This window comes from Pan troglodytes, chromosome 12 (assembly GCF_028858775.2).
Source record: "Pan troglodytes isolate AG18354 chromosome 12, NHGRI_mPanTro3-v2.0_pri, whole genome shotgun sequence".
NCBI lineage: Eukaryota > Metazoa > Chordata > Mammalia > Primates > Hominidae > Pan > Pan troglodytes.
This window is the reverse complement of record NC_072410.2, coordinates 51,058,483-51,307,577: the sequence shown is the minus strand read 5'-3', so window position 1 is coordinate 51,307,577 and position 249,095 is coordinate 51,058,483. Positions and strand designations below refer to the sequence as shown.

At 49.5% G+C, this 249,095-nt stretch overlaps 1 protein-coding gene and 1 long non-coding RNA gene across 27 annotated transcripts; one reads left to right on the top strand and one right to left on the bottom strand.

The window, feature by feature from the left end:
- The first annotated feature begins 13,453 nt into the window (after positions 1-13,453).
- Positions 13,454-247,430, top strand: DYSF (dysferlin). Of its 26 annotated transcripts, none has more exons than XM_054677947.2 (58): positions 13,454-13,979; positions 43,234-43,289; positions 44,230-44,321; positions 65,548-65,653; positions 74,137-74,251; positions 75,568-75,660; positions 76,038-76,243; positions 77,936-78,064; positions 78,493-78,555; positions 79,302-79,352; positions 82,493-82,523; positions 83,104-83,219; positions 88,535-88,661; positions 90,613-90,716; positions 97,329-97,397; positions 97,576-97,619; positions 101,448-101,530; positions 110,020-110,061; positions 111,708-111,823; positions 112,274-112,387; positions 113,677-113,854; positions 114,473-114,597; positions 116,632-116,738; positions 122,447-122,639; positions 124,753-124,908; positions 128,659-128,790; positions 128,880-129,046; positions 130,521-130,635; positions 130,930-131,035; positions 131,300-131,442; positions 134,568-134,741; positions 149,959-150,052; positions 150,578-150,655; positions 158,917-159,098; positions 161,055-161,195; positions 161,852-161,881; positions 163,136-163,165; positions 168,902-168,943; positions 171,580-171,681; positions 171,800-171,961; positions 172,976-173,141; positions 173,669-173,745; positions 183,477-183,539; positions 204,597-204,695; positions 216,798-216,926; positions 219,515-219,670; positions 221,197-221,288; positions 224,919-225,089; positions 225,809-225,951; positions 228,034-228,173; positions 229,412-229,500; positions 229,770-229,865; positions 230,263-230,404; positions 234,868-234,967; positions 239,715-239,893; positions 241,664-241,773; positions 243,187-243,334; positions 247,121-247,430. In XM_054677947.2, the coding sequence occupies exons 1-58, from the start codon at positions 13,892-13,894 to the stop codon at positions 247,157-247,159; spliced, it is 6,441 nt and encodes a 2,146-aa protein (XP_054533922.1). In that variant the 5' UTR covers positions 13,454-13,891; the 3' UTR covers positions 247,160-247,430. The 26 variants fall into 26 exon arrangements, with proteins under 26 accessions (XP_054533922.1, XP_054533923.1, XP_016804239.1 ...); XM_054677943.2 differs by lacking the exon at positions 13,454-13,979 and adding an exon at positions 26,547-26,794 and having other exon boundaries at positions 163,142-163,165; XM_016948731.4 differs by lacking the exon at positions 13,454-13,979 and adding an exon at positions 26,547-26,794.
- LOC112208171 (uncharacterized) lies at positions 107,655-116,389 on the bottom strand. Its single transcript, XR_002942552.3, has 3 exons — positions 116,301-116,389; positions 114,720-114,779; positions 107,655-107,743 (listed from the first exon to the last, which is right to left on the bottom strand). It is a non-coding gene; the product is annotated as an uncharacterized LOC112208171 (long non-coding RNA).
- Positions 247,431-249,095: the final 1,665 nt, after the last annotated feature.

The window sequence follows — 249,095 nt, the reverse complement described above, 5'->3', positions numbered from 1 at the left end:
TCTTTTTGCTTAGGAGAGCTTTGCCTATTCTGGATCTTTTGTTGTGGTTCTGTATAAATTTTAAGATTGTTTTTTCTATTTCTGTGAAGAATGTTGCTGGTATTTTGATAGGGATTGCATTGGATCTGCAGATTGCTTTGGGTAGCATGAACACTGTAACAATATATGAACACTTTAACAATACTGATTTTTCTAATCCATGAACATGGAATATCTTTTTATTTTGTGTGTCCTCTTCAGTTTCTTGCATCAGTGTTTTACAGTGCAGAGATCTTTCGCTTTTTTGGTTAATTCCTAGGTATTTTATTTTGTAGCTATTGTAAATGGAATTACTTTCTTGATTTCTCAGGAAATTTCAAAAAATACATAGAATTGAATGAAAATGAAAACAACAAATTGAATTCTGAGATGCATCTAATGAAATGCTGGGAGGGAAATATATAGCACTAAGTGCTTATATAAAGAAAGATCTCAAATCAGTAATCTAAGTTTCTGCCTCAAGATACTAGAAAAGTTAGAACAAACTAAATCCAAAGCAAACAGAAGCAAGGAAACAATAGAGCAGAAATTAATGAAATTGTAAACAGGAAAACAATAGAGAAAAATTAGTGAAACGAAAAGCTGGTCCTTCAAAAACAATAAAATTGATAAATCTCCAACAAGATTGACTAAAAAAATACCCAAACCACTAATATGAATGAAAGAGAAAATATCACAACAGACCCTGCAGCCATGAGAACAATAGTAAAGGAGTACTGTGAACAACTCTACTCAAGTATAACTAGGAAGAAATGGACAAATTCCTCAAAAATCAGAAAGTACTAAAACTTGGCCAAGATGAAATAGAGAACTTGAATAATTCTGAAACCATTAAAGATGCTGAACTTGTAATGAAAACATCCTTGAAAAAGATACCTCCAAGTCCTGATGGTTTCACTGGAGAATTTTGCTAAACATTCAAAAGAAGAATTGATTTTGTGCAACCTCTTCCGAAGAAAATAGAAGAGGGAACACTTCTCAACTCTTTTTTTTTGGAGACAGAGTCTCACTCTGTCACCTAGGCTGGAGTGCACGATCTCAGCTCACTGCAACCTCTGCCTCCTGGGTTCAAGCGATTCTCCTGCCTCAGCCTCCCGAGTAGCTGGGATTACATTTTATGAGGAACTTATTTCAGGCATGCAGGGCTGGTTCAATACTGGAAAGTCCATTTAATAAACGATCAATAGGCTAAAGAAGAAAAAAAAATATGACTGTATCAATTCATTTAGAAAAGGCATTTGATATAAAAATCAACACATTCATCACTACTCTCAGTAGATCATAAAAAAGGAACTTCCTCAGTTTTATAAAAAGGATCTACAGAAAAAAAAATCTGGCATCGTACTTAATGTTTAAAGTCTGTGTTCCCTCTAAGATTAGGAACAATGAAAGGATGTTCATTCCTGCCATCGTTAGGCAACAAACTTAGTACTGCAGTTTTCCAGCCACTGCAATTCTAGGCAAGAAAAAGAAAAGGCATATAGATGAGAAATTTAATGAAACTATCTCTATTTGCAGATACATGACTGTCTACCCAGAAAACTTCAAGGAATGTGTAATAAAACTTTTAGAATCAATGAGTAAGGTTGAAGGACACAAGATCAACAGACAACAGTCATTTATGTTTTCTGTGTACTGACAGCAAACAAGTAGAAACCAAAATAACAAATGAAGTACATTTACATTTACACCAAAGAAAATTACTTAGGTATAAATGTACCAAAACATTTGTAGGATCTATATGATGAAAATTATAAAAGACTGATGAAAGAAATTAAAGGAAACCTAAATAAGGTAATTTATCATGTTCATGGATTGGAAGACTCAACATAATATCGATGTTCTCCCTAAGTTGTTCTATTGATTTAAGGCAATTTCTACCAAAATCCAATCAAAATTTTTTGTAGGAACAGACAATCTTATTCTAAAGTTTATATGGAAAAGGAAAGATTATGCAAATAGCTAAAACAGTTTTGAAAAAGAAGAATAAAACCGAAGGAATCCCTTTCTGATGCAAATGCTTACTACATAGGTCCTGTAATCAAGAGCGTGCTGTATTGGCAGAGAGAAGGAAACATACATTGATGGAATAGCATAGAAAACCTGGAAATAAATCTACACAAATCACCTAGTTATTTACACAGAAGCAAAAGCAATTCAGCAGATGAGGAGAGCCTTTTCAGTAAATTGTGCTGGAGCGATTAGACATCCATCAGCCGAAAATGTACCTTGGTCTAAACCTCACACCTTATATTAAAACTAAAAAACTCAAAATTATATATTTAAAATTATAAAAACTCAAGGGACCATAGGTTTAAAGGTAAAACATAACACTAGAAAACTTACAGAAAATAAGAGAAATTCTTCAGGGCCTAAGATTGGGCAAAGAGTACTTAGACTTGACATCAAAAACACAATTTATAAGAGGAAAAACGGATAAATCTGATTTCATCAAAATTTTTGTTCTGTGAAAAATTATAGACTAATAGGAAATATTTGCAAATCACAAATCCAACAAAGGCTTTTACCTAGAATACATAAAGAAGTCTCAAAAATTAACGTTTAAAAATGATCCAATTAGAAAATCAGCAAAAGATATTTCACTAAAGAGGATATACAGATAAACAACACCTGAAAAAAATGTCCAATGTCAGTAGCTGTTAGATGTAAATTAAAACCACAATGCGATAACACTACACATCTATAAGGATGGCTAACATGAAAAATAGTGATAACACCAAGTGCTGAAAAGGATGAAGTTGAAACTAGATCACTCATACAATGCCGATGAGATTGTAAAATGGTGCAGCCAGTCTGGCAAGTAACCATATGACCAAGCACTTACACACTTGAACATTTATCCCATAGAAATAGAGACTTATTTTCACATAGGATGTATACAAGAATGTTTACGTAAGTGTTCATAGCAGCTTTATTCATAGTAGTTTCAAACTGGAAACTATCCACATATCCTTCAATGTGTGAATGGTTAAGCAAACTGTGGGTACATCCATACCATGAAATACTATCTAACAGGTTTTGTTTGTTTGTTTGTTTTTAAGGAAAGCTATTGGCCAGTATTGATAACATGCAACAACTTGACCTTCAAATTATGTTGAGTGAAAAAAGCTCATATCAAAAGGATAAATGCCACATGATTTCATTTATGTATCATTCATTAAATAACAAAGATGAAGAACAGATTACTTAATGCCAGGTATTTGGAATGAGAGGATCATAAAAGGGTACTAGTAAGGAATCTTGTGATAGTGAAGTATCTTGATGATGGTGGTGATTATGCAAAGCTGCACATGACAAAATTACATAGAGCCATATACATGAAAATTAGTGCATGTGTAACTGGTGAAATCTAAAGAAGTTTTATGAATTGTACCAATGCTATGTGTTGATTTGGATATTGTACTATAGTTGTTTAAGATCTTAGTCTTGGGAGAGGATGGAGATAGGAAGCACAGGGCTTCCCTGTATACTTCTTTGCAACCTGCTATGAATCTATAATTATTTCAAAAGAAAAAGTTAAAATAATTGGATTCTGGGATTGGATTGGTCATATATTCAAGGAGTGCATCGATAACCTCTTTGCCAGGGGTGAGTGGGACATAGTAATCTGTGATATGCAGTGTCATCACAGTTATTCAGATTATTGCCAATGGCATCATGGAATGAAGTGCAGGTAGAGGACAAGGCATTGAGAGATGAAGTGTCTGAGGCACTTAAGTCAGTATGACAACAATAATGATTATTAAAACTGAGGCCACCTGTTTCTTATAGCCCTCTTGAGCATATTTTGGGAATAGGAGAAATAAAAGTTAAGAGCATACAATTAAGACAGGCACGGAGAACCAGAAGGCCTCCATGGTAGCTTTGAAGGAGTCCCTTATCTCTTGGAATCACAGAGCAGGTAAGGGTGAGGAGCCTCTGGTAGACACATTCTTCTACCACCTACCTGGTAACAGGTTGACTATATTCAGTCTCTTGTCATGGAGGGTACAATGCTTTGTCCTCACGGGATATATTATGGATATGGATTTGCCTTCCCTGAACTCAGGGCTTCTGATGGCACACTGTAGATTTTATGGATGGACTTCTCCATCACCGTGGAATACCATCCAACTTCATTTTAACAAGGAGATGCATTTTTTTGGTAAATGGGCATGTGGGCAATGGGCCCATGCATGCAGACTTGACAAATTTTACCATACGGTCCATCACCCAGAAGCAGCTGGCTTTTTAGGTGGAATGACCTGCTAAAGACTGGTTATGGCACAAGTTGGAGACAGCATTGTTGCGGGAAGTCAGGGACCCTGAACCGAGGAACCAGCTGGAGCCACAGCAGAGGAACATAAATTGTGAAGATTTCATGGACATTTATCAGTTCCCAAAATTAATACTTTTATAATTTCTTAAACCTGTCTTTACTACAGTCTCTGAACATAAATTGTGAAGATTTCATGGACATTTATCAGTTACCAAATAATAGTCTTATAATTTCCTATGCCTGTCTTTACTTTAATCTCCTAATCCTGTTACCTTCGTAAGCTGAGAATGTATGTCACCTCAGGACCACTATTGTACAAATTGATTGTAGAACGTGTGTTTGAGCAATATGAAATCTGATTGTAAAACATGGGTGTTTGAACAATATGAAATCAATGCACCTTGAAAACAAACAATAACAGCGATTTTAAGGAACAAGGGAAGACAACCATAAGGTCTGCTGACTACCTGTGGGGTCGGGCAGAATAGAGCCGTATTTTTCTTCTTGCAGAGAGCCTGTAAATGCGTGTGCAAGTAGGAGAGACATCGCTAAATTCTTCTCCTAGCAAGGAATACTAAATATCAAGACCCTAGGAAAAAAATTGCATTCCTGGGGAGGAGGTGTATAAACGGCCGCTCTGGGAGTGTCTGTCTTATGCAGTTGAGAAAAGGACTGAAATACGCCCTGGTCTCCTGCAGTACCCTCAGGCTTATTAGGGTGGGGGAAAAAATCCCGCCCTGGTGAATTTGAGGTCAGACCGGTTCTCTGCTCTCGAACCCTGTTTGCTGTTGTTTAAGATGTTTATCAAGACAATACATGCACAGCCCAACATAGACCCTCATCAGTAATTCTAATTTTGCCCTTGTCTTGTGATCTTTGCCCTTTGCCTTGTGATCTTTATTGGCCTCAGAAGCATGTGAACTTTGGTCTCCTTTTTTGCCCTTTGAAGCATGTGATCTTTGTGACCTAATCCCTGTTCGTACACCCCTTCCCGTTTTGAAATCCCTAATAAAAACTTGATGGTTTTGCGGCTCAGGGGGCATCATGGTCCTACCGATATGTGATGTCACCCCCAGAGGCCCAGCTGTAAAATTCCTCTCTTTGTACTCTTTATTTCTCAGCTGGCCAACACTTAGGGAAAGTAGAACCTACCTTGAAATATTGGAGGCGGGTTCCCCCGATACAGCATCCTAAGAAATGTAGCTGTTATCCTATGGAAACTTTATGTGCCTTAAAACAGAGGCCAACATGTGGTGCTAGCTCTCCCATGGCTAGAACTTAAGGGTTTAGGAACCAAGAAGTAGAGGTGAGAGTGCCCCCTCTCCCTATTAGACCTACTGACCCACTTGTAGGATTTTAGTTCCCATGTCTGTGATCTTGGCCTCAGTGTTTTGGAAGCCCAAGTGCTCAAGAGAGGAATTCATATACCAGGAAATAAGAACGTGACTCTAATGAACTGGGAGCTGAGACTGCCCTCTCACCTTTCGGAGTTCCTCATGCCAATAAACCAATAGGAAAAGGATCACTGTGCCTAATGGGAATGATCTGTTTACCAGGGGGAAATTGAATTGCTGCTACACAGTGGGGACAAGAAGAACTGTTCAGAACCCAGGAAATTCATGGGAGCGCCCCTTAGGTCTCTCCTGCCTGATAGTCCTGGTCAATGGAAAACTGACAATCCAGTAAAGATAATCCCACCAAGGACTCCAGTCTGCCTAGCCTTCATGCTGGCAGAGGGTGAGAGAAACATAAGTGGAAAGATTTAACTCAGATTCCCAACATAGGCCTTGCCACCAGCTACAGAAGTGGAGACTACAGCAGCCTTGTGTGGTGATTGTTGTTTTTAATCTCGTTCCCCTCCATTATATGCTGGATGATACAAACTCAGGATGCTCTGACAAGTATCCACCCTAAAACTACTGAGGAGGGTTGAATATGGGTAAAGATTGACCTCAGAGCCTAGGCTATAGGCTTGAAGGGGATCACACTGGAGGGGAAGGTATTCTTAAATGTCAGGGATGTCAGTAGGATCTGATTTCTGGATCAGACGACTGGGTAATGATTGGGCAAGGGAGCACGGCTACTGTGAAGGACTGGCTGAGTATGAAAGACTGTACCCTGCTTTATCCGGTAGTCTCAGCAGGACCTTTATAAAGCTCAGTTCTGTTTTTCTCAAGTGGAATAATGAAGAACCTCAAGAAGTGTTCCTCAGCTGGCCCTATAAAAAGAAAGCTGTTAGGAAGGCCAGGGATTTGCTAATGTCAAGGAATTAAGTGGGTTCCCTGAGTTCTGGGGAGCCTGGTTAATAGGGCATGTTGTGGAAAGACAGAGCCCCACCAAAGTGGCAGGATTTGAGCCTTGAAAACTTTACATGGCTCTGGCAGCATTCATCCCAAAGATGATTATCCCCAGGTTTCCTGCTGCATCTGCTTCTCCAAAAAGTTCTTCCTTGTTGGTCAGGATTAGGTTCTAAGAGATCCCTTCTCTCAGTTCATCTTCTTAGAGATGGAATTGTCCCTAAAATAAGTCGACATTACCAGATGCATATCTTTGAGCTAATGTAACTTCCCCAAATGTCCAGAGAGTGGAAGTCTCTCACCACCTCAGCTTGCCCATGCACCTCCATTGATCATACTCTTCAGATTATCTCTCCTTTCATCCTCAACTAGAGCCTATCTTGCATGAGTCTTGGTAAGGATTTCCATGCGGGCATATGTCTTCTTGATCTGCAGAACTCTCTTCTCCCTGGTAGTAACTCTTCTTTGAACAAGAAGTATCTTTCACCATTTCAATGCCTCTGTTGTTCAAACCTCAAATGATTCCAACATTTTATAGATATCAGAGATCATAAACATTATTTGTGGCTTCATTTCTAAAGTTTTAATCCTATGAAATACTAGTCACACATTCCAATAATAGTAATATTAGCTAATATTTAGCACCATAATGTATGTAAAGCATTTCTTTTATGAGGCAGGTATTTCTATAGTTCTCATATTACAGATAAAGAAACCAAACCTCGAAGGTAAGATCACTTGCCCAAAGCCATACGGCTAGTAGGTAAAGAAAGCTAAGATGTGAATCCAGGTAGTCTGACTCTAGCGTCATCCTTTTACACTACTGTCATTGTTCTTGTCTTGTCCTACTGGTCTTACAGTTCTTAGCTGAATATTATCTTTCCCACTGTCTTCCCCCTGCCTCCCGAGTCCCCCTTTTTTCACTTAAAGCCAGTTTTCAGACAGTCTTCTCAATCATTGTGAAATGTACTCCATCCAAATTCAAGAGTGTATTCATCTGGCATTTTAGGTTATGATCCAAAGAGCCAAAGTCTGTTCTTTGACACAGCCTAAGTCAGTGGTTCCTGGTTTTTGGTCTGCATAAAAATAAGAGAACTTTTAAAAGCCAGATTCCTGGGCCATTCCCAGAGATTTTGATTGAGTAGGTCTGGGAGTGGAGGGGGACCCAGATGTCTCCATTTTTTACAAGAAGATTCTGATGCAGGAGACGTTTAGATTGATAGTACTTTAAGAAACACTAGGCCAGTCACAGTGGCTCACATCTGTAATCCCAGCACTTGAGAGGCTGAGGCAGGATTGCTTGAGCCCAGGAGTTCAAGACCAGCCTGGGCAACGTGGCAAAACACTGTCTCTATAAAAAACAACAACAACAAAACACATAAGTCAAATATTCACTTCTCTTGGTGCCCCTTTTCCAAAGTCCTGGCCATCAGCCAAGGGGGAAACAAAGTGAGACATTTGTTGCCCTCTTAACTCCTAAAGATGTTCTTTAGGCCTTTTCTGGTGATGTCTTCCCATGAATCAATAGGAGTCCTTTGGTGTATGAGCTTCAGAAAGCTTTCTGGCCCCTCTCTGCCCTGAGACATGCAATAGGGACACCCAAACCTGCTCCTTTTGACTGCATCAGCTCTGCCTGTGCCTTCATTTTGCATCCTAGCCGGGAACCAGCCATCAGCAGCACCTGACTCTTCTCGCTGCTGGGGCCTATAACAGGTTTCCTCACATTTGCTAGGATTGCTGCATCCTGGGATGTTGTGGCCTCTTCCAGCAGATGAGATAACCCCACTTTGGAAAGAATTGAACTCCTGTTCTGTTCCTCACTCTTATCACCCTGGTTTGGATCTCCCCCACTTCTCAGAGGCCTTCTATGTGTGTATTACTCAGGGTTCTCCAGAGAAACAACCAATAGGAGGTGTGTGTGTAGAGAGAGAGTAAAATGGAGTAGAAACAGAGAGTAAATAAATATCTGTTACGAGATTTGGCTCATGCTATTATGGAAGCCAAGAAGTCCTACAATATGCCATCTTCATGTTGGAGAATCAGAAAAGACCACACGTTGGGAATGGAGGTGGGGGGTGCCCACCAGGAGCTCAGCTGTGATGTCCGAGAGCAGGAGATGAATGTCCAGTTCAAGAAGAAAGAGTGGCTCTTCTAACAATCGCTGTGTGTGGAGGCTTTCCTTCGTGCTGTCTAGAGACTCCTCACCCTCTGGACTAAATCCAAAAGGAGGACTGTGCACACAGACTGACCTGTTCACATTAGTCCCAGAGCTGCGCTCTTGCAGCTCAGCAGATAGGCCGCTCTTCACTCCCTGCTCAAGAGGAGTGAGGGCTTTCAGAAGCCCCTGCACCTTCATGCTGAGCTCACTCCTTTCCATTGTATCAGCAGCCATGCCTGAACAAAAAATAGTTTCTATTTATTGAGTGTTTACTGTTTATTATGGTAGATTCTTGGGAAATTGAAACTCTCTGACACTACCATTAGTTTTTCTTCTTAGGGGAAGCAGATGAAATGACCAGGCTGTTACCAGGGTCTATGGTCCTTAGCAAGCTTTGCAAAGATCTGTGGTTTTTACAGAAGACAGAGAACATAGAAATAATGTAGTGTGTTCACATTACCTCTTTGGCGAAAAACCTGTTGTTGTTTTTTTCTATTTTCTGTTGGAAAATAGTATCAAACTTGTCCCTTAGTTTCTCAGTGAAATTGGAGAGCCACCTCCCTCCCTTTCGTTTCTGTCCTGAAACAGTAAAGTAGTAAAAGTGGCCTGAAAACCACCCCTCTTTAACAGTGGTTGGTTGTGTTGACAAAGCCTTGGTGTACTCGTTTCCTGTGGCTGCTCTAACCAATTGTCACAACCATGGTGGCTTAAAAACAACAAATTTATTCTCACAGTTTTGGAGGCCAGAAATTCAAGATCAAAGTGTCATCAGGGCCACAAGAACTTGTTCTTTTATAGCAAGAAACAGAACTGTGCTTCATGCTCAGGAGTTGGATGTTGCAGTGAGCTATTTTGCCACCGCACTCCAGCCTGGGTGACAGAGGGAGACTGTCTCTAAAAAAATTAAAAATAAAAAGAATTGCATTTCAAGTTAACCTAAGTAAAATGTGCAGCGACTCACTATAAAGACACTGGGCATGTTGGTCTGGATCCCTGGCTGCTAGCTACAGCAGCCAAGCCTGGATATCTGAAGCAAGAGAGGATTTCAGAAGAGCTTTGGGGGCTAACAGAATGGAGGGAGGTTGGAGAACTTGGCTTTGGTTATGGACAGGACTCGCACAGCAGGCGCCCTACCTGGTCATTTGCTGTCACACGGCAGCTGCCATGTCTGACTTCCTGAAGCTCAAGAACTTGTTTCAAGTCTTGGGAGAGAGCATCCAACTGTCTGAGCCTAGGCCACACTGCCCAGTGACACAGAGAGGGAGGCCCTATCTCTAAAGCTTCCAGAAAAAAGGCAGGCACTTCTGCCCACCAAGAGGGGTGGGAAAAGGATGTTTTAGGAAGAGGGAGATTAAAAGCTGGAAGCCAAAAATGGCAAATATCCACCACAAGGACTATCTCAGCACTCACAGGCAGGGAGACTCGAGGAATGAGAGCCAGGAACAACAACCAGAAGGGTCTCTTTCTGGATCTTGTTTTCCCCACCTCACCCCCTACACGTGATCTCTTTTTCTCTGACTGCGAAACTTTCTCCACTTCATGTGCGGGGCCTCTTCTGAGCCTCCCATTTTATTCATCTCAGCTCCAGCCACACAGAAGCTAGCTTCTCTCAGTCCCAATTCCACGTTTTTGGGAGAGAGAATGTGATTGATTCAGGTTGGGTAGTCTCAGAGAAAGTGGTTCTTTTAAATAGAGAAGATACCCCAAACATGTCCTACAATTTGGGGGCAGACATGCTCACTAGAGGTTTATTTCTGCACAGACTGGGCTGTGCAGAAAAAGTTTGAAGACAGCCTTCTGTATGAATAAAGTAGTGAAGTTGTGAGGAAGGTGTTTAACCTATACAGAAAACTGGCTCTTTTCTTTTTTTTTTTTTTTCCTGAGATGGAGTCTTGCTCTGTCGCCCAGGCTGGAGTGCAGTGGCATGATCTCGGCTCACTGCAAGCTCCACCTCCCAGGTTCACACCATTCTCCTGGCTCAGCCTCCTGAGTAGCTGGGACTACAGGCGCCCGCCACCACGGGGTTTCACCATGTTAGCCAGGATGGTCTCGATCTCCTGACCTTGTGATCCACCCGTCTCGGCCTCCCAAAGTGCTGGGATTACAGGCGTGAGCCACTGCACCCAGCCAAACTGGCTCTTTTCAAATCACTGTAGCCACACCATATTTGCAAGCAGCTAGCTGCTTCTTAGGTCCAATTTTAGCTCTGCCACAGAGCAGGTTCATGTTACTTTATACATCTGAATAGAGCCAAACTGTACTTCTTTAAAAATAGACCATAATTTGGGCTTTCCCTACATCAACAGGGCCTCCTGCCCTTCTTCCCAAAGCAATTAAATTTTACTCCCTCCTTGCTATCTTTCTGTAAAATTTGAATCTGAAAAATGCTTGCCACAGACAAGGTACCAATAAATGTTGGTAAATGAATGAATGACTGAGTCAATCAATCAGTTGCCACATCCAAGCCAAAACTGTTTTCTCCAGCAACACATAATGGCCAAGTTCTGTAATGGGAAACTTGATTGCTTCACCTGCTCTTGCAGAATTTCCTTTCTTCCTCCTAGCTTTGCCTTACTTTGCGCCATCCCCCTTTTCACAACCTTGGTCCAAGTCACCATCAACTCTCACTCTGACCCTCTGCTGTAGCTTTTAACTCTTCACTTCCACTCTGATCCCTTGCACTGTATTCTCCAAAGGCAGCCCAAGGGAGCTTTTGAGAAGTAAATCAGATCCTGCCACTCCTCTGGACTTAGCAGGCCTCAGGCAGCTTCCCCCAGGCCCTGCATGGTGCCCTCCAGCCTGCCTGCCCCATCCCACAACCCCTTAATCTACACTCCTCTCCTCCCATGGCCTTGACAGAGCGCTTCCTTCTTTCTCTCTGGAATACTCTCTTCCTTGCCCCCACCTCAGTCCTGCCCAGTAAACTCCTAGCTGGCCTTCAGATCTCATCTCAACTGTCCTGGGCACGCGATGAGGACTCCCTGCTCTCTGTTCTCACACTCCCACATTTTCTGTCTTTTATGGCACTTACATATTTGTAATGGTACGTGACTGACGTGATTATTCCATAAGTGTCAGTTTCCCTCACTGAAGTGGAAGCTCTTTGAGGTTAGGGACTCTACTTGTTTGCTAGGGCTGTCATAGCAAAATACTGCAGACTGGGGGGCTTAAATAACAAAAATTTATTTCTCACACTTCTGGAGGCTGGAAGTCCAAGATCAAGGTGTAGTCAGCAGGCTTGGTTTCTTCTGAGGCCTCTCTTCTTGGCTTGCAGATGGCCGCCTTTTCCCTGTGTCCTTCACATGGCCTTTTCTCTGTGTGCATGCATCCCTGGTTTGTCTGTATCTAAATTTCCTCTTTTTATAAGGGCACTGGTCAGATTGGATGACCCTAATGACCTCACTTTAACTTGTTCACCTCTTTAAAGGTGCTATCTCTAAGTAGAATCACATTCCAAGGTACTGGAAGTTGCCTTTCACATAGAAATTTCGAGAGGACCTAATTCAGCCCATAACACAGACTGTGTCACTTGTGCCCACCACTGTGTCCCCCACCCAGGACAGTGCCTGACTTATTTTAGGACTTGATACACTCCCATTAAATGAATGATTGCATTTCAGCTCCCCCCTTCCTCTTCCTCTTCCTCTCCCCGCCCCCCACCATACGTTGTGCTAAAGGCAAAGAAAAGAAGGCATAGATCACTACAGAAGGACCCTAAGTGACCACAGGAAATGTTTGCTACCCTAATCTTGAAATTACAGACCTTTTCGGGGAGTGTTGCTCTCTTCTAGTATCTCCCTATGGGGAAAAAATCAGCCACCTGTCAGCGGCCAGCCCATCCTGCCCTGGGTGTGTCTACTGCCCCCAGGAGCTGTTGTGGGAGTTTTGCTGACAGCTGCACACCCATCCAACTGGCCCTCTTTAGAAGGTGAGTCAACAGGCTGCCGGGAGTGTGGATCTACATATCTGCAGGAAGGCAGTTTAGCAATAGGTACTAGAACCTAAAAAAAAGTCATATCCTGTGACCTTACAATCTAATCTGAAGAACTGGGTGGGGGGAGGCGGAGGGCTAAGATGAGTTTATATCTTTTTTATTAAAAAGAAACTCCCTTTCTCACTATTATAGTAGAATCTGGGGAGAGCCTAAATGTGAAACAAGAGAAAGTTTGTGAATCTAGTACATTCATATGACAGACAATTATATAGCTATTGAAAATAGTGTTTATGAATAATTTTTTAATGATGTAAGATGTTACATGAAAACGTGGGACACAGACTGCATTCTACACTCAGATATATAATAAATACTGCAATTTACATGTGTATATACATTCAGAGGAGAAAGCCTGGGCTGCCAAATACCCAAATGTTAATATACTATTTTTTCAGAACCAGAGATTCCTTTCTTTATGCTTTTTGTTTTAAAATGGCATGTGTTGCTTTTAAAGCCAGAAAAAGGGGGCAAAGTTTTTAAGGCAGCTGCCTTGCTTGTCAATGAAATTCTCAACTCCAGGCTTCTCTTAGGGAAAGAGCCTCCCCAGGATCCCCCGTCCTACCCCGGGCGGTCGGGTTGAGTTCTGGAGAGACTGCTCCAATCCCCGAGGCGGAAGGAGGCAACCGACTTGGCGCAGCACTCAGCCAGGGGGTAGAAGCTCAGGGGAGGAGCCGAGCCTTTCTCCTGTCCAAGAGCGAGATCTGGGCTACGCCGGGCGCCCGGAGCCCTAGTCCAGCCCCCGGCCATCGCGGCCGCCGCCCAGCCAGGTGCAAAATGCCGTGTCATTGGGAGACTCCGCAGCCGGAGCATTAGATTACAGCTCGACGGAGCTCGGGAAGGGCGGCGGGGGTGGAAGATGAGCAGAAGCCCCTGTTCTCTGAACGCCGGCTGACAAGCGGGGTGAGCGCAGCCGGGGCGGGGACCCAGCCTAGCCCACTGGAGCAGCCGGGGGTGGCCCGTTCCCCTTTAAGAGCAACCGCTCTAAGCCAGGAGCCAGAGATCCGAGCCGGCCTCGCCCAGCCAGCCCTCTCCAGCGAGGGGACCCACAAGCGGCGCCTCGGCCCTCCCGACCTTTCCGAGCCCTCTTTGCGCCCTGGGCGCACGGGGCCCTACACGCGCCAGGCATGCTAAGGGTCTTCATCCTCTATGCCGAGAACGTCCACACACCCGACACCGACATCAGCGATGCCTACTGCTCCGCGGTGTTTGCAGGTAGGAGGGGCCGACCACCCTCGCCGGGGGTCGGGGTGGGGTAGAGGAGGGGGCGCCGCGGCTCTCAACCCTGGAGAGCACCTAGAGCTGAGAGACAGGAGACTTTCTGGCCCCGCCAGACTGACGTTGAGTGTTGCAACGACACAGGTCTGCAGAGGGCGACTCAGAGGGAAACTGAGGCTGGAAGGAGAGAGGTGTCTGAATGGCGCTTCTCCTGGCAGCTTCAGCCCAGGTTGGTACTGAGGTAGGCCAGGAAGGTGGGACCAGCGTCTCTCCTCTCACCTTTTCGGGATCTCTGAAAAGAGGTCTTTCTGCGTTGCCGGCGGCGAAGCGCTGTACTGCAGGGCTCTCCTCCTTCTCCCCTGAAGGCCTGGTCCCAGGCCTATTTATAACCCAGCTCTCTTCCCGCCCCGATCTGCGCCTGGCTGCTTTCCTGGCCCTTTGCTCTCTCTCAGAGGCTGGCCTGGCAGGCTGGCAGCCACTGGAGGCGAAGGCACCCTACCCTTGCTTTGGGCACAGGATGGGGGAAATTTAGCAGCTGGGCACAGCTGTCACAGCACCAACCTTTACAGACTTTCTCTGCCCCCAACCCCTGCCCCCAACGGACCAGTGGGTGGAGGGAGCCGGGGTCGTATCTGCTTTCTATCATCAGAGTGAGGCCTCCTTGAGCAGGGAAGCCACTCCCCTATCAGATTGGGACCTCCCATAGGAGGGCCTTCATAGAGTTATGACTTGACTTTTCCTCCAGGAGCTGAGGGCTGGGCCCTGGCTGCTCTCCAGGAACCCTTCAGGACCAAGCCAGAGCTAGGATCTACACAGCTGGGTCTTTGGGCTTGGAACCATACTGGGGGAGAAGAACTAGGGGGAAAGAGTGTGAACCTCTCACCCAGCCTGTGGGTTTTCCTCTCAGCCTCCACTACCTGCCACTCCCCTTCTCCCCAGAGATCTGACTTCTAACTACATCCCAGACTTCCAGAAATCATAGCATTAGTTGGTTTCTGGCCATTCAGCACAGTTTCACAAGCTCCTGGATACACCTGTTCACAGACACCATCTGCACATATGATCCCAGGCACATGCACACCCTGGAGCGTGTGGGACACCTGTGATGTTCCAAGGAATAAAAGCTCCGAAAGCACAGGCCCGTGTCCAGCTCAGCATGAGCAAGGGATCATGTCATGAGTACCTTCTCTTGGGTGTGAGATTCAGGGCTTCTGGATTTGTTGGACCAGAGCAGAGCTTGAGGAGGAGTTGGTGAATGGTCCTGAGGCCTGGAAAGCAGTGTACACCAAGAGTGGGGACCAAGGGGGTGGCTGTGGCACACCAGCTGTGCTTTTTTTCCTAACGTGCTGCTTTGATCCGCTCTCAGTCAGTTTCCCACGTGGCCTCCGGAAATGAGCTTTATCCAGGTGTTTCCAGCAGGGAGGACATGGGAGTCTTTCATGCTTCCTGTCTGCATCCTCAGCTCTGGGCAGGCCAGGTCAGTGGCCCTGTTCAGCAGCCTGGCTGAGGGCTCTGGGCTCCTGGTGCACAACCCCAGGGGGCACCATTCATACTGTAAATAGCCCCTTGGCGGAGGGGAGGGAGGACAGGCACTCTGTGGGTGAAGCAGCCTCCTCCCACCCCAGCACCTCTTCCCCATTTATAGCCCCTGAACCTGGGGGCTGAGTAGGCTTTGTGAATGGTGCTCTCCCCAGGTGCACAAATGTACACTCAGCTGCAGCAGCCCCTGCTGTCAGGGGCTTTGTTTCTGGCTTCTACTCAGCCTGAACCAGATTTTCTTCCACCTTCCCTGACCACATGCCCCCTCTGCACCCCCATACACTCAATACACTAGGCTTCTACCTCATGGTCCCTCACCCAGGCTAGGCTCAGACCTCTGTTTGGAGAAAGGAAAGAATGAATAATAAATGGCAGGCACTTTCTAACCCCAGAAGTGCAGGAAGTGCTGCTGGTGTGGCTTTTCTTTTGTTATTTCAGCCCCAAGGGCCTGTGTGTGGAGCAGCTCCCCCCATCCTGCATCCTCCCATTTACACATCCCTGGCTGAATCCTCTCTCCACCCCCATCTGCTTTTTGCCTGCTGCCTGGCTCTTCGGGGTAGGCTCCCCCTTTCCAGGGCCCAGAGCACACAGCTCACCTTGGGGAAAGGAAGTACATTTTCTGTGCCAATCCGTCATGAGCCCCTGAGCCTAGGAAGAGACTGGCTGGAGCCCCCACCCCTGGTCATCACTGAAACCGCCAGGCAGTCCTGGGGAATGCAGTCCCTCCCCTCCCCCAGCCCCTGGCCACATTTCACGTCCTGCATTAGCCAAGCTCCTAACCCATGTCCAAATTTGGCCTCCCTGTGACATTCAGGCCTGCTCGCTCTCCTCCCTGGCAGGGTCAGCTTGGTGAATGATTACACAGAAGACTTCGGTCTCAGGGATGCAGCTCAAAGCAAAACACCAGTCTGGGAAGCCTTCCCTCCCCAGCTGGGCTGGGTCTGCTCTTCCCAGACTCTGTCTGTTGTCCCATAAAGCCCCTCCTTTGGTTACATGATTATAATACCCTGTAGCCACACTTCACAGCCCCTTTGTGCATGTATACATTCATTGCAAGCTCACAGAAGCTTTGTGAAGTAGAGGGCAAAGATATTATCCCCCCTTAAAGACAAGGATATTGGCCCAGAGAAGTGAAGGAGCCTGGCCAAGGTCACATAGTGGCCACAGCATCCCCACCCCCAACCCCTCATCAGTGCCCTCTGTTGTTCTCAGTATCCTTGGCGCATGAATAAGAAAGTGCTCTGGAGAGCATACCATGTGCTGCCCACACCGAGGGCACCAGGGCACTCGGACCTGAGCCAGCCAGGGAGGGTGGTGCCTGGGGTCCCCAGCAAGAAGCTGAGTCAGAGTAGGGGGAGTGCAGGGCTGCAGGAGCATGGTGTGAAACAATTGACCAAAAGATGGAGGATTCTGGGGTTTCAAATGCGTGTTCCTCACAAACAGAGGGAATGGACCTTTGCAAAGCACAAAAGCATACCATTGTCAGATGGTGTTTCTTGAAAATCCCACCAAGTCCTATGAAAGAGATCTATTTAACTGACACCATGCTTATTTTAAGGCAGATACTGTTCTAACTAGAACATTAATATAAGCTACATCATGACCCAGTTATAATTTGTACCAGGTCCTTATATGTAGACATATACACCTCAATCCTCTTAGCAAGCATATGTGGTAGCAACTGTCATCACTCCCATTCTACAGATAAGGAAACTGAGGCATGAAGAGGTTAAGTAAGTTGCCTGAGGTTATACACTGGTAAGTAGTGGGGTTATGATTTGAGTCTAAGTATCTGGCTCCTGAGCCCCCACAATATCCCCAGCTTTAACCACTCTGCTATCTACCTCTGGCTTTAGCTTGGATTTACCAAAGACAAGCAAGAAAAGGTGGAGGGGCAGGACCTGAACCCAGGCCTGGCTGAGACCCTGATGCCCCCCTCGGTCTGCACCTTGACTCCTCTCATCGCGTGCGTGGTCCTTACTGCTGCTTGCTCACCCAAGCACAGACATCCTCAGCCCTTACGTTCTGGTCTTGCAGATGCTTTCTTATCTCAAGGGGTCCTTGCTCTCTGCCTCACCCTCTCTATATCTGATAGGACCAATCAGTCACCAGTTGATGCAGGACGCTCCCTCCAAGCAGTGCTCTCGTTCCGGGCAAGCTCACAGCTCTGACAGGACTATGGTGGCTGCCTAGGGTCTGATAAGCCAAGGCCAGGGCAATGGTCACATGGCACTGACATGGGCAACCTGTGGTGGGTATGGCAGGTGCTCCGGGACTTCCAGGGAGGGGGTCATGTAACTGTAGATCTCAAGCTTAGCCAGTCTAGGAGAACGTAAAAGTTGGGCGGGGGGCTCAGAAGAGCGGCTAGCTGGCAGCCTGAGTCACAGTCCAGTGGGATAACAGCATCGAACAAGAGGGAGAGAAGGACTGCCTGCATCTTGAACTCGGGATCCCAGGTCTGCCACTTTTCAAGCTATGTGGCTTTGGGCAAGTTACTTAACCACTCTGTGTCAGTTTCCTTATCTGTAAAGTGTTGAAAACAATAGCTTGTACCTGCTTTGGATGAATCATTCTGGAGAGTTTATGTGTTAGTCCATATAAAGCACTTCAAACAGCCAGGCAAGCAATAAATGTTAACTATAATAATTATTACATATAAGTTTACATAAATTTATTATAATCATTACTATTAACATATATTGTACATGTACTAAGAAATAATTGTACACATCCACAAAGGCTTTCAATGTCTTTTTTGCTTGGTGAATTCTATCCTCAGCTTTGTTTCTCCATCCACTGTCCTGCCAGGCTGGACACAACAGGCCAAGTGGTGGGTGGCCGTCTGTCTGCCCCCAGGGACACTGGGCCTGTCTTCTCTGGCTGCCCCTCCTAGAGCAGTCCCTTCTGAGGCGAAGTCATTTGGCCACCTGCCTGATGGCTGGCAGTGGCCCTCACTGGGGTACTTTCTCTTTCTGGGAACAAGTATTCCTCTGGTGACTCACTAGCAGCCCACAAACCTCTTCAGTCCCTCTCCCCAGGCCAAACTCACTTTCTTTCTCTACTTCCTGCATGCTAGTCTCTTTCCAGATTGGTCCACTAGCATGGGATGTTAGCAGAGAGAGCGTTCACATCTGCTGTGGATGTGCTGTGCCCCAAGCACTGTGCTGGAGTTGCTAGTGTTTTGTTTAATCCTCCCAACACCGCTGCAAACTGTCCTCATTCTTTTGATTGCACAGAAGTGGAAACAGACACTGAAAGGTCCAATCACATGCCTCAGGTCACACCACTAGGAAAGGGTGGCCTGGGACAGAAGCCCAGGACTGTCTGATTGTTTCCACTATGCATGATTTCTCCTCTGACAGGCCCTAATCATGGCTGTAGTCAGAACCAGGACTGCATGTGGGCTCTACCCTCTTGCTGGATACACAGGTCCCCTGTCAATTCCACCTGGTGGACTGGGATATCCACCGGACACATATTCTTAAATGAATGTGAAGGGAGAGGGAAGATAGGCCTCATCTATACTTCCGGAAGCCTTTGGACATTGGCAAATATGCCCTGAAGGAGTCCTGTCAACTCATGTAGAATGTTCCTCTAAAGGTCAGTGTCACTGAGCAGAGAGGCAAGGTTTGTTTGCCTCCTGGCACCCCATGTTTAAGTCTTGGGAAACACAAAGGACCAGCTAACATTAGGAGAATGTGGCCAGAGGAGAACTGGCCCAACTCCAGCAGCAAGAGAGGATTAGAAGCGTGCCTTCCTCGATGGTCAGGAAGGTAGGGCCACAAATAAGTAGTGACAGGGGTCACAAACTCATGCACTTCCAGAAACGTGGCAGGTGGACTAAGATCAAGCTGGAGGGGAAATCCTATGTGCATACTGGGAGTGAGCTGAGGGGGGACACCTGGTCTACAGGTGCCAGACGGTCAGTGTTAGGTGGAAAATCTAGGCCCAGGTGCCACATTCTCTGATTTTTTTCAAGAGAAGCTGTAAATCCAGATTTATACGGAAAAATCTTCTAATATTTAAGGTACAATTTTGTTATAAAACATTGTACTGATTAAAGACAACATGTCTGTGGGCTGGATGTGTCCCAGAGAACACCAGTGACCGCTTCTGAGACACCATATTTCATTCAATCCTGGAGACCTTGGGCCTGGGCTCTCTGGAGGGCAGAGAGCCAGTGTCCTCTCCCTTGGGCTCATCAGGCAGCACCTGTCATCAGTGACTACAGGATGGAGTGAGTGGGAGAGCTTTAGTCCCCTTCCCCCTTACCTCTGTCAGCCGTGAAACACTGCAATAAGCATGAAACTCAGTTTCCAAACAGGCCCCTCAAGCCCTTCCTTCCAGGCTATGGCTCCTAAGCTGGCCCCATCACCTTTACAGTGGGGCTGGAGTAGCCTGGGGTCCCGAGGAGCTGCCCTCACCTGAAGCCTCAGGTGGGATGCAGATCTAGCTATTTGTAAACAAGCCCTAACTAACATTGGTATAAGCATGATGGTCTCTCCACTCACATCATAGTTGAATGTAGACAGTCCTGACTGGTAAGACTCTGACCCACAGGCTGTCCAGGACCCCAGCTCCTCCTGTTTTATTGCTCTGTTATCCCCAGAAGTTCCCTTTGACAACGTGGTCCATGATGGCGCACGCCTCTGTCTATATTCCAGCCAGAGGGGAAAGGGGGCCGGGGAGGCGTGCCGCTTCCCTTTAAGGACATATCCAGGCAGTTATATACAGCCCTTCTGCTCATATTCTGTTGGTCATCAATTAGTCTCCTGGCTACATTCAGCTATGAGGGAGGCTGGGAAATGTTTTTATTTGGGTGAGCATGTACCCAAGTAAAGTGCTATGGAAAATTTCTGTGGATGAAGGGGAGAACATATACTGGGAGGTGGAGGTCAGGTCTCAGCCACACTCTCCATTAGAACTTAATTCCTGATAATGTCCCCTCGGGAGGAAGCCCTATTGAGTTACTAGGCCTCAGTATGAAGTCTGCAAGGGAACAGTCAGTTATCTGATTAGGGAGAAGTCCAGGTCAGTGAACATCAGCCAGACTAGGAAGTTGGAGGCTGGGATGAAAAGGAGGCCTCAGGGAGTGTCCAGGGGTCAGATCACCAGCAGTTGCTTTTCTGATTTGCAGAACAGATGTGGGGAGACCCTTTTCCTTGGACGCAAGCCAAGGGAAGGCAGAAGTCCCTTGGAATGTTCTTATGGAAATATTAGTTATACCCCCTACAGATTTCCATTTCCTGTGGTGACTCTGAAGGACTGGAGCTGGGGTAGGGTGGGGTATGATACGGGCAAAAGCAAAGCCAGGAATCATTGTGATAGACAGGAAAAAAAAAAAAAGAAAGAAAAAGAAAAAGAAAAAAAAGCTTTGTAATATCCAAAAATCCCTCTAGGGGGCAGTACTATCCCCTTTGAGAACCACTGGCTGAACTCACCAGTGGGCAGAACCCACACCCGGGAGCCACGTGCAGTGTCCACTATACCAATGCCAGGCCAGTCCTGTACTACACGCTGGGAATACCTGGGTCACTAAGACAGACTTGGTCTCTCCCCTCGTTGACCAGCTCCACAGTCTAGCTAGACACGAAACAGGTGATTACGCTAATAGTTATTCCTGACCATTGTGATGCGTGCTAAGAAGGAAAAGGGCTGCTGTGCAGTCATTTGCCAGAGGGACCCGTCTAGACCCCAGGATATCAGGGACTGCTTTCCTGGAGAGGTGATCTTTAAGCTGAGGCCTGAAGTATGAATAGGTGGTTCTGCAAAGAAAGAGAAGAAGGCAGCTGGAGGCAGAGAGAACAGCGGACCTCAGAGCTGAGAGGGAGCTTGGCATATTCTAGAAACTGACGAGGCACCGGAGCTAGAGCTAGGAGAGCGAGAGGTGGAATGGCCTTGCCCTTTGGCCCAAGGAAATGAATCTGGGCTTCATCCCAAGAGCACAGGAGGCCTTTGGATAAACCTCCCAAGAGGCTTTTAGCAGGAGATTGACCTGATCATATTTAAGATCACCTGGCTGCAGTGTGGATAATGGGCCAGACATAGCCAGAGTGATGATGTGATGAGGCGACTGACCAGCCAGGAGGCACCTGCAGTGGCCTGGGCAGGAGAGGGTGGTGGTAAGACTTGGTGGAGTCACTTGGATGCTGTGGGCACACAGATGGTACCAAAGTCACAGGGGTCAGTAAGGATGATTTAGGCTGCAAGCAACTGAAATCCTGGCTCAAATAGACTTAAATGAGCAGAGAGGCAAGGTTTGTTTGCCTCCTGGACACCCCATGTTTAAGCCTTGGGAAAATCAATTTATTAAATGATAAGTAGTCTTAAGGGGATCAGCTCACTTAACTGGTGTCCAGAGACCCAGTGAGCTCTGGGCATATAGACTATACAACTCTGTCACAGGATCCTAAGGGTGTTGCTTTTTCCAGCTGGAAACCTTTGTGGCTGGTAGCACCTTTGCCTGAATTTTGCTTGGGCCCACTGGGCTCCTTCTGCCCACTCAGCCTGGCAGGCTGTGCTCAGCTCTCAGTACCAGCCCTGATCCCACGCCTGCGAAGGGCGAGCCAGGCACTGAACAGCAAGGGGTGTGTGAGTGAGTGCAGGGTCCAGCCACTGCGCACAGCCAGGCATGCCAGCTGTGGTGGGGCAGGCAGCTCCAGGTGCTGGTACAGGCGCTGGCTCTGTGCCAGGCTGCGGCTGGGCCAGGCATACTGGAAGGGGCTTCCACTGTGGCTACTGGGGAATGTGGTGGTGCCCAGAAGCTTGGAGGCACCAGGAACTGCAGAGCCCCAAAGAGGGTGTCACAGCCATGTCACCCCTAGGTCTGGGCTCCCCGAAGGGCTGAAGCTTTATCTCTCGTTCTCGTTGCCTGCAACATGGCGAGCAGGGTTGGGGTGGGGGGTGGGCTGTTTCAGCGTTGTTTGTGTTACAGCTCTTTCAGTCCTGCTGTTCGGTGGGTCCTGGGTCCTTGTCCTATGTCCAGGAAGAATAGGTACACAGACAACTGGATGGTGAGCAAGGTGGAGAGAGCTTCACTGAGTGACAGAGCAGCTCTCAGGAAACCCGAAGTGGGTAGTTCCTTTCTGCAGGCAGGTCCTCCTGATAAGTGTCTAGCTTTCAGCAGAGAGGAGACCCACATAGGGTAGCTCGTCACCGCAGGCAGGTCTTCCCGACAAGTGGAGGAGACCTGACCTGGAGTGGGTAGTTCCTTCCTGTACCTGGTAGTCCCAACATCTGTCTGAGTCTAGCTGAGTCCTGGGATTTTATGGGCTCAGAAGGGAGGAAGTGTGTGCTGTTTGGTCCATGGGTGACCAGGAGCGGGCTGGGGGAAAAAGCACCATAAGTTCTCACTCTGGGCTGAGGACTCTACCTGGAACTGGCAGCCCAGCCCCCAGGCTTCAGGCCATCCCTGGCTTGTAGGTGGGGTTTCACTGAGGACCCACCCCTTTCTGCCCAGGAGCCTCTCTGCCTCCTGCTGCCATCAACATGTCGTCTAGGGCACCTAGGCTGTTCATGCAGAGGGGTGCTTGCAGTTCCAGGTGGAGCTACCCCTCAGCTTCCCTCCTGAGCTTGTCAGTGCTCGAAGTCTGGAGGGGGTTGAGGCAGCAGGGGGCTGGCATCTCATTGCCACCACAAGTGTGCACACATCTGGCTGGGTTGCAACAGCATGTGGGCTTGGACACAACTTTGCTCCACCCTGGAGTGGGTGACTGGAGTGGGGAGAGGCCAGAGATGGGGAGAAGGCACTTCTGAGCCTGCAAGCTTCCTGGGCCCCAGAGAGTGCAGGGATGCCTGGATCTGGGGCCGCAGCCAAACGGCTGCAGCTGTGCCTGGGAGCTTGGGGCTCCCACCCCACCAACTTGGTAGGGGGTGGGGCTCCCACCTGTTCCCAGCCCCCACCGGCTCTGCAGAGTGCACAACACTGGCCAGACTCTCCACTGCAGCCCACGTCTTGGCAGTGGCCACTCCAGATGGGCCGCTGCTGCCAGCAACTCCATAGTATCATCCTGTACCCAGGCAGGCTCCATGTTTCTCTCTGATCTGCTGTCCATGATGTCTGCTATGTCCTCAACTGGTCAGCAATTGGATCTGCAAGCTTCCTTATGCACACAAAGCAGGAGAGGGAGTTGGGCTTCTCTATTCATGGCATATAAATCTGTCTTTCCAGGGGAACAACTTAGGACACATACCTCTAGCTAGACCAATAGCCGTTGCCAAGAAATATGCTCAGATAGAGTGGGATCCATCCTGGAGCTGGGGCTGCATAACTGAGCAGTCAGGTTCTGCTAGAAGGGAAGGGGGTCTGGATGGATGTTGAGGGAACCAAATGTCCTCCTCATCTTGAGGGGAGAAGAGAAGGGTAGAGCTGGGAGGAAGCAGCAAGGGTCCAAGCAGCTAGAGAAGGCGCTGTGATGAGAACAGGCTCAGACTCTCATCTCTTTCCTTTTCCCCACCCCCATGCTCATCCTAGCTCTGTCCTTTACCGAACTTCCACTTCTTGGGAGCTGTAGATGTGGTTGCCACCCTCTGTGATCTCTACCCCTTGACTGGAAGCTCCCTGAGGGCAGGGATGTGACTTATTCCCAGCAAGTCAGAGGTGATGGGTGAATGTTTATTCTTTCAGTCCATCATTTAGAAAGAATTTATGGAGACCATGCTTTGCACCAGGTGCTGTTTCAGGCACTGAGGAAACAGCAGTGGACAAAACAGACAAAAACCCCTGCCTCCTTGGAGCAGACATTCTGATGGGGAAGACAGAAAACAATTAAGACACATGTGCTATACAGTGATTGGTGCTAGAGAAGAAGCCTGAAAGGGAGATGAAAGAGGGAAAGTTGTGGTGTTCAGTTGTGTGGCCGGGTTGGTCTCATTGGAGATGATATCTGAAGGAAAGGAAGACATGCCAGCCAGAGGGAACAGCTGACAGAGACCCTGGGGAGGCGCTGGTCTGGCCTGTCTGGGGAACAGCTGGAAGGCTAGCATGGGTCCTGGGGAGGTCAGAGAGGTCAGCCAGGGCTTTCAAGGTCACGTAAGGCCTTTGAGTTTTGCACTGAGTGAGATGGGAGCCAATGGAAGACTTTGAGTAGAACCAGGTCATGAGAATTGGATTGAGGATAGACCATGGGGACAAGGGCAGAGCAGGAGACACGTTGGGAGTCCATGGAGTCGATTAAATGATTCAGGCAAGGGATGACAGGCTTCCACTGGGGGCAGTTACAATGGAGATGGTGAGATATGGTGGGATTTTGGACATTTTTTGAAGGACAGTGGGAGGGGGACTTGCAGTTTTGGTGACCTGGTGGGGTTGAAGGTGTCACTGGGTGAGTTCAAGAGAGAATGGAGGAGGGAGATTGGAGAGAGAAAGTATGGAGAGCTCCTTCAAAGGGCATTGTTGTGAAAAGAGAGAAATGACCAGTAGCTGAAGGGGATGTGGGGTCAACGGTGTGCTTTCTTGAGAGCAATAACATCATGCTTGTGTGCCGATGGGATGATCCGGTAAACAGGGGAACTTGGTAAGGCAAGAGAGTGAGAGAATCACTGCAGGCTCACCACTGAATGGGCGAGAGGGGATGGGGTCTATGCCCAAGTGTCCAGTTGTTCCCAGTGGGGAGTACGGGTGATTCATTTGTAGGAACAGGAGAGAACTCACAGGATTTGGGCACAGATGCCGAGGGCGGGCGTTAGAAGGAGACTGGGGACCTGAAGAAGTTCTCTGCTCCGTAAAGAGGAAGCAAACTGAGAGTGAGGTTGGGCGATGGGGTGTCCTAGGGGCATCCGGGAGACAGGGAGACAAGACATATAGTATGATTGCCCCCAACAGTGAGGGCTCGCTTGAGTTAAGGGTCATGACTACAAAAGGCACCACTCAGGCCGGCTGTGTTACTCTCCAACACATCACTGGTTGGGGGCAGGTGTGGAGGAGGCGGAGTTGGATTCGCCAGGGTTATGGCTTAGCCCTGTGAGAATGCTGTATCCCTCGAAATAAGAGAGGGGAAAGGGAGTTGAGATTTTGCGCAGCAGTGCATTTAGGCTGAGTGAGCAGGTTGGTTAGTGAGGACTTGGGCGGTGGGAAGACGGACAGTGCCCTGACAGGGGCTAGGTGCTGGAGTGCTGGGGGATAGAAGTGCGAAGCCAGGGCCCCTGTGTCAAGAAGTTCATACGCTGGAAAGGAACCAGACATAATAAGCGAAACGACTGTCACCGTTCATGGCTTACACCTTGAACAGCTTTCCACTGTGGAGACTAGGGAGTGTAGAGATTGTTGGGGATGGGGGACTTGCAGGGGACAGAATGGGCCGCAGCTGGACCCTAGTTCTCCAGGGAACGCAGTATGATTTGAATACAGATCTCTGCCTCCAGAGATGAGTGACTCGACACCGCTGCGGAGAAGGCTCCGAGGAGGGTTGGTGGGGACTCGAACCTCGGAGTCTCTCCCGACCCGGGGGTCCCAGCAAACCAGAACGGCCACCTAGACAGCCTGCGGACGGGAGAGGACCGGCTCCCGGGCGCAGATCATGGGGCAGGTGGAGAGAGGCGAGAGGCAATGAGGCGGGGGGCTCGGGGTGCACGGCACGCTCCGCACACTCCCCCTTCAGCGCTCACTCAGACTTGGTTTCCCCGAAGACACACTCTCGTCCCCGCCGCTGATCGCCCACTCCTTCCGCCTGCACTCCTGCCTCCTTCTCACCCTTTCGTCGAGCGCACAGGGCGGCTGCCAAGTCGGCACCGGTGCGCACCGGGCCCGGGATCCCTGGCTGGTGTGGAGCCTTGGTCACCGGAGGCCCCCGCGGAGCAGGCCCCACGGCGCCTTGTGCGCTCTCGGAGGCCGAGCTGCGCGCCCGCGTCAGCGGCGCCTCGTTCCTGGCCGGGAGCTGGGACCCGCGGAGCTAGGGACCAGCACCCCCACAGGCGCCCGTCTGACCCCTGTCCCTCCCCGCCCGCCGCGGGCAGGGCGGATCTGGGTAGGGGCCGGAGGGGGAGGGTCCGCCCAGCGGGTGTCCGGTGTCCTCCCTGCAGCCTCTCCCAGGCATTGGTCACTTCTCCGCGGAGGAGCAGCGAAGGCGACAGCTCTCTTGGCGCGGCTGCCTGGGAGCCGGGCGCTTGCTGGGTGGGTGCTCGGGCCCGGTGCTCCCGCTCCCGCCCTGACTGCGCGCCTGTGTGCCGCCGGGGCTGCCCAGCCATGCTGTGCTGCCTGCTGGTGAGGGCCAGCAACCTCCCCAGTGCGAAGAAGGACCGGCGCAGCGACCCTGTCGCAAGCCTGACTTTCCGAGGTGAGAGCCCCGTGGCTGCCGCGCCCATGCTCGGGTGCTACCCGACTCTCGGCGCTCACTGGCGGGTCTGAAGCCCCTGCTCCGGAGCTAACCCTAGTCCAGGCCACAGTTTCTCCCTTTGTCAGCAGGGACGGAAATCCCAGCCCCGACTTCTGCATGGGGGCGATGAGGAATAAGCAGAGCACAATAAATGCCACAGGGCTTTGAAAAATTGGAAAAGCGAAAGTGCCGTAGGTCAGCGGTTATCACTTTTCTAAGACTGACACCCAGAGGAAATAAAGTCCGAGCTTTTACTGGGTAGTGGGGATAAGGGTAAGTTGGAAGATGGGTGCAGAAGGTAGAGAGGAATCAGGGCCTCTGAAAAACGGGGCGTGTAGATGATGTGCTTTGAAAGTTGTGTCTTTTTTCATTCATTCATTCATTCATTCATTCACTCACCCATCTTTATCCAACATTGGCTGTATTCAATCTGCCCCGTCTTAATCAGTAGGAAAAGGAACAGAATAGGATGGAAATGGCCTTGACACAAGGAGTTTTGAGGAATGTCAAGGATATTTTCTCTGAATTCAAGAAGCTAAGTCCCTACATGTAGTGCTTAGAATACATACAGGTATTTCTGTGTGGGGCAGCAGAGAAATCACACACACACTCCTCTTCTCACCAGGCGTCCTGAACCCCCTCCCCCAACCCCTCCAAGGCAGATTCCCACGGGAGTGGGTGTCTCAGGAGGGGAAAGGGAAGAGGAAGGATCTGTCAAAATTAAGAGAAGGAACAATAGCTGTGAGTCAGGACCCCAGTTCTGCAGAGAAAGATAAATCAGGAGAGGAAAGAGGGTTTCCACTTAGCCAGGAGCCATACCCTGTAGCTTTGTGGAATCGATAATAATAATAATAAAAATCTACGTATCAGAAAAGATAGTCAAATGAAGAAGGAAGAGTAGCTGGTGTTTTCATAAGCCTCCTTCAGTGCAGGCACCAAGGGAACTCTTTTCAGTCTGACCCATGATCTGAATCATATCTCCAAGCACCCCCAAAATAATGATAGCTGAAAGACATGATTTGGCAAAGGGAGATTTATGTGTAGCTTTTATTCTTTGCTGTGGGACAAGTTATATGTATTCCTCTTTTGAAAGATGTGATTTGAAACGTTTAAGAAAATTTCACTATTTTCATTGATTGGTGACATGCCTGGGAGTTCACTATGCAAGAGCAACTTCAAGACAAAGTCCTTCCTTCTCCAGTGTCCATCAGATGCTGCCTAAGGCTTTGCTATGCAGAAATTGCGGTGTCACCATTGGCTGGAAAAGAAATTCCCTAAGGACACTGGGCAGGGCACACATTAGCATAGGGCTCTGGATGCTCTAACACTCGTTTGGGTCTGCTCACAGCTCTTTCCCTTGTCCTGTAACAGTCCTGTGGTGGCTACCAATGTCTCCATTCTGCAAATAAGGAAATTGAAACCCAGGGAAGTTAAATGTGTTCAGGTCAGTGGTCATGGCAGGGAGCTACCAGCGCTTGGAGTGGGTATTGCCCTTGAGTCGGGAAGATGACCAAATCCCTTGAGGCCCCTCTTTACTATTGCCCTGGCCCAAGTACCCGGAACACGTGCAGCTGCTATCTCCCCCCAGATCTCTGTATTCCTTCTTTGTAATGCCTTACTATTTATTTGCACTGATGATCTCCTCGGAAAACAGAAATACCATACAATAGAATGTAACATCTCCAACCGTTTCAAGTCTATTTGTATTTCAAAGCCCAGGGCAATGCCATCTTCTCCAGGAGGACACCCTGGATCCCCCTGGCTCTCAAGAGTCTCTCCTCTCTGGATGACAAGCAGCAGCACCTTGCTAGGGATGCTAGCACCCTCGCCCTGACTGGCCTGTGCTCAGCTCCATGCTTAGGTGCCTTGAGAGCAGTGACCTGTCCTATTTGTTCATTGGTTTGTCCCAGTGCTGAGCACAAGTAGGTGCTCTCTAGTGTTTGTGCGCTTTCTGGCCCAGCCTCTAGCCATCCTCCAGGTGTGCCTGGGAGCTTCACTTAGTCTGGGACATGGTCCGCTCACTTGATTGTTCCTGAGAATCACTTGTAGAACGTGTTTGAGAAACAGATTCCAGAGTCCCCATCTGTAGAGGTTCCGATGCAGCAGGTCTGGAAGATGACCTAAGAATCAGCACTTAACAAATACCCGATGCAGGTTATTTTGGAACCGCATCTTGGGAAAAATGGGTCTGAGATGTGATGGCAGGTGAAATTAATGCGCTCCCCATTGCGGGAGCATTCACTGGGGAGTTTGGGGCTGAGCTGATGCCTAAGGAGGGAAACCGTTAGAACCAGGTTCAGAACTTACAGAGCATGTAGGCTGGGGGGACTCAACTCTGGCTGCAGGTCAACATTGTGTGTGGGAGCTTCACCAAAGACCACTGCCAACCTCCCTGCCTGCCTTTTCTGAAGCCAGATCCCTTCCGGTGGGGCCCCAGGCATAGGTGTTGTTTCTGTCAAATTTCCAGGTGTTTTGGATGTGCAGTCAGGGTTGAGAACCACTGAGCCCAGCTCCTCATGGCACAGATGGGACAGCGGCCTGCTTGCAGAGAAGCCAGCCTGCACTGTGTGTTTGGCTCCTACAGGCAGCCTGAAATGTATGGGGCTGGGCTGGCCCCACTTTCCTTGCAGTTGTTCCCTGTCTCGGATGTAATTTCAGGACCTGCCTCCCAAAATAGACTATGAGCTCTGGGAGGCTGGACCCTGAGGGCAATTTTTTGGCTTCCCTGTCTAAGCACCTCTATTAATAGTAGAGGCTACTAATGAATACTTCTCATTCTTTTGTTTTTCTATTAATTAATTCATTAACTAAAACTACCATGAGTAACTGGGCCATAGTAGATATTTTTGACTGATTGTGTCAACGAGCAGCTTAATTTCCTATAGCATTTAATTGTCTGTACTTCTTTTCTGCCCTGCCCATTTTCCATTCCTTAATGTGATTATTTATATCCCTCTATTCATGCAGTTAGTTCATTGAACAAATATTTACTGAGTACCTACTATGTGCCTGGTGCTGTTCTAGGTGCTTGGATGCATACAAGAACAAAACCAGATCCCTACTGCTTTAAAGCTGAAACATCTTATTTCCTTGAAGGCCAGATCTGCTGTGTCCCCACTTGGTGAATTTCTGCCCTGTGTCATCAGCCAGGAACCCAGAAGTCATTACTGACACTTCCCTCTCTCTCATCCTGTCAGGGCGTCTCCTCCTCCAGCCTCCCCCTCCCACCTCTTCTCTTCTTGATCTCCTGGGGGTCTCTAGATTTTGGGCAGGAGTTGGGGGAGCTTATAGAACTAGTTGGAGGTGGATTCCTGTCCTTAGGGAACACTCTTAACTCACCTATGTAGGGAAAGTGGGCTGAAGGCCCCGGACTCTCTGAACCTAGCTGTTTACACATTACAAATGACTTAAAATATTGAAAACAGCGGCCAGGCGTGGTGGCTCACGCCTGTAATCCCAGCAATTTGGGAGGCCAAGGCGGGTGGATCATGAGGTCAGGAGATCGAGACAATCCTGGCTAACATGGTGAAACTCTGTCTCTACTAAAAATACAAAAAAAATTAGCCGGGTGTGGTGGTGGGTGCCTGTAGTCCCAGCTACTCGAGAGGCTGAGGCAGGAGAATGGCATGAACCCGGGAGACGGAGGTTGCAGTGAGCCGAGATTGAGCCACTGCACTCCAGCCTGGGTGACAGAGTGAGACTGCATCTCAAAAAAAAAAAAAAGAAAAGAAAAGAGCTTTCTCTTCTCTTCCTTCTTTCCTTCCTTCCTTCTTTCCTTCCTTCCTTCCTTCCTTCTTTCCTTCCTTCTTTTTTTTTTTTGAAATGGACTTTCACTCTTATTACCCAGGCTGGAGTGCAATGGCACGTTGTCGGCTCATTGCAACCGGCGCCTCCCAGGTTCGAGTGATTCTCCTGCCTCAGCCTCCCGAGTAGCTGGGATTACAGGCACCTGCAACCATGCCTGGCTAATTTATTTTTATTTTTATTTTTAGTAGAGATGGGGTTTCACCATGTTGCCCAGGCTGGTCTCGAACTCCTGACATCAGTCAATCCACCCACCTTGGCCTCCCAAAGTGCTTGGATTACAGGTGTCAGCCACCCCGCCTAGCCTGTTTTCTTTTTATAAACATAATATGTACTTGCTGTTAAAAATGACAAACTACAGAAAGGCATGAGGCAAGAGTAAAAAATAGCCCCAAATCCTGCCACTTTGAATTAACTTGTTAACAATTTGACACGTTTCCTCCAAGACTTTTTTTCTTAAAAATTTTAGTTATAAAATTTAACATACAAGCAAAGTGCAGAAGATATAAATATATGATTTAATACAGTAGTTCTCAACTGGGGACAGTTTTTTCCTCAGATGACATTTGCCAATGTCTGGAGACATTTTGGGTTGTTGCCACAGGGGTTGGGGGCACAGGGTGTGTATCTACAGGGTAGAGGCTGAGGATGCTGCTAGACATTCCACAGTGCAAGGGGAGGTCCCCCACACCAACCACAGAGTGATTCAGCCCACATAGTAATCATGCCACGGTTGAGAATAAATATGTGTGTGAAGACAATACCTATGTAATATCACCCAGGTCAAACAGGTCAAGAAATAGCACCTGGCCAGCCCCATTTCTCCACCAGAAGTAATCCCATCATAGATTTTTTTTTCCCCAAATGTTTGCACATTTGCTGAAAAATAAACCAGGGGGCCGGGTGTGGTGGCTTACGCCTGTAATCCCAGCACTTTGGGAGGCTGAGGTGGGCGGATTGCTTGAGGCCAGGAGTTCCAGGCCAGCCAACAGGGTGAAACCCTGTCTGTACTGAAAAATACAAAAATTAGCCAGGCATGGTGGTGTGTGCCTGTAATCCCAGCTACTTGAGGGGCAGAGGCACAAGAATCGCTTGAACCCAGGAGGTGGAGGCTGCAGTGAGCCGAGATCTCACCACTGCTCTCCAGCCTGGATGACAGAATGAGACTCAGTCTCAAAAACATCAATTAATTAATTAAAAAAAATCCAGGGGCATTTTTTATGTCAGTAAGTATTCTTCTATAACACCTTTAAAAATATCTGCATAATATTTTATTATATGGATGCACCATCATTAATTTACTCAACCCCCTACTGATGAATATTTAGGTCATATAAGTGTTTATATTTATATCCAGTGCTTAAATTATACAGTCACTGTGAGGCATATTCTGGTGACTAAATCTTTGGCCACATATTTAATTATTTCCTTTGGGTAAATACCAGAAGATGAATTGCTATGTCAGAGGTTATAGACAGATTTAACGCGTTGCTGCATTTCCCAAATTGTTCTTGACGTCTGTATCAACTTTATTCTCCTGTCAGCCAAGTATGAGGGCTTATTTTTCTAATAATCCTGCTAACACACAGCATCGTCCTGTAAATCTTTGACACTTTCTTTCTTTTTTTTTCTTTTTGACAGAGTCTCATTCTGTCGCCCAGGCTGGAGTGCAGTGGCGCGATCTCGGCTCACTGCAAGCTCTGCCTCCCGGGTTCACGCCGTTCTCCTGCCTCAGCCTCCCAAGTAGCTGGGACTACAGGCGTCCACCACCACGCCAGGCTAATTTTTTGTATTTTTAGTAGAGACGGGGTTTCACCGTGTTAGCCAGGATGGTCTTGATCTCCTGACTTCGTGATCCACCCGCCTTGGCCTCCCCAAGTGCTGGGATTACAGGCGTGAGCCACTGCGCCCAGCCAACACTTTCTTAAGGTTCAAATAGTATTTGTGATACTTCATTGTTATCACCTATTTGTATTTATTCTTACTGAATTACTTTTTCATTTGCCCATGGTGGAGCATGTTTGTCTTTTTCTTCATTAGTTGCAAGTGCTCTTTGTGTATTGAGAATGTTACCATTTTTGTCATAGATGTTTCTAGTATCTTCCCCAGTTCTGTTTGTTTTTCTTTAATTGGCAAGTAAAAATTATATGTAAATATCTTCCCCAGTTCTAATGTAAATATCTTCCCCAGGCCTTCTGAGTTTAAAGACTACTCTTCTTGACGTGCATTTCACCCTGGCTCCCTCCCTTTTTGGCCACTTCTGTGGTTCCAGCTAGGATTTAGGAAGGTGGGGTGGAGGGTGGTTGAGGGGGAGAGGAGCAGTGCTCTGCTGATGATAGGGGAGACAGCTGCCCAGTTCTTGGGGTGTCCAGGCCTGAGAACACCATGGCAGGGCAGGTGTCAGAATGACCATCTACCTCTGCTTTTTGTTTGGGGGTGTCTGTACCAAGAGGTAATACAGGCCTTCCTTCAGCCCACGCTAGGGCCATCTTTTCTCCTTTCACTTGCTGCTGCCTTTGGGTTTTCTGCTGATTCTTTGAATTTCTGTCACTTTCTTGGTCTTATGAGTATTCTAATGGGGCCGTCAAGAAACGCCCTGCACAAAGTAAGCCCTCAATAAATATCTGGGGGATAAGCAAGAGTCTGCATCTAGGCTGCTGCAGGATCCAAAGCCCCCTGCAGCTTCTGAGAGTAACTCCTGTTGCCTGACTCATGGGCAGATGCAGCTGTCTCTCTGTCTCTCTCACTGGGAGTCTGAGACACTGCAACTCCTCTCCTTCTCTCTGTTCCCTCTCTAGGAGGGACATCCGAGCCTGGGAGACATCTTCTGCTCCTCCTGCTTCCCATTCGCCAAGCCGATACTGGCCGGTAGACCTCAGGCCCACGGTCTGTGTCCATACCATTTCCCACCTGGACTTAAAAAAAATTGTGGTAAAATGCACGTAACATGAAATGCACCATCTTAGCCATTTTTAAGTATACAGTTCTGTGGCATAATCATTGTGCAGTTATCACCATCTCCAGAACTTGTCATCCTCCCCAGCCGAAACTCTATACCCATTGAACACTAACTCCCTATTCTCCTCCCTCACCGCCCCTGGTAATTGCAGTTCTACTTTCTGTATGATTTTTTTTTTTTTTTTTTTGAGACAGAGCTTTTCTCTTGTTGCCCAGGCTGGAGTGCAATGGTGCGATCTTGGCTCACCACAACCTCTGCCTCCCGGGTTCGAGTGATTCTCTTCCCTCAGCCTCCCGAGTAGCTGGGATTACAGGCATGTGCCACCACGCCTGGCTAATTTTGTATTTTTAGTAGAGACAGGGTTTCTCCATGTTGGTCAGGCTGGTCTGGAACTCCCGACCTCAGGTGATCCACCCGCATCCACCTCCCAAAGTGCTGGGATTACAGGCGTGAGCAACCATGCCCGGCCGATTTTGACTACCCTAGGTACCTCATATAAATGGAATCACACACTATTTGTCTTTTTGTAACTGGCTGAGTCACTCAGTCTAGAGGAACCCTCAGGGTTTCATCATGAATCTTACACCTGCTGCTGGTCCCCAGTTCCTCAGAGCAGTTTGGGAAGAGGGCATGGCCCCCTTTCCTCACCCAGCATAAGCTGTGAGCTCTCCTGTATCTTCAACTTCTGTTAAATTACATGCAAAAAGCCACATCTCTCAAGGCCTAAATTAATAATCAGGAACAGGGCAGGCCAAAATCCATGATGAGGAACTATTTTCTTAACAGTTTCCTAATTATCAATGTGCCTTCCCTTTTCTTGGTGCCTGTAAATCACGTGATTGTGCTTAGTGAATGTTTCGTTTCTTTCTTTCTCCTCTTTGGGGCTGCAGCACCCATGAGTGACCCCTTCCTTCATGTTACCCAGAGGGTCCCAGAGTTGGCCCTTCTAACCAGGACTTAGTGAAATCTCATTGAGAGCTTTTGTTCTCCTCATTACAGGGAAGGTAGGAAGTGGAAAATGATTAAAAGATATTTAGCACAGGGCTTGGCACACAGATAACGCTCAGTTAAGGAAGCCTGGAGCACCAGGAAATGAGTTTCCAAGTGTGCAACTCAAGAGAGGCTGCAGATGGAATTTTCCATGTTACTCCTGTAGGTCACAGGAAGCTGATCTGTGATAGGGGAGGGGAAGTGGACACGTAGCTTGCATCTCAGGCCCCCTCAGAACCCTGTGCAGCAGACACTTTTATTATGATCCACTGATTGCTGAGGAGCAAGGCCTAGAGGTTATGAGTCCTCCCTAAGGTCACATAGTAGTGGCTGTTAGTTGAGTGACTCCAAAGCGGTGTGTCTGACTCCTGCTGGAGCCACACCAATATGGGCCACACAGAATTCAAAGTGGTTCAGCCAGGACCCTTCTCCCACATGGCGCCTCCTTTCATCCTCCCTCCGCTGACAAACAGCCACACCATGAATGAAGTCTTGGGGCGCTCCCTGGAAACAGCGCTTCTATCCTCTTGTGAGGAAGTCAACTTGCAGTCAACGTGGAAAGAAAAGGACCCATTCATTCAGCACCTGATTACTGGCCACCTCGCTATTGACTAGGGTTACAGTTAGTAATGTGAGTAAGGCATGGTGTTTGCCACCAGAAACTCCCAGCCCAGTTGGGGGTTCAGAGCTAGAAGCACACTGCTACACTGCTGTCCTGCACATGTGGTCACAGCTTGGTTAGGGAGCACCAAAGAGAGATCAGCTACCTCTTTTGGGAGAGTCAGGGGAGTCTTACCAGAGGAGAGACAACCGTGCTGGGTATTGAAGAGTCAGTAGGAGTTCACTAGATCCATCAGAGTGGGCACAGAGGGGAGGGCAGGGGAAGGAAACTCACATGTAATCAGCATACTATGTGCCAGGCACCTCAACGTTCTATCTCGGTAATTTTTGCAACAACCCCTTATAAGGTAGATATTATGATGATGAAATTGAGGCAGAAATGTTAAATGAATTTCCTAAGAGATTATTTTATTTTTTAGAGACAGGGTCTTGCTCTGTTGCCCAGGCTGGAGTGCAGTGGTACGACCACAGCTCACTGCAGCCTCAAACTCCTGGGCTCAAGCAACCCTCCCAGCTCAGCATCTCGAGTAGCTGGGACCGCAGGCACATGCACCACTACACCTGGCTAATTTTTAAAATTTTTTGTAGAGATGGAGCCCCACTATATTGCCCAGGTTAGTCTTGAACTCCTGTCCTCAGGCGATCCTCCCACCTCAGCCTCCCAAACTGCTGGGATTACAAGTGTGAGGACCTCACTGGCCCCTAAGAAGTTCTTAAAGTGTTGTACATGGAACTGCGGGGATCCTCAAGACTCTTTGAGCAGGTCAGAAGGTCAAAACTCCTTCACAACAACACTAAGAGGCTATCTGCCTTTTTTACTGTTTGGACATTTGTACTGATGGTACAACAGCAATGGCAGCTAATGCTACTGGCACCTTAACACTAATCAAGGCCTTGGCAGGCTGGGTGTGGTGGCTCCCGCCTGTAATCCCAGCATTTTGGAAGGCCGGGGTGGGCAGACCACCTGAGGTCAGGAATTTGAGACCAGCCTGGCCAACATGGTGAAACCCCATCTCTACTAAAAATACAAAAATTAGCCAAGCTAGGTGGTGGGCACTTGTAGTCGCGGCTACTCGGGAGGCTGAGGCGTGAGAATCGCTTGAACCTGGGAGGCAGGGGTTGCAGCGAGCCGAGATCACACCATCACACTCCAGCCTGGATGACTGGAGCGAGACTCCATCTCAAGGAAAAAAAAAAAAGGCCTTGGCACTAAATTGTGCTTCTTGTTGTGTTTTTTAGATTGCATGCACTCACAGTTAAAAATAAAAAGGCAGTTTCATTTAAGAGTGTCCTTGATGAAGCAGTAAAAGGATTAGTTTGAATCCTCCTGTACATGTGTTGAGAATGTTCTGTGTGATGAAATGGGAAGTATGCATAGCACACCTCTGCTGCACATCACAAAATGATGATTGTCTCCAGGAAAAGCACTGGAGTCACTGCTTAAGTGACAAAGTGAACTAGCTGCTTTTTTTTTTTTTTTTTTTTCGTGGAATACTGTTTTTACTTTAAAGAATGACTGACAGAAGACTGTGTGGTAGATAGAGCTCCCTCTCCCCTCTCCCCTCCCCCCTCTCCCCTCTCCCCTCCCCCCTCTCCCCTCTCCCCTCTCCCCTCTTTCCACGGTCTCCCTCTGATGCCGAGCCGAAGCTGGACGGTACTGCTGCCATCTCAGCTCACTGCAACCTCCCTGCCCGATTCTCCTGCCTCAGCCTGCCGAGTGCCTGCGATTGCAGGCGCGCGCCGCCACGCCTGACTGGTTTTCGTATTTTTTTTTGGTGGAGACGGGGTTTCGATGTGTCGGCTGGGCTGGTCTCCAGCTCCTAACCGCGAGTGATCCGCCAGCCTCGGCCTCCCGAGGTGCCGGGATTGCAGACGGAGTCTCGTTTACTCAGTGCTCAATGGCGCCCAGGCTGGAGTGCAGTGGCGTGATCTCGGCTCGCTACAACCACCTCCCAGCCGCCTGCCTTGGCCTCCCTAAGTGCCGAGATTGCAGCCTCTGCCTGGCAGCCACCCCGTCTGGGAAGTGAGGAGCGTCTCCGCCTGACCGCCCATCGTCTGGGATGTGAGGAGCCCCTCTGCCTGGCTGCCGTCTGGAAAGTGAGGAGCATCTCTGCCCGGCCGCCATCCCATCTGGGAAGTGAGAAGCGCCTCTTCCCGGCCGCCATCACATCTGGGAAGTGAGGAGCGTCTCTGCCCGGCCGCCCATCGTCTGAGATGTGGGGAGCACCTCTGCCCTGCCGCCCCGTCCGGGATGTGAGGAGCGTCTCTGCCCGGCCGCCCTGTCTGAGAAGTGAGGAGACCCTCTGCCTGGCAACCGCCCTGTCTGAGAAGTGAGGAGCCCCTCCACCCGGCAGCCACCCCGTCTGAGAAGTGAGGAGCGTCCTCCCTCCTCGCCCGGGAGGGAGGTGGGGGGGTCAGCCCCCCGCCCGGCCAGCCACCCCGTCAGGGAGGTGAGGGGCGCCTCTGCCCGGCCGCCCCTACCGGGAAGTGAGGAGCCCCTCTGCCCGGCCAGCCGCCTCGTCCGGGAGGGAGGTGGGGGGGTCAGCCCCCGGCCCGGCCAGCCGCCCCGTCCGGGAGGGAGGTGGGGGGGTTAGCCCCCTGCCTGGCCAGCCGCCCCGTCCGGGAGGTGAGGGGCGCCTCTGCCCGGCCGCCCCTACTGGGAAGTGAGGAGCCCCTCTGCCCGGCCAGCCGCCCTGTCCGGGAGGGAGGTGGGGGGGTCAGCCCCCCGCCCGGCCAGCCGCCCCGTCCGGGAGGGAGGTGGGGGGGTCAGCCCCCCGCCCGGCCAGCTGCCCCGTCCGGGAGGGAGGGGGGGGCGGTCAGCCCCCCGCCCGGCCAGCCGCCCTGTCCGGGAGGTGAGGGGCGCCTCTGCCCGGCCGCCACTACCGGGAAGTGAGGAGCCCCTCTGCCCAGCCAGCCGCCCCGTCTGGGAGGGAGGTGGGGGGGTCAGCCCCCCGCTGGGCCAGCCGCCCTGTCCGGGAGGTGAGGGGCGCCTCTGCCCGGCCGCCACTACCGGGAAGTGAGGAGCCCCTCTGCCCAGCCAGCCGCCCCGTCTGGGAGGGAGGTGGGGGGGTCAGCCCCCCGCTGGGCCAGCCGCCCTGTCCGGGAGGTGAGGGGCGCCTCTGCCCGGCCGCCCCTACCGGGAAGTGAGGAGCCCCTCTGCCCAGCCAGCCGCCCCGTCTGGGAGGGAGGTGGGGGGGGTCAGCCCCCCGCCGGGCCAGCCGCCCCGTCGGGGAAGTGAGGGGCGCCTCTGCCCGGCCGCCCCTACTGGGAAGTGAGGAGCCCCTCTGCCTGGCCAGCCGCCCTGTCCGGGAGGGAGGTGGGGGGTCAGCCCCCCGCCCGGCCAGCCGCCCCGTCCAGGAGGGAGGTGGGGGGGGTCAGCCCCCCGCCTGGCCAGCCGCCCCGTCCGGGAGGTGAGGGGCGCTTCTGCCCAGCCGCCCCTACTGGGAAGTGAGGAGCTCCTCTGCCCGGCCACCACCCCATCTGGGAGGTGTACTCAACAGCTCATTGAGAACGGGCCATGAAGACAATGGCAGTTTTGTGGAATAGAAAGGGGGGAAAGGCGGGGAAAAGATTGAGAAATCGGATGGTTGCCGTGTCTGTGTAGAAAGAGGTAGACATGGGAGACTTTTCATTTTGTTCTGTACTAAGAAAAATTCTTCTGCCTTGGGATCCTGTTGATCTGTGACCTTACCCCCAACCCTGTGCTCTCTGAAACATGTGCTGTATCCACTCAGGGTTGAATGGATTAAGGGCGGTACAAGATGTGCTTTGTTAAACAGATGCTTGAAGGCAGCATGTTCGTTAAGAGTCATCACCACTCCCTAATCTCAAGTACCCAGGGACACAAACACTGCGGAAGGCCGCAGGGTCCTCTGCCTAGGAAAACCAGAGAACTTTGTTCACTTGTTTATCTGCTGACCTTCCCTCCACTATTGTCCTGTGACCCTGCCAAATCCCCCTCTACGAGAAACACCCAAGAATGATCAATAAAAAAGAAAAAAAAAAAAAAAAAAAAGAATGACTGACAAACTATAGTTATTTGACCTGGGCATTGGGCAGATATTTTCTTAAAAATGAAAGAGTGAGCCTGCCATTTCAAGGAAAATGGCTTGAAATACCACTTGCTGCCAATCAAAAAATTTGAGCTTTTCAAGCAGAAATTGGAGTTTTAGAAAACTTTGAGAAGTAACTTCCAGCTTCCCAGTACTGAAAGTGTTACTCCCCCAGAACTCTGGGATTTGTTCACATGGTGAGTAACAAACGACGTTCCATGAGAATGCAGGTTTTGATCAATAGGAATTTTATTACTTGTCACAAGCAGGAGCACTGGGACAAAGCAGTGTCTCCCTGAGGGAAAGTGACAGGAGGGTTTTATGGGGCAATGGAGAGGGGAGAGGGTGCATCATCGCATGTAGAGGAGGGTTCCCAGTGGCACAGATGCTGTGAGTCATGGTGCCAGCACATAGGTCACATGTTATGGTAATGAAGCTACAGGTCTCCTGGGGTGCAGGCTTTAGCATGGTCATGAGGAAAGTTCATTGGGGTTCATCTGTAAGTTGCTGGGCTCTGTCAGGAGCTGGTTTTAGCCCACTAGATGACCGCCTACTACACAGAGCTTGAAAAAAACAGGCTGTAAGACAGAAAGCTGTAAAGCAGGCAGATTGCTCAATCTCCCTACCTTCTTACAGAAGGCTGATGGTGACATTAATGAATGACTGTAATTTTTTGGTAGGGCATTGTGAAATGTGTCAACATCTGGGAAGATCTACATAACTGATTGAACAAAAATTTTCCAAATGACCAATGCAGCTGTTACAGAATCATACGTGGGTGAAAGATTCATTCAAAGTGCAAGATAGAACAATGAATTTTAATGTAGCAGAGTACGAAATGTTCATTGATCTGGTTTCAGATTTCACATTGCAACTTACTGTTAAGAAGTTAAGAACTACTACTTGTTGAGTTTTGATGTAGTATCAAAGAAGGATATTCACAGTTATCTGAAAGTGTATTAAAATAGGCCTCCCTTTCCAACTACATATCTGGTTGGATTTTCTTCATAGACATCATCAAAATGAGGAGTCTCAGCAGTTTGAATGCTGAGGTATTAATAGATATGAGAATCCAGCCAAGCATTAAAGAGATTTGCAAAAATCTAAAAGTGTCACTTTTCCTTTTTTGGGAAGTTATAGTTTTTTTTTTTTTTGCTATAGATGTGTCACTTATGTTAATATTTATTGGGCTTATTATTGTGATTTTAAAATTACTAAATAATTATTTTTAAATGCTTCAGTTATAATTTCTAATGTAAAAATTCATAGATGCAGGCCACCTAAATAAAAGCTCTTTGGCATCCTCAATAATTTTTTTTTTTTTTTTTGAGGCAGAGTCTCACTCTGTCGCCCAGGCTGGAGTGCAGTGGTGCCATCTCGGCTCACTGCAAGCCCCGCCTCCTGGGTTCACGCCATTCTCCTGCCTCAGCCTCCCGAGCAGCTGGGACTACAGGTGCCCGCCACCATGCCCGGCTAATTTTTTGTATTTTTAGTAGAGATGGGGTTTCACCGTGTTAGCCAGGATGGTCTCAATCTCCTGGTCTCGTGATCCACCCACCTCAGCCTCCCAAAGTGCTGGGATTACAGGTGTGAGCCACCGCGCCCGGCCCCGGCATCCTCAATAATTTTTAAGAGTGACATCCTGTAACCAAAAAGTTTGAACTGCTGCCCCAAAGAATCACAGGAAATAAGTGTTTTATAGTGGCCTGTGATTTCAAATTTCATGATTTTTTCCATGATCAGTGATTCACAGTGGGAGAGGGAGTTTGGGAGCTCCCCCTCTCCCCGGAGGGAGGTTTATCGGAATCTCTGCGGGACTCACTACAATGAGCAAATATTTACAAGATAATTCCCTTAGAATCTCCCTGAGCCCCTCTCTGCCTCCCTCCCTCCCTCAGATGGTCTTTTGCTCCCTCTCACGTGCTATCTCTCTCTTTTTTTCTCTCTCCTCTTCTTCAAATCCTCCCTCACCCCTTGCCTGCCTCCTTGATCCCTCTCTGCTTCCCTCCTGCTCTTCTCCAGGCTCTGAACCTGGCAGGGCGGGGCCGACCCCACAGGAGGCTGCACCTCTCCAGGCTGGATGGACTCTGATGTGCTTGGCTCTAAAGCCTACTGGGGCTCCTGGGAGATGTGGCCAGAGGCTCGAGGGACTTTCGTGGTCCAGGCAGGACTCTCTGAAAGCTGAGCCATCCAGGTGGAGACCAAAGGCTTTCCACTGAGTCTTGCACAGGTTGGGTGGAATGAGGTGATCTTTAAGAGCCGACCCAAATAAAAGTTCTGTGTCAGGCTGAACCCTTTGAATTGTCTGTTGAGCGCCCCATCGTTTCTTTTCCTGATGCTTACTGGAAGTGCCCAGGGCACTGCAGAACAAAGCTTCATTAAATGCCTTCTCTTCTTCTTTGGGACCTTCAACACTCTTTTTCTGTGGATCAGTGTCTTCATGGAAGATGTGTCTCCAGACCTACTGGGCTTAGTGGGGGAACCCCTCACCCTGACCTGTCAGTCCACATGGTGGGCCGCCAAGCAGAGAGGGCCAAAGCTCTGTCCAAACTCCTTGTTTTGTGGATCATCCAGAGAGAGAAATGCACTTGCCAGCCCAGTAAAGGACCAGGGGCTGCAGCACCTGCCTGTTTCTCCCAGCCTACGGCTCTTCCATGGAAATGACCTTCCTGCCCACTGCTGTAGAACCTACCCTAGGAGGAGGGTCTCCTTGTGCGTCTCCTTCGCCACCTTTCTTTCAAGCCTCACCTGCCCACCTCACTGGGGACAGGCACTTGCCCCTTCATGCCCACTGCTCCAGAGGAAGGGCTTCTGCCGTGCATCGTCTGGGGCACAGTGGGTCAGCTCTCAGCCATCAAAGTGTTAGTTCTTCTTGTCCACCTCAGAGCCATTCTGCATTCCCTCAGCCAGCCCTCCCAGCCACATAGAGCTTCCTTGGGACAGCTTGCCTCAGATGGACTCCTTCAAGGCCTTGGAGGGTGCAGTGGATTTTGTTTAAATGGAAATAAAATTAACATATCATAAAATTCACCATTTGAACAATTTCCACATATATAATTTAATTGGTTTTAGGTTGCAATATTGTGCAACCATCATCATGATCTAATTCCAGAACATTTTTGTCACCTCAAGAAGAAACCCTATACCCATTAATCAATCATGTCCCCATTTCTATCTTCCCTTTCCCTTCTCTTAGCCCCTGGAAACAACTAATCTGCTTTCTGTCTCTATGGATTTGCCTATTCTGGACATTTCTTATAGATGGAATCATATAATTTCTGGAGATGGATGTTGTTCAAAAGAGGAATGAAATACTTTCTAGGGAGATTGTTCATTGTTAGAATTAGAAGGCTGGATGTGGTGGCTCACATTTGTAATCCCAGCACTTTGGGAGGCCAAGGTGGGAGGATCGCTTGAGGCCAGGAGTTCGAGACCCGTCTGGGCAATATAGTGAGGCCCCCGTCTACACACACACACACACACACACACATACACACCAGCTTGATCTAGTGGTGTGTGCCTGTGGTCCCAGCTACTCAAGAGCCTGAGGTGAGAGGATAGCTTGATCCCAGGAGTTTGAGGCTGCAGTGAGCTGTGATCTCACCATCGCACTCCAGCCTGGGCAACAGAGTGAGATGCTGTCTCTAAAAAAAATAATACTACAATCAGAAAATTTATAATTTAAAAAATTATTTAAAAAGTCAGAAATAACAATAACAAACTCATTAAGGAGAGTCAGCCTGGGTACTTTCTTTTGAAAGCATGTTTCTGATGTCCCAGAGCTGAGAGGGGGAAGTTGTGTGATTGGCATTGGGGATTCATTGCAGACTGGCGGGTTCTCAGGGAATCTGTTGATTTTGCAAGATTTCCCTTGGCGATCAAGCTGAAGCACAGGTCTCAGAAGCTGAGCCTAACTCAGCGGAAGGTGAAAGGCGGGACGTGTCTCTCCATTCTCCATTTTGTGTCTCTTGTAGGGGTGAAGAAGAGAACCAAAGTCATCAAGAACAGCGTGAACCCTGTATGGAATGAGGTATGTGAGTTTTTCTCCTTCCTTTTCTCTCTGTCTGCTGCAGTTGTGTCTGCAGGGACAAGTTAGGGGGCTTGTGGAGGAGGTGCCTTCTCAGCAGTGTCCTTGAGGTGGGGAGGGGCTGGTGGTCCAGCCTGCCAACGAAATCCTTCTTGCTCTAGGAACCTGGGAGGAGGGTTGGTGGCCTGGCCTACTAGGTAAATGGAGGGGAGCTAGATGTTTTTTGTTTCTGTTTCCCCCCAGCTCTGGCCAGCCAGGTAAAGGGTGCTCAGGGACTCTCTTGCCTGCCTGTTTCTCTCACACAGGCTGTTCCTTTTTCCTTGCTCAAAGCTCACCTTCTCCCCACAGCCCTCCCTGATGAGGCCGGTCTTCCTCTGGCTCCTGCTAGCCCCTGTCCCCTCAACCAGCTCCCTGCATACATGGCTCCCGGGTCGTCCTTTGGAAGCCCTGCTGCCTTGCATGGATGGGGTCGGATGCACAGGGGAGCCTTTGCTCTGAGGAGGGTCATGGGGGCCTAGCCAACATGGCACTAACTCGTGCTGCCTACCAGGGCCTGGCGTCTGGATGAGCCCAATAATCTTGGTCCTTGAGGATGCTTCAGGGTCACCTGACTTTTTCCCAGCCACACTCCTGGCTTGGCTTCCTGGGGATGGGTTGAAACTGAGTTGGGAGAGGGGCCTGTGAAAGCCCTCTCTCCTCTCTTCTGCTGTCTTCAGCTCATACTGTCACCTCTGAATTTCTGGAGCTGTGGTCTTCATCTATCCATCCATCCATCCATCCATCCATCCATTCATGCTTCCATCCATCCATTGATCCATCTGCCTATCCACTAGAATCATTCATGAATGCCTACTCAGTGCCCTGGTGGCATGAAGGTGAACCAGACACAGTCTCTTCTCCTAGAGGGCCATAGGTTAAGATGCCTTTTCTCTTTTTCTTCCAGGGCTTTGAATGGGACCTCAAGGGCATCCCCCTGGACCAGGGCTCTGAGCTTCATGTGGTGGTCAAAGACCATGAGACGATGGGGAGGAACAGGTAAGATGGCCAGAGGGGGGTGCTCCATGGCTTGAAGGTGCAGGTAGGATTGTGGAGTATACAGACTGCAGAATCCCAGGCCCCAGGGAGCTGGGGTTTCAATTAGCATTTATCCACCTCCTCCCATGGGACTGGCCCAGTGATAGATGTTGGGAGAATCTGGCTGTGGCTTCAGGAACTCAGCCATGGGTACAGCTGAGCTTCCAGGCTACAGGGGAGGGAAGATGGGCTGGAATCAGGTGTCCACGTATTTGCACAGACAGTGTGTGCCCCAGGGAGCAGGAAGACTCACTGCCTGCTGCTCCAGCCCAGAGGCTCCCTGAGGTGGGCTCTCTTTCCCGGCCCAGCCCAGGCCAGTGAGGGCAGAGGCCCCCTGCAGGAGGCAGGCAGGCAGGCAAAGTGAAACTGTAGCTAGCAGGGAGCTTTCCAGGAATGCTTCATGGAAGGGGTAGGACTAGAGGTTAAGATTCGTGGTTTAGAAATCAGAACAGTAAAAATGAGTAGCCCGGCCTGGGCGCTTCCCTGTGTTGGGGTTTCTGCTGAGTTTTTCATGTACCTAGTGGTGGGTTTCTTGGTGGCGGGATCAAAGTTGTGGTGGCAAAAGCAGGCTCCCCCTAGGCAGGCGATGAATCCCTTCTCTTGCCATTGAGCCCCTGGGCCTTGTAAACGGAGGTGGTGGGGTGGACAAGTTCAACCCAACCTGCAGATGGGTGGGTCTTGGACTGGGGCTGTGGGTGGACTGGGAGACACAGCACATGAAACTGCTCATGATGAGCCTTAAGCATCAGAGTGGGAGTCCGGTTGTCCCTGCTGGGCATGAGAGGAGGCAGCTGCGTTAGATGCCAGCAGGAGTGGGTTCGTGCTTCAAGTGCCATTTACGGAGGTCTAGGCCCAAGCATCAGGGATGGGCTTGCTGTTTTGTGACCTGCTCACAGGGGAGCCTTTGTTTGGGAACTGGGTCAGTGGTGTCTGAGGCCTGAAAGCCTGGCTGTGTTGCCCTGGGGTGGGGCAGAAGGGGTTGGGGAGGATGAGAATTCAGGAACCTAGGGAAGGGCAATCAGGGTCTCCGGCTGCAAAACACCTGGAAAATTTGAAATGTTAAAAACTCAGAAAAAAACCCAATTGCCACCTTCTCTCTGTGGCTGTGCTGGCCATGGGTGCATGGTGTGGGGAGGGTGGGGCACTTTCACTGGGCCCCCAAAAGTGTGGCTGCAAGGTGTGGGGCCCAGGCCTGTGGGCCAGGGCATCTTGGGCCCGTCTCTTCCAGCTGTTGACCTCAGACATCTCCACCTGCACGGGGGACAGGGATTGGAATCATTTCAGCTACCTTCCAACGCAGACACTGTGGAAGGCAAGGCAGCCGCTAACAAGCATGAATGGTGGACCCGCAGATCAGGGAGGGAGCAGCCCTGGACAGTGGGCAGTCCTCGAAGGCTTCCTGGAGGAGGGTCACTCAGACTGACTTGAAGGCAGGGGTAGGCTTTGAAAAGGCCAGAAGGGGAGGGTATTCCAGCGTGTGGATGTGGCGGGCAGCCAGGCTTAGGCCTCACAGGTGGGACTCAGTCTCACGACACGTGCGGCCCTGTGAGAAGTGGGTGGTGGGGAAGAATTGAGAGGGGGGTCTCCAATGCCAGGCTGAGGAGAATAGCAGCAAAGTCACACAACTGCCACACAGCTGAGTGTCTGGCCGCATGCTGTCTTATATACAAGACCTTTTCCCATCAGTTAGGCACGACTATTGTAACTGTCACCGTTACAGATGGGGAAACTGAGGCTCTGAGAGATTGGGCAACTTTCTTGAAGGCTAGTGATGGCAGAGCTGTGATTGGAAGGCAGGTTTTTGGGACATGCTCATAGTCACTGAGCCCCATGTGCCTCTCGGAGGCTCCTGGAAGCCCCAGGATGGTGTTGGTCTCTTCTGGAGAGTTCAGTTCCCCTGACAATGCCGGCGTTGACAGAGTTTAGAGGGGCAGAGGCAGGACAGTCTGGTTACTGCAGGTCATGCAGCAGAAGCACATGTTTCATTTTCATTATCTTATCCAGCATTGTTACAGGCTCTGTGGGGAGATTTCCCCTTTTTTTTTTTTTTTTTTGAGACGAAGTCTTGCTCTGTGGCCCAGGCTGGAGTGCAGTGGTGCGATCTCTGCTCACTGCAACCTCCACCTCCCAGGTTCAAGCGATTCTCCTGCCTCAGCCTCCCTACTAGCTGGGATTACAGGTGCCCACCACCACACCTGGCTAATTTTTGTATTTTTAGTAGAGACAGGGTTCCTCCATGTTGGCCAGAGCAGTCTTGAACTCCTGACCTCAGGTGATCCTCCTGGCTCAGCCTCTCAAAGTGCTGAGATTACAGGCATGAGCCACCATGCCTGGCCAGAGATTTCCTTTAAAAATTTTTGAAATTATTATGGGTAGATAATAGTTGTATATATCTATGGGGTGCACGTGATGCTCTGACACAGGCATAATGTATAACAATCAAGTCAGAGTAACTGGAGTATCCATCACCACAGACATTTATCATTTCTTGTGTTAGCAACATTCCAATTCTACTCTTTTAGTTGTTTTAAAATATACAATAGATTATTGTTGACTGTAGTCACCCTATTGTGCTAGGGAATACTAGACTCATTCATTCCATCTAACTGTGTTTTTGTATCCATTAACCACCTTGCTTTATCCCCCTCTCCCTGCTACCCTTCCCTGCCTCTGGATTCTACTCTATCTCCGGAAGTTCAATTTTTAAAAAATTAGTTCTCTGTAGGGAGATTTCTAAGACCACAAAGGCAAAATGAGAGCTGTGAACATATTTTTGACCAATTCAAGGGCCAGGCTAGCCCTCAGGGTAACAGTAAGTGAGGGCCACACGCAGGCTGTTCTGGCTCTGTGGAGCAGAGGTCATATGGGGAACGGGAAGCTTCGAACCTTGGGGTCCTCCCATTGGCCCCTGTGGGTGTTCTCTAGCTCCTGGGGGCAGCTACCTCCCTAAAAACCAGTGCCCCATGTGAGCAGTTCACTGCAAGGCTGTGTGCCAGAAATCAGGTCCTCAGAGATCAGTTTATAGGACAGCCAATTCACCAACCTCACCAGTTTACCAGAAACACCTTTCTTATAACATTTAAATGTAATTTTTGATTTTTCCAAACATTTTTCTCAGTTTCAGATTTCTAGCAATTAAAACTTGTCTTAATTAAACTAGATTGAAATGTGCACGTACATTCATAAATACTTGAGGACTCTCAGAATATGCCAAAGCAACACTGTCATGAGAAGAAATGATAGAATTTTGGCTCCATGGCTGGGCATTGTGGCTCATACCTGTAATCCCAGCACTTTGGGAGGCCGAGGGCAGCAGATCACATGAGGTCAGGAGTTTGAGACCAGCCTGGCCAAGATGGTGAAACCCCGTCACTACTCAAAATACAAAAATTAGCTGGGCGTGGTGGCGGGCACCTGTAATCCCAGCTACTCAGGAGGCTGAGACAGGAGAATCGCTTGAACCCGGGAAGCAGAGGTTGCAGTGAGCCAAGATCACTGGCTTTGTGCCAGGAGAACATGGGATGTGTGGCCTCCTCAGCTGTTTTCAGGCAGGTGCGCTGCCTCAGGGGAGGGAGCACAGGTACCTGCAAGGTAATTCTGTCACCCCACCCCATGACCAGATGGCAAAGTACTTCCACCCTACACATGGATGTGAGAAAACAACCAAAGACAAGCAGCAATACAAATTCCAAAAGTGTAAAAAGAAAACCATACCAGGGAGCAACAAGAATGAACGCATGACATTTTAAATTTTGAAAGGAAAGGAAAAACCTTCAGGGAATCCAGTTCAATGAGCATTTTCTGTATTTATTTTTGAGATGGAGTCTTGCTCTGTTGCCCAGGCTGCAGTGCAGTGGTACGATCTTGGCTCACTGCAACCTCCGCCTCCTGGGTTCAAGTGATTCTCCCATCTCGGCCTCCCAAAATGCTGGGATTACAAGTGTGAGCCACCGTGCCCAGCCCTTCAATGAGCATTTTAAATTGAAGACCTCCTCACTGCCCTCCAGTCCTGCCTGTTGGGTCAGGAAGCAAACAGGGACTCAAGGGTTAGGTGGCTGTGCCTTGCAACTGTCCTCAGGCCTCTCCAGTTGGTGGGTTCCAGTGAGGGTCCCCGGAGTCATCATGCAGCCACCCGTTTTGTTTGTGGGAATCCTGCGCGTGTCTTCTGTGAGCTCCCCCGCTGTCCAACCTCATCCTCTTCCAAGTGAGGGGATCACAGCCCTCTGCATCTGTTAACCCTCTCAGTCCCCCTCCACCTTGCCTCCCCTCCCTCTTCCCCACCTCCACCCTCTGGCTCTCTCTGCTTCTAGATTTCCCCTCAAGCCTCCCTCATTCTTTACAGCCTGTCACTCTGTCTCTGTGTCTCCTGCTTTGCTTCTTTTCCTTCCTGTGCCCCTCCTTTTATTCTTTCTCTCCTCCTTCTCTTGCCCCTCCTCGATCCTCACCATCCTCACCGCCACTGTCCTCTCTTTCCTATGGCTCCTGGGGCATTTGGCATTTCTGGGTTTTCCCTGATGATCACTGGCAATTTAGGGTGATCTTGTTAAACCAGAGTGGTCTGCTGGCCCAGAGTGGGATCTGGGGAATCCTTTCATGCCTCAGGAAGGAAATCTCCATCTGGGAACTGTCTCTGGGCTGCTCAGCATGCCATTAACCCATGAGAGGGGCAGCCCTAAGCCCGAGGATCCCTGAGCCAACTTCAGGGATGGATCGACTTTATCTGGCTAAAATCAGGTTTCCAATGCGCATAAAAGGAAGCTCCACTCCTTAGGGTGGAAGACACTCAGGCAAACCTAGCGGGTGGTCCTGGGATCCTGTTCCAGGCTGCACTGGACAATTTCCTGTTTACTCGGGGCTTCTCAGAGAGAAGCTGAAGGGGAGATGATCCAGGTCCCTGACCAGGTGTTTTGACCCCTGGGATGTTCAGCCCAGAGGTTCCCAATTCAGGCCACACAATAGAATCACCTGGGCAGCTTTTACACCCACTCATGCCTGGGCCTTGGCTGAGGTTCTGAGTTCGTTGGTTTGGGGCAGGGTCTGTGCAGCATCACCTACTCTCCAGGTGCTGGTGTTTTCGTTGCGCAGCCTGGGCTGAGAGCCACTGATCTGGACTCTAGACCAGCGCTGCCCACTAGAACTTTCTGAGATGATGGAAATGTTGTCTTTGTGTTGACTAGTGTGCCTGAGAAATTGAATCTTAAATTGTATTTAATTTTAATGACTTAGATTTAATTAATTCCATGTGGCTAGTGGCTACTGTGTTGGACAGAGCAGCTTTAGATTTTTGGAACAGTGTTTCCATCCTGGCTGCATCTAGAAATGACCTGGGAGCTTAAAAAAAAAATAAGGGTCTGAGCTCCGCACTAAGCTGATTAAACAAGAACCTCTGGAGTGGGCTGCAGGAGTCAGCACTTTTGGAAACCACCCAGGATGGCAGGGGGGCAGTGTGCCCGCAGGGTAGAGAACTCACTGTGTTAGAGAGATGCTGGCATTTTTTCATTGTTGTTGTTTAGGCAGAGTCTCGCTCTGTCGCCCAGGAAGGAATGCAGTGGCATGATCTCGGCTCACTGCAACCTCTGCCTCACAGGTTCAAGCGATTCTCCTGTCTCAGCCTCCCGAGTAGCTGGGATTACAGGTGCCCGCCATCTCACCTGGCTAGTTTTTGTATTTTTAGTAGAGACAGGGTTTCACCCTGTTGGTCAGGCTGTTCTTGAACTCCTGACCTCAGGTGATCCACCTGCCTTGGCTTCCCAAAGTGCTGGGATTACAGGTGTGAGCCACTGTGCCTGGTCTGATGCTGGCACTTCTGAAAGGAATTGCTCTCAATTTTTCCATGGATTAGCTAAGAAATAAATAGAAATGGTCATTCTTGTAATTGTTTATGTATGTGATTATTGGCAAAATAATCACCATCAAGTAATAATGGCTGAAACTGCACATGGTAAAATTGTTACAGAACTGAAAAACAGATGGAAGAATCCTGTTGGTAACTGCAAACACTGACCTGGGAAGTTGGACTTAGTGGAAATAATTCCACAAAAGAAAACTCAAAATGGCAAGGAGCAATATTTGATAAAACTTAATGTCAACCAAAAAAAAAAAAAAAATTAAAAATCTGTGAGCCAAATCTGTGTTGGGAAATTTAAGCAGGGATTAATTGTCCCCAATGAAAAGAATTTTGGTAAAATGAAAATAAAGATGGTAAAAGAGAAAAAGAAAACAATTTAATTGCTCTGTATGCAAAACATATCAACACATTAAACTGGCTTCATTTAATTTGTTCTGGAAAAATGCCTTCTCAGTGGAAATTAATTACTGTAGGTGTTTTTTATATTTAAATGTTTGGTAAATATAAACATGGAAGCAAAAATCTCCATGGGGTCAAAACATCCACCTGGCAAAGCACCATGGTCAAAATGATGCTCACCTTGACTGCAGTGATTCACTAACCCCAGGCCTAACCGGGCCCCAAGACAGGGGGCCCAGATGCAACAAGGAAGCATACAGAACAACCTGTTAAATGAGGAGGTCTCAAATACCACAGGCGACACCTTATATTAAGGCATTAATCATCGTTTCTCTGAGATACAGACTTGAGTGGGCTCCCTGTGTTTTTCCTGGTCACTCTACCCTCCAGCCTGACCGTGCCCCCAGCCTCTCTGCTTTAATCAAGTGGTATAGGAGGAGGTCTAGTCAGGATTGCCTTTAAAGACGCTCTCTTAGGTGTTCACAGTGGCATTTTCTTTGGAATAGTGTGATCTACTCTGTATCTTTTAGCGACCTGGTGACTCTGTAAAGTGGGCACTGAGGGGCCTCTCACCTGCACTCAGATGCCTTTCTGCCTTCACCCTTCCCCATGGTCTGAGCATCAGTCATGGTGCCTGCAACTGGAGGGGACCCAGGAGACAACCCGAGAACTTTCCTGAGCCCCAGTGCTCCTTCTCCTCCTTCCTCCTTCAGCTGCTCCTCCTCCCACCCCCACATTGAGCTGGATGATCTGGCCCAGGGGAATAAGCGTGGACTTTGAGAAGAACCAGGGTCTAGCTGCAACACTCTGTGGCCTTGGGCAGATCACTACACTCCCTGAACCTTGCTTTCTTCCATTCTTAGGGAGTGTCAAATCAAGGGACCTGCCACAACGGGGGGCTCCCTAAATGTTAGTTCTGCACTGCTGCCTTGCTCTTGTCCCCCCGTGCTTCCTTCTGCTGCCCCCACCACTCAAAGTCCCACTGACCCAGCCCTCTCCCAGCAAAGGCTGCTCTTAGCCAGCTGTGGGTTGAAAAAGCACCAAATCATATGAATGCATAGGTGGCAGCCTATGGCTTCATGTTTCACTCTATTTTAGGAATTGGGGGGATGCTGCTTTATAGCTCAGACTCTGCTTAGAAAAGAGAGAAGTGTTAATGGTAGGTGTCCAGCCACTGCAGTAGATTATGAGGAGATATTTTAGGAATGGTGTATCTTCTTCCTGACATAGGGCCATCTCTGAGCCTGGCCTTGGTGCCATCGGGGCGGAGGCAAGGGTGGCCTGATGCCTCCTATGACAATGAGTTTCATTTGTTGAGGGAATGTGGAGGTTTCCAGGAAGGGGCTGAACATGCTCTTAGTTCTTCAGGGTAGCCATGCATGGGAGATGACAGAGGCGCCTGGGGAGGGGGCCTGGCCAATTGAGGCCTGTCTCCCACACCTGGAGTGTGCTGGTGGGATTGAGGGGCTCTGTACTGGGAGGGGCAGGTATTCTAATTCTCAGGCTGTCCATCAGAGCTTGCAGGGCAGGGGTGGTGGAATGAGAATGAGGGTCAGGGGCTTTGCTCAGGGACCCCACTGTCAGCAGAGTTCTATCCTGGCACTGTCTGTAACCTGGACCTCTCTGAAACCTGGACCTCTCTGAAACCGTTTCCTCATCAGGACAATGGCAAAAGCAGTCCCTATGTTGCAAGGTTGCTGTGAAATTTAAATAATATATTGCATGTGTGTCAAATGCCTGCTCAGTGCTTGGAATACTGAAGGTGCAATATATGGGGGCTGTTGGGAGCAGGATCCATATAGATGCACTTACGTAAACCACACAAACATGTGAACACTATGTGCATGGCCCGTATGGACACCTGGCTGTACCTGAGTGTGCACTAGCATTGCATAATATGTGCACATGCATTTTTTTTAATTTAAAACAACCAAAAAATTTCACGGAAGTATAAAAAAACCTAAGTAATTTTTATAAGTATAAAAGTGCATTTCATTCTCAAAAAGTTTTAAAGGAAAAAGTACAAGTTCTCCCATCTTCTACCCATGAATTTCTTCTCTTTTCTCCAGAGGTGCCCATTGTTAACGATTTGGTGCGTATCTTTCTTTCTTTTTTGAGACAGAGTTTCGCTCTCGTTGCCCAGGCTGGAGTGCAATGGCACGATCTCAGCTCACTGCAACCTCTGCCTCCCGGGTTCAAGTGATTCTCCTGCCTCAGCTTCCGGAGTAGCTGGGATTACAGGTGCCTGCCACCACGCCCAGCTGATTTTTGTATTTGTAGTCACCATGTTGGCCAGGCTGGTCTTGGACTCCTGACCTCAGGTGATCCGCCTGCCTCGGCCTTCCAAAGTGTTGGGATTACAGGCGTGAGCCACTGCGCCCGGCCTGGTGCATATCTTTCTGGACTTTTCCTAAGTTATCTACAGACATCTGTTTATACACATGCATACTCATTTACTTATACAAAAATGGAATTATGCTATATGTATTGGTCTGCACTTTGCTTTTATCACTTCATCATTGACTCTTTCCCAGGTCAGTTCATCACATTTTTAAATGGTTATGTGGTATTCCGCGGTATGTGTGCACCGTAATTTACCCCACTGTACTCTCATTGACTGATATTTAGTTTCTTTCCAATGTCTTGCTCTCGAATGATTATCCAGTAAACATCTTTATCCAAATATTTTTATGTTCTTATGCTATTTTTTTCTTTAGGATAGGTCATTAGAAGTGGGATTACTAGATCAAAGGGTATAAGAAAATAACATTTTTTGTAGATTCTGCCAAATTACTTTTCAAAAATGTTGTCCCAATTAATGTCCACCAACAATGCAATAAAGTGCCTAATTTATTTTTGCTAGTAGAACGGACCAAAAAAAGTTGTAATTTGTGTTTCCTTGGCCATTTGTAAAGTTGAGCATCTTTTGTGTGCTGATTGCCCATTTCTGTTTCTTCTTTTGTGATTGCCAATCATTGTATTTTGGGTTGCTCGTCTTTTCCTTTTAATTCATAATAATTACATATATTTGGAATATTATTAGGAATACTAACCCTCACTCTGTTCTATCTGTATAAAACTTTTTTCTCTCTGCTTCTCACCTGTCAGTTGCACTCACATGGCAACAGGCATTTACCCAGAGGTGCACGTGTGCACACAGACCTTTATTTGTTTGTTTTAAATTTTTAAGTTCAGGGTACAGGTGCAGGTTTCTTACATAGGTAAACTTGTGTCATGGGAGTTTGTTGTACAGATTATTTCCTCACCCAGGCATTAAGCCTAGGACCCATTGGTTATTTTTCCTGATCTTCTCCCTCCTCCCACCCTCCACCCTCTGAAAGGTCCCAGTGTGTGTCCTCCTCTATGTGCCCATGTGTTCTCATCATTTAGCTCCCACTTATAAGTGAGAACATTTGGGATTTGGTTGTCTGTTCCTGGGTTAGTTTGCTAAGGATTATGGCCTCCAGCTCCATCCATGTTCCTGCAAAGGACATGATCTCATTCTTTTTCATGGCTGCATAGTATTCCAGGGAGTATATGTATCACGTTTTCTTTATCCAGTCTATCATCGATGGGCATTTAGGTTGATTCTATGTCTTTACTATTGTGAATAGTGCTGCAATGAACATACATAGCACACAGACCTTTATAAAGGCAGAGTGGCGGTTTGCTATGTTAGAAGTTGGGAAAAGGCATAGGCTTGGCCTCTGGTTTTGGCAAGCTGGTTTGCCAGCCCCCGCTTCTGGCATGCTTGGGAGGCTGTTTTGGGCAGGATTATTTACCCTTCACTGCCTCATTGTTTTCAGCAGTCCCGAAAGCATTGACCATATCCTTATTTTCAAGGATTTTTATGACTATATTTTGCCCTGGATTCTATCCAGGACATCCCTGGCTTTCAGAATCATTTTTCTTTTGTCTTTCTCTAGACTGAAGTGGAAAACTATTTAGAGTTACCCTTGGGCAGGCCCTGGGGAATCAGATACTGGCAGGAAGGCTGCCAGAGGCCAGGGGACTCAGGGGCTGTGGAATGTCCTGCTGTTCCCTGTTTCCTGCCCCTCACTGCCTGGCACGCATAGCGGAGAGCTGGAGGGGCTCAGAGGACAGGTGTTTCCTCCCCTGTATGGCATATGTCTCCTTCCAGGACAGGGCTCTCTCACTTTCCTGTCACCTGGCTCATTGACGCTAACCAGGGGGAGATACAGTGAGTCAGTGATGAGTTACTCGCAATACATATATAGTTTTAATTGGCATGCGCTTTTCTTCATTTCAAAGCAAGAATGAGAAATGGATACATGGTAACCCTTCTGGAACATTTTTTTTAATTCAAATTTAAAGTTGTAAAAATAGTACAAGAACATCCATATATTCTTTACTCAGATATACTTATTCACATTTTACTCCATTAGTTTTAGTATATATGTTTTATTATACTTATTATTATTATCTCCCTTCCTCCCCCCCCCTCCCTTTTCTTTCTCTCTTCTCTCCCTTCTTGTTTCTCCCTCTTTCTCTTACTCCTGTTTGAAGGTAAGTCATATTCATCATGGTCTTTGACTCCTAAATATTTCAGTGTATATTTCTTAAGAGTAGGGACACAGTTATCAACTTCAGTAAATTTAACACGATGCCATACTTTTTTGTTTGTTTGTTTGTTTTTGAGACAGGGCCTCACTCTGTTGTCCAGGCTGGAGTGCAGTGCTTTGAACAAGGCTCACTGTAGCCTTGACTTCCTGGGCTCAATCCATCCTCCTACCTCAGCCTTCCGAGTAGCTGGGAGCACAGGCACAAGCCACCTCGTCTGGCTAATTTAATATATATATATTTTTTGTAGAGACAGGGTCTCACTATGTTGTCCAGGCTGATCTTGAACTCCTAGGATCAAGGGATCCTCCTGCCTCAGCCTCCTAAAGTGGTGGGATTACAGGAGGGAGCTACAGCACCTGGCTGATACCATACTTTTATCTAATATATTGTTTGTATTCCAGTCATGTTAATGGATGAAATAATGTTTTTCATTTCATAGCAATTTCCCTTTCCCTCTCCCCCAGTGCGGGATTCAGCCTGTGGTCCATATTGAATTTAGTCATGTTTCCATAGCCTCCTTTAATCTGGAACGTTTCCATAGTCTTTGTCTTTCATGACAATTTACAGTTTTGAATAATATACTATCCCTTTTTTCTAATAGAATGTTCCTCATTTGGGATGTCAACCTAAATAACGAACAGAGAAAAAAGATATTTATGAGGGAATAGAGCCAGCCATGGGAATATGCATGCCATAGTAAACCATGTGAGTATTTAAGGAGGTAAAGAAACACAAAGGTTTTCAGCTGGGTGCGCTGGCTCACGCCTGTAATACCAGCACTTTGGGAGGCCAAGGTGGGTGGATCATTTGAGGTCAGGAGTTCAAGACCAGCCTGGCCAACATGGTGAAACCCCGTCACTACTCAAAATACAAAAATTAGCCGGGCGTGATGGCATGCGCCTGTAGTCCCAGCTACCTGGGAGGCCGAGGCAGGAGAATTGCTTGAACCCGGGAGGTGGAGGTTTTAGAGAGCTGAGATCGTGCCACTGCACTACAGCCTGGGTGATAGAGTGATACTCTGTCTCAAAAAAAAAAAAAAAAAAAAAAAAAAAAAGAAAGAAACACAAAGGTTTCTTAGAGGAAAATAATGAGGATTACATAATTATTTTGAAATATTATCCTTGGCTATAAAAATCAATTACAAGGGTGATTCTGGTCCAAGGTTGGACTGGTAATTAGTGGGTAGATGTTCTTGCAGAAGTGTTTTTTGAGTAAGGCTGTTATAGCCTTTGTGCAAGACTGTGTTTTTGCAGTCTTTTGTGAGGGTTTTTGTTATCAGGCATACAAGCATGAGAACCCTCTCTTCATGGCCTTCCTTAGCTCTTTTTGTTAGGGTTTTCTTAACATTAGCGACTCCATTTTTATTCTGACAACTTTCGTGGCAGTTTGTTTGATGTTTTCTCATGCTTAGATTCAAGCTTGGATTAGGTTACTCATCCCTGGCCAGAACACTGTCTAAGTGATGCTGTGTCTATCTCTGGATCTGGAGGCACGTGATGTTCCTTACTGGGGAACGTTAATTTCAATCACCTGGTCAAGGTGTTGTCTGATTTTTCCATTGCATATTTAAAGTTCTTTTCTCCCCCTTGAAGTTTGTTAAGATGTACTTGAAGATGGTGCAAATATCCTGCTTCTCAAGATGTCCCCCTAAACTTAGCATCCATGGATGATCCTTGCCTGATCCAATCCTTACCATGATGGGTATGAGCTGATTTTCATCTCCAGCACTCCTTCCACATGTACCAGGCTAGGCTGTGTGAGGCTCTTGTGGTCACAGTGGTGCTGGCATAACCCCAGGGCCAACACGCATTGATCCCTACCTGTGCCTAGCACTGTGCCTTGGTGACTCATGCCTTGAGTCTCACCCCTTGGCTCAGGGCCATTCTCTCAGAGTTGAAAGACCTCTGGGTCATTAGGTTGGGTGTCTCATCTCTTCCATCCTTGATAGACAGTGTTGGAGTGAGACAGACACCCATTCTGGGGCTGGATTATTCATTAGAAAGTCCTTCCTTCTATTGGCTACAGTTTTTCTCCCTGACATTTTGAGGATCTTATTTCTCTACCCTCAGGAATGATCAAAAAGAAATCTAACCCTCTTGCATATGGCAGCACTTCAAGTCATGGTCTAATGTGGTGCTGACAGTCACTGGGTGGGATGGGAATGTGCAGAGAAGCACAGGAACATGGTGAGTGGGGAGGGGAAGAAGGGAACTGACACCTACCAAGTTCTATCTAGGTTCCAGGCACATGTCGGGGGCGATAGGTGCATTAACTGAAATTTTACCAGAACTCTCTGAAGTATGCATTATTTCCTCCAAGCTCCAACAGTGCAGGGTGGGTTGTCCATTTTATTCTCATCAGTATCCCCAGTACCTACAACCGTACCTGACCCATGAGTGGTGCTCACTACATATTTGTTGAATGAATGAATGAATGACTTTTACAGATGAGGAAACAGTCTCAGAAAGTTTATGTCATGTGTGCCCAGCCACGCAGCTGGTCAGATTGCAGGGCTAGGTTTCTGGCATGGTAGGATGACTTGAGGGCTCTTATTGTTAAATCACTGAATGATTAATACTTTTGGAAGATAGTTGAGAGAAAGAACATTTTCAAAGTGTTGCTGTAGGTTGAAAGGTACAGTTTGAAAACACTGGGTTGGTGAGTGTGACATCCTAGGGTCAACCACCTGGGCTGTTCCATGAACCCAATAGAACAGGAGCTATGTGGCCTGCCAGCCTTTCTGGATCACTTTCCTTTGGGGCATTTGGGAGAAGGTAGCTTGTCTCCTGTCCACTTCTTTTTCAGTCTGAGCCGTACCCACTCCTCCCATCTTCCTGCAGCTAACATGGCTCTCAGCACCAGGGGCCGTGGTCCTCTAGGCTGCCCCAGCCATGGTTCCTGCACACCCACATTCTTCAGCTTAAACCGCCACTGACATAGGGGAAGGCCCGGAGTCACTGGGGCAGGGGCTCTGCTACCCTCTGCAGGCGTGGAGGCAGGGCCCTAAAAGAGGGAGGAGAGGTGGAAGAGAAGGGTTCACTGTGGGTGTGGAGGCATGGAGACCACTCTCATTGGTGGCTCTCTTCTGGGTCCTCAGGCATCCCACCACAGGGTTGCCTCTCTCTGACCCACTTGTTTCTCTGGGTCTCTGCCAGCTACCGTGATGCAGAGCTGCACCCTCAGTGCACCCTTCTCTTCCACCTCCCCTCCCTCTTTAGGGCCCTGCCTTCAAGGCCACCTCCTGAAAACTCCAAATGCCATCCCTGCATAGTGTAGACTATTAGACCTCCCAGCCTCCTCTTCATATGATACTTTAACCCATCTGAAAAATAGAATTAATTAGCTTTTAAAAGCTTTTTAAAATGGCCACTCAAGGCTGGGCATGGTGGCTTATGCCTGTAATCCCAGCACTTTGGGAGGCCAAGGTGGGTGGACCCCTTGAGCCCAGGAGTTTAAGACCAGTCTGGGCAGCAGAGTGGGAGGCCACGCTGTGCAGGGCCACACAGGGAAGTGCTGGGGTCAGTGCCAGAATCAGTGCAGGGGTCAATCAGGAGGCAGAGAGAGCGAGGGGAACACAGGGACAAGCGCCTTTATTGTGGTTTCCAAGGGAAGGAATGGGCGAGGCAGGGTAAACAGGCCTGGGGACTGGCCAGTTTGAATAATTTCTGTGGGCTCTGGGCACACTTAACACGTAGACATATAGCTGTCTATGTACAGACATAGACAGTAGGGGCTGTCCTGAGTTGCTGGAACCTGGCCCTATGGTGCTTAGGACAGGGGAATGTGGGCCCTGAGTGTGACAGGCTGTGGAGGAGGTGTGAGGTATGGTCTCAGAGTGGCTGGTTTGCATATGAAAGGCCTGCTGGCAAGTGAGGAGTCCTTTACCATCTCCAGGAATTGTGGGAAGAGAGTGCTTCCAAGGTCAACAAGGCTCCAGATGTCAAAGCATCAAAAATACAAAAAATATAGCTTGGCATAAGATTAAAAAAATATGGGCCAGGTCAAATATATAGACTGGGCTCCCCTTCCCACGGATTAAACAAACCAATGACCTTTCTGTTTCTTTCATGATGCACTCATGGGCCTCTAAGATGGCACAGGAGGCTCACTGTAGAGTTCAAAGCAAAGCCTCAGGCTCTGTCAGCCTTGTTATTTGTGTGAAATCAGGCAAGTCAAACACCTTCCCAAGTCCCAGTTTCCTTGTCTGTGAGGTGGACTCAACTAATAACAGTACCTACCCCACAGGACTAGTGTCCTAATATGTACCTAGTTGATGTAACTGCCCTACGGATTCATCGTGCTGGCTGCCAAGATAGAGCTGATTTATCAAGACAGGGGAATTGCAACAGAAAAAGAGTTTAATACTGAGCTGGCTAAATGGGAGACTGGAGTGTTATTCTTACTCAAATCAGCCTCCTCGAAAATTCAGAGGCTAGAGTTTTTTAAAGACTGTTTGGTGGTGATATGGTTTGGCTGTGTCCCCACCCAAATCTCATCTTGAGCTGTAGTTCTCACAATCCCCATGTGCTGTGGGAGGGACCCAGTGGTAGGTAATTGAATCATGGGGACAGTTATCTTCACCCGGTTCTCGTGATCTGAGGTTTTATAAAGTGGTTCCCCCACTTCACTCTGTACTTCTTGCTGCTGCCATGTAAAGAAGGACATGTTTGCTTCCCCTTCCCCCATGATTGTAAGTTTCATGAGGCCTCCCCAACCCTGCTGAACTGTGAGTCAATTAAACCTCTTTCCTTTCTGAATTACCCAGTCTCAGGTATATCTTTATTAGCAGTGTGAGAACAGACTAATACAGGTGTGTTCCCAGACCAAACTGAGGGTCTGGCTGCTTATTCTCATGGCCCAATAATGAGATGAAGATGAACTGGGAAAGAAGAGAGTTTATTTCTGTAATCAGGTGCAGGCAGAAGGCCTGGAAAATATCAGCAGATCAACTCGAAATTACAAAGTTTTCCAGAGCTTATATACCTTCTAAGCTATATCTCTACATGTAAGCGTGCATTCTTCTAAAGACATAAGTGTCTAACTTCTTTGAATCTATAACTAAAACTCAGGTCTGAGTTTTGAAGACCTTCCTCTGGAGCCTCAGTAAATTTACTTAATCTAGGTGGGTCTAGGGGCCAGGGGTGATTATCCTTCGCTTGTCTCCTGCTAAATCATGGAGGTTTGGGGAGCTCCTTTAGACCCCCAATAAAACTTGATTGTTGAGGCCTGGGGAGTTTCTTCAGACCCCCAGTAAAAACTTGTTTAATCCTAAATGGGTCCTGTTAAGAATTCCTTTGTTATCTTGTCATGCTTCAAGTCCCCGGAAAGGCCTGGGCAAAACTCTTGGTGGGCTCTTGTTACATTCCAGCCTTTGTGTGATGGCGCTGGCTCTATCAGCTTTGAATGTTTAACTTCACCACTCAGTCAGTGCTGAAACAGCTGTTATGAAGACCTGCCTGTTCAGCTGTTAGCGAGATCTGGCCTGCCACAGGTGGGCAGGGGGCTAGGGAATAGGAGTGCTGATTTGTTGGGTCAGGGATGGAATCACCGGAAGTTGAGGCTGTCCTCTAGCCATGAGTCAATTCCTGGGTGGGGACCACATGACCAGATGAGCCAGTTTACCAGTCTAGGTAGTGCCAGCAGGAATGCAGTGTCTGAAAAATACCTCAAACACCAATCTTAGGTTCTACAATAGTGACGTTATCCACAGGAGCAGCTGGGGAGGCTAGGAATCCCGTGGCCTCTGGCTGCATGACTCCTGAGTCATAATTCCTAAGCTTGTGGCTAATCTGAGTTTTACAAAGTTACTCTGGTCTCCAGGCAAGGACGAGGGTTGTTTCTGGAAAGGGCTGTTTTCATCTTTGTTTCAAAGTTAAACTGTAAACTAAAATTTTCTATGGTTAGCTGGCCTATGCCCACGAATGAATAAGGGCATTTTGGAGATTAAAGGCAAGATGGAGTCGGTTGGGTCAGATCTCTTTCACTGTCATCATTCTCTCATTTTTATAATTTTTGCAAAGCTGGTTTCATTAATAAGAGAGTTGCTATTATTAGCATGGAAGTTCCATGAGGTCAGAGACTGTATTTTGTTGGACATACTAAATAAGTATTTGTTGAATGAATAAATTCTAAGATTTTTAAGGAGTTTTTATGTTTTGTTTTTAAATTTAATTTTTTACGTTGGTAAAAACTTTAAGAAGTTATAAAAACAGAAACTATATTTAAAAGTGCAGTGAAAATTCTCCCTGGCCTCTTTGTCCCTGATCTGCCCAGTTCTTGCTGTTCCCTAACAAGTAACCCCTCTTCTTAGTTTCTTATGGATCATTCCAGAGATCTTATATTATTGCTTAATCGCCCATATAGATTCTAACTTTCCTCTTTTTTATGCAGCAAGTAGCTTATTATACATGCTCTTTTGCACCTTGTTTTATCACTTAACAGTGTATCTTGAAGATTTTCCACGTAAGTGAATAATTCCCCATTATTGTTATAGCTGTCTAGTGTTCCATTGTATGAATGTACTGTATTTACCTGTTGTCTATGATGGACACGTGAATTGCCTCCTGTGTTTTGTTTTGTTCTTACAATGATGTAATAAGACCCAATGTTTTAAAATAAAATTGTTTTGATTTCTTTGTGCTTTATTAAAATAAAATGACTTGGTCACCATGATTCCCACCCTCCCACATGCTGCCTAAGGCTAAGGTTTGGGGGCCACCCATGCCTCCTTCCCTTCTGCCATATGGCAGTAGTAGCACCCCTGGATGGTGAGTTTGGGAACTAGTTCTTTTTCTACGGAGGAAAAGCATGTGCCCTGTCAGACCGCAAGCTGCCTTGGCCTCTCCTTCCCTTGCCCATGCCAGTTCCTGCCTTCTCTTTCTTTGGGATGGCAGCGGCTCTTTCGGTCCCCACACTTCTCCACCCCCCACATTCCAATGGCTCCAGAGCACAGCTAGCCAAGAGGTCTGAGGAGGCTGGGAGCACCTGTGGTGTTTTCCTCCATGTGGGCTGCAGGGGGTGTGGCCAGGACCCACGGGTGTCATTTCCACCCATGTAGGCTCTGCTCTGCACACACTCATAGCTGGCCCTGTGCAGGACCCCTGGCCCCCTCCTTGCCTCATCTGAGCCTCTGGAATCCTGTCTGCCACTTGCCAGGCCCCTGGTTGGTGCCGACTGAGAGTGCAGCATCCCTGATGAGCAGAGGGCACCTGGCCCTGGAGCCTGTGCCTCAGTCTGACTCCAGATGGGGCGGGTCTCCTCAAGGGCCCCAGACCTAGAGGCCCCTGGATAAAGCCACATCTCCTCCATCCCTGTGAAATGAATGGATGAATGATGAGTGGCCTTCTGGGTTTTCTGTGACCAACCTCAGACCCCTCTAGCCTCCCAGGGGTCCCTCTTCTGCGCCCCCCACCTCTCCTCCCTGAGCAATGCTTCCTGGGAGGCTCTGAATTTCTGACTCTTGTGAACTTGACTACCACAGCCTGCTCCTTATACTGCGGGAGAGGCAGCCTGCTCTGCTATTTCCAGCCCTTCCTCCTACAGGAGTGGGGGCTGGTGAAGCCATCCTTCTTGGAGGGACTTGCCCCCAGGCCGATAGCAGGGTTTGGGGGTGCATTTCATGGCCCCAAAAAGCATTTCAGGGAGGAAATAACAAGCAGTCAACCCTGGCTGCTGTCTCTTGGGCATCCAAGAGGCACCCCAGGCTGGCAGGGGTGGGGGTGCTACTTCCTTCTGCATTTCCTGCCATTGTTCCCTGACCCACTTCCGGGAATTCTCCCTGGGCTGGGAGGGCTGGACAACCGCAAGGGAGGCAGAGGAGGTCTGGCTTTTCTCAGCACCCTATGACCTGGCTGCTAACTCTGCTCTGCTCAGTCCTGAGGGCTCCTAAGCTGGAGCTCCAGCTGCCATGTACAGCTCTCTGGTCCATGAGGCCTCCTTGGGCCCTGCCTCCCAGTCCCCAAGGAGAGAAGCCTCAGTGCTCTAGGGGATTGACAGGGAACCTAGATACCCGGGTCCTGGGGCTGACTCAGCCATTCTCCTGCTTGAACAAGTCACTCCCCTCTGCCACCCCAGTTTTCTCGTGATGGGCAGGGTTACTCTGATCTCTGATGTCGCATGGACTCATGCATCCTCTATACCTACTGTCTGGTCTTTTTGACATTGTCTGGGTCCTGAGGACAATTCAGTCAACATACTGACGGGTACCTTCTGGCACTAGCCCCTAGGATGGAGACACTCCAGGATCCCCAGCTTATTAAGTGATGGTAAAAATCCTGCTCCATGCTGTGAAGGAATGGAACACAAATCAGTTCACATTCTAGAAAATATGTCTCCTAACACTGTGAGGAGGTTTCAAACCCTGGATTGAATATTAGTGAATATCTCTCCCCCTCTATCCCCTTCTTTCAGGAAGGGTTAGAAAATGGACCTTGAGCGTATATTACATTTACTGCCTTGCTAGCAAGGGCACGAGCAAGGCGGCAGAGTCTGTTGCTTTCAAGAAGGATGGAAAAAGAGGGATTTCATTGTTGAGAAGCTTAAATAAGTGGCTAGTTTTTAATTTTAAGTTTTATTATGATAAATCGACATAAACGCTACCATTTTAACCATTTGTGAGCATACATTTCAGTGGCGTTACATGCATTCACGATGTCATGCAGTCATTCCCACCATCCACCTCCAGAATGTTCTCATCTTCTAAAACTGAAACTCTGTAACTGTTTAATAATAAATAATAAATCCTCACTTCCTCCTCCCCCCAGCTTGTAGCAGCCACCATTCTACTTTCTATGAATTTGACTACTCTAGCTACCTCATACAATATTTGTCTTTTTGTGACTGGCTGATTTCACTTTGCGGAATGTCTCCAAGGTCCATCCATGTTGTAGCATGTGTCTGAATCTTCTTTTTTGAGACTGAATAATATTCCATTGTATGGATGGACCACATCTTGTTTATGCCTCTGTTGATGGAGACTTGGTTTGCTTACACCTCTTGGCTATTGTGAATAATACTGCTGTGAACACAGATGTGCAAATATCTAGGTCCCTGATTTCAATTTTTTTGGGGGTATATAACTAGAAGTGGAATTGCTTGATCATATGCTAATTCTTGGTTTAATTTTTTGAGTAACTGCTATGCTGTTTCCCACAGTGGCTGCACCGTTTACATCCCTACACACCATGCACAAGCATTCCACTTTCTCCATATCCTGGCCAACACTTGTGATTTTTCTCTCCATCTCTCTCTCTGTGTGTGTGTGTGTTTATAATAGCCATCCTAATGGATGTGAAGTAGTATCTCAGTGTGAGTAGTCAGTTTTAAAAATCACCTAGTTAGGTCGAGGTTGCAGCTTTATTTGATAGGGTCATAAAAATCTATATTCCAATCAATATTTGCAGAGACCAGAAAAGGGATGAGCCCAGATGACAGGTGTGCTGTTCATCCATCAGGAAAAAGCAGTTAATAAGTACACCTGTGGCTGTTCACCAGCCTAACATGGCCTTGTGCCCTGACAGTAATGTTCAGGGTAAGTCCATTTCTCAGGGAGGCAAGCAGAAGTCACACACAGACACCAGGCGGCAGGTTCCTACAGTCACAGGCCACTCACTGCCCATGGTTTCCTGCTGCCTCTACAGAGGGGCAGACTATATGGTGAGCCCACTTCATAGCTTCCTCTGCTCTCTTTGAAGGGAGCATGTGCCAACCATCGCGCTGCTGACCTACTCTTTCCTAATAGCCCATACATGTGCCCCACCCCTCCTGTCAGTCAGAAATGCAGCCTCTGGTGCGTGTGGTGTGGACCGCCCAGGGCCTCTCAGGAGTGGGGCCGGTTTCCCCTGCCCCAATATCCTTTTCTCCCTGTCCCTGAAGACAGGAAGCTTTCCTTGCTTTTCATGTACAATCAATCACTGCCGGCGGAGCCCTGGGATTCCAATACAGACGGCCTGTGTAGACATGGGTCATATGATCTGCTGGGGCTCAGGGGCAGTGTGGGGGTGATGAGATACTGACCTGGTGGACTGTCAAGGGCTCATGGGAAGACAACCCTTCATCTCTGGGGAGGCGTGGCTGGGCCTCTGGGGAGGGGCAGGAAGGGGTCAAGGTGGACCTTGGAGAAGGAAAGGTATCTCTTACCCCTTCCTATGCCCAAGTATTTCCCTAGGGGCCAGGCCTTCCAGGGATGGTGCATGGTGGTGACTGGGTGTGGGGGTGCAGGAGAGCCCTCGTGGGGTGCTGGGTGACTGTGTGGTCTAGGCAGATCAGCCTCATCTGAGTGGTGGCAGTGAGGGGTCTGGCAGAAGAGCCAGGGTGCCTTAGGCTAGTTTTCTACATTTGACTTCTCTCTCCTCTCAGGTTCCTGGGGGAAGCCAAGGTCCCACTCCGAGAGGTCCTCGCCACCCCTAGTCTGTCCGCCAGCTTCAATGCCCCCCTGCTGGACACCAAGAAGCAGCCCACAGGGGTAAGTGCCCATCAGCCTCTGCCAGGTTAAGGTCCAAGGCATTGCCAGGTGGCTTCCTCTTTGGGCCTTGCCATTCTGACCCCAGACATGCATCTGACTTCAGCTCCCTTGAAGCAGGCCTGGCCCTCCCTGACCAGAGTTTGCAGTGTCTGGAGGGGCACTGGACTAGGGGAGATGGGAAGGGCAGAGGGAGCCCTGACCCCACCTGCAGGGCTCAAGTCAGCCTTGGCTCGCAGCAGCTTGGCCTGCCCCTTGGTCTGGTGCTGCCGGTCTGGCCACCTCCTGTCCCCAGCTTCCTGGTCAGCCTTGGCTATAGCCCACCTAGTCTCCCTGGCAGACCTCCCCTCCTCCCTCACCATCCAGCCCTCTTCTCCAGATTCAGAATCTCTGAACCATCTGGGTCACAGGGCATGAGGGATGGAGGGAAAGAGCCCTCTCCCCTGCCCACCAGGACCCTCTTCCTTTTCCTCCGTTGTTCTTCCTGCCCCTCCCCGGCCTTCTCAGTGCTCCCCAAGTCCAATCAGACAATTCCCAGCCCTCCTCTCTGCCTGTTATTTTTAGTGAGCTAAATATACCCTGTAGGGTTCTCTCTTCCTGGTAGAATTCCTGACCTCTCCTGTGGGTTAGCCCCGCCTTCCAGGATGTACCAGGAACCATGGATTGGAACTACTTCTGCCCTGTGAGGCCTGGGGGATTCAGGCCCTGACTTCTCTCAGACAGGGCAGCTGTACTGCCCCGTGGCGGGTGTGTGAGGCCGGGGCTGCTGGCTGGCTGGGTGAGTCAGGAAGTAGCCGGTCTGGGCAGATCTCTGAATGGAACGAGACTGGATGCTGAGACCTAGAGAAAAGGAACCACTGAAGTCACATAGTCAGTGGCTGTTCCCATGGGGGCCTGGACCAGGAGCTCATCCCCTAGACCCTCTGGTGGAATGGCTGTGGATGGACTCCTGGTTCACTGAACTCTCAGTCTGCTGCCCTCTCGGTGCTGGACTTTGCTCCCAAGGGGTCTTAGGCTGGGGATGGCTGGGCTGCTCCCTTGATGGAAGATGTCACTTCCCAGGAAAGTCCATCCGTTTCCCACACAGGGCTCACTGGCAGAATGTTCTGGTTTAGAGCAGTATTCACTGAGCCTGTCTCCATCACCCTGAGTCCCCTCTCATCCTCCGTTTGAGCCTCCTGTCTCTTAACACTCCCTGTGGTCAAGGAGGACCCCAAGGGGTTCTGGAACTACCCCTTCAGGGGTCCTGAGGAGGCTCAGACCCAACCCTCAAGGCACGGGACACAGATGGAGGGATGATAGGTATCAAGGTAGCTGGCGAGAGAAAGCCTTGGAGTCAGGCTTGGTTCTCACTTCCTTGCTGGGACACCAGCATCTCTCCACTCCAGCTCTGTGTGCATCCATGACTCTGGTGTTTCCTGCCCTTCGGTCCCTTCCAACCTCAAAGGCCTGTCCAGCCCCAAGGCAGAGTTTTCCATAGCTGGTCCCTATTCATGAGCCGTGCCAGGCTGGAGCCATCCCCTCCATAACTCCCTTCGCCTCCTCCTGCTCCTTGTTCCCACACTGTCTGGGCTTCATGTTTACCAGCGGGGAGCCTGCTGCCTTCTCTTCCCTGGCTGGGGATTCCTGGCTGTCTGCAGAGCTTTACAATCCTTCACCAACCATGTCTCCAAAAAGAGTGTGTGAGATCCAGGAGGTGGCGGATGGGAGAGAGTGCTGGACCCTGCTGGGTTGAGCCCCACTAGCTGAGCACAGGCTGGAAATGGAGTGGGGGAGCCTCCTCCCTGTTGCCCAGGAGGCAGTCCTCACCTGTACAGAGGGTCTAGGACTAGATTCTAGTCCATGTGATGGCATTAAGGTCACAGTGCAGCCCCAGACAGGTCATATGTCCCTTTGGGCTGGGGCTTCCTGCCTGGGACCTGGGCTGGCTGCACTGTAGTGCGAGGCAGGGATAACTGGGGGTGTGCTTGGCAGGGACAGACAGCCAACAACATTGAGGGTTCTCGCTGGCCGCTCACTGAGACCTCATTTCTGAGCTAAGCCCAATCAGCAGAGCATGCCAGGTGCCCCCATTTCATTGTAGCTCACAGTTGCCTCTAAGGGCCAAAGAACCTGCTGATGGGGTGATACGAGTGAACACAGAGCCAGTGGGATCCTTAGGAAACTCTGGCAGACTGAGAGGCGTGGGGGAGGCCGGGAGTCCTGCCGCAGGCTGACTGCAGACCCCGTTTGCCTTTTGCTCAGTGTTCTCACCCAAGTCCCTTCAGATATAGCACGCTGGGCTGTGTGCCATGGAGGATCTGGCTATGTGCCAAATCTACCCTCTGACAGCTGCTAGGTTGATGGGGAAAACACTCCCCCAGTCCTGGAGGAACCTCCAGGCCATGGGGATTTAGGACACACATGGAGGAAAAGAAGCAGCATCCTCTCAGATGTATTTTAAGAGGAGCTCACTCAGGAAGGTGTGGATACATGGAGAAAACTCAGTCGGCATCACCCGGGCCTTAAAGCCAGAATCGGATCACAAAGGAGGACAAGAGCCCACGAAGCCCAGTGGTGTGTGGGTCAGGGAAGCCAGGAGGGCACTGTGTGTTGGGAGCGGGGACCTGAGGCGGGCAGGACAGTGCTCAGTGAGTCCCTGAGCTTTCTTCAAAGGTTTGGAGCTTCTGCCAACCAACCCTGTATCAGCTCAGGGCCACAGCTACCCTCTGCCTGCTTCTGGAGGTTGTCTGAGGGAGAGGTTAGTGAGGGCCATGCACATATCAGGCCTGTCTTGTCCACACGGGACACATGTGTTAGGGGAGGTGAGAGTGGGCTGGTCTGGGTTTTGGTTTTGATGAGCTCAGTGTTGGAGAGCTGTGGTCGAGGAAGTAGGTGGCGCACAATGGGCTGGGCATGGCAGGGTGGGCGAAGGACCCCAGAGCCTGACCACATAACCTGGAGGAGGGTCACAGCCAGGGAGGGTCTGAGGAGGTCATTCGCCTTCAGTTTCCTGAGCCCTCTTAGCCTGGGGCAAGACAGGAGTCTCAAGTTCTGCTGATCTCGTTGATTGTGGGCCCCAAGGCAGCAGACGAGGGCGACCAAGGTTACCCTGCTCCAGGGCAGCGTGTTTGGTGGACACACGATTGACTGACAATGGCCTTGTGCGTGGAGAACCCTGGAGTGCTGCTGGGTTGGAGACCTGAGGACCTGGGCTGTCAGGCGCGGGACCCGTGATGTGGAGGACCTTGAGGAAGGTCCCACTGGGAGCTCTAGGCCCAGGTTGTGTAGTCCGGGAGAGCACAGGGCTCACATATATCCCCCAGGAAGAAAATCTCAGCTCTATTTGTCTAGAGAAGGAGACAGGGGTTGAGCTGTGATGTCATGGTGAGGGTACAAGGTCCTGGTCCTGGGTGGGGCCCACAGACACGCCCACTTTCCCTTAAGAGCCTCAGCAGAGCCAAAGAACTTCAGTATTCACCATCAGATCCTGAAGCCATGGTCCCTGGGGCCCGCCTCCTAGTGCTGAGGTCTGTTCTAGACCCTGAGCTCCAGAGCCTCTGGAGCTGCAGGGATGTCCCTGTGGCTCTCTGATGGGCAGCTAGAAGACAGACCTGTGCTGGAAGTCTCATTCAAGGGCCCAGAGCAACCTGGATGGTGCCAGTTCTTCAGGAGGTTGGTGTGGAGCTGTCGGTGTAGAAACACCGGATGCTCAGGAAACCCCAGAAGGGGCTGCCTAAGTGGTCTCTGGAGCCCTCTCTCTGGAGAGGGCTGCTCCTGTCTGCATCCCGGAGAGGGCTGCTCCCGAGCCCCAGTGCTGAGGAGCTGGCACGGGGCACGGTGTGGAGGAGTTACACTCCGGCGGCTCCACCTCTCACAGAGATGGTGTATAGAAGCCCCCAGGTGGTGTGCAGTGAGTGGATAGCAGGGTGAGCCCCTAGAAACAGGAAGGGGCGCTCTTCCAGGGGACCTGTTTCCAAGGTCAGAGGCCCAAGGGCAGCCCAGGTGTGGCCCCTTCAAGTTTTTGCTTAACTCTCCTCAGCTCACTGGGGTCCACTCAGACCGCTTGATTTAACACTGCAATCTGCAAAATGTCTCATTCCCCTGATCCTTCTTGCTCTGGTTTACTTTTTCTTTTCTTTCTAACATACTCTTTTCTTTATGTATTTATTTTGTTTATTATTTATTGTCTGTCTTCTCTGCCAAGACATCAGCTCCATGGGGGCAGGGACCTTTGCCTTATTTATGGAAGCGTCCCCAGAATCTTGAACAGTGTGTTTGGCCCTGGCAGGTGCCCAACACACAGGCACGTGTGCGCGCGCACACACACACGTAGAGGGAATGAATATGTGAGTTAATGAATGAATGGGTCAGGCCAGACATGTCACGCAGGGCCCTCAGTGTTCATCTTTCAGATGTGGGCCCAACTCAGGCCAAGTCAAACAAACACCCCCCACAGGCCTGGCCTCTGGGGCCACTGCACGGAGCCCTGCGCTCACAAGGGCCTCGTGCTTGGCTTAATTCTCTACTGTTTCCATCTTGAAATTCTTAAAGCTCACTGCATCCTTGACCTCCGGGGCTCAAGTAGGCTCAAGTGATCCTCTCGCCTCAGCCTCCTGAGTAGCTGGGACTACAAGCGTGGCTACCACGCCCAACTAGTTTTTGATTTTGGAATAAGGGGCTCTGCATTTTCATTTGTGCTGGGCTTGCGCATTATGCAGCTGGTCCTGACCTCATGCTAATCTTGGAGGGCCGGAGTCAGCATGGATGGGCAGGGGGCTTTATTTGTCTCTGCCTAAGGAGATTCCTGTGGCTATTCCTAAAAAGAAGCAGATTTTCAAAACCTTTTATTTGGAAATATTTAAGATCTAGACAAAAGATGCCAAGTATGGTACAAAGAGTATTTTGTCCTAAGCCATTTGACATGAGGGTGCCAACCTCCTGGCCCATCATTCTGAACTTGAGTGTGTGTTCTCCAGTTAGGGACTTTCTCCTGCATAACCACAACACAGCCTTCCAAACGATGAAATTAACATGGACACAGCACTCTCGTCTAATCCCCAGACCCCAGTCGCGGCTCATCCATTTTTCCCAGTGTCCTTTGTAGCAGAAGGATCCCACTAAGGCTCATGTGTTGCACCTAGTTGTTTTGTTTCTTCAGTTTCCTTCCATTTGGAATAATTCCTCAGTCTTTCTTTGACTTTTATAACCTTGTAGCTGGATATTTTTTTGAAATTCTGGCCAATTATTTGTAGAATGTCCCCCACATTGGTTTTGTCTGATGTTTCCTGTGTTTAGATTTAGGCTGTGTGTCTTGGGTGTGAGTGTAACACTGACGCTGCGTGGCTGTCTTTGTGCCCTATCAGGTGGGATGATTGTGATTTGTTTGGTTACCACACTGTTAACTGTGATCATTTGATTACACTAGCATTTGCTGGGTGTCCCCGCTAATCGCTCATCTACTCCCCTTTCTCATGTCAGAATTTTGTGACTTTGTAATATCCTCTTTGTCATCTAACCTTTACCTGTGAGTTCTATGAGCTGTTGTTTTGTATTTGTATTTTTACTTTTTTTGAGACGGTGTGTCACTCTGCTGCCCAGGCTGGAGTGCAGTGGCACGATCCTGGCTCACTGCAGCCTCTGCCTCCCGGGTTCAACCAATCCTCCCACCTCAGCCTCCCGAGTAGCTGGGATTACAGGGGCATGCCACCACACCTGGCTTTTTTTTTGTATTTTTATAGAGATGGGGGGTTTTACCATGTTGGCCAGGCTGGTCTTGAACCCCTGACCTCAGGTGATTCACCCACCTCGGCCTCCCAAAGTGCTGGGATTACAGGCATGAGCCACTGTGCCCAGCCATCATGAAGTGTTTTTGTTTTTGTTTTGAGACAGGTCTCATTCTGTTGCCCAGCTGGAATGCAGTGGTGTAATCATGGCTCACTGCAGCCTTGACCTCCCAGGCTCAAGTGATTCTCCCACCTCAGCCTCCTGAGTAGCTGGAACTACAAGCGTGGGCCACCACGCCTGGCTAATTTTTTGTTTTTTGTAAAGATGAGGGTCTCACTATGTTGTCCAGGCTGGTTTTGAACTCTGGGCTCAAGAAATCCTCCTGTCTCAGCCTCCCAAAGTGCTGGGATTATAGTTGTGAGCCACTGTACCTGGCCGTACCCAGGAGTTTTAATATCACTGCTGTTTCTTGGTTGAATTCATTATTGCTTTGATGATTGCTAAATAGTGATATTCTCAGTTATTTTTCCTGCATTAGTCAGTTGGCATTTCGTGGTCAGGAAAAGCTTTCTCCTCTCCTATTTATTTACTGTGGTATGAATTTGGGTATTTCTATTTTATTCAATTGTTTAATCTGTTACTGTTATTATGTATTTTCATGTTTCTATTGTCTCAGATTTGGCCTGTGGGAGCTCTTGAAAGTTGGCTTCTGTGTCCTTTTGACCTGTTTTTACTTTTTATTATTTATTTATTATTTTATTTTATGTTTTTGAGGCAGAGTCTTGCTCTGTAACCCAGGCTGGAGTGCAGTGGTGTGATCGACTCATTGCGACCTCTGCCTCCAAGGTTCAAGCGATTCTCCTGCCTCAGCCTCCTGAGTAGCAGGGATTACAGGTGCACGCCACCATGCCTGGCTAATATTTTTGTATTTTTAGTAGAGATGGGGTTTCACCATGTTGGCCAGGCTGGTCTCAAACTCCTGACCTCAAGAGATCCTCCTGGCTCGGCCTCCCAAAGGGATTACAGGCATGAACCACCTCGCCCAGGCTCTTTTGATGTGTTTTTAAGAATCAGTCATTCATTGAGCATTTCCTTCCTTTCTGGTGCAAGAAGATGGTCCAGGCTCATCTTGTATCTTCCCTGCCCTAGCCCTGGAAGTAGTTATTTCTCCAAAGAGCCCAACTTACCTTTTGCTGAAGTGGAAGAAAGTCCCAGGACAGTTGTTAAAAGTGCAAATACCCAGGCCCGCCCTAGACCTACTGAACTGGCATCTCTAGGAGTCAGGTGTGGCATCTGGGCGGAGGGGAGGACTTTCTTCTTTTCCCCTCCACGAGTTGCAGGAGCTGAAGGGACTGGCTGCTCACGTGGCGACACCTGGTGGTGATTCAGGAACCCACAGGGCAGGTTATGTTCATTCCTTGGGTGAGGGAATTCAAGGGTCTCAGTTGCCTTTGTTGACCTCCTCCTGGGTCTCCTGGGATGCTGAGCTAGCTCTTGTCTCCTTCCTCAGTGTTCTGAGCCCTGCTTTCCACCAGTGCTGCTCTCCTTAGTGTGGCTGTCCCCAGGCCCCAGTCTGGAGAGTTCAAGCTCAAGAGCTGAGTATGTCGGGAGCCTTCAGGCCCTTCTCTCTTGGGACTGAGTTTGCTCCGTGAGTCCCTGGACGTCCCTAACATCATTCAGCAGAAAGGTCCAGTGAACTGTGCCAGAGCCACTCAGAGGGACATTATGCCTCAGGAAAAATTGTGTTTATAAAGGGTTTGTCAAAACCTGGGGAGAGCTTATTGCCTGACATTCAGTAAAAGAAAATCATTTTGCATACAGCAGACCTGTCTACTATTTGTTTGAAAGATTGGAGAGAACTGGAATGTGGAGTCAGGGAATTATGGACAATTGGTTTTCTTTTGCCTTATTTTTCCTCTTTAAGCTTTCTGTGCTTCCCAAACTTTCTTAGAGTATCCGTTGCACTAATTTGAGGGATTGGCTGCCCCAGGAGGCTTGCTGGACCTGTGGAGCCAGGGCAGGACTCAGGCAGGCCCGGGAGCAGCCAGGCTGCAGATCCTGCTGAGGTTGTGCCGTTCCCAGGTTCAGGGTGAGGGTTGGGGTGGGGTGGGCGCATGGGCAACCCAACCTCGCCTGTGAGGGATGTCACCAGTCCCTCTCCTCTCTGGCCGGTGCAAGCCGGGGCAGCTGAGGATGTGGTGGGGGGCAGGAAGGAAGAGGGCTCTGCAAGCCTGGCAGCACCCTGAGACCCTCTCAGTGCTAGCTGCAGCCCGAGCAAAGCAGAGCAAAGCTGAGTTGTCCCTGGAGAAGTAGGGGCAAGCCATTGACTGAGCAGAGTGGCCAAAGGGACATTTTCCTGAAGACAGGCCAAGTGGATAGTGGGAAAAATCCTGCAGGTGAGGTTGGATCCCTGATTCATTTGCAGAAGTCCACTACGTGCTACATCAACTAATTTGCTTCACATTTGACCTGTGAGGAAGGTGCTATTGCTATGACTAACCCGTTTTATAGATGAGGAAACTGAGGCACAGGGATGTCACAGATCTTGCCTAAGGTCACACAGCTCCTGAGTGGTGGAAACTGACCCCGGATTCTGTGCTTCGAACCACCTGACTATGCTGATAGGTCCCTGGGGGTGGCTTTGCCACAGACTCCGGCAAACCTGGCTCTTGTCAGAGTCATATTCCTTGGTGGAGGGATGCCAAAAACAGGGAAGATACTGGAGGGCAGTGGTCCGAGGCCAGCGCACCAACCTGTCCCCCACGTCTCATCTCTTCCAGGCCTCGCTGGTCCTGCAGGTGTCCTACACACCGCTGCCTGGAGCTGTGCCCCTGTTCCCGCCCCCTACTCCTCTGGAGCCCTCCCCGACTCTGCCTGACCTGGATGTAGTGGCAGGTGGGTAGCCCACGTTGGCCTGGCTGGGCCCCAGCAAGAAGGCCGGCAGTGGCACTTGAGCCTGGGGGCTGGGAGCTGCAGCGAGGCTTCCCAGCCTTTGCTGCCCTCCCCAGGTTGGAGGCTGCCCAGGCCTGGAAAGAAGAGGGTGCAGTGGGTGGGAAGTCCTGAGGGTTGCCTTCTGCCGTGCAGAAAGAAGGGGCAGCAGGCACGTTCCCTTGGGCAGTGCAGGGAGTAATGTGAGGATGCCTCCAAGCCCCAGCTGCCTGGGGACGGGGCTGAGCCCAGGCTGGGTGTTCTGAGCTGTGCAGTTCTGAGAAGGGTGTGTGGGGCCGGGGTCTGGCCCAGGTGATACCTGAGGCCCCACAAACTCCCCAGAACCGAATGTTTCCCTGCCTCGGCACCCAGCAGGCCTTTGGTGATGGTGTGTGACAAAAGAACTAGTTTTTTTCTTGAAAGAGCCCTGAACTGAACTTCAGGGTTCCAGTCCTGCCTTTGACACTGAGTCTCTGTGTGACTTTGGGCTGATTACTTTCCCTCTCTGGGTCCATAGATTATTTGTGAAGGGAGCAGACTAAGTTAGCTAAGTGCTATGCCTGTCTCAGCTCTCTTCACTTGGTTCTGCCAGGCTGGTCAAGCGAGGACCCAGCCCGGGGTGGCTGGCTCTCCACTGGTGGGCCTGGGCGTGGGAGCCTCCATGTGGTCCAGCCTGCTGGGGTTGGGAGGAAGCTACATAGACGGTCTAGTGGGCACTTGCCCATGGGAAAGATTCTAGAGTTTTTCTCTTACTGAAGGGAGCTAGAAGCAAGCACAGCATTAAAACCGGAGCAGCCCATGTCTCAATTGAGTGTGCCCTGTGCCTGACCTGGGGCCAGCCCAGCACAGGGCTCTGTGGTGAGGTCGGCAGAGCAGAGCTGTCTTGTTGGGGCTCAGCACTGTCCGAGCTTAGAGATGGGAGATCAGTCTGGACTGGAGTAACCTGGTAATCCTGAGCTGTGCAGCTGGAGTGGGCTCGGGGAGGAAGGAGAGGTGCCCGTGGTGGCAGAGGGTGGGGAGTGGGGAGGGTCCGAATACTCTGGGACCGTGTTGAGGTGGATCTGACAGAGTTAGGTGCAGGCCAATCAGTGGAGGTTTCCAGACACGCCTGGGAGGTGGTGAGAAGGAACAGGTGCCACTGGGCCCCACAGCTATTTCTGAACTTTGCACCAGGCTGGGGTGGACGGGGAAGGCAGGGTTGGGGCTGGGGGTGCAGTAGGTTGGTTTCCTTCACCCCAACCTCCTCCCTCCCCTCCCGGGGTTATGCCCTGCCCACAAGACAGGCGGGGGACAGAGCCGGGCCGAGACTTGGTCCCTGCTCAGTGACAGCACCGTGGACACGAGATACTCTGGAAAGAAGTGGCCGGCCCCCACGGGTGAGACACGGGCCAGGACTGTCCTGATCCCAGACCCTCTCTGTAACTGTCTCACTAGCTGCCATGGTCAGCTTGCTGGAGCGGGGCCAGGTGGCAGAGGACTCCTCCTGCAGGACTTGGCGGGTGGGAGGGCTAGGGCCATTCTGTTTTCTTCCTGTTGACTAACTGGACTGACTGCCCTCAAGTTTCAGCTGCTGGAAGCTCCTCTTCTTTCTACCTTATCCATCCTGGCTCACTGATGGGGAGGGAGGAGGGAGAGGAAGAGGGGATGAGTCTTAGTGCCCATGCCTTTTGGATCTTCTGCCCCCTGGGCTGGGTCCCAGGGGCAGGGGCAGGGCCAGAGGGATCCAGGCCTCATTAGGGCCCTCTCCTCTTAGACACAGGAGGAGAGGAAGACACAGAGGACCAGGGACTCACTGGAGATGAGGCGGAGCCATTCCTGGATCAAAGCGGAGGCCCGGGGGCTCCCACCACCCCAAGGAAACTACCTTCACGTCCTCCGCCCCACTACCCCGGGATCAAAAGAAAGCGAAGTGCGCCTACATCTAGAAAGCTGCTGTCAGACAAACCGCAGGATTTCCAGGTGATGAACGGGCTTTCTCTGACCCCAGGCTCCTCTTCAGCCATCAGCTGCGGGTGCCAGGCACCTGCCTGGTTTGTCCAACTTCAGGGGAAGATGTGTGTGGGATCCTCAGGGCCCTCCTGTGGGGGAATCTGTAGTTTCCCTGGGCCTGGGCAGATGCCAAACAGGGAGTTCACATCTTAGGTCCACAGAATAAGCTTCTGCCCAGCCCTGTGGTTTTGCGCTTAAAAAAAAAAAAAAAAAAGTCACTGCAGAGATTCAGCATGTCTTTGCATCTCTGATCAGAGAAAAACCTGATTTTTCTAACCAGGTATATCCAGCCAGCAAGCTCCTGGCTATTCAGGTGTGGTCTGTGTCCAGCACCTTCCGCATCACCTGTATACTTGTTAGACATGCAGAGTCTACTCAGACCTGCTCTACCAGAATCTGCATTTTAACAAGATCCTTACCTCAAAGAAGCTCTGTCTAACATCCTTTTTTCTCCCTCTATCTATCCCCCTGCATATAGCCATGGATTTTTCTGAGAGTCATGTGGAATTTGAATTTGTTCAAGCTCATCACAGAATAAAAGCTATTAATATGAACACTTTGACACATTTTTATCCAAAAATCCATCCCATTTTATTTGCTTTTAACTTTGGTCCTTGGCCTATTTTTTTTTTTCTTTTCAAAAGAATTTTCTATTTTGATGTAGTCACACAGTGATATTTAACTCTTTACAACTACTTTTAAGGTTAAAAGCAAGAATCTTAAATCTCTATTTATAATACTAAGTGCAACAAATTGCAAAAATATATTTCTATTCTAAATCATGGTAATTTAAGCAGAAGTCCTAGCTCTAACCACTGTTTGCCCCAAAAGACAAAATTCTAGCCCCCATACTACTATTCCCCAAACATGTTCATATTGCCTTTGTTCTCTTTATGGAAATAACATATGTTTATTTTAGAAAGTTTGGAAAGTATATTAAAATGAGGAGATTAAAAATCACCCATCCACCTTCCCATTGCTGTTAAGAATATATCCTTCCATATTATGCAATTTACAAAAAAAAACCAGTTGGTCAATAAATAACAGTTGATTCTAAAGTGGAGCCGGTAAATATCTTATTTTTTTCCATAGAATTGCCTTAATATTGTAAAATTTCATGTTTTAAAATATCTTACCTAATATTTGGAAGCATAGACGTTCTTGAAGTCTTCATTTACTTACAGCTCAATGGCAAAAATTCTTTATTTCTCAGAATGTAAGAAAGCATTGCATCTTATAAAGAATAAAGACTATTTCTGGGGTCACTTCACGGTGTAAGTTCGACCTCTGAGGGAATTGTCAATAAAGAATATTCAAGCCACTTAAAAATGCCAGTATCAATGGGGTCTTGGGTGGGGCTTGTGCCAATGGCTGAATGACATAAATGGGGGCTGTATCTGCCCACCCCTGGGGTTTAATGTGGGTAGCCAACGAGGGGCAGCCTAGTAGCTCTTCTATGGAGCTGTGGAATTTTATAGATGTAAGGGGCCTTGGTGGGAAAATATGATAGTTCATATAATGCTCTTCCTAATTCCTTTTTAATACTTTCCCCAAGAAGCCAGTGGTGAGATGGTCCCTGAGATTTCTGACTCTTGGGGTGGATGGTGGGTGCTCCTTAACTCTTCCCCCTTCCTCCTGCTCTTTCCTCCTTCTGGCTTTCAGATCAGGGTCCAGGTGATCGAGGGGCGCCAGCTGCCGGGGGTGAACATCAAGCCTGTGGTCAAGGTTACCGCTGCAGGGCAGACCAAGCGGACGCGGATCCACAAGGGAAACAGCCCACTCTTCAATGAGGTGGGAGACACGGGGCATGAGGGCCAGAACCTTGGTGGGCCTTCCGATCTGGAAGCCCAGTGCAGACACCTGGCAATTCATTCAAGAGTGTTTATGTATGGCGCTGACCTTGGGTGGTGAGATGTGCTGGCTCCCAAGGAGGTTATCTGTGGGACTGGAGAAACGGCTCCTGCTCTTACTTCTCCTGCTGCTCCACATCCCTGTCACCCTATAGGGCCAGCCACCCACCCAACCCTGAAATGACCACATCTGTGAGGCCAGGGGCAGATCACCCCAGAACTTGTCCAATCCCCAGAACTGTGCCCAATCCACATTTTCTGAGGGGACTAAACTGCTAGGCGTGGAGGCTTGGGGGTGGTGGTCCTCCCTCTCCCTGGCCTGAGGGGTCAGCAGGCACTGATATGTCTCTCTTTGCTCTGAACCAACAGACTCTTTTCTTCAACTTGTTTGACTCTCCTGGGGAGCTGTTTGATGAGCCCATCTTCATCACGGTACGTCTCAGCAGTCAAAGTGTTCTCCGTGGGCTGTATGTATGCACATAGGTGTCGGTGCACACGTGTGTGTGTTTGTGCACGTGTGTGCATGTGCACGTCAGTGTGAATGCGTGAATGCGCGTGTGTGCCTGTCGGTGTGTATGTGAGTATGTGCGTGAGAGGGAGACGTGTTAAAGCCTGACATATGGATGATGTGGAGTAACTCACAGTCAGGCTCTACGGGTCACAGAAATGCCTGCAACAGCTCAGCTGGCAGGCAGCAGCCGCGGGAGAGCCCACTGCTCAGCATCCCCCTGGGGCCTCAGGTCAGGATCCTTAAATCACTTGTGGCAATGAACATTTAAGGTTCCATCTTATTTTGTTAATCCACGTGCCTGCTTCTGACCGAGATTCTCTTTCTCTCTGGGCCTTGGCTCTTCCCCCATCTCCTCTGAAGCGCACTGCAGCCTAGTGGCTGAAAGTGTAGGCTCCGGCACTAGAGTGGATTCCAGCTCTGTCTATGCCGTGTAGGGATTGTGTTTTCTGTACAAGTCTCTGTGCCCCTATTTCACCTGTGAAATGGGGATAATGACAGTATCTGCTGATGGGGTTCCTGTGAGGGCTAAACATTGCTTAGAACAGTCTCTGGAATTGAGTAAGTGTGAAGTGTTGGCAGTTATTGTTTGGGAGGGAAGAGCTATTGGGTTGGCCGTGTGGGCCACATGTTCCCTGTGAATGTGAGTTTCCATGATCTTTCTCTGCAGGTGGTAGACTCTCGTTCTCTCAGGACAGATGCTCTCCTCGGGGAGTTCCGGGTAATTGCTTATTTTCTATGAAAGCAGTCAGTTCTCACTTCTCCGTGTTGGTGGAGCCTCTGTGGACCGTGGGCAGGGGCTCCAGAGATCCTGTGTTTCTCTGCTTTGGGAAAATATAATTTCAAAGAACAACGCCAAGCCCTCTGCACAGCATCTCCTTTCACCCCAGAAAACCTCTCCACAAAGGTAGAAGAGAAAGAAAGCACTTTTTGTCATTGAAGAGGCCTTAAACCAGAGTGAGATGTACATCACAGGCAATGATCCACTAAGATGCTGCAAAGACAGAAAGAAATCTCACGCTAATTTAGCCAGCGGGTCCAACCCATTGCCCACCACATACGTTCTCAAGAGAAGCTATGCCCCGCCCTCAGGTCAGGGGACTTTACATTTCAGACCTCCTGAGAATGACATTTGTATACTAAAGCTGACAAATGGCTTATTTAGTTTCTTAAAAAGATGTACAGCACCTTTGGTCACACCGAGTTCATCCCAAAGTCACCTGGTAATCGGGGTGACCATCTATGTTAGCTAATTTGTTGTGTCCAGAAGACCAAACAAAAATCAAACTCATATTTTTATGACAGGAAGTAGTTTTACAACTTGGAGCAAGGTGCGCACGGGAGTTAGGCTCCTATCTTCCCACAGAAGCTGGGACACAGGGGAGCCGTCTCCCTTGGTGTTTATATTTCAGACGTCCTGAGAATGACATTTGTATACTAAAGCTGACAAAAGGCTTATTTAGTTTCTTAAAAAGATGCATTTCAAAGAGACAGGGAAAGTGTAATATATTTACAAGTTTTCTAAGGTAAGTGTTCTGACAAAAAGAGAGGGGAGGGAAGTACTTCTTCCCTTATTTCCAACAAGCAGAATCAAGACCCTTATTTGTAATTTGGATTTTCCCCCACCTCTGGGAAGGCAGTGAGAGATCTGAGTTTGGGCAGCCCTCCTCCTCATCCTGGCCATCTTGGGCCAGTGAGACCCAGCGCTCTCTGCCCTGACATCACTCTCACTCTGGGATGGGAGTGGGGTTCAGATATGGATCGCTGGGGGAGGGAGAGGCAGTGGAGAGAGGGGAACCCTGCCCCAGCCTCCTCACTTGTCCCAGACAGTCCAGAAGTGAATAGTCCTCTTCTGAGAACCGAGAGCCAATGGATTTAACAGATTACTTAAAGTAAAGGTAACTAGTAATTGCACAGACTAAAGGAGACCTGTATGATTTTTTTTTTTTTTTTGAGATGGAGTCTTGCTCTGTCACCCAGGCTGGAGTGTAGTGGTGTGATCTCAGCTCACTGCAACCTCTGCTTCCCGGATTCAAGTGATTCTCCTGCCTTAGCCTCCCAAGTAGCTGGGATTAGAGGCGTGTGCTACCACGCCTGGCAATTTTTTTTTTTTTTTTTTTTTTTTTTGGTATTTTTAGTACAGACAGGGTTTCACCATGTTGGTCAGTCTGGTCTTGAACTCCTGACCTTGTGATCTGGCTACCTTGGCCTCCCAAAGTGTTGGGATTACAGGCATGAGCCACCGTGCCTGGCCTGCATGGTGTTTTAATGTAATTTGATGTAATTGTTACTAATTTTCTTATTTTGAAATTTTCAAGGATTTCTCAAAAGGAAAGAAAGAGCACAAGCTTATTTTACCCTCTCCCCTCTATCCAAGTATATCATGCCTTCCTTCTTTAAATTTGTATTTTAAATACGAATTTAAAATAAGGGGCTTGGTTCTGCCTATTGTCAGAAGTTACCTTAGAATTATTTATTCTGCCCAATAAATAATTGCTGGGACCAGGCGCAGTGGCTCATGCCTGTGATCCCAGTGCTTTGGGAGGCCGAGGTGGGCAGATCACTTGAGGTCAGTAGTTCAAGACCAGTCTGGCCAACATGGTAAAACCCCGCCTCTACTAAAAATACAAAAATTAGCTGGGCATGGTGGTATGCGCCTGTAATCCCAGCTACTCAGGAGGCCGAGGCAGGAGAATCGCTTGAACCTGGGTGGCAGAGGTTGCAGTGAGCCAAGATCGCACCATTGCACTCCAGCCTGGATGACAGAGCGACACTCCATCTCAAAAAAAAAAAAAAAAAAAATTGCTGGGTTGGACCCGATGGCTAGATCGGTGGGTGAGATTTCTTTGTCTTTGCGCTGTCTTCTCAAATCATTGCCTGTGGGAAGAAGTCACAAGATAAAAAACTAAGTCTGTTTACCTGGAGAAGCATTTTTTAAAAGAATGAGCTTGAGCCCAAGTCATTCTGTAACAAATTAAATCTTAATTATGTTTTGAGTCTCTTTATATTCTTGTTCTGAGAACCCAAGGGTTAAGTCAAAAAATTATTTTACTTGTATCTAATTATAAAAGTAATCTATGATTTAAAAAAAAGACGACTTTTTAAAAATAGACTGTTTTAGGTTCACAGCAAAAATTAAGTGGAATGTAAACAGTTCCCATATACTCCCTGCCCCCTGCCCCCGCTGCCCCCTGCAGCCTTCCCCACTATCATCATCCCAATCATCTGTGGATTTTTAATAGAAAATTGTAAAACACAGGAAGGAATAAAAAATGAAATAAAAATAATCCAAATCTACCATGCAGGGATAACATAGTCCTATTGTGTTGAATTTCCTTTCCTCTTTTTTTTTTGAGACGGATTTTTGCTCTTGTTGCCAAGGCTGGAGTGCAATGGCATGATCTCGGCTCACTGCAACCTCCAACTCCTGGGTTCAAGTGATTCTCTTGCCTCAGCTTCCCAAGTAGCTGGAATTACAGGCATGCACCACCACACTCGGCTAATTTTTTTTTTTTTTTGTATTTTTAATAGAGATGGAGTTTCACCATGTTGGTCAGGCTGGTCTCGAACTCCTGACTTCAAGTGATCCACCCGCCTTGGCCTCCCAAAGTGCTGGGATTACAGGCATGAGCCACCACGCCCAGCCTCCTTTCCTCTTTCTTTTCTGTACATAAGCATTCTTTATCAAACTGGGATCAAAATATATTTCACTTTCTTTTCATGTAGTATCAAATGTTGACTGCCTGTGTTTCCAAATGTTCTTCAAAAACATGGTTTTTAATGGAATCGTATGATGCACCACACTTTATTTAACGCTTTGGCGGCAAGGGTTTGATTTGTGTCTCCTCTCATTGATTGCAGATGGACGTGGGCACCATTTACAGAGAGCCCCGTGAGTTCTCACCACTTTGGCCGTATCCTTGCATTTTGGTTCTGGAGGCTGACTGGGGACACTCATTTGGGATCCTCACTGTCCCTCCTGGGGGTTTTAGAATCTAGAGGAAGGGTTTGATCTTGGGAGAGAAAGCAGGTCATTCATCCTCCATGTGAGACAGGCCCTCGGGAGGGTGTAACACTCACCTGTGTCTCCGTTGGCCCATTCAGGGAGGCTAGATCTGAAAGGCCCCATTACTGGAGACTGGGCTCACGGCAGACAGGGACAGGTCATTTGGGTGACAAGCCAGGATTTCTCCTCACCCCGGTTTCCATTCTGATCTGGTCACTTCCTGAAGGGGAGGAAAATGCCTTGGGTTTGGCTCTGCCAGCCTCTTACAGGGGTTTCTGTTAATATTTCTGACTCTGACCACATGAACACTCAAAGTACCTTTTGATTCTAGAATCTGAGTCCTGAGCTCATGGCCCAGTGGATGAGTCCTTTACCTCCCCTGTGCAGTCCATCCTGGGCTCCCGGATGTGGCCACAGCCTGGGGTCTTCTGATTCTGGGATCACCAGAGGATGTTGTCTCTCTTAGGGCACGCCTATCTCAGGAAGTGGCTGCTGCTCTCAGACCCTGATGACTTCTCTGCTGGGGCCAGAGGCTACCTGAAAACAAGCCTTTGTGTGCTGGGGCCTGGGGACGAAGCGCCTGTGAGTACATTTCCCTGGGTCTTCCTTACGGTCCCCCACGCAGCACTTGGTTGCGGAGGCACCAAACCACAAACAAAAACTCTATATTTTTTTCTGATTTAAACTAATACGTGGTAATTAATGAGAAATGTGGAATACGTAGAAAGGTGTTAATAAAAAATGAATGCTCTGGGTGCAAGGTATTAATAAAAAATGAATCACTCATAATCCTACCACTCCGCGAGAGCTATTATTGTCTCATTGCACATCCCTCTGGAAGGATATATGCACATATTTTTCTTTTTGCAACAGTGAGATTATTCTATATATATTATATTGTGACTTGAATTTCATTGCCTAAGAATGTATCATGCTCATCTCCACATGTCAGTAAGTAAAGTTATAAGTTGGAGGTGGTAAGAATGAGAAAAATGTTGAGAGCAGGAGAGGTATCTGCATCTTTCTATGTTTGAGAAGAGGAGAAAAGGTTTGGAATCATCTTTGTGGGAGAGGAGTGAGGGGTTAGATTTAATGAAAGGATTTCTGTACAAACACCAGAGCACCCACTCTGGGTTGGACGCTTTGTTTGTAGTGGAGCCACTTGCCTCATGGTGCTCAGCAGCGCAGAAGCAGAAGAGAGGCAGGTGGGTGGTGGACGTGTTGGGTGAGGGCAAGCCAGGAGTGCTGAAGGTCAGGGGTGAGGTGAAGGTCAGGGGTGAGGTACCTGAATATGGCTGATGGCTTTGTGCAGGGAGGGAGAGGAGGACAGGGCCCCTGGGGTCTCCTGCCATGCCTCGTGTCTCCCCCATCCTCACCACACACTGGCTCCTTGGCCACTTGGACGTGCTGCTTGGATGAATGTGGGTTTCTACTTCTCCACTTAGCTGGGCCCCGGGTGCTGTCCGCCTCTTCCTTTACCTGGGTATAGTTTACTCCTTATCTAATTCTCCTCATCTCCTTACTCCTTATCTCTCCTGGCTGTTCCCAGACTTTCTTCCCTTTCCTAAGCTCCAACCTCAGCTTCCCTTGGAGAGGCAGAGCTGCACAGAGATGAGTGGTGAGAGCTCTGGGAGCTCCTGTGGTCCTCAAATTGCCCTCCATCTTCATCCACCTTCCCTCCCTTCCTCCACTCCTCCTGCTGCATTATCCCACCACCTCCTTGGCCATGACTTCACATCCTCCACTGTCTTCTTCAGCCTCCTTTTTCTGGTCTCTTCTCACACTTGTCTCCTCTGCCTCCTTCTCCATGATCTGTACCAGGCTCAAGATTTCCCCATCCTAAAACACCCCTTCCTTGACCCATTTCTCCCAACCCTCTCCACTACTATTTTCTCTCTCTCCTACTGCTGGTCATCACCAACTTCTTGAAAGCGTGCACTGCATCCCCCTTTTTCCACTCCATTACCAGCTGCTCATTCCTTCTCCTCTTCAGTAGGAATCCCACCACCTCCCCTCCCTGAAGCCACTGGTGTAAGGGTCACTCATTACCATAGCTTAGGAGCTCTCCTCTGTTGTTAGTCTGCACCACTGCTCCATAGCATTCGATTCTGGAGCCCACGCCTTATTTGAAACTGTCTCCTCCCTTAGTATTCATGACTCTCCTTGCTCCTTTTCCAGTGGGTTCTTCAAATTCGATGTTGCAGTTCAGTCCCTGTTCCCTTGCTGTGTCCTGCCCTTCACTGTTGAGGAGTCTGTCTCTTTCAGACACCACCTGAGACTTGTAAATTGCTCTTCTCCAGCCTGGATCTTCTGAGCGCTGGACGCTCAGTTTCAGTTGCCTTGTCATCAGGCCACATTAACGTGTCCCTTAGGCCCCTCTAACTTATTATAGTAAATCTAACTTATTATAGCAAAGCCTGTATCATTTGCTGCCCACTCCCCACACCTGTTCCCCATCCTGTATTAGGTGACATCTTAGGAAATTGCATGGTTATCCACTTAGTCGCCCAAACCAGAGGCCAGAGTTTCATTCTTTACCCCTCAATCCCCATGCAAGCAGTTGGCCAATCTTGTTGGTGTGAAAACCTCAGTGTATGCCTCTTCTTTTTCCCATCCCAAGACCCGAGTTTGAGGTCCGGCTCCCACTCTCTCACTTGGGTCTCTTTGTGAATTACAATATAGGTTCAGCTCGTGTAACAAAGATGCCCCAAATAATAGGCATTAAGGAGGACAGAGGTTTATTTCTCTCTCATGAATGCCACAGTCCAGAATTGGCACAGTGCTTCGGCAATGATCAGAGACCCAGGCTCCTGGTCTTTTCTCCACTGAGATCATCATGCAGCCTCCGTCACATGGCCCAAGATGGTTGCTCCAGTTCCCATCACCATGTCTGTATTCCAGCCAGGGAAATGGGAGTAAAGGACAATGGAGGCCACATCTCTTCCTTCAAAGGCATGATCCAGAAGTTGTACACATTTATGCTTAGGTCCCATTGACAAGAACTTAGTCACATGGCCACATCTAACTACGAGGGAGCCTGGGAAATAAAGTCCATCCTAATGCTGTCCAGCTAAAAATTGAGGGTTTGTTAGAGGAGGCAGAAAAGACTGGATTTGGGGGAACAACTAGCAGTCTCTGCCATCCATCCTAAGTGTCCTCTGAGGTCTCCTAACTTCTTACGTTATACTTCACCTATCCCCACCTTATCACCAGTCATCTTTTTTTTTTTTTTTTTTTTTTTTTGAGAAAGAATCTTGCTCTGTCACCCAGGCTGGAGTGCCATGGTGCAATCTCGGCTCACTGCAACCTCCGCTTCCCGAGTTCAAGTGATTCTCCTGCCTCAGCCTCCTGAGTAGCTGGGATTACAAGCGTGCACCACCATATCCAGCTAATTTTTGTATTTTTAGTAGAGACGGGGTTTCACCATGTTGGTCAGGCTGGTCTCAAACTCCTGACCTTGTGATCCACTCGCCTCGGCCTCCCAAAGTGCTGAAATTACAGGCGTGAGCCACTGCGCCTGGCCGCCAGTCATCACTTTTAAACCCAGGTAGAATCACGCGCGTCTCCTCTTACAAAATGTCCAGTGACTTCCCACTGCTTTTAGGATAGAGTCCAAGATCCTTAGCATGACATTCAAGGCCCTTGACATTTGCCCTCAGCCTAGTTTCCCAATCCCACTTGCTGTTATGTATCTTCATGGGCCCTGTCTGTGGCGACACCAGATGATGTGACTCTTTCCAGAATGCTCTTCCATCCCTCGCTAGCCTTTTCCCCTGCTGGAATGCCTTCCCTCTCTTTGCCTACCAAGAGCCAATTTGTTCTTCCAGACCCAGTTCAGATGCTATTTCCTCCCTGAAGCTTGCCTCGTCTTCCAGGAAAATGTATTGGTCTTTCCTTTGGGCCACCACCCAGCCCTTTGGTAGTCTAATCAGTTTATGTGTCTGTCTTCATCACTGAGATTCAGTTTCTTGATGATGGGGACAATATAGCAAATGTGATATCTTTTATCTCCCATCTTGCCTAGTACGGCAGGTCTTGTACACAGTAGGTGCTCAATCAGTGCTTATTGTCTAGGGGAATAGACATTTTTATGGATGCCTGAAAGATGATTGTTTTCTTCTGATATGAGCTGAGGAGAATAAACGCAGAACACATCCCTTTGGGCATGCTGTGATACGGGCATTCTGGGATTGAGGGTTTTGCAGCAAGGATCCTGAAGCAGGTTTCTACGTGTCAAGTGTGACTGAGTGAGAAATGGGGTGAGGCTAGTCCAGGCAACTGTCCAAGGAGTTGGCTGCTGGGCACAGCCTGACCTTGCTATTCTCCTGTCCTTTCGCTGCTCGCTAGCCCAAGAGCAGCCACCAGATCTTTTGTCTGTTCCTCCAGCTGCCGACTTCCCCATGTGCAAGGGCCTCTGCATGAGTTGCCTCCTCGTCTGGATGCCTCCACCTGTTGCTCATCATCCAGGTCTCAAGCTGGGAAGCATTTCTGACCCCACCTCAGTATAGTTACAAGCCCCCTTGCTCTGTGCTCTCCAAGCACGTGAGTTCTGCTTCCAGCCTGTGTTACACCTCAGCTTTCTTATCTGTAAAGTGGGGGCATTCTAGGCCCTTACACCCAGAGCATCATCTGTGGGCAAGCAGTGTGGGCATCACTTGGACACTTTTTGAAATGCAGAATCTTGGGCCCCACCCCACACCTGCTGAACTAGAACCTGCATTTTAATTGGAATGCACAGCAGTGGTCTAGAAGACACTGATTCTCAGCCTCTGTTGCTAGTTGGAATCATCTGGGAAGCTTTACAAGCCACTGCTGCATGGGTACTCTCTCCCAGAAATTCTGTTTTAATTGGTCTAGGGTGTGACCTGGGCTTCCCAGGTGAGTCTTTTCTTTTCCTTTTTTGTTTTTGAGATGGGGAGGGGGCAGGTCTCACTTTGCTGCCCAGGCTGGAGTGCAATGGTGCAATCTTGGCTCACTGCAACCTCTGCTTCCCAGGTTCAAGCAATTCTCCCATCTCAGCCTCTGAGTAGCTGGGACTACAGGTGCATGCCACCATGCCTGGCTAATTTTTGTATTATTTGGTAGAGACAAGGTTTCCCCATGTTAGGGAGCTGGTCTTGAACTCCTGACCTCAGGTGATCCGCCTGCCTCGGCCTCCCAGAGTGCTAGGATTACAGGTGTGAGCCACGGCGCCCAGCCTTCCCCAGGTGTTTCTAATGTGCAGCCAAGTTTGAGACCCATTCAAGGTGGGGGGGTGCTATGAGGATTAAATGAGAGAGTGCATACACATCAATGCATGTGGGATGTGATTTTTGTTATTACTGTTCCAACCACAAGACACAGTACATGTTATTGGATTCGTTTGCTGAAAGTGTTTTCCCTGCATGATAGTCAGCTCCATGGGAACAGGGTGCTTATTCATGTCATCCCCTTATTCATTGCCATATCCCCTGCCCTTCAGCACCATACAGACACCTAGTACTCACTCAGTAGCTAATGGCTGGGTGAATGAACACCTGCATGTTATTAAAGACAGAGTGGCCAGCTTAGACCTCAGTTACTACTGTACTATGTTTTAACCGGGAGGTGGGGGAGAGCGGGAAGGAGACTGAGGTTGGTGGAATGCTTGCTGTGTGCCACATGCATTTACATCATTATTGGAGATGTTCCTCGCACAGTCCTGGAAGGTCAGTATCATGGTCTCTGCTGTACTCAAGAGGAAGCTGAGGCTCAGGTGAAGGACCTTGCCCGAGACCATGCGGTAGTAAGTGTCGGAGCGAAGTCTGCCTTACTGCAGAATGCAGCATTTATGTGGCGAAGCTGGAACTCTTAGAAAAGGAAAGTAAAACCCTGTGCTCAGGAGTGCATGAAGGAATCATATTTGGTTTTCTTTGTAGCTGGAGAGAAAAGACCCCTCTGAAGACAAGGAGGACATTGAAAGCAACCTGCTCCGGCCCACAGGCGTAGCCCTGCGAGGAGCCCACTTCTGCCTGAAGGTCTTCCGGGCCGAGGACTTGCCGCAGAGTGCGTGGGGCGCGCCCTTGGGTGGGAGGTCTGCAGGAGGCTGGAGGCGCAGGGCTGGTGGGGGTGGGCGATGGCGGGCGGGGTCAGCTCCCTGGGGGAAGGAGAGGCGTCTAGGAAAACAATCAGAGTTTAATGAAAAGTAATCAGTGCTGGTGGAGTTACAAAGATTCAAGAACTCTTGAGAGTAATAGCTGCCTCTCAGCTCCATTCCAGTGTCCTCTGGGCCTGGTCTGGCAATATTTGGCCACTCTGTGGACCCATTTTCTTAGTTCTCATTGAGAAGTCAGCACCATCTGGACTCTATTCTGGCCTTAGGGCTGGCTCTCACTGATTTTCCCTCCCTCTATGAGGAAGCCCGTCCTGCTAGTGGCAGAGCTGGGCTGGGGAACAGTTGCTCTAATGTTGGAAGGGTTTGCATGAAGGACTCCTGGGGCCCACTATCTTCACAGATGAAGGACACAGATCCACAAGGTGACCCACCATCCTGGCTTGCCTGAGACTGTCCTGGTTTTAGCACTGAAAGTGCCTGTTCCAGGAAACCCTGCAGTCTCCAGCAAACTGGGACAGTGGGCACCCGACTTGCAACCATCTCTTCCTCCCAGGAAGGCCAATGTGGCCACTGCCTGGTTTCTCACAGTGGTTGGCCCGATACTAGACCCATCTGTGTGTTTAGTAAATGCTGGGGAGTTATACCAAATATTCTAGAGCTCTGGTTATCAACCTGGGCTGATAGTAGAATTCCCTGGGAAGATTCAAAACGGTCCAAATGCCGGGGCCCCACCTCCAGCATTTTAGATTGACTCGAGTTAGGGCAGGGCTCAGCATTGGTAGGGTTTAAAGGCTCCCCAGGTTGTTCTGTGGTGAGGCCCCGCTGTGAGCCACTATTTTAGAGCATGCATTAACCCAACCAAGCCACTGTCCACAGCAGAGTCAGTGAGAAGGTTTGCAACTTGGGTCCCTGGTTACAACTTTTCCATAAAGGTAACTGTTTGAGAGTTTCTGCTTCGGCTGCTGACGTCAAGAAATGAAATGTACAAGCTTACTTAGACCAAATCCTAAAGAAAGCCTGTAAATAAGTAATGGGTATTAATTCAGTACTAAAACACATGCTTAAAAATATTCTGCATTTATTGATTGCAACTAGAAGTGAGGCTGGTGAACTTCAAGAGGGGCATGGGGAAATAGAAATGTTTGCTTTTCTTAAGGTGAAAGAGCTTTGTGTTGAATTCCGTGCAACGTTGTTTGAAGAAAAACAAAATAGATGGGCAAACAGATCATAAATGTTTGCTAATTGTTGTTGCCTTTTGTATTCATGTAGTTATTAGCTAGCATATAATCTTTATCCCCCTCCACTTACCCACTCATATGTCTGTAAACATAACATGCTTTATACACATATGTATGTGTATACACATAAACATATCTATCTATCTGTATCTACATATATAAATAATCTGGCTGATTCAAAAAATAATGGTTTGGGGCAGCATAGATTAAAAACTCTTAAAAAAAAAAACAACAACAGAATTGACTTCTTGGTTAACCTCAGGTAAATCGCTGCGCTAATAGATTTAAAGGAAAATGTCAACCAGGCACCAATAATGGGATATTGTTATAACAACTGCCAGTCCTTTTCTGAGTACTTACTGCCCTTAGTGATGTAGATTTCTAATTAGTCAGGCAGGTAGATTTGATCTGAAAGGCTTTGAATGCAGGGCGGGGACAGTGAACGAGCTGTTTGGGACTGGTGACAAAGTGGCCCGGAGCTCTCAGGAGTTGCTGCTCTGAGACAGTCCTCCCTCTGGGGAGCCCCTGGGCTGAGTCCCTGTGTGAAGGGGCCAAAGCTTCTTGCTCAGGTAGTCCCAGGACTGCCTGGAGACAGATGGGGGACAGTCAGGGTTTTGGAGGAGAGACAGCAGGCAGGCAGTGACTGGTTTGTCCCTCTTCCCAGTGGACGATGCCGTGATGGACAACGTGAAACAGATCTTTGGCTTTGAGAGTAACAAGAAGAACTTGGTGGACCCCTTTGTGGAGGTCAGCTTTGCGGGGAAAATGGTAAGGAGCAAGGGAGCAGGAGGGTTCTCTCGGGAGGGGACTTTCTGATGCCCTGTGGACTGTGCCGGGTGAGAGCAAGACAGAGTGAGATGCCCCCACCAGAGGTGTGTGCACAAGGAGTGGCTGATCCTGGTGCGTGGTGAGACACCCACATAGGCCCAGCTCTCACGGACTGCCCCGCACACGAATGTGGACAGGTCTGCCTGGGGGTGTCCCAGACAGACACATAGATGTGGATGGCCCAGGAGAGGACGTCGGACGGTGGATAGTAGAGGAACATTTGGGGGAAAATGGAGCAATAGCATGGAAACCAGACATGAAGGCATAAAGATAGAGAAACTATATTTTAAAGATGTGGGATAAAAACATAATGGTTATTAAAAAAATGTTGTGGGGGTAGTTGGGCAGAGAAAGGCCCCTCTGGTGGGCACCCTCGCCTCTTCCTTGCAGCCCACCTTCCTGCCCTGAGGCGGGGCTGTGGCTCCAGTCCCTGCTGACTTCTGTCCCAGCCCTTCTCTCCACACAGGCTGCCCACCCCCCAGTGTCTGTGCACCCCCCACAGGCTTTCCTGGCAGCCCCAGCCCTCCCAGGCTTCAGCCATCACCTCTCTGCAGAGAACTCCGTAGCTCTCCGACCCCTCCCTTCAACCCCAGGCCTCTCTGTGCCTCTAAACAGCTCCGCCTGCTGCCCCTCTGAGCCCTGGAGGGAGTCATTTTCTCTGCACAAACTGCCCCATATCCAAAAGCCTCTGTCTTAATCAGGTACAACCATCAAAGGCAGAAAATGTGGACCTGCCTTGATTCTTCCCTCTTTTTTCTCTCTCCACATCCCACATGCTATCTCTAGCTTTTGACTTTAAACTCGTCCCCAGGGCCCATCCCTACCTTGTGCCCCCACAGCCACTGCTAGCTCTTTCCAGGAGCATTCCCTTGTCTCTCAACTCATGGCATTGAATTTTTGAACAGCCCAGGCCATTTGTCCAAGTACTGGATTTGTTCGATTGTTTCCTTCTGTTGTTTAACTTGTTTCTCTGGCTCCTCTCTTTCCTGTAAACTGGAAGTTAGGTCTAGAGACTCCATTAGATTCAGATGAAGTATTTCGGCAAGAACTCAGCGTAGTTGATGTTCTGCATGTCATATGGCATCACAACAGAGAGCCATAATGTCAGGTTGTCCCATCATTAGGGATGATCGCCTGATCACACAGTTAAAATGGTGCCTCCAGACAGCTCCCTTATAAAAGTAAATCTTCCCACTTTGTAATTAGCAAGTAAACTGTGGGCGGTATCTTGGCACTGTACGGATGTCCTACTTCTCAGCTACCTCTTATCTAATGGTCTAAGCATCCATTGACCTTCCTGTCTGAAGAAGTCATTTAGTTGGGACTGCAAAGTGGTGATTTTCTCATTATCATTCTTTTTCTCTTGATTAGCCAACATTTTTTTCTGTAAAGAAGAGCTTTCTCCCTCCGCTTCGTTGAGTATTAGTATGGACCTCAATACTTTTTATTTCTAATGTTAAATCAGTCATTATTGTGTCGATGTATGAATTATACTGAAGGTGGCCATCAGGAGCCCCTTTGAGCTGGGCTCTCTCTCCTCAGAGACTAGCACAGGGTCCCAGTGAAAATGTACACGGGGATGTAATGCAGATTTTAAACTCGTTCATGTGGAGGTGTAAATGCTTACTGCAGATCCTCACCTGAGTGCAGGTTTTGGTGTAGACTCAGGGTCCAGGTCTTACGCCCTGCGCCTGGCATCAGGAGGAATGGGGACAGCTGCTTGAAGGTAGGAAGGAAACAGGAAGCTGCGGCTGTACGTTTTTGTGGGACACTAGCTCCAAACACTAGGATTAATTCTTCTACTTGACACTTGGGGGAATTCATGTCCTGAGATTGTTCTTATTTCGCATTCCCAACATGGAAGGTATTTTGATGGTGGCTAGAACCAAGACCGACATGCCTTCACATTCATTGGAACTAAGCCTCAGAGCTCCGGGGCTCCTGGCTGCTCCTGGGTCCCTGCCAGCATCTTTGATCTCCCTGGGTCTTCTGTTCTGAGATGCCCTTGGCTGGCCCTGGGGATTTCTTTAGGAAGGTACCAGTGTCTAGGGGGAGGTGAAAGGACAAAGGCAGCCAAGGCAAGGCACTGTATACAGTGGATTGGCATCTGGGCTCATGCAAGAAGCTCCGCCTCCCATTTTTCCTCTAGAAGGAGGTGGAGGGAGTTGAAGAATGACCTTATGGTGAAGGAGGCAGCTGGAATGCTCCGTCTTGAAAGTTTCAACCTGGCCAGCCTCCTCGGTGGGCCCCAGGTCTTTGCGTCCTCTCTGCCCTGAGCCACCTCCTTGTGGCGTCCCCGCTTCTGCTGCTCTTATGGCATGTCTCATTCTGCCTGTCCCTCTCTTTTAGCCTGCTTGCATGTCCCTTTTCTCTCTTTACACCCTAAGCTGAAGAGCCCTGAGGTTACATTCTGTGTACCCACCCACCCCAGCTGGCCTTCTTTGCATTTCCCCTTATGGACACCTGGTGGCAGTATTATCCAAGATGTGAACCATACTTGATTTGGCCAAGTTCCTAAGAAGATAGGAGTGTGGGAGAGTGTGTGCGACTGTGCACTTCATGGTATGGAAGAAAGAAAAGGTCCTGCCCTACTTGTAGGGCAGGACAGGAAGTTTTAAAACAACTTTTTTTTTTTTTCTGAATTCAAGAATAAAACCCATTAATTGCAAAAAATTGAAAAAAATCAGAGACAAGGAAAACAACAAAAACTCCCACTGCACCATATTCTGTACCCTGCACCACCCTGGAGAGAATTACTGATAACATTGGTTTGTATTACCTACCCTGTTACCTCCCCTCTTCCCACTTGCTGGGAAAAAATCATGAAAATATTGATTTTCCTTATTCAAGGATTCTGTATTTGCTAATTTGCCTACTCACTAAAATGTATTTGCAAGCCCAAAATCAACACTCATGGCACTTTAGTGATGATTTGTGGACACTTTCAGGGCTTTGAAAAATTTGAGTCTCCCAGCATGTATGTTGGTTGCTGAGGTTGAACAAGTTGACTCTCTGCCTCCCCGCTCCAACTCTCATGGAGTAAATACGACATGTCCATGATCAAAGGGCATGTATTTACTCCACGAGAGTTGAAACAGGGGGGCAGAGAGTCTCAAAACATGGTTCTGCACAGGACACGTATCAAAGGACACAGATAAAATGTGTGTCCTTTGATATGTGTCCTGTGTAGTCTCATGTTTTTCACATTTTTGTGCCTTTTCTTGGCAACTTCGCTGTTTAAAATGGCCCCAAATGTCGTGCTGAAGTGCTGTGTGGCATTCCTCAGCTCAGAAAGGCTGTGATGTGCTTTACGGAGGAAGTGCGTGTGATAGGTAAGCTTCCTGCAGGCTTGAGTCACAGTGCCGTTGGCTGTGAGTTCAATGCTGATGACTCAGCAATGTACATTAAAAAGTAAGGTGTCCTTCAACAGAAGCACACATAAACCAAGGTTATGTATTGATCAGTTGACAAAAACGTTGTGACAGAGGCTGCCAGGAATTTAACCCTGCTTCTTCTCTGAGGTAATGAGTCAGCATTCACTAATTCAGGGTTCATGGTGACCTTATAGATCGTAACTACCATGAATAATGAGAATCAACTATATACATGCAGTTTGGTAAACTGCTTGTGTTGTCTCATCTTTTCTCAGGTTGTTAAAGAGTCATTGAAATGATTTTTTTTGATGGCTGCATAATATTCTGTCAGATGAGTATACCATAACATTTGACCTATTTTTTGGATATATATAATTCAAATTTTCCTCTTTTATAAACAACATTGTGACAAACATCAGCATACAGGAATCTTTGTCCACACTCTGATTGCTTTTCTGTAGGGGAGTTTCTAGAATTGGGGCTGTTAAGCCAGGGGGCTTATTTTTAAGTATTTGATACAGATGGACAAATAGCCTTCCAGAGAGAGTGTACTAATAATACTCCATTGGGTAGTGAAGGAAGGTAAAGAAAAAAGGTAAAGCAAGAAAAAAAGAGAAGCAGAGGAAGAGGAAGAAGCAGCATGGTGTGGCCCTGGCTGAGTGCCTGTGGGTGGAACAGGATGGGGGAAGGCTGGCAGGGATCTCTGGGGCCACAGGCAGTGCTGGCTGGGGTGTGGCAGATGGACCAGCTGCTGTTCAAGCCCCCAGACCCACATCCTGGTGAAGGTAGCCAGGTTGAAGTGTTTGCGATGGAGGAGGGCCAGATGCCTGGGGCAGGGGCTGAAGTAGCCCGTGTGCATCCTATGTGTGTGTTGGGGCAGCCTGTGCCTTCTTATTCCAGGGACCTGGGGCACAGAGTTGGCAGGGCCGCTCAGCTGGGTCTTGTTAAAGTATCTTATTTTAAAATTTTGTTTATCTAATTTTTGAATTAGGTAGTACATTTATTCTATCTATCTATCTATCTATCTATCTATCATCATGAAAAATCTCCCTCTTGCTCTGTACCCCATCCAACAATCAATCCATTTCTTCCTTTTCAAAGAAAACCACTGCAATTAGTTTCTTTTCTATTATTCTGGTTTTGTGATGCACGTGTAAGCAAATATGACTACAGATTCTTTCTTTATTTTTTTTTGAGATGGAGTCTCACTCAGTAGCCCAGGCTGGAGTGCAGTGGTGCAATCTCGGCTCATTGCAGCCTCTGCCTCCTGGATTCAGGCAATTCTGATGCCTTGGTCTCCCGAGTAGCTGGTACTATAGGCATGTGACACCACTTCCAGCTAACTTTTGTATTTTTAGTAGAGACAGGGCTTTGCCACATTATCCAGGCTGGTCTTGAACTCCTGACCTCAAGTGATCCACCTGCCTTGGGCTCCCAAAGTGCTGGGATTAAGGCATGAGCCACCGTGCCCAGCCGACTATAGATTTTTATCTTTTAGCTTTTAGCACAAATGGCTGTGTATCATACCACTCTGCGCCTTGCTTTTTTCACTTAATCATATAACTTGGAGATGGTTTCACGTCACTACCTAGAGGCATCCTCATTCTGTTTGACAGCTGCCTAGTACTCCATTGTATGGACAGACCATACTTCATTTAACCTGCTCTCCATTGGTGGACACATGGGTTGTTCCAAATCCTTGCTAGTTCAAGCCATGCTGCAGTGAATAGCCTCACACATATGTCATTCCTCACATGTGCAAGTATTTCTGTAGGACAGGTGTCTAGAGGTAGGATTCATATGGCAGTGGGAACATGCATTTGAAACTACAATACATAGTGGCCAATTGTCCTCTGGAGGGGTCAAACTATTTTGTTTTCCCACCAGCAAAACATGAGCATGCAGTTTTCCCATAGCCTTGCCAACAGTGGTCTATCAGACTTTAGAGATTTTTATGAATCTGATGGGTGAGGAATGGTATTTTGTTGGTTTTCTTTGTGTTTCTTTCTGAGTGGGATGAAGCATCTTTTTATATGTCTCAAGGCCTTGCATCTTCATTCTGTGAACTGTCTCTTCCACTCTTTGCTCTTTCTTCCACTGGATTGGATCGTTGGTCTCTCTTCTTTCCTTACTCCTCTCTTTGCTAACTAACACAAGGGCGAAATCCTGGCACTCAGCCCCACACCCAGCCCTGTGTGGCCTTTGTCTGGGGCTCTTTTTATAGGGAGGAGGGGGAAGGTGGGGGCAGGGGCCAGCACTGGGTGGACCAGGAATGGAGACATCATCCTCACCCCTGGGGACCTGAAGTCTCTGATTTAAGTCAGATGCTCATTAAATGAGATAATGCACATGAAATGCTTAGCACAATGCAGGGCTTATCATAGTAAATGCTCTGAAAAGGCTGCTCATTATTTTCATGTGTAGAACATGGAAATCTACCAGGATCTGTGTATCTGAAACTGAGTCTTTACCTGCTGCACCCGTGTGTGGGTATAGGATCCCTGGGGCTGGCTAAGGGGCCTGGTGTTCCTTATGGACTCCAAGGCCAGGGCTGGCCTGTGAGCTGCTGGTTTGGATCTGGTTTCCACTCCTGTGAGGTTTCTTGTGTGGGAAAAGCCTGGTCTTTAGGGCAGGGCTGGTTGGAGGCAGACTATGGCTTATAAGGTTTGTATCTTCACTGAATTTTCTTTCACTCTCTGACCTCTGTGCATGGCTCCCCTCTCCCATATCTGATCTCCTAGGGGTCACAGTCTTCCTACATGGTGGATGATCTGGGGGTAATGGGCAAAAGAGCCTTCTGGGCCATAAGGGCCTCTGGGAAAGCCCGTCTGGACTGGACTCAGGGCCCCCACATTTAGGGTCATGGCCATAATGGGAGGTATGGAGGGGGATTTTCAGCCAGAGGTGTGAGTTAAGGGTAGAAGGGCTGTGGCATTCTGACAACCCACCCCACCCTTACCCACTCCCCAGCTCTGGGTCTGACCTTCCATTGAGCTTTGTCTCTGCAAAGATTCCCTGTGTATGAGCCCCCTGCACTAGGCCCCAACCCCAGGGTCTTACACCCAGCCCTAAGGGCAGCCAGCATGGCAGAGAATGGCCACTGGTTGGCATGTGGCCCCGGGGGAGCCCAGAGTCCCCATGGAGCTCGATCAACTTGTCCCCTCCCTGTGTCTTCTAGCTGTGCAGCAAGATCTTGGAGAAGACGGCCAACCCTCAGTGGAACCAGAACATCACACTGCCTGCCATGGTGAGCCTCCTGCCCCCAGTAAACCCAAGGAGGCCCCTGGGGCTCTGGGCTTCGGGAGGTCCAGGGCTCCTGCCTCCCCAGCATCCTGCCGGTATCCCAGACTTCAGCTCGGGGTGGGGAGGGGCTGTTCTATCTTCAAAAGGACTCTTCTCCCAACACGCCTCTATTCCTTCCTCAGTTTCCCTCCATGTGTGAAAAAATGAGGATTCGTGTCATAGACTGGTGAGTTCTGAGTCTTGGAGTCTTTAGGGCGGGCTGTCCTGAGGGGGCGCTGGGTCCCTCAGTTTCATTCGGCTCAGTGACTGGTAGTAAGAGTGTGAGGGAGAAGTTTCAGGTGAGGTAATCTCCCCTTGGGGTAGCCAGGGATGGAGAGGGTGTGGGCAGTTCCTGGGAAGCTTACTCACACCTGCTTGTTGGGAGGTAGGCAGATAAGGAGGAATCATCTCTGAGGGCAGAAGGAGCTGGGAAGACTTCCTGGAGGAGGTGGGGCAGGTGATGGCCTGGCAGGAGGGGTGGGGTTTTGCTAAGCTCACCATGAGGACATTCCAGTGAGGAGAGGCTCACAAACTAAGGGAAGGGGCTGAAAAGAGGAGAGCTTCAGGGAGGATGGGCTGCGGTGCTGCCCTGGGTTGGTGGGATGAAAAGGTAGGGTCCCCATGGTGGAGGAGCAGACCAGATTGCCTGAGCAGGGGACACCATGGCAGCTGTGCAGCAGGTGAGGACAGCAGCTCACGGGCGTCTTAGAAAGATCACAGCATCTAATACTTCTTGAGCACCTACTATACACCAAACCTTGTTCCCAGCAAGCACTTGACACGAGTCATCTCATCTGACCATCAACTCACCGACATCAGTTCACAGATGAGAAGGCAGGTTGGGAAAGACCGAGTGACCTGCCCGAGCTGACAGCTAGCTGGAAAGTAGCTGAGGCCAGGCTTGAACCCAAGCCTGCTGTTTCCAAAGCCTGTGTTCCTAACCACTAGTCCATGCCACCTCCTGCTAGTTGAGGGGAGCTGTCTCTTACACTTGAGGGGAATATTTGGGGTCCACACGTGTGATCTCAGGGCATTGGGCTTCCCAAAAAAGAGAGAGTTGTCCTTTCTTTGCCCCCAAGAAGTCTTGGCTTTGTGGTTCCCCAGCGTGTTCTCCTCTGGTCTCATGCCCATGACACCCCCAACCAGGAGGATAATGAGAGACTAGGGAAAAACCCCCAGGCCACAGAGCCATTAAGCTGTGTGCCAGTTCCCCAGGCCTAAAGAAAACAGCTTGTGAGAATTAGAGGAGAGGAAAGAGAGCCGCCACGAGGGCCTGTGAGGGAGAGGCCGCAAGGGCAGCGACCACGGGTATGTACTGTGGGGAAGCGGTTTGGAGGAAAGATGTGCTTTACATCCCAGAATGATCTCTTCATCTCCGCTCTCCATGTGTGCCGCTCTGACTGCGGGCGATGAGCTGTGCGTGTCTCTGCATGTTTGCGCATGTGGATGTGAGTGGGTGCGGTTGTCTCCTGTGTTGTGGATGTGTCTGGCCCGAGTCCGGGTGAGCTGTGTCAAAGGCATCGGCGTACTGTACAATCCAAACACATTACAGAATCTGGTGGTTGCATCTCTGGTTTGGGTTGAAGTGGCATTTTTATTGTGAGTCTATTTTCAGACTTGCTGTATTTTCCAAAAGCAACCCCAAGCCCCAAAACCCAGCTCTTGGCCAGAAAGCATTCTGCTGCTTCAAGTTCCTATCCAGAAGAGTGCTTTCTTCCCAGAAAATGCAGATAAGCTCTTGTTATTACCTGAATCCTGGAAATAGGATATAGTCCATATGGCCTTTTCTCTGTAACTTAATCTTCCATTTAATTCTTCAGAAATTCCTTTTTCATTAAAAAACCAAACCAAACAACAACAACAAAAAAACCCCAGACCACCCCCTACCTCCATAAAACAGAACCTCTCTCCTCCCACTCTCCTTCCCTCCTCTCCCAATTCAGAGAAGACTGGAGGTCAGAAATCCAATTCCTTTTCAAGTGCTGACCTTTTCTAGGGTTTGGTCATGAAGACTGGGTACAAATGCCATTAACTGTCACTCATCTGGTGCTGAGAATATCATTGTAAAATGTTGCAGGAAATTTTTACTTTCTAGTTTTTTTTTTGCAGGGGGCGCGGTGGGAGGATGGAGTTTCGCTCTTGTCACCCAGGCTGGAGTCCAATGGCGTGATCTTGGCTCATGCAACCTCTGCCTCCTAGGTTCAAGCGATTCTCCTGCCTCAGCCTCCCGAGTAGCAGGGATTACAGGCACACACCACCACCCCTGGCTAATTTTTGTATTTTTAGTAGAAACGGGGCTTCATCATGTTGGCCAGGCTGGTCTTGAACTCCTGATCTCAGGTGATCCATCTGCCTTGGCCTCCCAAAGTGCTGAGATTACGGGCGTGAGCCACCGCACCCTGCTTTTCAGTTCTTATTAATATCATTTACTTGGAAAAATGATACAGATCTGTCTGTGCTGACAATTCATTCTTCCTAATGTAGCGCCGGCGATGGAAAACTTTAAAAATCAAAGCTTAATCACCTCCCTGGGAAATACAAAGAGGAGGAAAGGAGCACAGAAATTGCGCAGAGATTAGGGTACCTTGTAGGGTTAGGATTTCAAAGAAAAATCGAAGCACCATGCCAGGGTGTGCCTTTCACAATGGGGCTGGGATGTGTCATCTGAAGCTGCCCATGGCTAAGGCACTCACAACAGGGAGAGGGGGTCTAAGGGGCACCAAGAAGAAGGGGAAATTACCCAGGAGGAACTTCCTGAAGGAGATGGGTCCTGCCCAGCCCAGTGTTTCTCAGCGTCTGCATCATTGGCATTTGGGGCTGGAATATTCTTTGCTGTGGGGGTTCTCGACCTAGTGGTTTTGACCCCAGGTCTAGTCTACCCGGGAAGCAGCAGGTGGCTGCAATCAAAGCTCTGGTCTCCACGTCAGCATATCTGGCCTCAAATCCCAGCTTTGCCATCTTGGCAAATTATTTAACCTTCTCAACCTTGGCTTTCTCATCTGAACTTGGGGCTAATTGTAGTACCTACCTGGTAGTGCTGATGTGAGAATGAGTGAGTTAAGTCACCTGATGGTTTTAGCACAGTGCTTGGCTCTTAGTACGTGCTCAATAAATGTTAGCTGTTACTGTTTATTATTATCAAAGGAGGCAGGAGTGGGGTTCAGAGGGAGGGTCTGCATAGGATGTGGTTGGCTAATAGGTGAATCAAGCAGTTAACCTCCTTGAGCTCCTGGCCACAGTCCCCTACCCTGGTTGGGGAGCCAAGAAGTGTCCCCCTGGAAGCAGGCCCTATGCCATGCAGGAGCAATGTTCCAGGAGTCAGGACGCCAGGGCTTCCGGCCTGGGCTTGCCCTTCCTCTCCTGATGACCTTGGGCAAGTACCTACATGGCTTTAAGCCTCAGTTTCCTCATGGGTGCAACAGAGATAATAATAAAAGTGCTTGTTTCTCAAGGCTGTGTGAGCCTCCTGTGTGATAAAGGCTAAAAGTGCCCCATTACATACAAAGTCAGATACAAAAAGGAATCGTGTATTACCATTGGCTACTTCAAGACTGTGGCCTTGGAGATAGTTTCTTCCTGGTCACCTAGTTTTCTCCTTGATCTGGACATTTCTTTAGCTCCTGGAGCCTCTCAGTTCTTCCTGGGTCCGGGAACCTGGCTCCCTGAACAGGCCAGTCCCTGGCCCTGCCTCCTTGCCTCTGGCCTCCTCCCTGTCAGCCTGCAGATGTGTCTGTAGAGATCCAGGCTGGCAGCCTGGTTTGGTTGCCTGATGGGATGCTGGTGGTTGGCGAGATGAACTAGTTCCCTCTCAGAGAGTCTTGGGCAAACCTCCTGTGCAGTGTCTTCATCTCTGGGATTACCAGGCCTCAGTAACATACCAAAGTGAAGACCAGAAGCGCTCTCTGCCCGCCCCCTGCCCCCCCATGATGTGTAACCGAGGCCACATACTTCCTGGGTGGGCTGTGGCCTGCAGTTCCTTTCCTGTGTTCAGGCACTCTCTGCTCCCTTGCTCTAGGGACCGCCTGACTCACAATGACATCGTGGCTACCACCTACCTGAGTATGTCGAAAATCTCTGCACCTGGAGGAGAAATAGAAGGTATGTTCCCTCTTCGTTCTGCCTTTTGACCCCCTGTGCTCTCCCCCGTCCCCCCTCTATCCAGCTTACACTTCTAGTTTTGAGAGTTTGCAGAAAAGGGGAGATTATAAGGCCTCTGTTGCCCATTTTCCACTGAGAAGAGCTCTGGCAATGAAAGAGATGTCTTACAGACATTTAGGGTTCTCCACACTTGGATTGTGGGATATGCCACTGAAGGGCACAAAGAGGATAATTCACTCCTGCAGAGAATATTGGCTGGCTGTGGCCATGCCATCCATCAGGTCCTGCCTTGGCCGACTGTGCTCTAGCAGTTTCAAAAGCTATTGAAATAGCTCTTGTTGTTCTATTAAAAAAGCAACTCATCATCATTTTGTAAAATTTTAAGTAAAGAAATAATCTGAAAGAATATAAAATTTACCTGAAATTACCCATAAGCCCACCCCTCCGGACAAGAACTATTAGCACTCCGAGACCTTTCTGTATGTATGTATATATGTATGTATGTATGTGTATGTCTGTACATGCATGGAAGATGTGTGTATTTAATACATGGGTATGTGTATATATACATTAGAACAAATTGTTTTGAAAATTGCTTTTTGATACTTGACAATACAACATAGATATCTTTTCCTGTTATTAAAAGTTCTTCTATAATACAATTTTAAGTGAATACACATATTCCATTATGTGAATGTATCATGATCCACGTTAACTAGTTAATGATGAACATGTAGGTGTTTTCAAATTTTTCCACATTATAAGCAACTAAATTGGCAAGGAATATTTCTGTAGCTGAATCTTTATATAATTCATGAGTTTCCTTTTGGATAAATACCTAAAATTGGAATTGCTGTGTGAAAAGATTTCAACTTTTTTTTTCTTTTTTTTTTTTTTGAGATGGAGTCTTGCCCTGTTGCCAGGCTGGAGTGTAGTGGCCCAAACTCGGCTCACTGCAACCTCTGCCTCCCCAGTTCAAGCAATTCTCCTGCCTCAGCCTCCCGAGTAGCTGGGACTACAGGCGCGCGCCACCACGCCTGGCTAATTTTTGTATTTTTAGTAGAGACAGGGTTTTACCATGTTGGCCAGGCTGGTCTCGAACTCCTGGCCTCATGATCCGCCCACCTCGGCCTCCCAAAGTGCTGGGATTACAGGCATGAGTCACCGCACCCAGCCTAGGATTTCAACATTTTTAAGACTTTTGATATTTATCAAAATTGCCCTTCAAAAAGGCTGGACTACTTTATACTCTCATCATGCCCCTAGGCTTATTTTGCTATACCCTCCCCAACACAGGGTAAAATAATAATATTAAAAAAGAACTTTGTTAATTTTATAGGTGAAAATAGTATTTCATTGTTGCCTTAATTTTCATTTTATTGATAGCTGGTGAAGTTGACCGATTTCAATTTGAATATATTTAAATAATTATTTTATATTTATATATAACATGTTTATATAATTTATATTCATTCTATTATAAATGTCTTATTTATGTTCTCGGTCCATATGAGGAAATGTTTATCTTTTTCTCATACCTTTGTAAGAGTTCTGTATATATATGGATATTAACTTTTCCCCTGTCATATATGTAGTAAATAATTCTTGTTGGCTTTATTTTACCAGTTAATAGTTTTTGACCTATAGAAATTTAAAATTTTTATGTAGCCAAATCTGTTAGTCTTTTCCTTAGGGAATAAGGCAGGGATCTAGCATTACTTTTTTCAAAATTGTTCTTTGGTGATACAAACACTGTATTTTGAGTAATCTTTTCCCTATATTTTGAAATGCTGCCTTTATCACCTACTAAATTCCTAAATGTGTTCTTGGGCCTGTTTCTCTATTATCTTCAATTGGTATGTCTGCTTATTATTTCTTTGGTTTTGATATCTGGGTTATGCTGGCTTTGTAAAATTAATTGTAAAGATTTAAAGTCTTCTCTAACATCTGGAACAGTTTCTATAACATAAGAATACTGTCTTTTGAGGGTTTGAAATAATTCACCCATAAAACCATATGGGCTGGGTGCCCTTTTTGAGTGGGTATAGTAATAGCTCTTTAAAAACTTTTCAATTTCTCCTGTGATGATTGTTATTTTTAGTTTGTCGTTTTTACTCTAGTCAATTTTGATAATTTATATTTTCCTAGAAAAGCATCCATTACATTGAGGTATAATTTATTTACATAGTGTACAGAGCAAATTTTTATAATTTGAATAATTCTCTCTACCTGTGGTGTTTTACTTTTTCTTATTTCTAATGCTATGTATTTGAGTTTTTTTTTCTTGATTAGCTGGTTAGAAGTTTATTTTAAAACTTTATTGGACTTTTAATCTTTGCACTCTTTAACTCTGTTTAGACTGATTTTATTGTTTCCTTCTTTAACTTTCTAGCTTCTTGTCTTTATTTTTAAAATTTCTTATTTAAATAATGAAAGTATGGTTTCTGCCTTCTGTGTCATGCTCAAACCCTAAGGTTCAGCAGACCCTAAGGTTATATTTAACTCTATTAATTTTTTTTTAACATTTAAACATTTGATCTATTTTGAATTTATTTTTGTGTGTTTTCTGACAGCAGTCTGATTTGATTCTTTCATAGTTAGTCTATTTTTTTTTCCTGACTAGATGCTGCTCATAGGAATTTATCTTTTTTCTTATAGTTTAGAAAATTATTTTAATCTATCTTGGTACAGGACACTTTCCATTGAATTTTGTCTGAGACATGATGAATTCTTAAATCCGAGTTGAGGATTGTTTTTTAAAAATTCTGACATTATGCCATGGACAGCTGAAGGCAGAGTGGGGGAGTGGGGAGAGCTCTGGCTCTCCAGCCCACCAACTTGGGTTCAAATGCTCTTGGCTCTGCTTCTTTGTAACTGAGTGAGTTGCTCCAGTCTCTGTAAAATGGGGCTCTTACAAGTCCCAACCCTCATGAGGCGGTTGTAAAAATCATGAGGTTATAAAAGTAAGGTTCTTATAATGTCTAGTACACAATAACCTTAGAGTAACATTTGCTGTTTATCATCATTAAGATGGGCTTTCTATGTTGCTAATCTGATTTTTTTCTGTACCAATTCTGCCTTTTACTGCTTCGTACATGGTTTAAAATGGGCTATTGCATTTGTAGTTTCTTGTCAAGCCTTCTTTTCCCCCTGTCACTCCTTTTATATTTTCCTTTACTTCTTTGCTCCTTGTCTGTTCTCTCCCGGCAGTTCTGCTTTGTTCCACAAAAACTACATCTTCTTGTACTCTACTGAGGATTCCAAATCATTTTCTGTAATATGCAGGTGAATGCTTTCCTGAATCTTATGGATGCGGTTTCCATACCCTGGTTGGCTCTCTGCCCTCTCCCTGCTTTATTCACTCTCCCACAAGATCTGTTCAGTGTTGGTATCTCTCACAGATAGGGTGTGTGGGTCTTTCTCTGTCCATCCATCTTCTCAGATCTTTAGCTGGAGGACAGGTTAACGTGCCCAGTTTCTGGCCGACTCTACCCAGTGCTCTTGAAGCTGGAGATCGTCTCCAGATTCTAGATCTGTAGGAGACCTCTAGGAGTTCTTCTCCTAGAAGAGGAGACTGGAGGAGATACCATTTTTTAAAATGTTCTTTTTTTTTTTTTGAGATGGAGTCTTGCTCTTTTCGCCCAGCCTGTAGTGCAGTGGTGTGATCTTGGCTCACTGCAACCTCTGCCTCCTGGGTTCAAGCGATTCTCCTGCCTCAGCCTCCCAAGGAGCCAGGATTACAGTTGTCTGCCACCATACCTGGCTAATATTTTTTATTTTTAGTAGAGACAGGGTTTCACCATGTGGGCCAGGCTGGTCTCAAACTCCTGACCTGAGGTGATCCACCTGCCTTGGCCTCCCAAATGTTAACATTGTTTTTAAGCAAGACATTGTTAACTTAGACTTCTAGCTGCTTGATGTCCTCAGATCCTTCTGTAAATGTAGGCAGCTATCAGAGGCATATACCTGACATTGTTTTTCATTCACCTCATTCTTTTAGGAGATGCTTATTGAACATATGCCTTCTGTCAGGGGCTGGGCATAGAGGGTTGAACAAAATATTCTTGGTTTCACCCTCAGGGAACTTAGAGTCCTGGCAGGCGACAAACAAATAGACAAATAAAAATATGGGTATAAGTTGTCTTAAGTGCCCTCGAAGAAAAGGACATGCATGGTGAAAGAGAATAACAGAGTAGGGGAGAGCTGCTTCTGCCTGATAGAATCAAGGAAGGCTTCTAGGAGGAGGTGTCTTAGGCTGCCAGAGGGGAAGCCACCGGCATGTGAGGAGTAGGAAAGAGTTCCAGGCAGAGGTGATGACATATTCCAAGGCCATGTGGCAAGAAAGAAATGAAAAGACTGGTTTGGCTGAGTTCTCTGAAACATTTAAAGGGCAATTTTTAATTATAGAAAATTTCAAATACACGCAAAAGTAGAGAATTGTACAGTAAACTCCCAGATACCCTCCCTGAGCTTCCACATCTAGCTGCTCTCTGCCTTCTGATTTCGTTGTTGGAACTTAGGACTAGTCCCAGAAACGACCTTCCTGAAGGCACTGCGAACTTCCTCTTCCTGCCCCAGCCCCTCCCTTCCTCGCTGGGGGAACAATCTGTTCCGGGATGTGGCCCCTTCACTAATTGCTGTTCAGATAGTTTCTGAGGAGGGCTGTCTCCTGCACAGGTAGAGAGATTTGGGGGTGGTAATGCAGACAGAGGGTCACCTCACAGGTCAGTACTCTTGGTATGGAAGGAACCTCGTCTCCAGTTTTCTGACTGGCACTGTCTCTCGTCTCTCAATCCAGGGGCAGACAGTGGTGGGGGCACACTGTGGCATTTCTGACTGTTTTCCGACAGTTGTGTTTCATGACGCTGCAGCCGTGCCTACCACCAGCCCCCTGATGGAGAGTTAACATCCCCCGACCTGTCTTCATTTCTATGCTGTGTGAGCCCTCACCTTTCTCTGTGTCCGCAGGAGTGTGTTGGTGGGAAGGTAAGAAAGATGTTTATGTGGTCACTAGATGGCGCTCAGGTCACGGGCAACCCAGCATGCTGCGGAAGGCATTCAAAGTCGGGACCACCTTCCATCACAGATGGTTCTGGAAAGAAATGAGAATCTTCTTGCAACCAGCTAACCGGTTTTGAACATGCAGTTAAATAGCTTGATTTAAGTGGCAGTAAAAGAGTTAAACTTGTGCATCCAACTGGAGCTGTCCTTGATGACTCTCGGACTCTGCCGACCCGTTCCTGCAGAGGTGGGTCCCTTTCTGGGGCCAGGGCCTCTCTCCTGCCTTGAGGTCGGGCCCTTGCCTTGCTCGGGCCAAGCCTCCCCGACTTGCCTGCAGCCCCCTCAGAACGCGTCGCTCCAACTTTCCTTTCAGCCCCTTTTTATGTTGTTTCTCCACGTTGTGGGCTTGTAGCCCATTGGGGCGATAGACAACACTTCTATTTCCTCACTGTTCTCAAAGACCAAATGAAACTGAACTGTAAAAACAAGTTCTTTCTCTGTATTTCCCCGCCTCAAGGTTCACCAGATGATTTGGTTCAACTAGCAGTTTTTGTTTTTCTGTTTTTGTTTTTGTTTCCAGTGAGGACAAGACCTGACACTAACCTCTTAAACACCTCTGCCCACAAATTTGCCTGGGCGCACTAGAGTGTTCCTTGGACCCTGTGCTCTGAAGTATTAAGTAAGAATTTTGTTTTTTAAAAAAGAGTGCTTTCCTTAGAAGCTGCAGGTCTTTTGAGAGGTAACAGGCACATGAGCTCTGTGAAACATACACAGATTCTTTGATAACTTTATACATAGGAAACTCATGCTCCATAAATAGCACTTGTATCCTAGTGTTTTCCATAGTTAAGAAATCCAAAGTTAGTCTCCTTTTGTCTCTGGAATGTAGATGATGCTGATTTCCCAGCAGTTTTCAGTTTCTCCTCTTGCCTGGCGCAAGCGAGAGTCAGGCAGCCAGCCGCCATGGGCTTGGGGATGTGCCGAGAGGCAGAGGGAGCTGGCGGGGCAGACCGCAGGTGACGGCCTCAGCTTCTTCATGCATGTTCCAGGGACTGTGTGCAGGGCTGGGACTTGTGGCTCACTGGGCTGGGAGGTCCTGCTGTCTATCTCCTTCAGCTTCCCCCAGGTGAGGCAGCTGGGCTTCGTTGCTCGGGCCACAGAACTGGGAGCATTCATCTGTGTTTTGGGCTTCCACAGCCCCAGCTTCCTGGGCTGAGGGAAAACACAATAAAACACTTGTGTTTTGGCAGAACGGTGATGTGGACTAAATAGAGGCTTTGTCTTGGGTGGCTTCACTGGTCACTGTGCTCTTGAACTGTCTGCAGACACAGGGGCGAGAGCCCGGGATGGACCTTCACACCCAGAGACTGCGATCTGCCCCCAAGTCAGGAGTCATTGACCTAAGACATCAACAGGGCCGTGTCTTATTACACATTCCCAGTGCCTCCTCCTGCACCTGGTTAGTTTTGCTGAATGAACAAATGAATGAAAGAATGGGTGAATTAGGTTGGGTGCTGTGGCTCACACCTGTAATCCCAGCACTTTGGGAGGCTGAGGTGGGTGGATCACCTGAGTTCAGGAGTTCGAGACCAGCCTGGCTAACATGGTGAAACCCCATCTCTACTAAAAATACAAGAAATAGGTGGTGGTGGGCACCTGGAATCATAGCTACTTGGGAGGCTGAGGCAGAATTGCTGGAACCTGGGAGGCGGAGGTTGCAGTGAGCCGAGATTGCGCCACTGTGCTCCAGTGTGGGCAACAAGAGCAAGACACTGTCTCAATAAATAAATAAATAAATAGAAAGAAAGAATGGGTGAATTAATGAAAAGGTGTGGTTGGGAGGCAGGCTGCTCCGCAGCCACCCACTTGATCCTCTGAGCCACCAGAGCCATGTGTTGGTCAGATGGCCGATGGGATTAGGGGGACATCTGCATCTGGGCTGGACACCAGTCTGCAGCCAGAATTCAAAATCAGTCTGGGTGGGAAGCCAACTTTGCCTCTCTAAGAAGCACATGGGGGTTGGAACTGTGACCTTGGCCTCATTAGCCCGAGATAACGGGCAAGGCCTGTTAGTAATCATTTAGAAGGAGCTTAAAATGTGATCTGTTTCCTTCCGGTGGTCCCTGGCCACTGCTCTCCTCGGGCCTGCAGCTGTGCCTGTGTTGGCCCTCTCGCTGTTGCAGAAAACTCTCCATGAGCAGAGCCCTGGCTCGCCCACAGAAGGAAACCTCTTGCTTTGGAGATGAAGGTGACCATGAACTATGATTTCTGCAGCCCTGGTGTCTGCTGGCTGGCATTCATAGCTGAGGCCTCGCTGAGGAGGGCTGAGGGGCTGGGCCAGGCCCTCCTTGCTGCCTTTGCCCTGTCCTCACTCTGGATGGCCACGCTCCCTTCTCTCTTCTCCACTCTTTCTGTGTCTTTGTGCATTCTTCCTTCACAAAGTTTTCCTCAACCCTTGACTTCTGACTGCAGTCACAGAGCTAGGGGCAAAACGAGTGTTTTCTGGAGGACAGCAACAGGTAAAGGTGAACAAGGAAGGGAAGTAATCAGCAAGTTCACCAACCATGTCCCGGGTGTGCACGTGACCTCAGACTGCGTTACACTTTACTGTTGGAGAAGGAGAATGGGAAGATCAGATTTGGGAAGAGGCAGAAATCAGAGAGGACAGTGGAGGAAGACTGAGGGGTGTCCGTTTCCTTGGCGCATCGCATACCTGCCTAGCAGTGAGGGACAGATTCAGAGTCCATACATGTGCCAGAGCATTTCCTTCCGTGCTTTTCTTATTTCTAGACATTCCTTACCAACATTCAGGGGCACACCCAAGTGTGTAGCGTGTTCAGCTTGTGGACAGTGTCTGGCTCTGTGCTTCCCTGGAAGCGGCCTGTGTCAGAAGCCAGATGCCAGTGCCTGCTGTTGTGAAAACGCAACGTGGAGCCTTCGGGGGGTGATCCTGGACACGGCCACTAGGTGGAGATGTTGTGCCTTGAAATGTCCCTGCTCAGAGCGCCTGGTCCCAAGCACGACCTGCCTGCGGGCTTGGAGTGTGGGGTGTGCCTTGCTGCCTAGCTCTGGCCCTTTTGTGTCTCCCTACCCTCCCGTTGTGTCTGTACTTTGTTCCCCTCACTTATCTGGCTATCATATGGAAAAGCACATTTTCTTTTCTGAATTATTCCTTGAGTGTATTGAATCAAGTTTTGGGTCTGGTTTTCAACTGGCAAACGGAACACACAGAGTGATGGGCAGGCCAGGTGGGACCCCCAGGGCTCATGGGGTGTTGGGGGCTGCGTCTGGAGAGGCCGTGATGATTTAGTTTATGATAAATTCACAGCTGGGAAGAGGGTGGGGCCTCGGGCCGCATCTGTTTCACACCCGGGAGCTGTCTTTCCATCTGTCTGCCTGCCAGCTCTCCATCCACAGCCTGTTCATGTAACCCGTCCTTCTCCCAGCCATACCCACCCTAACCCCTTTTCCATTTCTTTACGCTTCAGAGGAGCCTGCAGGTGCTGTCAAGCCTTCGAAAGCCTCAGACTGTACGTTGCTGTCACCTTGGGGACAACCAGGGGAGTGGGGCCTTGGGTTTTGGCTAGAGGGGCGAGGGTGCTGGAGGCATAGGGTTTTTGATTTGCCTGAGGTGGGATTGAGATTCCCCCACAAAGGTAAGTCCCTGGACTTACCTTTGCTGTCACCTCTCGGCCTCTGTGGAGCATGTAAATCATCTGGAATGCTTTAAGGGGCAATTTCCTCCCACTTCCCCCAACCCTTCCTAAATGGGATAGGCTTGGGCTGATGCTCGAGTTAGACCACTCTGTCTGGTAGTGAGGGGTAGGGGCAGGCATGGGGGTCTGGAGTGGGGCAGGGGGAGTGTGAGGTGTTTCAGGGGCCAGGAGGAGGCCAAGAGGAGTTAAAAACTCTTGGAGTTGAAATCCCCAAGGTAAATCATAATTGAGATGATTAACGCAAATAATTAGTAATGCTCCTGTTAGCCCACCTACCTGGGCCTCCCACCTCTCCTGAAGGCCAGTGCCCTGTCTGTGCTGGGGTCTAGGAGAGAGAAGGTGTTGAAGGAGGTGGGGAGGCCCCTGGCTGAGAGGGGAGGTGAGGCTCCAGCCTTCTGGTCCCTCCCTGTCCTGGCCCCTTCCTCATCCCTAGGGTCTGGGCAGGGGCTCGACTCACAGTGCATGTTAGGTCTAGCTCAAACGCTTCTTTGCTGAGGCCATTTGTTTTGTGCCTACTTTGGCCCATCCTTGTGTGGACTGATTGGGTCGTTCCAGAGGGTTCCTGTCTCTGGCCCTGCTTTCTACCTTTGGCATTTTGGAAACAACCTCTTCCCCATTCCTCTGAAAGGGACACTGTGGCATTTTAGGGTTTTCAGAGCATGGCCAGTAAAGTCCCATCTGGGAAACTCAGCTGTGAGCTGGAAAATGATGTTAGTAAAAGAGAGCCTCCAGAAAAGGATGAAAGAATGTGGAGAGATTTCCCCTCTTCAGGAGTGTAATTCTCGAACTCTCCTCTGACCTGCTCTGTTAAAAAATTGTTCTTTGTACAATGTGTGTGTGGGGAGGAGATTCTGGGATAAGGCAACGCAGTTAGGGCAGAGGGTATGTGCCTGGGGGCTACCCTAGGGAGGAGGAACGGCTAGCTGGGCTCCATCCCTGGCCTCCTGGGAGATGGTTTCTCTGGTTACCGGGCTCTGGGACCTCTTAGCCCCTCCCCATTGGCTGCAGGGCCTACAGTGCCTATAGAAGCGTAGGATGGAGAGCACATGCAGGACATGCTGGGGGTGGGGCTGGGGAGGGGCACGAGCAGTAGAGGGCCTCAAACCCCAACTTTGTGTGCTGGCTGAGTGCATGGGCTTTGAGGTGACACCATTCTGGACCCTGCCACCTTGTAGTCTTGTGTTTCTTTGCATCTCCAAGCCTGGGTTTCCTCATCTGTAAAATGAGACTAATAAAAATATGATTGCATCTCAGCATGATGGTGAGGAGTAAAGAGACTTACGGGAGGGCGTGAGAGCTATCGCTCATGGCGTTCTTCTTTATACACTGACAGGAGCTGCATCTGGTGCATGTGGGGGGGAACTGAGGGCCAGGGGTGGGCTCAGGTTGGAAGGTGGCTGGGTGGAGCATTGGGAAGCCCCACTGGGCCGATCCCTCTAATTGCCACTTGTGTCTCCCAGTGGATGACTACCTGGGCTTCCTCCCCACTTTTGGGCCCTGCTACATCAACCTCTATGGCAGTCCCAGAGAGTTCACGGGCTTCCCAGACCCCTACACAGAGCTCAACACAGGCAAGGTAAGCCGGCTGGAGCCCTGGCAAGGGCAGGATGCCAGATGCCCAGGTCCCTCAGGAGCCCAGGCCTGCATGCAGGGTCTTCCAGCCCCTCCTGGGGGCCCACAACCTGGCAGCCAACCCCTCAGGGAGTTCTCCTTCTGCCCCTTGATGCTGCCTCTGCCTGAGTGCCAGTCTGATCCTTCCATGTTCCTCGCCTTGAAGCACCCAGGCCCCGTCTCTCTGTCTTTGTCTTTTAGGCTGAGTTGGCATCTGGCACTGTCCATCTGGGTGGCTTGTCATATCCCCCGAACTCTCTGGGCCATGCTTTCCTCACCTGCAGGGGGAATGAGGTTGGCTGAGGGACCTCCTGGGTGCCTGAGAGATGAGCTACCTCAGGGCCAGAGGGTGCCCCTTTCCTTCCCCTCCTCCCCTCTGTCTCCCCTGCTCCTTGTGACCTGACCTCCCTGGCAGGGGGAAGGTGTGGCTTATCGTGGCCGGCTTCTGCTCTCCCTGGAGACCAAGCTGGTGGAGCACAGTGAACAGAAGGTGGAGGACCTTCCTGCGGATGACATCCTCCGGGTGGAGGTGACGGGTGTGGCTCTGGGTGGGAGCTGGGCGTCGGGGCGGGGAAGGGATGGCCAGGCCGGGACTGGCCTTGAGGTGTCATGGCGGAGGGAGGACTCAGCTCTGCCCACACGCATCGTGCTTTTACCTCCCCGGGCCTCAGGTCTCAGCTGTAAAGTGGGAATAAATCAACACTTGCCCTACTTCCCTGGAGGGATGATCAGAGGCTCAGAGAAGATAAATGAAAATATTCAAAAAGTCTAGAGCTTGATGCAAAATGAGATGCGATTTTATAATAATAACATAAGGATAGCTAACTGTTAAGTCAAATAAGCACTGAACATGTATCAGGCACTGTGCTGCTGACACCTCTGCCATTACTGACTCCTCCAGCACCATGAGGTGGCTGCTGTTATTATTATTATCCCCATTTCACAGATGAGGAAACAGGCTCAGATATATCAGAGCAACAAATGGTAGAGCTGGGCCTTGTGTCCAGGAGGCAGCTGTGTGGAGTCTGTGTGGTGCTTTAAGCTCTTAGACACAGTGGTCAGATGGCTCTGGTTTGAATCCTGGCTCTAGCACTTACCGGCTGCATCAGTTTCCCTATCTGGAAAGTGGGGGTAATGATTATACTTATCTCATAAGACAGTTGTGGGAATTAAGGAAATTAATACATATATGCAGTAAGCACTTACTAAGTGCTAGCTGTTGCTACTATTTACATTCACCTAACACCCAATTGTCTGACCCCTCTTCTCTCAGTCGTAGGATTGAGTTCCTGTCCTGTCCCCACCCCGTGCTCAGAGCCTGGAGGGGACAATGAGACCCTTTCATCCCAGGCACATGACAGTGGCAGCCCGTGTATCCTGAAGAGCTGGCTGCTGAGGGAGAGACCCTGAGTGGCATGGGGCAGGAGCTCTGGGCAGGCGCCTGGTGGCTTAAAAGCCTTCAGCCCCTCTGAATGGCAGATAAGGCCCGGGTTGCCCCTGCGGGCCCAGTGGGAGCCCCCACTCAGCTGACGTGGTGGTACCATGGCTGCTGGTTTGGATTAGGGGCAGCTTGACCTTGGAGGAGTAGCTCTTATTAGGGAAACGTGGCCAGACACACGCAGACCTGGAATGAGCTTGTTCAGTTAGCAATGAAATCTGGATGCTGTTTCTTTCTTGGGCTACTTGCCACCCGTCAGTCCAGCCAGGAGCTATTGGGTGCCGGTTATGGCCGGGGCCTGCCAGACGTATGTCCCCTCCCCAGCCCGGGTGCCTTTCTTTGCTCCTCCCGTGACCCTCTGGTCTACTCTCTGCTCTCAGAAGTACCTTAGGAGGCGCAAGTACTCCCTGTTTGCGGCCTTCTACTCAGCCACCATGCTGCAGGATGTGGATGACGCCATCCAGTTTGAGGTCAGCATCGGGAACTACGGGAACAAGTTCGACATGACCTGCCTGCCGCTGGCCTCCACCACTCAGTACAGCCGTGCAGTCTTTGATGGTGAGGCAGTGCTCCTGGCTGGGACCCCGATCACAGGATCATAGAGCAGGGGGCCACACCTTAAATCCCGCCTCCCATGGAAAGCTGCCAGAGTCTACTCAAAGGCCCTGGTCCTGGCCCTGGCAAACCTGTTCCAGCCGTCCCCTTGCTCTCCTCCAGGCGAGGGGCCCTGTTACTAGTGCCCACAGATGCAGCTCCTGGGACCAGCTGTGGTCAGCATTGACCCTGACCCATCCTGATCATTTCAAGGAGTCAGCCAGCCTTGGTTTGGACATTTTAGGGAGTATGGCCTTGGGTTTCCCAGGGCAGCTCTAACATCTCCTCAGTTTTGACATGCCCAGGAGCCCTAATGAGAGCTGCAGCTGTCTGCTCAACTCACGAAGGGAGCTCAGGCACCTCTTCAGACACTAGGGAACACGGGTACGGGCCACTCCATGTGTCCAAGGGGGGTCTTAGATGGGAAGGGTGAGCAGGTGCCTGTCTCTGTCCCATGTGTGGTCCCCTTCCCAGCTCTGCCAGTCCTAGCCCTGGAGTGCCCAGGAGGCTGGCACTCTTAGCACCCCATCCCACCTGCCCTCCACTCCTGGCACAGTGCTCAGGCCCGTCTCTCCATTCCAGGGTGCCACTACTACTACCTACCCTGGGGTAACGTGAAACCTGTGGTGGTGCTGTCATCCTACTGGGAGGACATCAGCCATAGAATCGAGACTCAGAACCAGCTGCTTGGGATTGCTGACCGGCTGGTGAGTGAAAACTTGCCCAAAGCTGCACATGCCTATGCATGCACCTGCTACCCCCGCTGCATGGGGTGTCTCAGACCACCACCCACTGGTGCACACACTGACACACGGCTGTGCCTACTGACCTTTGTGGTTGGTGTCCTCCGTGTCTTGGCAATACCAGGCTTGTGGTCCTGTCCTGCATGCTTGGAAGAGAAAAGAGGGGATGTGAGCAATCTGAGGCAGCCCCAGTGTGCAGTGGGACACAGAGCAAGGGAGCAGAAGGAAAACCTATGCCACGCAGCAGGGCACGGCCTGGCTCTCGCTCGCTTACTCACTCATTACAGGCCTTTGGACTCGTAATGCACACAAGGGCTTGTGCTAGAAACTTCTAGCCAGAAGCTAGAGGCTAGAGGTGAGCAAGCAGTTGGCTCTGTCTTCAGGGAGTCAGTTTATTAAAGGAGGGCATAGGCTCACTTGCACCTCTCATACAGGGCTTTCCAAACTTAGGTACAGGTGACATTCCAGGGGCAAAGAGATGTGGGGCTCAGAGCAGGGCAGGTGGCCAAGGAGCATCAGGAAGGCATCATAGGCCAGTGAGGGGGCTGTGTCCAGTGCAAGGAGATGGGGGGTGGGAACCCAGCTAGGCCACCATTGCAGGGACCTGGGGGAGGGTGACCAAGCCCTGGGAAGGAGATGGCCTTGGGGGGAAATTGCAGGACTTGAGCTACAAGGCCTTGGTGGCCGACTGGATTTGGGGCTGAGGAAGGGCTATAAGGAGGAACTCAAGTGGCTGGGGAATTGGGAAGCTGGGGAGAAGAGCAGAGCATATGAGGTCAGGTTCTGTTTTGGAGGTGAGGAGGAGCCTTCTGGGGAACCCCCTGCAGATGCTGGATGCTGCAGTCCTGGCACTTGGCCAGAATGGAGGAGAATCACAGGTGGGCAGAGGTGTAGAGGCTAAAGGAGGTGAGGAGGCTGGGTGGGAAGCTGATGGTCCTGGCAGTGGCTGTAGGGGTTTCTGTGGCATGGATGGGGACAGCTGGTGAGAAAGTGGAAGAGACATGTGCAGGCCCTACTGCAGGAGCATGCTCAGATCAGCAGGTGGAGGGAAGGGGGACTGGAGAGGCCTGGGCCTGTCTGTGGGTGGGGAGGTGAGCATGGCTTGAAGGAAAGGTGGACAGAGAAGGGAAAGAGGCCATGGTGGCCCCACCTTCCCAGAGACTGGCAGCTCTAGAGGAAAGAGGAGACCAGCGAATGCTGAGATGGGGAGAACGTGGAGTTGATGCTATATAGCTCCAGTATCTGCCTTCTGGGCCCATCACTGGCTCACAGCAAGACTCCAGACTCCAAGAGGGCAGGGACCGTGTTCTTTCCAGTTCTACGAGATTGGTAGTCCAAGTCCTGAGGAGGTGTCCTTGCTCAGGAAGGCTGGTGGGTGGGGAGGGGTGTGTCGGGGGCTGAGGGACAGTCCTTGGCCTCTCAGCTCAGGGCTGAGGCCCCATGGAGAGGGCTGGAGAAGAGCTCAGTAAGGGCCTGTTTCCCTGGGAGGCAGCACAGGGAGTGAGCAGGCCACGGGAGTTTGAGGAAGGAGCTGTCTGTGATTAGAGGTGGCAGGACCAATCCTGTAGGAGGGAGCTCTTAGTCTGAGCCTCATCGGGTGGTAGAATCTGGAAAGGAGAGAGGGTTCCAGGTGGGGAACCAGAGCAGGCTCGGAGAGGGCCACTTACCTCTGGGAAGCCACGCCTGGTTTGAGGGTAGCAGGGAGGAGTCAGAAGCCATCAAGTTCTGCCCAAGTCTGCAGACACCCCCTGAGCTCCTCGTGACTACGTGTGAGGCTGGAGGTACAGGCATGAGACTGGATGTATTTGGGCGTGGGGAGCCTCAGAAGGTTCTTGAGCCAGGATAGACCCTGGTTTGTTGGGCCTGGACTCTGCCTTCTTTGCTCTAACTGTTCACTCCTTTTTGGTTCAGTAGCAGTGACAAGGCCTAGGGGTTGGGTCCAGCATGCACCCTCTGCCCTGTGGTGACACACCTGACCCTTGCCTGCCCATTCCACAGGAAGCTGGCCTGGAGCAGGTCCACCTGGCCCTGAAGGCGCAGTGCTCCACGGAGGACGTGGACTCGCTGGTGGCTCAGCTGACGGATGAGCTCATCGCAGGCTGCAGGTAGGGGGGACCTGGCACCCCTGGTGCCCACCTCTCCTGGCTCAACTGGGCCTGTTTCGCTGGGAGTGCTCGTGTGTGGCAGTGAGCAATGGCACGTCTCCCAGCCATGCTTGGCCAGCAGTCCAGCCCGTGCTGAGTCCAAAGGTGGTGGAGCCAGCGCAGGAGTTGAAAAGGTGACATTGAGAGCAGGTCATAAATCTCCCTGCAGCAGCGGCAGCTGCGGGCCCGGCGGCCGGCTCACCTGAATGGGGAGCATTGTGTCTCTGATCCCCGACCTCTTATTTCCCTGATGGAATCTCCAGGAGGAGCTGGCTGGGGGGTGGGGTGACGGCGCCCCTCATTCCCTCAAGGCCATGTCGGGGATCATGGTTTCTGTTTAGCTTTCTATTGACATGGCTGATTGTTGACTTCAGGAAAAGAGGGCCCGGGGTGTGGAGGCCCAGCAGAGGGGTGCATCTCACATCTCCTCCGCTGCCATGTGGTTTTGGGGAGCCACCCATGGGTTTTGACCCTTGGTTTTCTCAACTTCAACCTGGCATGAAGAATAACTACTTTATAATATCTTCTAAACAAAGTGCCTGGCCCTTGGGAAGGATTTAATAAATGGTAGCTATAATTATTGCTCAGAAGAAGAAATGTCAGGAGACTTAGCTCCTAGTCTCTTTATCTGACTTGGTGACTTTGGGAAGCTTCTCTTCTCTGGACTTTAGTTTTCTCAGCTGTTAAATGGACTTAAACAGTTGCCCCTCTGCTCTCCACGGGGTTAATATATGCAAATGTGTGAATATATGCAAATGTATTCTATGCTCCCATACGCCTCATCACCCCTCCCTCAGCCTGGCTGTACAGCCCTGCTGAACGCATCTGAGAAACTGATAACCATGGTCACTGATCCAGCATCCCTTCTATTGTTTGTGGCTCAGTTAGGAAGTGTATCTTTATCAAAATATTACCCCAGAGAAATGCTCCCGGCCCAGTAGTGGAATTCCAGACAGGCCATTCACCCATTTCCCCCAACCTTCCTGAAGCCTGGCAGGCTCAGTGCCAGATGCCCAGAGCATACTGACAAAGGTACAACTTCAGCCCTCCAGGGATGGTTGGATGCAAAAAATGGGCAGAGGAGGTAAAGTGCGTTAGGAAGTTAGAGGTGAGCACTATAGGAGCTCCAAGCAGGTGCATCTCATTCCCACAAATTGAATTCAGGGAAGCTTCTTGGAGAAGGGGATGCCTGAGGTGGACTTTGAGGGAGGAGCAGGAGTTAGCCTTTGGGGAGGGGACTGCCAGGGCAAAGGCACAGAAGCCTGAAATGCCTGCTGCCTCCTGGGTGGGGGAAGTGGCAGGAGAGGCTGTTGCCCAATTGGGCGGCCCCGAGGGTCTCTGCTAAGGAGAGCTCAGCCCTGGGAGCAAGGCCGAGGGAAAGGTGATCCCAGGGTCTAAATGCTGCAATGTGAGGAATGGACTGGTGGTGGCGGCGAATGGCAGGTGCTGGGACCAGGGGAGGGGAGACTGGACATACGGCAGGTGAGCTGTGATGATGGTGTAACTAAGACAGTGATAGTGGGAGGGGTGGGGGCTAGGGCAGCATGGACTATTTAGGAGGGATTATGATGACAAGCAGTCTTCTGTGCCAGGCATTGTCCTAAGAATTTTACATGTATTAACCAACCATGAAATCTTATGAACTAGAAAGTAGGCTGGGTGTGGAGGCTCACAGCTGTAATCCCAGCACTTTGGGAGACTGAGGCAGACAGATCACTTGAGGTCAGGAGTTCAAGACCAGCCTGGCCCCATCTCTACTAAAAATACAAAAATTAGCCATGTGTGGTGGCGGGTGCCTGTAATCCCAGCTACTTGGGAGGCTGAGACAGCAGAATTGCTTGAACCCAGGAGGTGGATGTTGCAGTGAGCTGAGATTGTGCCCCTACACTCCAGACTGGGTGACAGAGCAAGACTCTGTCTCAAAAAAAAAAAAAGTAAATGACCCTCGTTTTACAGATAGGAAACTGAGGCACAGAGAGGTTAACTTGCCCAGATTCACACACCTAGTGAGTGGCAGAACCCCCTTGCTGTGCTGCTCTGTAATGGACAGAACCTGATGATGGGGTGAATATGGGAGCCACAGGAGGGTTCAGAATGGTCCCCTGATCCTGGCCAGGGGGGCTAGGTGGGCATGGGGGCTGTGCTCTGAGAGGGTCAGCAGGAGGAGGAGCCAGTTGAGGGGGAGGTGAGGCATTCAGGACAGGCTGTGTTGAGGTATCTGTGAGGAAGCTGGCCTGTGGTCTGGAGGTGGGAGGACAGAGTGGGGTTGGAGGGGCACATATGGGCACGGTCAGCCTGTGGTGGCTGCAGCCACTGGGTGAGCTCCCCAGGGCATCCCCGGGGCCCCAGATCCCACCTGCAAGGTGACTCATGGTGCCATGTTGGCACCACCTTGGGTGAGGTGGGTGGGCCAGGACTCTGGGTTCTACCCGTGGCCCTGCACATGACCCCCGTGTTGTTTGTAGCTTGGCAGGTCTGAGGAGCCTGGGACATCTGAGACCTGTGGGCCCTGAGTCCTTGGCTGCCCTCAGTGACCTCTGCAGGGCTCTGCTCTTGGAGGATCTGCCTACAAACAGTTCTGGCGCCTTTGAGTCACTCTCCTGGGGTTGGAAGAGTGGCTGGGCCTCCCAGCAGGGAGGCTGGTTCCAGCTCAGGAGCTTGGGAGGGGAACTGGGTTCCCGTCCTCTTGAGAATGCATAATGGCTCTCTGGGGTGGGGAATTCCAGGCAGCAGGAGCAATTCGCTCAGCTCCACCTGAGGCCACTGAGTGGCCCAGCACCTCAGCTAGAGGGCTTCCTCCACCTCTCACTGCAGTGCTGAGCACCATCACAGCTGATAGGCAGAGCAGCCGGGCATGGGGGCCCTGAGCGAACTCAGGCCCATAGCTGAACACAGCAGCTCACCCTTTCTCCAGCCAGCCTGGCCCACTTCCCCAGCATCGGTGTTCCTCATTCCATCTCAGCCCTTTTCCCGGCTCATCTTCTGGGAGCCTCCCCCTTCCCCAGGGCTGGTGGTGTCCACTCTGTTCCTCCAGCCCAGCCCTCTTCTCTGATCTCTAGACCTATGAACCCAAGGTGCTGGACATGTCCACGTGGATGTCCCACCAGCACCTCCATGCTGCGTCTGGGGCTACACATGTTGCAGACAGGTTTCATCACCTCCCAGCACTGTCTTTTCCTGGGTCCCCAGAATCCACGCTGGAAACCTGAGCCAGCTCTGACTGCCTTCCTCCTCTTTTCTCTGCCCCAGCCCTGGTGGCTCTGCCTCATCCATGTCCTTCCTCCTTCCTTCCTCTCCCACCCCTCCTTTAGTATCCCCATCGTCTTCAAGCTGTGTCATGCCTGCCTCCATGTCAGCCCTGCAGTGGCTGCTGCTGCATCCAGGAAAAGCCCCTGCTCTCATCCTGGTGGACAGGCCTTTCTGTCCCCACCACCTGCCTCACGGAGCCCTAACGCTTCTGAAGCTCTGCGCTAGTTTGTCCGGCCCTCAGCCCCCCCACCCCTACAGGCTCCCCCTTGCCTCTGTGTCTTTGCACTTGTGCACATGCTGCTCCATCAGCCAGGACGCCCTTCCCACTCTTTGGGCCTTACTAACGCCTGCTGGCCCTGCCAGGTGCAGCTCAAGGCCACTTCCCCCAGGAAGGGCTCCTGACTCTGAGGCTGCTCAGGTGGGGATCTGTTTGCGTCTCTGTTCTGCGGACTTCCTGAGAGCAGGGCCAGGTCTCACCTCTGGAGGCAGCATCCAGTCCAAGCCCAGGGCAGAGCTGTTGCTCACTAGGAGTGAAATGAATGCCCCGAGGCCAGTTCATCTTTCAGGCTGGACACTGCCCAGGGTACAGGTATCCACCTGGCCCCGCAGAGGCAGGCAGGGACCTTGGGAGCAGCCCAGCCCACTCTGCTCTCAGCCTGCTGAGCCCTGCGCTGGGCCTACCTGCAATTTCCAAGTCAGCCGGCGTTGGCGGGGCCCCTGGCTTTGCTTAGGGCTGGGTGGAGCGCCATCAGCCTCCTCTTCCCGGTCTCCCCTTCTTTCCGTACCCCCTGCCTTGGGCTTTCCTGAGGAGGGAAAGAGCCGAGACAGCACGGAGACAGCTTGTTAGTGGCACTCACAGGTCCTAAATGTTTCTTGGGGAGTCTTGGCTGGGCTGTGGCCTCCATGAAAATCTCCCTTTGGTGGTCTGTACTGCAGCCCCTCCCGGCTCCCGAGCCAGGCTGGGCGCATAAATCACCCTGGTTGGCTCGGCTCTCCCTATCCCTCTCCAGACCCGCCTGCCCCCGCTCTCAGGCCCACTCAGGCCTGGTTCCCAGGCAGGCCCCAGCACAGGGCTCCGGCCCAGGCCCCCCCGCCCCGCTACCCACCGAGCATGCCCCTCCACCACCGAGGAGCGGCCTGGGGCAGCCCATCCGCGGCACCCTCGGGGCAGTAAATATTATATTACTACAGGGTGTGCAGTACGTGACCTGAGACAGGCCCCGGGGCTTAAGTTTCCCGAGATGGAGTTTGCGTACTGCTCCCCCCATCCTAAAAATTCAATTAAAAAAAATAACAGGAAAAATGTAGTGCGCCGAGGGCCTGCCAGAGTGGTGTATCTGGCGGCGGCGGTGCCGCTGCGCTCCGGCGGTAATTGGTTCTGCATAGCTCGGGGAAATTGGCAGAAAAATAAATCAGCCGGGAGCCGGGAGTCAGACGCTGCAGGGAGGGGAGGTGGGGGGGCTGCAAGTGGTGGGAGCAGACCTGGTGGAGTGGGTTTGACTAATGTCCTGTTTGGGAGTCAAGGGGGTGAGGTGGGGGCGGGGCAGCCCCCATACCCTCAGTGGAGAATGGAAAATGGAGAGGAGTCCCGCTTGGTTAGGGAGTGCACAGACTGCCCCGCCGCATTTCTGCATGGCCCTTGTGTGGGTACCGACCCCTGGGCTTGGAATGGCGAGGAGGAGCCATATGAAGGACTTTCAGGGCGCCTCCGTGGGATGGGGGAGGTCAGAGTTCTTTGCCTCTAAACAGGATTGAGCTTAAACCTGACCTCCTATCTCTCAGGGCTCAGGGCTGTGTTTCTGGCATTGCATGTACCCCCCACCTCCTCTCCAAAGGCTTCCCAAAGCAGAGGGTTCTGGGAAGGGTTCTGTTGTGGCTCCCCACCCCACCTCAGGTGGATACATCTGAGCTGCTGGCCTCCCTGCAGTGCCTGCAGTAGCTCTTCAGGGGTTCCTAAATTTCTTCCTTGAAGAATGTGGACACTGCACAGAGCAGACTTGTTTCAGTGCAGGGCACTCAGCGCTGGAGCCTCTACTCTAGGAGGATCCAGGAGGCAGGAGCAGGACCCCCTGGGCCCTCCGAGAGCCTGTAGTCAGTGGGGCAGAGGGGAACACACATGCAAAAGAACTCACTGGACTGGAGTTGAGGACAGATTCCAAACTGGCAGTCCTGGAATCGAGGGCTGGGGGCTCCAGATCAGGAGGCGCGTAGGCTGACATGGGTGAGGAAGGCTTCCTGGAGGAGGTGAGGGTGGAGCACATCACATAGAGATGGCTGTGTGTGTGGAGCGGGCTGGAGAAGGCACCCAGCAGGCAGGCGGAGGGGGTGGGGCCTGCTGTGAGAACCTGGCACATGTGCATGCCTGGACCTGGGAGAGCCCTGGGCTCATCAGGCGCATTCCATCTGTCCGTCCCTCACAGCCAGCCTCTGGGTGATATCCATGAGACACCCTCTGCCACCCACCTGGACCAGTACCTGTACCAGCTGCGCACCCGTCACCTGAGCCAAATCACTGAGGCTGCCCTGGCCCTGAAGCTCGGCCACAGTGAGCTCCCTGCAGCTCTGGAGCAGGCGGAGGACTGGCTCCTGCGTCTGCGTGCCCTGGCAGAGGAGGTAATTAAGCCTGGGGGTGCCTTTCTTCTTCTGCTCTCCTGCTGCCTGGAACATCAGAACTGGCAGGGACAAGGCGAATGTCTGGATTATTACCCACCCTGGTTCCATTGCTGGGTGACCTTGGGCAGGTGACTTAACCTCTCTGAACCTCAATGGACCAATTTGCAGAAGGAAGAGAGAGGGTACGATGGAATACTGGGTGTTATGGGGCTCAGCACAGAGCCTGGCACACAATAGGTAACTAATAAATGCCCTCTGTTTGCCAAAGTATGTCAGAGACAGAGCTGGGACCAGAATCCAAGGTACCTGGTTCTAGGTTCAGTGCCAGGGCCAGCTTCCCCAGGTTCCCGACTCCTACTTCCTGCCAGCCAGTGCCTGTCTGCACCTGGCCAACAACCTGCCCTGCCTGGACCCTCTGTTTCCTGTCGTCCTGGATGCCTCTGAACCCCAGGCCCAAGGAGGCTTCATTTTCAGTAACTCTGAGTTTTGCTGTATCTGATCAGAGAGAACCGGCTCTGGTTTGTCTTTGGGGAACTATTTCCCCACCTGCAGACCCTCCCCCTGAGGTCTCTGTGGCCAGATGCACCCACCCGGTTCTGTGGCAAATAGGCAGGTCCGGTATTTGTCTGGAATGAGAAGGGTCTGCTCATAAGTGGTGGGCGGACACAGCTGCTGCCTGCTCTGACCAGAGCCATGTGGGACTCCCAGGGAGGAGGTAGGGGCTCTCCCCAGGAGTGTGAGAAGGGCAGGGCCAGGAGAGCGGTTGCTGGAGGAAGCTGTGGAAGGGGAGAGGGAGGCTGCTCAGGAAGGGATGTGGGTCCCTGGAGTCAGCAGGGCCTATAGGCACAGGCTGGTTCCCTGGTGGACACTGTGTCACTCAGCTGTGGACCAACTCCTCACAGTGGCAGCAGACCAACCCCTCAGGCTGGTCACGGGCTTCCCTCTGTAATCTCAGCCCAGACTGACCCGTGAACTGTAAGCACAAATTGTGATATGGCTGGAAGGGGTTAAGGTCGAACAGTGCTGTCACTGTAAGGGCCCCGTGGAGAGAGCCCTTCTCAAACTTGCATGTGCATCAGAATCCCTTGGAGGGCTTGTGAAAAGCAGGTTAGGGCCCACCCCTCGAGTTCCTGCCCCCCTGGAACTGGGGCGAGCCTGAAAATATGCATTTCTAACAAGTTCCTGGAAGCTGCTGCTGCTGTGGGTGCCACACTTTGAGAACCCCTGGTATAGTGGTTAGGAACACATATTTGGAGTCAGAAAAACCTGCATTGGCTCCTAAGCTCTCGAAGCCTGAATTTCCTCACCTGTCAAATGGGGCTGCCTGTCCTGCCTCCTGGGCTCGCTGTTGGGGTTCAGTGAAGCGATGCATGGGCATGCTTCACCTGTGCTGCAGGAGCATCAGCTCAGCAGGACCCTGGGTGGAGACCCGGGGCTCACTTGGGCTCACTTTGCTCATCATCCTTGGAAGCAAATGGACCCTTACCCAATCAGCCTGCTCTCTAGAGTGTGCAGCTGGGAGCAGTTGTCAATCATGCTGGAGGGGCTTAGGGGCCTCACAGTTTTGTTCTGGACTAGTCACCATTTTCAGAGTCCAGTGTCTTCAGGCCATGGGAGTCCTGCTGCTACGGGAGGAGGGTGTGTGTCCTCTGGGAAGGGCATACCTTCTGTGGATCTGTTCCCGCTCTTGGGGCTGAGGAAGGCGGGTGGTGTCCTAGGCGTAATGTTACCTCCCTGGTCAAATCTCGTTCTCTGATGTTTGCCCCCTGGGAATGTCTACCTGGTAGCGAGGACCTAAGAATGTAAGGTTTGAGGTCCAGGCAGGAGTGTCTCTTCCCAGAAGGATGTACTCAGCTCAGTAACCTTGGCGGGCTTCTCATGTGAGCTGGGGGCAGCCTTATGCTCTGTTCTCTGGGGGCTCACCGCCACTCAAGCCAGACACTGGCCAGCCCTGGGAGGTCTGGGGGAAGGCCAGGGTGGACAGCGTGTGGGATGGAAGCTGGGAGAGGAGAGGCCTCTGTGGCCTCTGAGTCAGAGGTCAGCTCACGGTGTGGCTGTGGGGCGTGGGCCTGGTGTGTCACCATCCCCACCCCGACCACCACCCTCTCTTCAGCCCCAGAACAGCCTGCCGGACATCGTCATCTGGATGCTGCAGGGAGACAAGCGTGTGGCATACCAGCGGGTGCCCGCCCACCAAGTCCTCTTCTCCCGGCGGGGTGCCAACTACTGTGGCAAGAATTGTGGGAAGCTGCAGACAATCTTTCTGAAAGTGAGTTTTCTTTTTTCCCAAGTCATGATCGTATTTTTCCCAACATAAGGCCTTTCTCCCACCTCTTCTGTTTCCCCCTCCTGTTCTTGACCTATCTTAGTTCTTAGGCTGTGGTCTTGGAAGGAGAAGAGGTCTTTGGGTAAAACAATTTCCCTTTTCCTCGGTTCCCCCCGAAGTCTCCAGGCCCCTGCACCTAGTCTAGGAAGTTAGCAGGTTTGAGCCGGAATCACTGGCGCTGGGAGTGAATGAGGTGGAGTCTGTGGCCCAGGGCATCTGGGAGAGCTGACCCCTGGGGCTGTGTTTGTCCTTCCAGGCAGGTCCCTTATAGGGAGGCCTCATCCTCAGCTCCCAGGCACTAGCAGGCCTTGCATGACCTGGCTTCCACACCAACCCGAGAGCCCTGGACTGGAGCTGGAGCCACTCTGAGGCTCAGGTCCTCCCTGCTGGGAAGGCTGGTATCTGGGGCTTGGGACAGGCACACCACAATCTGGACCCACTGGAGAGCTGGGAGCATGTAATTCTGTCCCTCGGTCTCACCAGCCCCCACCTCTCCTGCCCTTTCTCCTCTTCTAACACCCATCCCTGCTCCCTCTTCCTCCTTTCCAGGAGAGTCACCAGCTTTGGGGACGGGTGACAGGGAGGTGAGTGGGTGCTTGGGGAGAGCCCATCTGTGCTCCTCTCTAGGCTCATGCGCGGACATAGAGCCAAAGCTGCTGTGGTCATGGTGTGGCCTGGCGTGCAGGACACAATGCGGGAGATCCCTCCCTGCACGATGGCTGCCCAGGCCCAAGGGAGGGCCCTCCTTGAAGAGCTGTCAGCAAGGCTGCCCCTGCTTGGGGAGGAGTGGCCCTGAGAAGCAGGCCTGCTCCTTACCTCTCTTTTTTTTTGAGATGGAATCTCACTCTATTGCCCAGGCTGGAGTGTAGTGGTGTGATCTCCACTCACTGCAGCCTCTGCCTCACAAGTTCAAGGGATTCTCCTCCCTCAGCCTCCCGAGTAGCTGGGATTATAGGCGTTTGCCATCCCACCCAGCTCTTTTTTTGTTTGTTTTTTTTGAATTTTAGTAGAGATGGGGTTTCACCATGTTGGCCAGGCTGGTCTCGAAATCCTGACCTCAGGTGATCCGCCTGCCTTGGCCTCCCAAAGTGCTGGGATTACAGGCGTGAGCCACCGCGCCAGCCCTCCTTACCTCTTTTCATTTGCCCTGAATAGCTCTACTACCATTCAAGGACTCCTCAGCCTAAGGCACCAGACTTTCATCCAGCCTAGTCCACCTCCCCAAAGCCCCTCCACGCTGGACCTTCCCCTTCCCTACATCTCTCCTCCCTCCTCCCCTCTTCCAGGAAGTCGTTGTTGACTTACTTTAGCCTGGAACCCTGAAGCAGAGCCCCCTGAGTGATGCTGATGCATTCGTATATTGGCCAGTCCTCTTGTTGTCCCCTGGGGGATGTGGAGAGGGCAGGTTTCAGTAGCACAGAGGATGCCAGGGCTGGTTGGAGCTCTATGTGGCCTTGGGCAGGTTGCTTAACCTCTCTGAATTGCCTGTTGTCTTATCATCTGTAAAATGAGGGTGGGTGGGGCTGCCCACTTTACAGGTTTTGAGGGTTGAGTTAGGTGACACAGGTGATGGGTCTTGCTGGAACTAAGTGATCAATGGATGTTAGTTTCTCTCCCCACCTCTCCCCTTTTCCTTTTGGGGAGCTCCCCTGCTCTATGCGTGCCATGACTGGAGGCCAACTCAAGGCCAGGGATAGTAGATGTCTGCACACAGTTGTGTGAGTGAGTGTGTCTGTGTGTGTGTGTGTTGGGCAGCAGGCTGCCCCCATCCACCTGCTCACATGCCACCTGGGGCATGTTTCCCATTAGATTCTAACCTCCTGTGCTTGTCAGAGCCTAATCTCTGAGAGTCTACCTCCTAAACCAGTTCCTGGCCTGGTAGGGCAGAAAGGAAAGGAAGTCAAGGAGTGGCCATATCTGAGTGGGGCTGACCGGGGAAGGCGGTCTGCGAGAGTGGCGGAGGTGGGGCGGGGGGTGCTGCTGAATTGTGCCTGGTGGACTTGCTGGGAGGGGATGAGCTCCAGGTTCTGACCTCTTGGCCATGTAGCCTCAGGGAAATGCAAACTGAAAATTTTCCCTGGTTTCAAGCAAAAAAAAAAAAAAAAAAAAAAAAAAAAAAAAGATATAGAATTGTTTCTCGAAGTCTTCCCCACTGAGTTTATGAGCCCCGCCAGTAGCTCCTGAGCAAGCTCTACAAAAATGTTGGCAGCAAGCAGAGACCAAGAAAACATTGGTGTTTCTTAACTTAAACCAAAGTTGGAAAAAATGAGCACCAGCAGAGAGAGAGAGGAGCCCCAAACTAGACATTTCTTTATTTGCTGTTGCTATTTTGGGTCCGGCAGGCTGGCCCCGTCTGGGGGAGGACAGGGGAGAGAGCCGGGGGTGGATGGGGGAAGTGGGGGTCAGGCATTCCTGCCATCTCCCTGGGGCTGGTGGTTTGGAGGGTAAAGGCAGTTAACCAGCTGGGGGAGAGGACAGCCGAAGCGAACAGCCATGGAGAGGTTTCCCCGGGGCATGACACGTGGACTCAGGGGCTCCTACAGGCTTCATTGAAGATGAACCAAAAGAAGGGGGGCTGTGTCCACAGGAGGGAAGCGTGAGGTGGCCCTAGCCTTGGCATGTCCTCTGCCCCTTCCTGAGCCTCCTACCTGCCCTGGGCTCTCCCTCCAGGGATCCAGGCCTCCCTGACCAGCGTGGGACCCCTTACCTCAGCTGCCCTTTCATCTTCTGAACCCACCCGTTTTCTCACTTGGCTATACTGCTCTGAGCTCATGACACTAGGCCTGGGTACTTAATGTGTTGCCTCCTCTAGGGGACAATGTGAATTTTAAGAGCAGGAGCTTCTGCTCCTCAGGCCATGTCTGACCTTTGGTTTCAATCAAATGGTGAAGTAATTGTGGAGAATAATTTTTGTTTCATGTTGGGTTGTTGTGGTTATTCCATTTGGCAGAGCTTCTGAAAGTTTCAGGATAAAAAGCGGTTGAAGACCAGTGAATAGTGGTTGACAAGCTGATAATCACTTGAAAGTGTAGGGATATTAGATGATACAGTAACCAAAGAAATAAAATACTAAACATGGAGGGGGAGGCTTTAATTTCTTCTCTTTCCAGATCTGTATCATTGTATCTCCTTTAGAGACAAGTTTTAGAACTGTGCTGTCCAATATGGTAGCCACAGATGGCTATTTAAATTTACATTAATTAAAAGTAAATGAAACGAAAACTTTATCTCCCCAGTCATACTGGCCACATTTCAAGTGCTCAGTAGCTACATGGGCCTAGTTGACTACCATATTGGATGGTGAAATATAAACCATTTTCATCATAGCAGAAAGTTCCACGGGCAAGCACTGTTCCAGAAGAAAATGGAAGCGAGGATGTGGTGGGAGAAGGGGAGAGGAGAGGTCCTGGGCTAGACATGGTTCTTCTCTGCAGAGCGCTCCTAGGAGGGAATGATGTAGCCTTTGCCTTTGATGGGGAGGAATCTTGGTGAGGGGTAGGGGGTGGGGTGGACGTTTCTTAATTGTACACTCCCCTTCTATGCAATTCTGGTAAGCGCTCCCACAGGGGACACTCCCAGTGAGGGTGTCAGCCTGCTCTACCCAGGCCTGGAGGACTCCTCCTCCCCAGCCTCTCAGTGGGACATCCGGATCCTGAAGGGGACTGTGGGTTTCTGTCCTTCTCTGGTACCCAGTATCCGATGGAGAAGGTGCCTGGGGCCCGGATGCCAGTGCAGATACGGGTCAAGCTGTGGTTTGGGCTCTCTGTGGATGAGAAGGAGTTCAACCAGTTTCCTGAGGGGAAGCTGTCTGTCTTTGCTGAAACCGTGAGTACCTGCCAGCCCCCACCTCTGACTCCCACTCCCTGGAGCTGCCTTGGCCCCCTGCTCACGTCTCATTCTTCCTGGCCCTCCAGTATGAGAACGAGACCAAGTTGGCCCTGGTTGGGAACTGGGGCACAACGGGCCTCACCTACCCCAAGTTTTCTGATGTCACGGGCAAGATCAAGCTACCCAAGGACAGCTTCCGCCCCTCGGCCGGCTGGACCTGGGCTGGAGATTGGTTCGTGTGTCCGGAGAAGACGTGAGTCGTGGGCAGGGAGGGCTGGGGAGAGCCAGGCCAGGCTGCCCACCATGGACTGCACCCTCCTTTTGGAGGCAGGCTGGGGTCTGTTGATCCCTCTGCTTGCTCCTGCGCTGGTCATAGGAACTTCCACTGAACTCTCCCAGGACTGAGGCTCTCCAGGCAGCAGTCCTTTCCAGAAGGGCTTGGATGGTCAGACGGTCCTTTATTCTTTTCATTAAAAAAAAAAATTTTTTTTTTTGAGACAGAGTCTCACTCTGTTTGGAGGGTGGAGTGCAGTTGCATGATCGCAGCTCATTGCAGCCTCAACCTCCTGGCCTCAGGTGATCCTCCTGCTCTTGCCTTCTGAGTAGCTGGGACCACAGGCATGCACCATCATGCCTGGCTAATTTTTAAATTTTTTGTAGAGACAGGGTCTCGCTATGTTGCCCAGGCTGGTCTTGAACTGCTGGGCTCAAGTGATTCTCCCTCCTTGAACTCCCAAAGTGCTGGGGTTACAGGCTTGAGTCACCACGCCCGGCCAGGCCTTTATTCTCTCTCTTTTTTTTTTTTGAGATGGAGTCTCGCTCGGTCGCCCAGGCTGGAGTGCAGTGGCGCGATCTCGGCTCACTGCAACCTCCATCTCCCGGGTTCACGCCATTCTCCGGCCTCAGCCTCCTAAGTAGCTGGGACTACAGCTGCCTGCCACTACACCCAGCTAATTTTTTTTTGTATTTTTAGTAGAGACGAGGTTTCACCATGTTAGCCAGGATGGTCTCGATCTCCTGACCTGGTGATCCACCCGCCTCGGCCTCCCAAAGTGCTGGGATTACAGGCTTGAGCCACCGCGCCTGGCCCAGGCCTTTATTCTTAAGCCTTCGTTCTGTGTGGTGCCCATTGGGTGTGGCCCCATCCTCAAAGACACCCAGGACAAGCCCATCACCTCCTCTGCACATGAACCCTTCTCATGTCTGGGCTGCTCACACATCCCCTGAGTGGTTCTTTCTCTGTCAGTCCCTCTCAGATCCACGTGGTCCTTCTCCATGTCTATTGCCGCCTTTGCCTCTCTCTCCTCTCCTTTTCCTGTTTGGTTGGCATTTAACTCTGTGGTGTTTAATTTTTTTTTACTTAAAAAAATTGAAGTATAACATATTATACAGTCAAGCACTCAAATCTTATGAGTACAACTTGATAAAACTTTATATTTTTACAACTATCCATCAAGCCTCGACTGCCCATCCTTCTTTTGCTGTCTTCAGTTGGCCTCCTTTTCTCTTTATCTTGGGTGATGTGCTCTTTTGTCCCCGATTATCTCGGAGTGTCCCTAGGTCTCCTTTTCACTGTCTGCCTTGGTCTCTTGCACCCTTCCCTCCCCACCCCCCATGTCTCTCATTGTTGGTTGGGGTGAGGCTGACATAGGCAGGGGTGCTCTCCAGGAGGTGGTAGATGGATGGGGGCCTCTCCAGCAGAGACTCTGACCAGCCCTCCTCCACAGTCTGCTCCATGACATGGACGCCGGTCACCTGAGCTTCGTGGAAGAGGTGTTTGAGAACCAGACCCGGCTTCCCGGAGGCCAGTGGATCTACATGAGTGACAACTACACCGATGTGGTAAAGCAGGCACTCAGGGGCAGGTGGGGTCTAGACATTTGGTCTCTGGAGGCACCTGGTGCTCAGGGACAGGTGGGGCATGTTTCTCTTTGCCCCCTCTTACCTCCGGAGCCTTCATGCTTTGATTTCCAAAGGGAAAGTGTGGGGTGCAGTGGTGGCAGGACACTGACTCTGGGGCTCTGCCCTTCTGTCTGGGACTTGGAGGACGTATGTTGTCAAGTTGCATCTTTTCTGCCTCCCTGCTCACATCTGTCTGTCTCCTCTCATTGCTTGCCTGTTCGGTTTTGTCCTTAGAACGGGGAGAAGGTGCTTCCCAAGGATGACATTGAGTGCCCACTGGGCTGGAAGTGGGAAGATGAGGAATGGTCCACAGACCTCAACCGGGCTGTCGATGAGCAAGGTGGGCAGCATGTGGAACCTGGCGAGCCCCATCCCCGGCAAGCTCTCAAGCCATGCTGGTGGGGACGACTGAATGCCAGGGCCCTTCACTGGGCTATTTCACCCAGGGACGCTTCTTGAAGGCACCCCCCACTCCAAGCTGCAAATTAGAACCGAGAGTCAGTGGCCGCTCAAGAGTCTGTGACCATGCCCCAAATTCAGAGATGGTCCCAGGAGAGATGGGGGGAACTGCCAAGCAATGAGTGACCGGTTCCCCCTCCCCCAGGCTGGGAGTATAGCATCACCATCCCCCCGGAGCGGAAGCCGAAGCACTGGGTCCCTGCTGAGAAGATGTACTACACACACCGACGGCGGCGCTGGGTGCGCCTGCGCAGGAGGGATCTCAGCCAAATGGAAGCACTGAAAAGGGTGAGCCAGCAGGTGGTGGGTGGGAGTTAGGCCTCTGGTCAGAGGTGGCCAGTAGGCACAGATGCAGACCTGCATGCCCACAGACACATGCATGTGTGCACACAGCATGCACAGACACCTGGGACTCACTGGAGGTGCTCACAGATCACACCCAGCATACCCAAAGATCACACCCAACATACACACAGATCACACCCAGCACACAGATCACACTGGGAACACCCACAGATCACACTCAGCACACACACAGATCACACCCAGCACATAGATTACACCCAGCACACACACAGATCACACCCAGCACACAGATCACACCCACAGATCACACCCAGCGCATGCACAGATCACACCCAGCACACCCAAAGATCACACCCAACACACCCACAGTTCACACTCAGCACACACAGATCACACCTAACACACCCACAGTTCACATGCAGCACACCCACAGTTCACACCTAGCACACACAGATTATACCTAGCACACCCAGCACACGCACAGCTCACACCCAGCACACCCACAGATCACACCCAGCACATGCACAGATCACAGTCAGCACACACAGATCACACCCACCACACACAGATCACAGTCAGCACACACAGATCACACCCAGCACACACACAGATCACACCCAGCACACACAGCTCACACCCAGCACACACACATCACACCCAGCACATGCACAGATCACACCCACCACACACAGATCACACCCAGCACACACACAGCTCACACCCAGCACACACACAGATCACACCCAGTACATGCACAGATCACACACAGATCACACCCAGCACACCCACAGATCACACCAAGCATGGATCACATCCAGCACACCCAGCACAGATCACACTCAGCACACACACATTACACCTAGCACACCCACAGATCACACCCAGCACACACACAGATCACACCCAGCACACACACAGATCACACCCAGCACACCCACAGATCATACCCAGCACACCCACAGATCACACCCAGCATGGATCACACCCAGCACACCCAGCACAGATGACATCTAGCACACCCAGCACAGATCACACCCAGCACACACACAGATCACACCCAGCATGGATCACACCCAGCACACCCAGCACAGATCACACCCAGCACACACACAGATCACACCCAGCACACACAGATCACACCCAGCACAGATCACACCCAGCACATGCACAGATCACAACCAGCACAGATCACACCTAGCACACCCACAGATCACACCCAGCACACAGAAATCACACCCAGCACACCCACAGATCACACCCAGCACAGATCACACCCAGCACACCCACAGATGCTTATAGACAGACACACTCAGATGCCCATGATTACAGGAGGTCACATGCAAAGTTCACACACCAACCTGGAAGATGGAAAGACACCCACGGACTGTGTCTTAGGCTGGGTTTCCTGGAGGCAGAAGCTAAGACGTGGATTTGGCTGCACATTATTGGGGCAGTGCCCTCGGGAGTGTGAGGAGCAAGGATGCAGCTTCAGGCAGGTCAGCTGTGGCCTGAGCTGTGGCCTGGGGAAGTGCACAACTCGGAACACCACAGAATCCTCACCTGGAGGCAGGGCTGGGCTTTGTATCCTCTCAGCCATCTGTCTAGGCTTGGGGTTGCTGGGGTGAGCTGGGGCACATACCTATCTCTTCAGTGAGGGGGTTTCCTTTAGCATGGGGGTTCCCTAGAGCAGGTGGCTTCTGGGAGCTGGGAGCTGTCGATGCTGATGGCAGCTGGGGATGGGTGCGCCACACGTGTACATTGGCTGGTGAGGGGGCTGGGGTGGGCCCCGTTGGCATTCATGCAATGCAAGCACACATGCCCACAGTTGAGCACAGATGCCACGGGATACTGTCAGGCCCATCGTGCACATGGATGAGCACATGCAAGCACATGCACTTGCTCCGGGGTCACACAGGGGCCTGTGCGCTGCACAGCCTCTGTGCCCGCCTGTCCTGGACCTTCTTGGTCTATGATCTTCCTTCCTAAACACACATTTGAATTTTGGCTCAAGAACCAGACCTCCCTTAGTCCAGGAGTAGCCTGTGGCATGACCTAGGTTCCTTCCTTTCTCCTTGGGGGCAGAGAACCTAGAGAGGACTCTTGCTGGGTCCAGGGAGGGGCAAGGCTTTTGGACAACCAGCTGTTCCTGGTGCTGTGAACCAGACAGATTCAACTTTCTCCCTGAAGGGGCACCCAGCAGACAGAGGCAAAGCCTGCCCAGGCTCATGTGCCTTGCCCACCACCCCACAGCCAGCATCCTTCCTGGAGAGTGGCACAGCTGGCCTCCAGGACTGGCCCTTGTCACTGTGCTCCTGGCCCAGACCTGAGGTGGTATCTGACAACAGTGCCAGGTCACCCTCTCCCAGGAGCTGAATGGCAAGGGGGCTCCCGGGACTCCCTTCAGGCCCAGGAAAGGGACCCCATGAACGAGGTACAGGGGTGCCTCCATAGCTGAGTTGGGTCTAGCTCCCAGGGGTGAAATTGGCTGTGGTTGGGGAATAGGATCTTCCTTTTACCTCTGAGCTGCAGACCCACTACAGGATGTGAAGATGAAAAAGGAAATGACAAGAAAACTTTGGATTCATGAAATCCACCCAGAATTCAAACAAATAAGCAAGTTAAAAGCCCAGTGTTTTCGTCACTGCGTCAGCCTACCTTCCTTTCTGGCTGTTTGGTTCTTCCCGCAGCCCATGAAGCCTCCTCTCCCCTCCTGATTTTTCTTTCTCTTTTTCTTTTTTTCTTTTCCTTTTGAGATGGAGTCTCATTCTGTCACCCAGTCTTGAGTGCAGTGGCGCAATCTCGGCTCACTGCAACCTCCACCTCCCAGGTTCAAGCAATTCTCCTGCTTCAGCCTCCCTGGTAGCTGGGATTACAGACATGAGCCACCATGCCTGGCCTCCCCTCCCGATTTTCTGACCTGGGGTTCCTGTGGCTGCAGAAAGCCCCTCTCCTCTAGGTGGCCCTCCCAGGTTTTCCCACCTGGAGGGCACTAGTGTGGGAGCTGGTGGGGAGTTGTCATGGAAGACAGGAAGGCAAAGGTGGAGCCGAGCACAGAACTCCCCCCAGCCTTCCCACCGGCCTCTGAGTCTGCCCCTTCTCTTGTGCAGCACAGGCAGGCGGAGGCGGAGGGCGAGGGCTGGGAGTACGCCTCTCTTTTTGGCTGGAAGTTCCACCTCGAGTACCGCAAGACAGATGCCTTCCGCCGCCGCCGCTGGCGCCGTCGCATGGAGCCACTGGAGAAGACGGGGCCTGCAGCTGTGTTTGCCCTTGAGGGGGCCCTGGTATGTGGGGCTGCACTTGTCCTGGCTTGGGTAGGGTATATCTTGGTTTCCCAGGGCTGTTCGGGCTGATGTGGGAGAGGCACAGGGACCCCAGGTTAGGACTTTTGGATGGAACGCTGGCTGGTCATCCTGGCATCAGTACCTGTGGGGTGGCATGTGGGGAAAGCAGCCCCAGTCTGGGTGTTCTTCTAAAATGAAAAAGCTCCTTCCTTGGCACTGAAACACTTGCTGCTACTACTTTGAGGTGTCAAGATGAAAGCAGAGGGGAAGATGGCCTTGGCCGTCTGGCTGGCCTGTGCCTGGCTGGCTGGTGTGAAGATGGGCGAGGAGGCCCATGGGAGGAGTGAGAGAGGTCTTGTGGCCCCAGAGTGTCCTTGGTTGCATGTGCATCCTCTTGAGGCAGAGACCATCTCATGGGCATCCCCAGCAATTTTGGGGAAGAGGTGTGCCTTAGAAGCTGAGCCCCAGGATGACTTTCCTGCCCAGGGTGCACTTTCTGTAGCCAGTGGAACTGGGGTAGGCTCAAGGTTCTCCAGGGCTGGGGTGACGGGCTCCCCAAAAGAGAGGAGCAGGTGTCTCGGGGACAGTCTGAGCGAGCACTCGGTACTGGCACACAGCCAGTCCCCACTCTGCTACTCTGGGGAAGGAGCTGCTCCCTCTGAAATCCAGCCAGGACTGGCACCTCCCTAGGGGTTTGGGCTGGGGCCCTAGGGAGCAAGCCCCATGGGACGTGAGGGTGTCCATGTGAAGCCAGCTGTGTGGTTGGGTTCAGGCTGGGCACCTATCTGTAGGACAGCCTGGCTCTGAAGGCTGGAGGAGTGCTGTGGGGTGGCTCAGGATCTGTCGGGCTGGCCACTGGCAGGGAGGTGAAGCCAGCAGTGGCCCTGAGAGGGAGTGGGTGGGCTGGGGAGACTCTGTCAGTCTCAGGCCTCGATGGTGGGCAAGGCCCAACAGTGGCAGTATAGGAGAGGAAGCTCTCTGGGGGCCTGAGGACGTCAGAGGAGCCTGCCATAGGCTTCGGAGAGAGCCCCTCCCTTGTCCTGGGGCCAGGTCAAGGGGAGGCTGAGGGGAGATAGCAGAGCTCTCGGCTCTCTGGGCTATGGACTGGTCTTCTGGCCAGGGTGGGGCAGGATAGGATGGAATTGCTGCCCAGGTCAGAGCAGCTGGGGAGCCTTCTGGGGTGGGGCTGGTGTTCTGTGGCCCCCTCTGCTTTGAGTCAGAAAGGGCCTGGCCTGGGCACTGGGCAGGGGCTGGTGATGATCCTGCGGCTCTTGCTGAGGGGTGGGGTATAAAGACCTTGGCAGGCCTCAGAGTCAGGGCCAGGTCTGAGAAGGCCAGGAAAGCACCCTGTGTAATCAGGATCTGTTTTCATCAGCCAGAGCTCCACTCGAAGGGGCTGAGAAGAAAAGTGGTTTGTGGGCTCACAGAGCTGGGAAGAACCCGAGAGGTGAAGCAGGCATTAGGCCTGGCAGGAAACAGGTTCACACAGTGTCCCCAGGACTCGCACCCCTGTCTTGGCCTTGTCTCACACGGGCTCTCTCTGTGTGGTAGCAAAGATGCTGCTGGTGACAAAAGGCCAACATCATCCCTCCAGCCAGCAAAGTCCTGCTAGATAAAGTAGCCCAGCCCACAGCGCCACACTCTGTTTTCCATGCAGCTGGAGACCCCTGAGTGCTGCTTTCTCAGTAATGTCAGTGAAGTCTTCGGCATGACTGACCGGCTCAGCCTGGTGGTGCCCAGCCAGCCCCTGCACCTGGGTGAGGGATGGAGCGTTCTGATTGGCCGGCATGGGCCATGCCCCTTCTCTGTGATTGACAGTGACACCAGACTGGGGAGAGGAGCTTCTGAAAACAAAAACAAAAAACAAAAACCAAAGCAATGTTGGGCAAAGAGCTCCAGATGGTTCAGACGGTGACCAGAGCAGTAGGGAGCCAGTATGAGTTGTTGACAAGAAGAGTGCTCTGGTCAGAGCTAGGCTTTAGGACCATCAGTCAAGCAGCCATGGAGGATGCTTGGGAGGCAGAGCCTCCCATCAGGAAACCCCAGGAGTCTTGCGTAGAGATCCAGGAGAGGTGACCAACTGGCGTGAGGCCGTGGGGCTGAGGTGGAGGGAGGTGGGACTGAAGGGTTTGGGGAGGGAAGGGTCAGAGGTGGACAGTGGGGACCCTGTGGTTGCCAGGCCGCAGGGCGGGGTGGGGCGGGCTGTGATGAGTTCACGGTTGGCCCTGGCAAGGCTGACACACACGGTGAAGTGCTGTGTGAGGGAGACAGAGCTGACGGCTGCCTGCCAGGCGGCCCAGGGCAGGAAGGCTGGAGCGGGGAGCCGAGGGGGCCGGGAGTGGGGAAGAGGTGACTGGAGACACATGGACAAAGCGTGGATGGGCCCTGGGGCTGGCTAGGGCCTGGAGGAAGAAAGTGACAAGGCTGGGGGACCCAGGCCAAGCTTTCATGGCTCAGCGCCTGGGAGAATGAGGGGGGCACTTCCCAGAAGCAGAGAGACCGATCTGCGTATTCTTCTTGTGGAAGAGACTGTCCTGAGGGATCACTGAAACTAGGCGTGAAGTCAGCAGCCATGGGCGGGTGATGGATTGTAATTCACCTGTGACTTGCCTATGATACACGGAAGAGACCAAAGTGGCAAAGCCCCGAGTCCTGGGACAGCTTGGCTGGCAGAGAGAACCAGAAAGGGAGGCGGTGGCTTCAGGGCGGATCCCACAGACCTGCAGCTGGAGGACCAGAGAGTTTTGGAAGGTTTAGGTGTGTCTGGCATTTGGACAGGGCCACAGGCCCACTTGACTGTCTGGAAGACTCTATACCTGAGTGACACACACCCACACACTGTCTTACACACCAGCACACACACCAACACACACTCATACACACCAACACACACACTCTTTCCACTCATACACAACACACTCTGTTACATGAACACACACACCAACACACTCTCTCTCCACACATTCATACACACCAATAAGCACACTAATGCACACATACACACTCATACAACACCCCACACACTAACACCCATATACATTAACACCTACACAATCACACTCTCACACATACCCTCACACACACCAACACACTCTCTACACACTCCCATATATACCAACACACACACACCCACTCTCATGCAGCCCCCACTCTCTCACACTAACACGTACACAATCACACACATACCCTCACACACACCAACACACTCTACACACTCATACACACCAACACATAGACACACACACATTCTGACATACACTCTCTTACACACACTCACACATACACAATCATATGCACACACCCCCCCCACACACTCTTTCACACTCACACTCCCTCTCCACAGTCACGTTTCCGTCTTCCTGCTGGGACCCGGAATGGTTTGGGCTGCCACTGCCGAGCTGCTGTCTTTGTCCCGGGATGTCCTGATGCCCCAGCACAGCTCTGGGGCTAAGGTCCTCCCTGCCTCCTGGGAAAGGTGGTTGGATTTTCTGGATGCTAGGACCCGGCTTCTGTCCTGAGAGCTGGTCTTTGCCCACAGGTCCCTGATGCCTGGTGATTCATTGGTGGGATGGGTGAGGCCTCTGTGGCTTGAATTCTGCTTTCCCTGCTTACTAGCTGTGGACGGGTCACTCATGCCATTAGCAACTCTGTTACCTCACTCGTGCAAGTAACTGAATCCCAGGGCCATTTTAAGGATGAATGACGATGCATGTAGCGAAGCACTTCTCAGACTTAGCAAAAGCAGGCACCGTCTGGGGATATTGTTAAAATGCAGACTCTGATTCAGGGTCTGGTGGGCCCCGAGAATCTCTGTGTCTAACAAGCCTCCACATGATGCTGATGCCGCTGGTCCAGGGGCCATCTCGGAGTAGCACAGATGTGAAGTACAAAGTGCCTCATCAAGATGGGGCTCCCATTGGCCCCCTACTTGGGTGCCCTTCTGAGAGAGGCAGAGCATGTGCATTCCTGCTGGGAGGTGTGTGGCCAGGGTCCTGGAGAGGGAGGTATGGCAAGATGACATGTTCTCCCTGCTGCTTGGTGGGGGAAACGTGGTCTTTACTTCTAATGATCCCCTGATCTGATGGTGGAGGCCTGGATCATGGGGAACTCCTGTCTGATCAAGAAGAGAGATGTTCACATGTGAGTGCAACTAAACCCCTAGAATCTGCGTCTTTGAAGCGTTGGAGGTAGAATAAGAGTCATTCCAGAGTGGCAGTGTCTAATGAGGGGAGGCTACTTGAAGAAGGATGTTGGGAGGCAGGCCTTGCAGGGGCTGGGGAAAGACCGTGGGTGGAAGCCAGGTAGCCTTGCTGGTAATCTGACAGTTCTGGACCAGGACTGTGGTGCCCCCTTGCCTCCTGCCACCTTTTCCCTGACCCACACGTCCACCAGCGAGCTGGGCCTTGCCTGCCAGCTCCCCTCTGGAAGACGTCTTGTTGGAAGGCAGGCCCTGTCTGCTCATTAGCACGGGCAGCCTTTCCCTGAAACCTTCTGCAGGGGCCAAGCCTGGCTCCTTCCACGGAGCGGGAGGCCCTGGCTCCGTCTGCTAATCGTCTGCTGTCTCCATCCCGAGCATTATTTTATTTTCGTATTATTCTTTTTCCAGCTAATATCCTGGCATTTCCAAAGACACCGGGTTTCATAATCTTCCTGGCGTTCCCAGGGAGCTGGGAAGCAGAGCACAAAGCCGCTATTATAGCGCGTTCCATCCAGCCTCCCTCTCCACCCCACACCCCTTGTGGCCACAGCAGCCACCACCGCCGCCTCCCACCCAGTCACCCCCTCCTGACGCCACCGGCCTCTCTGGGAACTCTGGTGACGGCTGCTGGGATGAGCTCACAGAATCCATCCTGTTGCCCTTGCCCTGGGCCTGCCCTCCATGATCGAGGATTTTTCCAATCCCTGCCTCTGTGCTTGGCTTGAGTGTTGGGAAAGGTTCTCTGAGATGCCTGGGCCTGGCAGGGAGGGGAGGGACAGAAACGTCGGCAACGTGTGCTCAGAGTCTTGGAGATTTTTGCTGCTGGAAGAAACTTTCATTTTCTAAAGGCGTGCCTGATCTGCCTTGGGAGCTGTAGGCGCATCTTGATATTGGATGGAAAGTTGTGCATGTGTACGCACGCATGTATGATCTGGTGTAAGGGCCATGGTTTTATCCAATGCTCCAGGGGATCCAGGACCCCATAGAGGATAAGAATTATTAATATTCATTTTACCACGTGCTAAAAACCAGGCTTTATATGCGTCATCTCATAGTGACCCCAGAAGGCTGGATTCTATTATTAGCCCCATTTTATAGTTGGGGAGACTGAGGCTCTAGAGCTGCACTCTCCCACACAGTAGCCACTAGCCGTGGGTGGCTACTTAAGTTTACAGTTAAAGTAATCAGAATAAGAAAATTTGATTCCCCAATCAGACAAGCCACATTTCCAGTGCTCAGTAGCCACACCTGCCGAGTGGCCAGCTACCACATTGGGCAGTGCAGCCGTTGACGGTTTGATCATTGCAGGAAGGTCTGCTGGACAGTGCTGCTCTGGAATGACTCCGAGCCCTAATGTCACCTTGGAAGAGGCCTGAGTGGGGATGTCCAGCAGCACAGCACGAGTCAGTGCTTAACCAAGGTCCAGGCAGTGGCTCTTCTGCCCTTCTCTCCAGGTGTCCCCTGACCAGCAGCCAAACCCCATCTGGCGCTTTCATTCCCCCACTTCTATGAGGGCATCATGTCTCTCCTGCTCCATGGAGTCCCTTTGTGGTGGGGTCCCAGGGTGGGAGGATTGGATGCTGCTGGCTAGAGGCCTCTGCCCTGGGCAGGCTTCTCCTCACCTGATAGCCAGGCAGCTTGGCAGTCCTGGGGCAGTCGGGCAGCTAGAGAGGAGCTGGCCCCCCGGCCCCAACCCTGAGAAACCTCCAGAGGGTTGGTGGAGGCCAGCATCCCGACTGCAGTAGAAAGGACCCTCAGAGACAGGCGGCTCAAGCCTGGGCCGGCGAGGCAAGGCCAGTTGGGAGTCAGAAGTGCAGGGATGTGGGTCAGGGAAAGGCTGGTTCCAGAGAGGAGTAATTTGGGTCTTGAGCTGGCTGAAAAAGGAGGTCAGATGTGGATGGGGAGGGAGGGGCGGCTCTGTGCCTGAAGGAAGCCATGCTGTGGGCAGGGGACCCAGGCTTGGTTCCCAGAGCTGGCACTGTGAGCAAGGGCAGGCCCTGGGAGGTGCGAGGGGTTTACCTCATTAGGAAACAAGGCCTACGGCTGGGGCTGGGGCTGGGGTGTTGAAAGGCAGCTCTGTGGATCTCTGAACTCTGTTTCTTGAATATTCACGTTGAGCACCTGTTCTATACCTGGCATTGTGCTAGCATGGGCGGCTTGAGGGCTGGATCTCCTCTCAAGCAGAGGCCTCGCTGCTCTTCCTACTGCCCCTCAGTAGGGGACAATTTGGGTAACTCTAAATGCGTGGACCCTGCATCTGTCTCGCTCAAGATTTGAACCCCAAGGTCTGGAGGATTCGATTGCGTGTCCATGTGCCTCAGGCAAAATGCCAGCGCCCAGATTCATGGCTGCAGAGGAGCGTCTTACAGTTGGGCACATGTGTTGAGTATCACCCATGTGGGTCATTGTACATGCATGAGGGTCTTCATCTGTCATTGCTAGAGTGACCATATAATTTACTGTCCAGTCTGGAACACTATTAATAATCACACTGGAAAAGCAGGCGTAAGTAGGACCATTCCAGGCAAACTGGGCCATAGAGTTGTCCTAATTACCAAGGCACCCTGGCGTGGGATGAAACCTGCTCCAGTGTTTTCTGCAACGTCCACATGTGGAGACATGGAAACCCTAGAGGGACAAACACGCACGCATACATGCTCGCGCCAGCCCACACGTGGCATCGTGGATTCTCCAGGTTTCCTGATTCCACCCTCAGCTCCCCAGGGGCCAGCCAGTAGTTTTGCAAGGAGTTTAGCAGCTGCTTCCAAGCCCTGGCTCCAGCTGTAAATTAAATGGGGTTGCACTCTCGCCTGCTATTCCACTTAAGGTTGCAATCAGCCCTGATTAGAAAGGGAGTCTGTGTGTTCCTGTGTTCCATTCTGTCTTTTAAAGGGTTCCCCTCCTTTGGCCTGGGCTCCTGGCCTGTGTGGGGTTTCCCTGCAAGCTGAGGCTGGAGCAGCCAGGGAAATGAAGTGGGCCCTGGGTTCCCCACAGCCCTGACTTGGCATTCAACCATCTGTAGCTCCAGAACTTTGCTCAGGTGCTTTGAGCTCTGATGGGGTAGTAGGAGCCTGGGAAGAGCCTTGAGAGTGGGCAGGAGGACCCCAGGTTCTGCCAGCTAATTTGCTGTGTAGCCCCAGGGAAGACCTTAACCTCTCTGGGCCCCAGTTTTCTTGCTTATCAGGTGGGAATGCTAAAAACACAACAAAAATAATAACCTCCTCTTCTGGAGCAGGGGTCAGCAAACTATGCCCCACAGGCCAAATCTGGCCCTCTGCCTGCTTTTGTAAATAAGGCTTTATTGGCCGGTGGCTCACACCTGTAATCCCAGCACTTTGGGAGGCCAAGGCAGGCAGATCACCTGAGGTCAGGAGTTTGAGATCAGCCTGGCCAATATGGTGAAACCCCATCTCTGCTAAAAATACAAAAATTATTCAGGAGGCTGAGGCAGGAGAATTGCTTGAACCTGGGAGGCAGAGGCTGCAGTGAGCTGTGATCGTGCCATTGCACTCCAGCTTGGGAGACAGAGGGAGACTCCATCTCAAAAAAAAAAAAAAAAAAAAAAAAAAAAAAAAAAAAGGCTTTATTGGCACACAGCTGGTACTCATTCACCTATGTAGTGCCTGTGGCTGCTTTTTTGTTACAATAGCAGCCGAACAGTTGCAGCAGAGACCCTATGGCCCACGAAGTCAAAAGTAGTTAGCACTTGGCCCTTTATAGACAAGGTCTGTCAACCTCTGTTCTAGGGCATATACCATGGGCCAGCCATTGCCTTCTGCCCTGTCCACATAGTATCTCATTTAACCCTTCCAGCAGTTCTAGGAGATAGGATCTGTCAGCACTCCCATTCCATTTTACACTTAAGCAAACTGAGGTAACCGAGAAGCCAAGTAGTAATTGTTTAGCTGTGTTTCCTCCCATGAATATTGTGAAAAATTTTATGGATAATGGTTGGGTTGTGCAGGGTTTGTAGTAATGTACACTGCATCATCGTGTTGGCATTTGGATGTCCCAGCAAAGCCTATAGTTAAGAGAGTGAAGATGGTGAAGACCTGGAAGGTCACCCTAGAACTGTGCTGGTCAATGTTTAACAACCAGGTCTCCAGAACAAAACAAAACAAAACAATCCCCAGCCCTGGTTTGTAGCATTTGCTGATTTCCATGGTGTAGCTGTTCCTGCCATGACCAATTTCAAGCTAGCAATGTGGCACCACTGAACACAAAGCTGGGAAGAGACGGGCAGTAGCACACTGATACATAATATTTCCATCGCAGATACATGAGATGGAAGCAGCCTCAGGAGCAGAGATAACGGGAAAAGGTAGTACAAAAATTAGAATGGGCCAGGCGTGGTGGCTCATGCCTGTAATCTCAGCACTTTGGGAGGCTGAGGTGGGAGGATTGCTTGAACCCAGGGAGGTTAAGGCTGCAGTGAGCTGTGATTGCGCCACTGCACTCCAGCTTGGGTGACAGAGCAAGACTCCATCTCAAAAAAAAAAAAAAAAAAAAAGAGAAATTAGAATGATTTCAAGTATTTACCACCTTGAGTTTTTAAATATAGTTTCTTTAGTGGTAAATGTATATGATTTAATTTTTACTAATGGCTGTGTTTAACAACTGGCTTGCAGAATTCCTGAAAATATAATCTGCTCTCGTGAACCACATGCGCTCACTCCAGCACCTGCTGCTCTCAGGGGCCCCCTGACCCCTTTTACATAAGAGATGGGGGATGGCCCCCAACAGTAGTCCCCCTTCCAACAGCCCTGCCACAGGTGCTCTTCAGGCCCATCCTGTGTAGGAGTTGAGTCCTCCCCATAAAGTGAAGGAGGGTAGCCAGCCTCCAGCTGGTCCACACCCATCTGCTTGACTCTGCTGGAGCAGGGAAGGTCTCTGTGGCCTCCCTGGTGGCCCCTGAGATGTTTCCTTTCTGGCCACTGTGGGGCTTTCCCCTGCCCGCTCAGCCCCAGGAAGCCTCACTGCTTAGCCTGTGACTTGTTGCTGTGTCCACCCCTGCTCTGGCCCTTCTGTCACCTTACTGTCTCCACTTTATAGATCCTGAGCCAGAACTCTAGGCCCTGTTTAGACCAAGGCACCATTGCAAACAGAGGGTCTGCAGACAGAGGGCACAGACACCCCGTGGTGCAGAAGGAATCTCAGACATGCTGGTGGGCTCGATCTTGGTACTGATCTGATTTAGGTGGGTTGAGGAGTCCCCTTTGTAGGCTGTGTTTCAGAACCTGACTATCTCCTCCTGGCTGTGGTCCTTGGATATTAGTCCTTGGCAGACTCAGGTGAGTTTGGCCATTGGCTCTGGGGACCCCTGGGGGAGCCCTGTGGCTCTGGGATGCAGAGAGTTCCTCATATTCCTATGCTCAGGCTCCTCCAGGGAGCCGTGGCTTCCAGCCGGGCAGCAGCGGGTTGGAGGCCACCCAGTTCCCTGGACAAGCAGCAAGATCCCTTACACAGCTAGCCCAAGATGGAGTGCGTGGCCACAGACCGTGTGGCTGCCAGCCCCAGCCTGGGAGTTGCGGTGGCATGAGCTATCAAGGCAGGAATGTGACTGTGGGAAACCCAATGCCCTGGGCCTGGCCCTGGGGCTGGGCAAGAGTGTGTGTGTGTGTGAATGGGGGTGAAGGGTGGGTGGGCAGAAACCAGGGCATCAGCCTCTCCTGCAGCTTGGCTCTGCACGGGGCTCAGAGTGGGAGCAGAGGCAAAGCAGCCCTCCCTGTCCTGGCCTTGTCCACCTGGCCAAGCCTTTCCTCTAAGCTCCAGTGTGCTGCTGCTGCTCTCCCAGTTCCAGCACTCTCCTTCCCCTCCTCCAGGAAGCCTTCCTGAAGGGGCTTCCAAAGGCCTACCCCATTCCATCCCACCCCACAGATGGCCTCATCCTGGGGTGTAAGTGAGTCCACATTAATCCCTTTTTCCATGGTAACATCAGACCCGACTCTGAGCTTCCTGAAGGTAGGAGGTGCTGTCTGATGCACCTTGCCTGTCCTTTGCCCTGGGACCTTAGGCCTGGGTGCTGCACATGTGGCTTAGGGCGAGGGAATTCTGGTGATTGACTGCATGTGATAAATCTTCATTGGATGCCCACTACATGCTCGATGTTGGACTGGGTGCAGGGGATAAAGGAGTGTGTGTGTCTTGCCTGCATACATGGAGGGTAGATGCAGGGGAGAAGCTAGGAGAGGCTGGGTAGGGGCTGCTGCTGAAGGCTGGGCAGCCAAGGAGGTGCCCATACCTCAGAGATGATGCAGCTAAGGAAGAGCCTGAGTTAGCTCATTTGAGAAGACATTCCAAATGGAGAGGACGACATCCCTGCATAAAGGCCCTGTGGCAGAGGAAAGATTATGAATTCAAGAAATTTACAGAAGGCCAGAGGAGAGGAGTATTATTTAACAAGAGCCTAGAGAGATGAAAGAGTTAAACCAGGTACCTGCCAAGGACTGTGGGGTATCATTTCATTCAGTTTTCACTACTAGTTCTCTACAGGGCACAGTTTCCCCGAACCTGGCCACAGGGGACATTGGGCAATGTCTGGAGACATTTCTAGTGATCATAACTCAGTGGAGATGCTACTGGTATTGAACAGGTAGAGGCCAGGGATGCTGCTAAACATCCTACAATGCACAGGACAGCCTCATAGCAAAGAATATTCCAGGCCCAATTGCCAAGGTTGAAGAGCCCTGCATTTTCCACAGTAGCCCTGTGTGGGTGCTTGTGAGGCTATGCGTGTTAGAATGCAATTTTCAACAGGTTGGGCAGGGATGGCCTCTCTGGGCAGGTGCCACTGGCCCCGTGAGCAGCAGTAGCCATTTCACAACTTGAATGGGCAATGCCTGGCACAGAGTAGGTGTTTCGTAAATGGGTGGCACATCAGAGGAGAGACTGGCGGGAGGGAGATGCTTCCCCAAAGTTCCCAGATTGGGTTTTCAAGAGGCCTTGTTACTTGCTTTGAGAGAAATTCCCCAAGCTTGAGCCACGCTGATGTCCACACCTGAAAACCAGAATGTACTTCAAAATCAAGAAGGCATGACATTGGCGGATCCCCACCGGGCCGGCCTGTGTCATCTGCCCTCCTCAAGGCCGACACAGTTGTCTTTCCCTGAGGCAGGTGCCCATTGTTCGTGAGTTCACTCACTTGTTCACCAATGATGTGTTGAGCACCTGCTGCCTGTGAGGTGCTCTGCTGGGTGATGGGTGCATGCTGGGCACCTGGCTGGGCTCTCAGTGGGACAAGCAGATGGGTGCTCGCAATGTAAAGTGGTGAGTGCAGTGGCTGGGGAAATTCAGGGTGAAGTGGGAGTGCCCAGGAGGGGTACCTAACACATCCTTGCAGGGTGATCTTGATGATAAGACTGCACAGAAATGTCAGGGGACACATGGGGCAAGGGCCTGGGGGCAAGAAAGGAGACCTCAGAGTGTTGCAGCTGGTGTGAGCAGGTAGGGGGTGTAGGGGTTTGGGGGTCTGTGGGTTTGGTAGTGTCCTGACTGCCAGAGACTCAATTTAGAGGCCACAGCAGGCCAGGAGGGAGGGGTGGCCTTCCCTCTGCTCCCAGGGTCTAATGGGGATGTATGGAGAGCCCAGGCTCCCCTGGGAGGGCCAGTGGACCAGAGGATATAAGGATGTTGGCCAGGCGTGTGGGTGGAAGTTTGCCCGGATTGTGAATCAGGGTGGTACAAAGAGGGACTGAGCTTAGTGGCTTCCCTCAGCCTGGCTCTGGGGGGTGTGTCTCCCCTGGTGCCCCAGTAATACTTCTTCCTAAAAATCCCCATCTGTCTCCCTGAGGTAGAGGGAGAAGGTCAGCACTTGGGTGGCAGATGGGGTGAGGGTGGGCAGCAGGCCCCTGGACCAGGTGTGGTGTGGCTGGGCCCCTCCTCTGGATCCAGGTCAGGTTTTGGAACCCAGGCAGTATGAGGGGCATTCTCAGTGGGAGCGTTGGTTCCTCCCCCTGCAGGACAGTCACTTGCAGGGCCAGGGACTCAGTGAGGTCCACATGGAAATCCCAAGGAGGGAGATGCTGCTTCTGATTGCAGGCAGGAGGCCCTGCCCTTGGACAGAGACCCAGAACGTGCTGCCAGAACCTCAGACAGAGGCCTTGGGAGTGGTGCTGACAGGGGCCCAGTGAGGGGGGCCATCTAGAGGAGGTGCGAGGTGAGTGGGGATGTGCACTGGCAGCCATCCGCGAGCAGGGAGGTCCCTGCAGGCGCTGGGAGGGAGAGAGGAAGGATGGGGCCCTGGAGCCGGAGGCGCCTCCCTCCCTATGCTCACCCTAGTCCCCTACCTGCGGGTGGGGCACATGTGTGTGGCCGGACTGAGGTAGATGGACCACAGAGTCCATCCCACCTGCCTGCAGCTGAGTCCACCCCCTATCCTCCCTACTCCCACTGCTCCCACCCCTTACCAGTGCCCCAGCAGCTAGAGGTGCTGAGATGCAGGCATCACGCATTGTTGCACCTGCGGGCTGGCCAAGCCCTATTTCCAGCGTCCTAACCAGCTTTCCTTAGTGTCCCTGCCTCCCAAGTCTAAGAGGCCTGCTGGGCCTCCAGGTTTGCTTTGCGTTTGGTGTTGCACACCCTGCAGCCAGGGGGTGTTCTGTGGTCATTCACTGCTGGGCTTGGTGCTCCCTCCAGTGGGTTGCCAGCGCTGCAGGGCCAGGCCAAAGCCTCTCCTGGCAGGGGCCCAGGGCTTCCATACCTGTTCACGAGGGAGGATTTCAGGCCTTTGGGTCCGTGAGAGAGAGCGAGAGAGGGAGAAAGAAACTCCATGTACAAACCACCACTGCCTGGAGGCACTGGGAGAGGCTCTTGCTGGTTTGCTTGATTCTTACTGAAATGTCCACTTTTACACCTTGGAATCATTTTCAACAAATATGAGTGATGTGAACACCACTCCCAGCACATGACAAACTTTATAGTTTATGACACGCCCCCTCCCCAAGCCCTGTGCCTTCCCTCGTAAGGTCATTGATAGCTAACATTTCTTGAGCATTTACTGTGAACCAGGAAGTGTGCTAAGAACTACATGTTCTCTATCTTCTTTAATAATCAAAGCAACTCTCTAAAATAGATACTGTATAATTATCCCAAATTTATAAAGTGATTGATTCAGAGAAGTTAAGCCACTTGCCCAAAGTCACACAGCCGGTAGTAAACAGCAGGAACTGGAGCCCGAGGAATCTGGTTTCAGAGCCCATGTTGAAGTTGTGGCCAAAGGAAGAGGAGAGTCCAGGCATCTCCCTGTGAGAAATGAGGATGTCCTGTGGTGGAAGTCAGAGCCCACCCAGGGATAGCAGGACCTTGGAGAGTCCCCTGGGAGAATAGAGGGACTCAGCCTTTCCCAAGTGTGTGTTTTGCAGGCCCTTTGCAGCAAGGGAGCAGAGGAAGACCCAGCCTACCTTAGGATGCAATTCCTTTTTGACCCAGAGTGACCAGGGCAGGCTTTGCTTAGGTGTCCTAAGATGATCTGAAGACGGGGAGGCCTGGGATGGTTGACGGCACCTCTGGCTGTGGAACAGCATAAGCTTGCTATGGGAGTGAGTGTGTCTGGGACAGCTTTAAGGAGCGTGGTTTGCCTGAAGCCAAGGGCCGGGTTTGGGGGAAGAAAGCCTTGGTGTTGGATGGGGAAAGGTAGGGCGGGTCACTGGGGGTCTGAATGGGAGAAGGCTGGACTGGACCTTTCAGGCCACCGAAGGATTCAGGCCGAGGAGCTGCATAGTGACCGAGGGTGATGAAGCTGGTTTTGGCTTGGGGATGGCTGGCCAGAGGTGGGAGAACAGGTGTCCAGGGAGGCTTCTTGGACAAGGGGCTCTGGGACTGAGCCTTGAGGGTGGGCATGGTTTGGAGAGCAGGGGCACAGTAGTGGCAGTGGTGTCTTGTGTTGGAGGCACTGGGGGGCTTTGTAGCTTCAGAGCCTGGGGAGAGGTTGAAATTCTTGGGAAATGGTTCCAGGGTGAAGGTCAGGGTGGCCCAGCAGAAGAATCCTGGGAACTGGCCACTCTGGGTGGGATGAATGGGCCGTCTGAGGAAGAGGCCAGGGTTTTCTTTCAAGGGTGTGTACACATTTGTGAGATGTGGGACTGAACAAGGAAGTGGAGTAGAGACCGTTTTATTACTTAACCCCACCCCTCTGAAATGGAGCAGGCGACAGTTTGGGTAGTGGGCAGGAGGGAGAGGAGAGAGGCACATGGAGAAATCTGAGTGAGTGCAGAGGGAGCAGACGGCAAGGGGTGTCTAGTAACGGCCACCGACTCTCCCCAGTCCCTCTGTAGGCTGTGGCTTGGGCTTCTGGCCCTGGGCTGAGAAAGTGCATCGGAGAGCTGGGTGTCTGGCCCAGGGAAGTGGTCTGGTCTTGGTGCTCCCCAAAGTGGTTTGTGGCTCGGTGGTTGGAGCCCAGTGCTAATGAGGGCGAGGTGGCAGGGCTGACCATCTAGCTTTATACACAGTAAACAGACAGCTTGGCTTCCGAGCCTGACTGTCCACCCACTCCTGTCCCCACCTCTGTCCTCAGCCTGAGCCTTGCTCACCCTCAGCAGAGTGGGAACTGGTGAGAGATGGTGGGTGTGTGGTGCAGCTTCCTCCAGAGCTTGGGACCCAGCTCGATGTTAGCAGGGGGTGGCAGAGATGGGGACCCAGAGATGCTAGCCTGGAACCTCCACATTTCGATTCCACTGGACTTGTCCCTAGTGGGCAGATCCCCATTTGATTCTCCCCTGGAGAGCCCCTTCGGGTCATTCCTTCTAATCTCTTTGCCTGGAACAACTAAAAATTCCGTTCTGACTCATCTGGTCTTCACTAGAGAGGGAGAAGAATTTCCTACAGTCCTTTGGTGCTTTGACATTGGAGTCTGGTGATTTTTTAGGAGAGGTTGAGCTCCCCAGAATGAAATTAGAGGCTGACAGTTCAGCTTTCAGCAGCGGAGAGATCTCCTGGCCCTGGGGATCTAACTCTCTGGGCTAGTCTCCCTGCCACCCCCAGGCCTGGGGGCAGAATCTGCCATAACCAGCTTCGTGTCTCCAGGGCGGCGTGATGGATGAGAAGAGTGAAGATTCCATGTCCGTCTCCACCTTGAGCTTTGGTGTGAACAGACCCACGATTTCCTGCATATTCGACTGTAAGTGAGGCTTCGAGGCCTCTATGGGGTGATAAGGGTGTGTCACCTTATGCTTCTGTTTGGATGGAGTTATATGATCAGATGTGTATGTGGGGCTCTGGGGAGCTGAGTCTGTGTGCTTTTTGGTGGGTCAGTGCTGTGTGTATGTGTGTGTGTGTGCGCGCGTGCGTGCACGTGTCCGTGCCTGTCTGTGTGGTGTGTCCACCCACTCAAATCTGAGATCAGGCATTTAAGGCCCTGTGCTCTGTGGCTGCTCCCATTGTCTATTTGGCCTCCCCTCCTCCCCTCTTCCTCTACCTCTTCTCCCCAGCCCTAGGCTGGCCCAAGGACATGTTAATTAGTCAGGTGTCCGCTTTCAAGCTGTGGTCTGTTCTCCTGACCTCGCATAGTGGCCTGTGTGGTTTCCCTCATTCAGCCCCTCTGTCTGCTGCCCTTTCTAGGGACAGACTCCACCTCCCCCCGAGCCCCAGCTCTTAACCACTCCAGCCACTCACTCTGGCACCTCTATTTTTTCCCTCGGTGAAGATGGGAACCGCTACCATCTACGCTGCTACATGTACCAAGCCCGGGACCTGGCTGCGATGGACAAGGACTCTTTTTCTGGTAGGTGGGAGAGAGGCAGGAGAGTCAGAGACTGTGGGCTGAGATCTGGGAATGGAGACATCTGGCTTTCGGGCAACAAGGGGTGCTGTTTGCTGGGTGCATGGAGATGGGTGCTGTCACCAGGGTCCTGTGGCTTCTTGGTCGTCAGGTGCAGCAAACTCTTGTCCATGGCCTGCTGGTCTTCTTGGTAGGATCAGGCTTCGCTGACTGTCCCCTCTTTCCTGAAAGCCCCTTGGCCTTGGCTCTAGCTGCCAGTCTCTGGAGGGTCCCTGCAGCCTCCTCCCTGACCTGCTCCTCCTTGATGCTTCATTGCCCTATAAGCCTGATGCTCCAAGAAGTCTTGTCTGTGTCCTCTCTCTGGGCACCGGGGTCCCCCAACTTCTCCACCTTCACTCACCTCAGTTCATCCTGTGCAAACCTCCATGTGACCTTGCTCCCCAGCTCCCCCCACCCAGATCCAGGCTGCCTCTGCATTTCCTGCCATGGCCCTGGGGTTGGCAGCCATCTGTTACCCAGGCTGGAAATTCTCAGTCACCCAGTCCTGAGGATTCTACCTCCTGAATCCCTCTCAGATCTGTTCCCTCCTCTTTAATGTCACACTGCCATCTGACACTGGCCTTGCCCCTTTGTATCTAGGTCATTCTGGTTATCTCCTGATCTCCCTGGCACCTTCCACACTGCCCCAGACACACCTGGTCACATCCCTCCCCTGATTTCAAGTATAGACACTGACAGATAACCTCCAACTCAGCACAGCAGACAAGTCCCTTGTGATGTAACCCTGTGGTCCTCACCTGGTTCACCTTTTGCTCATTGCCCTCTATCCAGTAGCTCCAGCCCCACCAACTCTGTCCACGTTGCCCATGCCTGGCCTTTGCACTCAGTGCGCTCTCTGTCTAGAACACATTTGCTCCCTATTTCTAACCAGCAAACTCCTAGTTATCCTTCAAGACCCAGCCCAGATGCCCTCTGACTTCCCCAAGCCAAGCTGTTTGCTCCTTCCCTCAGCACTTGGCCAGTGCCTTACCAGCACCTCCCTCAGAGGCCTTCCCCTCTGCACAGATCAACAGTGGTCTATCTCTGCCATCTCCTTCCTGCTCTGACCATGAGCTCCCCCAGGAAATGGTCTCGTCTTACTTTGAACCTGCAGCACTTGATGGCTAAAGAACAAACACTTGCTGAGTGCTCACTATGTGCCCAGGCGTTTTGCTGACACTATTTCATGTAACCCTTACAATTGCCCTGTGAAGTAGGTGGTCAACATCCCCATTTTATAGGTGAAGAGACAGATACTCGGATAGGTTAACTAAATGCTTGCATTAAAATAGCTACCAAGTGACAGAGCTTGGAAGGGAACCCAAGGCTATCACTGTCTGAGTGCCTGCTGTTTGGTTGAGTAGAACTGAGTTCCATGGGAGTGACTTCCTGGTCACAGCATGGCTCTGCAGCTGATGGCCATCTGCCAGCTTCCTTGCTGGTCCACTCTCCTCTGCGATGTGGGGTCCGGTCTGTGTCCTTCTCTCCAGCAGCTGTGGCCCTCAGTGGCCCATCCTCCAGCTCTGTGCAGCCAGGTGCGGGGTGGATGAGGAAGTTCTACCCCGTTTTGCTTTGGGGCCAGGGTCCTGAGAGCTCCCTCTGCAAGTGTATATAGCAGCAACCCACCAGAATTGACAGGCCCAGGCCAGATAGGCATCTGCAGTGGCTAACTTGTCCTGGGAAACTTGTCCAGGAGTCTGACGATTAGAACTTACTCTGAGAAAAAGGACATGGACGAGTTTATAGCCTTGCTTCCTCTCCCTTCCCGGAAGGGCGTGAGAGGTGAGGGTGCCGGGAGCCGGTTTGTGAGAGGGGGATGGCCAGGGGGGGCCCAGGCAGAAGCCCCCTTGTCCTCTGTGGGCCCTGCGGGCCGAGCACCCTGCAGAGAGGGGAGGGAACTCCTCCAAGGGCCCAGCACTGGGAGCCTATGTTCCCCTCTGGAGACGGCATTGGTAGGGCAGTGGCACTGGTCTGCGGAGACGTCACACTTTCCATCCTGGCCCCACCCCCTCCCCCAAATAAACATCCCTTGAGCTTTGAGGGCACTGCCCAGGGCTTCCTCAGAGGCCACTGGCTTCTGAATGAAAGGCCCGATTGAGCAGCTGCTGGAAAGGAAAACAGCAGCCAACATGGGTGAACCTATAAAACCCAGAGTGTTTATTTTCACTCCCAAACCCTAAACCAAAGCAATTTCTCCCCTGGAACTGACCCTGGGGCGGCTGGCGGCCGGAGGCTGTGCACGGCCACCGGCTGGCATTTCTCTGAGGAAACTCATGTGTGAATCCGGAATGTCTGGGGCCAGGGGAGGGCCTGGCACAGTGTCTGTCACTGGTGCAGCTTCCAGCTGCCTGCTGGGTGTCTGGGGCAGAGAGGGCCCTCCTCGAACCACTCTCCCAGTGCCTCTGACCTGTGGCTCTCTGGGCCTTTCCCCGGGGGCTCCTACAGCCCTCTGCTGTGCTCTTTGCTTCTCTCTATATGGTGGGTCTCGGGGCTGCCCGGACATTGGGGCCATGGCCACTCCTTCTCCCTGGTCGAATATTTGAGGAGATAGGCAGGGGTTGCCCAGAAAACACTTGTTGAATAATATTGAACTTGGGAGAGGGAGGCTGTCCTAGAGATATTGCCATCCAGACGGCCTGAGGGTTGCACCTTAGGTGGGGTTTGAGTGTATGGCTGGGATATCAATTCTGTGGACCAGTGGAAGGGCATCTGTGGTATGTGCTTGTGTGTTTATTAATGTGTGTGCCCTGTGCAGCAATTAGTCATAAAAAACAGAAAGTGATACTTAATTCAGTGACTTCTTTTTTTTTTTTTTTTGAGACAGAGTTTCGTTCTTGTTGCCTAGGCTGGAGTGCAATGGCACTATCTTGGCTCACTGCAACCTCCGCCTCCCAGGTTCAAGTGATTCTCCAGCCTCAGCCTCCCAAGTAGCTGGGATTACAGGCACCCACCACCATGCCCGGCTAATTTTTTGTATTAGTAGAGATGGGATTTCCCCTTGTTGGCCAGGCTGGTCTTGAACTCCTGATCTCAGGCGATTCACCCGCCTTGGCCTCCCGGAGTGCTGGGATTACAGGCGTGAGCCACTGTGCCCGGCCAGTTCAATGACTTCTTTTTGTTGTTGGGGTGGGGTTGCCACTGCTTTGTGAACATCTGTTGTATGTACTGGGTTTGCTTTGAAATGAAAGGCTATGACTTGAGAGGACTTAGAACACGTCACCAACACCACACCTAGCTCCGTCCTGCCCACCCCTTTGGTGTGGAGTGGGTAGCATTGCTTCCCTGAACGGTAGCCTGAGCTGAGTTACTCTTCATTGTAGATTGGTGTTTCTCACAGGGAACCAGGGAAGAAGGTGTCAATTTGGCCCCCTCTGCCAGCTAAGAACTGCTGTTGTGGTTGGAGGGATCATAAGCTCTGCTTGTAGAGCTGCCCGCCCAGATGGAGGACCCTCAGGCAGCTCTATCATGAGGTCACCACGTTCCATTCCAAGGGATGACCCTCAGCTTAGGAGGGGCCCAGAAATCCCTCTTTGAGGCCCTGCCAGGTCACTGGGCTCAGGGGGTCCAACTTGGCTAACTGAGTCAATGAGGGATGGCTGATAGACCAGATGCCACGTCATTTATTAATTTACAGGGGTGAGTACCTCTCAAGAAAGTAGAAGGTCCTGTGCCCTCTTTGCTGGCCTTACAGCTCCAGGTAAGGTCACAGTGGTGGGCCAGGTAGGTGATCCTATGGGATGGTCCTGCCAGACCAGGCTGCAGTGAGGTTTGATTAGCCAGAGCTGCCCACAGCTGGGGCCACATCTTGATGACCAGTGCCTTAGTTTCCCTCAGATTCAGACTCAGTCCTGGGTGGTGCTGGGGATTTCTTGCTTTTGGGTTTCCCAAGTCTGAACTCCAGTCTTCCTTCCCAACCCCTTTTTAAGCACAGCTTTTTGTTAAGGTTGGCTCTGGCTGGGGCAATCCACCAGACGAGCTTAAGGAGGTGTTTTCCAAAGTGCATTGGAGGCTTGTGAAATGCTCCACTTAAAAAGGGTTCCTGAGTAAGAGAGACTGGGAAACACTGCACGCTTCGAAATTTACAATGCACAGTGGCATATGAGAGGCTCTGAGGCGGCTGCAGGGAGGGAGGCTGTTTAATCTGTTTAAGCACTCATTAGCTCCCCAGAGAACCCACCACTCAAAGAACACATTTTGGGAAACACTGATCTACAGGATTCCGTCCAAATTGCTCAGCAGGAATCCAGGACCATTTGTGATCTGCCCCTCCTCCCCTCCTGCCTCCACTGTCCCCACTGCCCTGGTGCTCCCTTCATCCCCTCAGCCAGACCAATGGCTTGCTGATCCCCAAGTGCCTAAAGTCTTTGGTGTGTTTACCTTTGCCATGCTTGCGCCTGGAATGCCCCCTTTTCCTTGGTCTGCACGGCCTACCTTCTCATGCTTGAGGCCTGCTTTGGGAAGCCTGACTTGGTGCCAGCAGGCGACATCAGGCGCTCCTCACCCCTGCCCCTGTATACTCCACTATTAAGTAGCACATCACCTTGTATTATACCTGTTTAGGTTACAATTTCCAACCAGTAGTCACACTCTTAAAAGCCTGGATTATGTCTCATTCATCTTCCTATTCCTAGCACTGTGCTAACCTCCCACAGGATAGCCAATCAATAATTGTATAGTGAATGATGCATACAAATAACGCAAGAGTGAACGTCTTTGTACATACATCTAGCTTTTTGGTGAATCTGGATGACTCCCAGGAATATGGGAAAAGGGTATAAATGGTTTTATGTTTTTCAGGGCATAGTGCCCAATTGCTTTTCTGAAGGGTTGCTGAATTGCTTCCAGCAATAAAGGAGAGTACCTATTTCATCAACTCTTTGCCCATACTGGCTTTTTATAATTTTGAACAATTTTTCTTAATTTTATAGGAAAAATATTGCTGGAGTCTAGTTTTAATTTGCGTTGTCTTGATTATTGGCAGGCGATCCCACCCTCTCTGAAGGGCCCTTTCCTATGAGGTGGCATGGTGGAAGGAGCACTGGACTAGGAGTCAGGGGGTCTAGTACATACGATCATGGCCGAGCGACTTGGTCTTCCTGGGGAAAGCTCCCTTTTAGGAAAACTGGGGTGATACTTCCCACTCTGTCCCCGACCCTGGTGGTCTGAGTGGTTGGTGGGAAGGCCGAGGAGGAAAGCTTAGTGTATTGTGAACCCAGAAGGTCCTCCCCGGAGCTCCAGGAAGGTTGGAGCAGCAGGGCTCAGCCCGAACAGCCTGGTACAGGGCTCTGGATCCAGCTAAGGAATCGTCTGCCTGGGGCCTGGTGATAGGTCCCTGACTCCCTTGTGGTGATGCAGTGAGGTAGAATCCTTGTGTGCTCATGGCTGGATCCTCCCTGGGGCAGCCGTGGTCCTCAGAGCTGCAATCCAAAGTGCTTGCCTCAGCTAGGGCACGCTGCGCACTGCATATGGCTTGTGGGTGTGGCCCTGGGGAGAGCCCTATGCTGTGATGCACACGCAAAACCCAGCCCCTCACCTTCCCCTCCACCGCTTTTTGGGAATCTGCCTCTCCCTCCTCTTAGCTTTCCTGGAAGAGGGATTTGTCTGTGAGTGTGTCTGGCTGTCCTTCATCTGACCACCTTGCTCTAGCAACACCCCAACTCCCCTTTTTCCTTTTTTTTTTTTGAGGAGTGGGGTCCCGTGCAGGGAGAGGCCAGGCCCCTGCACACAGTAGCCCAGTGTCTGAGGCCCCAGGCCTCCAGGCCTGCTCTTTACAATGCCTTTGTTGTGTGTTTTTTCCTCCCATGGGCGGGTGGGGCACGTGTGTAGGTCTGGGTGATTTTTGTTTGAAAGCCACCCCCTCCCCGTTCTCCCCCCAGCGCTGAGCTCATTGCCTGGGCTGATGGGGCTGCTGGAAGGAGTCAGCCTGCTCGGGGGCCAGCGTGGGGGGTGCTGCCAACACCAATACAGCGTGCACAGCCGCTACAATGTGCAATTGTGATCTTTGTGTAAACGCGGTCGGTCTGGGGCCCGCATGCTTATAAAAATAAAGCGTAGGGAAGCACAGGGCGGGGCGGGAACAAAAGGGGCTTTTTCGCTGGCTCTCTAATATGGTTTTATTTATCGGAATGCGCCCTCCTTTCCTTACTGGAACCTGAAGAGGTTCTCTGCCGAGCTTGGAGCTGATGGTATCACAGCCAGACGGTTTCATTAAATGCACAGATGCCTCTGGGCCCTGCCAGGGGCAGGACGGAAAGGGCTCAGGGCCGGCCCTGCCAGGTCCAGTGCATGGAAAGGGGAGCCCCATGCCAGGGAGGCTCCCACCAGGTGGGGGTGGGCAGTTCTCTCTGGCTCCTTCCCCTGCCAAGGGCCTCCCATTGCCCTCTTCTGTTCCACAGAATCAGGCTCAAAACCATTTTCCTGCAGGAAGTCCTCCATGATTTGTGCCTGATGGCTGTCAGGCTGATCCCAGGCTGGTGGCTGCCTTCTATTAACCAGACCCAGCATTGCTCAGCCAGTGGGTGGCCATGGCTGAGTCCGCCCCTTAACTTAGATACCTCCTGCTCTTAAAATCAGCTCTTTAGGCAACAGGCACAACCTTGGACCCTGCTCTCTCCATCCCTTGATGGGTTTCCTGCCATTGCCCACCCCAACCTTCCCACCTATTTCCTGGTCACTCCTTGCCAGCCCCTTTCTCTGCCACCTGTGCAGTGGCCATGGTGTCCCATTTGGTCTTCTTGTGGCCAGGGAGCCTGTCTTGCTCTTCTCCCCTTTGTGCGGAAGCCCTCTCTCCCCATCCCAGCCCCTGGGTTTTGTTTGAACCTGCATCCTTCTGAGGCCAGCGACACAGAGGCCATTACCTCTGAGGCCACTGAGGCCCTCTTGAGGTCACAAGGGGAGTGAATGGCAGTGCTAGGGCTGGACTGTGGGGCTCAGAGGGCACAGGCCATTGCAGGATGGAGTAGGGTGCCAAGGGTATTGAGTGCATGGTTAGGCACTGGGTTCAGCCCTCAAGGTGACATCCCATTAGGAGAAGCTGAAGGGAGTCCCCTCCTCCAAGCCCTGTGTTCCTCTCCCAAGTTATATGCACTCAGACCCTCTTCTGCATTGGTTTCCAAAATGTGGTCCCAGAAGGCAGCATGAGCATCACTTTTAGGAACTTGTTAGAAATGCACATTCTCCGGCCCACCCCGGCCCTGCTGAATCCGAGTCTCTGGGGGCAGCACCCAGCAGCCTGAATGAACCTTCCAGATGATTCTGCAGCATGCTCACATTTGAGAACCACTGCCCTAGAGTCTGCTCTAGTGACACCAACTTGCCTCTGGGACAAGGTAGAGGGAATGAGTTGTGGCTGGGTCCCAGGGTGGCGTGGCCAAGGCTGGCAGGCTGGAAAGGAGTTTGGGGGTAGCAGGGAGCTGCGGGGGCCTTTGGGTTTCTCGCACACCCCTACTGCTAAATAGCTGCTGAGTCTGTGCACTTCCCTTTAGCACCCCACACCCATCTAAGCCACCATTGTTCCTCCCTGGACCACTGCAGTGACCTCAGAACTGGTCTCCCTAGACCTCATGCTCCCTCCAGTCTGTTCTCCATGTGGCAGCCAGAGTGAGCTTGCTGAAACGCAGACCTAGCCACGTCAGTCTGGTGGCATCCCAGAGCTCACAGACACCAGCAGCTCTGCTCTGCTTCCCCTTCCTCAAGGAAGCCAGATCCCTCCCTAACACATTTCACTGCATTTTATGTCTATTCTTCAAGGCTCTGACCCAAATTGTAATTTTACATTAGCTTGTGTAGATATTTTATATTTAGTTCAAATTGTATTCTCAGCCCCTAGCACCTAGCCCCTAGCCTGGCATAAAGAAAGCACTCATTAAATGCTTGCTGGATGAATGAATGAATAGATGAATATACCATACAGGCACTCACTTCCCCCAGCTGGACCCTGCTTCCAGCAGCCACAGCTCAGGAAGCGGCACAAAAGGGGATGCTCTCTGGATCTTGTGCCCATTTGCCAGGACCCAGGCTCCATGTCCCCGCCGTGGCCTCCAGCTGGCCTCATGGTGGGGCTAGGAGAGCCCCATAGGGAAGATGCATCCCAGCATGAATGTTGTTGCTCCAGAGTGGCAGCCACAACCCTGCTCCAGCTTTGTGGCCCCACATGGCTCTGGAGCAGACATCTCTCAGGGTCCCTGCTGTGTCCTGTCTCCCCTCCCCCTCTCCGGCCCATGCAGATCCCTATGCCATCGTCTCCTTCCTGCACCAGAGCCAGAAGACGGTGGTGGTGAAGAACACCCTTAACCCCACCTGGGACCAGACGCTTATCTTCTACGAGATCGAGATCTTTGGCGAGCCGGCCACAGTTGCTGAGCAACCGCCCAGCATTGTGGTGGAGCTGTACGACCATGACACTTATGTGAGTCTGCCCAGCTCCTGCCTCGTCCCCTCACAGGGAGGGACCGTGTGCAAAGGTGGGGTCTCCAGGGACTCGTGGCTGCCCAGCCAGATGGGTGCTCTCCTAACTCCACGGGCCCTAGAACAATTAAAACTATTTTAGAGTCATTAAAAATGGATTGCTAGCACAGATGCCATTCCCACAGCAGACATTGCTCATCAGTGGAAGGGAACATATCCCGAAAAGGCGCTTGGTTGTGGGTCAGGGGCTTGGGTTTTCTCTGCCTCTGCCTCGCCTGTGTGATCCCAGGCCAGTCCCTTCTTCTCATCGAGGAGCTGCGTGGAATCCTTAAATGTACATCAAACACTTACGTTACTGGCTGAGTGGCCCTTCACTTGGGGTTCCTTGTTTAGGTGGGAGCCCAGACACCCACACAGTGGAGAATCCTCCATGTGAGAGCACGGGTCCCCGAGTGCCTCTCAGCTCTGTGCCACAGGCAGGGCCTCTTACCACAACTGTCCCACAGGACCTCCTGTGGTGACAGGCGAGCTCTCGGGCTGTGCTGTCCAAAAAGGGAGCCTCTAGCTGCACGAGGCTGCCCAGCACTGGAAATGGGACTGGTGCAGCTGAGAAATGAAATTGTAAATTTTATTTCATTTTAACGAAGTAAAATTAAAATTTAAATAGCTGCAGGTGGCTGGTGCTCCTGTATTGGACAGAGCAGCTCTAGGAGGCTCCCAGGAGGGAGAGAGTGCTATGGGCTGGAATGTCAGGAAAGCCTTTGGGAAAGACCCAGGCCCTGGAGGAAATGTGGGGTTGGGGTGTCAGTGCGAGGCAGAGGCCTGGAAGGAGGAGAAGGGAGTATGAGGCCAGGGGAGCAGGACAGTGCTGACGTCAGGGCAGCATTTTCCGAAGAGGAGGCTGGATGCTGCCGGAAGAGATCCACTGGGCGCAAGGTAAAGAGGCCTGGCCTGTGCTGGAGGTGGCGGTGGGATGAAAGGGGAGGGGCTGGGTTTGGAAGACATTGTCAGTAAGAGCTGCCCTGACCAGACGTCAGGTTCCCTGGGTGGGTGTGGTGAACAGGGGTGGGGGAAGGTGCTGCTGTCTATATGCCTCACCACATGGCGGGGGCAGCTGGCCATGGCTAAGCTGGCCTGGGCTGGGGATGCAACGTTGGGGTGCTTGGAAGGAAAAGCTGGTACCATGGGAAGGAATGAGCAACTGGAGGAAGAGTCCATGTGGGACTGTTTGGAGAAGGGCACAGGCCCTGGCACCTTCGGAGCAGGAGGGAGGCAGGCGGCAGGGCTGGCACTTCTCAGGGGGACTCGGCAGGACTGAGTGCAAGTGCAGAACAGGGCGGGAGGGCAGCGGTATGAGCTGCAGGCTGCCAGAGCCCTGAGGGGGCTTGCCCCTGCATCCAGTGTGACGGATCTGTCTTCTGGGCGGCAGGGAGTTAAGGAAAGTGCCTGAAGAAAAGGCACCTTCCTTGATGAAAACATCATTTTGTCCAGGCTCATTTAATTTGATGAACGTGATCACAGTTTCCCCAGTTGCAAAGTGAGGGGGAATTTAAGGGTGAAATGAGCAGGAGATACAGAAGTCCCTGGAACTGCAAAAACCTGTACTGCTGAGCGCATTAGAGAAATGCCAGGAAGCCGTCTCTCTGGTCTCCAATAGTCTTAGCGCTGATTAAATTATAGCAGGGCAAACACTAGTTGGACAGTGTTTAACTGTCCAGAGGGACTTCCCAACCATGATGGGAATTCAAACCTAGTGACAGTCACCACAGGCTGCTCACAGCTTGTTTTGTCCTTGAGTCCTACTAAGGAGAGCAGAATTCACCATTCTGTGGGAGGGGGTGCCCTTACTACTGAGGCCCTTTCTAGTTCAGAAGGCACATGTAGACCTGATCTCTCTGAGGCTCCCTAGAGCCCTGGGTAAGGGATGCTGATTCTTGTCTCTCTACGCTTGGTCTAGGGTGCAGACGAGTTTATGGGTCGCTGCATCTGTCAACCGAGTCTGGAACGGATGCCCCGGCTGGCCTGGTTCCCACTGACGAGGGGCAGCCAGCCATCGGGGGAGCTGCTGGCCTCTTTTGAGCTCATCCAGAGAGAGAAGGTGAGGCTGGTCTGTATCCAGATCCAGGAGGCCCAGGCAGGAGTGGGGTGGGGGCCAACCCTCTGTGGGAGCCTGGAACACCTCCTCTGAAGCCAGGCCTCCTGCTGAGACCCATTTTCTGAACCCTAAGTCAGGACACCATCTAACATCGGAATAGAATTTGGGGATCAGGAATGTCTGAGTCCTCTGGTCACTGGTTTTTATCTTCCTTGGGTCATCTCCTGACGTGGTTTCTGGGAGGAGGACCTCTGTGGTCTGATTAAGGGAGCCTTAATTGCCACAATGTGAGGGACTCCAGGGACAGGCAAGGGCAGGATCCCCGTTGCATTGCTGGCTTCACCATGACCTAGCCTCATGGCCCTGGGCCAGCCACTCCCCTGCTGTAAAATGAGAGGTTTGGGTTGGAGCTGTACCTTCAAACTTCCTCTTAGTATGATGTGAACCCCAATATGTAGACTGAATAGGAGTAGGGCTGCTCTGGGTGAAGTGTCTGGAGGAATGGGCACAGTGCCAGCCTAGCATCCCTTCTACCCTCAAGGAATAGAGGCTGCAAACCATGGACTGTCTGATCACTGACATAGTCCATGAGTGTCATGAGGGTGATGGGGGCCTTAGGTGACAAGCACATGACCAGAGCTCTCTTTTCTTCACTCCAGCCGGCCATCCACCATATTCCTGGTTTTGAGGTAAGTCTTGCTCTGACCTTTCCTTCTTCAAACTGATTGCCGGTCTCCCTGTGTTTGGCATCTCTCTGGGTTAGGAAGGGTGGTCAGGCATGAGCACGATGCTGCCTCAAGCCCCCGGGGAAGCTCTTTCAAGCAGAGGAGGGCCCGGGCTGGAGGGAGCTCAAAGTCTCTGCCAAGCTCAGGCCTTTGCTGCCCTTCTCTGAGAAGTCCAAGAACCACAGGATCTCAGATGGAAGGATCCTCATAATTGTCCAGCCCAGTGGCTTTCAGCTGGCTGAGCATTAGAATCTCCGGGACAGCACTGCCCAGGGAATCTTAATGCACATCCAGGACTGAGAATCACTGACTTAGCCCCAGGGTTCTGAAAGTGTGGCCCATTCTTGAGTGCTACTTCAAGCCCACTGAAGCAATTCTGAGGGCAGCCCAGCAACCTCTGTATCAACTTGCCCTCCAGGGCCTTCTCACACATGCACGAGTTTCAGAAGCTCTGATTCAGACCACATTTCCCACTGAATTGTTCTTACCAAGACCTCATTTTCTTTCCTCTTCCTGGACGGGGACTTCATTCCCTTACTGCTGCTCTCCTTCCTTCTTCTGGAGGTCTTGGTAGAAAATGTTGAGCTTTGACTGGTACCCAGGTGCACTGGATGCATTCCCTGATTCCATGCCAAGTTCAGCTGCTCTATGAGAAGTAGTCATCTGGGCTGTGTTTGGACACCTCCATTGTCCTTCACAAGGCAGCCCACACAATTTTTAAAGAGTTCTTGGGAGGCCCTCCCTTCATGCAAGCCCTCCTTCACCAGCCCTGCCCCTCCAGCTCTCCCTCCCTGTCCTAAGCTCCTGCTCTCAGTGCTGCCCGCTCCTGGGGGTTCTAGGTTGGTTCTCCTCAGCTTGCCAAGGCCACAGGCTCCCAGACCCCCAGGCCCTTCCCATCACCTGCTGTTCTTTTCTTTCCTTTTGTTGCTTCCAGAGATTCCTGGCATCCAGGCTTATGCTTTAGCCTTTCCCAGCGTCCCTCTGCACTGACATCCATCACACCTTCTTTCCCAGGGACCACTCTGGGGGCGTGGCTGGGAAGTGCATCATTCTTACCCTTGGTAGGAGGTGGTTTCTGTTGGCTCCTCTTAGTGCTGGCATCTGGCATGCTGACTTCTGGCCCCGCCTAGTGCTCCTTGATACTAATAGAGAACTTTTTCCCCTTCCAACACCTCTCACCATCTCCTGGATGTGCCACATCCCATGGCTGTGGGCCAGGTGCAGGAGACATCAAGGATCCTGGATGAGGTGAGCTGGGCATGGTGGTTGGGGTGGGTGGGCCGAGGTAGAGGGAAGGTGAAGCCAGCCTTCAAGCACACACCTGGAGCCTTCCAGGTTCCTGGTGCCCAGCAGGCACCTGTCACATGGAGACCTGTCTGGATTTTATTCCCCATGCTGTGTGTGGATTCAGGGCTGCCCAGAGTGTGTCCTGGGGGTGATCCTGGTCTAAGAAGGCTTGCTGTCCTGCTGGGAGGCCAGATTTCACCCAGACAACATGAATAGCAATACAGATTCTTAAATGATTAAGTACCAGGTGGCACATTTTGAAGAATAAATTGTTTGGAAGGGTCCAGAATAGTCAAGGAAGACTTTCTGGTGGAGGTGGCATTAGTCAAATGTCTTTATGCCCATCAGCACTTAGGAAGAAAGTGAGAAACATGGCTTTGGCTCAAAAGGCCAAGGACCAGTTTGGGTCCTGGCTGGTTTGGGGGATGGGGCGAGCTGGGGACCTCCTAGGGACTGGAAGAAGTTTAGAGTTTGCGTTTAGATAAAGCAAGGCTGCATCCTTTGCCATGGGAGGAGAGATGCACGTTCCCTATGGCCTCCTGTGCATCTGTGGGTGGATTGTCCTGAGCCAGGCCAGAGGGTGGGTGGCAGAGACCTGGGTGGAGAGACAGGAAGGAGAGCCCTGGTCAGATGAGGCGTTGGGAAAAGGGCAGCCACTTCCTGCCATTAGGGAATCCCCAGACTGACAGCGGACACTATTTGACATTTTCAGTGCAATTTGGACTTGAAGTGCAGAGTCAGGATGTGGGATCCACAGGCCCCGCACCCCTTACCTCACTTCCTTTTGCTCCCAGACCGAGGTGGGGTCCGCCAAGTGAGCTCGCTGTAATTGCGCCTGACAGGCGGCCTCCTGCTTCTGGCTGCAGTTGCAAAAGACTGCCGATTTGGAAAGGGAGGTGGAGTCCTGTCCAGGGAAGCAGCACGGAGCCCTCTCTGTTGATTGAGTGCACTTTGTGGCCAAAAACCCACAGCCTGCTCTGAAGAAGACCCAGCCCAGGGATGAGTTATTTAAAAAAAAGTTAAAATCCTTAATAACTGGATTCGTAATATATAACAGTGAAGGCTCAGATTCCGAGGGCAGGGATCTGGCTGCAGTCTCGTCAGAAAGCAAATCAAAACTGCAGCTCATGGGCCAGAGCCCGAAGAGCACCGAGTGCCCCCTGCAGGGCCAAGCAGGCTGCAGGCTGAGGGTGGGTGTGGGTCAGCAGGGCCAGGGGAGAGCAAGTCCTAGGAGTGTGCTAGGCACAGGGCTGGGCCAGGCCAGCAGGTTCAAAGGGTCCAAGGAGGACCTATCCCAGTGAGATGAATGATCTGCTGGTCCAGGGACCAGCCCCAGAAGATGACCTTGTGACCTCCCTCAGTCCCAGGGGACAGCCCTGGGACCCCTAGCTCAGCCCACGTCCTTCTCACTTGAAGGCTAAGCCTGATGCCAAGATGCTGAGTCCTCTTCGCTTTAAGAAGCCCTAGGGCTGGGTGGTCCTTCTGTTGCCGCAGCAGGGTTTTTCTGTCTTCTTTGCTGTGACCAAGCTCCTGCCTTGTATCTCCCATCTGGCTGCTCCCAGGCTCCTGGCCCGATCCCTGTGAAGAGTGCTCAAGCCTTCCTGGAGGGCTGGGAGCCTCCTCCTGAGCCTCTGGCCATGGGAGCCCATGAGAGTCAGGGGGCAGTGAGGGAAGATGGGTGTGTTGGGGAGCTGTCTGGCTGCAGGAGGTGTGGGTTTGAGAGACTAGCTAGGAGGCTCTTGAGCCAGTTGAGATAGGGGCCTGGACTGGAGACAGGCCAGTAGGAACGGATGGGGCAAGTGACTCTGAAGGATGGTTTAAGGATATCCTCTCTTGTGGGAAGTGCCTTTCAGCTAGCACAGCCAGGTGTGGAGATTTCCAAGCCACAGTGCCTGTGAATGAGATGAAGTACTGTCTGCCCTTGTCGAAGGCTCCCAGAGCAGGACAGTGAGGGTAACTTCCCGGAAGAAGTGCCACTGAGCTAGCTTTTGAAGTTGGGATTGGTAGAAAATGTGGGGAGGTGGCCCAGGCAGCAGTGTCTTGGGCTGGGGGCATGTCACCTCCTGGATGTGGCCTGTTGGACAACAAACTTCCCCTCTCCCAGGCTTTATGCCCATCTGGGACACCTCTCTCTGCGGCTCTTGGTCAGGAAGTGAGGCTGTTGCATGGTGTGTCTGAGGCTTTGATGATGTCCGGGAGATCTGGGTCCTCGCAGACAGAGCAGATGGAGGGAAGTGTTTCCTTTTCGCTCTCCGGTCTGCATTTTCTTTGTCTTTCCCTCTCTTCCTGAGTCTCTTCCCACTCTCCTTTCGTGTTTCACTCTTCCTGTTTGCTCCTTGGCCCCAGCTTCCTCCTTCTCCCCGCCTCTTCTGAGCCCTCTGTCTCGTTTCTTTTCCTTTTTGTCTGGAGAACAAAGGCAGTCCTTGCTGCCAAGGGGAATGAGTTCAAAGAAACTGCAATTTTAGATTTCCTGAGAACTGGAGAATGTGTGCATGCACGTGTGAGCGTGTGCGAGTGTGTACACTCTCGAGGGCACACACATGCACGCACACACAGCAGCAGAGGTGATGGGGTCCCTGAATGCCCAGGGCCCCCTAGGATACAGAACATGTGTAGAAGAAGACCCATGGGGCTTGTGATCCTGACCATTTCGGGGAGGTGGGGAGGGGAGGGGGTGTGGTTTAGAGAATTACCCTTGCTTCTGCTGCTGCTCTCCTGCTGGGGCAGGGGATGCCCTGGTGGGAGGGATCGTATGCTTTGTGGCTGATTTTACTGCCAGTTCAGGGGTGGGGGCCACCGGATACCACTCCATCCACCCATCCAGGCTGCAGGGTATATGGCTTTTACTCTAAGATGTACCCGGGGTACTCTTCTGTACCCCCAAATCCACTGGAAGGAAAAATTTGGTGTTTTGCAATCAGGAAAATAAAGCCAGTGGTCCCCCATCCCCCATTCCTCCCCCAAGGCCTTAATTTAAAACACTGTTTTTCCTGGGAAGTGTAATTAGAGCAACATGTTGTTCCTAACGAGCTGGGTGGGGCAGGCAGACAATGGAGCCCTCCCAGCCTGCCTGGCTGCCCCCTGCCTGGAGCTCCCCGAGGAACCAGGATGTGACTGCAGCGTCTTCTGTCCCCTGCTGGGTGAGGTGAGGGTCCATAGGCTACTGGTGACCCGGCTGATGCAGGAGGCTTGCCAACACTTCCCTTGCCCTGGGAGCGACTCCTGTCTAACATGGTGGCCCCTAGACTGGGCTGGGGGAGCCCCTTTCATGGCTCAGGGCCTTGGTTCTTCATGGTAAACTGTCCAGCGGGACTGATAGACTGAAGTGGGCTTGAGGATGGCTTCAGCTCTGGTAGGGGAGAGAGCTTCACTTGTTCTTGGGGTCTTCGTGGTCTGGGCTGGCTTGATCAACACTCTGCACACCTGTAGAACCCATCTCTGCAGCCGCCCCTGGTCTGCCCTGCATTTGAGGGGAGCAAGACGGGAGCTGGTCAAATGTGGCTTCCTCTGATTAGGCTTATCAGAGTCCCCCATCACCCATAGGACAGTGAATCAGGATGTTCTGGTGGCACTTTCAGTTCACCCCATCTGCCCAGCAGTGCTGAGAGGCTTCCCAGTTGCAGTGAGGGTCGCAGCACCCTCACTGAGAATTACTGTCCTGGAGGGGGGGTGCTGTACCCCTCAAGTGGGCTGGACCAGAAAAAAAGTTGAAAACCAGGCTCAAGAGCTGGCAGAGACCTCAGGACTCCTGCCTGGGAGATGATCAGAGATCCCTTAGGACCATAGGAATGGGGTATGTGGGGAAAGGGTCATGTAGACGGGGTTAAGAGAGTCAGAGTCAGGTTATAAGACGTTTCTGGAGCGTCTTGGGGAGATTTTCTAGAGACCTTGAATTAGGCCCTAAAAATGGGTTAGATTCAGTTGGCAGTAAAGAAAGCCCATTGAACCAGAGGGAGTAATGAGCAGGCCTGGGGAGGACCCAGGGTCAGGCTGGAGCAGGCACGGGAAGGAGGACAGTGTGTGTTGGATTCATTCCTTTATCCTCCCATCCACCCACTCTTCTGTCTTCACCCTCCCTCTTCCCCTTCAGTTATCCATTCATAATCATTTATTTATTGGACGGGGGAATTCAGCTATGGTCCCTGTGTACAGAATTGCTGGTTTAACCAAGGACACAATCAAATGAACACGTGGATATAGCACGGGTGATGGATTGATGTGTCTTTCTATGGGAATAAGTGTAAGTTGCTATGGGAGCTATGGGGGTACTTAAGCTTGGGGCACCAGGAAAGATTTAAATGGACACCTGCTGTCTGAATAGGAAGTATAGAAGGAGTAGGGGTAGAAGTGCATTTCAGACAGAGGGACCACTGAGCTCCAAGCCTCAAAGCTAAAAGAGCATGGTGCCTCCTGCAAGCTGCTAGCATTCAGAAGGGCAGGGGTTGCGTGTGTCCCAGGAGGTGGTTCATCACTACTTGGGGTCATCAAGGGGAAATTTATCTCATGAGAGACATGCCCAGAGAAGGCAGCAGGAGCTGGAAGATTAGAGGTCTTGTGGAGGCTACTTTGAAGAGTCTGCACTTCATCCTGAGCAGATGGGAAGACATTGGAGGACTTGAAACAAAGAGTGACATTATTAGAAAGCCTGCCTTGGCTGCAGATTGTAGCACGCGTGGGCTGTTGGGAGAGGGTGTCAAAACCAAGTGAAAGGGGGATGCTGGTGAATCCAGGCAAGAGAGGGTGGTGGCTTGCACTGAGCAAAGGAGATGGGTGGGCGGGCGTGAGAGATGTTCAGGAGACAGGATCACCAGTGTTTGGTGATCAGTCAGGCAGGGCGATGAGGGGCAGGAGGAGCCAAGGGTGGCGTGGGAGCTTTTGGCTTGGTTGTCTAGATGGTGGGGTCAGACTTGAAGAGAGCAGGTTCTGAGGGGGAAGATGAAGAATCCAGTTTTGGACAAGTTCAGTGTGAGAGGCCAGTAGGACACATTAATGAACTAAGCAGTAAGATATTGGGGCTTAGCAGAGATGTTTGGGAGCAGAAAGTCTAGGAGAGGGCTAAGGAGCAGATCAGGGCTTGGTGGAGGAAGATGGGAAGGCTGCAGAGGAGGCTCAGCAAACAGGGTGGGGGCCAGCAGTGTGGATCCAGAGAGACTGTTTGGGAAGGAGATGAGGTTAGCTGGCCAGATGCTGCTGAGGGGGTGAGAGAGGGAAAAGCCCACGAGTGTCCTTCGGGTAGGGGACTCTGGAGACAAATTTCCGGGGAGGGGTGCTGAGGGCAGAAGCAGGGTGCACTGGGCAGCGGGTGGTGTGGACATGAGGGAGGAGAGGTAGTGGATGGAGACAGGATTAGAGAGAGGAGAGGAGGGAGCCTGCAGAGAGGAGGGCGCGGGTGGATTTGGGAGATGGGGATGTCTTTAAATTGGGAAGGAGCAGATCCAGGAGATAGTGTGAAAAATTGGGGAGGAGCATTTGGACGCATGGTCATAGGGGGAGCCACAGAGGCAGGCAACCCTGGGAGGTGGCAGGAAATGGCAGGGAAGAAGCATGTCCTGGGACCCCTGGGGACAGCACGGTGGACAGAGATGGCCTTGGGATGCATGCTGTGGCCTCATGCTGAGGAAGCTGCCTGGACACACCTCTAACCACTGTCTCTGCCTGTCTCTTCCTTCTGCCTCCGCTGGGCCGGACGCTCCGCAGCTGTGTGCTCCTGCCTTCTTCCTGCAGGGCCTTCTCCAAACGGTACTGGAGCTTAACCTTCTCCAGGTTCTTGTTCCCCTGTCCTCAGCAAGCAGGCTCCTGAAGATGCGGAGCCTGGTCCCCAGCCTTTAGAGAGGAATGTCATCACCACGGAGCTCGAGGGAGCCCCGAGGGAGAGACAGACCGAGGAAACAAGGGATAAAGTGGATACTGCCCAGCGTTTGGGGGCCTAGAGAGAAAATATTCTGGGAGGAATGTATTCATGAGTTTTCCTTAGTGATTTTAAGAGAACAAGTGTATGAGAAAGATTGGTCTTTCTGCCACTCCACTCAGGGGATCCTGGGGCTGTTCCCTCCCTGATGGTTTTTTTTTTTTTGGTCCCTCTTTGTCTTGGGTTTTTGGCTCTGGGTCCATATTGGGTTGGGCACTAGCCATAAGGGGCCATGAACAGACCACAAGCAGGCATTCAAGTGCAACCCTGTCTTTAAAGAGGACACCCTGCTGTGCTGCCACCTGCAGCTGGTGGCCTTGGAGTGCCTAGGGAGGACATCAAACTGGGGGTCCCCATAGCAGCCAGGTCACTGCAGAAGCTGTGTAGGCCCTGCCTCCATCCTCCAAGGGCACCTTTCATGTGGACTGTGACATGCATAGCAGCCCCTGGAGCTGTGCACTGCAGCAGCCCTGTCCATCACCCCTGCTTATCAGACGGTCAGGAATGCAGGTGCTTCCTGCATCATGTCACCTGCATTGTGGGTCTGGAGGAAAATGATAAGTTTTTTTGCTTTATGCCCTGGTGACTTAGAGATAGTAATAAAGCCAGTGTTGCCCTGAAAGATGCTTCTAATGGCTCAGCTCTCTTGAAGTCACCCTGGGGAGATCAACACCAACACCAATGGCAAAAACAATGGTACTAACAACAATTCTAGTAATAGTTATAGTCACAGCCATTTACTAAGCGCCTCCTGTGTGCCAGGCGCTCTTCAGATTTGTTCTCTCATTTAATTCTCAGAGCAGCTTATCTCAGATCTTCATCTGAGAATACTGAGTCACTGAAGTTGAGTAATCTGCCCAAGGTCTAATGGCGAGGAGGTGGCAGAGCTGGAACTAGAGTTGAGGTCTGATTCTAGGACTAAGCTTCCAACTGCTGTAGGTTGGGGGAAACATGGTGTCATCAGGGTGTCGCTGCACAGGAGTGTGGCTTGGGTTGGCTGTGAAGTGACTCATGGAGGTGGGGGGAAGCTGATATCTTTCTCTGCTTTGGCTGCTCCCACCATCTATGGCAGAGCGTCTGTATGGATGTACCATCCTCGCAGAAGGAACCCAACAGAAGTCACTTGGAGAATGAATCCAATGATTTCATTGTTTAATAAATGAGATTACATGAGGCAAGCTCTGTAAAGTGTCTATCACAGTCCTTTTAATTATAGTTAACATTTCCTGAGTGTCAGGCCCTCCACGTATGGATGTGCAGGTTGGGCACTGCACAAGGACACTGTGTCTAAGGGGCTGCATTTCTAGCACAGACACCATATACTTGTATTTATTATAACAATTTCCCAATAGGTGGCAGTAAAGTGTCTTGTTCTAATAAACTCAGAAAATATGATAACTTTCTGACATGGAAGTAAAGAGTCTTAAGCACATCTTTCTCTAATCGTCACAAAGACACCACATGGGCTAATAGTCCTGTTGAAGGTTTACGTGAAGCTCTAAATGTTATACAGGTATTAACTTCCTCAACCCTCACCCTAACCTTTAGAGGTTGACAACTTTTGCTAACCATTTTATAGATGAAAACATTCAGCTATAGGAGGTGAAATAATTTATTTAACATCATACATAGTGGAGTTAGGACTCACACCTGTGTTCCTAACTGCTGTTATTGGTGGTTAACTATCTAAGGCAGTACCTGCCTCCCTTGCCCCACCTTGCTTCCTCATGTAGTTCTTTGTGATCATTGAGGATTCCTGCCCAACTCTTTCTGGCAAACTCTTAGTAGCCAGAATTGACACACACTTGCCCGTCTCTGTAGTGGAGAGAGACCCTCCCCAGCAGTGTGCTTTGGTGCTCTGGGGAGCCCCTTCTCCCATTGGTCAGTTGTTCTCCTCTTTCTGGCTCACATTGCAAGTATTCTGTCCTCACAGGGGACAGGTGTGAGAGGTGGGGGTTTGGGGCTGGAAGGTGTCTAGGGGTGGGGAAGAAATACCAGGACAGATGATAACCCGGAAGGGTCTGAGCCAGGAGGCAGGAGAACCAGGCTGGTGGGCAGGCACATGGTCCTCTCTGGGACTGAGAGGGGCTGAAGTGGATCTGCCAGGATGGAATAGGCAGTGTGTGCATGCATATGCTGTGTGCTTATCAGGGAGGGGCAGACCCGGAGCAGCTCAGGGGGCATCAGAGCCTGCATTATGGGAGGAGGGGTGACGGGATTCAGTTGAAACAAGGTGACCTGAACCCTGGATGAAGGTGCTTGAACTGTGATCCTGGAGAAGATGATGCCTGGCCGAAACTGACCTAGCTTTTTCGTTTCTGCCTCCCTGTTTGTCCACATCTGTCTTTCCTTCTCTGTTTCTCCCTGCACTTGGCATTTCTTTCTGTCCTATCTGTCCTTCTCTCTTGTCTTTTTGCCTTGGTCTTCCTTCCACCTTTGTCTCCATTCTACCTGCTGTCCACTGCAGTCTGAGGACACAGACCTGCCCTACCCACCACCCCAGAGGGAGGCCAACATCTACATGGTTCCTCAGAACATCAAGCCAGCGCTCCAGCGTACCGCCATTGAGGTGAGCCGTCCGGGCCTGGGCGTGGGGGCTGGGAGCAGCCTGCCCTTCCCCTTCCTGGCCCCAGCCTTTCCTGGGGCCCGGGGCCTTCTGAGCCACTCTTCTCATTCTGTGTGCTTAGATCCTGGCATGGGGCCTGCGGAACATGAAGAGTTACCAGCTGGCCAACATCTCCTCCCCCAGCCTCGTGGTAGAGTGTCGGGGCCAGACGGTGCAGTCCTGTGTCATCAGGAACCTCCGGAAGAACCCCAACTTTGACATCTGCACCCTCTTCATGGAAGTGGTGAGCCCCACCTCCCTACTGTCCCCTTCCAGAGTCCTGGGGCTAGAAGTTCTACATGTCCCCGAGCAGCCTGGGGCTTGTGCTCCAATTCCCTGCGGGATCCAGGGTAGGACCCCTCACTTTCCTGTGAACATGGGGAGAAATGCTCATACCCTCCTCACTGGAAGGGTTCAGGCCTCTGAGTAGGACAAACGGGGCCAACCTGCTCCTCCTATACCCAAATCCTAGATCAGCGAAAGTCCCAAGGAGACATCCCCTGGCTGTTGTCCCTCTGGGACAGGTTTCAGTCCCCTGGAGCGCCCTTGGGGACCTGCTAGGGCTTGGCTTTCCAGGATTCCTCCAAACCTTTTCTGACCATGTCCTCCCCCAGCCTGGGCCCCCTCAAAGGAGCTCACCCCCACAGCCCTCAGGCCCTCCAGTCCTCTCCAGCTCCCTGGGATGCCTAGACCTAGTGGCCAGAGTAAGGCAGGTCTGAGGAAAAGAAAATGGTTTGCAAGATGAAAGCGCTGTAGAAATTCCAGGCCCAGTGGCTGTCAACAGAAGCCTCCTCTTGGCCGAGCCAAAGCCGCCCCTGAAGGAGAGCATATAAATTATTTCAAGTTGTGTTCAAAGTGCTTTTGGGGTGTGTGGGGGGAAGAATCTGGGTCTGTAAGCCAACTCTTGAGTATCCACTTGGGGGGACTGTCTGTAAGAAATGTTGAGTCCCGGGCCAACTCCCCTCGCCCGCTCCCCAGCCAGTGAGGGAGCGCAGCCTCGTTTCCACTTCAGGCTGAACGGGATGCATTTGGAAGGTAAAGCTGTGGGGGGAAAGCCGGCCTCTGCATGCAGCATTCAAGGGGCCGACAGAAAAGGTGTGTGGCTTCGCTCGACTGCCCAGCTCTGGGCCAGCCACCATTTTGGATTTCTGGCTGTGGGGATTATCTGCGGTTTATAGTCGTTTTCTGCTCTTTGGGCTTGACCTGGAGACTTCCCAGAGGGGGATTCAGGCCAGTGCGTTCTTCCTCCTCCACCCAGATGCTGCCCAGGGAGGAGCTCTACTGCCCCCCCATCACCGTCAAGGTCATCGATAACCGCCAGTTTGGCCGCCGGCCTGTGGTGGGCCAGTGTACCATCCGCTCCCTGGAGAGCTTCCTGTGTGACCCCTACTCGGCGGAGAGTCCATCCCCACAGGGTGGCCCAGGTAGGGGAAGGGGAGATGATGGGCAGGTCAGGGAAGGGGGAGCCTCAGGGCCAAGCTACCCTTCCTAGTTGAGATGCATCCTGAAACCCTTCTCTTATGGAGACCTGATTGAGAAGTGGTTTCTGCTCTGCTAGACCACAGGGTGGAGACCTTCCTTAGGGCAGAGCCTAGCTCTGGGTGAGGGGCACCAGGAGCAGGTGACTGATACCCGTTGGAGCTGAGGGGTGAGGGCTGAAAGTGGGCCCAGGGGGAGGGAGAGAGAGGGCAGGGAGACAATGATGCGGGGAGGGAGGAAAGAAATGTGAGGAGAAGAAGACAGAAGTGGGAGACAGAGCATGTGAAGGAGGATGGGAGAGATGGAGATGAGAGAGGGACTTATTGGGAAGTAGGAAGAGAGAGATACCGACTGAGAAATGTGGAGAGACTGCAGGGTCTTGTCTTGGTCCCTTGGTTGAGCCCTGGGGCTGGTGAGGGGCGAGCCTTTTGAGAGAGCCCCTCTCAGGCCTGGATGGCTCCCTCCCCTGCAGACGATGTGAGCCTACTCAGTCCTGGGGAAGACGTGCTCATCGACATTGATGACAAGGAGCCCCTCATCCCCATCCAGGTAGGATGGGCATCCTCCAGGGAGGCCTGGGTCACCTTTCCCCTCCATTCCTCATCAATTCCCACCCCTTCTCCCCTACCCTTCATTATCACACAGCCTCTATACACATCCCCTTCTGGGCTCCAGCGGTTGGACACTGTCCAGTAGAGAGACCCAGATGGGAGCTTTCAGTCTGGCTGAGGGGGGTGGGGTGTGCTCATCTGGGCAAGACTCAATCCCTTTTCTTGGATGCATATGTGAAAAATAGCCCATCTACCCTGGGGGCCATGGTGAGGGCTTTCTCCTGGAGATCACCAGAAAATCAGGGTGAGGAGCAAAGGAGAGAAGGATGACAGGGGAGGGAGTGAGTGGGCCATCTCTGGGGTCCTCCAGCCCCATCTCCCTATCTGGGACAGGCCCCTTCTTAGGGGGAAGGTTGTTCTGTGGGCTTGTGCTTGGTGGCTCCTTGGAGACAGCTTAGAAAGAAGAGGCTGTGTCCAAGCCAAGAGTCCATCTCGCCCCATTCCTCCATCTGCAGGGAAAAGGAGGAAGGAGGCAGGGAGGGGCCTTATTCTAAGGTCTCCAGCCCTGGGGGAGGTAGGAGTCTTCCTTTTGCTGCATACTCAGCAACTGAGGGCCAGCCTGTGATGCAGATGCCAATGCCACAGAGCATGGCAGGAGGTCTGTGGCACCTTGTGCTGAGGGGCAGCGCTCCCCCAACTGTGGGCCATGGAGTGGCTCTGGATTCTGTAGGGTTGAGCCCATCTGGTCCTTCCCACAGTAGACATGGAGAAAGGTCTCACTGTGAGCACCAGCCTTGAACTCACCATCTGTTCCAGGTTGTCACCCTCCTCTCTGGGCTTTGCAAGATACTGGTCATACCCCTGGCACCCCGGGGCTCCCAGAACTTCTGGGCCACCCAGAGGCAGAGCCTCCAGGCCTGTATAGACAACACCTGTGTCCTCGGGCCTTGCTGCATCTGTAGTTTCACTGATGCTAAAAGTCCTCAGAAGCCCTGCGTTCCATCTCTCCAGCCTCTGTGGCTCTCCAGGGTTCTGCCCTGCCAGCCTTTCTGCTGGGAAGACCTCCTGCCCCCTGTCCCTTGGCCAACTCTTGATCATTCTTTAAGACTTAACTTAGGCATGGTGGCTTCTTTGGGGGAGTCTTTCCTGGCTCCTCTTCTCCTGTGAGACTTGCCTATCTTTGGGTCACTGTGCTGCTCTAGGGCCTGCTGTCTCTGTCAATGTTAGCATATTCCCCAGGCTAAGCTCAGGGGAGCAACTGCGGCTCCTTCCTCTTTGTATTCTCAATGCTCAGCACAAGGCCTCGCTTAGCGGAGGTGTTAATGAAAGTCTGTCTGTCTTGGCAAGTGGGTAGATGGGTGCATGGGTTGATGGATGGATGGACGAATTTTCTGGCTACTGTCTGTATGGATCTGAGGAGGAATCTCTCTCTTGGCTGGGGAAACCCAAATGGAAATTTCAGATGTCCCTATGTGAAATTTAGCTAAACTCAGTGCTAGTGCCTCTGGGCTGCTTGGGTGTTTATAGCTGAATTAGGCAGATAATTTGCCCCAAACTCTGGCTGCCTGCTCCTGGCTCCTGTTTCCCGGCTGCTCCATGGGCCTGTCTGAGATTGTGCAGGGAAGTGCAGGGCCTGCCCAGCAGGATTTCCGTTCTGTGTGTGCTGCCCTCAAAATGTCTACACACTCAGATGGGGAGGGACTATTTTAGGTCCTGCTGGCCACAAGCACAGCCAGAGGCAGACGATGAGGAGGCCCAGCCTGGCCATCCTCCCGGCGTTGACATGAGGGAACTGGGGCTGGGGTCTGAGCCAGAGCTGGGCCTGTGCTGTTTGTGGGAGCACACGGCCACTCTGGCTAGAGCTGCCGGCCAGACCAGCAGCACTGGTAGGAGCCGGGATGGGGCTCCTGGAGGTGTACCCACCTGGGGAGGGGCTGGGCCTCCCCTGGCCTGGGACAGGGGAGGAGGAGGAAATGACACTGATTTGCTCTGATGGGGGAGGCTTGGACCTTGCCCTCATGGAGCTCCCTGTCTGATGAAAGAGACAAAACTCTGTTCTCAAAAGCCTCAAACCCAGGGAGACCAGTTCTGTTCTGCAGGGAGCCCTGGCCCTCTGGGGAAGCCCCTTTTCTGGTATCTGAGTTTGTTCCATGTTTTTCTCTGAGATCTATTGCTCTGATTTGGCTGATCCAGGAAATCTTTCACTCACTCACCTCTCCTCCCTGTCCCTGGCACTCTGGAGGACAGGCGCTCCAAGGCCAACCCAGGAGGCAGCTGACCCTGGGTGCAGTTCCAATGGTTTGCTAGATAACTATGGCTGGGCTTTCTTCCTCTCCCTCCTTCCCCAATGCAGATAGCATGAAGGGCCCTGGCTTCTGGGGACAAGAGGGACGAGAGGTCTGGCAGAATTTGGATTTTGGCTGGCTTCTGTCTGCCCCACCGGTGTTTCTCGGCAGCCTGTTCCATCCTCACAGTTGATGCAGCCCTGGCTGGTGCTGGATGTGTTCACTGTGTCCTGGCTGTGGTCCTAGGACCCCTCCTAGCTCAAACCTGCTCTTGCCAGAGTTACCCTTCCATCTTGGTCCCTTCCTGTCTCTTTCCTCCATGACACCTTCTCTCTGCTCCCAAAGCCTTCTTACCAGCATCTGCCTAGGTCCTGGGATGAGCTGGCCACACATTTAGAACATGTCACCGGAGACCCTTGCCTGATGTTCAGGCCATGGGCTGGCACTCACCACGGAGCATTTCTTAGGTTTCTAGAAATGTTTTGGTTTGTGTCGAGAGTGGCCAATTCTGGAGGTGACTCAAAACGTGTATAAGGCAGGTCTGTGCTCAGCATCCCAGGGCTCGTAGATCAGTGTCTGTCTCTAGGGGTAAGGGTGGGGGGCCCTGTTTAGGGGGTGCCTGGCCTGTTTAAACTGTTCTCCATGGTGATGAGGATTGGGATGAGAAATACTCACACGGATTAACTCCACCACTTGTTCTTGGTCTGTGCAGCCATCCTATGTGTAGACTTTAGAGTGGCAGACTAGGGGTGGGGGTGTTGTGTGCACATGAGTGAGCATGACAGGTGGGGGGGTAGGAGCAGGTGTGTGCACGAGCTTCCATGGGTGCTGGCCAGAGGTGTGTCTAAGCTTGGTGGTGGCATTGCAGGAATTGTGGCCTTGACTTTGAACTTTCTGAGGGCAGGCCTGGGTGTGTCCTCACACAGGGAGAGCAGAAGTATCCTATTCCATCTAGTTCTCTGCTTTAGAAAACGATATATTCATTTTTTTCAGATAATAAAATGATACGTGTTCATTATATAAAATTTGGAAAATATAGAAAAATAATGAAAAAATAGGGTTTACCTCCAACCAAACACACAATTTGAATGCACTGCACCCAACATTTCATTGTCATTCTGTCCTCTTCTTTTTAGGTTTCTCTTTCTGTCTCTGATTCTGTCTCTGACTTCGTTTCTACCTTTAAAATAAAATTAAGGCCTTTGTTCACTGGTTGTTGTTTTTTTTTATTAAGGCAGTTCTTGGTGTTATGATTATGATTAGGGGAAGAAAAGCAGTGTTCAGGAACACACAGAGAGCCTGCCACCCCCTGTCCATTTCCTATAGAGGGTCTTGAAGCTCCAAATAGAGGCTGTGCCCCCAGAAATCGCACCTTTGAGGCACTGAGATGCCCCCAGAGCCAGCTGGGTATGGCAAGGGCGGCTCTTGCTTAGCATTCCGAGAGAGCACTCCTAGGTAGAGGGGCTCCTCTTCAAGTCCTCAGAGAAGGAGAATTTCGGGAGGTGGGAATATGTGAGTGTTGAAGAATTAGAGAAATAACTTTTAGGAAGTTCCGACTCTGGTCACAAAGAGACAAGGGATGAGGGGGTGTCCAGAAGATCTCAAATGAGTGATGTCAAAGTGAGGAGATGTTTCATTAACAAGGAGACCAAACTCTTGGAGTCTCCTGGCCCTGCAAGTTCACCATAGGCTAAGCAACCAGGGAAGCTTCTCCGGGGAGGCGGCCTCTGAGGCGGGTGGGTGAACAGGGGAGGACAGGGAGGCTTTCCTGGCAGGCAAAAGGGCTCGGGCAGAGGCTTGGAAGTGGGACTCTGTGTGTATGTTTTATGTGGCAAAGGGGTACGTGTGTGTATGTATGAGTGTATGTGGTAGAGGTGGTGTGTGTGTGTGTGGTAGAGGTGGTGTGTGTGTATGTGTGGCAGAGGTGATGTGTGTGGCAGAGGTGGTGTGTGTGTGGCAGAGGTGTGTGTGTGGTAGAGGTGGTGTGTGTGTGTGGTAGAGGTGGGGTGTGTGTGTGGTAGAGGTGGGGTGTGTGCGTGTGTGGTAGAGGTGGTGTGTGTGTGTGGTAGAGGTGTGTGTGTGGTAGAGGTGTGTGTGTGGTAGAGGTGTGTGTGTGGTAGAGGTGGGGTGTGTGTGTTTGTGTGGGGTAGAGTTGTGTGTGGTAAAGGTGGTGTGTGTGTGTGTGGTAGAGGTGGGGGGTGTGTGTGTGTGGTAGAGGTGGGGTGTGTGTGTGGTAGAGGTGTGTGTGTGGTAGAGGTGGGGTGTGTGTGTGTGGGGTAGAGTTGCGTGTGTGTGGTAGAGGTGGTGTGTGTGTGTGTGGTAGAGGTGGTGTGTATGTGTGTGGTAGAGGTAGGGTGTGTGTGGTAGAGGTGGAGTGTGTGTGTGTGGAGTAGAGGTGGTGTGTGTGTGTGGTAGAGGTGGGGTGTGTGTGTGTGTGGTAGAGGTGGGGTGTGTGTGTGGTAGAGGTGTGTGTGTGGTAGAGGTGGGGTGTGTGTGTGTGGGGTAGAGTTGTGTGTGTGTGGTAGAGGTGGTGTGTGTGTGTGTGGTAGAGGTGGTGTGTATGTGTGTGGTAGAGGTAGGGTGTGTGTGGTAGAGGTGGAGTGTGTGTGTGGAGTAGAGGTGGTGTGTGTGTGTGGTAGAGGTGGGGTGTGTGTGTGGTAGAGGTGGTGTGTGTGTGTGTGGTAGAGGTGGTGTGTGTGTGTGGTAGAGGTGTGTGTGTGGTAGAGGTGGGGTATGTGTGTGTGTGGTAGAGGTGGGGTGTGTGTGTGTGGTAGAGGTGGGGTGTGTGTGGTAGAGGTGGGGTGTGTGTGGTAGAGGTGGAGTGTGTGTGTGTGGGGTAGAGTTGTGTGTGTGTGGTAGAGGTGGTGTGTGTGTGTGTGGTAGAGGTGGAGTGTGTGTGGTAGAGGTGTGTGTGTGGTAGAGGTGGGGTGTGTGTGTGTTTGGTAGGGGTGGTGTGTGTGTGTGGTAGAGGTGGTGTGTGTGTGTGTGGTAGAGGTGTGTGTGTGTGTGGTAGAGGTAGGGTGTGTGTGGTACAGGTGGTGAGTATGTGTGTGGTAGAGGTAGGGTGTGTGTGGTAGAGGTGGAGTGTGTGTGTGTGGAGTAGAGGTCGTGTGTGTATGTGGTAGAGGTGTGTGTGTGGTAGAGGTGGGGTGTGTGTGTGGGGTAGAGTTGCGTGTGTGTGGTAGAGGTGGTGTGTGTGTGTGTGGTAGAGGTGGTGTGTATGTGTGTGGTAGAGGTAGGGTGTGTGTGGTAGAGGTGGTGTGTGTGTGTGGTAGAGGTGGTGTGTGTGTGTGGTAGAGGTGGGGTGTGTGTGTGTGTGTGGTAGAGGTGGGGTGTGTGTGTGTGTGGTAGAGGTGGGGTGTGTGTGTGTGGAGTAGAGGTGGTGTGTGTGTGTGGTAGAGGTGGGGTGTGTGTGTGTGGTAGAGGTGGTGTGTGTGTGTGTGGTAGAGGTGGGGTGTGTGTGTGTGGTAGAGGTGGGGTGTGTGTGGTAGAGGTGGGATGTGTGTGTGGTAGAGGTGGGGTGTGTGTGTGTGGTAGAGGTGGGGTGTGTGTGTGTGGTAGAGGTGGTGTGTATGTGTGTGGTAGAGGTAGGGTGTGTGTGGTAGAGGTGGAGTGTGTGTGTGTGGAGTAGAGGTGGTGTGTGTGTGTGGTAGAGGTGGGGTGTGTGTGTGTGTGGTAGAGGTGGGGTGTGTGTGTGGTAGAGGTGTGTGTGTGGTAGAGGTGGGGTGTGTGTGTGTGGGGTAGAGTTGTGTGTGTGTGGTAGAGGTGGTGTGTGTGTGTGTGGTAGAGGTGGTGTGTATGTGTGTGGTAGAGGTAGGGTGTGTGTGGTAGAGGTGGAGTGTGTGTGTGGAGTAGAGGTGGTGTGTGTGTGTGGTAGAGGTGGGGTGTGTGTGTGGTAGAGGTGGTGTGTGTGTGTGTGGTAGAGGTGGTGTGTGTGTGTGGTAGAGGTGTGTGTGTGGTAGAGGTGGGGTATGTGTGTGTGTGGTAGAGGTGGGGTGTGTGTGTGTGGTAGAGGTGGGGTGTGTGTGGTAGAGGTGGGGTGTGTGTGGTAGAGGTGGAGTGTGTGTGTGTGGGGTAGAGTTGTGTGTGTGTGGTAGAGGTGGTGTGTGTGTGTGTGGTAGAGGTGGAGTGTGTGTGGTAGAGGTGTGTGTGTGGTAGAGGTGGGGTGTGTGTGTGTTTGGTAGGGGTGGTGTGTGTGTGTGGTAGAGGTGGTGTGTGTGTGTGTGGTAGAGGTGTGTGTGTGTGTGGTAGAGGTAGGGTGTGTGTGGTACAGGTGGTGAGTATGTGTGTGGTAGAGGTAGGGTGTGTGTGGTAGAGGTGGAGTGTGTGTGTGTGGAGTAGAGGTCGTGTGTGTATGTGGTAGAGGTGTGTGTGTGGTAGAGGTGGGGTGTGTGTGTGGGGTAGAGTTGCGTGTGTGTGGTAGAGGTGGTGTGTGTGTGTGTGGTAGAGGTGGTGTGTATGTGTGTGGTAGAGGTAGGGTGTGTGTGGTAGAGGTGGTGTGTGTGTGGTAGAGGTGGTGTGTGTGTGTGGTAGAGGTGGGGTGTGTGTGTGTGTGGTAGAGGTGGGGTGTGTGTGTGTGTGGTAGAGGTGGGGTGTGTGTGTGTGGAGTAGAGGTGGTGTGTGTGTGTGGTAGAGGTGGGGTGTGTGTGTGTGGTAGAGGTGGTGTGTGTGTGTGTGGTAGAGGTGGGGTGTGTGTGTGTGGTAGAGGTGGGGTGTGTGTGGTAGAGGTGGGATGTGTGTGTGGTAGAGGTGGGGTGTGTGTGTGTGGTAGAGGTGGGGTGTGTGTGTGTGATAGAGGTGGGGTGTGTGTGTGTGGTAGAGGTGGGGTGTGGTAGAGGTGGGGTGTGTGTGTGTGTGGTAGAGGTGGGGTGTGTGTGGTAGAGGTGTGTGTGTGTGTGTGGTAGAGGTGGTTGTGTGTGTGGTAGAGGTGGTGTGTGTGTGTGGTAGAGGTGGGGTGTGTGTGGTAGAGGTGGGGTGTGTGTGGTAGAGGTGGGGTGTGTGTGTGTGTGGTAGAGGTGGGGTGTGTGTGGTAGAGGTGGGGTGTGTGTGGTAGAGGTGGGGTATGTGTGGTAGAGGTGGGGTGTGTGTGGTAGAGGTGGGGTATGTGTGGTAGAGGTGGAGTGTGTGTGTTTGTGTGGGGTAGAGTGTGTGTGGTAGAGGTGGTGTGTGTGTGTGTGGTAGAGGTGGGGTGTGTGTGGTAGAGGTGGGGTGTGTGTGGTAGAGGTGGGGTATGTGTGGTAGAGGTGGAGTGTGTGTGTTTGTGTGGGGTAGAGTGTGTGTGGTAGAGGTGGTGTGTGTGTGTGTGGTAGAGGTGGAGTGTGTGTGGTAGAGGTGGTGTGTGTGTGGTAGAGGTGGGGTGTGTGTGTGTGTTTGGTAGAGGTGGTGTGTGTGTGTGTGGTAGAGGTGGTGTGTGTGTGGTAGAGGTGGTGTGTGTGTGTGTGGTAGAGGTGGAGTGTGTGTGTGTGGAGTAGAGGTGTGTGTGTGTGGTAGAGGTGGTGGGTGTTTGTGGTAGAGGTGGTGTGTGTGTTATAGGAGGTGGTGTGTGTGGCAGAGGAGGTGTGTGTGTGGTAGAGGTGGGATGTGAGTGTGTGTGCGTGGTAGAGATGGTGTGTGTGGCAGAGGTGGGTGTGTATGTGGAGTAGAGGTGGTGGGTGTGTGTCCGTGTGAGTGTGTTTTTTGTGTGTGTGGTGAGCGTGGGGTGCCAGCAGGAGACAGGCCTGGCCTGCTAGTGTGCAGGAGGCCTCGGGAGACTGTTTCCTCACTCTGTGGGGTGGGTGCTGGGGATGGCCGGCTCTGGGACTCCCAGGCTCCCAGGCTCCCAGGCGCTGGGGCTGGGGCTAATTTTGAGCCTGCTGCTCCAGTTATAGTCTCTGGGATGCCGTGAAGGTGGGAACGTGCTCCCAGAACCGGAGTGGCAAATTATGCCCGAGTCCCAAAGGGGAACGTGTAATTTCTGAAGCTGGACCAGATCTTTGGAGCACTATGTTTAGCTTTATTTTGCTCTGGTGAACTGCCGGTTTCCCTCTCACCTTTCTAAAAAAGAACTGCATTAAAAATAACAGTAAGGCTTCTGTGGGGTTCGGGATGCAAATGGGAGGGGCAGAGCTGCTGCCTGGCGAGGTCTGTCTCTGGCTAGCTAGGGGTGGCACGTGGAGTTCACCCAGTCTATTCCAGGGGTCACACGACATGTGGCCAGCACCCCAGGGCCATCCAGCAGCTCTGGCTAGGTGCCCAAGGCTGATTCTGCCCTCCTGCGTATGCTTCTGGCTCTGAACAGCCCTGAGGGGCCCCTCAGTGATGTGTCTTTTCACAGAGCAGGGAGGGATCTGAGTCCCCAAACGCCCCTCCTGGGCCCAGCAGGGCTTCACCTTCCGTGGGTTTCTTTGGGCATCGGGGGAGTGTCTTCCAGGATCTTCCTGTTGAGGAAGGCAGGGCAGCCTGGGGTTTCGCCCCTTGGAGTCCTCCCAGAGCCCCCTGCTCAAGGCTTAGAGGTTGAAGGGCCAGCCCCGGCAGCTCTGGGTCCTAGCTGGCTGCTTCCCAGCACCTACCCTCCTGACCCCTTTGCTCTTTCTCGAACGGGCTGTGCTTCTTTCTTCCCATCTACCTTTGCACTTGCGATTCCCTCTGCCTAGCATGCGTCTTCTCACCTTGCCCACCTGCTAGCCTGGTACTCATTCACCCAGAGCCCCATCCCCTTATCCTAGAGTATCGTAGTGGTCTCTGAACAAGTCTTCCTGCCTTCAGCCCTGAGCCCTGAGGCCCTCCTCAGGCTGCAGCCCAAGGATTCACAGTACAGGGAGATTGATTCACAGTACTGGGAGATTGTAGGCAAGGAGCTGATGCTCAGAAAAGGATGCAGAAAGTGATTTGTAGCATGGAGTGGAGGTTGGACTATAAGACTCCTAAAGTCCCCACTGATGTCAGGTTTTGGGGAAGACATATGATGCCCTGGTTCTTGTCCTGGAGGAGGGAAGACTGAGTAACCTGCTGTAGCTTTGGGAACCATGCCCTGCAGTGTTGGTGTGGCTCAGAGGTTAGGATGCTGGGGTTGGAGTGTCCCTGAAATAGGCAGATTTTGGAGAGGGAGGGAGGACATATGAGAGAGTGGGCAAGAGTCAGGCATTGGCTGAGCCCCTTCCACGTGCCTTGCCTTGTGCTGGGCGTGCACAGCCTTCATCTCATTCATACTCACTGTCGCCCTGTGAGGTGGGCTTTGGGCCCATTCTCCAGATAGGACGCTGACCCAGAGAGGTCAAGGGGCTTGCTCAAAGTCACACATCTGGTGAGGTGTTGGAGCCAGGCTTGTCCAACTCCAAAGCACATGTTCTCCCTGGAGGAAGAGCAGAGGGTGCCTGGTCAGAGAGCGCTACCTCTTGGGGACTGTCCAGCCTTCCCTAAAGTGGGTTCTCTAATCCTGTTGCTAACCAGCATGTTTCATTTGTAGCTTGCAGACGGTCTGTCGAGCTTGGCCCCCACTAACACGGCTTCTCCTCCATCCAGTCCTCATGTATGTACTGTTTACTTATTTGTGGGCTCCTTGTATTCCCTTGTGGGGCTGGGGGTAGGGGGGTTAGGAGGGAAACGGGAGGGGAGAGTGGAAGGGAAGAAAGGAGGTATTTCCTGAGCCCTAGCAGGGAAGTCATCTATCTTTGCCTCACTGAAAAGGAGGGGTGAGAGAAAGCTATGGAGTAGATGCTCAGAAATGGACACCCCTAGGTTACTTCCTGGGATTTACCTTATTTACCTGTGTGAGGGCTGGGGGCTTAGGTGGGGCTGCATGGGCCAGTGGAAGCGGGGAAATCTCTCAATTAGACTCTGACTTCTGGAGTGTGGGACCCCAGAAGGCTCTTCTGGGCGTGGGACCTCAGACGGCAGGCTGACTTTCTGTGCTCCTCCCTGATGTGTGAAGGGTGTGTGTGACTGAGGAACCCTGGCTGGCCCCTCGGGTGCTAAGAGGTCTGCTTGGGCCAACAGTCTGCTCCTGCAGTTTCCAGCAGGACTCCTTTCTGCTTGCCTGAGTGGATTCCTTAGGTGTCATCTTTCTGGGCTGTGGGTCCCTCTAGGAAGATGACTTTGATGTCTGGCCTTCAGCATGCGCTCCTGAAGTCCCATGCTGAGGGCCAGTGGGAGCCCCTGACCTGTGGAGGGTGGCGGAAGAGACAGAACTTGCTAAAGGCAGTGAGTTACATTCTACTTATGGTGTCAAGAGGAGGCACTGCTGTACTGGGGGTCTCATGAGCTTCTAGAAGGAGGCTATCGATATACATATTTTTTTCTGATTTATCTATTTTAAATAAAATATGGAAAACACAAAAAGTGTCAAGTAGGAAGTTAAAACCACTTTTATTCCTACCAGTTTATGATAGGCACTGTTAGGGTTTTGATGTGCCTAAATTTTTTAGATATCTTTTAAACTCACATGAATACTTTTTAAAAACAAAATTGGAATCATACTTTTTTATAATTTGGATTTTTTAAATTTAAAAGTATATATGAATATTTTTCCATATTTGTATGTGTGTATATATATGTATAATATGTATGTTATATATATTATATATATATATTTTGAGATGGAGTCTCACTTTGTCGCCCAGGCTAGAGTGCAGTGGCATGATCTTGGCTCACTGCAACCTCCATCTGCTGCGTTCAAGCAATTCTCCTGCCTCAGCCTCCTGAGTAGCTGGGACTACAGGTGCACAACACCACACGTGGCTAATTTTTTGTATTTTTAGTAGAGACGGGGTTTCACCATGTTGGCCAGTCTGGTCTTGGACTCCTGATCTCATGATCTGCCCGCCTCGGCCTCCCAAAGTCCTGGGATTACAGGCGTGAGCCACCACACCCAGCCTATTCTTATATTCTTTAAAGATATGACTGCATGTCACATGAACATTCGTAAACTTTTAACTACTCCCTATCATTTGCCATTTAATTTGTTTATTTCTCCTATTGTCTTCTTTTGTCCCTTAAAGGACTTATTTTAGTTCACTTTATATATGTCCATTCAGACGATTTCTTTCTGTTTTTTTTTTGTTTTTTGTTTTTTTTTGTTATGCCCAGGTACACCTGTTCAGGCCATTTCTTGTTAAAGTGTATTCCTAGGCATTTTATGGTCTTTGGTGCTGTTCTAAATGGAATATATGTTTTCCTCATGACTTTGTCGAACTATCGCTAGAATATAGGAAAACAATATTTTTGTATATTTACTTTGGAACTGACTCTTTATTAAGGCCCATTTATTAGTTCTGACTATTGTTAATTGATTCTGTTTGGTTTTCCAAGTAGGTAAGATTGTTTGCTTCAAATAATGATAAACGTGTTAGTTTCTTTCTAATAGTAATGCCTCATTCCTTTTTCCAAATACCATTTGATATTTGAGATGCTGCTGAGCAGACTTATTTAGTCATTCATTCTAATGAGACTGCCTCTACCAGATTTCCATTAATTGGGATGATGATTGATGGTTTCAGACAGATATTTGATTTTGGCAAGGTTGTGTCCTTTATTGTTTGTTTGTTTATTTTTTTATTGTTTTTGAGATGGAGTCTTGCTCCGTTGCCCAGGCTGGAGTGCAGTGGTGTTGTCTTGGCTCACTGCAACCTCTGCCTCCTGGGTTCAAGCAATTCTCTTGCCTCAGCCTCCTGAGTAGCTGGGATTACAGGTGCCCACCACCGCACTCTGTTAATTTTTGTATTTTTGTAGAGACAGGGTTTCACCATCTTGGCCAGGCTGATCTTGAACTCCTGACCTCAAATGATCCACCCTCCTTGGCTTCCCAAAGTGTTGGGATTACAGGTGTGAGCCACCGCACCTAGCTGATTGTTAGTTTATTAATAGCTTAAAAATTAGTCATGGAAGTTTAATTCTATCAAATGTCATTTGGCATTTATTAAGATGATAATTTTATTTTCCATTGTCTGTTAATATAGTGTATAATTGTGCTATATTCCTAGGGTAAACCCAAATCGGTCAATTGGTCATGGTATTATAGTTTACTACAGTTGCAGCCTTCTTATCCAATGCAATCAAGACAGGTAGTTGATTGGCTAATTGACAAAGTTGATTAAATAGGGACTTTTTTTTTTTTTAATTGTACTTTAGGTTTTAGGGTACATGTGCACATTGTGCAGGTTAGTTACATATGTATACATGTGCCATGCTGGTGCGCTGCACCCACTAAATCGTCATCTAGCATTAGGTATATCTCCCAGTGCTATCCCTCCCCCCTCCCCCCACCCCACAACAGTCCCCAGAGTGTGATATTCCCCTTCCTGTGTCCACGTGATCTCATTGTTCAATTCCCACCTATGAGTGAGAATATGCGGTGTTTGGTTTTTTGTTCTTGCGATAGTTTACTGATTAAAAGTCCTACAAATGTACCACAAACATTTTGTTTTTAACCATGTCCATGTAACTTTATTTGCCAATCATTTGACATGTGCCACACCCTCTTTTTGAATTTGGATGTGCTGACTTGTGTGTCATGTCATCCTTTTGGTATAAATCATATCCAAAATGCATTATCCAGGATTTTTAGTTTTAGGTTTATTAAAATTTGATGAGAACTTAACGATACTTGCAAAAAAAAATCTGAGTGTAGAGTCCTCTTAAAGTTTAAGATGCCCTTCCACCTTTTATGTTATCTCACTTGTACTTGATATTCATCACTTAAAAAAAAAATCAAAAGCAAGCCAGGTGTGGTGGCTCTTGCCTGTAATCCAGCACTTTGGGAGGTCGAGGTAGGCAAATTGCTTGAGCACAGGAGTTGAGATCAGCCTGGGCAGCATAGTGAAACCCTGTCTCTACAGAAAATACAAAAATTAGCCAGGTGTGGTGGCACATGCCTGTAGTCCCAGCTATTCAGGAGGCTGAGGTGGGAAGATTGCTTGAGCCCCAGAGGACGAGGTTGTGGTGAGCCGTGATAGCATCACTGCACTCTATCCTGGGTGACAAAGTGAGACCTTGTTGCAACAAACAACCTCACCAAAACACAAAAGCCTTAAATTAGTTTTCATAGATACAATGCCCTTCCTTTTTATATTCAAATTCTATGTGTTTTTAAATATATACTTTGTTTATCCAATTACCATATTAGTACAACCCAGCTCATCTTCTGGAGCTGCAGTGGGCATCCTAGAACAGCTGTGGACAGTCAGTGGTTCTGGACCTCAGGCAGATTGTTGGCAGACGGGACAGACAGCATTTGTTAATCCTGGCTAAGAAGTTTTAAGGAGAGCTTCTATTATGTATTATTGAGTTAGGTTTGCTACTACTTAGGATTTTTACGTCTGTATTAATAAGTATGACTTTCGAGTTGTCTTTGTTACACTTTGATATCGGGGTTATACTAGTCCCTTAAAATGCTTTTCAGGTGTACTTCTACTTTCTGTGCTCTTAAACAGGCTCTGTGGCATGATAATTATTGTTGCTGAAAGGCCCTAAAATACACCAGAGCCACTGTTTATGAACTTAAATTATGCAATTTGGAAATTATATGATACAAATATTTCAATAGTTTGGCTTTATGTACAAAATGTGTAATAGTAGGAAACCTAAATTTAAAAAAAAATGACCGACAATCATGTAATTTAAAAGGTGGTGAAATTGTATCTATGGTTTCCTAACACAGGATAGCCATCATTTTTTCTCTAAAATGGTGTTATATGTTTTGAATTATAGAAGATTTTCAGGAACGCATATCTTATATAATTGTATAAGATGTGACTGTCTTGTATGCATTCGTAAAACTGGGCTCAACACATTTTCTGGGAGGGGATTCTTTGATCATTTTGTACTTCTTCAATCAATTTGGTAGCTGAGATGTCATCAGATACTGCCTGTTAACACTGGTATAATTTTTCAAAAAGAATTTCTTCTCCATCTAGTTATGCCTCCTTTCATTCTCAAGATTATATTTTATTATTCTTGCCAGAATTTATCAGATTTTTTTCACTCTATTCAAAGAATTTTTAGTTGATCTTCTCTATTATTTCCTTATTTTATAATTTATTAACTTCTTTTCTTCTATTTTATTCCTTCCATTTTATTTCTTTTCTTCCATTTTGGGGGAGTTTATTATATTTTAACCTCTATGTAAACATTTAAGGCTCTAAAATTCCCTCTCACTACTGCTTTACGCATCCTGTAGGTTCTGACAAGTAATATTTTTGTTATTTCCCATTCTGAGTATTTTCGGATTTTTATTATTTCTTTTTGACACCTAAATTGTCTAAAAATATGGTTTTTGGAAGTTACTAACTTATATTTTAAATTATCTTTTGTTATTGATTTCTAGGTTAACTGGAATGGTCTCTATGGTCCAGAGAGTGTAGTCTGTGTGTAACGATATAATACTTAGAAATGGCCTGACACTTGCTTTATGGTCTAGTTTAAATCTGTAACTGTCCTGTGTGTGCTTGAAAAGAATGTGTATTGTCCAGATGTCTTAAATATTCAATGTGCATTTAGAACAGGCTTGTTAATTGTTATTAAAATCTGTACTCCTGATTTTTGTGTGTGTGTGGTTTATCAATTTCTGAGCGAGACATGAAAATATTCTGCTTTGATGTGACATTTGTCAATTTCTTCTTATAATTCCACCTACTTTTATATATTTGATGCTCTCTATATTTTTTCTCTGTCTATAGAGAATTCTTATATCTTCCTGGAGAATTGAATCTTTTAACAATATGTAGCAAGCCTCTGCCCATTTCTGTCTTTTAAAATCTCTGCTAATGAGTTTTTCTTAAAGTCTGTTTTGTTCATGTTAATATAGCTACCCCAGCTTTCTTTTGGTTAGTATTTTCCTTGTATAGCTTTTTCCATCTTGTTACTTTCAACTTTTCTGTCTTTAAGTTTTAGCTATCTCTCCTGTGAACAGCAAATAGATAGATTCTATTTGTGTTTAATGCATTCTGACAATCTTTACTAATATATTTGAATTTGTTTCTGCCATCTTATTTTGTATCTCTATCAGCCTTTTTTCAATTAAAATATTCCCCTCCTTTTTTCCATCCTTTCTCTTCTTTTTAGTTTCAAAACTATATATGTTTCTATTTCTTTAGTGATTAGTATAGAAATTTTAACACGGCATATTTAACTTAGCAAAGTCTAAATTTAATTGGTATTTATATCTTCCTCCAGAATATTACAAGGAACTTAGACTGCTTTAACTCCAATCACCTATCAATTTGCAAACTTTTGTACAATATTTTAGTTTTATCTTTTTTACCTACCTTTTTAAAGCATTATTTTATTTTAAGTAATCATTTTTTTCTTTTAGCTATATTCACATTTACTTTTTTTTTTTTTTAATATCAGTCGTCTTTTTCCTGAAGTAGGGCCTATTGAAATTCCTATAATTGAGGTCAGTTCATTATAAACTTTCTCACTTTTTAACTGTTTGAAAATATTTTTTTCACCCTTATCTTGGAAATAATAGTTTCACTAACAGTTATTTTCTGTCAGCACTCTTTTCTGGCTTCCATTGTGCTATTGTTTTCACAAATCTGAGGACTTAAAAAAATTTTATTTTAAAGTTAAGTTTAGTTTTGGCTGGGTGCAGTGGCTCATGCCTGTAATCCCAGCACTTTGGGAGGCTGGGGCAGGCAGATCATTGAGCTCAGGAGTTCGAGACCAACCTGGGCAATGGTAGCAAAACCCCGTCTCTACAAAAAATACAAAAAATTAGCTAAGTGTAGTGGTGCATACCTGTAGTCCCAGCTACTCGAGAAACTGAGGTGGGAGGATCGCTTGAGCCCAGGAGGTTAAGGCTGCAGTGAGCCATGATTGTGCCACTGCACTCTAGCCTGGCCCACAGAGTGAGACCCTGTCGCAAAAACAAAAACAAAAAAAATTTAAAAAGTAAAATTAGTTTAATTTAATTTTTAAAAGATGTTATTTTTATTCATTCTGAGCGATTCTCAACCATTATCTCTTCAAATGTTACAGATTCCATTCTCTCATCATTTCTGGAACTGTGGATATACAATGGACCTCTTCTATTCTTCATGTCTGTCAAATTTTCTTTCATATTGTTTATTTCTTTGGATTGCACTCTGGCTAATTTCTGAAGATGTATCTTCTTGTTCACTTGATCTTTAGCAGTTTCTAATCTGCTATTTTACCCTATCTATTGAGTTTTCAGTCTTAAGTACTATATTTTTATTTCGAAAAGTTTTATTCCCCCAATCTGCTTGTTTATTTTTGAAGGTCTCCTGTCCCTTTGGCATATTTTTAATGCCTTTTATTTATTTAAACAGTTTTTCCTTAAAGCCCTATTTCTGACTACTCTGACTTCTGTTGTCTGATTCTGCAATTGGTTGGCTCTAGCTGGCTCTTGCTCATGGTGCCTAGTTCCTTATGTGTTTGATTGTGAACTCATGTTCCTTGGAACTTTATCTGAGAATTCTTTGGGGCCTGGGTGGAAGTTACATTCTTTTAGAGAGGATATGTGTTTACTTTTACCAGATGTCTGGAGACACTATAAACCCAGATTAACTTAAAACTAAATGTTCAGTGTGTGGCTTTTTGGGTCCACTAGTTAGTATGCATTTTGGCTCCTTATTTCTCTGGATTTTTCCTTTCTCATTTGCCCTTAAGGATTTTCTTTACATTCCCATCAGCTCAGCCATGCATTTAAAATGGATTTTAGAAATATCTTTTCTGTTAATTTAGGTGTTCTTACTTGGAGGGTTTCTCTGGTTGTCTAATTTGTCATTTTGCTGGAAATCAATGTCTTTATTAGAGATTTAAATTTGAAGTCATGGTTTTCATCATGCAGGTTTATCTCCTTCAGGGTTGTGTACTCTAATTTCTTGTTTGCAGTTTCCTCTTAAGACTTCCTATGAATATACATGAGCCATTTGTTTTCTTCTGCTTTTTACTCAACTCTTTAAGAGCATTGGGAGACATTTGTCTTTGTCTTCAGATCGCTCTTCTTCTTTTGCCCTTAATATCTTCTTTTTTTCCCCTTGTGTTTATCCTTACAGAGGGAAGTCCTTGCTTGTCAAATACTGGGAGTTCAGTTAGATTCTTTCCATAAATTCATGGGCCCTTCTAATCTCAAACTCAGACAAAAAGAAGAAGGAAATAGTTTAGATTTGCAGTAGTTTCACTTTGCTGGTTAGAAATCCAGCAGGGTGGGAGAAGTAAGAAGGAAACCAGGATCAGAGGCAGCTATGTGGGGCTATTCTTCTGGGCTGAAGAGTTTATTTCCTATGTTTGTTATGGTAGTCAGGGGTTAGCTAGGGTAGGCCAGAGGGCCAGAGCTGCTGCGCCTACCAATGAACTCCTATGTAGGAATTTCTTAAGTAAAGTAGAGTTGACCCTCTCCCACTAGGCCCACCAGGCAGGGTGTTACTTTAGGGAAGTTTCTACAGTTTTGGCTGAGTGAATCCTTAACCTTGTGGGTTCAGACACCTGTTGGGTCAATTTTCTCACGGCTAGATGTGTAAACTTACATGAGAAATATAGCTCCCTGGGGCATGTGACCTTGGTGGCTGGTGCAGCCCATAGTCTCCTATAGGCTCAGTCAGTGGGAAGCCAAATTGTGATTAAGAGTGAGAAATCAGAATGAGGAGAGAGAGTTCTGTAATTTGAACTTTAGTGCCAGCTGACTTGGCACTGACACATCCATCTCCAAAGGTAGGGGCAGCTTTAGTCCCTAAGCCTAGGTCTGCTCTCCCGTGATGGTGCTGGTGTGGACACCTGTCAGTGTTTACTCCTTACTCCTGTTTGCCTGTTCTTCAGGCCTGATTAGTACCTTTCTTCATGGATATGCTCTTTCTCTGGATTAATACATTCTTCCTAATTATGGTTAAGTCTTAGTGTAGGAGGCATTCTTCCCTGTTGAGATGACTTTGCCTCTCCTTGCTCTCACCGACTATGAAGTTATTTCATGGTCTAATTCTCCAAGGGCAGCCCTATTTCCCTTAATTCCAGGTTGGGGGGATGTGGGATGCCTTATTGCAGCTCATGAGTACTGACAACAATTTATTCCAAGACTTTGAAGCAAAGGTTTTCTGAGCAAAGGAATCAATTACAGGGTGTGGCTCCCAAGTGAGGAAGCATTTTCAGAAGGCATCCAAGGCAGTTTGTCTCTGAACTTCATGGTTGCACCTCTGAACTTGAGACTTAGAGGGGGAGTATTTTAACTTTAATAACATTCATGGTTTTACCTGTACTTTTGTACATATCAGATGTGCTAATTAGGAAGTCACTTATCTTTTCCTTAAAGTAGGTTTCCTAAGGACACGTATTTGGCAATATTGGTTTAGCAAGAATTACTGTATGTGCTTGAAAGTAACTGTACTTCTTTAAAAATATCACCCGTTCAGAAGTGTTGCCAGTGAAGCCTGGCCTCCCCCCACTCCTATTAGTTCTGATTAGGGAGGTTTGATGCCCGTCACTGGTGTAATCTGGACCTTCCTTTGTGACTCATTCTTTCTCTCATTTTCTCAGAGCAAATACAAATCGCCCATCAAATGACAAGTGAAAGCACAGGGGGAGGCGAGGGGAGGGAATCAGAGCCGAAATCTGTTAGCTATTTGGAGTAATTGGTTATTTGCTGTGTTTGCTGGTTGGGAAGCAGAGCACATACTTCACGGTCTCTCCTGTTACGGGGGCTGGAGTCACCCTCCGATATTGGATCCTCGTTGCCGGAGCCCTTGGCTCGGGGCGCCTTTTCCCTGCTTGGCATTCCTGTGGTCTCCTCGGGAGTGCACCCCTCCTCCCTCGCTGCACACTGCAGGGGGGACAGCCTGGGGTGAAACTTGTCTGGCAAACTTCAGGGCTCCATCAGGGAGGAGGAGGCCCTGGCTCCCACCATCCGGCGCTCCTTGCCTCCACCTCATCCTGACATAACCCCTCCACCACCCCCTGCCCCAAGAGGTCTTTCCCCTGGTCTGAGAGGGATCTGTTTTCCCATCTAGAGAAAAAACACTCATCTCTTCCTAGAGGGATATTCTTGGCTTCCCTTGGAAATCTACAGCATAGGCAACTCTCTCTGAGGTCTAACTTGATGTCTTCCTATCTCTATTGGTCCTATGCACTGGCTACTCCCTAGCCTGGGTCAAAATAGTGCTTGGAAGTTGGTACAGCGCTCACTGCTGAGCACAAGACCCCTCTGAGTGTGCTTGGTGAAGCTTATTAACCCACCTTTTGTCTTTAACTCTCTTCTACATTAACCAAGGCACAGGGAAATCAGAGCAAATTAGCAACAAGTTCAAAATATAAAATATTTGAAAAGTAATGTGATTTTGTGTATGAAAATGTATACAGTAACTAGAAAGTAGGTTGACTTTGGCACATAGTAGGTTCCCCCCAAATCCTCTTAAAATTGAATTTAGGAGAGCTAATATTAGTGTCTGTAGCTTGATGAATGCTTCTGCAGTCTTGGGAAGGCCTTCAAAAATAGTTTTTCTCTTAAGTAGTTGTAACTCTTGTTAAGCAAAATTGTCTACATAAGCAGAAGGAAGATAAGGTATGCTGCCCAGGCCCTGTTGGAATTGTCACAGATTCTGAATTAGTCATGTTTTGTTGCTTTCTTCATATGTTTGAAGAGTCTGATGGAAGCTTCTTTCATTCACCTACTGGCTAGGTTCCATTCCTCTAGGCTTTCTGCATAATTGTGTGGGATCATGGTGCCCTCAGAGAATCCAGTCATGGGCCCCCAAGGATCTATCTTAGGCTCCTGAATTGAGAAAGCACCAGCAACCTCGGGTTCCCCACAGCTCCCCGACACTCTGTGAGTCCCCCATCTGGAGCAGGCCAATAGTCAAGTGATCGGGTCCCCTTGCCATCTGTTTGACTTTACTGGATGTCAGGCCCATGTAGTCTCTGGACCTTTGGAAGCAATTCAGCATTTTGGTTAAAGGTCTTTACTTCTTTTCCACCTCTGCTGATCCAGAAATCAGAGTAGGTGGAGTAATGATCCCCTCCACAGATGAGGAGGCTGGACTGCAGGGAGTGTCAACAAGAGGTTGAAAGCCCAGTGTTCCACTTGTAGAAATAATTAAGTGACTTTTGTTATGAGTGTGTGGAGTTCTGCTGAATCAGCGCGGTGGCTGGCTGTGGGCATATGTCTTTGTGGCTTTGGGGGGCATAAGTGATTTGGTATACACAGGGTGGAGTAGTTTTGAAGTCGGAGTATTTGCATGTCTGGGGGTTTGTCTGGTCTACATGTAGGCATGAGTAATTTTATGTTACTTATGTGTTTATTCATGTGTGCATGAGTAAATAGTCCATTTCCTAAATCTCAGGACATGAAAGAATTAGAGGAACCTTTGTACCGTGATTCCAGTAATACAGATGTAGAGCTATGGGGTAGCAGTACCGGAGATCAAACTGATGACACTGGCAATATCAACAAGAACATTAATCATGGTAAACTTTACAGGTTACAGCATATCTTTGTAGATATCTACTCTGAGCCTTACAGTAACCCCAGTGTTGGGTTGTTATGTTACTATCTTGATGATGATGATTTGTACTAAGAGGGAAAATACTTTCAGCACAGTCTAGGATGTCTATCTCTGGGTTGACATAGGCATGAAGGGCTACTTAAAATTATAAATAATAGACCACATTTTTTTTTAAGAGTTGGGCATATCGTTCTGCATAGTGACCCAAGGTTTAACGTTATAACCTTGGTGACAAATGGATTTGACCAGAAATTTTTCTCTTTGATCCAACTGGTCATCCTGGGGAGAGAAAACAAGTTCTGTACCTGCCCCCTGTCTCCTGCTTCCTGACTTCACAGAAAGGAATTATTATTGCCAGTTTTTCCACCCATATTCATGAAATGTGTTAGGTCTACTGAATGATGATGGGAGATTAAATATTTGGAACGTATCATACTGATTTGGGTCTTCAGGGGGATTAAGGTGCTCATTAGACTGGATCAAGCCTGGAGAAATAGATCTCCGCTATTTTCTCTGGCTGCCCAGGAACTGCATATTGGCTATTAGCTGAAACTGGAGAGGCTTCCAGTCCATGCCTTGGTCAGACTTACTGGGTTGGCTGACTGCACAATGAGGGGCCTTGAACCTTGAGCATGGGGGAGTGGTGTTTTAATGGCCAGACTTCTTGTTAAAGCCTAAGGTGACACTTCAAATATCAAACCTTTTGTGTTTCTTTTTCCTCCTTGCCATGTTCCAAAACTGGATGCTTAGCTATTGCAAAATGAGGTAAAAAACACATTTGGAATGAGAAAACATACCACCATTTCCCTTTTGGAGCTTTGGAATATGGGATTCCATTAACATCAGAGGGTTAGTTGGCTTTGGCACCTCTGAGTTCAGACATGGAATAGCTGTCCTGTTTTTTGTGGGGCTCTTTCTTATGGGTGTGCTAACTTATTCCTGGACTTCCTGGGGAAGAGAAGGGAGAAGTGGGCTTGAAATAAGTCCATCAGAAGCCAGATGAGTGAAATAGCAGAAATGACATTTTCAAGTCACATCTGTGAGTGTGTTAAAAATATAACTTTATTTTTCTGTAAATCAACTTAATCTCTCCTGTGAGCCCACATTTTTCCTGATGGCAGAAAAACCCCGGTAATCGTCAACATTTTAGGTTTAAACTTAGGCCGTCTGGGCTTTCTATTTTCCTCCTTAACCCTGGGAGGCAGCTCAGTTCTGGGTTGGGCTTCCATAATGTCATGACCTCCACAGGGAGGAAGTCCTGGTCACCAGTATGTGTGTACTCTGACATTTAGAGACCCACTGATTTCTGGGCACACAGGCCATACTGCATCTTCTCATTTCAGCCCCCAAATCCTTCTAGTTTTCCTGGCTCTTTCTCTCTCCACTAACTTTCAAGCCCTACAGGGAGTGGGGCACCATTAAGCAGCTCTCCCATGACACTCTGGGGTCTGTGGGAAATTCCAAGGGCTTAGGCTCTGTCTCCCATGACACCCACGCAGCCATCTCCAATCAACTGCCCCACAGCCAATTCCTCTGGCAACTTCCGGGTGGCTGCTGCTGCCTGGACCCCCAAAGTTATAGAGGGGTCTGTTCCGTGTACACTTTGGAGCTGACCTGGAGGCAGGGTGTGCGGTGCCTTATCAGAAACCATCACAAGTCTCTAGTTCTCGCTTCCTTTCTCCTTCTACACTTTCATTTCTTTCGCCTATGATGGGGAAAAACTGGCTGGACAAAACATTCTTTTAAACCTATTATTTTAATGGCACATGATCAGCCTTTGTAAACTTAAAAGCCAAGGATCACCCCCTCTTTCCCCACATTCTGCTGTTTAGGCATTCCTGTATCCATCAAATATTGACAGAACTGCAATTATGTCTTTCAGGCAATGTTCTAAGCGTTGAGGTTATGAGTGTTACAAAAGATAAAGGGGGCTGGGTGCGGTGGCTCACGCCTGCAATCCCAGCACTTTGGGAGGCAGAGGCGGGTGGATCATGTGAGGCCAGGAGTTTGAAACCAGCCTGGCCAACATGGTGAAACCCCATCTCTACTAAAAATAACAAAAATTAGCTGGGCGTGGTGGCCCACACCTGTAATCCCAGCTACTTGGGAGGCTGAGGCAGGAGAATTGCTTGAACCTGGGAGGCAGAGCTTGCAGTCAGCCGAGATAGTGCCACTGCACTCCAGCCTGGGCGACAGAGCAAGACTCTGTCTCAAAAAAAAAAAAAAAAAAAAAAGAAAGAAAAAAGAAAAAGAAAAAAGATGAAGGGCTCTGCCTTCATGGAGAAGGAGATACAATAAACAATATTAATACCCACGTAAAATCTATGGGATATCAGATGGAGATAATCACTGTGGAGAAAAAGCGACAAAGAGGGAATAGGAATTCTTGAGACGGGATTGTGATTTACAATATGGGAAATAATGAGGGTGAGACTGAGGCTGCACTGGAATCAAGACAAGAAGGAAATGAGGAAGTGGCTTAGGGATCTATCAGGGGGAATAGTGTTCCTGCCAGGGGAAGGACATGAGGGTGCTGGAAGTGTTCAGGACCAGGAAGGCTTGTTGGCTGCAACAGCATGGGTGAGGAAGAAAGTTGAAGGACGCGAGGTCAGGGAGGTGTGAGGGCTCGATCACAAGAGACTTTAGACGTTATTACAAGGGCTTTAGTTTTATTCTGAGTGAGCTGACAAATCACTGGAGGGATTTGCACAGAGGGTGACAAGATCCGATGTACATGGCTGTTGGGTTGAGCACGGATTTAGGGAGCAGGACGGCAAAGGTGAAGGTGGGGAGGCCAGTTAGGAAACTGCTGCAATCATCCCACATGGCATGATGGGGCTGGACTGGGGCGGTAGTGACAGAGTGGTCTGGTTCTGAGTATACACTGGAGGTAGTGCCAGCATGAGTGACTGATGGATTGAGTGCAGGTCGTGAGGAACAGGAGTCAAAGGTGAGTGCAGGGATTTCGGCTTGAGCATCTGGAAGGAGAGAGTTGCCATTTGTTCATATGAGGAAGGATGTGGGAGGAGCAGACTGGGCAGGGATGTTCAGAGATAGGAATCTGGACTTACCTTTGCAAAGCCTATCAGATGTCCAGTGGGAGATGTCACATGGGCAGCTGGAGTCCAGGGAAGGCACCCAGGCTGGACAGAGCTCAAGGTGGGACTCATCAATGTATGTGCTATTTAAAGAGCTAAGACCCAGGGAGAACCCAAGGGAGTGAGAGTGGATAGAGAGGACGGGCTCAAGCACTGAGCCCTGAGGCACTCAGATGGCCAAAGCGTGGGTGACAAGAAGGAGGCAGCAAAGAAGACTGAGCAGGTGTGGCCGCTGAGGTGGGAGGACAGCACTGTGGTGCTCTGGACAGTGGAGCTCTGCAAGGCGAGGGGAGATGCTTCAGGGACAGAGGAGTGACCACTTCTGCCAAATACTGCTCCTGGATTGATTATTGAGGCCTGAGTCATTGGTGACCTTGACAAGAATGTTTTGAGGGAGGACAGAGAATGGAAAGATAAAAATTAGAGACAATAAGTGTGGACAACTCTTTCTAGAAGTTTTTCTGTAAAGGGACGAAGGTAATGAGGTGGAAGCCCAAAGGGAACGTGTGGGCAGAGAGAGAGACGTATTCTGTGAATAGTGGGGCACTGGTGCCTATGTGTGAAGGCTAACTGGAATGACCCAGAGGGGAGGGATGTTGGTGACACAGGAGAGGGTGGGGAGAGTCACGGAGTGATGGCCTTGAATGGACCAGAGGGGATGAGCCCCAGGCGTGAGGGCAGAGGTTGGCCTTGGGCTCGGGTGCAAGCCGAGCACCCATAGGAGCAGAAGGGAAGGTAGCACGTGGCATGGGTGCTTGTGGGGGCTTGGGGAAGTTTCTTCTGGTTGCTTCTGCTTTTAGGAGAAAGGAAGCAGGGACATGGGCTGAGCATGAGGCCAGGGAGGAGGTGCTAGAGGGCTGGGGAGAGGGCCAGTGTGGCAGGTGGTATCAGGAGAAGGGGCGAGTAAAGGGCCAGGGAAGTGAGATGAGGTGCCGGGCGGCACTGGGGCTCCTTGAAGCTGTGCCAGGAACTTGGTGTGAGACCCAGCAGCTGGTTTCATGGTTTCCTTCAGCCACATTTGGTTGTGGGGGGCTGATGTGAAGTGGAGAAGAGCTGGATTTAACCCCAGGTGGCATTGGCCAGAAGTACAATGGAACAAGAGAGGTGGAAGGAGTTTAGGAGAAGGAAAGGGCAAGGGGGTAAACAAAGCATTGTAGGACCAAGAAAATATTAGTTAATATGTAAATCATGATTCTGCCACATGCCTAATTGCTGTTAAAGGTGCAGGCCATTGATTAGAAGAGGGTTTACCTGTGGGATGCAGGACGAAAATGGGGGCAAAAGTCACTGAGCAGCCGGCCAGCTGGTGTGGCCGGGAGGAAGGTCATAGGCCATTCGTCTCAGCAGCTGTGAGTCTGCTGGTGAACAGCAGCTGCCAGACATCACCTGGAACTTTGAAGGAAGAGGGAATTGCAGCCAAGAGGGGAACTTGGGGAAAACAGTGTGGTAAGATTTAGGTCCTGTTGGTGGTAAATAGCTTGTTCTATTAAAAAAAAAAAATTGAACTCTTATTTCCTTAGAAAGAAACACTTGAGATTCCTGCTTTTATTCTTTTGTTTGATGTTATATGGTTGTATTTGATCATTTGTTCTTTTTAATTTTAGCAACTTTATTGAGATAATCCATGTGAATACAGGTTCTTATTTAAAGTGTACAGTTTAATGGTTTGTAGTATATTAACAGAGTTGTGCAACCATGACCGGAATCCATTTTAGAATATCCTCATCACTGCCAAAAAAAAAAAAAAAAGTACTGAAAAGCATTTATTCCTCACAATACTGTCAAATTTATGCTATTATTTTTCCATTACAGATTAGATAAATGGAGTCCTAAAGAGGTTAAGTAGTGAGCAGTCTCTCCCAACCCCTCCCAGCCCCTGGCAACCACTAAATATTTTTTGTTTCTATATATTTGCCTATTCTGGAGCTTCATATAAATGAAATCCTACAATATGTGGTCTTTTGTGATTAAATTCTTTCACTTAGCATAAGGTTTTCTAGGTTCATCTATGTCATAACATGTATCAGTTCTTCATTCCCTTTTTATTACCAAATAATGTGCCAGTGTAAGGATATATCGCATTTTCTTTATCCACGCATCAGTTGATTCTTATTTGAGTCTTTCCACCCTTTAGCTGTTATGAATAATGCTGCTTTGAACATTCATGTACAAGTTTTTGTGTAGACATAAGTTTTCATTTCTCTTGGATATATACCTAGGAATGGAATTGCTAGGCCATATGGTAACTCTAACATTTAATGTTTTGAGGAACTGCCAAACTGTTTTTCAAAGTGCTGCAACATTTTACATCCTCACCAGCAGTGTACAAGGGTTCCAATTTCTCTATGTCTTCACCAACACTTATTATCTGACTTTATGATGATAGCCATTCTAGCAGGTGTGAAGTGGTTTCTCATTGAGGTATTGATTTGCATTTCTGTGATGTCTAATGATGTGGAGCATCTTTCCATGTGCTATTGGCCATTTGTATATCTTCTCTGGGGAATGGCAACTTAAATACACCGCCCATTTTAAAATTGGATGATTTGTCTTTTTATTATTGAGTTGTGAGTTCTCTATATATTCTGGATACAAATCCCTTATCAAATATATGATTTGCAAATATTTTCTCCCATTCTGTGAGTTGTCGTTTCACTTTATTGGTAGTGTATTTTGAAGCATCTTGCTGTTGTTCTTTATTTAAAAATTTTTAATTTTTAAAGCTATGCAAGGAATACTTGCATACAATGAAAAATTAGAAATTTTTGAGTTATACACAAAAAGGAATAAAACATGTACAATTTTACCATTCGGAGTGCCACTATGAACTTCTGGGGTTTAGTCCTTTTGTTAAAATGAGATCACATTATTTTTTAACCCTTTATAAATCTCATCAGTTGTGAGTAACTTTTCATGTCAGTAAATATATTTTTCCAGCATCACTTTTTAGGTTGTGTAATGTTTAATCATATGGAGGTACCGTTCAGTTCCAAGCAGTTCAGGTCCAAACAGTTCCTTATTGTTGGACACTTAAGTTGCTTCCAATTTTTCACTTTTAAATGAAGTAAAATCTTTATGCATATCCATGATTGCTTTCTTTGGGTAGAATTCTGGAATAAGATTGCTGTGTCAAAGTGCATGTTCTTTTAGGCTATGGAAACGTGCAGCCAGTTTGCCTTCTGGAATGATTGTGGCCATCCGTGCCCCACCAGCAGTTTGTAGGAGATTAGCTCTTGGCCAAGAAGCTAACCAGGTGCATGCAACAACAGCAATATTACTATTATCAGTAAGAGCAATAAACACTTACGTTGCATTTATGTGTAGGCACAGTTCTGAGCACTCTCTCTGTATTGACTCATTGATTCCTCACAATAACTGTCAAATTGATACTATTATTTTTCCATGACAGATAATTGAGTCCAAGAGAGGTTAAGTAGTGACCCAATGTCACACCACTGAGCGTGGCAGGATTTGAACACTGGCAGTCTAGCTTCTGGGTCCTGGCTCTCACCCACCCTGCTTTACTGCTTCTTTATGTCTATATCACATGAAAATTATTGGCAGAGGCACCTATATGTGCAAGAGCCCAGAAGGGAGAAAGCCTGATACTGTCAAACACAATGCTGACTATTGCTTTAAAATATTCTTTATAATGCTAAGAAAGCTTCCTTTTATTTTTAATTTACTGAGAGGTTCATTTGAGAATAAATGAAAAATTCTAACCTCTTAAACATCCATTTTTTGTTTTTGTTTTGCATATTATAAACTAGGGGCTGGCAAATTTTTTTAAAAGGGTCAGATAGTAAGTATTTTAGGCTTGGGGGACATAAGGTCTTTGTTGCAAAGACTCAACTCTGCAATTGTAGCTGAAAGCTGCTACAAAATATATTGATATTTAAATTACAAAACTAGGTGGCTGGCCAGTAGGCCATAGTTTTCAAATCTCTGCTATAGATGATCCTGTGGGTTTCCTCTCCTGACTCACTGATGCTGAGCCACTCTTGTATTCTGGAATAACCCAGCTTGACCACGCCAGATTGACTGCTGCCATCTGTTCGTTAGTGTTTTATTTAGGATCTTTATGTCTCTCTTCAGAAATGAGATTAATCCGTGTGTGTGTGTGTGTTTGTGTTGCTTCGTCAAGCTTTGCTTCATAAAACGAATGTAAAAACTTTCGTCTTTTTCTATGCTGTGGAACACAGAATGATTTATTCTTTGAAACACTCATAGAATTTTCCCCCAAAGAAATGATCTTGGCCTCCTGTCTTTTTTTGGAAGTAGTTCATTGAGATCTTTTCCACTTTCTTTTAAGGTTATTGATCTCTTCATGTTTTCTACTACTTTTGAATCAATTTTGGCAATTTATATTTTCCTAGAAAATCATTCACTTCATCTACATTTTCTAAGATTCTGTCATTGGTTTCAGCCTCATAAACCTATTGATATTTTCATTGTCTGCTATAATATCTTTTTATTTGATTTTTCTCATTCCTAATAGTATATCTACTTTTAAAAGCTAGATTTGATAAATGTTTATCTATTTTAATGGTCTTTTGAAATCTTGCTCTGGGGTTTAATTATCAATTATAATATTCTCCTTTCTAATATATTCATTTCTATTTACAATTTTCTTTGGTCTTTCTGCCCTTTCTAATTTCTTGAATTATCAGGTAATTTATTTTCATTCCTTTTGTATAAAAGTGAAAACACTTAAGATAAATTTTTTTTTTTGAAGACAGGCTTAGCTACAACTCGTACGTTTTGGGACATATATCTCCTATTGTTGGTATTTCCTAAGTATCCGAGGTTTTAGTTTTGGTTTTCTCTTTGACCCAGGAGGGCTTTAAGCATATGCCTTTAAATTTCCAAAAGGTTAGTATTTTATTTAAAATTTCTCATTTTTCTAGTTTTATTGCAGTATGGTCAGAAAATGTGACTGATAGTGGTTTTATTTCTGGGACTTTACTGAGATTTGCTCTGTGGCTTTTTAATTTTTTTCTAAGTGCTCCAAAGATGCTGGAGAAGAAGGTATATCTTCTGTTTTTAGTGTAAATAATGTTTGTCTATTTAGTTGTCACTGTTAATGGTATTATTCAGACTATCTGTCTCTAATTCCTTTGGAAATTTACTTGGTTATTCAGGATTGAGGGAAGTGTGATACCTTCCCCACAATTCTTGTTCCTGTCTTTTCTTTGTACAGAACTCACTGGTTGGTTGTCTGTCTGTGCCTGACTCTGAGCCTGAGTTATAAACTCAAACCTTTAAGTATTTGGGCTGGGAAAGAAAAATAAAGATTTAGGGGAACTCAACAGCTAAATTGGATTCCATTCTAACCATTTCTACCTAAGTGTCCATGTTTGCCTGTGTGCCAGTATGTGCAGTTGTGTGTTTCTGTGGGGGCATATGTGTGTTTTAGCATACACATCTCCTTTGGACGTGACTGTGTAAGTCTGTTCTTCTGCGTGTGGGTCATCCTGTGAGTTTGATATGTATGTCTGTATATGTGTGTCACCCATAGCATCTTTTTCTTTAAATTGAACTTTAAACATCAAGGCTTGGGTCTGCCTTGCTCTAAGCTGGCTTTTTCTAGAGTGGTTACAAGTCAGAAAGCTCTGCCATGCTGTACGCTACCCCACCTGACCTTGTTTCCTCTCTCCTGGCTGCAGAAGACCCTCCGGGTAAGTGGGTCTGGTAGGGCCTGGCTGCAGATTCAGCCTCACTCTGGTACACGTTCCCTGTGTGGTGTGTCTGGAGACCACCTGGCCACACAAGGTGTGTTAGGACCACACTTCCAGGACGGGTGGAGACTCGAGAACCTCATCCTACCGTCTCCCCAGGATGCCTGTTCAGGAACCCTTGGCTGGGCACCAGCTTGTGTTTGCCTTTAGTAAGCTGGAGCTCAGAGCACTTGGCTTTAGTTTGAAGGGGCCACCAGCATTTTCAGAAACACTGTGATAGATGTTCAGTTCCTGGTGGAGAATTAGAGCAGGCTCCTGGGAGATCTTCTAGCCTACCTTCTCATACAGAGGAGGAAAGCGAGTTCCAGAATGAGCTCCTGACGCCGTGTCCTTGGCCCTTCCCACTAAACCAGATAAGCTCTAATGGTACAGATGGGCTCAGACTGAGTGATGGGACCTTGGTGGGCTTTTGGGGTGAACTGACCATCCCACCTTCAGGGAGCTTGGTGACCCTCTAGGTGATAGGACACCCCACCCGCCGAGACAGGACACAGCTGAAGGAATATTCTAGACACCAGAGCTAAGAGGGCCTGCAGACACACCATGTACAGGAGGAGTTAAATGGTGGGGAGGTCAGGATTTGCCACAACAGGCCTGTCCATGTTTTCCTGCAAATAGGAGTGACTGGAGGAAGGATGCGGATGTCACACAGAAAATTTGTGCTGTCACATACTTCCTTTCTTCTCACCTAATACCTCACATTTAGCAGTGTCTTTTGAATAAAGGCACTTAGTATTAGTTGATTTTCAGGGACTCTGCCTTGATTTGACCTTGGGGAGGTTAAGTGCTGATTTCCAATGCTTCCTTTATTGCCTGGGTAGGGAGGCGGATGGGCAGAATAGATAAAACTCTTTTGGGTCTGAATTTTCCTGGATCTACTGCATTTTGTTCATAAATAATACATTATTGACATTTTCCCCTAAGAGCTACCCTATGTACCCTCTGATTTTGGTCTCAGTGTGTTGTGTCCCTGGGATGCAGGAACTACGAAGATGCTTATGCCCACTTCACAGAAAGGAAAAGGGAGGCTGGGGAGTTTGACAGAAACACACATGCTTGGGGAGCAGAGCCAGGGCTAGAGCCTCCGCCTCTCAACACCAACCAAATGCTGAAACCTCTTCTTCAGTCTGCCGTCTTTGCCCCAGGAGAGGCGGAGGTTTCCTCTCTCTGCTCCCCCAAATCACCCTTAGGAAAGCCTTGTGGTCCAGAGCGGCCCAGCAGCGGAGGGAGGGTTTCCAACTCTGAAGGATGCTGCTTGGCGAGTCCTGTTTCTGAAATGGTCTCTTTCTTTCTACCCACTCAGGAGGAAGAGTTCATCGATTGGTGGAGCAAATTCTTTGCCTCCATAGGGGAGAGGGAAAAGTGCGGCTCCTACTTGGAGAAGGATTTTGACACCCTGAAGGTAAGGCCTCCCTTCAGTCTGACAGTCGGTGTGTGTGTGCGCGTGCTGGGCAGTGGGAGACACAACAGAAAGAGAGCTCATGCAGTAGATGTATTTGCATTTGTCTCCTCATTCGGTGTCTGAGGGTGATGAATGCTGCTAGACCAGCTGGGTGAGAAAGCCACCCACCGATTTACAGCCCGAAGCAAGTGTGGGCTGGGATAACCAAGACAGTATTCCCGGGAGAATGCTGAAGAATATGGAAGTGTTTAGAGGTGAAATGATCCGTGTTAACGTGCCCCAGCCCCCTACCCCTTCCCAAGATCAGGGTGGCCCCCTCACCGATTTTCAAAATAGTCAACATTATTAATATTGCATGACATTGAAAACAGTTAAAGCTTGGAGATGGGTACGCAGGGATTTGTTGTCCTATTCCATGTTTTTCAGTGTTAGTTGAACTTTTCTATAATAGAAAATTTGTGTTAAAATAAAAAGAGAGTCGGTTTGAGAATGTACTCCTGACCCCTAACTCCTACAATTGGGCCAGAAAATTACCTACAAATCTGAAAATATGGGAAACCCTGTTTCTGTGGAAAAAAACAGCAATGAGTCAGCCAAATTGTGGTATTTTGAGGAAATTATACAAATATAATTATGCTTTGAAAAAGTAGACTACTTTTAAAGAAGATAATCAGAGGTGACTCAGAAATTACTCCTTAAAGGAGTTTCATGGTCTCCTGGCTAGGGTTGCCAGTTAAAATTCAGGATGCCCAGTCACATTTGAATTTCAGATGAACAATGAATAGTTTTTTAATATCAGCATGCTTCAAATATTGCACGGGGCATATTTCTTTAAAAATTATTGGTTATGAAACAGGAAAAGTTCCCTTATCCCCCTCGCAGGGTGTGCAGTGGGGGTGTGGCTGGCTTGTTCAGTGCCCTGCTGCTCACACCTCTAGGGGAACATGCAGATGGGCAGGTTGTGGGGCTCCAACCCCACAGCAGTGTCCAGAGGTGAATGTTTACAGCTGAAGCCCCAGTGGATGTGTGTTACAGAGGGCTATTTCAGCTTAGCCATCCGTAGGCGGCTTGTGTTAGCTCAATTAGACCCCTGCCTTATCACAAGCACAGAGGGCTTTCTGTATCCTGGGGTTTCTTGCCTTGGTGTACTGAAAGAATTGGATCACACGTGGGCTTGGAGATTGAGTGCAAGTTTTTACTGGGTGGAAGTAGCTCTCAGCAGATTGGGGAGCCAGAAGGGAGATGGAATGGGAAGGTGGTTTTCCCCTGGAGTCGTGCTGCTCAGTGGCCTGGACTCTCCTCCCACCACCAGGACCAAACTCCACGTTGTTCCGCTGGTCAATGGCCTGCTGGCCTGCTGAGGCCTGTTGGTGTGCTCCTACGCCGGTGGGTCCTTCTCGACATCCCGCCGCTTGTGTGTTCCTCTGCTTGTGTGTTCCTCTCGATGTCCAGCAACTTGTGTTTCTGCCCGCTAGGGTCTTGGGGGTTTTTATAGGCACAGAATGGGGGTGTGGCAGGCCAGGATGGTCTTGGGAAATGCAGCATTTGGGCAAGAAAACAGAAATGCCTGTCCTCCCTAGGCCTGTGGGCACAGGCCCGGGGGATGAAGCCCTCGCCAGGGACCCCGTCCTCCTCTACCCAGCACTTCCCTGACCCCGTTCTGTATCAGTTATTTATTTGAAATTCAGATTTAACTGGGAATTGTGTATTTTCACTTACTAAATCTGGCAACACTACTTCTGGATTATAAATGGGGGAGACTCTGTACCCCGCAATTACCTCCCAGGCTTGGAGAGGAGAAAATGAGAGGTGGGCACAGGCTGTTAGACACATAGGAAAGGCCCCAAGAGCCCTTTGAAGGGGACTGGATGAGAGAGAGTTGAAGCTTGTCAGGGTAGCAGGTGGCCTGGGCTTTCAGGTGATTCTTTTGGCGCAGAGTCTCTGCTAGCCACTCTGGAGGGCAGTTTCACCAGTCAGCAAAAGTTGTCTCTGCTCTATGGGCCTGCCTGGTGAATTGTGCCTGGAGACCTGGCTGCTCAGAGATGAGGCACAGGCAGCAGCAGCTGCGATCCTGAGGCAGCAAGTTCCTCCTCGACTTGGTAGTTGGGTGTGTGAGGTTGGGCAAAGAGACAGAACTATTTGTGTACCAGGAAGAAGGTCTGACACATTAGGTCTGGCATGTGGTCCTGTGGCCTTGCCAAAAAGTCAGACAACCCAAGCAAGAATGAGGACTCCTGCCAGGGTGGCCCATGGCCCTGGCCCCTCGCTGCTCCCTCAGGTGCGGATGCTGAATTGGCACCCAGCCCTCCTGCTTGACCTCTGGAGGAGGTCTCTGACAGCATCCAAGTGAAAATAGTCTGTCCAAAGCAAAATGCATTCAAACTATTTCTGGGGGGAACACTAGACCTGGAAGGAACGCTGGTTCTTTAAAGATAAGTAAATGGAAGAAAACCACCATCACCAACGTGGTTCTTTGAAAAATAGCCTGCCACATTATGGAGAGAGTGGAGCACACAGTGGGTACAGGAAAACAGATTTTAGAAATCACTAGCATAGGGGGACAAAACAACTCCTAATCTAAATAGAAAAATAAAGGAATAAAAGACACAACAAGAAAGCATTAAAAACAGAAACCACAGAAAATGCATAGTAAAAAAAGAACAAAACATCTTAATGTTCCTAATGAATAAAAATGGACTAAACTTCCCCATTAAGTGACAAGGACTCTTAGACTATATCAAAAGTCAAAATTCATTGTACTGTCTTTAAAAGACACATCTAAAACAATACAACTTAGAATGGCTAAAAAATAAAGATTTTGGAAAACAATATTTTAGCAAACAAGGTAAGTGTAAACCAAAGGAAAACAGAATTTAAAGTGAAGAGCAAAGGAAACAAAATAGAGAGTTTTATATAAATAAAAGATGTATATTTCAATGAAAAGACTCTCAAATATTTATGCATAGAATAGTAAAGCTTAGAAATACTTAAAGCAAAAATGGATAAGAATGTATAAACTAATATCTCACACTTGATAAAAGCACAAAATGACAGAAATTAAAGTTGCAGTGGGGATTTCATTACACCATTCTCCTTAACTATCAAGCAGACAACAAATACATAAGAAGATAAAAGATCTGAATAACAAGGTAAATGTTTTTTAAGCTACATGAAATTAAAGTTATAGCTTTAAAATAGAGAATAAAAATAATAAAAAATGGAGAATACATTTTTTCCTGATGCTCAGCGAATACTTACAAAATTTGATCACATATTAGTTTTGTAGTAAGTTACCAAAAGCAGAAATCATACAAGACAGATTATAATGCAATAAAATGAGAAATTAATAACAAAAGTTTAAACAAAAAGTTCAACCGCTTAGAAATTTAAAAAATATTTTATTGGGACTTCCAGTATGAACATGGCTGCATAAGTCAGCATTTTTCCCCTTTTCTCTTGGAAATCATTCAAACCCACAAAATCCATTTTCAGAAAAGTTGGAAACAAATAGAAGCCACAGACTTCAAAATATATGTAAGGGCTGCTCAAAGACAACTGAAATTGGTTAGAGGCCACTCAGCAGTAAGTGAAGAGAAGATACATGCAGAATGTTGAAAGATCAGAGTGGTAGCAGATCTCAGAAAGCCTAGCAAAAATATACTTTCTAATGGAAGAATGTTGATAATTATTTAGGACAGATAATGGTTACATGGGGGTTTATTATCTATTCTCTTTACTTTTGTGTGTGTTTGAAAATTTTCATAATAGTTTCAAAATACAGTTCCTGAAAGTGAGGTTTCACCATGAAATATAAATGTTACATCCTTTGTTTACAACCGTGGATATGGAAACTTTGGAGACAGATTGAAGCTCATGACAGAAGCCTCTTAGACCTGATTTGATTCAGAGAAGCAGAGGTGGAGCTACACAAGAATTACACAAACGAGCCATATTTGCAGGAAGCAGTCTGCCTCTGTGGTGGGAACAAAATTCAGCTCATTTAGTGAGAAATAATTTTTTAAAACGGTGTAGCCTGAATTCAAAAATCCTGCAAAAAAGAAAAGAAAATCAAAATGAAAACTTATCAATAGAAGAGGACATATACCTACTTGAAAAATTTTGCCAAGGAGCAGATGAGATGAAATGCTTTGCTATGAACTTTTTAGAAATGGGGCAGTCAGAATGCAAAGCAAAAATGAAAGTAGTCAAGGGCTGATAAAATGAGTGATAAACTATGGGCTGGCAGGACTCAGGAAAGAGATGAAAACGTGAAGTTGGAAGGAGCACAGGGCAGAAGGGCCACATGGAAAACACAACCAAGGGCACAGAGGACAGAAACTATAAAAGTAAGCAAACGAAAATGGAAATAATGAAAAAGTTATAAAGGAACAAAGAGAAAATGACAGATATAGACGTCAGGGAAAGGAAACCTAACATTTGCATAATTGGAGTCTCCAAGGAAGACAACCAAAATAGTAAAAAAATTACAGAAAAAAACCATAATGGTTTAATAAAACCTTACTGAAATGAAAGAATAGTTGAACATACATATTGAAAAAGTTCATGGTGTGTCAGGAAAAACTGACAAAGATTGGTCAATCTGAGACATATTCTAATATAATTACTGTACTTTAGAGATAAAGAAATAATTCTTTGGGTAGTCATACCTCCTCCCCACCTCTTGAAAAGAAAAAAGCAATATTAAGTCATTTAAAATAGGAACTAAATCAAGATGGCTTCCATTTTTTCGTAACAGCATTCCATATCCAAAGACAATAACACACTGATATAAGATCATCAAAGAAAGACAGGGTGACCTGAGGATTATGTGTTCAGCCAAGCTCCCCTCCAAGCATAAAGGCTACAGATAACCATTTGTACATATTCAGGAACTGGAGTAATGTGATTCCAATGAGCCTGTCTTGAAGGAACTCCTAGGGGATTAACTTCAGCTAACCTGGGAAGTTATCTGGAGAAACCACAACAGAAGGACTGGTTGTAGTTCGAGGCTGTAGTCAGCTATGATTGCACCACTGCACTCTAGCCTGGATAATAGAGCAAGACTTTGTCTCAAAAAAAAAAAAAAAAAAAAAAAAAGTGAATATGGTCATATTTTACCTTAGAATCAAAATGAAAACAAATGGAAGGGTTAAGGTAATAGGTAAGAATGTAAATATCATATATGCTGAAAATGTAGAGATGGTAAAACTGACAAAAATTAGGTGGAGAAGGACAAAAGAGTATGGAATATAGAGTAAGGACAATGATTGACCTATGATAAAATAAATACAGTGGACAGATATTATTTGAAATTGGCAAGTCACATAATAAGCATAGAAGCAAGATACAAGCAAACAGTACAAAGGTAAATGTTAAGGAAGATATTGTTGTCTAAAACTGGGTGATAGGGAGAAGGAGGGAGATAAAATTGGATTATTTTATTATTGCTACAGTAGGGACCCCATAAATACTATGCCTAAAGACATAGAGGACTAAGTATTATCAGAATATATAAATGTATATAAATACTAGAACAGAAGCTGAGATCATTCCAGCTATCAGAACTGTCACATGCACCACTCCCATCCGCCCCACACACAGAAAGTGGACCGTGCAAAGATTAAAAAAAAAGAACGTATGAAATGAGGAAATGTGATATAAATACATTACATGACTATATAATTAAACAAGTAAAACCAAGACCAAACATATCTGTCTTGTCAATACATGTTACATCAGTCACTTACTAATTACAAAATTTAAATCAGATCTCAGAGCAAAATCTAACTCTCAAATGAAAAGATTGATAAAGTTTGAAAATAAGATTAAGAAAATGTGTGCCAGGCAAATGCAAATGAAATGACAGCAGAAGTCATCATCTTAATATTAGATGAGAGGGTATTCAGGTTCCTAAAATTAAATGAGACAAAGGATGACACTTTATAATGCTAAATGGTACGATTCCAAGATATGACACTTATGAGAATATCTATGTGCTAAATACTACAACATCAATACTTACAAAACACAACTTACAGGAGATATGAGAAGCAATGGAAACACACTGGTTGGTAGGGGGAGATTTAATTCCCTTCTCTCAGTTCATGTCAGATCAAGGAGACAAAAATGTCAGAGGAGGCCAAGTGTGGTGGCTCAAGCCTGTAATCTCAGCACTTTGGGAGGCCGAAGCAGGCAGATCACTTGAAGTCAGGAGTTCAAGACCAGCCTGGTCAATACAGCGAAACTCTGTCTCTACAAAAAATACAAAAATTAGTCAGGTGTGGTGGCGTGCACCTGAAATTCTAGCTACTCAGGAGGCTGAGACAGGAGAATCGCTTGAACCTGGGAGGTGGACATTGCAGTGAGCCAAGATGGTGCCACTGCACTCCAGCCTGGGTGACAGAGCAAGATTCCATCTCAAAAATAAATAAATAAAAAAATAAAATAAAAAATAAAAGGTCAGAGGATGTAGAAGGCTTGGCATGATTAGTAACCTGATTTAACCCAGTAGCCTGAAAATAAAGACTACACGTGTGGCACTTTTACTACAATTGACCATGTAACAGGCCATGAAGAAAACTTTAATAAATTTCAGAAAGTGACAATACCAAGAAAACATTTTCTGATTGTAATGCAATAAAATTAGAAATTTGTAACAAGATCAAAAGCCCAAAAGGCCTCTTCTACCTGGAAAATTAAAAAACCTTCTATTTTAACAATTCTTGGGTGAAGGAGAAAATACTAACAGAAATCACAGAACATCTAGGAAACAGTGCTAAAACACTACATATTAGAACTTACTGGTTATAGTTAAAGCAGCGTTCAGAGGAAATTTGTGGCCTTAAGAAATTATGTTAATTACAAAAAAGAAAACTAATTAAGTATCTAACTCTGGGATCAAATAATAAAGATAAAACTGTAATTACAGAATGCCAGGAAAATGAAAATGAAAACATGTATCAAAACAAATGAGGCAATGCCAAGACATTAGTGAGCAGAGGCAATTTCATATGAGTAACTATTTTCATTATCTGGAAAAAGGGAGTAAGTAAAGCTTCAATTCAAGAAGCTAGAATAATGATAATGAAAAGCCCTTAAAACAGCAGGACAAAAAAAGAGAAAGGAAAAGGAAAAGCAGAAAAAATTAGAAGAGAGAAAATTATAGAATTGAATTGAAAAAAATCAAATAATTGGCACTTTGATTGGAATGAATCAACTAAAATAGATAACTCTTCAGCTAGTCTACTTTAGAGAAGTAGAGAAAACCAAGCCAAAATCCGCAATGAAAACAGGGACATAACAGCAGAGATAATTGGGAGTTAGGAATTTTAGAAAAATTCTAAGTATATTTCTATGTTAATAGATTTGAAAATGTCCTTAAAATGAGATAATGTGAAGGAAAAGAGAAACAGAACTGTCTCAAGAAGCAGCAAAAAATATGAAAGAAACAGGAAAATTATCAAAGAATGACCTTCAAAGAGAGAGCTGGAGCCAGGGAATTATAAAGTGAATTTCCTAAATTTTCAAAGAATAAATAATTCCTGTGCTATATGTAGTATTTCACAGCAGAGAAAATATTAAAATGTAGAAAACCTCGATTTTTATAGAGCTAGAATTACCTTACCATCAAAATCTGATAAAGTTCAGCCATATGTATAAATATCATCTATGACATGAATATATATGAAAAATCTTAGAGAAATAATAGCAAATGAAACCTAACTAATATTAAAATAATGTCATGATAACCGAATTTGCTTCATTCCAGGAATATAAAAAGTTCAACATTAGGAAATCATGAACAGTGTTCATCATATCAGTAGGTAACATTAACAAAGATTATTTCAGTTGGTGCTGAAAAGCATTCAATAAAGTTTAATATCTATTGATGATTAATAAGATCAAGTAACATATTGGAAATAGGAGTTTCCTTAATGTTAAAAAGAACATCTCTCAAGCCAACAGCCAACATCCAACTTCATGACTTCAGAAGGTTTCTTTACTGTAGAAATTGAACTTGTATTTCTCAAGAATGTTCCTAAGTGCATTTGTCTGGGGAGAGAGTCCATGGCTTATTGACTGTAGATTACTGAAGCACTCTGTGACTCAATATAGGTTAAGGTACTGAGTGAAACACTAGGGCAGTCCTTTCACAAAGACAAGACAAGACTCACTGTGATCACGTTCATGTTATCACTAACATTGGTCCATATCTTCTAACCATTTCAATGTCAACAAAAAGAAACGGGTCATTCATTTTAGAAAGGAGAAGACAAAATTATCCCTGTGTCTGACTGACTTGCTTACCACCTGAAGAGAACCAACTGAAAAATTAGTAGAACCATCAGGAGAACCCAGTAAGATGGCAGCAACTATTTAGAAAATCTAGTGGAAGAAAGATTCACATTCATAGTACCAACAAAAGAAGCTTCATGAGGAATAAACTCAACAATAAACACTTAGGCTCTGTATGAAGATGCCTATAAATAGTAACAGTCTTGTGTAAGTTAAGAATCAGATCATGTTCCTGTATTAAAATGTTGATACTATAAAGATATCAATTCCCCTGTTGAAAATTAGTTTTAAGTTTAATGCAAGCCTAACAAAAATTCCAAAGAAACATTTTGTTGAGAATGGAACTTAATGTTTTAAAATTTCATCTGGAAGAACATCAGGTAACGAAACAGGTTATGAAGCCACAGTGATTAAAACATGCTATTGGTGAAAAAACGCACAGATCAATAGAGCAGAGAAGAGATCACAAACAAACAAAAGGAGGCGTGAGCATTTGGCGTATGACACAAGTCATGGGAAAGGGAGAAGAAGTTTAAACAATATGATGTTTAGATAATTGCCTAACCATTTAGCAAAAAATAAATTAAATTCTTGCCTCACGCTGGGTACCAAATTGAATTTAGTGTTGAATAATCTTGCTATGAAGACATTGTAAGTATAATTTGAGAGGCAGACACTATAAAGAAAAAGATCTTTAGATGAGATGATCTAGAAATTTCTGGTATGGCTAAAATGCAAATCAAAATCACAATGAGATACCATCTCACACCAGTTAGAATGGCAATCATTAAAAAGTCAGGAAACAACAGGTGCTGGAGAGGATGTGGAGAAATAGGAATACTTTTACACTGTTGGTGGGACTGTAAACTAGATCAACCATTGTGGAAGTCAGTGTGGTGATTCCTTAGGGATCTAGAACTAGAAATACCATTTGACCCAGCCATCCCATTACTGGGTATATACCCAAAGGATTATAAAACATGCTGCTATAAAGACACATGCACACGTATGTTTATTGCGGCACTATTCACAATAGCAAAGACTTGGAACCAACCCAAATGTCCAACAATGATTGACTGGATTAAGAAAATGTGGCACATATACACCATGGAATACTATGCAGCCATAAAAAAGGATGAGTTCATGTCCTTTGTAGGGACATGGATGAAGCTGGAAACCATCATTCTCAGCAAACTATCGCAAGGACAAAAAACCAAACACCGCATGTTCTCACTCATAGGTGGGAATTGAACAATGAGAACACATGGACACAGGAAGGGGAACATCACACTCTGGGGCCTGTTGTGGGGTGGGGGGAGGGGGGAGGGATAGCAATAGGAGATATACCTAATGTTAAATGAAGAGTTAATGGGTGCAGCACACCAACATGGCACATGTATACATATGTAACAGACCTGCACATTGTGCACATGTACCCTAAAACTTAAAGTATAATAAAAAAATAAAATTAAAAAAATAATAATAATAAAAAAATTTCTGATATGGCTAAAAATTATAAATATAAACATAAGATAATCAAATGTAACCATAAATATAACATAAACACAAACATAAACATACCATAAATAAAAATATCATAAATATAACATAAACATAACTGAAAGGCAAGTGACAGACTGGGACAAACATTTGATAGACCAAAGTTTAATATCCTTTATATACCAAGAAGTCTCTCAAATCACCACAGAACAGAAAACAAACACCAACAGATGGAAAATGTACAAATGACAAGGATGAGCAGAAGAAATACAAATGGCTGATAAACCCGTGCAAGTTTCTCTATTATTATTATCTCTATTAAATAAATGCAATTTAAAATTCAGCATACCATCTTCCATCTATCAAATTAACAAAGTTAAAAAAGGGTGAAAGTGTGCAGTGATGGTGAAAGGCTGGGAGTGTGGGCACACTTGGACACTGTAGATAGGAGTATATAAATCCATACAATTTTTCCAGAGAGCAATTTGTGCACATCAGAGTTCTTAAAATGTGCATACTCCTTGTCCAGGAATTCTTTTTCTGGGAGCTTATAATAAAGATGAATTTAAACAAGTGCACAAAACACTTGGATAGGAGATTTTAAAACTCCTACACCGTATAAGTGGTTTAAAAAAATAATGTTGATGGCTGGGTCTGGTGGCTCACGCCAGTAATCCCTGCACTTTGGGAGGCGGAGGTGGGAGGATTGCTTGAGGCCAGGAGTTGGAGACCAGCCTAGGCAACATAGCGAGACTCCATCTCTACAGAAAATAAAAATAATAATATTGAAAAACCGCAAAACTAAATGTTCATCATATCTTGTGATACATTTATAAAATTGAATATCATATTGCCATTAGGAAGGAAGAGTTTTATAGAAGTATATTTTTTGACCTTGCAAAGATTTTCATGGTACATCATTAGGTTAAAAAACAAGTTACAGGCCAGGCACAGTGGCTCACACCTGTAATCCCAGCACTTTGGGAGGATGAAGTGGGAGGATTGCTTGAGTCCAGGAGTTTGAGACCAACCTGGGCAACATGGCCAGAACTCATCTCTACAAAAATAAAATAAAATAAAAAATAGAAAAATTAGCTCAGTGTGGTGGCACGCCTGTACTCCCAGCTACAGGAGGCTAAGGTGGGGGGATCATTTGAGCCCAGGAGTTCAAGGCTGCAGTGAGCCATGATTGCGCCACTGCACTCCACCCTGGGTGACAGAGTAAGACTTCTCCCCTCACTTGCACCCCCCATCCACAAAACAAGTTACAAGTTTGTATCTTTTGAGTCCATAATTTTGGTTAAAAAATTATATATATAAAGAAAATATTCAAAAGGACATATACCAAATGCTGATCAAATAACTAGTTATTTTTGAGAATTAGAATTTAAGACAATATTAATTTTTAAAAATATTTGCTTATATTTTTCTAAATTTTAATAATGAACCTGTGTCACTTGCATAATTAAATATTTATTAGAAAAGATAGAACTTGACCTTCAAGGAAGAGACAGAATTTGAGCTGGGCCTAAATGAGAAATAATATTTAGAAAGATGATTTCAGATATGACGAATTTAGCATGTATGTTAACCTGTTTAATGTTACTGTTTATTAGGTACATTTTATCAGCATAATAAAAAACAGCTTGCTGCTTTATTAAATCCTAAGCAATTCTAAAGCACTGCTTTAACAAATAATAATCATTGGCTGTTTGAGAAGAGACAAGTAAATCAATTGAGCTAACAAGTTTAAAGTGATGCTCCAAAGATACACTTGGATTGATATTTGATACCATTGTCATTGGATATCCTGTATGTGAACATTTTTACTTGAAATGCTGACCTGTTAATTTTCCAGACATCTATCACAGTCTTCAAATAAAATGTCGGTCCACCCTTTGCTCATTCATAATCTTGTTCTTTTAAAAAATGTACTGCCCATGTCTCTGATGACTCTCAGGTACTTAAAATATTTGATTGACCAGAAAACCCTATTCCCTAATGGAGCTGAACAAATATCTTTCCTTTTGCTCCCTTCCCCTGGAATTTTCTGTCCATCTCCTCCTCTGTTCCTTTCTGGCTCCCTCTGTGACCTCTCCATCTCTCCAACCCTGCCCTCTTCTTTGCCTTCATTCCTTTATTTTGTTTTTGGTCACCTTCCCTCCTTTTCTTCTTCTCTCTTCCTTCTCTCTCTTTATTCACTCTCACACTGTCATGTTTCCCCTCCTTCTCTTGTTTCCTTTCCTTTGCTGTTGTTCTACTTTCTTTCTGTCTCTTGTCCCCTCCTCTAATCCCCATGTGTGGCAGGTCTATGACACACAGCTGGAGAATGTGGAGGCCTTTGAGGGCCTGTCTGACTTTTGTAACACCTTCAAGCTGTACCGGGGCAAGACGCAGGAGGAGACAGAAGATCCATCTGTCATTGGTGAATTTAAGGTAAATCCTCGAAGACATGTCCCTAACCCAGGTGGGCCTAAGACTATGGTGTTGGAGCCATAAGTGAAGGGGAGGGGTCGTACCTACACTGGTGACCCTGGTGCTGATGTTGGTGACCACGTGGGTAATGGAGGCGGTGATGGTGATGCCGCTGACGCAGAATCTGACTGGTGATGGGATGGTGTTGGGCTTGGTGATCTCAGTGGTGGTGACTCTGGTAGAGATCAGAGTGGTGGTCATGATGGTGATTGTGTCAGTGACAGTTGTATTTGTTTTTAGTCTGTTTTCATGCTGCTGATAAAGACACATTCAAGACTGGGAAGAAAAAGAGGTTTAATTGAACTTAGAGTTCCACATGGCTGGCAAGCCTCAGAATCATGGCGGGAGGCGAAAGGCAGTTCTTATATGATGGCAGCAAGAGAAAATGAGGAAGATGCAAAAGCAGAATCCCCTGATAAACCCATTAGATCTTGTGAGACTTATTCACCACCACGAGAATAGCACGAGAAAGACTGGCCCACATGATTCAGTTACCTCCTCCTGGGTCCCTCCCCCAACACGTGGGAATTCTGGGAGATACAATTCGAGTTGAGATTTGAGTGGGAATGCAGCCAAACCATATCATTCTGCCCCTGGCCCCTCCAAATCTCATGTTCTCACATTTTAAAACCAATTATGCCTTCCTTAGAGTCCCCCAAAGTTAACTCATTTCAGCATTAACCCAAAAGTCCACAGTCCAAAGTCTCATCTGAGACAAGGCATAGTCCCTTCCACCTATGAGCCTGTAATATCAAAAGTAAGGTAGTTACTTCCTAGATACAATGGGGGTGTAGGTATTGGGTAAATACAGCCATTCCAAATGGGAGAAATTGGCCAAAACCAAAAGGTTACAGGGCTCATGCAAGTCTGAAATCCAGTGGGATAGTCATATTTTAAAGCTCCAAAATGATCTCCTTTGACTCCAGTTCTCACGTCTAGGTCATGCTGACGCAAAAGGTAGGTTCCCATGGTCTTGGGCAGCTCTGCCTCTGTGGCTTTGCAGGGTACAGCCTCCCTCCTGGCTGCTTTCACAGGCTGGCGTTGAGTGTCTGAGGCTTTTCCAGGTTCATGGTACAAGCTGTTGGTGGATCTACCATTCTAGGGTCTGGAGGAAGGTGGCCCTCTTCTCACAGCTCTACTAGCAGTGCCCCAGATGTGGGGCATCAGAGCCCCCACATTTCCCTTCTGCATTGCCCTAGCAGAGGTTCTCCATAAGGGCCCCACCCCTGCAGCAAACTTTTGCCTGGGCATCCAGGTGTTTCCATACATCTTCTGAAATCTGGGTGGAGGTTCCCAAACCTCAGTTCTTGACTTCCGTGCACCCACAGGCTCAATACCACGTGGAAGCTGCCAAGGCTTGGGGATTCCACCCTGTGAAGCCACAGCCCAAGCTGTACATTGGCCCCTTTCAGCCACGGTTGGAGCAGCTGGGACACAGAGCACCAAGTCCCTGGGCTGCACATAGCACAGGGACCCTGGGCCTGGCCCACAAAACCACTTTTTCCTCCTGGGCTTCTGGGCCTGTGATGGGAGGGGCTGCTGTGAAGATCTCTGATATGGCCTGGAGACATTTTCCCCATGGTCTTGGGGATTAACATTAGGCTCCTTGCTACTTATGCAAATTTCTGCAGCTGGCTTGAATTTCTTCTCAAAAAATGGGTTTTTCTTTTCTTCTGCATCATCAGGCTGCACATTTTCTGAACTTTTATGCTCTGTTTCCCTTTTAAAACAGAATGCTTTTAACAGCACCCAAGTCAACTTTTGAATGCTTTGCTGCTTAGAAATTTCTTTTGCCAGATACCCTAAATCGTCTCTCTCCAGTTCAAAGCTCCACAGATTTCTAGGGCAGAGGCAAGATGCCACCAGTCTCTTTGCTAAAACATAACAAGAGTCACCTTTGCTCCAGTTCCCAACAAGTTCCCCATCTCTATCTGAGACCACCTCAGCCTGGATTTTATTGTGCATATTGCTATCAGCATTTTGGGCAAAGCCATTAAACAAGTCTTTAGGAAGTTCCATAGTTTTCCACGTTTTCCCATCTTATTCTGAGCCCTCCAAACTGTTCCAACCTCTGCCTGTTAGCCAGTTCCAAAGTCGCTTCCACATTTTTGGGTATCTTTTCATCAACACCCCACTCCTGGTACCAATTTACTGTATTAGTCTGTTTTCACACTGCTGATGAAGACATACCCAAGATTGGGAAGAAAAAGAGGTTTAATTGAACTTACAGTTCCACATGGCTGGCAAGGCCTCAGAATCATGGCAGGAGGTGAAAGGCAGTTCTTACATGGTGGTGGCAAGAGAAAACGAGGAGGAAGCAAAAGCAGAAACACCTGATAAACCCAACAGATCTCATGATACTTATTTACTATCACGAGAATAGCATGGGAAAGACTGGCCCCCATGATTCAATTATCTCCTCCTGGGTCCCTCCCACAACATGTGGGAATTCTGGGAGATACAATTCAAGTTGAGATTTGGGTGGGGACACAGCCAAACCATATCAACAATGATGATAAAAATGAAAATTAACCCTTCCTTCTTTTCAGGGCCTCTTCAAAATTTATCCCCTCCCAGAAGACCCAGCCATCCCCATGCCCCCAAGACAGTTCCACCAGCTGGCCGCCCAGGGACCCCAGGAGTGCTTGGTCCGTATCTACATTGTCCGAGCATTTGGCCTGCAGCCCAAGGACCCCAATGGGAAGGTAACTTTCCTAGAGCCCTCACCTCCCCCAGAGTAGCAGGCTTAGGTACAAGTGGCCTATAGAACCTGGACACAAACTCTGCCTCAGGGAGTTCATAGTAGGTTGGGAAACAGACAAACACACAAAACCGAGAGGTGCCTGGATGGAGTTGTGTTAAGGACCAAGTGCTCTAGAAGGTCAGGGAAGGCCAATGTCAGTACAGGACTTTGGGAAAATGGGGAAGGCTTCCTGGAAGGAATAGGACTCTTAGGATAGATGAGATTTTGATAGGCTGGGAGGGAGAAGAAAATAGTGTTTTAAGAGGGGCCAAAAGCATAGGCAAAGGTTTGAAAGAAAATTGCTTAATGTGTGTGTAGAACAAGAATAAAGCAGAAAGATAAGTAAGGCTGAGGGTATAGGTTGGGACTCTCAATGGTGAATGGGGAGGAGTGATGGGGGAAAGGAGCAGCGTTAGTGACTGCTATGCCTAGTCATGGCAGAGTCCCAGGTAAAACGGAATGCTGGTAACACTCACCCGGTCTTTATTTAAAATTTTGATATTTTGTTCATCATGGACTATTGACACTGATTTTAATTTTAAAAATATTTCATTAAAATACTGTTTATCTTAATAACTATTTTGGCCCTTCCTTACATTTTGTGCCCAAGATAAGTGCATGAGCTGTCTCCCTCTAGTCATTGCCTGAGATGGAGAGGGGAGATTTGAAGGAGGAAAGGAGTCTGGAGTTATGGGGAGGTGACAGAGGTGGGAGGCAGAGTAATGTTGGGAAGAGAAAGAAAGAGGAAAGAAGAGAGGCAGAGGTGGGGCCTGATTTGCCTTTACAGGCATGAGGCTAGGGTCCCCTCTTGTCTCCTGAGGCAGGTTTAGGCCCAGCATGTGTCCTTCAGGTGGTGGGTGGAGGCCTGGTATCCCACCCTGTAGCCTCACCTTTCAAGGGACAGAATGGAGCAGTTCTCAGCCTAGGCACCACTGACAGCCTCCAAGGTGTGGTCATGGCCGGTGGGTTGGTTTATATGCTTGAAGCCTTCCTGATGCTAGACTAACCCTGGGCACTCTGCAGCCCCAGCTGCTGGGTCGCTGGCTGAGGGGTGCTGCTGCTTCCAGGAAGCATGGAGGGAGACCTCCCTGGGCTAGCCTAGGCTGACATAGGCTGACTGCCCCTCTGTCTTTCCATATGCTTAAGCAGAGGTCACAGAGAGGACCCCAGCCTGGTCTCGTCATGTGTGTAATGCAGACTGTTGTGTTTCTGATAAGGGCCTGGCCTCTCCCAATGGAGCAGTAGATTGGGAGTGTGAAGGACTCAGGTGCCCCATTCCCACGGCTGGAGCCAAGACCAGAAGCCCTTGTCAGGGTCCAAGTGGAGTGGTGTGGTGTGTGGGAGGGGGCCCTGTCTTGGCAGGACACAGCCCACATCTCAACTTCCTGATGGCTGCTCCCTCATCCCATCCAGAGGCAAGGCACTCATGAAGCCTCAAAGACAGGTTTGGAAAGTGTTTTCACAGAAGTGTTTTGTCTCCTCCTCCAGTGTGATCCTTACATCAAGATCTCCATAGGGAAGAAATCAGTGAGTGACCAGGATAACTACATCCCCTGCACGCTGGAGCCCGTATTTGGAAAGTAAATTGGGGCATCTTGGGTCTTGGGGTGGAGGAGCCAGACAGGATAACCCACCGTCTAGTGGGAGAGATGTGACTGGCACTGTGAAGTCCGTATCTCTTGGAGCAAAACTGTATTCCTTAAATCTTGCATGTCTATGGGGGCATAGCCTCAGTTAGCCCTTCTTTAGCTGCTAAAGACTTGATCCCAACAGAAGCTCCTAGTTAAACGCTAAACAATTACGTCTAAGATCAGAAATCTACATGGCTTGAGCTCAGGAGTTTGAGACCAGTCTGGGCAACATAGCAAGACCCCATCTCTACAAAAAATAAAAAACTTAGCCAGGCATGGTAGTGCATGCCTGTGGTTCCAGATACTTGGGAGGCTGAGGTGGGAGGATCCCTTGAGCCTAGGAGTTTGAGCTTACAGTGATCTGTGATCAAACTACTGCACTCCAGCCTGGGTGACAGAGCAAAACCCTGTCTCAAAAAAAAAAAAAAAAAAAAAGAAAGAAAGAAAGAAAGAAAAAGTAGAAATCTGTGTGTAAGCTCAGAAGATGCATTTGCTAATTCTTTTTTTTTTTTAAGATAAACTTTTACTTTGGAATAATTTTAGATTTACTAAACAGTTACAGAGACAGTGCATAATTTCCACTTACTCAATTTCCCCCACTGGTAACCCCTTACTCAATTTCCCCCACTGGTATCATCTTACCTAACCATGGGACATTTGTCAAAATGAAGAAATCATCATTGGTGCATTATGATTAACCAAACTAGACTTTTTTAAAAAGGATTTCATGTTTTCCCACTAATGTCCTCTTACTAATGTCTCAGGATCCAATCTGTTATACGACATTGCATTTAGTAATTAATTCTCTGTAAGTGTCCCACATGTGTTTGTAGCAAGAGCTAGAGGAAGAATGTAGACCCAAGATAGTAAAATGATTCCTGAAATCTGAGAACAAGGAAAGGAAGAATCAATGCCCATTGCATGGGAGTAATTCCTAGGCATCCTGAATTGCTGTTTGGATGTGAGCTTGTTTAGGCCAGAGAGGGGAGGATGCAGAGGGAGGGTGGCAGCTATTTCTCCCGCACCTGCAGAAGACACCTACTGTTCTGATGTCATCAAGTCACATATTGCACTTATAAACTGGGGTCTGTTGAGTTAGTTGTGGTCACTCACCCTGCAGTGAGGACCCAGTCTCCTTGGAGAAATGCAGCTTTTGAAGGTGAACCAGCCCTGGCCAGTGATGAGCCCCCACCAAGCAGGGATTGGAGGGAAGTGGTAGGTGGGAGAGAGGAACTCTGTATGAGTTCCAGGGGCTGGCGAGCTCCAGGGGCTGGCGCAGGGCCTCAGGCTAATGCTGATGGGGCACTGGGAAGGGCCTGTTCCACAGTGGGTGGGGGTGTGTCAGGACTCAGGGGAGATAGGGGAGCCAGTGCAGGAACACACCCCTCCCATGCCTGTTTCCCCATCTCCCCCCAGTCCTGGGCAAGCTGGTCTGCCTGGTGCTTTAAGCCTCCTTCAGATCACAACAGAAACCCTTCCGTTCTATAACCCATGTGTCAGACGAACACAACGCATGAGGTGGTTTTTGTCAGCATGTATTCCATGGCGTTACCTTCTCCTTTCCCCTGAGGAAACTGACAGGCAGGTGACTTTTCTGCTCACATTGAGCTCAGCCACTTTAACTCACGAACCCAGTCTCAGGCCATAACCCACTGCCCATTTGTATGGAATCCCGAGCTCCCTGATGGCTCTAGGGGAGTGTGTCCCCTCTTTGGATGCAGTTGTGTGTGTATATGTGTGTATGTATGTGTGTGTATGTGTGTATATGTGCACATATGTGCATGCGTGTGTATGTATTTGTGTGTATGTGTGTATATGTGTATGTGTGTCTGTGTTCGTGTGTCTGTGTGTGTGGTGTGTGTATATATGTGTGCATGTGTATTTGTGTGTATATATGTGTGTAGGTGTATGTGTCTGTGTGTCTATGTGTGTGTGTCTGTGTGGCATGCGTGTATTTTGTGTGTGTGTGTGTCTGTGTCCATGTGTCCGTGTATGTGTGTGGTGTGTGTATATGTATGTGTGTTGTATGTATGTGTGTGTATGTGTATTTGTATATGTGTGCGTGTATGGGCATGTGTATTTGTATGTGTGTATGTGTGTTTGTGTCTGTGTGTCTGTGTGTGGTGTGTGTATATGTGCATTTGTGTATATGTGTGTGTATGTGTGTGTGTCTGTGTCCATGTATGTGTGTGTGTGTACGTGAGTACATTTGTGTGCCTGTGTGTATATGTGTGCACGTATGTGCATGTGTGTGTGTGCATATTTGTGTGTGTGTGTGTATGTCTGTGTCCATGTGTCTGCATATGTGTGTGGTGTGTGTATATTTGTGTATGTTTACGTGTGTGTGTGTGCGCGCGCACGCGCGTGGTGTAGGGAAGGAGGGGCCCTGCCTTCCTCCCTTCCTGGTCCAGTGTTTCTCCCTTCCTGCTCTGGCTGACCTCTGAGGTTCTGACTCCTGCAGTGTCTGGGCTGGGGAGAGGGCCCGTCTCATGTGCCCACCACCACTGTCATCCGGGTACTCTCTGGACCACGGATGTTGAAAGCCGACTTATTTTCCTGTGGGTGCTTTCCAGAGGTTCCTCAGAGAGCCCCCCGTGAGCCCTCCCACTGCACTTTCTGGGATATGGCAGATGCTGCGTCCCTTTAGCTGCTGTCCGCAGCCCCTGGTTCTCAGATGGTCAACTCCACAATCTCTCACTGCTACAACCCTCTGGGGGTCTCACAGGGCAGGATTCAGAGCAGTTCCAGTCTGGCCTCAGAGTGGTTTCTTCTCCTGCCAGGAAGTCCTTGTGTTCCTTGCCCAGGCATGGGCCAGAGTGCAGCTCCTCCCAAATGTGGCCCCTGCCCTCCTTCTCCATGCCACAAGTTGCTTAAGTTTCCCTGAGCATGTACCAGGTGCCAGGCTTGTGTCTCCCACCTGCAGGGAGCTCATTTTAGGGGGAGAAGGGAGAATACCTCTCCCTTTGATGCCCATGGTAGATGGAGTTCTCAGATACAGCAAGAGCTCTCGCCAGAGAAATCTTTTCAGAAATTCTCCCTCCATCCCATCCCAGAAGTGGATGTGAAGAGTCCAGAAAGCAGGTCCCAGGCCTGGAGTTTCCAGTCATCGATAAATTCCAAAGCTCTGGCCCCTTGCTCTGGAGTACCAGTCGTCGGTAAATTGGAGTCCCCCAGTTTACCGGCAGTCCTCCCTGGACTGGAGGTACCAGTCGTCGGTAAATTCCAAAGCTCTGGCCCCTGGCTCTGGAGTTTCACATCTCTTGCATCTGTTGTCTCCTGGTGTCGTGGTCAAAGCTTCAGTTTTAATGTGCATTTCCAATTCATTCTTTCGGTCTGTGGTCCATCAGGCAGGCACTTGCCTTATGCCCAGCACAGTTTATTTGGGAAAGTCCTGTCCCCCCTCCCCCTACACACACACTCAGGCCCAGTACAGCAGTGCTGTGGGTGGTTGGGCCTGTAAGATCTGTAGGGGGCCCAAGGAAAGAAGACTCACTGGGGTAGTTTCGAGCTCTTGTCCTGCCCTGCCTGTCCCTTGGGTGCCCCGTGTTGGCTGACATCGGGAATCTGCCCCTCCTGCAGGATGTTCGAGCTGACCTGCACTCTGCCTCTGGAGAAGGACCTAAAGATCACTCTCTATGACTATGACCTCCTCTCCAAGGACGAAAAGATCGGTGAGACGGTCATCGACCTGGAAAACAGGCTGCTGTCCAAGTTTGGGGCTCGCTGTGGACTCCCACAGACCTACTGTGTGTACGTGGATGGGGGCTGGCTGCCTGCTTCTCTGACAACACACCACCCCTGTCTTCTCTGACAACACACCACCACTGAGCACTTACTGTGTGCCCTGGGCTTAGCACTTCCTAGGCGTTCTCTCATTGAGTCCAATGGGAGTCCTATCCCCACTCCACAGATGAAGAAACTGAGGCCCAGAGATGTTATTGCTTGTAAGTGGTGGAATTAGGATTTGAACCAAGAACCTGGCTCATCACATTGTTATAATCCAGTTATCTGTAATGCACATAGAAGGCCTAGAGAGGGCTAGGTACCTGGAAAGGGAGAGAGGGAAGGAAGGCAGGAAAGAAGTATGGGAAACAGATGACAGGACATGTGTGCTGCAACTGGGCCCGAAGGGGAATTTTGTGATGGTTTATGTCAGGGGAATGCATGTGAGGACTGCACCCCTCTTCCCACCATCTCGAGTCTTCTCTGGGTCTGATTATCTAACTCTGGAAGTTGAAAACATTTAAGTTGCAATTCCATACTTAAATGAGTCCTTTTCTCTCTGAGCCTCCATTTCTCCATCTGTAAAATGGAGATGCCCAGTCATGGTGAGCAATCAGATGGGACACCCACTGTAAAAGCAAGGAGTGGGCAATGCTGTGCATGGGGGTACACCAGTCCCTGCATGCCCCTCTACCCTCATGAGTGTCCTTGAAGCATCTCATCTATGTCTTGTGCTTGCTCCTCAGCTCTGGACCGAACCAGTGGCGGGACCAGCTCCGCCCCTCCCAGCTCCTCCACCTCTTCTGCCAGCAGCATAGAGTCAAGGCACCTGTGTACCGGACAGACCGTGTAATGTTTCAGGATAAAGAATATTCCATTGAAGAGATAGGTGAGCTGCCACATGACCCCAAACCATGGTGGGCTCTCGCTGTATCCCTCCCTCTCTCATCAGACCCTCTGCTACCATAAAAGGCCCAAGCGGACATAACCCACATCAGCAGGCTGTGGGTCTCTCCAGGGCAGCACAGATGGGCTCCACTTGCACTTGGTACTTTGAGGACCAGTACTGACCTGTGATGCCACGTGAAAATTAGAGGTCAGGGCACAGCCAGGGTCAGAGTGCAGTCCAAGGCCAGGTTGGGGCCCATCTGAGGGCAAGATCAGAGGTGAGTCTGAAGCCAGTGTCAGGGTCAGAGTTAGGCTCAGTCTCTTTCCGGCATTGGCTGGTCTGACTCTGGTTGGAGTTTGGGGTACAGTCCACTTCTCAGAAACAGTTTTCTACTTGAATTGCACCAGCCTGGCAGCTTGACCCTGATGGTATCTTCCAAGCTCCCCACTCACAGCCCATGCATCTAAAGGATCCCAAGGCAGGCAAGCCTTGTAGTGCCCCCAGTCCTGCCCAGGGTCCTGCCCAGCTCTCCTGGCTGAGAATCCCGCCACATGCTCTCCGTGTGTCTGAGATGCCCGCAGGCCTGCATCACCCACTCAGAGCAGCTCAGACTCCCCAGAGGTGTTTACAGGCCCAGCTGGCCCCTTGCCTCCTGGTTGCTTCAGAGATGTTTGATGTCAGAGCTGGTGCCAAGGTTATAAAAGGGAAATGATGGCTTTGATGCCCCCATCCCCCACCCGCTCCTCCTTCTCATTCTGTTTTCCTGACTCTCCCAGGTCATGGCTGAGCCAGGCTCGGCCATAAGGTGCCCCCCGCCCTGCCCCCCTTCATTCCCTTTTCCCATAGAATGTGCATCTGTTTTCGGGGGAGTCTCATTTCCTTCTACTAGTCTGTGAGCAACTTTAGCACAGGGCCATGGCTCGTGGTCATAAAGTCATAGGAAACAAAAGCCAGAAAGCTAGAGATGGTGAGGTCCAACATCTGCCTGCTTTTACAGATGAGGCTGGTAAGACCAAGAGTGGTGAACGACCTGCCCAACGTCACCCAACCAGCTAGGGGCAGAGCCAGGTTCCTGGCCCTGTGTGCCTTCTGAGGTGCATGCCTCTTCCTTTGAGGCCCCTACTGAAATGGGCAGGGCAGGTCTGATGGGTGAACACATGTGTGTGTACATATAGGTGTGCATGAGCACACCTGGGTACATGTACAGATGTGTGTGTCCACCATCAGCTCCCCAAGCCAAGGCCTTTGACATAGTGGGCTCCAAGTTCATGTTGTTGGATGGTTGGCCAGGCTTCTCTGGGTCAGGAATACCCCATGTCTTCTCCCCACCTGTAGCACCAGTTTTTGACCCATCCCCTAGCAGGGAGGAGCTGTACCTGGGACGCACCTGGGGACAGGCACCTGGGGACAGGCACCTAGGTTCATGCCTAGTCACGCACCTTTCCTAAGTGAGCATGTGATCTCAGCTGCTCTGCTGCTAGTTGTGTGGCTTCTCTGTGCCTCAGATTTCTCTTCTATAAAATGGGGATAATAACAGCACTCAGCTTCTAGGATCCTCATGAAGATTAAATATGTTAATAGCTTGAAGAATAGTGTGTGGCACGTGGTTCCTGCTCTGGAAGTGTTTGCTGTTATTGCTATTATTTTAGCTACTGCTAATAGTAGAACAACTTACGTGAACGAGAGCATAATACTAACAGCACTAAGATGCCAAATCTAGGAGTAAAGGTTGCTGAGGCTTAGAGTTGGGAGCAGTCAGGGAGAGCTTCCTGGAAGAAGTGGGCTTTGGAGACAGGAGGATTTGTATGGTGGAAAATGGGAATAAAAACTATAGAACAGGCTTGGTAGAAATGATGGCAATGGGGAATCTGGATTTTAAGCCTGGAGCTAGTGGACAGCAAGATTTCCCCTATCAAAAGTGAGACATGAGGACCAGAAAAAGTGCATCTGTGCTGGGGGTGAGGCTGCAGGGGTTAGAGCTTCTTATGACTCAGGCAGCCCTGCTCAGCCCGTTCACTGGGCAGCCCCATTATCTCTTGCTTCCCCAGCTCCTGCAACTTTTTTGTCTTCTCTCTGGGGCAGAGGCTGGCAGGATCCCAAACCCACACCTGGGCCCAGTGGAGGAGCGTCTGGCTCTGCATGTGCTTCAGCAGCAGGGCCTGGTCCCGGAGCACGTGGAGTCACGGCCCCTCTACAGCCCCCTGCAGCCAGACATCGAGCAGGTAGGACCTTGACCTTTGGGTCCCAGAGTCCTTGAACTCCAGAAAGCCCCAACCCCAGGGACAACGTGGATATCCCAGAGGAGCCAGTGGGTCCCTTGAGATTTGGTCAATCCTTCCTTGACCCATTTCTTCACAGTCCGAGTGCGGCCATGGTTGGCCTGGGAGGGGATCTTTAGGTCCTGGCTTCCTCTGGCTGCCTCCATCCCTCAGGGCCTGCGAAATGAGGCTGAGCTTCTCCCCTCACCCCTGTAGGCCTGGCCTCCGACCTCTCCTTGTCACCCTGAAGCCTCTCTGTTTCAGCCTGACTTCAGGTTGGATTCCCCCATCCAACCACTATCTGTCAGTGACTCAGTCTCAGATGCCCGGCCCTGTGCTGGGCTGCTGTGGGGTATGCAGCCAGGGTGGCCCTGGCATCCTATGACCAAATGACAAAGCCACCCACAGAGAGCAGTCCTCAGTGGGAGGGGAATCCTCCCACGCTGAAGGGCAGGGACCACAGAGACAGCAGCCTTGGGATGGTGACAGGGAGGGCTTCCTGGAAGAGGTGAGCTCAGAGCTGGGTTTTGGAAGAGGAGAAGGGGAGACAAGGTTATAGGCAAAGAGAAAGGCCAAAGTGAGCCATGAGGATGCCTTTGTGAATGCCAGAGGACATTACCTCTGTTGTTTGGAACTGAGCTCTCTCTCCACCTAGGTGGTTTGGCTACCGGCCTCCCCAAAGTGGCACAACAGGTGTGGAAACTTCAGCTCTTTCATCTTCTAGTTCTGTGACCCTGCAGAAGTGACTTAATCGAATTACTTCAATTCCTGCTCCTTCTGCTCTAAGATGAGACAAATTCACACCTCGCTTGCAGAGAGGGAGGAGGATAAGGGGTGGGCAGGGAGAGTGATGTCCTGCCATGGAAGCCTTCTGAGCCCTCCATAACTGAACGGTGCTCTTTGACACGCCACGACTGTGCACATGCCATTCCCCTGGCTGCCAAGACTCAGCTCAGCCACCACCATCTCTGAGAAGCCCGCCCTGACCCTTGACCCCCAGGCACAGGCCCAAGTCAGAGGCCTGTGGGGCAGTGGTCACCTCTGCGGTTGACCCTGTAGTCCCCTGTTTAGGGCAGTGAGGCTTTCTCTGGAAGGGCCTGGGTTTCTCTGTTCTGTGCCGTCAGCATCTGGCCCAGAGCAGGTGCTTGGTAACAGCTGGTTAAATGAGAAGGGTGGGGAGAGAACGGACCCTGTCTCCGCAGGGGAAGCTGCAGATGTGGGTCGACCTATTTCCGAAGGCCCTGGGGCGGCCTGGACCTCCCTTCAACATCACCCCACGGAGAGCCAGAAGGTGACTTGCCCAGCCACAGGCTCTGAGCTGGGCTGAGGGGTGGGGGCGTTGCAGCCTGCTGTGGGCGGGACTAGGCGGTTGCTCTTTTCTGCTGGGCTTCAGGCTATTTGGGCCATGGAATACAGTTCTCGTTTGGGCCTGGGCCAGTGTCCAGCCAGGTAGGCATCGAGTCCTCTTGGACCAGTCTGCTTCTTGGCTTCTTGGCTTCTTAAGGCCTTCCCATCCTTTGGTAGGAAATCTAGGTGGATTAGAGTCATACCTTTCCCCAGGTTTTTCCTGCGTTGTATTATCTGGAATACCAGAGATGTGATCCTGGATGACCTGAGCCTCACGGGGGAGAAGATGAGCGACATTTATGTGAAAGGGTAGGGAGCCAGCGTCCTCTTGCCTGTCCAGCTTCCCGCAGCTCCCGTGCTCCCTCTGGGTTGTGCACAGCACGGGGGGCTCTGGCTCAGGGAAGGGGAGAACAAACAAACTTCCAATGAGGGCTCCTGGGGGTGGTCCCTGCCTTTGGGGAAATCGCTCTCCCACCAGATTTCTTTTTCTGCACTGAACTTTGGGTTGAACTTACAAGTTTAGTGGCTGGGAAGTTAGAATGTTTTCAAATTTATGGCACATTTTGTACATCGTGCCGATTTCCTGGGAATTCTTTTTGCGATAAGCTCATTTACCTTCTTAACTCCTTGTCTGCCTAAGTTGACGATGTATATACTGTGTTGGAAATCTTAATGAGAACTATTCTCTAAAAACATGTATGTCTAGTTGGATGATTGGCTTTGAAGAACACAAGCAAAAGACAGACGTGCATTATCGTTCCCTGGGAGGTGAAGGCAACTTCAACTGGAGGTTCATTTTCCCCTTCGACTACCTGCCAGCTGAGCAAGTCTGTACCATTGCCAAGAAGGTCAGTGTCCTTCCGATTCCCTGTGGTGCCAGCACCAGGGCTTCTAAAGTTAGTCTGACCTGACCACCAAGTCCCTGCCTGGCAACTGTCACAATCTCACTGCTGCCCCACCATGTTGGAGCTACCACTGCCATCTCCACATGGCCACCACCTCCACTGTCCCAGCACTGCCAGTGTCACCACCACTGCTGTCTCAGCATTGTGTGATGGCCTCTGTCCCATCACAGCCAATGTCACCGTGGCTGCTGTTCCATCACTACTGGTGTTATCACAACTATTGCCTCCTCACTGCCAAACGTCACCACCACTGTTCTGTCATTCATGGCACTACCGTGGTCCCACCCCTGCTGTCATTACCCCCAAAGCCACCTCCACCATCTCTGCATCCACCCCTTTTCCACTGTCTTCCACCATCTTTCCCATCCCCAGCCCTGCCGCCACCCCATGGCCACCTCATGATCACACAGTGCCATATCCATCATTTGCAGCTAAATCCAGATCCCAAAGTCACTGCCTCCCTCCCTACCTCAGACAAGTTAAGCAGCAGGAAGGACCATGGGGTCTGAGTGGGTAGAGTAGGGACACCCAGCATGGCCTTCAAAAGGGCAGTGGGGCAGACCCCATGGGGGAGCTTCCCAAGAAGGCCAGTCTGGCCTATAGATCATGGTGTCCACAGGATTGGGAGTTGCTTGGCTAAGTCTTTCTCATATCCCATTTTCCACATCTGTGCCTATGGTCACCATCCAAGCTAGGTCACAGTCCAAGTGTGCCTGCAAGGCCCACAGCCATCACCCTCCTCTCTCCACTGCCACCTCTCACTACAGGCCAAAGGCACCTAGGGAGACCTGGCTTGCATCAGCCAGAGGGGAGGCTGGATTTGGGGACCTCGGTCTCTGTGTCTCAGCATCTGCTAGTTTAGGTCTCATCTGGGGCATCAACTTTTTACACCTGAACTAGGCAGAACTCGAGGGCAGCCAGCCTCTTCCTGGTAGGACCAGGCCTGCCCTCAGAGAGCAGCCCCCAGAGCACAGAATGGGTGCTGAGGGCAGTGGAGACTTCAGGGCTATGCTGGTTGGAGGCAGAGGGGTCTCTGCTGTAGCTTCTGGCCATCCTTGTCCCACCCGGCATTAAATTCCACCCTGAGGTGCTCTCCAACTCAAGGGGGTAAATGCCTCTCTGGCATCTAGATTCTGCTGGCCCGATTTCCTTCCAGAGGTGGCTCAAGGCTTTAAGCCTCAAAGCTCCTATGACTCCTTGTCTCCTGAAAGGAAGGGGATATATGACGCGTTCCAGTGCCTGGATTTTCTTGATTCTCTTCATTACATCCCCTCTGCATGGCCCTTCCCAGCCTAACATGCAGGATCATCTGCACATTAGAGAAAGCAAAATGTTCCGCGGAACATTCTGAAACCATGAAACAAAAGAAAACATGGATTCAACAGAGTTAAGTGGATCCCTTTACCGAGCCATTGCTGTGGAGTGACTGGCAGAAAGCAGAATTGAGCAACAGGGTTCTGGGAGGTCAAGGAAAGCATGGGCCGTTTGCAGGTTGAGCCTCGTTTGCTGCTGTTCAGTGTGCTTCCCTGTCATGAGCCTGTTTCCATCAGAAAGCCAAGGTTGCATCTGCCCCAAGACACAGCACTGCCCCAGCCAGCTCTGCTGTGGACAGAGGGAGAGGGGGCCTGGGAGTGGAGAGGGAGGGCTGCGCCCCCCGTGGCACCCCCAGGGCTCACCTACAAGGGCTGGAGACTGAGACCGAGAGGAATGGGAGGTGGGACAGCCCCTTCCTCATGACAGGTGGAGATGTGGATTAGGAGTGGCTGTTTTGTCTCTGAAGTAAGAGGAGAGATGATCTGGTACTGGGGCAGGTGACTTGAGACCAGTGGAAAAGGCTGGAAAGAGCTGCTATGAGTGACAGTGAGGGAGGGACACAGAGAGATGGGGAGGGAATGTGACTGGCAGCACAGAGAGGGTTACCCGGCAGTTCTGGGGACCCAGTTGTGGTTGCTGATTAAGAATTTGGGGTGGCTCCATTCTGGCAATGTTGTGGTTTTGTCTCTGCATCATAGGGCCTGGTCAGGAGGAAGGAAGAAGGGGAGAGTGGGGCCAACCCGTGGGCGAGTTCCAGAGGAAGACAGGGGTCGAGGATATGGAAGGGACTGCCTGATGGCCAAGAGGGCCTTGGTCAGACTTGGGAGAATGAGAAGCCCACAGGGGAGCAGGGGTGGAGAGGAGGAAGAGAGGTCAGAGAGTGGAAGGAGAGGCTCACTGGGAGGGAAGGCCAGAGGGGAAGGGACGTTCTCTGTGATGCCAGACTCTGGGGAGAAGGTGGCTGGAAGGAGGGGCGGAGAAGGTCAGAAGAGGAGGCTGAGAAACAGAAACAGAGGCCACGTGGCTCTGAAGTCAACCAGAGGTGGGAGACAGAAACTGGCTCGGCCGAAGGCGGAGACAGAAACTGGCTTGGCCGAAGGCAGAGCCAGAGGGTCCCTCTTGGAGTGAAGGGACCCTGGGAGGCAGGCAGAGCAGTGGCCACAGTGGGGCACCAGTTAGCTGGGTTGGGCTGAAGGATCGAGTCTGGATGGGTTCGTGCAGGGGCACTGCACAGCCTCTGGGCTCCCTGGGCCTGCCATGGAGCCAGCCCTCTGCCGTGGGGTTCAGGGCCTCTGGCAGGCAGGCCCTCCAGGGACCCCATTAACCAGACGAGACTGTCGTAAAGTACAAGGTCTCCTTTCATCCGGCGGCTTTGAACCACCACTGGTTGCCCCGGCCTGGCTCCCCACCTGGAGCCCAGCACACCCACTGGGGCCTGCCTGCACGTCAGGCACCCACCCTGCAAATAAACAGCTAGTAAAAGCGCCCAGGCCAGGAGCATAATGAGCGCCTGGGACCTGGGGGGGTTCATTCTCCAGGCTGGAGCCCCAGCCCAGCTGCTCCCACCAGGGGCCGTTTGAACCTCTGGCTCATTACCGAGCCCATAAACCAAGCTGGCCAGAGGAATGGAGGCTGCTGGCGGGCCATGCAGGCGGGCCTGCGGAGCTGGCCATAAAAGCTCGCCAGAGGAGGGAGGCACCTGCAGAAGGGCTGGGGCCCGGAAAAGGGGGGAGGCACCAGACAGAGGGCTGGAGGTGAGGGGCCAGCTGGAGACCTGAGCCCCTTCCCCAACCCAGGCAGCAGTCCAGGCCGTGGCTGGGTGCTTTGCACGGGGACTAGTCCTCACGGGGCAGGGGTCATGGTCTCCGGTTCGGGAGCTCACTGGGATTTCCGCGGCCAACCTCTGAGGCTGGGGTGGCCACACAGCAGGCCCTGGCTGGACAGCAAGGGTGGGTTTACCAGGCATTTGGTGGAGCTTTTCCCCTGCAGAGTTGGGTCCAGGCCCTTGCTCTGACCCGGCACTCAGGACTTGGCACCCACCATCTGCAGGGTGGTCACACTGTTTCCTGTCCTTGCCACTCACCCAGGGGAGAGTTATAGTGAGAAAACAGAGAACAAGACTGCGCTGGAAAGCCCTAGTGACAGTGCTGTGGGTTGAGTGTGGCTGGACTGAGGGGTGCTCCCCGGCCTCCGCATGTGCAGTCCCAGACCGCTCAGTTGCTCCATGAAGCCTCCGTGGGAGGAAGCCCAAGATGACCTTGTTCCAGGCGAGCTGGTCTGAGGGAGGTGGGGTGGGGAGAGAAGGGCCCCTCCTCTCCTTTCAGCAGGAGACGGAACTTCCCAGCACTTCAGGCTTTGGCTTTGCCCTGGGTCAAGCTCTTGGAGTAAAGTTGGGTGGGGTGGAGAGAGAGGAGCTGGGGTCTAGATTCCAGTGCTAGCTCCTTACAGCAGCGTGCTGGGAGATCCTTCTATGACAGCCAGGGTAGGGTGGGGTCCCTCAGGGTCTCAGTTACCCCACCCTGACCCTGAGATGCCAGGTACAGAGCAAGGTTTAAGGTAGAGAGCAGGACTCTGGAACCCAGCTGCCAGGGTTTGAGTCCAGCTTGCCACTTCCTAGCTATGTGGTCTTGGACAAATTACTTGCTTTGGTCTCCTCCACTGTAAAGATAGTATCTCCTTTACAGGTGGTTGGAAGGATAAATGAGTTCATAGCAGTAGAGGGCCAACGCGTAGGAAGCACGATATTAATGTTATTATTATTAGTGGTCAGACCTCAGGCACATTCCTTTAACTTCTCCAAGCCTCACCTTCATCATCTGTAAAATGGGAGTGATAACCTTGACTTACAGAGTTGGGAGGATTAATGGAGCCATCTTATGTGAACTGAGCCTGCACGGTGCCCTTTTGGGCCCTTGAACACTGCCTTCTGGGATCTGTCCTTCCCAGTCTTCCCACAGGACCTGGCTCTGGCAGGTCCCTTGGGGACATCCTACTCCTCTGCCTCCTCCAGGCAGCCTTCCAGGCTGGAAGGGAACACTGCCTCTCTCTAACCTTGCTTCCTTGCATCCTTCTCTGTTCCTCTTCCGGGTCAGGATGCCTTCTGGAGGCTGGACAAGACTGAGAGCAAAATCCCAGCACGAGTGGTGTTCCAGATCTGGGACAATGACAAGTTCTCCTTTGATGATTTTCTGGGTAAGCACTATTGCTAGAATCCCATTCTGCACATGGGGGCTGCCCCAGAACCCACACTGTGTGTTTATGCCACTGTTGGACCCTTGGGGAAGCCTAGCAGGAGGAGTGATCCCACTTTCTGCTTTCAGGGAGCTCAGGGTCATGTGTCCCCAGTGTTAAGTGAGGTGTATGACACACAGCAGTGTCAGAGTGATTGGTGGCCACTGAGGGTGGGCCTGTCAGTAGAGGTGGCACTGAACACTGGGCCATGTTGGATGATGGGACTCAGATATGTAAGTATGCGAAGGACGCAAGTGTGTGCTGCCTGTCGCCAGCTGTCTGGCCTCACATTTGACACAGACTGAGCCCTGTGAGTGAGGGTCTCAAGTCAGTCTTCATCCTTGTGCCTGTGTGACCGACTGAGTGAACAAACCCAGGCTCCATCCCCATTACCCCCAGACAGGGTTCTAGTGGGAAGGGCTGTGATGAAATCTGGGACTGGGGAGCAGGGAGGCTGGGTTGAATGGAAGGTGGTGATGGTGGCCTTGTAGGGTTAGGATATGGGGACAAGGAGGAAGACATTGTATGGGGCCTGCATGCTCATCTGTGAGAGCAGTGAGTTCAAGATAGCCCTGTCATGGCTATAAAGGTTAACTCTGGAAAATGTGGTCTATCCATACAATGGGATAGTATTCAGCCATGAAAGCAATGAAATACTGATACATACTACACTGTAGGTGAACCTGAAAACATGCCAGGTGAAAGAAGCCAGACACAAAAGGTCAAATATTATATGGCTTCATGTATATGAAATGTCCATAATAGGCAAATCCATAGAGACGGAAAATAGGTTAGTGGTTGCTAGGGATTGGGGGAAGGGGGGATGGGGAGTGACTGTGATGGGTAAGAGGTTTCTTTTTGCGGTGATGGAAAGGTTCTGGAATTAGATGGTGGTGAAGGTTGCACAACTCTGTGAATATACTCAAAGCCACTGATTTGTACACTTAAAGTGGTTAAAGTGGTGCATTTATGTGAGGTGGATTTTACCTTGATTAAAAAATAAAGCGAGCTTGTGAAAACGGCAGCCCAGGAAGTCAGGATCCCTGGTTTCTAGATCCATTCTGCCACTTGGGAGCAGGGTGGCCTGGAGCCCTCTTGGGGTAGCCCTTGATTGGAGAAGGTGAGTCGTTCTTAGCTGAGCCCTGGGGCCCCTGCAGGGGATATTCTGAGGCGCGGCTTCCGGCAGTGGGGAGAAGGCTGCCTGTTCACTTGACTGTTCCCCCGCCCTGCACACCTGGCCTGGCCAAATGCACAGAGAACTTTGTTATAAAAGCATCAGGTGCAAAAAGGGTGGCACCAAGTTTGACTTCTATTATTTTACTTATTATTTTGTACATAATTCCTGTAGAGGAATTAGAAAATGCAGGTAAGCAATGCCTCCTCCCCACCTTAATCTCACCACCCAATTTCCACTAACATTTTGGCATGTATTATTGTATTATATATTATTTGAGACTTAAACAAACATAAGTATTTTGTATATGTATTTATATATACACATGTACATGCATACATATATAATATATACATATATTCATATGTATATGAATGGATTTCTATTACACAGACTGTTTTATATCCTGATTTTTGAAAAACCTAATATTCCAAGAACATCCTTTCTGGTCAGTAGGTATCGATCTGCATTTATATCTCCATCATCACACTTAATGCCTGCCTATGTTTTGTCATAGACGTGGGCCCTGTTTTGATTAATCCTCTCCTGGTGGGTATTCAGGTCATCTCCAGGTTTCCCAATGTGAGTAACACCCTCGGCATATGCACATCCTTCGATCCTTTGTGCATATCTTTCCTTAACTCTGAGAAGTAGATATGTCTTTGTACATTTTAATGGCTTTTGAAACATTTTGTTCAGTTGCCCTCTAGAAAGGTTTTACTTGTTTATACTCCCACCTGTGCCCTGTTTGTACAGGGTGCCATTTTCCCTAAACTTTTGCTACCACTGTACATTAAAAAAAAATTGCCAATAAGATATTTCCTTTTTATTTGCATTTTTTATTGCATTTAAGGTAGAACTTTAAAATATATTTATTATCCGTATTGTGGAATTTTCTTCATGGTTTTGCAATATTCATCTTTTATTATTGATTTTCAGAGCCTTTTATGTATTAAGAATACATTGCAAATAATTTCTCCCAATTTTTCTTATGCTTTAAAATTTTTATGGAGACTTTTTTTCTTACAGACTTTGTGAATTTATGGCATCAATCTTTCCTTTATGAAGTGAGGCTTTAGAAAATTAGTTTTTAAAAGAAAAACAAAAAAAAACCCTGTGTTTTTTACTGACTGAGTAAATCATGTTCAAAGTAAAGTTAAACAGACTCATCCTTTGTTTTAAAAAATAAAACCATTAACGAATACTAGCTTTTATATCCATGAAATTTTTCTTTTCCACCTTCATAATTTGTTTTCTAATTACATAACTTGTGTCTTTTGAATATTTATTACTTTTTAATTTTAAAGGTAATGGTTAAGCACCTATAAGCTCACCATCCAGATAGCCTGTGTTTCCTTACAGTCTTTTATGTAGATCATGCTGAGATAATGTGTGTGTATGTGTGTGTGTGTGTGGTTTAATATTCTGACATTTGCTTAATATATTGGCACCATATTTCAAATAGAAAATAAACATTCATCTGCACTGGAGGGATGGAGAAATATATGGGTGGGTGGAGCATAGATGAATGCCGATATACAGTTGAATAAGTGGACAGACAGGTGGAATAATAACCTGATTAATGGATAGATATAGTGCTTAACAAATGGTAGCTATAGAGGAATGTGGATAGTTAGGTCAAAGCAGACGCACAGATGGAAGGACGGATTGATAAATGGATGAGTGGAAAGAAAGAAAACTAGAAAAAGAGTTATATTTAATGTTCGGTTATAGTAACTATGCATTCTACACTGAAAAAAATTGAAACACTTTTGCATGGTGTTTGAGAATTTCTTTAATTTGGCTTCAGAAAATAATTTTTCTATTGATCTCTCTTAATCCCTTTGGCAACCTATGCTCCAATCCCATTGACTTTATCAGATTATGATTAGATTAGGTGAAACCACATGAAATTGCTGTTTAAATGGGTCAAAGATCGTTAAATACAAGAATTTTCATATGGTTCAACCTAATAGCTGAAGGTATCCTGGGAGATGATAGATAAAAGGGATGATTAGATAAAACAATAAAAAAAGATGGCTGCTTGGATAACTAGGTGGTAGATGAAAAAGACTGTTGGATGAACCACAGTGAGGTACCGCTTCACACCTACTAAGATAATAGTAATAATAATAGTAAGAATAATAATAATAAACCAGAATATAACAAGTGTTTTGAGGATGTGGAGAAATTGCTGGTGTGCTGGGACATTGTTGGTTTGAGTGTAAAATGATTCGGCTGCTGTGGAAAACTGTTTGGCAGTTCCTTGAAAAGCTGATCATAGAATTGCTAATGAACAAAGAATCCTACTCCAGGTGTGTGTGTACCCCAAAGAATTGAAAACAGGGACTCAGACATTTGTGTGCTAACGTTCACTGCAACATTATTCATAATATGAAGTTAAAAGATGGGAACAACTCAAGTGTCCATCAACAGATGAATGAATGAACAAAGTGTGGTACAGGTTAAATATAACTTATCTGAAATGCTTGGAACAGAAGTGTTTCAGATTTCTGATGCTTTTTGGATTTTGGAATAATTGCATATACTTAATAAGATATCTTTGGGATAGGACCCAAATCTAAATACAAATTTTTTTTCATATATACTTTGTAAGCATAGCCTGAAGGGAATTTTATAGAATATTTAAGATAATTTTATGCATGAAACAAAGTTTAAGTACGTATGTGTGGAGTTTTCCACTTGTAGCATTATGTTGGCAATCAGAAACTTTCAGACTTCGGAGCATTTCAAATTTCAGATTTTCAGATTATGCATGTTCAACCCGTATATGCCTAGAATGGAATCTTACTCAACCATAAAAAAAATACAGATTAAAAAACACTACTGATATATACAACAAGGATGAACCCTGAAAACATTATGGAAATCAAAATAAGCCAGACACAAAAGAACAAATATTGTATGATTCCACTTATATGAAATATCTAGAATAGCCAAATTCGTAGAGACAGAAAGTAGACTAGAGTTTACTGGGGCGAAGGGGAGGGAGGAATGGGGAGTTATTGCTTAATGGGTGCAGAGTTTTTGTTTGGGGGATGAAAAAGTTTTAGAAATAGTAGTGATGGTTGCACAGCATTGTGGCTGTAATTAAAGCCACTGAATTGTACACTTAACATGGTTAAAATAACAAATTTCATGTTATATGTATTTTACCATGATAAAAACAATTTAAAAAAATTGATGTATGGCTGTTTATAGACGGTGTATGAATGGATTTGTACATAGATGAGTAATTGAAGAGGTGTGGCTTTGTTAAGGGTGAGTAAATAGGAGTGGATGAACATGCATATGAATGCATGAGTAGATGAATGGGAAGCTCTATAGATGGAATGGGAGACAATGGGTAGGGAGGTGGAGAGTTCGTGAGATTTTACCTGTGGCTCGGCCATGGATAGAAGCTGGTGACAGAGGAGGTGACTGAGTTTTTCCTGAACCTGCCCTGCCCTAAGGGTGGCTACAGGCTGGTAGTGATCGAGAAACCCTTGGCCAAAAACCACCTCTCTGTTGCAGGCTCCCTGCAGCTCGATCTCAACCGCATGCCCAAGCCAGCCAAGACAGCCGAGAAGTGCTCCTTGGACCAGCTGGATGATGCTTTCCACCCAGAATGGTTTGTGTCCCTTTTTGAGCAGAAAACAGTGAAGGGCTGGTGGCCCTGTGTAGCAGAAGAGGGTGAGAAGAAAATACTGGCGGTAAGTCTACTTCCTCCAGCCCCAGTGGAGGGCATGGGGGAAGCTTCTTCCATAGAAATTGTCAGAAAATACGTCATCAGAAAATACATGCTTACTGTTCCTCCTCCTTTCTCCCCCTCTCCTGCCCCCATCCCCCCTCTCTCTCTATTTTCCAAGGCATTCTCCCTCTTTCCTCCCAATTCCCAGCCGCCTTCTCCTTTGCGGCTCACATCCCAGGGGAAGCCTATTTAAACCAAAAGATTACTCTGTTTATACTCTACTCATTGGCTTTAATAGTGACCTGTGTCCTGGGTTCCCTCTGATCTGGACTTCCTGGGTGAATGGGCGGGGGTCATGCCTCTCCCATTTGAGCAGGACCCTCCAAGGGACCATCCTTATTCTGCTCTCTGAGAGGTCTGCTTAGAGGGGTGACTGGAGGGCCCGAGAGAACCGTCCTTCCCCTGAGTCCACAGCAGCCATGGAGAGGAAGTTAATCCCTGAAAGTTTACTTAGAAATTTCAGGCAGCCAGCCAACCCTGAAAGTGGTCCTTGAAATTGAATATACTTGTTATATAAAGAGTGGTAACAATAAGAAATACTAGTACCCCAAAGGAAAAATGAGAAAACGACATGCATAGATAATTCACAAAATAATTACCAATGTCTGCAAAGCATTTTTAAAAAGGTTTAGTCTCTCTAGTAATTAAATAAAGGGATACAGTAGTCCCCCCTTATCTGGAGGAGATATGTTCCAAGACCCCCAGGGGATGCCTGAAACTGCAGATAGTACTAAACCCGTATTATGTACTGTGTTTATTCCCATCTATACATATCTATGAGAAAGTTTAATTTCTAAATGAGGCACAGTAAGAGATTAACAACAATAACTAATAATAAAATAGAACAATTATAACAATATATTGTTATAAAAGTTAGGTGAATGTGGTCTTTCTCTCTGTGTGTCAAAATATCTTACTGTACTGGCCCACGGGTAGCTGAAACCCTAGAAATCAAACCCGAAGATAAGGGAGGACTACTGTATTTTTAAATGTGTTTTTTTTGTCTGTTAAATTATATACATTTTTAAAACAGAAATGCTCATTGCTGCTGAGCATGCAGAGAGAAGACAGGCCCCCCTTTTACTTCTGCTGGGAGCGCTAATGGTTTCACTGTGTGGAGGAAGAAATTTGATAACATATAGTAACAGATTTAACAATATTTATGCCCTCGGACTCTGTCATCCGACTTCTAAAATCCTTCTAAATAAATAACCCAATAAATTTTAAAAGTCTAGGTTCTGGGATATTTGTTGCAGCATTATTTACCCTATCAAAGAGTTGGAAACAACCTAAATGAACCAAAATAAGTAGTTTACTAAATAATTATGGTCAACCATCCCATAGAATGTTTGGCAGTCATTAAAAACCGAACTTTAAAGAATAGACAACTACATAGTGAAATATATTCCGAAGTGAAAAAAGCCATCTATGGAACTGTATATGCACAGTGTGACATTTCATACGCTTGCAGAGAAAATCAGCTATGATGCATGCAGATGTTAACAGTGCTTGTCTCCATGTAGTGGAAGTATGGGTGGCAGTCTCCCTTCTTTATACATTTCTGAAGTTTCCAAATGTTTTACAAAGAGCAGGTGCTGCTTTTATGTTCAGAAACCCTACATCTTTTTTTTTAAATAATGAAGTGGCCCTTATGTTTTTTCTGGCCTGGTTACTTTCCAGGCCACTGAGCAGAGCCTTTGTGCCCCTAACCAAGTGCTCTCTGTCCCCTCAGGGCAAGCTGGAAATGACCTTGGAGATTGTAGCAGAGAGTGAGCATGAGGAGCGGCCTGCTGGCCAGGGCCGGGATGAGCCCAACATGAACCCTAAGCTTGAGGACCCAAGGTCAGTGCCCAGCCCCTGAGCCCCAATGCCCACAGGTCTGGGGGTATAGGCCACAGTCCAGGAGGCATCCCATTGCATGGCCATGTAGAAGTCACAAAGCCCACGTGGCTCAGAGAGGGGCACGACTCATCCAAGGCCACACAGTAAGTTAGGGGGAAGGTGATGGGCATCTGTCCAGAGAACACTGGGCTCAGCGAATTCAAGACGCAGGTGCTATTGGGTACCTGTTGGTTGTGTGCCAAGCATGCTATCCTATGCATGTGTACATTGTGCTATGGAACCTTCCCTGCAGGGTAGTTGTTATTATCCCCATTTTACAGATGAGGAACAATCTCAGCAAAGTTAAATAAGGGCATTCCAGCTAGGAGAGTGGTGAAGCAGAAATGCTCTCACCTGGTCTGATTGGCTCCAGAGCCCGATCAAGGTCTTGACCCTACCAAGCTGCCTTCGGTGGCTCTCCTATGGTGCCAGTGTGACTTTCAAATGGTTTTTCAGCCTTCATTTTTCCATCTGTGAAATGGGGAGCCCAATCCCTGTCTTCCCTACATCACAGACCTCTTAGGGAGATAGACCAAGCCAATGGATGTAGATGCTGTGAAGGCAGTTACAGGGGCAGAGTCACTGAAAGATGGCTGTGGGGGCTCAGGAATGTGTTTGCTGGATCCCGCCCCACCAGCCTACTTGGCTCAAGTTGGATTTAGCATAGATGGCTCAGTTAGTCACCATGCTGTGATTAGCACCGTGTGCCTGAGTGCCATGGGGCTGGCAGAGCAGTGAGAGGCACCCTTGCCTAAGGATGCTGGGATCTGCACAGGAAGAAAAGAGAGACCCGTGAGACACCAGTGTGCAATCTGATGTTAACGGGGCCATGATGGAGACCCAGAATCCTCCACGTATTTTGAGTTGTGGAGCTGGCCTAGGGAAAGGTTTTGAGATTCTTGGTTGTGAGAGAACCAGCTTCCTATGTTCTCTTCCCACCGTTGTTCCCTGAGCATGGACTAGCCGTGTGCATCTGGGCAGGTGTCTTGGCTTATCTGGGGCTCGGTGGGCTGGAGAGCACTTTGAAGCACTGCCCAGCTCCTAAATCTGTAGTTTGTGATTAAGTCCTGGGTCAGGAATGGGCGAGGGCACCAAGGAAGGTGTCCTGGAGAGGATGGCAGAGAACTGGGCCACTGAGGATGCTTAGGGCAGCACCCAGAAGAGGAGGGCAGCACAGGTGGGGGTGATACTGTAGCAAGGGCTTGGGGGAGAGGGAATGCAAGGTGCAAAGGGCTAGTTTAGGGACAGGGCCTGGGCAGGCGCTGGGGGTGGACTGTGGAGGGCCAGGCCGTTGGACCTGCTGTTGAGAGAAGAGTTTGGAGAAAGCAGCCCTAGTACAGGATGCCCAGTTGACCTCCGGGATCTCGCTTCCAGGCGCCCCGACACCTCCTTCCTGTGGTTTACCTCCCCATACAAGACCATGAAGTTCATCCTGTGGCGGCGTTTCCGGTGGGCCATCATCCTCTTCATCATCCTCTTCATCCTGCTGCTGTTCCTGGCCATCTTCATCTACGCCTTCCCGGTGAGCAGGCCTGACGACACTGTGGTGGGGGAACTCTGGGTCTAATGGGGGAGTTCATCATTGTCCTCAAAGAGCTCTCCCAGTCTAATGGAGAGAAGTAACCTCTGTCCTTGGAGAGCCCCTGGTCTGATGAGGATACAGAGCCCAGCTCTGGGGAGTCTCCAATCTGGTAGGTGTACAAAGTTCTACCCTTGGAGGCTCTTAGTCCAGTGAGAGAAACTGAGTTCTTGCCCTTCATGGTGAGACAAAGCTGTCCTCAGCAAGCCCCTAGAATTTGTAATCCAGGGGTTAGGAGAAGATGAGTCCCTTTGGGTTGCGGTGGGCAGGGGGACTTTCTGGAAGGGAGGTGTGGAACTGGGTCTGAAAGGAAGGTGAGATGTTGATGGCAGAGCAGAGAAGGTCCCTTTGTCTTGACAGCAGTTGCAAATCCAGAGGAAGGGAGGAGCTGGGGCTGGGAGAGCATCTCAGGGTCCACCTGAGGCACTCAATAGAGTGTGTCCTGCCTCCTGCAGCAGGTGGGCATAGGGAAGCTGTCGGGGAGCGGGAGGCTGGCCCAGGAGCCCTTACTTGGCTCGGTGCCCATTTGGGTTTCCTTTCACTTGGTAAGAAGCCAATTGATGAGCTTGTGGGGCCATACCAGAGGTGGTTGTCGTGCCCTTGCTCTGTGGGGCCCTGCCTGGGGGAGGAAGGTCCCTGCCTGTGCTTCTCCAGCCCGCACAGCTCATCAGGGAACCCGGATCACCAGGGAGCCTCCCCCAGTGTCTCTGATGCTTTAGACCTTGAAGGGGTTGCAGCATTCTCAGGCTGACACCTGATTTCTAATGCTCTTTAAAATTTAAAAGAAATCTTTTTAATATGAAAACTCCAACCCTATATCAAAGTGGAGAGAATGGTGTAATCCACCCCTTGAGGACCTTATGTTGGTGGCAAAGATGCAAACACCCAGAGAAGGAAAGGGCCTGGCCGTAGGCTGCACAGTACTCCACGCACACTCCCAATCCAGGGCTCACTGTGATTCCCACTTCAGGCCTCAGTCCTGGTCAGCACCAGGCCACTGGCCCAGAGCATTGATCCCATGGCAGACAGGCTGCTTGGGGAACTGCCCCCAGGTGAGCTCTTTGCTCTGTGAGTCCTCCAGGAGGAGGAAAGGGCAAGAGCCCCCCCCCCCCCCCCCACACTGCAGCTGGCTATGCCCGTGTCTGCAGAATGCACCTCAGAGAGGAAGAGAGTTATAACCACACACCTTTCCATGCAGTTCCTAACAGCTGAACTGAGAGGAGCTGGGGAAAGGATGTCTGGTTTGGATGTCCAGACCAGCTACCATCTGGGCCATAGTGACTAAGGAGAGTCTAGAACCAGGGTGATGAAGGGTCTGCCTACAGGCCAGGCCTGCTAAGCTGGCTGTGGTCACCTGAGGCGCAATGGAGAAATGTTTCTGAGGTTCTGAGGTTTGTCCATCAGCAAAATCTGACTGTGGTCCAGGGTAGATCTAGCTTGCAGGGACTCGAGGTGTGTACGATGTGGGAGGCCTCTTTAAGCCAAGGGAGACGAGATTACAAATATAAGCTGAGATACAGGACTGTGGAAGGGTGTGTGCACGTGTGGTGTCCTGCAGCATGAGCTGTTGCTGTGACCTGAGATCCGGGGTCAGGCCCCAGGACTTCTGCCTGGTGTCTCCTGCCCAGGGGGCACCCTTCCCAGCCTGCCTCAAGCTCCTCCTCCCATTTGGAGCCCAGCTGGCCAGTGTTCAGTTAGCCACAGAGACTCTAAGCATGTGTGTGCGTCTGGGAGGTAAGGGCGTGTTTTGGGGATGAGGGAGAAGAGGATGAGGCCTCATGCCACTGGGGAGTGCTCACTTCCCTGGGGAGACATTGAAACCAGAGAGTAAGGAAAAGTACTGTGGATGATCAAATGCTCTTTTGGGAGGCTCAGGCCGTGGGAGTTTAGGAAGAGAAGAGCTGCTGCAGACCCTTGCCCTCGGTGTAGTCGGAGGACTAGCAGCAGTAGCACCAGGGAACTCACTAGAAACTCAGAGTCCCCGGCCGGCCCCGGCCTGCTGAGGGGGAATCTGCATGTAGGCACGTGATGGTCGGAGAAACCCTGTTGGATGTGACAGAGCTCTGTCGCTGGAGTCAGGATTACGGACTCTTCCTGTGACCTTGGCAAATCCCTCCTGCTCACATGAGGAAGGGGCTGCACTAGGTTAGCTCTGGCCTTCTGTGGCTGGGACTGTGCTTAGGGGAGCACTGTCATCTTCCCTGGCTGCTGTATATTAAGCCAAGCCTCCTTCTGAAAAGCCAAGGGGAGGGGAAAGGCAGGTCCAAAGTGGCATCGCCACCACCCATGACATGCCTAAGCCCAGCCCCTGCCAGCTGCACCCTGCACTGCTAGGCTACTGGGCAGCAGATCTAGGCCTCCAGGGGCCTGGGGAAGGAGGCCCTGCTGCCTGGCTGGGAGAGGAAGGAAAGATTTCCAGTCACTTCCAGCCTGTGGTCCTTCCTCATCGCTGTGGGCAGAAGCAGAGTGGTACTGTGGGGGGCCTGGTCAGAGCTCCTCCCTGTCTCCTGTCCCCCCAGCAGCGGGCCACTCTCCTTTGAGTTCTTCTGGAAGTTGTCCTCTTTAAAATATGGACCCTGCTTCCCCTCTCCCAGGGCTGGTGTGGGGGTGTCAGATCCTAGGTAAGGGGTCTAGGGATGAAGGGGGCGGCCTGGGCCTGAGGCTACAGACTGGCTTTGCTCACAGGTCTTTGCTATAAGCTGAGCACATCCTGCCTCCTTCCACCCAAGTCACTCATTCATTTGGCCAGTACCAGATGATGAGGGCCGGGCCCTGGTGACCCTCACCTGGCTTTCAGGCCATGGGACAGAGGCTGCCTGCCCCAAGCCAGGGTCTAGTGGAGAGGGGCCCAAGGACAGGGCAGCTTCCTCCAGTTGGCCTAATCCCCTACCCTCTTGGAAATTCCCTTGGGAGGGGTATGAGGGGGCAGCCTGTCTGATTCCTCTCAGCTTCCCCCTCAGAGCCAGCCGGGAGCAGGGCCAGCGTGGGGAGGCAGGAGGCGTTTGGCGGGGAAGGAGGGCCGGCTCTGTTTCCAGAGTTGGCTTTCCCCAGCCGGCGCTGGGGAACATACTGTCCCAATTAGGAGCCCTGTGTTGTGTTGTATGTGTTTTCATGGTTTTTGGGGGGAGAAGTGGGGAGGGGAGGATACTGTCAATCCTGCAGCAGGCAGGGCTCAATCAAGGGTGCCCTGTCTCTAGTGCTGGGCTGTGCCGTGGGTCATCCACGACAGCCCATCCCCAACTCTCTCTCTCTGCTTTCTGGACAGGGGTGTGATGACCTGTAAGCCCTGGGCTGCCATGTGGGGGAGGACCCTGGGCCCCACCTTCAGCACCTGTCTGATGGAAGAGGCCAGGTCCAGGGTGCTCAGAGTCCTCTGGGCAGTCAGCTGGAACCTGGAAATGGGCCTGGCTTGATGGGGGAGAAGACAGAGCAATTTGGGCAGCTTTGGCCCCCAGGTGGGAGGGTGCGGGTGGAGTTTTGGAGGGTATGGGTTTGCCTGATGGGCTGGAGCACTAGGCAGGGCCAAGTGTTGAGCCCCACATGGTATGGATGGCAAGTGGTGAGGGCGAGGCGTGGGCGGGTGGTTGAAGAGCCACGAGCGTCCTCTCCCAGCCTCTTGCCTGTCGGCAGCTTAGCCCCATCCTCTGAGCCCCAGGTCTGGGACAGCTGCTCTGGCTGTGCCTGCCACAGTGGGATCACCATGGGTCCCTGTCTCCTCCCTCCCTCCAGAACTATGCTGCCATGAAGCTGGTGAAGCCCTTCAGCTGAGGACTCTCCTGCCCTGTAGAAGGGGGCGTGGGGTCCCCTCCAGCATGGGACTGGCCTGCCTCCTCCGCCCAGCTCGGCGAGCTCCTCCAGACCTCCGAGGCCTGATTGTCCTGCCAGGGTGGGCAGACAGACAGATGGACCGGCCCACACTCCCAGAGTTGCTAACATGGAGCTCTGAGATCACCCCACTTCCATCATTTCCTTCTCCCCCAACCCAACGCTTTTTTGGATCAGCTCAGACATATTTCAGTATAAAACAGTTTGAACCACACAGCAGTGTCAGTGTGTGTATCTCTACAGTACCTGAACAGGGTGTGACTGTGAAGGGGGATATGCCTGGGTGGGCGGGGAGGGTGGACGGGGTATGGGTGCTGCTTCCAGCCCAGCCTTCTGGAGGGAGAGGCAGCTGAGAAGCAGTGGGTGGGGCCCGTGGAACTGCTTCTTCTTTCACAAGACTGGTTGGGGGTGGGGTGGGCTTGGGGCTTGGTGTCTGGTTTGCCTTAGCCCCGGCCTCCTCTGCCTCCTCTCCAATCCAGGACTTTCCCCTTTCCCCCTGCCTTCTCCTTACTCGGGCACCCCCCGTCTCCCAGGCTGCCCTTTGCCTAGGAGGGCAGCTACCTGTATCTTCTGGTTTCTTTGACCATGCTAGGGAAGAGGTTCCATTTTATAGAAAGGGAACTCCAGTGGGGAGGGTTTGGCCAGAAATCCCCTAGGCAGGGAGGCCACTGTACCTCTGGCTTTGGCCTATTCCCATAGATTCCTGGGATTTCTTGCGATTCTCTCTCTCTGCTTCCTCTCTCTGCTTTAAGAATCTGATCCGGACAAAGACACCTTTTTCTTGTGGTCTAAAGCTTAGTTGTAGCCATTGGTTTGACATTTCCTGCAGGAATCAGGCTTAATCTACAGAAGCAGCAGGAACATACTTGGAGAGAAAGCCAAGAGCTTGAAAACATCACGTTTCCAAGAGTCTCCTGCGTCTCTCGCCTGAGGGGCTGAACTCTGTGAGCACAGAGCTGGCAGCCTCCACTCCCGTTACCCAGCGGGTGTCCCCTGTTTTCCACGGTGACCCTGCATCCTGGCCCAGTCCTCCTTGGCTCTTCACTGATTGGCAGGACTGGGGGTGGTTGGGACAGGGTTGATGTCTGGAACCTGCCTGGGTGAGGGAGCTACACCTTGAAAGCAGGGTGCTTCTTACTTCAGGAGAGCTTCAGGCTAGAGGTGGCTATGAGTCCTGAGACCCTGACACCTGAACCCTAGAGCCAGGGGCCACGCCGCACGTAGGACACAGCAGGGACTGGGGTCAGAGCTTTTCTGGGAAGGTCAGTCTGGTGCTGAGCCTTCACTGAGCACACTAAGCATGCCTGTGGGGAGGCAGTGAGAGGAGGCTGGCCTTTAGGGAGGGCTAGAGGGAGAGGAAGGAAGGGGTGGGGCCACCACTTCAGGAGGCCCCGAGAGAGATTTTTAGGAGAGGGAAAACCTGAGAATATTTGAAGGGAGGAAGGAGGAAGCCACTTGTTAGGGAAAGATCAAAGACACAAGAAAGAGTATGAGGTAATTCATGGAATCAGTTTCTGGAGAAGGAGAGGAGGGGGTTTGCTTTGGAAAGAAGGTCTGTTTTGTCTTCCAGGGCGGAAAGGCAAGAGGAAATGAATGAATACCATGCAACTATCAGCTGGATTAAAAGAGCTTTAGGGGTCATTGTGCTCATTTTTTCATTTCTTCCTTCACTTTATTCTTGATTCTCTGGGTTGCAGGTAATGGAAAACCCCACTCAAGCTAGGAAAGGGAATTCAATGGCTTTACAGAAATGAAACACCCAGATGATTGGCTTCAGGTAAAGGCTGATCCAGCTCCTCAATGTGAGATCATTGAGAGTTTGTGTTCTCAAGGTTGGCTTCAGTTTAAAGCTGGCTCCATTCATCGTGCTGGGCTTGAA

What these genes read in the sequence shown, in the direction of transcription:
- DYSF (XM_016948731.4), top strand. Translation starts at nt 26,704, where the DNA reads ATGCTGTGCTGCCTGCTGGTGAGGGCCAGCAACCTCCCCAGTGCGAAG. An exon ending in TGACCTGGATGTAGTGGCAG is followed by an intron (nt 74,252 to 75,567) that starts GTGGGTAGCCCA and finishes CCCACAAGACAG; the next exon opens with GCGGGGGACAGAGCCGGGCC. An exon ending in ACAAACCGCAGGATTTCCAG is followed by an intron (nt 76,244 to 77,935) that starts GTGATGAACGGG and finishes TCTGGCTTTCAG; the next exon opens with ATCAGGGTCCAGGTGATCGA.